This window comes from Pholcus phalangioides, unplaced genomic scaffold (assembly GCF_987345545.1).
Source record: "Pholcus phalangioides strain wild (caught in Gottingen) unplaced genomic scaffold, Ppha-v1.0 ptg000015l_1, whole genome shotgun sequence".
NCBI classification, from domain to species: domain Eukaryota; kingdom Metazoa; phylum Arthropoda; class Arachnida; order Araneae; family Pholcidae; genus Pholcus; species Pholcus phalangioides.
This window is the reverse complement of record NW_028301608.1, coordinates 104,929,826-105,218,183: the sequence shown is the minus strand read 5'-3', so window position 1 is coordinate 105,218,183 and position 288,358 is coordinate 104,929,826. Positions and strand designations below refer to the sequence as shown.

Genomic DNA, 288,358 nt, shown 5'->3' with positions numbered 1-288,358 from the left:
AATTTACGACTTCATCGATGGTTTCTGGCGACTAACCAGCATTTCCAAATAAAAAGCCAAATACCTTTTTTTTTTTTAGTCTATTTACCTCTTACCCCCGGAAGACATCCTTATCTAGGTTGTCACAATTGATTATCTTACCGCTTTGGTTGACCGACGTGTACTGCGTACCATTATTATTATCATCATCATCATCATCATCACTTGCTGATCCTTTATTTATTCTTTTGCTAATCTCCACGGGAAGCACGACCACTTCTAGAGGATGCTGTTCGATTCTAGAGGAGTACAGTAGAGAATCGGTTATCCGAACACCGATAAACCGGGACGTTGGTTAACCGAAAGGGTTTCGGTCGGCAAATTCACTGCCTTCAGATGGCTATGAAGTGGTTAGAACAACAAGAAGAATCTGATGCTGTGCGATTGCTGTCTTTGAAACGTTTGCGAGATTTAGTGGTAAAAAAAACCGAGTCTCAGTTCTGAAGCGAAGAAAAATTTGATTTGGACTTCTTTTCCTAAACTGTAGGCCATACTTTAATGGCTGTAGGCCTACTTTAATGGCCATTTTAACCTGTCAAAAACTTGGTTAGTCAGTTCTCCGTGTAAGACGTGTGATGCAAAATATATACAGTTTTGTGTTCAATATAATTACTCCTTTGTTTTATATTGCTCCTATGACACTGGTACAATTTTTTCCCAGTGAATGATCAGTTTTCCGAACACCCCAAGTCCCCAATTGTTTCGGATAATCGATGCTCTACTGTATACACCACTTTTAGAGGAGTACTACACTTTAATAAATGTCAAATTCAATAGCACTTGTGGACAACATTTTTGTATTTTGGTTACTACTACTTTACAGCACACCAATTCCGCTCATATCACAATACGGCAACTTCCTACCGATGAAGCTGGGCGGGAAATGAAGGCGCCATCAACCGGTGGTCGCCCTAGGCTCGGTAGGAAAAGAACTTTATTTCTGTGTTCTTCGAACCCGTGGGCTCTGCCGGTAACTTTCATGGTAGAAGACGAGCATCTTACCACCACACCATTCAGGCGCTTTCATTTTATTACTGGCTAATCACTAGTACCCGGAAGTTCAAATACTAAAACTTGTCAGAATAGTCAAGCAGAAAGGCACTAAGAACTGCTTAAAATTAACACTAAAAAGGCATTTATGAGTAATGAAAGAAATGGAAAAATAACTAAAAAATATATTAAGGCAGTGATTCTCAAACTTTGTCAGCCGTCACCCGTGGCTCCCCTGCCTTCCCAGAATAGTCGTACATGGAACCTTCTTAAGCACAGGACAGGCACATTAATAAAATAAAATAAACATAGGGCCCTGTCAGCTCCTACCTAGCTAGGTTTTGATCCATAGGAATTATGAGAACAACCGATCACCTCTTAGGACAGTCATCAGTCAGCAAAATATAGATGTCGCTGTGGTGGTCGAGTGACCATAATGACGAACTCGCATCGCAAGGACCCAGGTTCGGGCCTCGCCATCATCACAGTGGTGTTCGGCTAAAGGGAATTTTCTATGGTTCCCACCTTTAAGGGGTGAATGTGAGCCGATCTCTTCGTAAAAAAGTCTCGCAACGGAGAGCAACAGGCCTACAACGATACAAACCTTCAATCATTACACTTCGCCCATAGTTCGAAAAATTGATTGCAGATGGCCGCACCATAATAAGCATTACACAGAAACGAATTTTACGTTAGGTTTCCATCGCGAACACGCACATTCCAACATGTACCAATTCGTGAGCGGAATATGGGTGAAGTGCATGCGTGGTTTAGTAGTGGCAGGAAAATATAGACTGCAGTCCAATGCGTAAGCTAGGCGTGTTATGTGAAGGTTGGGGAAACAAAAACTAATAATTTTCCTCATCATTTCTTATATATGGTCTAAAACAAAAACATTCATGTCTAACACCATCCGGCCAAAGCAGTGTTTCCCCCCCCTGGTGGGCGATGGAATGGTCCAAAGGGGCGAAAGAACCTACTGATTTAACATAGGATCCTATGGGTTTGCTTGAGTTGGGGGCGATGAGAGGAAAAAATTTCTGAAGAAGGGGCGATGGAACAAAAAGTTTGGTAGGCTATGGGCCAAAGCAATGCTGGTACATTAGCAACACCAAGTTTTCTATCTCTCGGGCACTTACACCTATTCGCGTTCAAATGAAGCTAGAAGGGGGTGGGGGTCTTTCTGCCAACAATTAATACTAAAGGCGGCTACACATTACCCTGACGTAGGACCCAGTCACGGCAGTAACATAGTGAAACCACAAATAAGAATTCACCAGCGCAATGACGTGACGTTGTCCTACGTCAGAGTGGACCACTTAAGTCAGAAATTTAAAAGCAAAAAAAAAAAAACAATTCTTTTAAAATTCTCAATGCTCAAAATATCCAAGTTCTCCAGAATATGACCTCGGAAATTCGCGAGTAAATTTAAACCAATGTTCAAATAGGAATTTATGGCAGGAAAAATTCAAAAACGTCACTTTTGCAAGAAAAAAAATTGAAAATTGGAAAAAAAAGGGAATTTTTTGCCTGAACTTTTTCGGACTTCAGAGACGTAAATGCGTGAATCATGCGGTGGTGTTGAATGCTCGGACCAGTGTTATACGAAAATACAATTTGGAAAAGTAATTTCACTACTCTCCAAAATTTTAAGGGGTATTTTTGTAAAAATAGGGGGGTTTTTTCCTCCGCATTTTCTCCAAAATGCAGTTCGAGCCTGGAGAAGAGATGTTCAACGCTTGGCTTGCGAACTGTACTTCTTATCCAAGACCTCATAAACCTCGCATAAAATAAATGTATTAAAATAAGTATTACTTTCCAAATGCAGGTTGTCCCATAAATTCGTAAATAGTTTAAAAATTCAGAAAACTTGAAGCAATTGGTATATTTGAATGTGGTTTGCGAAAAAGATATTCTCAAGGAAGATAAAACATATGTATATATATACAGGGTGATTATAAAAAAACTATCCCGACATATGGGCCCCTAACTATCATACCATTCACAGAAACTGAATGAAATTTTGGCGTAAGGTATTTTGATGTATGCGCTCAAGAATGATATGGAAAACAACAGTGTCACTCTAACAGTTACGGTTACAGTGAGAAAATTTCGAAAATATCAAATAACAACACCAAGTTTTTTGCATTGGAATGCGATCTCCATTGTGAAAAACCCTAAATAGCGTTCGAACGACGGCAACTGTAGCATGAAAATCACCGGCGGTAGATAGGCTAAAAGTGAGGACAACCAATAAGGACAGAGAAGCAGCATAAAATAAAGCATTTTATTGTGTTTCACAAATTTTCCACATGACCTTGTGGAGGACTAATCAGTCTGGGATCTCAGCCGAAGAAACGGCGTGACGAATGAAACGAACATTAATGCTCTGGTGCACGGCAAAGTCCTTTTTACTTTTTCCTTGCCTAGCTCCGGGGATTTTCGTGCTGCAGGTGCCATTCCAACGCTATTTAGTGTTTTTCAGTATGGACATCGCATTCCAATACAAAAAACTTGGTGTTGCCATTTGATATTTTCGAAATTTTCTCACTGTAACCGTAACTGTTAGTGTGACACTGTTGTTTTCCATATCATTCTTGAGCGCATACCTCAAAATACCTTATGCCAAAATTTCATTCAGTTTCTGTGAATGGTATGATAGTTAGGGGCCCATATGTCGGGATAGTTTTTTTATAATCACCCCGTGTATATATATATATATATATATATATATATTGGTGCAGAAAAAAAATATATTTAATTCAAATTTTTGTCGTTAGCGAGTGCTACACGAAAGAAAATCACTATAAAATGTGAGGTGTACATTTTTTATCATTTTTGAACCATTAAAAAATTGAAAAAAATGTTCTGCTCCAATCAATCCTGCAGCGTTCTCTATCGACATAAATTTAAACTAAAGCTTTTTTTTTATATAAAAAAACAGTCCTTCCCAGTGAGAATAACTTTTTAGCAAACCGTATTCAAATATTTCATCTATTTTCATCATACTTCTATCAATTTTTATGAATTTTTAAACTATTTACGAACTTATGGGTCACTGGTAAGACTGACTGATAAGATATTGTGTTTGAACCACGGCAAGAATTCGAACAAGAATGGACAGTGCCATCTTAACGAACTGGTCCACCCGGGCACGTTCCGGGTGCTTCAAGAGAAAGTGGGGCATCACAATAATGGGAATTGGTTGAAATTTTTGAGCATATGGCAGGTAGGGCCTCAGACTTACCCAGTGGGTCCCATGTTGCTCTTAAGATAGCCCTGGACACCCAGTATGTATAATTCTTTTATTGCCTTTCGTGACTTGCTTACGTACTGTAATTCGTTCATTTTTTATTTAAAAATGAACAATTTTTTAAAGAAAGTAAACCTAGATCTGGGGGAAGACGTGGAAGTGGATATTCCGTGATAGACGTCAGTGAGTTTAAATAATCTCTCAGCCATATTAATTGAGGAAATGTATATTCCTATTCCGCGCCTAAGTCCTTTAAAGTGTTCGATGTTTCCCTAAAAATAGACAACGAAACGCAATGGCTGGAAATTGTCTAAAATGACTTAACGGAAAAATTCACGAAACTGACCGTTAAAACGATGCAAGTATAAGGTATTCAAAAGAGAGGAGCTTTGAATCTCTAGGAAAGCAATTTTCCAGCATAATTCCCGGAGATTTGCAGAAACGTTATTCGTCAGCAAATTATGATTTCACGAAACTAGATGATTTCGCTTAAAACCGAGTATCGCATATGCTGTTAAAACTGGATACATCTCTCGATCCGCTTTTGAGTTTGTCCACTTTGCCTCATTTACCACGTCCATATATATGCATTTCATATATATAGAGAGAAAGGAGATTTTCGCGCGGAATAGAAATATACATTTCCTCAATTAATATGGCTGAGAGATTATTTAAACTCACTGACGTCTATCACGGAATATCCACTTCCACGTCTTCCCCCCAGATCTAGGTTTACTTTCCTTAAAAAATTGTTCATTTTTAAATAAAAAATGAACGAATTACAGTACGTAAGCAAGTCACGAAAGGCAATAAATAGAGAAGGTAAATATATTTAATATATTTGAAATATATAAGAAATATATTTAAAATACAGGAAATATATAATTATACATACTGGGTGTCCAAGGCTATCTTAAGAGCATCATGGGACCCGCTGGCCAAGTCTGAGGCCCTACCTGGCATATGCTCAAAAATTTCAACCAGTTCCCATTATTGTGAACCCAATCCCTTCCCTTGAGACACCGGACCACGGTGCCACTTCGATGTATATGTACATTTATACATGCCTATATACAAAAGAAATTCGGAATAGTAACATCCATTTCTCAATTCATACGTCTGAGAGATTAATTAGTTAAACTCACTGACGTCAATTGCAGAAGATTGACACTCATCATTACACTTTTATTATTTACACTAAAATACTTCATTTTTGTGTAATAGAGGTTTCATAGCCTAGAGGTTTTTTCAGAAAAATTAAAAACAAATAGTCCGAAATTTCACTCACGGATGACGCTGTATCACAGAAAAACTCAATAGTATGGCCCCGTTTAGGTCTCCAGATTTAAATCTCTCCTTTATTTCTTCTCATGTATATATGTCGATTACAATATTTACTCCCCACGTTCAATCAGCATCGAAGAGCCAAAGACAAGAATCACGGAAATGATAGAGACTCTTCCGCAATCGATGCAAGCAGACGCGTTCGTTGCAATAGATTATCGTTGGGATATAGTCAGCTCATGTTGAAATTTGGTAGTTTCATGTAATGAAAATCGAAAGAAACACATTAACTATGCACTGTTTGTGTCGCATTTTATGTGCAACGTAGAGGTTTTCGTGATACAACGCCATCTGTGAGTGAAATTTTGAGCTATTTTTTTAATTCTTCAAAATAAAATATTTATTTAGGGATCCACCCCCCCCCCCCCGTTTAGAAATACAAATACAACGCCACAACAGGCAAATTGCCCAACGAGGTGGCTGACTTAAGAACATCATGGATCCCCGAGCCATTTTTTGGAGGCCCTACCTACTACTGCTACACCCCAAATGCACCTCCCCCCGCGGAACCCCCCAACGAATCGGTACATGCGGGAATGTGCGTGTGCGTGTAGTGCAACCTGACGTAAAGTTTGTTTCAGTGTAATGTTTGTTATGTGTAGGGCTGCCATCTGCCACCAGTTTTTTTCTAACTATGAGTGAAGTGTTATGATTGAATGATTTATCGTTGTCCTATTCAATGTTTATCCGCGAGCTCCACCGACTTTCCCCAGAGCTGTTTAACAAATATTTCAAAACAAGAATAAGTTTTGAATATTTTCAAAAAAACCTTTGTCAGGGGAACTACGGTGCACAGTTTGAGAACCCCTGCTCTAGTCCATTATGAGTATTTTTTAGTGCGAACCGCTTCTCTTAATTGGTCGATTTTTTTTTTATTAATTTTTAAAATATACACCCAAGACTACTCGTCCACCCTGTGCATTGTGTCGGGAATTATTGCAAGTACATAATTGAATATACGCGTTTGGCACGACCTTACTTACCTTTGACAACTTTTTGGCGACAATTGACGCTTTTCCTTGAATTTTACAACGTTTATGCTGATAAATTGTGATGTCTTGTGCAGATCTTGATTTTGAGTATTTTTCATCGAGGAGATAGGTAACAATATGTTCTCTACCCATATCTACCAGAACACCTTTCGTTCGCGGGCCGCATTCGGCCCGAGTGCCGGAGTTTGTGCTCACCTTCCCCCCAACCTTGCTTTGCATCATTATAAAATGCTTTCTGGACGATGCTTTCTGAATCTCACTTATCTCTTTGCCAGAGGTGAAGCATTTGATTCCATCAAGCTCGAAGTTCTGATTGGATAAAAATTGGTATTCTATGATTACTCAATTCCGAACTGTTTTGGCTCGGAATTGTTCCCACACAATCAGATTTCAATCTTATCCCCTATCTCTCCATGAGGTTTTATGCTCCTTCCATTTGAAAATTTGCCTCCGGCTCAAAACCGACTGATGAAATTGATTCAACCAAACCTTTCGGATGCAAAACCAAGCGTTGGCGTATCCTTCGGAGTTTTACGGGAATGGACCACCTAATTTCAAACCCTATTAATTATCTGAATATCAAATGACCAATCTATCGACGAAAACAAAAACGTATCTTCGCACAGATTTCATTTCTTATAATACATATTTATTTACGATAATTACGTGGAACTTATTCCTAAATGAAATTATTTTTTCCACGCAATAAATTCGATACGAATCTCGCGTAGAAACTAGAAGATCCTAAATACCCGGACAAACAATGTTGACTGTAAAAAACAATAGTAAAGAAAGAGTCTTATTGTTATCTTTTTATGAGAAAACACAAAGGAGAGTCTCCATAGAGTTTCTAATTACTTCACAAAATTGCGTCTTAAGATGAAAGAATAAAAAACAAATTAATTGCTTACATTACTTAAATTTCTTCGTTTTCTTTTTCTTTTAATGTTATTTCTACAGAGAATAAGGAAAGAAATTAATTAAATTGAAATTCCGTAAATAACTAAAAAAAAAAAACTTTCAATAATAATCAAATCAATTCAAATGATACGGAAACCTTTTTGATTATAGAGATATCCTATTTATAATTTCAATAACAACTTATTATCATTATAAATATGAAATTGATTTTGTGTGTGTGTGCTCGCCTTTCTCTCTATCGCTCGTTCTTCGATGATCCCAGTGTATTTAGATCAGTGCCGTCTTAACGCATAGGCCCTACCCGGGAATGGCTCGGGGGCATCAAGTGCGGGGGGGGGGGCGGCTAATGATAAGAAGACGATTAGGATTTTCGAGGTTAAAAGCGTAAATTGGCAGTCAAGCATTTATAGTCAGGTAAGGGAATTATAGTGTTAACCCCAACCCTCTTCAGAAGGGAAAAAAATTCGAAACCCCCACTCATTTTCCCCTTGAGAAAATCCTGCGCACACCTTGGCTCCCTGGAAATGCAAAATTATCCCGATACACTCGCTGCAACAGAATGCTTTTAGTCCGGACCAAACAGACATGACTAATTTCAAAACATGCGGCACTTCTTCAGGGTTCTTTACACGATTCGATCACTGTGTGTTGCATGTTTTGACATCACATTCTGGTTTGCATTATTTGGGGCATCGGGTAGATAGGGACGACGTTTTTTTTACGGTATTCGTCCAATATGGCGTCGTTTTATTTGATGACGCGTGAGGAAATAAAAATAGAAATTTGACATTTACACATGTAATAGTGCCGAGGCACATGTTGAATGAACTTTCGTCAAAGCAATTTCACTTGCTGGGGAAGGATCGCACGTTGCATCCCATTCGCATGCATACATGTAAGAGGAAAAAAATCTTCCGTAAGAAGCCCGGATGGATCCGTCGATGTGTCTGGTAATTCAATTTGCTCCTTGAGTGTGGGCCGCCATCTTCTTCATTCAATTGAGATGCATCATTCCGTCCGCCATTCACTTTTCCCTTTTTTGGCTTCTTTTCCCCCAGAAATTTTTCATCTATTTGTGCGATGCAGGGAAAAAATTTTTGCAGAACCTTTTTACCGAAAATTAAATCGAATTTCCTCTACGGTTCTAGCCGAGGGAAAAAGTCTTTTTTTAGCTACTTTTAATATCGAATTTCGTTTTTCGGTGACTTTAGTTGAATCAGATTCATGGCCACCTTGTTAAAATTTTCGTCCACCCATTAGATTAAATTAAAAATGCATTTCGTGCGGAAGAGTTCAGGGAATGCAGTGAATTCATAAATTTTAGCTCTATGTAGCTAATAATGCAATTATTTATTATTAATGAATATATGATGTAAAACATATTTTATTTACAGGATGCTAAGGCAAGTCCTATGGCCGTATTTTATTGGTGAACTGTTGATTTTGGAGGAATGCTTCCAATTGTAAAAAGTATCCAAATGACGTGCAGATACCTCATATACATCATTCATATTGCAAGGGGTTGCATAGTTATTGAAGTATAAAAATTAACTTTTTATATGAACACCCTATCCTCAAAAATCCAATTAGAAAGGCGTGGTCCCGTCTCTTGAGACCAATAAAAACACTCACGTTTTCAAGTGCGATATTCATTGAGATATTTGAATTGGAAAATCAAAGAAAAGTTCGGAAAAAAAACAGCATGAAATGAGCTTGTTCGTAACTTCCCGTCGTTTTTTTCCTCCCAAACTTTTCACCGATTTTTGAATTCAAATACCTCCACGAATATTGCACTTGGAAACGAACTTCTATTGTTGGCCTCAGAAGAGACAGGGTAACATTTTTCTTTTTGCATTTTGGAGCACAGGGTGTTCATACAAAAGTTACTTTTTTTTTAATTTAATAACTCTACAACCATTAGCAACATAAATCATCGGAGATCTACACGTTATTTGGGTACTTTCCCTAATTGAATGTGCGCATTTAAAATCAACAGTTTGCCAGTAAAATGCGGCCAAGGGGCTTTTCTTAAAACCCTCTATATTCATTCAAAGCCATCTAACACGAGAAGATATTTGGCTCCCCCTCTTTTATCGCTAACTTATGATCCAATGAGAGTCGTTTTGTTTTTAACAACAACTTCGCGCCAAAACTGCGCCAAACAGTAAGGATGAAAAGGCAGAGATCATTTGGTTTAATGGCATCCTAAATGGAAAGGGGGGGGGGGGTAACCAATAGGGCTCCCGCAAAGGGGCGTGGAATGAATCCATGAATCCTATTTTTCTCTTTTTCTAAACAATGAATTTACTTGACAAGAGGCCGGCTCCAAAACGTGAGAGGCCATGATTGGCTCCTAGGGTTTTATATTGAGAGCACAGCGGTGGGGTAACAGAATCAAGTGACTTCTAGTAATAGACGGCGACATGGGTAGTCTGCCCATGTCACCGGCACTTATCACCAAGTGACACTTATCTTAAGTGACTTCTCATTATTTTTTGTAATTTGGCTGCTAATCAGACAAAATAGCTGTAGAAAAAAAAGGAGAAAATGTTAATTGAATATACTCGATGTTTGCCGGACACACTGGACATTCACTGAATTCAATCTTTCATTCATTCACCGAATAAAAAATCACACTGTGATTTTGCAGAGCAGAAATGGTTTCATCTTTTTGATGTACCCCCTTGGCCCCTATATCCTGGAGCAAGGCCCCCTAGGCTGAGATCTTTGCGGGGCCCCCAGACCAGGCTTTCACGGGGCCCCTTTATGATACATTTATAGCGTGAAAAAACGAAAAAATGATGAGAATCATTCCCGGCCCACGGCTTTGGCCCTGTCAGCTCCACCCTTGTGGGGACCATGCCTTGCCCCTTCGATACCCACCCTCACGGGTATACGAGAAACATAGTGAACCGGACTTTGCAAATCCTGTCAGTACTTACTCACTAGGCAAGACAGGCACAAAGGCCTTAGATCGAAAACCAATGAGAATTTTTATGTATCACAAAACGGTCCAAATGATGCCAAAAGTGAAACTTTGGTAGAATAGAATTGCTTCCTATATTTTTATTGGAATAGCGATACAACCGTTGTATATCACGTGATAAGGCCGTCTTGACGTATGGGTGAACCCTGAGAACGGCCGAGAGTGTCCCTAGATATTCCGATCTGGTGCAATGCTTTTCGCTAATATAATATATAAATTGATGATTTGGTACGTGGGTCTGGAGGGGTAATCGAAACAGAACCTAAGGACTTCTAATGCTATGCTGTTCTTTCCCAACTTTTTTCAGATTTTTGAATTCAAATATCACAGTGAATATTGCCGTTAAAAACATGTTTTTTGTTGTTGTTCGTCTGAGAAGAGACAGCGCACTAACATTCCAATTGGAAGTTAAAAACAGAGGAACTTTTTTAAGAGGATTTTTCATTTTGTGACACACTGTACTTCCACTCCCAAAACTGGTATAGGGTGATTTCTGAATACGTTTTGAGCATTTTCTAAATTGAAAAACCATACCTTTACGACAAACATTTGATGGGGTAAGGGCCGTGCTAGCACTTACAGGACACCCGGTATATCAGTATATAGATTTAAATAACAATAAAAAATGTAGAAAAAGGTGAATCGCTACACTATTTGACGATTTTTGCTGATGTCATCACACTCGTTATTGGGTTAATTATATTTCTTATCCTCTTCGCTTCAGAGATACACATTTGTGTATTTTCATTTTTGAAGGTTTCGATGATTTTAAAGTGTTTCAATGATTCTTTTTTCAAGATAATTAAGACTTGAGGTATGCGTAAGGGCACCTAACTCAAATGGTCCAACAAAAGATATCAACCCAAATTAATTAACCCTTCAAGTGGTGTTGACGAGATATCTCGCCTCCTTCCTTAAAAGCCTCTTATTTTAGCATTGACAAGTCTACATGTTTTGTGAAATTGATTTCTCAATAGAACTCTTTTTTCACACCATTTATTTTGCACCTGCTTAAAAAATCGAAATAAAGGTTACTTGAAGGTATGTTGCAATGCAAAGGTTAATTGAAAAAGGTATGAAATTTTTACTGAAGGGTTTACTGATTTTTTTGCTGCACCACACATAAAGGCTTAATTAATTATTTTTTTTAATGGCATTTATTCAACAATATCATCATATTCAACATACAATATCATCATATTCAACATGCAATAAACATAAATCAATCGAAAAAGAATTTTAATGGTTAGTTTTGTCTCAGGTTTGAAGAGGATATGGTCATTTGTCTCAGACTATTTAGCACCAAATACGATATGATTTGAACAGAACCTACAGTATTCATTTTAAAACAAAAGAATAGAGGTTTGCAGAAATATTTTTATTGCGGATTTTAAAGACGCGTCATGTCTGTTCAAGTGCCAGAAAAAGGAACGTATATGGCGACTAGACGTCTTCCTAAGTTCTTCAAGAAGACAAATAAAAGCAAAAGTTTTTATTTTTAAAAAATAAGAACAACGCACAACTTCGCAATACCTACATTTGTATTGTCATTTCTCATAAGCATTCAGATCCCAGTCGGTGACGAAAGATATCGGTGACAAATCTCCCCCCCCCGCCTTTTATCTATGAGATGGAAACTCTCGAATAGAATCTTCTAGAAAAAAAAGTGTAGAGAGACATGTATTGCGCATTACATCGCATAGATGTAAATGCATTGAGTCTTAAAAAAACACTGTGATGAGAGAGTAGTCAGTGAGTGAGAGAGACGTTGTATCTTTTTTAAGAAATAATCCTGAGGTATATTCGTTTATATAAGACAGTCGGTGTCTCTTGAGGTGACACTTCAAAGAAACAACGTAAGAGCCAAGTTTCATGTGCCTCCAAAGATAATCATGTCCGAAGGTAAGTCGCTTGTTATTGATTGTATTTCAAGTGAAATACGGTGCATTATATTAAAAATCGCCGATTATTGGGCTTCACTGCAGCAATTATCAATATGCAGTGAAACCAATATCATGTCTCGAGTTTCTTCGGCTGGCACTCAAGATTTTGAGGTAATGCGATAATTAAGTTTTATTTATTAAAAACGAATGAGATTCATTTGCATCCAGATGGAAAAAATCATACAAAATAATGTGATAAATGAATATAAGACTCTATTTCATTGGAGATATTTGTATTTCTCAGGAGTGCAATTCAATTTTTGAATAGATATTTTTATTTTTTAAATTAATTTTTGCATTATCTGATGCCGAATATGGGATAGATATCTGCAATAGCAAGTTAGAGATTTGACCAGAGCCCAGATTCCACCCTTAGAGGTGTACGATAGGTCGTTCGAACCGGGCCTCGCACTCATATTAAATCATTGAAGGCTTTCACTACTTCTTAAATGATTTTTTTTTAATTCTGAATTTCCATTAATTCTGGAATTTTTTCCCGTTAATTCTGAAAGTTTTCATCGATTCTCAAATTATTTCTCTCATGAATTCTGGAATTATTTCTCTCATGAATTCTGGAATTATTTCTCTCATGAATTCTGGAATTATTTCTCTCATGAATTCTGGAATTATTTCTCTCATGAATTCTGGAATTATTTCTCTCATGAATTCTGGAATTATTTCTCTCATCAATTCCTTTTATTAAAAATTTTTATCTATAAGATGTAAATTCACGAATATATAATCTTCTAGGAAAAATAAGGTGTAGAAAGACATGCATTGCCCATTATATTGTACATCGCATAGATGTAAATTTATTCAGACTCAGGAAAAACACTGTGATGATATAGAAGTCAGTGAGTGAGAGAGAGACGTTGTGTCTTTTTTAAGAAAAATCCCGAGATGCATTCGTTTATATAAGACAGTCGGTGTCTCTTGAGGTGATACTTCAAAGAAACAACGCAAGAGCTAAGTTCAATGCGTCTGCAAGATAATCACGTCGGATGGTAAGTCGTCGGTTATTTATTGTATTTTAAGTGAAATTAGGTGCTTTATATTTGAAATCGCCGATTAGTGGGCTTCGCTGCACTAATTATTCATAAGCCGTGAAACCAACATCATGTCGTTACGAGTTCCTTCGGCTTACACTCATGTTAGAATTTGATACCGTATCTTAATAAGCACACACTTCAAGAATTCAAATTACAAATATCTATTTAATGATCTAAAACTACGGAAATTATCATTTAAATCTACTGTCAGGAGTGAATTCGTTTCAGACCTCTTTCATCATTGAGGGATTTCAAACAGGAACGTGATCGTTATACGAGTAGTTTACGCCATCATTGGTACTAATAATTGGCCACAGTTCATCCTAATTAGTTGGCAAATAATTAGATATCGGTCTATGGTTTTACGAGGGAAGAACATTTATTTAATGCAATAATTTTATAATTTAGTTGCAAAGATTTTTAAAAAATCGATATAATATTTTGATGTTATGTGATAATTTTTATTTAATTAATGATTTCTTTTCGTCATGATGGATAAAGTTCTAGAAAACAATGTGATCAATGAACATAAAATTACATTTATTGATTTCCATTGAAGACAGAATTGATGAAAATTCAGAATCCCAGAATTCAATGCCGTATCTTAATAGGCACACTTCAAGAATTCGAATGATAAATATCTATTTAATGATCTATGGTAACTATCGTTAACTATGGTAATTATCGTTTAAAGTTATAGTGTCAGGAGTGGATTCGTTTCAGTTCTCTTTCACGAACAAGAACATGATCGTTACATGAGTAGTTTCCGACATCTTTTGTAATAATAATTGGTCAAAATTCACACTAATTAGTGGGCAAATGATTAGATATCGCTCTGTAGTTTTACGATTGAAGAATATTTATTTAATACAAAAATTTTACAATTCACTTGTACAGATTATAAAAAAATCGATGTAAGATTTTGATGTTATGCGATAATTTTTATTTAATTAATTATTTATTTTCGTCATTATGGAAAAAATTCTAGGAAACAATGTGGTTAAGGAACATAAAATTATATTTATTGATTTCCGTTGAAGAAATTTATTAATTCTCTTAATGAGTAGAATTAATTTTTGAATAGATTTTTACATTTTAAATTAATTTTTTCATTATCTGACGTCAAATATGGATTAATATCTGCACGGGAGAGTTGGACATTTGCCCATTACCCAAAATTTTTATAATTTATATTCACTGGCTAACCAAAGATATTTGACTCTAGTCGTATGGTTTCCAAATGCCTCCTCTGCTCTGTTATAATTAACGTTTTTAATTAAAACAGGGCAAACCTGTTTTAATTGGATTAGGTGGACTGCATAAAATTGCACTTTTCACAGGATTCTTCGTAATTAGATTCATCTTCATTATTAGCAATAAATTTATAGTGTCTATAGAAAAGATTCATTTCGGTTCTCTTTTATTATCTAGGGATTTCGAACAGGAACGAACGCAACCCTTAAATAAGTATTTCCCACTATCATTGATGGCCAAAATAATCATAATAAGCCCATTATAAATGGCCAGAATACGTCCTAATTAGTGAGAAAATAATTAGATATTGGTTGAGCTTTACGATGGCAGAATACCAGTCCAATATAGTAATAATTTTCAAATTTAGTTACGGTTGATGCAATTAAAAAAAAACAGATATAAGATTGTGATGGTAATAAATAACTAATTATTTTAAAACATCTTATTTGAACGCGGAACACATCAGTAGGATGTGTTGTGCCCGAGTGGTTCAGATGCCTGTTCGACTATCATGAAGGCTACCGTCAGGCTCCATGGGTTCGATCTCGAGGAAGAACATAGATAACTTTGGTTGTAGGCCCCTATCGAACCTAAGGTAGCCACCGATAGATGACGCTTTCATTTCCGACCCAACTCGATCGGTAGTAAATTGCTGTATGGGGATATCACCGGAGTTGGCGGGCGGTCAAATAGTAGTAGTAGTGTTGTGTGAATAATATAGAATCAAAATCTACCGTTCACGATCTTCAGAATCAGAAATAAGAAAAATTCAGGTTTTTTTTTAAATCCAAGCAATGCTTATAAAATAAATGTTAAAAGAATAAGTTGATTTATTAAAAATGTTAAAAGATTTTGTTTCTATTGATAACTAATAACGGTACGTAATAATAAAATAAAATTATGGTTTAAAATTAAATTATTTGTTATTGTATGTATGTGTTACGGCCAAAGTCCGAAGTTCGGCCAGTTCGCGAATTGGTAGAGAGGTTTGGTCGAAGCTCGATTTTCAGATATGACTGGTGTTTTTTCAGGCTTTGACCAGCAAATTCGTGAAGTGGCTGGAAATCCCTGGAGACAGTTCCATGTGCTGATGTAATACGGTCCTGTAGGCGGCACATCCATGCTCTAATCGGCAAACGTGTGATACATCGCTATATACAGGTTGATTCAAATCTCAACGTGCAAACGTTTAGGGGGAGATAGAAAAAACGAACCAGTCATTTCTGCATCTTCGTTTATCCTAAAGCTCATCAGGTTGGGGTTTTCTGTCATACATTCTTATGTCATTCTGTTCTGTTTTTTGTTTTCTACCCCTCCTAAAAGTTTGTACGTTGAGTTTTGAATCACCCTGTATAGTAACTGGATTAGCTCAATGTAACGTCATCAAATCAGAAACGTACCTATCATAAAATACGGTTCATCTGCTGCTTTCCGGAACAGTGCGTGGGGGTACGGGAGAAAAATTACTACGAACCATCGTGTCTTGGTAATCACTGCCGGGTGGTAAAGGCAACACTCCATGCAGTTGCACTCATAAGTGCACAACAAAGCGCTGCAAATGTGAAAGTAAGTCAAATAATACCATCAAAGTTCAGCTTGTGGCAACAAGTGGTAATAAAATAAATAAATATATATATATATATACAAGTATTTTTTCTCTCTCAAATTTTGAAGGAAAAAAAATGGTTATACAAATACAACGCCACAACAGGCAAATTGCCCAACGAGGTGGGGGTCATACGGTTACCGCGATATTATTTGCTCCTTTTGTGAATCAATGTAAAGATTATCACTATAGTGAGAGCTGTAACCTCTCCCTACGGGAGTGGGGGGGGGGGGGGGGTTCGGCCTCCATACTTCGGTTAGCCACCTCGTTGGGCACTTTTCCTGCTGTGGCGTTGTATTTGTATACCTCTCCGTCTCACCATGTTCGAGGTTGAGGAACGACCAAACAACTCACCAATTTGGCGATAACTCAGAATAATGCCTTTTCTTTTCGAACTTTGGGAAGGGATCTGCAGCCACTTCGAACTGGCCTATTTCGGGCGTTGACCATGACATATGTATATATTTATGTATATAATATATATATGTGTGTGTGTGTATATATAAATTTTTTTATTGAACTGAACACAACACATAAAACATACAACAAACTTACATGAAATTGAGAAAAATACAAAACAATAAAACTCCACAAAAAGTAACATTACGATGACACAGACACTCTGTGACCCCAAGGGACTGATAGTCCTTCCAGTGGGTCAATATAAGTTAAATTAAAGAGTTCAAGAGTTAATTGCTTTATTGACTTTCTTTCAAAGAAAAATATGAATCAAAGTGATCAAGGAATTACTGTTTTAAATATGGAAACGGGAAACAAGCGAAACTTGATCCATAATACGGAATCACCTATGTCCCGAAGAGTCCAAATTGTGTGGGTGGAGAAGGTTACGGTAATTTATATTCTCTGACTCATCCTAGGTATTTGATTTCAGTCATATGGTTTCCAATTCTCTCTTTTGCCTTGTGCTTTCTTAATTTCAATGTTGGTCCTTGCATAAAATTGCACTTTTGGTAGGATTCTTCGTAATTAGGTTTCTTCCGAAGTGTCGCTAAACGGGATTTTAGTCTTTTCTATAAACATCGATTCAATCTAGTAGTTAATTAAAACGTCTCTCATTAGATTCATTTAGTATTTACTACTCGGAAAGCTCACGTGTTTCGACGAAGACGGTTTCACTGGAAGCGATCGATCCACTACGGGAAGGGATTCGAGTGCATCAAATTCTAGTGATGTAAGATCTCTGGCGCAGCTTATTTTATAGAAACGTCTCAAAGTCCCATTGGACTCGATAGTACAAACAAATATTGATTTCAAGATGTTGCAAGAGAAATGATTTCGTAGGAAATTCATAATTTAGGAGAAAAAAAATTATTCCAGAATCAATGAGAAAAATAATTCCGGAATTATAGAAAATTTTTAATGATGATATATAAGCATTTTTTTCCCCCTCCAGAATTATTGGAAGTAAATTTCAGGATTATTCACAGAGGAAGAAATAATTCATGATTGACTAAATTCAAATAAATGGAAGCAGTTATTCCATAGTTGATGAAAATTCATATTTGAAGAATGGAATATTATGTTACAATTAACGAAAAAAGTTATTTTACAATTAAAAAATAATAATTAATGAAAGGATTTATTTCACAATTAATGAAAGGATTTATTTCACAATTAATGAAAGGATTTATTTCACAATTAATGAAAGGATTTATTTCACAATTAATGAAAGGATTTATTTCACAATTAATGAAAGTAATTATCACACATTATTTCACAATTGTTGAAAGAAATTAATTAGCAGTTAATGAAAAAATATTTCACAATTAAAAAAAGATAATTAATGAAAGGAATTATTTAGCAATTAATGAAAGGAATTATTTCACTGATTTATTCACTTTCATTCAATGAAATTTCATATATAATGAAACATGAATTATTTCTTTAGTTATTAATTATCAATAATTTCGAGATTTTAAAATGCTTATTTATGTGTGTTTTGTCACTTCTCGAAGTTTCATACCAAGAGTTTTTCGAACCACCCTGTACGCAAGTACAAACTCCTCCACATTATCAAATTCTTCACTGACAATGAACCTAAACATTATTTGTTAAATTTTAACATAGATAAAATAGCATTAAAATATTTTCGGTAAATTGAGAAGCCAATCAAACTCTTTCCTTTTAATTTTTCTCTCTTTTTCTGCATATCATATTCAATCAACTTTATAATTAAAATTACTTTATTTTTTCTAATCAATTTGAGTCAATTTTTTTGCCATTTAATTATAAAAAAAGGTATCTAATTAAAATATTCTTTAATTGAAGAAAATCTCTTAATCGTATTAACTTCTATGTATCTTCATTAGTTTATAAGATACTCTCGATTTTCGTTGAATTTTGTTCGCTTATTAGAGGAGATGATTTTAACCAAGAAAGTTAAGAATTTTTCTTGAAATTGACATCAAAGAAATCAGATATTTTCAACATATAATCCTTCTTTAATATAATGTCAAGTACATGTTTAAGTTCAGCATTAAACTATAAAAGTTTGATAAATGTTCTTTTATAGAACTTGAAAAATGCAACCAATAATCGTACCGGTTACATTCGCACAAATGTATCCGATAGTCTTATTGGCTGCCTCAAAGTATGTCTCATTTATATATGACTACATACCCAATTCTAACGATACGAACGTACCTTGTGAATTTCTAGCAGTACGAAAGCCTTCTAAGCATATCTAGAAGCAGGCATGCTTCCTGATTATTTCTAAGGATACGCAACCCTCCTACGCATATCTGGATCTATGTAAGTTCCCTACTCAATCATTTCAAGAGGTGCGTAAGCCTTCTAAGCATTATAAGGGAAACAGCGTGGAGGTTCGCACGCTTTTCCCGGGGGGGGGGGGATGCAAGCCTCCTACGCATTTCCAAACTTTACTCGAAGCTTAAGAACCACTGCTTTACAGAACAGTGACGTTCTCACGAATAGAAAACAATGCGTGTAAGCTGAAATCCCGACCGCATTATGACGCTGTAATAAACAATATTTTTATGTTCACGTGGGTATGTTTCGGATATCCGTAAAAGTGTCCCCTCACCATAAAACTTCATCATTATGTAACTCTTTCTCTCTCATATAGCAAGTAGTAGGCCGAGAGTTTACTATGACAACGTTGACGCAAGACCGGTGGTCATTTCCGTGTTACGTGGTAAATATGAGAACAACGAAAATGAATGCGGTTGCCATAAAATAAGATATACGAGAGAGACAGTCTCATAGTTTCATTATTTAGCGATAAAACATGTATACAGCTCATCACTCACCAGGATGTACAGGACAAAAAAAGCATTATATCTCATCAGATAATGTATCTTCATAGTGGCGAAGCTTATTCGAGATGGCTCGAATCATCGCAGCAATAAAATGGTGCTACCATTAATTTTTAGATAGCATACGCTATATGCAGTAAACTGTGTAAAGGGTGCATAGCTAACAGCTGGCACCTCAATTTACTGGCGAACCGTTGATCCTAGAGACATACCTCCAATTAGGAAAAAGTATCCAAATAACGCGGAAAACTCAAATACGTCATTCATGTTACAAGGGATTGAAATATTATTGATTGAAAGTTGTTGTTCTGTCTGTCCTGAGGTCTACAAAGAGAATTTCATGTTCCTAAATGCAATATTCAATGAGTTATTGGAATTCAAAATTTGGAGAAAAGTTGGGAAAGAACAACATAAATACAGGAAAGAAGCGTTGTCAGTATGTTTTTTTTTGCTGTTCTTTCCCAAATTTTTATTCTTCTCCAACTTCTTATAACCCTGTCCTCAAAAACCCAATTAGAAAGTTATATTTTTTTGTATCTCAATAACTATACAACCCCTTGTAGCATGAATGACGTATCTGAGTACTACGCGTTACTTTGATAATTTTTCTAATTGGAAGTATTCCTCAATGATTTTGCCAGTAAAACGTGGAAAGGAGAACTAATCAATCGCTCTGTATATTCAGACGCCACCTACACGTCATCTTATGAACTTCATTCAAGAAAGCAAAGATATCGTCATCAGAAAGCCATGCAGGTCACTAAGGTCATTATCTAGAAGCGACGGAAGTAATTAAACGGTTAAACTACTCGCACCAAAAAAGAAAAAAATCGAAGTAACTGAATTGAGGCCTAAGCCCTGGGAGTGAAAGAGAAAAAATATTTACCCCACAGACATAATACAGTCAGAGCGGAAAAGTGACGATATGTTTTCGCTTCTTAAGCCGGGTTTTCCTAGGAGTAAAATTTCAGCGTCGGGTGCAGCGTGAAAACACTGATTGGTTAAAAAACCTGAAATTCAGGTTTTTTGACCAATCAGCGATTTCACGCTGTACGCTCCGTAGAAAACCTTCTCCTAGGTTTTAATCGCCAATAACTGGCAGGAAGAATTCCCCCCATCCCTCACGTCGTGTACGAAGTTTCCCTGTCGATCCTCACGATGTAGCAAGATTGCCATATTTTGGCAACTTATTAATGGGGATTGTACCTCCTAGAGCTAGAAGTCTGCTTGTGACGTCAGTATGTAGTCCATGTTTCCTTAGAATATTCAGGGAAAAAATTCCCTGTTCGTGCCAGTATCATCGTTGTGCGGAAAAGAAATGATCGAGCTCAGAATTGGCGATTTCTATGCCCCACATCCAATCACTATGCGGTATTTGTGAGCCAATCAGAAAGATTCTACGTCAAAATAAGAAGAAACATAATAGGAGGCTGTGTTTCAAAATGTGGCGAACTTGCTAGGTAGTCTGAATGACGTTTATGGGAAACACCACAGAGGCCTTCTATAGCCCTTATTTTTTTATATTTTGACTGGGAGTGGGGGGGGGGAATCTGTGTATACAAAGGTTCATGCAATATCGCATAATATACAGGAATGCTGAAAAATACAGGGTGGGCAAAAAATCTGTAGAAAGTTAAAAAATGAACAAAAACCGGAAAAATAACCGAAGTAAAAAACGGTTTGCAGGGTTAGCATCGCTGGATCACGGGAATTTTTTTGACAGGAAAACAAATAACTAAAAAAAAAAGGGGGGGGGCGCCGACGTACACAAGTCAAAGAAAATGTAGCAAATAACGAACGGAATGCCTCCAAATCGTTTGTGCTTGTTTTGTATTCTTTGTGGTGATGTCATCTGCCTTCCATATTTTGAAATAAAGGTGGCAAATGCTTGAATATTCATGTTATGCTAGTATCGTGTAGAAGGTTTGCCAGCACTCTGGGGAGAGGCTTTTTCGAATGAGAGACCATCTCGAATTCGTTGGATAACCGCAGAAAAACTTTCCGTGTCCTATCACCCCTACAAATTTAGTTACAATTTTAGGGCGCCCTGTACATTGCACGAAGTATGATTTATGCTGATTCAGTGCGAGAGTCTGTGAAAGACCAACGATCAAACTGGGATCGATGATAAATTAAGCGTTTGGATGAAGTCAATTTACGTCAAAAAAGACGTCCAAGACATCATTAAAAGGACGAAGTAATTACAGTCCATCCATCCATCCATCTATGCTTGAACCAACAACTGGATTGTCTGGATGCTGAGTTGTCTGTTTCTCCCCTCAAATATAAACTAATCCGCTGGAATTCGTACTCCTCCAACTCATTGCACATCCTCTCATTATCTCATTTCACGAACGGATGTTCGGCTTATTCTGCTTACACACAATTGATTGCCCTAAGGATACCGAAACGCCCACATTCCTAATTACTTTACCAAACAACGAGGGCTATACTAGCAAATATGACGTTTGCGGATACCTCCTCGATAGCCCGTGTTATTATTGGGGGGGGGGGGGAAGGGGGGGTCCAATTTTGTTTAGGATTACCACCGCTGCTCCCTTTCGTCTATCATAGGGGCATCAACTCACTCTCTGTGAACGAATTGAATAGATTGTGCAAGTAGAATATCTATACGGTACCATGACTATCCAAACTTTTCTTCTCGTGGGCCATAAGGGCAATTTAATTTTTATGGGCCGTATTGGAGCTGAATAAATTCTTCAAGGGCCGAATATAATCATTGATCATTTTAGTCGCTCCACGTTCGTTTTCAGCAAATTAGGGCTAATTAGACCGGGACCTACAGTTTATTTCTGATTCCGAACGGTAGCGTTTGACATTTTTGCTGTTTTTTTATACTCACCGAGAGAGAAGTTGGTGCAGTTGGTGGGATTCCCTGCGATAGCGATCATTTTCTGTGGTCACGTTGATCGTAATCGTCAGGTTCTTCTTCCACCATGATCCACACCCTTCGGGGGTATCCAGCTTATATCCCTACGTGGACAGAGCGAAACACCAAGGGCGGCAAATTATGTATAACCCTGAATAAATCACTCAAACACCTAGAGGTTAGGTCAGTGAGTGACCAAAAGAGTATTCTAAAGAGTTTGAAAGCACGTGAATGACCGAAACAGTGACCTAGAGTGTGTGCAAACATGTGAATAACCAAAAGAGCGATCTAGAGAGTGTAAAGCATGTCAGTGACAAAAAGAGTGAACTAGAGAATGTAAAGCAGTCTCTCAAACTTTTTGCTCCATCGCCCCCTTCTTCAGAAAGGTTTTTCTCCCGTCGCTTCCCCCAACTCAAGTAAACCCATAAGATCCTATGTTAAATCAGTAGGTTCGATCAACCTAGGATCATAGGATCCCTTGGACCATTCAATCGCCTACCAGAGGCCAATATTGTCCACTTTGGGAAAACTGGTGGTTGGGAAACACTGCATGTCAATGACCAAAAGAGAGATCTGGAGCGTGTGCAAGCTTGTGAATGGCCAAAACAGTGAAAGAACACGTACAAAGGTGTAAATGATCAAAGGAGTGGCCCAGCAAGAAACCATGTCAGTGAGCAATGAAAAGAGTGACTTAGATCGTGGCCAAAACAGTAACTCAGAGACACGGGCGTAGTTGCAGAAGTGGAGGGACTCCAAGCGAGTTATAGCGAATTTGACGAAAGAGTATTCAAGAAAATTATACTAGAATGGGAGAAGGGCGGCAAAACCAAAAATGATACTCTAGCCACGCACCTCCTGTAGTGGAGACCAATGCGTCGCGGACCCTCCCTGTAGCGTCAGGAGGCCACACACACTTTCGACGTTCGCACTCCCACAAAACCCTAAACATATCGTTTATTATAAATTTGTACATCATAAATTTAATAAAGCACAATTTCACAGCAAAAATGTGCGTCATTCACGCAATGGTAGTAAATAAAAGTGATTCTTCGCACGAACCCCGTACAAAGTACTCACGGGTACCCTGGGGCTCCGCTGACCACGGGTTGAAAACAATTGCCCTAAAGTAAATTTATAATTTTAAAAAAATAATAACATGATTCTCTTCAAGGGCTTCTATTAACCCTCACATGCACCTAAATGTCCTTCTGAAGGATTTCTAAGGAATTGGGATATGCTGTGTACCTGATGAAGTTTCTTTCTGAAGAATGATTGCTATGAATTTTGAAGTGCTGCCATCTGTCCTCCGAATCCAAATGTAAACGGATCAACGGGCTATTTTTGCTTTTTGTATTATGCGTGGATATTTTTAAACGCTGTAGGCCCCCCACTGCTCTCTGTGGAGAGACTTTTTTGCCTACCCTCCCCGGGGATGCGTTATTCCATCTTATGCATAGGATTTTAACATGGGGTTACTCTCATTGGCCGAGATCCATATTACGTCCCTAAAAAGGGGAGGCGGAGCTAAAGAGGCAATGAAGGGCTGAAAAGTTTTAGTACATATATATTACTGTAAATGTAATAAATTATGCATAATTGACCGATTTATTTGCTGATCAGTAAGTTTGATAATTTCTTTTCCACTTTTCTACTTTATTATGCATAATACCCAAGCATAGTTGATAAATTTTGTAAATGCCAAAAAAGTAAATTTTTTCCGGTGATACATATTATCTTAAATGTATCTAGTTAATTTGATAAATACTTGAAATTTATTAAATGTGATGAATTTATTAAGATTTGCGATTTTTACCAACAACGCTTCGGCATTATGCATAATCGCCTGTAAAATGGTGATAAATTCAGGGATATTTAGGAAACTTACCAAAATTGTTGGCGATTATACATTGCATTGGATATTGTGATATTATGCGTAATAACTTGATTTGTCATATTTTTTTATCATAATATTTACTGTATTAAGCGTATTGTGATTGAAGCCAATGAGCGCAAGTCCATGTTAAAATCCTATGTATAGAATGGGATAACGCCCCCAGGACGACGAGTCCCCCCCCCCCTCTTCAGATCGTATTTCCTTTAAAATCACTTTGCGGGCCGATTGAGCCAAATTGGGCCCGCGTGATTAAATTTGTATGCACTCATAATGCATACTGTGCGAATGCAAGTATCAGTACAGAATCAAAGAGGTTTCATCCATTTATCTGGAAACTAAAAATGAAATTCTAATCAAGTACTTAGTTTTAAAATCTGCCGCTAGATGGCAATAAAAAAATTGGTACAAGAAATCGAAACCCGATGCGCTTGAAGTTATGCGGAAGAACTGACTTAACTGAACAAAATGGAGTTCCGTTTCCATACGTCCTATTCCACCAAACGGGACATAAGACCATCTTGCTTACTACCGGGAATTTTTCCAGATACAATTACCAATCAGTTATTGTTATCAGAAACTCCGAGACCCGATGTGATCACATTAAGCGGTGGGCACCACTGTATAACCCTTTCAGAGGCCCTGGTGCCATAAATGTGTGGATGGATTTTTCTCACTGTCGATTTTTTTTTCTTTTGATTTCAGGGAGTCAAGTCCTGACTTAAACGATTCTGAAAAGTTTCGAGTTATAAATTTGGTGAATATGAACTGTGTGGGCTTTCATCAGAGGGCAGCACTACTTGAAGTTGAACTTTTATGGGCTTTTTAAGATGGCTTCCTGGAGAAAATGCCTCGGGGAAAAGTGGAATTTATTACATAAAATTTAGCAATAAAATTCTGGGAAAAATTTTATGTGAAGATAAATATACCCTACATCATCTTTGCTGAAAAATTTGAACGAAACGAATTATTTCTTTACAAAAAAATTTTAATTTAAAAGAAAAATATTATAATTGATTGATAATGAATTGATCAACCACAATGAGCTTAGTTCATGATGCTAATCAAGCAATCATTAAGTAATAACCAAATGTATGTACTCCAACAGTAAAAGCCCATTTTTAGATTAACCATCATGAACATATATATTATCTTGGTAAAGGTCTATTAATAATTATAATTATCTAATAGACCTTCATTAAAACTTTCACTCTTCGAGGAGTATAAATAAATAAATAATTTTTTTTTCCAAACCAGTATGAAATTTAAATTAATTCATACATTCATAATTTAATTTGGAGATATTGTCTTCTAAATTTATTGACACACAAACATACGAAACGGTGGGAAAGATAAAACATGAATAGGGAAAAACAAACACATTGGGATAAAGGGGGGTAGTGAAAATCAATGCAAATATCGATAATAGTGACCAAAAAGATCTGTATATGATTTGTACAGGGTCAAAGACAAAAAATTCAGCGTTGGCAAACGCATGCTATCGAAACACAATACATTATGAATATACATAGATGATGCAAGTTGATCAAACAATGGTACAAGGTACGGTTGTTATTTTCATCCAATGGTGTTTTTTTTTTTCACATAGAAGTGAGACAAAGCAAATTTGGTTTAACACTTGGCGTATTTTGCTGTGTCTTTAGAATTTTGAGCTTTAGTCATAGTTTTAGAAATTAAATTGTAAGGAGTTAATGTAATCTAAATGAAGTTTTTTGAAGCAGTTTATATTTCTTTCGAATTTTATATCATTACTTGATGTGTTATAAGATCTTGCTGCTAAATATAAAAATTGTTTCTAAATGATTTGCTGACATATTTGTGTCTATATTGTACTTTTTGAACATCAAAAATGCAAAGCGTTTTGAAAATTCCAGAAAATGAATACTCAGCTCTGAAAGGAAAAATGTTGTTTTGAATTTTTTATTCAATTTTTACATTGAATTTTAGAATTTTCGAATTTTTCTTTGAATTTTCGGATTTTTCTTTGAATTTTCGGATTTTTCTTTGAATTTTCGAATTTTTCTTTGAATTTTCGGATTTTTCTTTGAATTGTTTAGAATTTTTATATTCAATTGTTTCGTATCTCCGTATTCCTTTGAATCCATTGAATTGTTGTCACCATGTAAAAGGCCAAACGGTCAACGCAATAAAAGAATCAGATAAGGAAAAGTTAAAATTTATTTTGGCATTATTACAAATCTTCACTGACACACTCGTATGACCATGTTAGGGGATGAGACAGTGTAAGAAAAGTCCCACGAAGAGACTAGGTGTCCTCTCTACAACCTTAGAGATATTATAGATCCGCAGAGAGGGAGCTGCTACAAGAAACGATCCCATTGGCACTTTCTTCACGTTCATTCTACGGGACCTCTCTTGAGGCTGTTCCTTCATTCATATCCGTGAATCGATCCGGCTTTCCTTGCTATATGAAGGGAAAGGAAAGAGGGGAAAAAAAAACACTTGAATTTTCAAGATCAAACAAAAAAAAATTATCTTCACGGTTTTCTAGGCGACATATTTTCAACATTTTTCTCCCCTTCTTTCACTGAAAAGAAGAGTTTACTTCACCGTCCATTTTTTTTTAGTAACTCTACTGCTTTTATTCTATTGGCTTTCTGACTTTTTCCTTGGAATTTTATGCCGCAAGAAAACGGTATCGTTCCAACACGGGCATTTATAAGAAAGTAGTTTTTGGACGAAAATGTTTTCCTGTGCTTCGGTTTTTCACTCCGTGCTTCTCGAGCGCAACAAAAGCTGACAAGGGTAAAAGGGGCTGCTGCTGCTGCTACTACTAAACCACACATGCACCTCGTTCATATTACTCTGTGGAATTTCTAACGAATTGGTGCATATCGGAATGTCCGTGTACGTGTTCGGAATCTGATGTGAAGTTTGTTTCTGTGTAATGCTTGTCGTGTGTGGACCTGACAGGTTAGAACCGAGCACGCCCAGGATCTGTCGCTTTTGCGATATAAGCTCATTGATCGTGAGATCATAGGCTTGCCGGAGTTATGTGTGTATCTAACACCTATTTTTCGAACTATGGTGAAGTGTAATAATTGAAGATTTGCACCGTTCTAGGCCTGTTGATCTCTGTAGCGGGGCTTTTTAACGGGAAGCTCGCATTCACGCTTTGAAGCTGGAAACAAACTCCAGCCGACCACCACTGTGACGATGCTGGGATTTGTACCCGTGTCCTCGCAAAAAAAGATCTGAAGGCTCACAAAAACGGCGAAAGGGGCTGAAATTCAGAAAATGAAAATTTGTGAAATCAGTTCAACAGATTTTCACAATTTCATGATCTAAGACGGTGATTCTCAACCAGCATACGAGTGACGTGGTAGTAAGATGGTCGTCTACAATCGTGAAGGTTGCTGTCACGGTCCCAGGTTCAGATATGAGGGCGGATTCAGATAAGATATTTCCCCTAACGAGCTTGAGGCATCACCGATCGACAGCGCCTTCATTTCCGACCATTCTCATTAATGGCAGTAAATTGCAATGTAGCGGTATGGCCAGAGTTGGTGTTTGGTGAAGTAGTCATTTTCAACCTGGGGCCATATGGGACCCTCTTGCGGCCATGGAATATTCTAAGGGGAACCATGGGTGAAAATCAGATTAAAGAGGAGCCACAACAAATGGTGAAGGAGAACACAAAAAAACTGTAAAGAAATAAAACGTTTAAGTCAAATATGGTGGGACTCAAGAAAAATATGACTTGGATTGCTGTATCCCAGGTCGATAAGATATTAAAGGATGTTTAGAGGTGTAGCGAATTCGATACCCGTTCATCTTTGCCATAAACTTTCCTGACGTGAGGTACAACAGAAACGACGGTAACACCACAGAAAAATATTGCTACAGCAGGGGCTCTCGCACCGAGGAGTTAGCGCACCAACCTTTCAGTGAGCATAAAAAACTGACGTTCGGAATTGGCAATAAATTGTAGGTGCCGGTCTTTTTGCTTTTTAATTAGGCGAAAAGACCAGGTGAGCGCACAAAAGCACTTCACGTGCAGAAAATGACAGTGATGTGACGACAATGATCAAATGATTAAAATTGCTCAAGAATGTACTATTTTATTGGCTTTGTTCCTTGAAATTTTCTGCCGTAAAAAAAAACGGTGTTGTTCCAACATGAGTATTTATAAAAAAAATAGGTTTTTTTGGACAAAAATGCTTTCTCGTGAAGCATTGTTTTCTTCAAGGGCAAAAGGGGAGCCGAAATTGAGGAAATGAAAATTAGTGAAATCACTTGAAGAGTCTGTCACAATTTTACACATCTTAACGGTACAGAAACGCCAGCGCGGAACTATATCAATGTCGCCCTTACCAGACACAGTAAAATAATCGTAGAGTTCATCGCGTTCTATTAGCGCCCCCCGTACCAATATATTTTTTGCATAGAGGAGAAATGCGCATAAATAATATTTGATCATTTTTGTCGCACCACGGTCATTTTCTGCACGCGGGGGACAATTAGACCGTCGACCTACAATTTATTGTCGATTCCGAACGGCAGGCTTGTTTTTTTATTCTCATCGAGAGGTTGGTGCGCTAACCCCCTCGATGGGAACCTCCCTGCGGTAGCAATTTTTTTTGCGGTCATGTCGTCGTTTCTGTTGTACCCCTACGTCAGGAAAGTTTTCTGACAAAGACGAATCGGGTATCGAACTTGCGACACCTCTAAACATCCTTTGGTACTTTAGGCGAGTATCTTATCGACCTGGGCTACAGCGTTCCGAATAATGGTTGAAATAGAAAAGTTTTGCTTTAGGATTTTTGCTGAAATCTACAAAATAAAAGCAAAACTATTTGTTGTAATTCTTGAAATAACGTAGTACTTGGTTTTAAACCAATGTGCAACATAAAAATGAACAATATGTTTCATAAAATTATATATATATTTATTTATTTTTAGGCTGAACACCGGCGCAAAGTTTATGCGTCAAAATATGTATTAATGTTTTTATGTTTGTCGTTGAGTAACGTTCTGTCATAAACAAATACACTTAGCAACCGGTATTTTGCCACTTGAAATTTACACAGGTTCGCAGTGTAAAAACGAAAATACAGTCGAAGCTCGATATAACGACCCTGTTCGTCCCACCGAAAACGGGCGTTAGAGTGGGATGTTCGTTATATTAAAAGTAAAACATATATGTTAGTCGTTGAAAACATTTGGGACGTATGCTATCTGTCGTTGTAATGGAATGATCGCTATAGCGTGGGGTCGTTATAACGAGCGTCGATTGTGTATAGTTTCATACTGCAGGCTGTTCAGTTTCATTCTTCACATCGATTTAAATCCAACAACCATTTAATTTTAAGAATTACAACATATAGTTTTGATTTTATTCAATAGGTGACAGCACGATTCTTAGCTTAAAACGGTTTCTTGTATCTATAATCACAAAGTATAATTGTGAAATATATAATAATTCAGAAGATTAGGAAATTTTCCACCTTATGTTTTGAGAGTGAAAATACAATGTGTAACAAAATAATAAAAATTTAAATTTTTATACAGATCCTCTGTGCTCTAACTTCCAATTAAAAAGCTGTTGCCCTATCTCTCTTGATTTCAACGAAATGTTTTTAAGTGCAATATTCACAGAGATATTCGAATTCAAAAAACGGAGGAAATTGGGGGAAAGAACGGCGTTAAATGCGGGTAAAACATGTATTTTTTAGCGTTAATGTGCGAAAACGGCGTTTTCCCACATTTAACTTTGTTCTTTCCCAAATTTCCTCCGCTTTTCTAATTCGAATATCTCTGAATATTGCACTTACAAACATGGAACTTTTTTTGTTGGCGTTAAGAGAGACAGGGTAACAGCTTTCTAATTGGAAGTTAGAGCACAGAGGGACAGTATAGAAATTTAGATTTTTTTTTATTTTGTTACACACTGTATTTTCGCTCTTGAAACTGGTATTACTAAAATAATTTTTGAATGATTGTTGAGCAATTTTTAAACTGGAATCATACATGTAGGACGGACGGTCGATGAGATAAAGGTCGTTTTAGCACTTACAGGACACCCCGTAATTATATTTATTATCATTTTTATCATAGTTTCAAGTCATTTCACGTCACAATTTAAACAAAATCCATGTAATGTTCGAAAAACATGATTGCATGAAATTTTATGAATGAAACGATTTGTTATTTGCACAGTGCATTCAGCTAATGGTGATGCCGATTTTGTGAACAAACATTTAAAGGATTATATAGTATGCTCGTAAGTGTTACCCAAATCTGTTGATGCACGTGTGAATGTTATGAAATATTATTCTACATACCGTATATAAAACGCTGTAATTAGACAAATACATGCGATAGACCTACGATTTTGATTCATAACCTTTGAAATATACGGCGAAATATCGTATTAAAATTTTTTAATGATGCGATGAATAAATTTTTTTGAAAACCGTGTTTTTCAACATCAATTAAAATGTTAAAAATAGCATTCTTCCTGGAGTGCGTAAAGTTTTTATTCGCAGATTACTTGTATTTGAAAAAACGCAATCAAAAATTGGCGTAACTTAGGTTCTAAGCGTCAGATAAACAAAACGGGACCTGTTTTAGAATCACAAAAAAATTGGACTTTCGTAAAAATGAAAATTAAAAATTCGAAATTCTCTTCTACATCAATGACGTTTCAAACGTAGTTGATATGCCTTATATAAGTTAACCTTATTCATCAATTATAACGCTATATGACCTTGCCAACATATACTATCTTGATTCGGAAGCAGGTCACTTTAGGGCCGTTCAAGTATTACGTAAGCAAATTTTTAGCCATTTTTGACCCCCTTCCCCCCGTCAGCAAATTTTCGTCATCAGCGCTGTCCCTCTGAATCCTAACGCATATTGGTGGGATCAGAGACGTACACGGAAGGGGGGCATAGAGGGCTCTCGTGCCCCCCCCCCCCCCACGAACAAAAATTTATTTTTTTAATGCGAAAAAAAAATTTTAATTGAAATTTCGGAAGGAAATACCCTTTTGTTATTATAATATATTTCTGTTAATTTTAATGTTATTTGAAGGCTAGGAACTCAAAATTTATCTTTAAGAAATTCATTGGGACCCACCCTCTACGTAAGACATATAATGATAAATCGCATAATGGTCCTTGGCCCGCGGACCAAATATGGCCCCGGAGGGTTATCTGATGTGGCCTGCCCTACTCAAACCTAATTTTATTTATTTATTTATTTAAAAATACAAACTACAGGCAAAAGCCCAGTTACAGTTTGCATAAATGAATACAAGATAAAGGTAAAATCATATGTAAACATTTTTTGTAAAAAATGAACTAAGCAGCACATCTACAGATCGCTTAAGTGTCCCGTGGTACAATTCCAAAGCATTTTAGCGGCCCGTAGCACATTTTCAGATCGCTTAAATGACCCTGGACACAGTTCCAGAACACTTAAGCGTTCCGTGACACATTTACAGATGCCTTGAGTGACCCGTGACGTAGTTTTAGAGCACTTAAGTGGCTGCCAGTGCGGTTCTACATCACTCAAGTTACCCGCGGCACATTCTCAGATTATTTAAGTGATCCGCGGCATATAATTACGGATCACTTGAGTGATGCGTGGCAGAGTTCCATAGCACTTAAGCGGCTCGGACACATTTCCAGACCACTTGGATCCGCGAAACATTTAGAGATCACTAAAGTGGCTCTGTAGGGCACTTATCAATGTGGGGTTGTTACTTCAAGTGCCCACAAACCATCTAAAGGTTTTTCTCGTTTTTGGTTTTTGGCGCACCGAGTAAGATACCATTAAGAATATTTCATATTTTCATAAAGGGTGGTTGATGACGTAAGCATTATCCGAACCCCCACCCCCTGTCATCAAAACTCAGCAAATCGGAAACCCCTCCCCCCATCGATGATGACGTAATACTTGAACGGCCTCTTTCCTACGTTCAGGACTCGAGCCCTGCCAAGTTTCATTGCTTTTTCTCAACTATCAAAGCACTTGTTACATTTGGCTTCGCCATTCAATCGCTGTAGTAATAAAAACTTTAAAAAAAAAACCTTTATTTTTCACTTGATATATTACCAGCACAGTAATTTGCATTCCGTGTAACTAATTAAGAGAGAATTGATCGTAGAGTAATTTTTCAGTAGAAATTATCTTCTAAAATTAGAGCTACATAAAATATAAGAGATTTTTGAAAATCGAAGACAAAAGGTGAAAAAGATTTTGAATTGAAACTCAATTGAAGAAAATTAAAAATCATTTGACGAAGATATTTTTTGGACCGATCAGAATGTAATTTAAATTTCCAACACATGTTGGAAATTACTCCACCACACGTATAAATTCAAAAGCTCGAAGACACTAAAAATCTGTATCTTTGGTATTTTTGTTTCTTCCTTAGGAATGATTTTATGATTAAAACTGTGAAAAATCTCGAAAAGAGCACATTGTCATGTTCCGAGTGAAAAACCACTCTTTTACTCGTGAAACATTTTTCTCGTGTGTTAAAGATTCCAATTCTCAAATTAATTGAATTTTATTCGGTAGAAGTTGAGGAGAATTCGCGTTAATACGTAACATGAGAAGGCACGAGAGAAGTCAAAGAGACGCTCAATTTTATCTTTCTTTGTACGCGTGGATTTTCATTAGACGCGATTTTGTAATAAAAAAATGGCAATTTCTCTCGATTCAAAAAATTGGGGAATGCAATTGTGCAAAAATGCAGAGTTTATTCATTACTGTTTTGAAATATCTAACATTTGCAGGTATGTAATACGTTATGAGATGCAGTATTACGCAATGGAGTTTTATTTACAAATTCTGCAGTAATGGATGGTGTTTTATGTAACTTCGCCGTAAGAGTTGCTTTCAAGGGCATTATGTGAAGGAGAAAAATATAATACGGTGGATGTATACTGTATATAATATCAATGTGTGGGCGAAAGTAGGACAGACCTTGAAATATTTCGTAATATTGAGAAATGATTTTCTTCTTTTTTACAAAGATGAGACTCCTTTTTAACTTTAAAGGTGATTTCTCAGTAACATTGTGCTGAATTCTTGACGGCAATTCGGGGATTTCTTGATATTCTTTCTCATAGTTTGGTAATTTCTTGGTAACATTTCGTTGTATTTTTAAATAACGCTTTGGTAATTCTTTGATATTCTTGATCACACTTTGATGATTTCTTGATAACATTTTTAGCTTTTTTCAATAACACTTTGGTGACTTTATAACCCATAAACTGTTTCTTAGGGAGTTAAAACTATACAAGGGATAGTGAAGAAAGAACGAAAAATACACAACGTATTTCATACAAATAATATTCGGGAATACCGATGTATGTTTCTTCGCTCGTGGGTGCCATTTTCAATGCGAAAACAAGAAGTTGCTTCAACAAAAAGATTGGTCAGGAGTGGAAATGAGTGTCGAAACATGTCTGCGTTCTTAAATTTTATTATTTGCATGAAATGAGCTGCATTCCTCGTTCCTTCTTCGCTAGTCTTTGGCAAACATATTGATTTCAGTTATTTAAGTCACGTGATACGTTTATTAAAATTTAAATACGGTTATTAATAATACAACCCTTACATTTTGGTAACATTAATTATCTTCAAGCTGATTTTGACAGTCACCAGCCATGAAAACGTCATTTGTTTTCCGACGTTTAGAATTTAGGTAGAGTCCATCATGGAAATATGCTTCTGTACGTGATATATCGGTTGGTTCTAGTTGAAATACACACGTCTACAAAAAAAAATCAAAAATTGTTTGTTTCGATTTAAAAATTCGTAAAAACAATTTTGCACAAAAAATGATAATATTAAAAAAAAAAAATCACTATTAGGGTCAAATATTGCGCTGCTTAAGCAGAATTATTGCACGTAACGACAAAATTTGCATATCGTGGTGAAGTTGTGAGAAAAAGGTACGAGAAGATAACATGATTCGACTATTGTGATTGACTGAACATGCTTCACAGATGACATTTTCTAACAAAAATGCATATCATGTGCAAAACTGAAGTAAGAACATTGACATTCTACAGCAATGTTCAACTTTTTTTGCAACTGCGGCCCAGTGAAAATATTTAAAAAAAATTCCGTGAACCGCGAAAATGGGAGAGAAATACAAATGAAAGTTTAAGGAAAATAAATAGCAGAAATAATTTGAGAACCGGTAAGAAATACATAAATAAGGAGAAATAATTTTGCGGGCCTTGTGAAAAATTACATGAACATCAGAAATAATTTTCGTACCGGCAAAATATACACGGGAGAAATGGTGTCGGGCCGGCAATCTTATATATAAATGTGAAAGTATGTATGTATGTTCTTTATACAAATCTACAGTTTTAGGCCGATCGTCGCCAGATTTTGCTTTTATACCAAACAGGACCGGGATTAAACCGTAGGCTACTTTAGAAAAACTAGTGGCAGATGGCAGCACTACACATAACAAGCATTACAGAGAAACAACAAAACTTCGTCAGGTTTCACTACACGTACACGCACATTCCCGCATGTACCGATTCGTTGGGGGGTTCCGCGGGAAAGGGGTGTGGTGTAGTAGTAGTAGGTAGGGCCTCCAAAAAAGGACTCGGGGATCCATGATGTTCTTAAGTCAGCCACCTCGTTGGGCAATTTGCCTGTTGTGGCGTTGTATTTGTATTTGTATTTGTATATTTGTATAAAAGTTCGTTAGAGCTGGGCAAATGCTCGAAATGGGCGAAAAAATTGTCGGTCAACAATGGTTGTGGCGCCTCAACAATCACTTTTGGAACGTTTACTTTGGTTGCCGTGGTTCCCTAACAATGCGTTTCAGACGTGAATATATGCCTTTACAATGGTTTGTCACACCTTTAATTCTGTTATTATAACAGTTTATTCCTTTATAATGGTTTGTCACTTTTCCAATCCTACCAGTAATTGAAGAAAACCCGGGAAGCGCCGGGTATTTCTGCTATCCTATATACAGGGTGTTCTGTAAGTGCTAATGCGGCCTTTATCTCATCAACCGCCCATCGTAGGGGTATAGTTTCAATTTAAAAATGTTTAAAAGCCGTTTGAATAATATTCGCTGCACAAGTTGAACGCATGACGGAGAACAAACAACGACGACAAAACTGGGAATAAAAATGTTCAACGCCAGCTGATGAACTCAATGCTTGCCTCAAATTATCAACACTCTGGCATGAAGTTAAAAAATTATCATTATCCACCAACATGCGAGCAAAATGACTCAGCACTGCTATCATTTTCGCATCAGTTGATCAAACTTGGCAATGGAAGAATTCCCGTAGAAACCCAGGCACTGGACTGATTACGTTCCCAAATGGATTTTGCCAATTGTTGAACTCAGTTCAAGAATTTACTCAGACAGTCTTCCCAAACATTCAGCAAAATCATCGAAACCATGAGTGGCTTTGTGAGAGAGTGATTCTGGCATCGAAAAATGACAGTGTGAACAAGATCAACGATAAAATCCTAAAAATTATTCCTGGAGACCACATCTTACAAATCGGTTGACACTTTCACAGACTCAGCGCAGACAGTTCTGTATCCTGCAGAATTTCTGAAGTCTTCGCGTCGCCCAAAAATTTGTACATCTACACGCCAGATGGAAAAACAAAAAATATTGTGTATCCACAAGCGATTGCCTCAAGTTTTTAATTAAAATATTTAAAAATATAAAAGTAATTTTTTCTTACTTGATGCGGAAATTTCATTCATTAAGAAATAATTATTAAGCTATACATATATAAATTTTTTACGGGGCGGGCAACGTCGCCGGGTATCAGCTAGTAAATAGTTAAATCGGATGTATCATTTGCGTACCGGAACAATAAATATAAATAGGAGCAATGATTTCCGGTCACGCAATAATTACGTAACTAAAAACAATTAATTTGTGGGCAGCCAAAATATACAATAAATAAGCAATAGAAATAATTTGACAACCGGCAAAAGAGTGCATAAAAAATATATATACCGTATGGTATTTATTAAATCTAAAATTATGTAACGGCTACATTAATTGAGCGAAATGTTTAGCGGACGACCGGCAGGGAAGTCCTAAAGACCAGCGGCTGAAGAACACTGTTCTATAGTTTATGATTGCATTTTTTTCATGTATCATTTCACCACCAATAATTTTTCGCAACAATATATAAGAAACCCCCCCCCTTCCTATTTTTTATATTTTTATTTCAAAATACCGTTTTAAATTAGTGTAAAATGTGTACCACCTCCAAGTTCGGTGATGTTTCGTCTAATGATTCACTCTACAGAGGGATTTGAATACAGATACTTCAACCCATAACCATCCGGTATAATGAGTATATCCACGTATTTCATGTTGAGAAAATGTGGCAACTAGGGTAAATTTATTCCTTTTGGCATCGCTCCGTTATAGTAATAGTAGTACATAAAAGGAGACAAAAATGATCCAAATAAATCGAGAATGTTCTGTCCTTTCCGGGCTTATAAGAAAGTTTTCTGTTCGCGGAAGTGTGTATTTTTGTTCAGATTTGTGCTGCATGGTGTCATGCCCATCTGTTCGGATCGATTCAGGAAGAATCCAATAAGATATGTAATCTTACTTCAATCACAAAGCTGACGAGTAAAGATAGAAGAAAGACTCCATAAATGTCCAATAAGTAAAAATCCCCTTCAAATAGACACAGCACATATCGGAATCCGTTCTATAACAACGTATAATACCAACCATTTTTGTTCTAAGCTATTCCCGGTAAACTTTGTAATACTTGTTTATGCTGGTTTTAGGTTGTTTCAGCCTATCCCTTTCAGACCCGAGCATTCATTTTTTGGAATTTTCAAAATTCTTTTTGCATTTTTGGTGCTCAAAAAATGCATTAAAACATAAATGTCAGTAAATTTTCAATTTATTTCCTTTTTTTGTGAATGCAGTATAAAACCCCTCTTAAAATACACAACTGAAATTGCAATAAAAGTATTATTTATTATTATTCAAAGTTTATATACTGAGTGTACGTATTTTGGAAAAACTTATTAATATATGCTTGGTGTGTGCTTTGCTGGGTATCCCAACTCCTTCTAACATATGCCCGGCCCATGAGCCAGCTGTTAGCCACCCCCTGTATATATCATTAGCTGAATATCCCAGATAAATTTCAGCATTTTTTTACTCCATTCTTCGCACACCTCATCATTGACATCGGCCTATTCACTACACAATTTCTTAAATACAATTTCGTGGCACATACGAGAATCATCCGACCATCCATTTGGAGCTTTGAAGTTGATGAGTCCGAGTTCTTTTGCAGCTTTTCGAGCTTTTTCTTATGGAATCGGGTCGGAAACAGGTAAATTCTTGCCTTTTGCTGAAACAAACCAGCCGTACATAACTGCATCTACGGCAGATCTTTCTGTCTCCGGAAATTTATTTTTTCTAGCTTGCTTTCCGTTTTTCAGCCATTCTTCTTGCCGATGTTCCTTTTGCTTTAACATTTATCATATCTCTGTCCTCTCGACATCCCATTCAATTTCAAGAGCACGAACTCCCATTCTAGGTTTTTTCCTCTCTCACTCTATTCCGTTTCCTCAACTTTTACTCTTCTGACTTTCCTTTCTTACGCCCGTATTCACCGATAGATTTTAAACTGCATTCGCAGGTTAAAGGATTAGAGATCAACACGGATTGGTAAAAATGCTGAATTTAACCAATCCATTTCGATCTCCAATCCTTTCACCTGCGATTGTAGGTGAATACTGTCGTTAGTGACAGAGAGAGACGATAACTAGAGCTGGCCATATTAAACAGCTTGAAAATCATATAAAATATACAAGCGCAACCAGAAAACTAACATCAGAGTTGCCAAAATATTCAAGCAAGAATTTCATTGAAAAGTAGCCAAAAAACGGATTGAATATTAGAACTTGTGCTGCCATCTAGTAAGTGAAATTTGAATCAAAATTACAATGATGTGTGTTTGTATAGGGATTCTAGTGCAATGAAACAAGTTACGTAAATGGTGTCTGTGATCGTATTTGAGGGTACCGTTTTAAAGCAGGAGTTTCAAATGCATTATTTAAGTAGGCTTTTTTGCGGGATATTTTCATTTGGCCGTAAAACAGTGGTGATCGATAAGAGGGTTTTACTGTAAATCACACTTTCCCAGAGGCACTTTCTGCTGGAAGCCATCTTAAAAACCCCCTGAAAGTTCAACTTCAAGTGTTGTCCTCTGATGGAAGCACCCCTCCCCCAAAGTTCATATTTACCACATTTCTAATTCAAAACTTATACCATTTCATTCTTCACGGCTTAACTCTTTGGGATAAAAAAAATTGCAGTAAGAAAAAGCAACCCACACTTTTTGCAGCACTGGGTCGTGAAAAGGTTATGGTATGCGACGGGTACATGATGCGCTAGTTAGAGGTACACGGGAAAAAATGTTCAGCGATGATGGTAAAACGTGTAAAGTAATCAGCAAAACATTAATTTTTGGTATGATTATACGGAGGGCATATGAGGATTTCCTTTCCCATTTTCTATCAGTAAACTCCCTTTCAACGAATCCTGCACATTTCTGGATTATACGTGTGCATTCCAAGAGGATGCTCACGCTTTCTGCGCATTTTTAGGAGAGTACGCAAGCTTCATACTCATTTCAAGAAATACGCACTTGTAGGAACATGCAAGCTTCCTATGCAATTAAAGGGATACACACGTTTTCCCACGTATTTCAATTTATATTTGTGCCTTCCTAGAAGAACGCTGTACTCTTACACCTTTCAAGAGATACGCGAGCCTCTTGCTCGTACCAAAAGGCCCGCAATATTCCTATACAAATGATAACACACGAGCACTTTCCACGCATTTCAATGGTTACTGTGTCTTTCGCTCATTTCTAGAAGTATGTAAGCGTTATTAATCATTTCAAGGGATACGCAAGCTTCATTACTCGTTTAAAAAAAAACTCAAGCCGCCTCCTCATTTCAAGGGATATGTAAGCCTTTTCCATTCATTACAAAGGATACTCACTTTTACGGGCATGCAAGTCTTCTATGCATTCAAAGGGATACGGACTCTTTTTGCGTATTCGAAGGAATACGTACGTCTTTTCTGCATTTCTAGGAAGAGCTCATTCTAATGTATACGCACTTTTAGGGGGAACACAAGCCTCCGAAGCGTTCTGCTAAAAAGGTTCTGCACTCAACAAAAAAATTGGTCAGGCGTGGCCATGAGCGTCGATAAATGTGTCTGCGATCTTAAATTTTATTATTTGCATGTGAAATGAGTTGTATCCCTCGTTTTTTTCTTTTTTTGGTTGGTTGTGTTTTCAACACCGGCTCTACGTATTTGTGAAACTAAATGAATTTGAATTTTGCAAAAAAAAAAAAAAACGAAAAAAATTGTTTTTCGGTATTTTTACACCTTGATAGCACTTGTATGTGTAAAAATTTGAAGAAAATTCGAGGCGGTTATACGTACAACAGACTTTCGATGTTTTTGGTCTATTTGTTATGGAATGAGCCCTTTGTAAAACATGAAATAAAGCATATTTACTTTTGATTTTCTGATTATTTACTCATTTACATATTTACTTTCGCTGATAAAAGTTTCAAACGTATAGTGTATAGATGCTCAACCCATGGCCCGCGGACCGAATGTGGCCCCTTGAAGTCATCTGATGTGGCCCATGACCTAAAACCTAATTTTGTAAAAATAAACTAAGTTGCACATTCTCGAATCACTTAAGGAACCCGTGGTATACAGTACACTCGGCCTAATGTGGCAGAAGGGCAGGCCGGATTAAAAAAAAGCTGGATAGGCCGGAGTTCTATAAATGCGCGCTTCGTACCCCCCCCCCCGCCCCCCCCCCCAATACAATTGAAAACACCCTTTTTATACCAAAATCCGCCCTTGCTCATATTTTCAGAAAATATTGCGCACATTTTAAGATAAATTTCATAATGCATAATTAAACTCAATTGCAGAAAACATAATCTAATGTACGCTGTACAGTATGAATACATACTCGTTTAACCCTCTCAGGGGCATTGATGAGATATCTCGCCTCCTTAAAAGCCTCTTATTTCAGCATTGACAAGCTCATGTATTTTGTAAAATTGAGTTCTCAATGGAACGATTCCACAATGCCACTTAGTTTGCAACTGTCGAAAATCGGAAGAAAGCCTACTTCATTTAAGAAAGATATAACATTTTATACATAGGGTTTAGTGATTTCTACTGAGCTGGGGGGGGGGGCGGAAAAGGCTAAAATAAACAAAATTTAAGTAAAACGTAGGCCTTATTCATATAAAAAATATTTTAACGTATTTCATTGATAAATGATTACCAGCGACGGGTTGGGAAAGTAAATTGTTCACAATTTTATTATGGAGAGCTATAATTATTTTTTAACTAGGCCGAACAGTACGGAGGCCTGATAGTCGAAAGTATAGTGTATTTATAGATTGCTTAGTGACCTGCGGCACAATTCAAGATCACTCAAGTGATTTCAGGTGCAGTTGCACATCACCTAAGTGGTCCACGACACCTTTCTAGTTCACTTGAGTGAGTCGCAGCAGTGAGTTAAACGGCCTGCTATACAATTTCAGAACACTCAAGCGGACCGAGACACACTTACGGATCACTTGAGTGACCCACGTCGCATTTACAGATCACATAAGTGACCCGCGTCGCATTTACAGATCACTTAAGCCGCACATTTATAGATCCTTCAAGCGACCCGCGGCACGATTTCAAGCCAATGAAGTGGCCCGCACTCTCCTGAAGACTGAGAACTCTTCGTATAGCGCATAGTTTCCCAAAATTTGTATTCTCTCTCATCGCCCCCTTATTCAAGCGAAACCATAGGATCCTATGTTATAATCGTAGCTTCTATCGCCCCGCCCCCCACCCGGATCGTTCCATCGCCCACTTTGGGAGACACTAGCATAGCGCAACGCATTCAAGGTGTTGCATTTTTCAATGGCCAGCAGTGTATTATTTTAAACTATTTATACAAAACTTGATAGTTTTTTAATTTTGGTTTTCTTATTTTTTCTTCCACAGGGGGCGTCGTTCAGGAAAGACATGAGATCAAGGAGAAGAATGCGACTGGAACCATATTTCGATGCCCCGAGAATCTTGGATGCGATGCGCAACGCAATACACCCGAGCTGTAATGGCTCGTCCAGTTCTCAACATGGGATAAGGAGCTAATGCCAGTTTAAATTGATCCAATTCTAATCATTGAGGGGGTCTTCCTCTGAGACTCCCCGCATATTACTAGTCCGTTCTCGTAGAGTGGGTCGCAGTCGTCGTCTCGTTGCTATTTATTTGGAAGCCGTCGGCCAAGGTCTGTGCCGGCAGCTGTCAAACGTTCTCCTTTCACAAATGCCTGCCAGAAAAGGTTTGTTGGCCCCGCAGAACACGTTCCTCGATACGATTGCCACCAGGTTTGATGGAACACGTGAGTAATTTTTATTATATATATATGTTACATCAGGGGTTCTTAACCTTTTTCAGCCGTGACTTAAAATCAAGATCAGCTTTACGACTATGGGAGGTTCTTTTCTCGAAATTAGTGAACCCTGACGCAATAACAGTATTTATAAGAGGATTGTAGGTGGATTTGTACGACTCATCTAGGAAGCTTATGCGAATCAAGTTCGGGTCGTGACCCATAGCTCAAGAAACCCTGATTGTAGGTGGATTTTTATGACCCATCTTGGAAGACTCAAGAAGGATCGAGTTCGGGTCATGACCCATAACTCAAAAACCCTTGGCTATAAGTGGATTTGTACCACTTATAGCCAAGTGAATATAGCCAATATACCACAACCCTTCTCAGAAAAAAGCCACTGCGAATCCAGTTTGGGTTGGTACCCATAGCTATGTTAGTGGAATTTATGGACCCATTTCGGAAGTCCCTGCGATCCCATAGGATAAGAACCGTCACAGAGTCCATGCCACATCGTGTTTCAGCAGTTCTTAGTGCTCGAGTGGGACCAACATGTGATACAGTCGAATCCCGTTATAACGAACTCCAAAAAGTCAGAGAAATCACTTCGTTATAATGAAATTTCGTTATAAAGAAACTCCAGATTTTTACACTGTTCCTATGTAAACTTATCTGGGGATTAGAAAAGTTTTCGTTAAAACAAGATTTTCGCTATAACGGTATTCGACTGTATAAGGTGGGTTTACCAGTTATACATCAGCGTAATTACAGTCGAATCCCGTTACAACGAAACTCAAGAGACCGGAGAAATCGCTTCGTTATAAAGGAATTCCAAGTTTTTTTCATTATTTCTATGTAAACTTATCTGGGGATTAGAAAACTGTCCGTTAAAACGAGATTTTCACTATAACGGTATTCGTTAAAACAGGATTCGACTTTATATCAAGCCCTTATGAATATTTAAACTCGGAGAAATACTGTATTCATATCCAATTCCATTAGTTAAAAATGACAATAAACTTTAATTATATTAGATAGAAACGTTGCGTAATGCCGCCATGAATTTTTTATAATATGCAAATAAGACGAAAAACCTTCATTTGAATAATTTCTCTGGCTCTCAAAATTCGAATTCCCCCCCCCTCGCCCCCCCCCCTCTTCTAGAAACTCGTCAATTTTTAAAAAGATTTCTTTTTTCAAATATTTCTTCTTTTTTACGTAAAATGGCTTCTTCCCACGGAATTCTCGGTGGAATGAGAAATAATAATAAAGAGAGACTAATGCCAGAATATGGAGAGAGCACGTAATAACTACGCATGTGCTTAAGAACTTCTCGTCGTGGGGGGTTCTCTGACCTTTTCGGTACTTGATAAATGGACTTTTGTGTGTGACTTTTCGTTTTGTTCTTTTTTCTCCACCCTTCCCATATCTTACCATAAAGAAAATATTGATGTAGGTTAAGGAGGAAAAAGCAAAGATCGAATCTGTGGTGGAGTTAGTACGTGTAAGACGAGTGAATATAATCTCAGTTATTTTTCGGGAAAATTATTTTTTAGATAAGGAGTCTCCGATAGGGTGATATTATCGCACCAAAGCTCTTTACTGCTGTTTTAGAAGTTAAAGTATTCAGAAAACTGGATTGGGATAAAGGAATTAAAATAAATGGAGAATTTCTCAACCATTTGCGTTTTGTCGACGACATTGTTATTGTCAGCAGTAATCCAGACGAACTAGAAGAAATGATACAACTGGCGAAGGCAATTATTCAGATGTGGGTTTAAGCCGCTGTGGTGGTCGAGTGGTCATAGTGACGGACTCGCATCGCGAGGATCCGGGTTCGAACCCCACCGGCTCCACAGTGGTGGTCGGCTGATGTTGGTTTTCTATGGTTTCCAACTTCAAGACGCGAAAGCGAGCCGATCTCCCCGTTGAAAAGTCTCGCCACAGAGAGCAACAGGCCTACAACGTTACAAATATTCAATCATTACACTTCACTCACACTAAGGTTTGGATGGCAGCACTGAAATATCAAACACAACACTAGCTATACACTCAGACTGTTAGGTGCACTCACTTTGTTCCAGAAACTGGGCTGGAAGAGGTCTCGGCAACGGGATAAGTCCGGTGGCAGAGCCCCTGGCGTTCATTCAGGTGTGGGTTTGAAAATGAATGCAAAAGATTAAAGCTATTGCTCGATTCCTTTGCGTTGAAGAAGACGATCTTGCTCAACAACACAGGGATAGAAGTGGAAAGCTATGTATACCCCTGGGACAAGAAATCACCATGGACAACAGAATCTTTAATGAAATTAACAGAAGGATCAGGATTGGATGGAGCACTTTTTGGCAAAAACTGTGTCATTCTGAAGAGCCAAGTGCCATTGTGCCTGAAAAGAAAAGTATTTAACAAGTGTGTGCTAGCAGCACCGACTATGAAACTGAAACATGAACACTCACAAGCAAGACAACACAAAGGAACATGGAAAGATGCATATTAGGCATCACAAGGAGAGACAGAAAATGAATCACTTGGATAAAAAGCCACACAAAGGTATTTGATATCATGAAAAGAATTAAACGTTTTAAAAAATAGAAGTGGGTGGACGTATTGCAAGAAGACGGGACAACAGATGGACCACAAGTATTCTGGATTGGTATCGCCGCACGTCCGAGAAGGCGTCCCCACACAAGATGGATCGAAGAGATCCGAAAAGTGGCTGGAGTCAACTGGATGGCCAAAACATCAGACAGAGTATAATGGAAAAATTTAGAGGAGACTTTCATCCAGTAGTGGGTTTAAAATGGTAGCAGATGATGATTTTTCGGGAAATATTTCTTTCCGGACCACAGTACGGGGCAGCAATGTTATTGTCACGGTAAAAGACTAGTAAAGCCGACCTAGGTTTGTACCAAGGCGAATTGGTAAAATAACGAAATACGCTTGTAAACATTTCATTTCGGACTTTTACCAAATCATAGCCCGTTTTTAATTAATCAATTACTCATCATGAACCTATTATATAGAATCGTCCTCTCCACCTCTCCACTTGCCAATACAAGATTCATGTCCACAAATAACTAGTCTTTCGATGAATCTTGTATGAACCTATTAGTTCCTGACGCTAAGTAAGCGATAATATCAATATATAATCGATTAATTAATTTAAATTTCATACTGTTCGGAATAAATACATCAATTAATTTATAATTGGAAGAGTGAAAGCCCGTTTTTAATGAAGGCCTATTAAATAATTATAATTATTAATTTATTTATAAGCTTTAGGAACTAATATGGTCATGATGGTTAATCGATTGATTTAAAAATTGGTTTTTACTGTTGGAGTGCATTTGTTTATTAATTAATGATTGCTTAGGAACTAAGTTCATTGTGTTTGATCAATTTATTATCAATCAATTATAATTATTGATTAATTGATAAGTGACAAGAACTAATAAGTTCCTGATGGAAAATTTATTCATTAAAAATTTGCTTTGACTTAGTAAAAGTCCGAAATTAAAACATTCATAAGCGTATTTCGGGTTTTTACCAACGCGCCAATGTCCTTACGTAGGTCTTACCAGTAAAATCTAGGCTTTACCGATCTTGGGGTTTTTACCGTAACATTATCATCAAGGATGCACTAAAACCGGGGGGAAGAGGCGTAAATATTTTATCCAAGATTAGAATTTATGCACTTCCCTTATAAGATTAGAGATATTTTTTTTATATAAAATGGTTATTAATTTGAATTTCAAAAGATTTTTAACTTGAAATTAATTGACTTTGGAGCATTTACGTATTAAAGAATATTTATTGGCAGTGAACCTAAAAAGAATTAGAATCATTTCAGTGTTCACAAATTACATCAGTCCAGTTTGACATGTTTTTGCCTATTGACTCGTAAGGCGGTTGGAAAAAAGTTTGAAGACAACCAAAAAATCGTCATACCTCGAAAACATGTCGATGTAAATATATGGAAATTTTAGAGCCATAATTACAAGTGAAAATACTTTTGATGAGCTCTGCACTGATCCTGAAAAAAATGTTTAAATTATAGTGATGGTCGAAACCTGGAAAAACACATGCGTGTTTTCTGACGTCGGGGAAAGAAATTTGTATTTTTCTCATGTTGGCAAAACAGCCGAGACTGCTTTGATCAGTCATGCGCTATGGAATCGAATTTTCTTCTGAAAGTGTGAAGATGCCAACGACAACATATTTATTAGACATTGAAAGGGCGAAAAGCTTGCTTTCAGAGAAAACGTGATGCCCTGTCATGAAATAGCGAGAAGAATCAAGATTAAATGGCGAGAAGAAAAGATTTTTGTTGAAAACTGTTGGTTATTGCATCATAAATGGGCCCGAGAATTATGGACTGAAAGCTTGCGCAAGACTTCTTTCTCTTACCATTCGTCAAAAAAATACGATTATTCACGGATTTGGGTTTAAGTAACCCAAACTTCAATAATTTATTATATAGTGGAATCTCGATGCAACGATACTTTGAGGGCCAAGAAAAAATATCGTTATAGAGAGATTATCGTTATATCCAGAGGCAACATTATCATCACATTTAATCAAATATCTGATGTTGTCATCTTTTCTAAATCAGCATTGTTAGTACCACTAGAAAATGCGCTTTTATGCATTTATTCACCGAGAAAATTGTAATTGATTAGTTGATTAATAAAATTCAATTATATGCATTACCCCCCACAAATTTGTTTATAACAGATAATTTTAACACACCCAAAAAATTTTTTTTGCGAACTCTGAATTTTTCCTGTTAAAAAAGTGTTCCCTCTATATGTTCCTAATATCGCCCACATCTAAAATGGGTTGAAATAGAATTTAATTTATGTTATGATTATGTACTTTCTTTAATAAACGTGAAAATTATGACAATAAAATCGAAAATAATACAAGACAGTTTTTTTGTACTTTTAGAAATATAATTACCGTACCCTTTTAACACTTTTCCGAAATACAACATCAAAAAACAAAAAAACTTAGGAGCATTCTACAGAAACATAACGTTTTGTTTTCCTTGCTTTCCTCTTATCGCATTTTTTGTGGAACGATTTGTTACATATCAAACATTTTAACCATGTTTCTCTCCATGACAATCGTTCGAGTAAAGTCCTCCCCGAATTGAGCATTGGGCATCATTATCTTCTTCGCCACAACTGCTGTCGTTGTCGTCACTTGACACATGGAGGTTCTTCATCTTCTGAAGAGATCTTTCTTCCTTCCGTTTTTCCGATTTGTGTTTTTTCGGACATGATTCCTTTACACAGCTTTGCCTGTTGATTTTTGCCAGTGTCTTGCCAGAAGTTGACGAACTTTCAAGTGATAGTGCTTTTCCTTTTTTTTTTCTTTTCCAGAGACAACTCAGGGTATCTGTTGAAAAAAAGTGGGAAGCATTTCCTTACCTGAATTTTTTTTCTTCAAAAAATTTGTGGCGTAAATTATTTCTAATGGCAAGTAAAAATTCCATCCTTTTCACATCCTTTGCCGTAAATCCATAATAAGTTTTATCCATTTGTAAATAATATTCAACAAATTGATCTTCTACATAAGGAGATAAAAAAGGCCTTCGTCCTAGTGGCACATCAAGTCATTTTTGAAGTTCACCTTCAGGTTTTTTTTACGTAGTCTATTAACGTAGATCCAAGTACTTGAAAAGCTTCCGATGCTTTCAATAGTCCCATCTCTTTACCAAAAAAATCTACTCCGAAAGTGTTCGTAATATCGCCTAGGGCGATTGGGAATACTTAAGTGAGCGATATTGGGAACAACCTAACTCTCAAACATGGCGGCCTCCACCTTCGAAATCGAATTGCAAACCAAGAAACAAATTACACCAAAATGTAGCCTGTTACGGTCGCTATCACTGCCTTAAATGATATAACGCTATCACTTGAACTTTATTGATTATACTAAAAGTAATGAAACGTGTTTATTAACTCATCGTACACGAAAATAGGAAAAAATTCAAAGAGAAAAGAAAAAAAACAACACAGGTACGTCTAGTTTCCGCAAACAACAACCGAAGGGGACAGCTTCGTAGTTCCAGTAGTGGCCAATAGCTACCAGCATTAATCAAGAAGAAACCGTGGTAGGCGATATTAGGAACGTAGGCGATAATTGGGCCGCCTACCCTACATAAAATTAGAATTTTGGTTTGAAGAAAACCCAAAATCTCAGAAAAATATCACAAAAGTAGTAAAAATTAGGTTATCAGTATAGTTAATGTTTCTAAGGCTAGTTTTGTTAAGAAATGAACACAAATGTTACCTTCTTGGGTCCAAGTAACGGTTACACTTCACGGTATCTCTGTCACAATCAAACTCATTCCCTTCTATAAGCCTCAGTCAACAATATTGTGTAAATGAATAAATACGTTTTCTTCAATGTGTAAATATCTATTGAACCCTCTTAACTGTGGAATATGTTTCGGAAAAATACGTGAAAAAACGAAGTCTTTCTTTCCCCCGTTTAATTTCGTGCTTGATAAAAATAAAAAAAAAGGATTAACTCAATTTGGCTTTTAAGGTGAAAAGAAAGCCCAATTTTTCTCGTCACAAAAAGAAAAAGAAAAACCGCGTAATCACACAAACACTGCACTTTTCACTTTTCAGTAGCCGAACTCAGTTCGGGCGACACGGATAAACGATTAAGCAAGAACATTGTCAAGAATCGAAAAGTTATGAAGAACTTTCTATCTCAAATATCAATATTTGTACATGTCCGGATAATTCATATGTATGCATTAGATTTTCCTGTTATAGGATAGAAAAAGTTGTATTATATGAGTCCGGAATCGTCTCTGTATATTTGTGGTATTTGTTCAGCTGAGTCAATGTCAAAATAAATATTAGACAAGATGAGATATTTTTTTTTTTTTTTGTATTCGGCGGAGTGTTACGTAAAACACTGATTGCATCAGCGGCAAATAACTTATAATATCCATTCCTTAAATAATCGAACTATTAACCCTTACATCGGCAAGGACGAGATATCTCGTCTAACTTGATCCCCTTTATTTCGGGAATCACGAAATATCTCGGTTCCCTAAAACCCTCTCATTTCGGCAATCTCAATCTCAGACGCTGCATTGAAGTTGCTTTTATAGTCAAACATGTTTCCCATTCTCCTCTCTCTCGTCCAACCTGTCGATCACCTGTCAATGGGCGGGGTGAGCTTTTGTTCAAAGTCTGAAAACAGGAGAAAGAGACGATGTTTCTCCTTTCCGTTCGAAGTAGTATAGGATTAGAGCAGTGGTTCCCAACCTTTTCCCTTTCCGCACCCCTTTGGATAACACGTTTTTTTATGTTACAAAATTTAGGGGGTTTTTTTCTGTAATTGATTACATTGATTACTCAATAATTAATTTATATGAATGCTTTTACTTATTTTCGAATGTCTTTTCTGCTATATTTAATATTTAATTTTTGTTTCAGTTTTTGAAAATTAATTATAAATTAATTAATTGAAAAACGAAACTGAAGAAAGAATATTATTTTTAAACATTTTTTGAGATTTGGAAAAACAAGATTCACTGAATAGTTCTTCAGCCCAACAACTATAAATTAATGTTTCTTTGACACTTTACTGAATTTTTTGACGTTTTTCTTGCGTCATGTGTTCACGACACTATGAAATCTAAGCACAGCATACCAATAACATGAGGTACCAATGTAAGCATACCACGACATAGTTTAAGTATAGTATGGCCACGGAAAGATTGCCTCTGTCTGACCTTGTATGACCTTCACCAATAAAATTAAAGGATTCTTTCTTCAGTACGGAGAATTGGAGAAAAAAGAACAACAACCCTGGAGGAGGTTCGTTTTATTCTCCCCCTTCCCATTTCTCCTTTCTGAAGAAAGAATCCTCTCTTTTCGTCATGAAGGCAGGCCATACAAGGTCAGAGGCCATCTTATCATGGCCACACTATAAATAATGGTATTTGCACTCATCTGAAATGAAAACAGAGTACGATCACTAATCGAAAAAGAAACTATTACAACGCTTAATTCGTATGACACATTTCTGCCAGTAAGAAGTCAGGAGATGTTATTATGCTCAAAGTGCAATTTTTTTCCACCTCGCACCCCCAAAAATGTTCTCCCGCACTCCCAGTTGGGAACCACTGCATTACAGGGTGGATTCGCATCTACGGACACAATGCAGACACGGCAAATATTCTTTAACATAAAACCAATGAACGTATTCATATCTATCATCATATTGTAGATGCGCAGACAGACATTTTTATGCTAGGGAATGTTTGTAGTGTGTCTGACAGGATACGGAGAGTGTCTGTAGATGCGAATCCACCCTCGTGGTATAGTTTACGAAAATTTCGCCTCCGACATTTCTCCCTGACAATTCACCCCAACCATTTCGCCTGGTCTGACCGTGTGAGATACGAAGTGGGGAGTGACCATGAGTTTTTTTTTTTGAATGACCGAAAGACTGACCAAGTGCAGTGTATGAGTGGGTGAGTTACCACATCAGTGAATGAATGAACGTAACAATGACTAAGTGAGTGGTGAGCGACCATACGAGTGACTAAGTGAGTGGATAAATGACCACATGAGTGACCGAGTGTGGGACCATATGTGTGTGTGTGTGACCATATGAGCGAATGACCACATGAGAAATGCTTGACCGTATGAGTGACGGTTTAGTCATCAAGTCAGCTACCGTATGAGTGGCCAAGGGAGTGACCGTATAAGTGACGACACTCATTTTGATCTCTCATACGGTCACATACCGTCGCCCACCCACTTACCGTCATCACATACCTCACCACATTCATACAATCACTCACCACTTCAATTGGTCACTCATGCGGGGACGAAAATGCCAAATGCCAGGGACGAAATATCGGAGGCGGAATTTCCAGATTCCTATGCGCACAGCATAAATAACAGAAAAACGGTAGTTTCCTCTCTTCCTTTTTTCCCCCGTTAATACTATTTTCTTTATTGGGGGAACGAATCATTTTTCTTGAAAAATAGATAATTTCTAGAAGGTTTAGTGATTTCCACTACTACTACTACTACTACTACTTAACCGAACATGTACCTCGTACATATTCCTCTTTGGAATTTCTAACGAATCGGCACATGCCGGAATGTGTGTTCTGAGTGTATGCTTGGCCTTAACGTATTTATGTTGTCGAGTTGCGCTTGTTTCGTGTTCATACTGCCATCTGGCTTCCATTTTCTGAAGTAAGGATGGAATTCCTTGAATTTTCATGTTTTGTGAGTATCGTGTTGTAGGCCTGCCTGCTCTCTTCGGAGAGACTTTATCAAATGGGAGAGTGATTTCCACTGCAGCATTTATAATGGGGGTCAGGAAAATTTTAAAAAACGCTTAATTTCTTTCCTGGAAGGAAAAAAATATGGCCATAATATAATATATATAGTCCTAAAAATAATCATGATAAAAGTGTGTTATGTGCGTAATTCACATAATCCATAGCTGCGTAGTTTCATAACTGTTTTTTTTTTTTATTCTCTGGTCTTTCAGACAGCAATTTCGTACTCGGTAATGCGCAAGTGCCGAAGCTGTACCCGATCGTGTACTGCTCGGATGGATTCTGCGAGCTGACGGGATTCCCAAGAGCTCAGATAATGCAAAGGGGATGCGCCTGCACGTTTCTGTACGGACCCGAAACCAAAGAAGAACATAAGAAGGAGATCGACAACGCGCTCGAGAACAAGATGGAGCTCAAACTCGAAGTACTCTTCTACAAGAAAAACTGTGAGTAACTTGCATTGTTCGAATTTAACTGTAAAAATTTTAACATAATAAGGTTTTTCATGAACTTAAGATTAACCATGACATATACCGACATCCTACTGGCACAGAACCTTGTTTTTCCAGAAATAACTCGGAGTGCAATGTTTGTAACAGACGTGAGGCCAACGATCTTGTGCATGTAATTTTTTGTTACCCAATATACATCTCTTTCCGCCGAAGAAACGTATCGCACAGTACAGTCAAACCTCGTTAGTGCGTCACCCGGTTAACACGTCACTCCGCTTACCGGGTCACTTTTTGTAACTACCAATTGTCCTCAGGTAAGAATTGGCACAGCTATGGCTTACTCCGCTTAACGAGTCACTCCGCTTACTAAGTCATATTTTTGCTCTCCCAAGAGTGACTCATTAACGAGGTTTGACTGTATATTAACTCCCTAGAATCAAATGAGCAGTCTCTCATACGCTTGCTGGATACCCATGTTTCTAATCGACCTTTTATTTACGGATTATTTAATTTCTTTCGGGATCTGCAATTATTTTTCAATTTGTTGGAAATTTATGAATGAAACTTATTTTGTGCAATCATTTTTGAAATTTTTTTCTCTTCATTTTGTGGATTGTTATGTGTATTTTTGATTTTCCCCGATGATATATTTATGATATTTTTATATTTTTTGTATTTATAGATGCAAATGTAATTTTTTTTCTGTTTTTGCACCACCTATTGTGATAGGCCGACGGCCTTTAATACAAGTAATAAATCTAAATCTAATCTGTAAAAATTTATCCGGTTGCAATTTTGTTCTTGTAATTTATCTAACACGGTCATCTTTAAATTATTTCATGGCATGAATTGTTTTCTACAGTGGAGCTTCCATTAACGGACACTCTGAGTTAACGGACACTTTCGTGATCCTCGGTCCCGTGGAATAGATATAATGTATTTAATGTAGTATTTCACTCCCCGTTAGCGGACAGTAAAATCAAGCAAAAACTCTTATTTATTGTCGGCTATGAACCGAGAATTTATCATATTCCACTTAGATTATGTATGATTCCAAGCTCATGTTAGTAAATGTGACAAATCTTCAATTAATTAATTAATTAACTGAACATAGCTGTGGTCCAATTTGGCGAATTCGAATGGTAATGTTGGTTTTGTTTAGAAATAGAAATGGATTACCTTTTTGGGTTTGATAATACGATTAAATACTCGACGTTTGGGTTTACCCAAAATTCAAAACGAACACGGCTATACGCGTTTCTGAATTCGGCTATACTGTTATAGTTCTGAAACGCGTATAGCCGTGTTCGTTTTGAATTTTGGGTAAACCCAAACGTCGAGTATTTAATCGTATTGGTTTTTTTTGTTTGCGACGTGTGACGAAAGCCAACATTACACGACTGATAATGTGATTACGAAAGTTTTCATCTCCTTCACACTTATTTTAACTTAATTTAATTTTTATTGCAAAATACGACTCGTGTGTAAAATTAAGAGAATTTGCACATTGTGTCTATTTCAGGCATCATGTTGGACGTCCGCACACTTTACTTACCGTTGACAACTTTACTTTCCCTTTTTTTTTTGGATATAACTAGAAAATTTACTTTCCCTAGTTACAGCTATAATTAGCAACTTCCCTTTGACAATTTGTTTTACCGAAACTTGCAACTTTACTTCCCTCGTACAATATCTTTGGCTGTAATTACGAGAAATTAACTTCTACTTCACAATTTTTTTTTACTGTAAGTGGCAACTATACTCGCTTTTGACAATATTTTTTTTTTTTTTGGCGATAATTGACGATAGCCCATATGTATGCCGATTTCCTGTATTTTCCATGATGGGGAAATATAGTCATCCTTGCAACCTACAACATGGGTTTCTGAGTCCGATATACAGTACATTGTCATTATCCATTCGATCCGATCCAATCTCATTTCTATTTCTCGGTTAACATTGAGGGAAAAAAATTAATTGAATTCGTTTGCGACAGAAAAAAAAATTGTTTTGATAATAATTTTGAAATAAAAAATTCCCATAAATATTTTAATACATTTTTATCAGGAAAAAAAAGTAAAACTCGTATAATCTTATGATTGTCTCGAACTTTATTCACTCGCGATGATCGGGAGAAGAGGAAAAAATTATTTAATTTATTTTTCAAAACTTTAGGTTCTTTTTTTTTTGTCTCCTCTCATTCCTAAATTGATTATTATTATTATTTTTTTACGGGAAATCAATAAAGTTTTTGGGAAATTAGATTCTTGGGTACGTGAGGAGGAAAAATATTCCAGGCCATCGAAAACGAATTTTGTCCTGGAAAATACGAGTGTTTGTTGTACGCTGCGGTGGCGGCGACAGGATTATTATTATTTCAATGCATTTCCCCTTCTCTACATTTTTTTTCCCGTTCCAGTTTATGTTCGGATGCGCATGATGATGATGATGCCCGATGAGATTCTGGATATAAAAATAGATATTTGTTTTTGCTCTTATTCCCCCTGATATAATTCATATATATTTTTTTTTGATCTGGAATGAATGTTTTGGTTCTAAAACTCAAGAAATATGTGTTTTTTGCTTTTTCTTTTCCATGTTAAATTGATATTGATTTTTTTTCTCCCGTGTAAGCATATTTTATAATATAAATACGTCTTTATCTTCAGGATCGTGCGTAGACAGAATACCAGTGGCGTAAAAAATAGGCGAATTTTATCATGTTAATGCACAGGGTGTCATGTAATTACTAATGCGGCTTTTCTTTCATCAACCGTCTAAACTCTACGACGGACTTATAAACTATAAAGACGTATTCATATTATAAAATATGCTTACACGGGGAAAGAGTAGAGTTTTAAACTCTACGACGTTTAAAACTCTACGAGCTATCTAATCTACTATAGTTTCAATTTAAAAAACGATCAAAAGGCGTTCAAAAATTACCCTGTAACAGTTTTGAAAGTGAAAATACAGTGTGTAACAAAGTAAATAATCTAAACTTTTATATAATCCCCACCTTGCCCTCTAAAATCCAATTAGAAAGTTGTTGCCGTCTCTCCCGAGGCCAACAAAAGAAATCCCTTGTTTCTAAGTGCAATATTCGTTAAGGTATTTTGAATCCAGGGACGATATAAGGTATTTTGAATCCAGGGACGATATAAGGTATTTTGAATCCAGGGACGATATAAGGTATTTTGAATCCAGGGACGATATAAGGTATTTTGAATCCAGGGACGATATAAGGTATTTTGAATCCAGGGACGATATAAGGTATTTTGAATCCAGGGACGATATAAGGTATTTTGAATCCAGGGACGATATAAGGTATTTTGAATCACAGGTCGATGAGGTACTCGCCTAAAATACCAAAGAATGTTCAGAAGCGTCGCGAGTTCCATACCCAGTTCGTCCTTGCCAGAAATTTTCCTGGCACGGGAGGATACAACAGAATAGTTGACATGACCACAGAAAAAAAAATTGCTGCCTTTCGGAATCGGCAATAAATTGTAGGTTCCGGTCTAATTAGCGCTCGTGTGCAGGAATTGACTGTGGTGCGGCAAAAATGATCAAAATGATGAAATTTGAATTCAAAAACCAGAGAAAAGTTATGAAAGAACAGTTGAAAAAAGTGCTCCTTCCCCTCATTTATGCTGTCTTTTTCCAACTTTCCTCCGATTTTTTTTGAATTCGAATATCTCGGCGAATATTGCGCTTAAAAACTTGGAACTTTTTTTTTGTTCGCCTCTGGAGAGACAGTGCAAGAACTTTCTAATTGGAATTTAGAGGACGGGAGAACCGTATCAAAATTTCGGTTTTTTTTTTTATTATTTTGTGACACACTGTATTTTCAAAACACTCTCGAAACTGCTACAGGGTAATTTTTGAACGTCTTTTGAGAATTTTTCAAACTGAAACTATACCTCTACGACGGACGCTAAGAGAATGATAGGCTTTCTTATCATCAGAAAAGTGTATGAATTGGTATTCCGTAGGATTGAGGATGGAAATTAAGCAATTTACGTATCACTTCACAGCAAAGAAAATTCATAATGTTCAAATATTTTAACAATTATTCAAATCAAAAATAGACAAAATGGGTGTCTGCAGATAAATTTTGTTTGCAGATATTAAACGATATACAAATACAAATACAAATACAACGCCACAACAGGCAAAATGCCCAACGAGGTGGCTGATAAAAAGATGCCCATAAAAATATGGTTCTCATATGTTTCAAAAATACAGCAACCCAATTAAAAATGCAATTAACACAAATTACAAACAATATATACACATGAAAAAATATTATACAATGCCCATAAAGAATACTTATGGTTGTCTTATTCTAAGTATGGATAGCTTCTCGATTTACCCCAACATGTTTATCGTATTTCTTTTTAAACGTGTCAATTGTGTTACAATTTACTACCTCCGGGGGTAAGCTATTCCATTTATTAACAACCCTATTGGAGAAAAATTCCCTGCGACACCATAACCTTGCATTGTCCCTCACCAATCGATACTGGTGTCCCCTTGTAAAAGCAGTCGATTGGCGGTGTACTAAAAGTTCATGGTCCATCCTATCCATCCCATTGAAAATTTTGAACACTTCGATCATATCTCCTCGACACCTGCGTTCATCCAATGTAAACATATTCAAAAAATGAAGTCTTTCTTCATAACTCAAGCCCTGTGTGCCAATAAGGACACGCGTAGCTCTTCTCTGCACCCCTTCAACCAAGTCTATGTCCCTCTGTAGGTATGGTCTCCAAAACCTTACAGCATACTCCAGTCCAGGACGAACTAAGCCTCGAAAAAGCGGAAGAATGACTTTAGGAGAACGCGAAGAGACCTTTTTGAAAATGAGACCAAGCATTCTATTCGATTTTTTGACAACCGCTGAACAATGTTCAGAAAACTTAAGTCGCTCGTCAATGAGAATTCCCAAATCGGTGACTCTAGTTGCATCCGGGATAGTGACACCATTCAACTCGTAAGAGAACCGTGGGTTGTTCGAACCAAAATGAGCGACCATGCACTTATCTACGCTAAACGTCATGCTCCATTCATTTGCCCATGCTGCAATCTTGTTTAAGTTGGTCTGGAGCAACTCCCTATCGCTTTCATTCCCGATTACCCCCATTAGCTTCACATCATCTGCGAATTTGCTAGTAATTCCATCGATACCCTGATTGAGTTTATCGATAAAAAGTGAAAAAAGTATGGGGCCAAGGACACTTCCCTGAGGAACTCCACTTGTGACGTCTGTCCAACCAGAGAATTCCCCGTTCACCATAACTCGTTGCGACCTATCTCTTAACCACGATTCTATCCAATTCAGCAAGTTGCCCCCTATTCCAATCTCGTGTAAACGCTTCAAGAGTTTGCCATGTTGGACCCGATCGAATGCCTTCTGGAAATCAAGGTAAACAACGTCGACATTTTTGCTCTTACCCAAAGCCTTAGTCACGTAATCATAGAAGCAAAGGAGGTTAGTTACACATGACTTCCCCTTCCTGAACCCATGCTGATTATCCGACAATACATTATTCTCGTCTATCCACTTCACAAACTGCCTTTTGATGATAATTTCCAAAATTTTCGAGAGGGAGCTCGTCAAAGTCACTGGACGATAATTAGACACCACTTCTCTACTACCCTTCTTAAATATCGGAACAACGTTAGCCAGTTTCCAATCTCTCGGGACGATACCCTCAGCAACACTACTCCTGTATATCTGTGCGACTGGCCCCAACAATTCATTAGCACCTTCCCTGAGAACCCTGGGATAGATATCATCTGGTCCTGGTGCTTTGCTTGCACATACATTTCTTAGAAGATTTAGGACCTCCACGTCTTCCACTTGAATATCGTTGAGCGTTTTATTACCCCATGCAACACCCGTATATCGAATATCATTATCTCCATTAAAAACCGACGCGAAAAAGTCATTGAAAGCACTACACATGCCTACATTGCTCTCTACTTTTGAGCCTCCTATCGAGAGGGGGCCAACTGTCCCCTTACATCCATTATTGACGTATCTCATTTAATATATCTATGATGTCGTGTAATATGTCTTTGCCAGAGCCTATAGACAAAAAATTGAAGACCGCCAGTTGAGACCGAAGTTTTCATAAGGTCCTGCAGTTTCTTAACTCTTTCCCGTGGTTTTCAATATTTCCCTTATTCACATTATAACTGCCACGGTGGAAATCACTAAAACCTCGTCATTGTAAGAGGACTTTAAGACGGTGAGATGTTTCGTAATTGCCCAAATATAAAGCATCAAGTCACGCAAGATATCTCGTCAATGCGCTGAGAGGAATCGTAGCACGCAATATATGAACTATCTGCGGATAAATCTCGTTCGGGTAAAATCCAACGATACCTCCAATTCTGTCTGATCGGCAGCAAGAGCAATTACCGACAGGCATCAATCGAGTGAAGAGATCAGCCAGACCCTGAATACTTGTAAATTTTTTTTTTTTTACATAAATGTGTGTATAAAGATGTGAATCGTCGCTAAGGTCGGTTAGACCGGGATTACATTATAAAAGTTTCATAAAATTTCACACATTTATAAAACTTTAAAAATTCAACCAATAAGGCTATCGGTTGCATTTTCTTGAATGTAACCAATACACTTATTGGTTAAATTATTCATGTTTTATAAATAAACTTTTATGAAACTTTTATAGTGTAAACCCGGCTTTACACTATAAAGTTTGATAAAATATCTTTTACAAAGCTTGAAAGTACAATGAATAAGCGTGTCGGTTGTAACCAATAGGCTTATTGGGGGGAGGGGGGTGTTCCAAAGTTTGTAAAAGATCTTTTATCGAACTCTCGTAGCAGGTCCCGACTTAAAGCAGGTTTCATGTTAATTTTATACGAAACGATTATCTACAGAGTAATGAAATATAGCAAAAACTGGACTACAACCCCAAGAAATCGAATTGAAGCTAGCAAATCGGGATTTCGATAAATTCTACTAGTTCGAGGAAATAGATGCTACCTTATAAAGACACCCACATATAATACGAGGATGATGTACCTGGAATTAAGGACTTAAAAAGTTTAAAAAATCAAAAAATGAGCTCAGTTTTTCTGGGTTTTTTTCTTCAGAATCTTTTTTGTCTCAAAGATATAAGGCGGTTATAAATAAACTGAGATGTATGTGGCGTCCATTCTGATGGAGGTATTTTGATGAAACTTGGTAGCAAATAGGATATATATGGACCATGGCAAGAAAGAAAGATTCAATATAAAAAAATAGTACAACTTTTGACTTACAAAGTTAAAACGTAATGCTTTTTTATTGCAGTTATCTTTTCCCATGGTTTAAATAACGTTTTTTTCCAAGTTTCAATGAAGTACGTCTACCACAACGGTCGGCGTAGTGTCAGTATAATTAAACTGATACTACTCAGCTTAATTGTACTGACACTACTCCGATCTATGCAGCACCCGTTGTGGTGGACGTATTTCATTGAAACTTGGACCGTGGGAAAAAGATAACTGCTATATACGTTTTCACCTAGTGGTCAAAAATTCAACTATTTTATTCTTGAATCTTTTTTATCCATACAGCCTGTATACGTACCAAGTTTCATCAAAACACCACCAGGAGAGTAGTGTACATCTGAGTAGTGTCAGGTTTTTTTTTCTCGTAGCCACTCTGTACTATCCCCTCCTTTGGAAAACAGAAATTACCGAGATGTCCCCCACACTGAGCAGTCAGCTTTCTGAACTTAGAATAAACTGTTAGCTCCAGTGTAATTGGGCCTCGGGAACATAAAATGACCCTGGAGCTACAAAAATGATCAAATGCCCACTGAGAATATCCCATTTTTAACGCCATGTGCTTATCCAGTCGACATTATAATACAGTGAAACATAAGATGGGAAGTGGTGGCACTTCTGAGATTTCTCACTCTGTATGTGATACGTCGGCAATGGATCGAATCGTAAGCACACATCGCTTACCGAAAAATATGTGTATTGCTCATCCGAGACATTTTATTTACCATGCCGACGCGTTACTGTTCTCCATGTAAATGGCATCCATGCCTTATCTATATAAGCCAGCCAGATGCCTAGTGACTTATCCATCCCCCCACCCCCAACATTACAGAATATTGAAATATTCCCCTTTTAGAACCAATTTGAAATTAAACATTATTTTCACGGAAACGTGAGAATTTTAATGTACGTGCCGTCGTTTCGTGAAAAGTGATTATTCGAAGAATTCACGGCGCTTTCCCTAAGGGAGCCCCGACTTCTCATCGAAAAGTGTCGGATTCATTTATTTCTATGGCGATGATGTATAAAGATTGGCGCGTAATTTCTCGGTAATTTCGCGAGTCGTTCCAGTTCCTTCAGGGAACAGATGCTTCCTCAGATTACATTGGTGTCATCATTCCATTAACTGATCCTCTTTTACACTTCACGTGATCCCCGGCTTCGATGTGAATACACAAAGCATCCATAAAGGAGGAACCTGAGTCACACTTTGTGCCTCCTACAGAACACCGCCATGTTGTTTTTGTTATGAGATTTATATTTATTTTATGTACAGGATGTTTCAGAAAGGGCTGCCTAACTTTGAAATGACATAATTTAGGAACAGTGAAAGATGTAGATCGTTCAAAATATGGATGGGTGGGCCTGGAATTTAAAATACATCTGTTTGTGAAATTAGTGACAACTTTGTCTAATAGATGGCACACACACTCTCTCTGTGAAATGTCCTCCAAACGGTCGGTGATACCTCCCTTTGCAAATATGGGTCAAAACTAAGGTTACCAGAGTCGAAAACTTAAAAAGGAAGGTGCCGGCACGCCCACTCTTGGTAAATGACTAGTGTCCTAGTTGGTAAGACGATGGACCTGAGAGAATATATTCTGAGGCAGACAATGATATTGCGCATGAGTGGCGCAGTGGCAAGATGCCCGTCTTCCACTATAAAGGTTGCCGTCAAGGCCCATGGGTTCGAATCCAGCCAAAAGAACATCAGAAGCAAGTTCTTTACCATCATCGGGCGATCACCGATAGATGGCGCCTTCATTTCCAATCCACCTCCACCGGTTGGAAATTTCCGTATAGCGATATATGACCGGAGTTGGTGTGTGTAGTAAAGTAGTACATTGACCAAAAAAAAGACCCGTTACCGCAATAATTTTTCCCAACTGAAACAATCACTAAAACAAAACAAAAGAAGGACAAATAACGATCCGTCTGTCTTCGGTTATAACACATTGTTTCCACCGCCTGGTCAGTTTTATTGCTTTGCCCGTAGCATGGCAAGAGGTTTTACCTTGGCAAAGAACCTTATCTTTTGTTACATTTATTGGCATTTCTGAAAGTTTCAACAGCTTTGTTTACCTGTACCCTCAGAAAATGTCTACTTTCGGGAGCGTAGCTTTTTTGCCGGAGGCGATTTAGCAATGAGATATATATTTTTAGGTTAAAAAAAAAATCCCCGATGAAAAAGAAAAATAATTTCGGGAACCTGAAAAGGGGAGGACAAAAGTGCGAATTTTCTAAAACGTAAGGAGGACGCTTGAAATGAGATCAACAAATAGAATGTCTGGTAACGCTACTCAAAGCACATCGCGATGGATTCTATAGGGTCGCCTTGTCTACCAACGACGTGGCAAAAGTGAACGGAGGAGTTTGAAGCCTCTCTCCTGCAATGGATGCGAATGCCTCATAGATGAACTGTGTTCAACCGGATACAGCGTATGATGAATCTTGCCGTACACAATCACACTCAAATGATCCCACAGAAAGAAGCAGTAACATACCAAAACGACTTTGTCACCATCTATGAGTAATAATTCCGATTAATTTGGCAAATCGGTGAATTAAACGCCCCTTTCTATCTCTAAAACTAAAACAACTATAAAGTGTTTCGAAGTTATGTCACTTCAAGGTTAGGGATTTCTCTCCGAAACACCCTATAGGTAAGCAATAGATGTGTAAACACTTCCTACTAATGAAATTGTCCAAGATGTTTCTGATGGTACAGTCTCTGAAATTCTCTACCAGATGGGGGGGGGGGGGATTCTCAACCCTTCCAGCTGTAACTCAAAATCAACAAGTTCAACTTCGTGACCCATGAAATTTCAAATAATTAAAATTTTACACTTTGAGAAATTATCCCTTTTTCATCAATTCTGGCGTTATTTTTCTTCGATTCTGGAAACGATTTATATTAATCCTGTGTGGATTAATAAAAATCGAACATTGTTTTGTTCCATTAATTTCGATTTCTCGTCAATTATGAATCTTAATCAATTTATGCTCATAGTTTTGCTTTGATATTTTTCAGCATTCTTGTGCAATCCGTAACAATGTTATGCCTTTTTGAATACCGATATAATAATGTGTAAAAAATAATGAATATATAATAATAGGATATCCCCCATAAATGTATGAAATCGTGACTCAGAAGAGCTCCAAAAAAATGTCTGAGTCACAACCTAGGCTTCCAAAATCGTCGAGGCACCCTAAAACCAGTAGCGCAACAAATGAATTTGTTACTGGATTATATGTGGATTTGTACGACCTAAGCCCCTGCGACCCAAGTTTGAGTCACTCTCTCTACCCCACGGGTTAAAAATACCCCTCCTATTCTACACAATCGTAGCATTTTAACCATGTGGTACGAAACTGAGGATTGTCTTCATCAACGTTGACAGTATACCTTGCCACAGCAATACAGCTGTTATAAAATGGTATGAAGACTGGATTAGGGTATTGAGGTGAATTCCGTAGCTACCTGGCATCGTAACAGATAAAATTTCAATTTGATGTAATCCTGAGATTTGTTACATGTCTTGCTGAAAGGGTAGTAACACCCTCTCAGACAGACTTAAGCTAGGGCTACGCTCATGTCCAGTCTGATCTAATAGTCATTCGCAAATATTTGCTTCCAGTGTCTCCCCCCCCCCCTTTGCTGCAATGAAATACCAGCAGCATAAGATGACTGCATACTGGCCTGATGTTCCTTGTCAAGTATTTGCTTCCAGAACGCCAACGCGTGTTGCGGCTGCTAGCGTTCTTCGACCAATGTGTGGCCAGACGGATTGGAAGATCGGGAAGGAAAGCGGCTCTCTTCATGGACTTAGGGTGGGGCTGGAAGGTCCTATATGGTCGTTCTCTTCTATTATCATTTCAATACCTTCCAGCCTCTAGTATTTGACGATCACTACCAATGATGGAGCAGCCACATTACTCGCCCATGGCCAGGGTACTCGCCAACTACGGTTTTACAATATCCTGCCAGATTTGCTCTCGGAAGATTTGGATCCCTCTGGGCCGTGATATTCAGTTTCATATCACTTCTACGGTTTTAGAGTTCCGTGACTACGTTTTCTAGAATCTGCATTGCACTTATTTTATCCCACAAGCAGAAAACACCCCAGGTTGTAATTTTTCAAAGATTACATGCGTAAGTCTAGAAGCCTAGACACTTTTTAAGACGATTCTATGTATTCAATGAATTTTACATTTGCCGTCTTTGCCGCAATATTTATGCAAATGAATATGAAATTGATCCCTATTTTATTTTACTTAACAGCTGTGACGCCATTTTGGTGCCTGTTGGACATCGTACCGATCAAAAATGAAAAACACGAAGTTGTCTTATATCTCGCTTCGCACAAGGATATCACGAAGTCGAAAACGGCGGCCATGGAATACGACGAAATGGAAGAAAATGGTGAGACCTCATTACATCAAGGCTCGTTTACACGCGTCAAGCAATTTAGTAGTGAAGTTGTGAAGTAGATATAATTCGGCAAGTACTAAAATCTGTTTCAACGCAAGTAGTGAATGCTCATTGGATTATTTCAGGCCACGCTCACTTGAGCATGCGCACAGAGCCAACTTAGCCGAAAAATTAAACCGGATTCTATGTTACTTGTCTACTCGACAACGTAACAACTGAGCCCGTGCAAACGACCCTAAACGTCTGTTCACATTTTAAAGTTCTTTGACTATTAAAAATTTAGTTAACCACCAAATTACTTGACGCGTGTGAACGAACGGGTCTTCAGTCATGTTTCATTAGATGCCTGAAAATGAGTCTAAAAAGTAGTGAGTGAATTCCGAAATGGAAGTTTGGGATTCCAGTGATTAATCCCCCTTCTGTGTTTTCCAGTGATATATAACTGATGTTTCCTCCACACTTTTTCATACATATGTAGACCTAACTGGGCTGTGACGTGCATTGTACTTACCATAGGTGCTTAATATATGCATTTCTTGTGTGCATTTACCATATTTGCATTTCTGTTGTGCCATGGGCGGAGTTCGGAGGGGGGGGGGGGGCGTGGGTGTCAAAGCGTCAAAGGTGAAATTGACAGATCTAATGTATATATGCATATATGAATTGACATCAGCATCATCGTGCCCCCCCCCCCCAGACTTCAAATCTATCTCCGCCTATGTGTTGTGCCCCCATATTTTCTTCTTTTTTTTTCCTTTCTTGGACTGTGACGTGCATTGTGCTTCCACAAATGTTTAATTTTTACATTTTTTTGTGGGTTGATCAGGTTGGGTGGATGGATTTGATGGTCTGGGAGGGTGTTGCTACTTTTCCAACAGCCCCTTTACGTTAGAGGTTACGTAAGGAATATTAACGTGGGTGTCTGTCTGGTAGTTCAAGTGATTAATCTCCCAGGGTGCATTTATTGTTCACAATGCCCTACAATGTGGGATCTAATCAGTGGTCTCTCTCTCCCCGACAATTGGAAAATTAATGATTTTAATCTGCTTCTGGCAAGTAATTATTGCTATGTTAAGTTATTGTTTGATTGTGAAAAGTTCAAATTTTCTGTTGCAGCCCATTGTTAGGAAGTGATCTCGAAATTTATTGCAGAGTCTTTCCAAGTAATCAGTTCAATGTAGTAATTTCAGATGCTATCTATCACCTTTCCGCTCGAACGAACCTCGGGCAGAACGAGAATAGTTCAATGTCTTTCCTTTTATGTTGTAATTCGACTTCACCATTGCGATGAAACGAAGCCAATAAGGCACGATGGCGGTGTCAGCGGAATCTGTGCAGCTCACCGCTTTGACGTATCAATTAGCGCCCGGAAGTATAATCGAAGTCTTCTTTTTCATAACCATTTGTCGATGATCGATGGCATCGATCTTGTTTTTATTTATTTAATTATGTTTTAATTATAATACTTATTGCATGTCAATTAGATCAATTCAAAATGTGATTTCTGCTTTCCATAATTTATAATTTTTTAAATATTTTTTATTAAATAATTACTGTTTATTTTTAATTTTTTTTTTTCAGTTAAATAAATTTTCGGTTTACTTTTTGGCGATAAATTCGCTTCAATTATGAGTTAATAGTTTGAACACTAGATGGCAGCACCAATGATTGGAGTCAAAATTTATTGCAAATATATTTTAGACATTTTCCATTTTTCTTTATGTTGTGTAGACAATTTTAGTCTATACTCTCTACTCCGTAATTCATTTAATTATTTTCAATGCTTTCCTTTTTGCTGTTGATTTGAATAAAATAATATTAAATTAATTTTTACATTATTTTTTTAGAAGCGAATGGAAGCCTCGAACTGGAAGGATGCCTTCCGAGTAACCATTACCAAAGAAGAAGGAGCCGTGCGGTTCTCTATCAGCTCTCTGGACATTACAAGCAAGACAAAGTTAAATCAAAATTAAAACTCAATAATGTGAGCTTTTCATTGCTCCATCGACCATTGAAATTTTGTTAATAAAGTTATCATAAAATAGCTTTATATCCTAACCATTTAATTGGCAAGAATTGAAATATCCAAAGAGAAAAATTTTGAGTAGTTTTTTAACCAGGGACTTTAACCATATAGGCTAATAAGGGCTCTCTCGTGACGCTCCGTAGTCGGTACGAGCTGACGTAATCGTCCTGACAGAATCGGTAAATTGCCATTGGCCACCCTGATATTTCAAGCTCGAACTTTAATTGAGAGTATTGGAACAGTGATGTCGCTCCCCGTATCTGAGATCACGCCCACTGAGCCAAGGCGGCAGAGCAACTTCAAAGGGATGAGACAGCACTTATTATATAGCTCTGGGTTATAAAAGTGTTTAAAAACCTTTTTTTAGGTCATACCCCACCAAATAATCTCTGAAATCTTGATGCTTCCCGCCAGAGCCATAACGTAGTGGAGGGAGGGGGTACACCCCCACCGAAACTCCATAGTTCCATATGTAAGTTTTTTTTATGTAAAAGCTTTTATTTTTTTTCGCTTTGCGTCCTTAAATTATGCAAGCCTTACCCAAAGCTTCCTAGATACTAGATTTTTCTGAGGCCCTGCCAGATGAAATTTCAACTAGATCTAATTTTTGTGAGGTCCTTTTTCTCTTGAGGCCCCACGGGCGTTGCCCGGAGCTCTCATGAAAATGGGATCTGGATAAATTTTTGACCTTCACATGTCTCATAGATGGGGGGGGGGGGGAGGAGCTCAGTAACATCACTTGGCCTGAGGTGGGTCAATACCTTCTAAAGCAGAAGGTATTGCTCTAGAAGGTGTTGGGTGGGTGCGAATACTCATAAGACGGCCCAGTTTATGGGGGTCAGTCATCCCCGAGACGAGACAACAATTAACTCATTACTTTACATTGCTATACACGGAATATTCGTAAAAAGGTCCGTGGCTAACATTTTCGTACAATTTATTGGCGGGGGGCGTCCGTGGACTTCATCTTACTGGTACAAATTGTTCGTGGAGCACAAACCGTTAAAAACCTCTGGTCAAAAACCCCTTCCAAAGAAAATACCGAGAGAAAAAGAAAGGGGTCATCTTAATTAATACTTTTATTCAAAATGAATACTTTTTAATTTTTTAAAATATTAATTTTAACTGATATAAAAATGGTGGGAGCTCTGAAAAGTTCAAAGTTTTATTAATAGAACTCGGTTTCAAATTCCCCCATTAAAATCAAATTGCCCTCTTGTGAGACGTGGTCCTAAACGTTAGGAATCGCCTGGTCAAATGAAGTACCTTGAATGTGTGCTATGGACAAAAAAAAAATTATAGAACATTTTTTTATAAAATATGGGATGTTGCTCTCTTCAGGGGAAATACACTGTATTTATATCTGATTTATATAGATTTGAGTAGTTAAAAAATGTCATTTGTTATTTAGTGACTTACTTTTCAACCACTCTTGGTACAATGATTTTCGAAAATGATTATACCTTAATGTCCTTACATTATTACGAAATCATTATACGAATTACGAAAATCATATCTTATACTTTAATGTCCTTAGAATGTCTTTACTCGGACACATTCATTCATTCAAACCGAACATAACTACGGTCTATCAGCATCCAATTCATTATTACATAGATATTAGATAGTGCATTCCTTATTGCAGAATATACAGGAATACTGAGGAATATCCAATCAAAAAATATAGACATTTAAATGTACATTAATGTAACACAAAAATTAATGGAAATGTTGTTGTTTTTTCGAATCCATAGAAATTTTAAATTGATGAAAGAAATAATTTAAAAACTAATGAAAACAAGGGCCTAATAATCATAGAAGTAATGAAAATTTAGAATTTATGAAGGAGCAATAATTGTGCAATGAAGTGATCAATAGTTGAAAGATATAATGTTCACAAAACGAACAAATTCATAAATTGAAGATGTAAAAATGGAAAGACCACGCCCATGAAAATGGGGCAAGAAATTTCTAATTTGGCATCAGCCGTAAAATAGTCTCGAGAGACAAATATAATATATAGAATGATGCTAAAAGAAATGCGGGAGGAAAAAAGTCTTTTTCAAAAAATCAGTAGAGATTAGTGCTTCTCTCGTCATCCCGGAAATATCAACATTGAGATTGAGAATATAGGTACAGTATATGGAAAATTTATGCATCGAACGAAGCAAACAAGTAAGTATTAGGTATATAAGAAAATTTGTGCATTGTTCAAAATTTTTGGTATGTCCCCTGCATGTCAGACAGTACTCGATTCGTCCAGCCCTGGTTCCTACGTTCAAAACGAAATAAATAAATAAGCAGTACGAAATGCATTGCAACGGATATCAAGCTTTTAAACGTTACTCCAATGATTAAAGCTTTCAAAAAAGGCGTGACTTATCAAAACAATTAAATATTGTGTAATATTTTGACAAATTAATTTTTCGAATAAAAAAACGATGTGGGATGTAAAAAAAAGATTCCACCAAAATTCATACGTGCAAAATCAGAAACTGTCATTTAAAGTAGGTGACGCTGAAAACAGTAACTAATTTATCTTGGCACGTTTCATTGGTTGAAGTTCAGGAACTTCGAAGAGAGAATCGTATTAACCGATATTTTAGCATATCTGATTGCCGCTGTCGTGGTCGAGTGGTCATAGTCACGGACTCGCATCGCGAGGATCCGGGTTCACCCCCCCCCCCCCCGTCGGCTGAAGTTGATTTTGTGCGGTCCCCAACTTCGAGGCGTGAATGCGAGCCGATCTCCCCGTTTAAAAGTCACGCCGCAGAGAGAAACAGGCCTACAACGGTATAATTATTCATTCATTACACTTCACTCACTATGAGTTGAGAAACAAATCATAATTTAAAAAAACTGATTACAGATGGCAGCACTACGCATAACATAGAAACAAACTTCACGGAAGGTTCACTATACGTACACACACATTACAATTCGTTAAAAGTTCCGCAGAGGAATATGGACGAGGTGCATGTCTGGTTTAGTAGTAGCGTATCTGTTTTTGCTGCAAATGGGCTCAACTTCTTTAAATAGGGGACCGTTAAAGTATTACGTCAGCAGATTTTTAGTCACATTTGAATCTCCCCCTTGTCAGCGAAACCCTGACCCCACCCCAGAAAAATTTCGTCAGCTCTACCCCGTACCTCCTAACGCACTTTGAGATCAGAGACGTACGCGGAATGGTTTAAAAAATGTTTAGGAGAAAATGAAAAGACGAAAAAAATATGGTTCCCACGTACACAACAGAAATCAGAAAATATCATCTGTCATGAACAATATGCCCGAGTGAAACCGAAACTAATTTTGATTGGAGCGCGTACATATCGAAACTGAAACGTTAAACGGACATTAGTATGATCATTCAGCCCTCTGGGCTGGACATGGGAGTCAAAATTTGATGCTGGTCTGATCAATAATTTATGTTCACGAAAATGAATAAATAAAAATTATTTAACAGATATTTCACACTATTAAATTTCACTTTTCACTTTAATTATGCTCAATAATAATAATTTTTATCATCATTTCGACTAATAATATGAATTTTTTTTAAAAAGAGAAACACATTGTTTTAATAAGCATCAGTTCAGAAATTAGTTTTAGTTTAATTCAATAGCAGATGGCGCTAGTTAAGACACTTTTCCTGGATATGCGCTTTAACACATTTGACACAAAGAAGAATTGTCCGTTAGTTCATGCTGCTCTTTCCTAACTTTTCTACGTTTTTTAAATTCAAATATCCCAGCGAATACTGCATTTAGAAGCGTGTAGACTTTTTTTTTGGCCTCGGAAGAGAGACGGCAACAATTTTCTAATTGGAATTTTGAAGACAGAGGGACCATATAAAAATTTCAAGTCCAACCGTTATTGAGTCCGCTTCATTGGATCCAACCGTTAAGATGTCACTGTGTGAAACGATATACAGCAGTATGACTTGTTGGCCATTGAGCTTGATGAAAAAAAAAATTTTTTTTGACCCGCAACTAAGGCTGAAACTCCTCTTTAAACCAGGTTAATATTCTTTTGGGCTTTCTCCACAAGGACAGGAGTTCCTTTTTCCCTTTTCGAATAATAAGAACTATATGTCATGGAAAGGAGACCTGTATATATATATATATATATATATTAGTAGGACTTCCAATTTTTGGAGGTCAAATTTGAATTTTGAGAGAGCAGCACACAGGGTAATTTGAGGTATGAATGGAATAAAGAGAATCCTTTCAAGAAAAATTTAAGTTTCTTACCTTCAAATTGATAGCAAAAGCAATTAAAGATTTTTTCTCAATATTAACTTTTTTGCGTGCAATTTTTTTTTCAATTTCAATCATTTTGGGGGGCTGCATGAGCTCCATATTCCCTCCCTCTTATGTCTTTTAAAATGGGGTGGGCTGCATCAGGATTTTACAAGATACTTCGATGGAGCATAGCGAAAAAAAGTTGGAAACCGCTGCACTATATATATAGACCATAAAACAATTTCATTATTAATAATTAAAATTTCTCTCATCCTTACTTTCATGAATTGACCCTAAATTTCGTAATGGCATATCGTAATCTTTATTGTTTTTCATTTGTGAACTAGAATTTACTGCACAGCACAGCGCTACCAGAGTATAAAGCTGCAGCCATCAAAAAGTCTCGTTTCATATTGTCCCATTACGGAGTCTTCAAAACGTGCTGGGACTGGTTGATACTCATCGGTACTTTCTACGTGGCTATAGTCGTGCCGTACAGTGCCACTTTTCGTGACACCGGAGAATCGCCGATGTTCAATAAGACAATCATCACGGACGTTATCATGGAGTCGATCTTCATCATAGGTATGAACGAATACTGCATCATTCAAGAGTTCTATCATGTTCATCATTAAAAATTTTGAGATTCTCGACTCTTATTCAGCAAGGGTTTTAACCTATGAGTCTTGACTCAAACTTCGGTCAAAAGGTCTTCTGAGATAGGTCGTACAGTTCACTCATAATCCTATTATAAATCCCCTCATAGCATCGCTAAATTGGCATTAACTATTTTCTTATCAATAATCTCGGCTAATTTGACATCGAGATTTTGTAACGTGGATCACACATTTTGAGTCATTTTTTTATAACATGGATCGAGAACATCATAGTGATGGTGATTTATATGGGTCACGGCAAACGAGGAAAGGGTCCCAAGGCAACACCTTCTATAGCAGAAAAACTCCGAGCGAAGCTCGTGAAGTCACTAAAGTCGTCCATTTCACCTTTAGCCATTGGATATAGCAGTCCAACGTATGCGAAATCTTCACCCTTTTTTACAGTGTATCCAATGACTATAGGTGAAATGGGTGACTTAAGTGACGTCACGAGCTTCCCGTGGAGGCTTTCTGCTATAGAAGGTGTTGTCCAAGGTATCGTCCTCAAAAAAAATTATGAAAAAATTTAAGTATATTCATCTCACTCAGAAATACATAAAAACAAAAAAATATTAGAGGTGGAATGCAATTATTAAAGCCGCAAAAAATTATTGAAAACGATAACACAGTTGACTACTCATCGCTTCTTGGGCTTTCTGACGGTACCTATAAAAACTGCTTTCCACTTTCGTTTCCTTTCTTTCCTCCAGCTTCTCTGTTCCAAAAAACCAGTTTTATTTCTCTATCTCTCTCTCTCTTTCTCTTTGTCTGGTCTGTACCTGATCATGTGTTGTTCAAATGATGTCACTCTAAGACTCTAGGGTTGCGAAATTTTAAATTCATTTTTGGACTCCACTGGTGTCCAAAATATTAATATTTAAAAATTTTTATGTCACCTTTAATAATTCTGCTAGATTTTTTTATATTTTTGTTCATATTGAAATGAGTAGAATCAGAGTGGTAATTTGTTTAAAATATTTTTGAACACGTTACCTTGGGACCCTTTCCTTGTATCGCATTTCTCCCCTCCCCGGTTCATGGATAACGTGCGTAATCTTGAAAAGAGAAGGGCATTCAGAGAGTATAAAAGTGGAACAGGTGGCCTGTCAACATTTACCGAAAAAAGAAGGGCATTGAAAAGGGTGATTAAGGAAAGTAAAAAGGAAAATGAATCTCTCTCTCTCTCTCTCTCTCTCTCTAGGCTGGCAGGGGGCAGATAACTTCGGCGCGGACCCAAAATCATTTTTTCACATATGTCACCAATGAATGCAAGGGGACAGTTACCCCCTTCCTCCAATAGAAGGATCTAGGGTTAGAGAGCAATGTAGGCATGTGTTGTGTTTTCAATGACTTTTTCGCGTCGGTTTTTAATAGGGAAGAGGACATCCAAAATACGGGAGTGCCCTGGGTTGATAAAGCCCTCAACGATATTTAAGTGGAAGATGTGGAAGACCTAGAACTTCAAAGAAATATATGTGCAAGCAAAGCACTAAGACCAGATGATATTTATCCTAGCGGTCTTAGGGAATGTGCTAATGTACTGTTGGGGCCAGTTGCACAGATTTACAGAAGTAGTGTTGTTGACGAAGTATCTATGAGGGTGGATCAAATGAAGACGGAACAGGAGCCAAGAAAGGGAATGACAAAGTTTATTTTAAACACGGGCAATCTCCAAGAGTCGCCCGTTGTCATGTAGATAAACAATGCCATTTCATTCTGTGGCTCCTGCTCTGTTTTTATTTGATCTAACCGAAAAGTTATGGTCCGCTTATGGCTGATACATTAAATTCCAAATCAGCATAATGCTCATATTCGAATATAACTTGAGAATGCTTTTTGATTGAGGAATCCCCAATAGCTCGTGAGTATAAATGCATTAGTGTCAAAAGCCCTACAATTATTAGGTGGTTTGGTGAAGAGGGGTAGGCATGATTGACTTTTGGAGGAAGCACAAAAGGAAGGGGGGTACACAAAAGTTTTCTTTCCGAGAAATTTTGAGTTATTACTTTTCAAAGAAGCATTTAAATTAACGGAAATTAGTTAATATAACATATATAAAGGGTTTTTCTTTTGATATTTCAATTTTTTTCTCATTGAAGTATTAAATTTTTTATTCTAATTTTTGGCTGGTTTAGGGGAGAGGGCATGGGCCCCCCGCTTATGCCTCTGGTTCGGTGAGCACCATGGTGCTTGCGAGCAACGGCTTGAAGATGAAGGTACCTGATCCGGTGGCTTATTCAGGATATCACCTTGCGTTCTGGATATTCTTCTAGAGTATTTAGTGCGACTATCCCATTGCCATAAGGTTTCTATTAAATATTTCATGGTGACCTTACGTAATTTTTTTGCGTTTCATCCACAGACATCATCCTAAACTTCCGAACGACGTACGTCAACAAGAAAGGCGAAGTGGTCGCAAAGCCGAAATCCATAGCTGTGAATTACGTGAAAGGTTGGTTCATCGTCGACCTGTTGGCAGCTCTGCCTTTCGATCTGCTGTACGCCGCCAACTTGTACAGCCGAGTGAGTATAATCCGTTGGCATTTCTATTTAAAAAAAAATGGTGATTTATACTTACTATTGAGATTGCCATTGATCGAATGTAACGAGATCATTCGTTTTGCAGAGCACACTGATGCATTTGCTGAAGCTGACGAGGTTGCTGCGATTAGCGAGGCTATTGCAGAAAATGGACAGATACTCTCAATACAGCGGAATAATCCTCACTCTTCTCATGCTCATGTTTTCATTGGTAGCGCACTGGATGGCTTGTGTTTGGTACGTTATCGCCCTTCAGGAGATAGACGCCAATCCTACTGGCTGGGACGTGGGTTAGTATTAATGTTGATTGCTAAAATAGCACGGTCGTAGTTGACGGATATGAAATCGGACCGGAAAAATTAAAGAAAAAACATCATAAATATTTATTTGATTTAGCTTTTTCTTGACTTTTGTGTATGCATTTATCTATTTCACATTGAGTGTGTATAATATAATTATTTGAAGATGTCTTTGAGGTTTTCTATCATTTTCGAATTTATAAAAGTTATTCAAACAAGTTGTCCGTTCCTGATAGCCTACACGTAATGAAAAAAAAAACTTTTTCCCAAAATTATTTTCTTCGAGGCGTAGATAACTTGAAGTTGATTTAATAATCTTCAATTTATTCGCATATCTTTCGGCTATTAAATAAGAAACATTTCTCAAAAAGGTGACCTTCAAATGATTTTAATGATGCTTCACATTCAAAACTTTCGGATACAAAAAATTTAATCTACGATCATTATTTGAGTCACCAAGAACTTTTTAGCACCGATGGAAGTATCTCGTCAAGGGCCTGACTTTGACGTGGGGGGGGGGGGGGCGTGAACAAAACAAGCATTACGTTTCAGGCCATTGATAGAGTAAATGTGCTAGATGAGTTTTGGTGAAGATATATATCTTAAATTTGGAGCAATAAAATCATAAAAGGGCACGATAACTCAGGTCGATAGGATACTCGGCTAAAGTACTAAAGGATACTTAGAGTAGTGGGGAGCTCGATACCCGGTTCGTCCTTGTCAGAAAACTTTCCTGACACAAGGGGATACAACAGAAACGGCGACATGCCCCCAGAAAGGGATTGCTACCATAGGGAGTTCCACATCGGGTGGGGTTAGCACACCAACTTCTCGGAGAGTGAGGCTGCCGTTCGGAATAGGCAATAAATTGTAGGTCCCGGTCTGATTGGACCTCATGTGTAGAAAATGAGCGTGGTACGACAAAAATTATCAAATGATCAACAAAAACTCATTTTTTGTTATGGGGACAGTTAATACTAAGTGAAGATTTCATTTATTTTTAACTTTTATTTTTGTTTAAATTTTCTCTCTCCTATATTATTAAAAATTTGTCATTGACTCAACAACAAAAAAAAAAAGGACCAGTAGCATAAAACTTTATTTTATCAGCTTTTGGTTGTAATCATTCACTCTTTAATTTAATTATTAAATATATTTACTCCTGTTGGGCCGATAGTCCTGTTCTTTTTATCTGTCCTTCAGATCAAAAGAAGCAAGAAAAATGTGCGTCGTAGAGTCGAGAGCATTTCTACTAGCATCAAGCTACTGCTCTGCCCTGTCCCAGCTTTCTACATCACATTATAAATAATTGTTCTACTGTTTCTATTCAAATATCTTTTCTCTCTCTCTCTCTCTCTCTCTCTCTCTCTCTCTCTCTCTCTCTCTCTCTCTCCCACGTATTCACTGACTATTTCCTTTGTATTTTCTATTAAATATTGTAAAATTTGTAGTTTAGATGTAAACTTTATACAAATACAAAGACATAACAGGCAAAATGCCCAGCGAGGTGCTTAAGAAAAAGATGCCCATCACAAGTGTGGATGTCATATATTACTAAAATACAGCAACCCAATTAAAAATGCAATCACAAAAATTATAAACAATATATATATATATATGTTACCGGCAAAGTATGAAATCCAAGCATTCTATTAAATGCCTGGTCGTTTCAGGCAAAGTATGAAATACCGGTTTTATTCTATACTTTTGCCTAGGCGTTCTATAGAATTACTAGTCATTCTATAGAATGCCTAAACACAATATTTATCGTATTTCTTTTTAAACGTGTCAGTTTTGCCAGAATTTACTTAACGTATTACTTTGTTATATTACTTTAACTTATATAGTTTTGTCTGAATGACAGAAGATAAATAAATTATGCTATGTTGAGGGGGAAGAAAGGACTAAATTATTATATGTTTAGCCACAAAGCACTCAATTTAGCTCTTTTTCTTATGTTTCAAATTCTGATTGATATTTTTTTTTTTTGGAGATCTTTTACTGAGACAAACTATAGCAGTCTACATTCCAAATATGTTGCCAAAAGATTCGTCTGGCTATACAAATATTACTATTATGTTTCTCTAGGTTGGTTGCATCAACTTGCGATAAAGCTGGGTTATATTGACGTTAATGAAACGGACATCACAACGGCGTATATCACGGCGTTGTATTTCACGACGACCAGTTTGACCAGCGTTGGTTTTGGAAACGTTTCCGCCAATACCAACGCCGAAAAAGTCTTCTCAATTCTTACTATGCTGATCGGAGGTGAGACTATTTATAATTCCAAAAATGTTTGCAGTTACCTTACCAATACAAAAATATAACGTATAATAAATAGTATATAACACATAAAAGGCTGTATTCATATATTTCTGTGCGACCGAGTGGGCATCGTTCTGCACTCTCGTCGTGAGGATCTAGGTTCGATTCGATCGATCGGATGATGTCGTTTTTCCAACTTCAAGGTGTGATTGTGAGCCAATCTCCCGTTTGAAGAAGTCTCAGCAGAGAGATATTCAGCACGATACTTACACTCGAACATTTGCCATTTTCTCCTTCACAAAATGTAAAAGACAAATGGCTTTACCAATATAACACGAAACAAGTACAACTTTGACAACATGCGATAGGTCAAATCATGTATATACACACACACAAGACTTTCCATCATGTTCGAATGCGTTAGAAATCCCCTAGAGGAATTTTTGCGAGGTCTATTTATGCAGGGCCGTCTTAAGAGCATCATGGCGCCCCCCAGGCCAAGTAATTTATTTAAGACCCCACCTGGCATATTCTCAAAAATTCTAGCCAGTTTTCATTTTTGTGAGGCCTCTGTATCTTGAGATCACCGGGCTATGCCCGGGTGGGCCCATGCATTAAGACGGCACTGTATTTACAGTTATCTAGTAGTGATCCAATATTACAACTGACGTGTGAATTTTGAAAAATTTGGCAAAATAATTTATGACTATATGGTGAATGTTGTGTTTTATAATTTTTTTTCCAGCTTTGATGCATGCAGTAGTCTTCGGAAACGTAACGGCCATAATCCAGAGGATGTATTCGAGACGTTCTCAGTACCACACGAGATTAAGAGACCTTAAAGACTTTTTCAGGTTGCACCAAATACCGAAAGAGCTTCGGCAACGAATGACTGACTATTTCCAAACGACTTGGTCTCTCAACCACGGAATCGATCCCAATGAGGTAAGTAAGAAAATTGCATTGCAACCACCATCACATCAAGTCCTAAATGAAATCAAAACATTAATTATGACTGTAGATGATATTTCCCATCGAATATTTGTCTTTGACTGCAGGTGCTGAGAGAATTTCCCGATGAACTGCGAGGAGACGTGTCCATGCATCTTCATAAAGAGATTCTGTCGTTGCCCGTTTTCGAGAATGCCCCGCAAGGATGTCTAAAGCTGCTGTCGAGGCACGTCAGGAGCAATTTCTGTGCCCCGGGAGAATATCTCGTCCATATGGGTGACGCCCTCAGCTATATTCACCTCGTCTGCAACGGGTCCATGGAAGTACTACAGAACACTATGGTAGTAGCTATCCTTGGTGAGTTTTTGAATTTATTCTTCGAGATCAAAGGAAAAGTGAACATGGCGCTGTTTATATTTAATCATTAACCGTTTAGATGTGAGTTAGCGTATAGGTTTCTGCTTCATGGTACGCAGCGTCAGATTTCTGCCAATTCCAATAGAAATAATCGAGACAAGAATTTTGATTCTTATACTGTATAACACGGAGTTGTGTCTCTGAATATGTGTAGGTTTGATGAAATATGAACCGCAATTTCATCCCAGAAGGTGGGTGGCCCTCTAACGGCTGCTAGATGGATGTTTGGAGTGTCTTACCACTTTTAGTCGTCAGCAGCAACTCGTATCTATACTCAATATAGCACAATCGGCGAGCAAGAGGTACCTACATGTTTTTTTTTTTGCGAAGCGCATTATTAAAAAAATTATTATAAAATTTCTGGCTGAAAAAAAGGCGTAAAACCATCCAAAATTTTGAGGAAGCCCTTGCACAGTTCATGAAAGAAACTCAAGTACTGTATATAATTGGTGCCTTCGCGGATCAGCATTGCTGCGGAAAACATTCGTGCTTTTCCACGAAGTTATTGAAGTAATTCGCAACAAGGGATATCGCAGATACTACCAGCAATTGATGCAGCATTAGGTCTGAAAAAATTCGTCATTGAAGAATTGAGCCTGAATACCGGAGTACCAAATGTTCTCCACGACAAAATGCAAGACCACGCACTTTCTTTTTTTCCACCTCTCACCAACATCGGTCATACCGCCATACAACAATTTACTACAGATTGAATTGAGTCTGTTCTTTCTAAAGAAAGTCGACATTCTTCCGTCCTCGATGGAAAAGAGTTCGGTGAGTGCATATTGAGGCGCTATCTATCGGTGGTCAAATCATTTCCCATAGTAAAGGAAAGAAAGAAGAGAGGACTACATATATATGTATATATATATATATATATATATATATTGCTGAAAAGTTGAAAGTTTCCGACTGGTCGGATCTGGAATACCCTTTTACAGTTTGAATTTATCCCCCTGCGATTACTATTTGTTGGAACTACTTACATTTAAAGAGTCATTGCGAGGACATCCGACTGTCACTTCATTCGAAATTCCCTCTTCGTTCTTCAAAAAAGGGATTAAAAAACTTACAAAATGCAGAGGACTCCAACGAGAGAGAATTGTACCTTTTCCTAACTTGTTCAACAAATTAATATAAAATAATTTTGGTCCTCGTAGCATCATAGTCTAATATTCTGCTATATTCAGAGACACTCCATGTTACATATCAAAATGCTCGCGTCTATTATCAGAGTCTGCAGAAATCTGCGTACCCATTGAGAAACACTGTATCATCCGCATTAGATTTGCTTATCCCCCAATATATTCTTCCACCAGGTAAAGGAGACCTTGTCGGTTGTGATATAGCAGTCAATGGCGGTGACCAAGTGCTCAAATCGTCGAGCGATGTAAAAGCGCTGACTTACTGCGATTTGAAATGTATATGGATACCGGGGTTGATGGAAGTGCTGAAACTGTATCCCGAATTCGCTCAGTCTTTTTGCCACGACATCCTCCATGATTTGACCTACAACCTTCGAGAAGGATATGAAAATGAGGTACATGCCGTTACTATCAATAACTAATATTATAAGAGTTGCTATAACACTTCACGTTCGAATCAGCCACCGTAATCACGGTTAGATTCTCAGAAACTCAACGTAAATTCTCCGAAAATGCGGATCTTAGAGCAGAAGAATCATCTAAAGAATGCCTTTAATTAATTTAATTAATTTTTTGTCTCCCTCGGTTATTTCTAGATGGAGGACATAAACGGAGCTCCATCGCTGACGCTTCCGTCAATATCCGAAGACGATGAAAATAACGACAGCGATGGGACAGCGCCAGCTTCGCCAATGTCACCCTGCCTGACAATCAGCAGGAATACGAAGTACTCGGGGTATAACGTTTCATCACTTTTAATAAATACAATATCCGACCTCGAATATGAATTGAAAATTTTCAGAAATTCATCGTTAAATAGATAGATAAGTATTTGATGTCAAAAAAATTGGCAATCATATTTCATACATAAGCTTTGCTGGTGTTTGTACGCATGTGTTTGTTCCTGTAAATGTGATAAATAAGTGATTATCCATAATTTCGGTTACTATGCCTAATCAAATAATCGCCTCGGTAAGTTTGGTGAATTTTCCTACATTTATCGTTGTGATTATTCATAATTCTCGGAATTAAAGTATGATAAATATGAAAGAAATCACGTGGAAAAACCACTTAAATACAACCACTTATCAATATCTCCCATACTTTTACCATCTTCACTCCAAAATACGAAAGACAGAGGGCAACACCAGCAACAATAAGTAACAAGCTCAACTCTGGCAGCATAAATACGTTAGAGGCCACACATACACTTGGATTACACATTCTGGCATGTATTGATTCGTTAAAAATTCCGCAGAGAAATGTGTTCGAGGTGTATGTTCGGTAAAGTAGTAGCAGCAGCGAGGATCCGGGTTCAAACCCCACCGTCGCCGCAGTGGTGGTCTGCTGAAGTTGGTTTTCTGTGGTTCCCAACTTCGAGGTGCGAATGCGAGCCGATCTCCCAGTTAAAAAGTCTCCCCGCAGATAGCAACAGGCCTACAACGGTACAATTATTCATTCATTACACTTCAATCACTATGAGTTGAGAAAAAACTCGTAGTCTAAAAAATAGTTAATAGCAGCAGATGGCAGCATTACACATAACAAGCATTACAAAGAAACAAACTTCACGAAAGGTTCACTATACGTACACACACATTCCAACATGCACCATTATGGACGAGGTGCATGTCTGGTTCAGTAGTAGTAGTATCTTACATACGTAATGGATCCACTACACATATTTTGCCATGGCAATTGAATTAATTAAATAAAAGAAAGTGTTTTAAGGACAAAACGCATGTTATCATCAGTCTTGCAATGGTTGCTTTCTTTACGTTTATCAACATTTTTAACCCCCCTCAAGTACAGAGGAAAGAAAATATGGAACTGGGTGGAATTTCTACCTTTAGGATTTGGACGAAATATTTCGTCCGGGATCATGAAGGGATTAAACATAATCGACATCTCCGATTGAATCCATCAATTCTAGATTGAAGCAGGAGAAAAATGTCAGGTAAATTCAAGTAATCCATTGACGATTTATCATACTTGTCAATACGAGCTGGCGATTATACAATAATCACTGTAGGTGTGATAAATTCGCAAAATTTATCAAACTTGCCAAAATAATTGGTGGTTATGCAAAACTACATATACCGTAACACACGTATTAATGTATTTCATGTATTTTAATGTGTCCAGAGACGAAAATTGGGAGACCAGAGTACACCAATTCCGTAAGACTTTCCAAGGACACCGTCCAACTGTTCGATTCGAAAAACTCCGCCCTGCAGCAACCCACCCGAACTTGGGTAAGTTTCCTTCGTCCATTCATTTTATATACTTAAAGAATCGTGTATTTTAGTAATTTCACATTTGCTTATTTTCACGTGGCCTTACATGAAATCTTCAACTAATAATTAGTATGTTAGAGAAAATGAAAACGTCCACAGTACTTTTTCCCTACATTTAATTTCTGTATGGCCCCTAAGGCTTCGCCTTGGATCTCGATAGGTACTTATCTTAGCGTTACGCAATAGCATTTGCCAGTATGAATAACTTTACGAGAGTCTAGTTGGGTTTTTGTAAAACATTTTTTCATGCTTTTTAAAGAAAATTACGAAGCTATTATCTCGTAACAGTTAAAGAAAATTTTAACAATATTTCAGAGATGATCAGTGCTAATCGAACTAGATATGCTAAAAATATCTTTTAAAATAATATTAATTCAATTACTTTTCTTAAAATGATCATTAAATTTAATGTATGTTAAAAATTTGCTTTATATATCGATGTAAGTTCTTCAAATTCAGTGAGATTTTGTATTTTTCATATATTTTTGTTACTTTTTAAGTACTGAAATAAATGTTGCAAATCTTTCTGAGACTTCTAAAAAGAAGTGGAACTGGACAAAAAATCATAAATTGTGATCATCGATATCTCGGTGAATATTTATTCAAATTTCACGGGTTATTTTCATTCAGTACAAGAGCAAATTTTACCAGCAAGCATTTTTTTTTCGATTTGGGAATGTATGAGATTCACAAATTTACAGGGAGCATTAAAATTTTAATTATAATCTCATAAACCTAATCCAAATTTTTATTGTACCGAAAAGTCACTATCATAGCTGAATTGCTCTTACTTACTCTGCTGATAACGCTATGTAACACGATTTTTGTCCTTGGTTAGCAAACCACCGTTTCCCAAGGCTTACGACTAAAAAACACAGAATACAACTACTTTATGCCATAAACTTTGCTTTTGTCATCATTTTTTCGTTATCTTGGAGATCAAATACCTGGAGAGCAGGACTATATTAGTTGCAGAGAAATATCAAAAATATAATGTGATAAATGATAATTTTTCTTAAAATTGCCAGTTATTGACCTCACAAATCATTGATACCCAACAGAGTGAACATATTTCATTGAAACTATAGCGAGACACGATCAATCGTCGCCAATCGATAATCAAAACATTGAAGTTCCACTTCGATACCAAAACCAAAAATATCCCGAAGGAAAATAATTTCATTGATTTTTTTTTACCAAAAACTGCAGATATGTAGCCTATATACACTATTGATATCGCAATCACGGCCTCTCTTTCTTCGACATTGTGCCGTGTGATACTAAAATTTTCACAAAATGCTAATCTTTTTGGTGATTTCACAGGACTGCTCTCCAGAAAAATATTAATGCTACCATTACACATAAAAACTGGCGTCATTAAATAGTCCTAGATAAAAAATTATCAGCGGCATTAGAACACCTACATGTTCTCTTACGTTTTCTGTGACAAACATTTTATCGGATCACATTAAAGCATGTATAATAAATACTAAATACATAGAACTTCCCAAAAAAAAAAGTGAAAGACTGATAAAGAAACTTGGGATATCTCTGTTCGCATGCTTAACGGCTTCCTAGATAATCGCTGGAAATAATAATCAGGGGAAATAACCATCATTTTCATAATTATTCAAGCCAAGCAAACACAAACAAAATTTACCCAAGCACAAACAAAAAGGTTCTTTTTTTGCTACATAGTGTAATTTTTCATATTTATTTTTATTAAATTTGATACATATTTGGATATTCTTCGTGAACCAGAAGATGAACCTCTCGAGTGTAATTTACAAACGGCAAGAATTACGGTAAAACGGCCTCTGCAGGCTGTTAATGTTCGTGGATGGTTGAATACTTGCCACAATAATTATGATAGTGTCAAATATTTTGGGATTAACTCATATCATATATGTATTTGAGTGTGGGGGGGGGGGGGTATTGTGAAGCCTAGAGATTTTAGAAATTTTGTATCAGTCTCGTAGAATTGCTTTAATAAAACTACAACATGTATTTTTGTTTATCGCAGTAGTTTCACACATAGACTAGTTTTTTTTTGTTTTTTTTACACACCACAATTAAAAGTATTGCATGTACATTTCATGTATCATATTTTAGAAATGCGGAATCCCTACGCCTATCCTACAAAGTATCGCCCTCCTTTGGATGAAGTAGGTGAGTTATAAGAAACGATCATCGATTGCCGATTCAAATCGACTTTTATTTTATTTATGTTCTTATCAAGCCCGTTACATAATTTCTTATATGCACGAGCTGTTTCGCCATTATCATCATTATTATCACCTATAAACAGCCCACACCATAGCTATAGCGTATTATATTACTTTCTGTAAAGTACGTAGTTCGTTTTGTTATTTTTATTTCTAGATAATATTTCGCTTGTGCATATTACACAAATTTATTTTTGCATCAGAACGCCTTGCTATTTCCGATAATAGCTCCATTTCCGAACAGGTTCCGAACGTATATTTGCCTGTCATTAAAATATATTGAGATATTATTTCTTACACCTGAAATACGATCCTATAAATACCTACAGCCATATTTCACCTACCAAATGTATGTGCCAAACTCATAAAACTAGAAAATCCTGCTTCTCTACCTCTTTCAATGTCATTTATTTTTAATGTCAAAAATATATTCATATACAGGGTGATTGTAAATAATTTTATTAAAAAAACAGGGTGCTATAGTACTTGTCAAGAAGAAGAATATTTTGAGATAGATTAAGGGCCGCGTTTCACCCATAGTACCAGGAAAAGGCTGCATGTTTATGCAGATCATTTGAAAGTGTTAAATACAGTGAAACCCCGCTTATAATCGACTCCCCTAAGATACGGTCACCCCTCTTTTACGCCCAAATAATTTACCCTTATATAATGAAAGTATCATTCCAAATCCCTGATTTGCGGTCACCCCTCCCCTCCCTTTTACGGAAGTGAGGTTTTACTGCAATTAAATTTATGGGGTGTCCTATTCTCTTCGAATCAGAGAAAGTACTTACCGATGGGTCGTTGCATAGGACCTGATGAAGATCAGTCGCACCTTCTCGTGGACTTCTGGATGTGGTAGATGCTTGATGCGGCATTCCTATTCGGATCTGATCCTCAAGTCTAGCCCATTGCTTATTTCAAAAATACTACAGGTGAAATGATCACTAGATCCTAGATCCCACATTGCAAATATTATTCCCCCGTTTATGAGTACTATCACCCTTATTTTTTTATGTTGGAACAGCTGACGATCATCTTGTATACATCTATACAGTGATACTTCGAGTTATAGTTCAATTAATCAACGGACGAGCTTTCGTGTGTCGGAATTAAATTTCTCTTGTACGTTTCAAGCTCGTAACTAAAACATTTTCTCTCAAAACACGAAGCATTTTTAGCTTATGACTTACGCTATTTTAAATTCGAAACGTTCGTCATTCGAGGTATCACTATATACGTGTTTGTTTGTTTTTTACTGTTCAACGGTACTAGGTGCATGTTGAGAAAGAATACCACCCCAATATGCTTACTATCTTAGAATTTTTGCATGTTTAGAATGTTAGTATTTGTACCACCGTTCCATAGATCGTGGCAAAATATGCAATGGAACCTGTGACATTTTGTACTATGTAACGGAACATCAAAGACGAATAATTATTCTATCAACATGTTTGGCTGACTTTGATGTTCGTCGTAGACATAAATAATCCATATGCAATACAATAGAAACCTCTCTTATGCGGTTTAACTAAGACTAAAAGCCGAAACACACTACAATGACGTGACATCACGTCATATCAGAATGCACAACGTCTTCGAAAAGTGATAATCATTAATCATTGACAAAAGACGCAGTTTTGAGAAAAGAGCATTTTAACCACTTACTCGACATGCCCGTGCCCATGTCTTACATAATCTATTTAAAAACTAGATTATTTATATTCCATGCAAAAAAAATTCAAATAAGAGCTCTTGGAAAAAGAAATTTCATTTTAAAAAAATAGTGTCAAGCGAATCAAAATTTCAAGATTTTTAAATTACTAAATTTGTCTGTTATTTCTAGTCATAGACATATGAATAGAATGAAAAACAAGCAAAAAAAGCTGACATTATCTGTGCATTAAAAATTGAAATCCCATCAGGCAAGTAGTTAATGGAAAACATTAGCATATGTAATACCTGTTAACAGTTTATATTAAAATATGTTAAAAATAATTCTAGTGTATGTCGAACAAAAACTCGAACACAGTTTTATACAAAGGCTTTTAACAGCTGGCTGATGCGAAGATATATTTTGGAAAGAGAAAATTCAACTGGTCCTGCGGGGATCGAACCCACGTCCTTTCACTTTCCGGGTGAACGCCCTGGACCACTAGATTACGGAGGCAACGAATATCTCAATCTTTCCTTGGAGCTCGTGTGCACTGAACGGGACCGTACATGGACTGTCGGACCTAACTGTCCAAAGCTCACAATTGCTAGTAATGCCACCAGATGGCGACTTATCCGTGGATGACGTCACTCTCCGCCATTCATACAAAGGTTTTTAACAGCTGGTTAGCTATGAATAGCGGAGAGTGACGTCATCCACGGATAAGTCGCCATCTGGTGGCGTCGTCAGCAATTGTGAGCTTTGGCCTGAGTTAAATCCGACCGTCCATGTACGGTCCCGTTCAGTGAACACGAGCTCCAAGGAAAGATTGCAATATTCGATACCTCTGTAGTCTAGTGGTCTAGGGTGTTCAGTCGGAAAGTGAAAGGATGTGGGTTCGATCCCCGCAGGGGCAGTTGAATTTTCTCTTTCCAAAATATATCTTCGCATCAGCCAGCTGTTAAAAACCTTTGTATGGATAGCGGAGAGTGACGTCATCCTGGGAAAGTTTTATGGACTGAAAATTTGCGTACACCAACCTCCTTTACCCTTACAGCGGCAATCCCGAGAAATCTCGTCGAACTTGAACTGCTATATTTCTGTCACCCCGAAATAACTCGGGTTCTTAACACGCTTTTATTTACAATGTGGCAGTTATAATGCGAATCGGGAAAATTTTAAAAACCGCTTAAAGGATAAAATGTAATAATTCGACTGTAGTAACTCACAAGCACGAGAAATCGACTACAACCATTGAGCACTCTAGGGGTGCTCCAGTCACCATCGAATTATTCGCGAGCACTAGATCCTGACTACAAATATTTCCTATTTTCAGGAATAGGTTCCATTGCATTTTTCCTGCTGGTAACGAACCAATAATGCATTTCCCTCTAAATGTTTTAAATCAAATTTTCTCGATGTTTCTTCTATTTTAAACTTTTTCTGGGTGTATTTCCATCGTTATGAAAACAAGCATGACTAATTATCTTTTTAATAATTGATATCAATCATGTATATCTTTTCAAACTAATCTGAAATCAATGAGAAGGTACATCATTCAAATTAAGTGCATTTATTTCTCTTATGCTTGCTTCATGCTTGAATAGTGGAATGTTACACAAGCGTCTATTGCTATAATTATTATCATTATTTATGTTTCATTTAGATCCATGTAATTCTTCCATTAATTTGCATCATTCCATTTCATTTTCAATTATGCAAATGACTTTTATTACAAGAAGTGTGCTTAGTTTAATATTCCGTGTAAAATGTGTGCATATTTTGGCTCTTTTAATGATCTCGGAAATGTTTTGTCACATTAATTGTTTAATTAGTGTTGTCTCGAAGCTAATTAATTTCACGCTCTTCATAAGAAATTGTTTTTTTTCCTTTCATTTCCTTGTGGAAGTTTTAGTTTCGAGTCCGACTCTAATGTCCTCCATGTTTTTCATTACTGTTTTTTCCGTATCCAAAAAAAATACTTTCCTCCTAAGTTAGAGAAAAAATCGTATTAAATACGAGGATAATTAATGAGTTTATCATATTGTATCAGAAATATCTGAACACTCCTTCTCTTACCATATACAAGACTTCCATTTTTATCACTCAAAACAGATACGGGGTGTCTAAGCTAAATGTAATTTAAAGTGAGGACTTCATACTGAAAGAGAACCACACATTCTTTTAGTTAGTGAAGTTCTGCACCGTTGATAAGACACTTGTCAATTTTTTTTATTCGTATTTTCTACCAAGGTTACGCATGCGCAATGTTGTCAGCTGCTTTGACACACTTTTCGTAGCAGTTGCGCTGAATGCCAGCAGAGAAAAACCGTGACCGGCTGAAGCTGGGTATTCTGTTGTATTAATTGGCACCACTGTGGTGATCGAGTGGTCACAGTGACGGACTCGCATCGCGAGGACCCGGGTTCGACCCTCACCGTCGCCACAATGACGGTCGGTTGAAGTTGGTTTTCTGTGGTTGGCGTTACAAACGGTCTCCCCGTTAAGAAAGAAGTCTCGCCGCAGAGAGTAACAGCCCTGCAACGCTACAGACGTTCAATCATTACACTTCACTTACAATTTGAAATATAGATGGCGGAACTAATTCACCCACAACACCATATACGCACTCAAACTGTTAGGTACACGCACTCACACTTACAGCACAACTCAATCGGTAAATTGCCTATGGCGGTAAACCGGAGTTGCGCTCGGCTTAAAAGAAAGAAAGAAAGAAAAGTATAAAAATTAGCAAAGCTTTATATAATAAGTCATGGTACTTAGCAAATCAAAGTAGTCTTGAAAGTTGATAACTTAATAAGTCAACATGACTGTCTCCAGTGGCTGTGAGTTACATGCAACATCATTGCTGTCCAGCTTCGCCTATTGGACATCATAGGAATTGTTCGTGTACTTAGGAATTGAACTCCAAGGGCCGTATTCAGTGAAATACCGTAACCCTGGGCTACTTTGCACCTACAGGAGTGACTTTACATCAAACGCTGAAGAGATTCAACATTACCTAGCGGCTATTCTAATGAATATTTCTAGACAGTTTCGATTATAAGTTTCGATTCTGCTCGACAGGGGACGTTATTGGTCAACTCGTGTATTCGAGTTACAGATGAATTCGTCATTTTATGACTGTAAATTCGACTTTTTCCTTAACAAAAAAAAATCGAGCTGAAATTGAGCAGCACGAATATGTTTGCACAAAATGGCGTATGCATCAGTAGCTCAAATGCATGAGGTGGTCGATAATGTCTCCTGTCGGGAAGAATCAAAACTGTTCAGAAATACAGTCGACGCTCGATATAACGACCCCCTTTGTCTCATCGAAAACGGACGTTATATTGGGAGGGTCGTTATATCGAAAGTAAAACGTATATGATAGTCGTTCTATGAAAACATCTGGAACTTAATCCTACCGGTCGATGAAATGAAATGGTCTTTATCTATAACGGGGATCCTTATAACAAGCGTCGATTGTATATTTGTTACGGTAAATGTGGTAAATCGGTTATTATGCATCGTCTTACCCATCGTGTAGGTACGTTTAATAAATTTATCACTTTTACCGGCGAATAAGCATTACACCCACACAACCGTCGTTGGTAAATTTAAAAAATACCGGAAACATGATCACTTTTACCAGCGGTTATGCATAATAAGCAAGTGTAATTTGTGAATTTGATAAATATGAAACAAATTCTCCAAATGAGTCTAGTATGTGTGATGAATAAAGCCGGACCCTAATATAATAACAAATTTTACTGTCTTACTCCTATATAATGATACAATACATGTATGAATTATGTATAGTAGGTATATATATCATATTGTACGATCATGTTTATTATATATATTTATCATGTTTACCAACGAAGCGACGCTTGGGTACTATGCGTAATCGCCGGTAAAAGTGATAAATTTAGGGAAACTTATCTAAACGCTCGGTGATTATGCATAATAACCGGATTTATCACATTTACTAGCTGCTTAGAATAGCCGCTAGGTAACGTTGAATGCTTTTCCCCGGCATTGGTATAAAGTCACCCCTATAGGTAAAAAGTAGCCTATAATTACGTTGATGATTTTTCAAATGTTGACTGATTTTTGGATCGATCAATTTTCGAAGTTTGGCATATAATTTAGCAAATTTATTCCTGAACAGATTTTCCGACTGAAATGTATGGCATTGTTTTACCCCATTTTATTCTTTCCCCCGACTCTATCCTCATCATAAAAAAACAGAAGGAAGAAACATGCACTGATGGTTTTTCATCGCAAAATGAATTATTTTTCAGTAGAGTTATTTCCTTGTCATATATATCTCAGCACAGTTGACATGATTTCCTTGTGAATTTTTCCTCAAGCACACTCTCACGAATGTAAAGGTAGGAAAAACGTCAGGAATTTCATCTTTCCTCTCCTTTTTGGTGTCGAATACAGCCATTGTGTAGTGTCTTTGGGGGGGTCACGTGACCTAGAAATAAATTAGCTTTTCACCGAGAATGTTAGGTCAAGCTTGACCTTCAGACATCGTTGCTCATTAGAGGAAGCATTTTTTTTTTAGAATAACAATAATAACTTATAAGTTGAATAAGTTCTGTTTATTGTTCACCAGACTGTAATAATAATGTTTGAGGAGCGTTATTACGCCCTAATTTACTCGTGAGTCTGCATTGAAAGAGAAATCAAAATTGATGCCAAAACGTTGGTAATTAGAGGGGAAAAGTTCTAGAAGTCATCGAAGGCAATGAATTATTTTTTTTCTTTTTACAATATTTTCTTCTGTGGGAAAAAATAATCTCGGAATTCTTCATGATAATTACCAATTATCTACTTGTTGACGACAATTCAATACGTCTAAGAGCGCAAACGCGAGATGCCTCCTCCCACTCTCCCAGACGATAAAAAATTCAAAATATTTGTTAATACTTTTGTAAAAAGAATTAAATATCGAAATAAAATACTTTTTTATATATGCTATCTTAATCAATTTCTATCACCGTGTTTACTCGCGTGGGCCTATACAGGATGTTGCCTTGAAGTGGCGACAAACTCTGAGGGGGGTGATAATTGCCACCAAGAGGAAAACAAATTGCCATAGAACACGGCATCGCAAACCACGAGTTTATAGTCGGTGAAAATCGCAAAAAATACTTATCCAGGGTGCAACAAAGCCAATAATAAGTAGAAAAGACATGATAGATGAAAAAACACGACGTAAAAAACGCAAAAATGATAATTCGGGATTTATTGAATATTCAATATTGATGAATAAAATTAGTCACAATCATTGAATAAAATAATTGGAAATTAATATTGAAAAATTTCGAAATTGACGAATCGGAAACTAATGAGAGAAATAGTTCCAGAATTTATGAACGACGTAATTTCAGAATTTGTGGAAATTTTAAATACTTTTGCCCCTCCCCTTCCCTCCCCCGCCTCCGTTTGATTCAAGGTCTTGGGCCAGACCAACACCACCTATAGAAAGAGGCCTCCGCAAAAAGCTTGTGACGTCACTGAAGAAGGCCATCTCACCTGCTCATCTGGCGCTATAGACCGGCTTTCAACGGCGCCGTTTAAAAATGATTCCGAAAATTGCAACACCCTCATTTCATAATTTTTGAGGAGAGTGTTTGCTGAACGCTTCACAATAAACTTAGTAATGAAGGAGCTGGATGAATGATTCGAACAACCATTGCAAGGAATCAAAAGTTACTTTTGTTCCAAAACATTAATTATCAATTTCATGGCAAGAGATTTTTGGTCTTCTATTGGTGGTGGTGTTGGCCAGACACGGGGATCCTTCCCAAATATGAGACGCGAATGCGAGCCGATTTCCCTGGCAACAGGCCTACAACGGTACAATTATTCAATCATTACACTTCACTCGTAGTTAGAAAAATTGATGGTAGATGGCAGCACACTACCCATTACAAGCATAACACAGAAACAAACTTCACTTCGGGTTCACAACACGTACACGCACATTCCAGCATGCGCCAGTTCGCCCTCCTAAATTCATTCAGAAATCCGCTATACAATAATACCGCGACCACAGTTCGCATCAAGATGCTTGATTCACGCACCAAAATGCAAGTTTACTCCTGACTTCCATTGAGGAGTGAAGACACTGCTTCAAATTTTAAGTCATTTGAATGTCCCTCCCCACCGTGTAGGGAGTGAATGCATTTCATTCGCGTGTTTTTCAATATTCAAATGTGCCAAAAAACCGTGAATTTATGGTGCGGCTTTTCATCGGGTGATATCCAGAAATATGATCAGAATTTTTCACTAGTGGATTGAACAAAATGGTGTAATCCGGTTTCTTTGGCTGCATTCGATGTATGAAAATTGAAGACGTGGGTGCAAGAACCAGACAGCTCCAAGCAATGGCTATACAGATAAAAGGAGCTATATTGGGGGTGTCTCATACGGTGCAAGAAGTGCACCGAATTGGTTCAGAGTCTGGTCGCTTAGTGGCAGCGCTTCCGCGCTGCGTCAGCCAGTCGTTGGCTTTCAGTGATGTGGTGATTATGATGATTTTTGAGCACCTTTTAAAGTACCGAGCCAATGAACAGTGTAATAATGACTATTGTTTTTGAGTGATTCTGGTCAAGTCCTTTTGAGAAAATGGTAGTTTTAAAATGTTAATAAATGTTAATAAATAATAAAATAAAATAATGTTAATAAATGCTGCCTGGCAGTCGAGTGGTTAGGGAACTAGCTTCTCACTGTGCAGGTCCGGGTTCGAATCCCGGTTCGGGCATGGATGTTTACTAACACTAACAAATTCCCTGGACGGATCGTGCTGATCCCTTGGGAATACGTGAGGATCGTGTTATTTAAAAAAAAACAAAAAAAAAAACGTTTTCTAGTATCTACCAGGATTTTATTGGTAATTCCAGTGTTGGGGGGAGGGGGACCAGACAGTTCCATTCCTTCTTTTTTTCAATAAAAAAACCAGGTGAAAAGTTGAAAAGTAAAACTGGTCTGCGATAGAGATAGGTATAATTAATGTTTAACCCAAATTTTTGATAACTTTTGAAAAGATGGTAAGTATTTTTAAATGTTTTTTTGTCCGTCCTGAAAAATTTAGAAAACTGGTGCTGTCTGGTTTTTGTACCACCCATGCCTTCAATTATAGCTCGAATCTACTACTGCTTTAAAATACACTAGCTCAGCTCAAATCAGCAATTTACTACCGATCGCGAATTCCGTCAGAAATGAAGGTGCCATCTATCGGTGGTTGCCTCAGATTACGTAGGGAAAGAACTTGTCTATGCTCTCTCTCAGGATTGAACCCATGGCCTGATGGTTGACATCATGGTGGTAGAGGAGCATCTTATCCCCCCCTGCATCACTCGGGCGCAATAATATATACTAATGATATCTATGAATCTACTGATGTTTTCCCTTTTTTCAGGTCGTTCCTGGGACTTGTTCGACGTCCGCGACGAGATAGAAATGACCAAAAATTCCGTCGAGCGTCTAGACTCCCAGATGACGTCACTAACCCAGGACGTGGCGACCCTCAGTCAGGAAGTCCGCACGACGCTGGCCATACTTCAGCAGGCTTGCGAACGTGGGCCTTTCACACCCCAGACCACCCAATCCTGCGAGTTCCTCCAGAAACTTCCGACCAGCCACCCAGTTCTGCCCCGAAGGTCGTCCTCGCAACCGTTGCGCATCCCTTCCGAGGATGACGACATCCCGCCTTCGTCCAACTCATCATCCGGTGCTGCTTCATCTGCGGCCGTCATCCTGAGGGCGACCTCGACGCAGACTGACTGGCATCTCTTGGAAGAGTTCCTCGGCAAAAGGCTCGTTGAACCGGGATCGCCACCACCGAACTCTGGCTACTCGTCGAGCTCCTCCAACGAGGAAAAGGTCCGATTTCTCGTGGGCCAGTCGTCGTTGGTCAAGGAAGATTTCGACAGTGCTTCGGACGACAGCGTGCTGAAGAACCCTTTCAACGCAGGATGTCAACAGCCCTCACCTAGAGAGTCCAATTCGTGCAGCGGCAGTGTCGGTAGCGATTCCTCGGCTCCTCAGTACAGGGCAACAGCGACCAATAATAAGTTCTGGAGCAGCAGCAGCGGCGGTGCCGTCAACAACGACGCGACCCCGCCCGTCGTGCCTTCTTCCCGTTTGAGAATTGCTCACCTGACCAGGGAGCCGTGTATCAGGAGTGAAAATGCCGAACACATTGTCGATATCGATGGTAACACGTCGTCGTCGTCCATCAGAAGGAAGTTGTCTACGGACCTATAGCAGCACCTTCGCCTTTAAATTCAAGGTAACCAAAAAAAAAGGTTCTTGCCATTTTCCATCGTAAGAAACAGAAAGGTATACGTTATGTCACATACATGCAGTCCTCAAAGTAATCTTCTTCAGCAGCATCCAGCACCTCTTACCAACTTGACTTCAGCTGCTCAATGCTCTGGTGAAGAAAATCGAGAGTCTTGGGGAGGAAAGTCCGTAGGCCTAAAGTTATTCCTCACTTTCTAAAGGGTTTCCTACGGAGTTGGTTATCCAGGGAATGTTCAAATAAGTTGCTGGCATAAAGCATATAAGCTCAACCCTTGACCCTCGGAGTCATGGCCCCCACATCCTGGAGCGGGGGCCCCTAGGCTAGGATCTTTTGCGGCCCCCGGTTAGACTTTTCACGGGCCCATTCTGTAGTTAATTTATAGCGTGAAAAAGCAAAAAATGGTGAGAACTGTCCCGGGCCCCAGGGCTAGAGCCCTGTTAGCCCCCCCCCCCTTGTGGGGGCCATGCTCGGAGTCATCTGATGTGTCTCGCGAACTCAAACCTAATTTTGTGAAAATGAGCTGATGAACACTTAAATAGATCACTCAAGTGACCCGCTGTGCTAATTTACTTACCGAACATGGCCAGGCTATGTCGCTTGCGCAATTTAAGCACATTGCCTTGAAAGGCGTGGCCGTGTCGGAGAAGTTTTATTCATTCTTTCAATTTATAAATAATTTGACCAGTGGCACATTTACAGATCACTTAAAACAAGGCTGGACAAATCGCAAAAAGAATTAGGCGCCTTTTTTTAACAAAATTTTAACCGAAGAAAAAAAGATTTAAAAAAATGCTTCTTTTAACTTTTTCCCGGCACAGTGACTCTCTTTCATGTTGGCAGATATGCTGCTGTAAATTCCAAACATTGTGTGCTGCTCTCAGCCTGCAGTTTAGTAATTTCACAAAGAATATTTTAGGCACCTATATCAATTTTTCAGTCACCATGGTGACTTGGCGTCTGGGATTTGTCCAGCCCTGATTTACACTTAAAAGTACTGTGGCACATTACAAATCACTCGAGAGTTCAGCAGTGCAGTTCCACACCACTCAAGTGGTCCGCGGCACATTCCCAGACCACTTAAATGACCAGCAGCACAATTGCACACAATTTAAGTAACGTGCGTCACAGTTCCAGAGCAATTAAGCGGCCCGCGGCACAGTCCAAGATCACTTAATTAACTCTCGATGAAGTTCTATATCGCTCAAGTGGCACGCGGCACATTCACAGCTCACTTTAATGATTCGCGGTATACTTAAATGGCCTGCGCCACAGTTACAGATCATATTAAGTGACATGTGCCACTGTTCCAGATCACTAATCAAGTGGCCAGCGATACGTTTTCAAACCAATGAAGTGACCCGCACTCTCCTAAAAGTTGAACACCCTTGTCGTAAAGTCAAGAGAGCGCTTTTGAAGCCAGTGGATACCACGGCAGTTTTCAATACCCGCAATTTTAACCACGTGGAGGGCTCAGAAAAATCATTTCGCCTAGGGGCCCCACGATGCTTTTGAGACGGTCCTGTCGTTCACCAAAGGTACTAAATGCCAATGATGACTGCTTTGAGGACTAACGGTTGGTGAACTTTGATGTATACCATTTTGAGGCAAGATATTTTTTTTTTGGTTTCCTTAAACTTAACATACAAATAAGGAAAAAAACAAATTATCTTCGCTTCTGCGCATATTTCTGATTAATTTTCTCTTCCTCCCTATACTTTTGTGATTGCGATAGTGTGTAAATTGTGTGTAAAAAAAAATATATACATAAATATATATACAAATTATATATGAGCGAAAAATCATATATGAATTTATCTATACATACTTAGCGTATACTAGTATGCATTAAAAAAAATGCATATGAGTGTACGAAATGAAGCTGTGTGACCAATGGAACCTATGCATTCCACTCCATTTATACATATTGATCATATCCATTACGTCCGGGACATATTTATCCTGGACGATATTTATTCTCGCATAACAACAGCCCAAAAATTTCAAGGGACCCTTCGTACGTTTCGAGAACAAATGATCCCCTCATTTGAATAAAAAGTAATGAAGTTTTTAATTGAGCTTCGTGGCTCATTTTAAATCCCCATTTCATTGTAATCGCGTGCAACACAGGGCCGTACCATCGGCTTTATATGGTTGCCGTATTTTTACTATCTTTCTGCATCAAAGTAGCTTATCTTGTTGCCAGCTTCCATGAAGCTCGTGAGGGAAGGGGTGTCCCTCAGTTGTGTTCATTTTTTTTCCTATCGGATGATCTCTAATACAGCGTTTCTCAACCTTTCTGAACTCGAGGACCAGTAGAATGTCTGGAATAATTCGACCGTACGGGACATCCCTGCATTTTCAGTTGTTCAGAATTCTCTTTTCAACGTTTTTTACTCAGTTTTTCAGTGATTTTGACTACAATTGGGGATTTTTCCGACTTGTGGGAACGTTTTTGATGACAATTGGTGACGTCCCGTATTTTATCGTATTTAAGATCCCAGTTCCACTTGTTTTTCTGAATTGAATATGGTCATCTAGTCATTTGAATTTCCTTTTTGTCGTAAAATACATTTTTGTTCACTGTGGTTTGTAGCAGCAATTTATTTTCCCACCCCGCACCCATTTTAGCAAACAATTGGAAAGTTAGCCTATAAATGCAATTTACGACAGTAATTTGTGATATCCCGTATTTAGGATCAAAATTTCCCGCATTTAAATTGAACCAAAGTATGAAGGTGCGATTTTTATTGGAACCCATGGGGATATCGCTAACATTAACTAGAACAATTGAACAATTTTTTCATTCAGTTATCATAGAATTATCAAGTCTGCCTGCGGATAATTTCTGGCCCGAGGACCGTAGATTGAGAGAAACGCTGATCTAATACATTAAATCCGCGTTTCTTAAGCTTTTTTTCGCTCATGGCTCTCTTCAGACCATATTTTCATCTCATGCCTCCCCCTAATCTAGGGGCCAACCCATCTCTTATCCATGAATGAGACCCTTCCTACTTTTTGAATTCATTTTGGAGAAAATGTATAGTGAGCAAAATTTTATATATAAAGTCATTTCTGGACTCCGTGGTTAGAGCTGAGTGAAATTCTTTCCTTTGGAAGCTCCCTGTAGGGCCGTTTCAACCAGAGACGTACGCGCAGGGGGGGGGGGCACAGGAAACCAGTGCCCCCACCCAAGCCGACCAAAAATTAGAAACAATAATTATTGCCTTGAAAAAACTAAAATATCGAAAGAAAATACTCTTTATATGCTACTGATTTCAACCCTGATCAAAACCAATTTCTGTCAATTTAAATGATTTTTAAAGAGTGGTACTAATTCAAAATTTCTCGGGAAGAAAATTTTTGTGCCCCCTCCAAAGGTCGATCCTTAGTACGTCCCTGGTCTCAACATCATGTGTGTAAATTTTAAGTTCTAGAGCCCCCCACCTACCTAGTTAGAAATAACAGCTTCCATGTTTACATACTTACACTCGAAAATCATCGTACCTCCTCCTCCTAACCAGATCATGACCCGCAACTCTGTCAAAATGGTAAATAATTGGCTTCTAAAGTCATTCTTCCGCTTTTCCGAGGCTTAGTTCGTCCTAGGTTGAAGTATTTCGTAAGGTTTTTGAGATCATACCTACGGAGAGACATGGACTTGGTTGAGGGGGTGCAAAGAAGAGCTATGTGTGTCCTTGTTGGCACGCGGGGCTTGAAGAAAGACTCGATTTTCAAATATGTTTGGAGGAATGCAGGTATCGGGGAGAAATGATCGAAGTGTATAAAAATTTCAACGGGATTGATAGGGATGGAGTCATTAGTACAACGTCAATCAACTGCTTTTCGACAAGAGGACATCACATTTAGTAAGGGACAATTCCAGGTTGTGATGTCGCAGGGAATTTTTCCCTAATAGGGTTGTAAATAAATGGAATTGCTTATCCCACCCAGGGGTCGTGAATTCTATCACAACTGACACGTTTAAAAAGAAGCACGATGAACATGTCGGGATATGTTTTTATTGGGCAGTGTGTTACTATTAGTACACACATTAGTATTAATTATTCGTTTTTTTCTTTCGTGATATATGCTGTTATATTGGGTTGCTGTATTTTGGTTATATCTGGTGTCCAAATTTTTCATGGACATCTTTTTTCAGCCACCTCGTTGTGTAATTTGCCTGTTGTGGCCTTTGTGTTTGTATTAAAATTCAGTTGTTAAACACTGTAAAGTGCTTTACCCCACATCTGTTTTGTGTACTACACAGAAAGTAACTTCATTGCAGTTTCATGTATTCTTTCGGACTATAGGTAATGCAAAATGCCGATGTTATTAAACACTCCCGAAGAAAAAAAGCACTGATGAGGAATTTGAAAATATATTGAAGGTTTTTTTTTTGGAGTGAAATACAAAGAATATATCGCTGTAGCGGTCTCGAGAAATATTCTAAAAAAATTCCGTTATAGAGGAGTTTATCGTAGTAAAATATATCGTTGTACCGAGAGAAGTTTAACTACTATTATCGAGAATTGTTGTAGCGAGGTTTCATAGTAGTTACATCTCTTTCAACCATATTTCCCTTAAAAGTTTTATTTCTTCACACCGATTTTTTTCCCTTACAGCTCTGTGTTGCCTCCCCCCCCCCCACCTACTCCGCAGCCACCTGTTATGGATGGCCTTCTGTCCGTGGTCCCCCTCGAGAATATCCAGGACCGCAAAGGGGACCATGTGGCCTCGGGTTCAGAACCACTGCAATGGCGTTCACACCCCATTTTCATCCAGACAGCATGAACGTTTTATAGAACTTAGAATCTCATCAAACCGCCCCTTAAACATGACATCAGATATTCAGAGCAGTGTTTCCCAAAATAGGCGATATCGCTCCTTGAAGACAGCGGTAGCAACCACAAGTATATCAGAGGATCCTATGGGTACTCGCAAAAAGAGAAGGTGGTAGGAAAAATAAAATTTCGAGTGATTGATTTATAGCATTAGGCAATATGATTGGCTGATACCCAAGTGAGTAAAGTATAGATCAAAAAATACTTGTATAAATAAAATCGATATTTTTAGAATATTTGATGCCTTCGGAATATGTATATATATATATATATTGCCTATTTTTACTATCGAAACGTGGACCCAATGGTCACACTAGCTTCGGGTAACTCGTTTCTTCTCCCTTGCCTTTCTACATATAAGTAACCTCTAGTACATACATATCATCTCTTCCACGCATTAAACGAATTCGCTATCTTGGTGTGACTGAGAAACGAGAGCAAGAATAAATACAGCCACTCCTCCGACTTACGTACGTCCCATGCTCACGAACAAAAATATTACAGTAGCCTTGGTGATATTTGTCGGAAAATTTTGGTGTATTTAGAGGGGGGGGGGGTGCCTTAGCGGGCTATAGCCCAGGGCGGCAAATTCAGAGGGGGGACAGCAAATTTGAGGAATGAGTGGCCAAGAAAGTTAGTAGAATGGGGGAAAGGGATACAAAATTTGTTTAAACCTCAATAAATTCGACTCTACCCAGACAGTAAGGGACTAAATAAGTTAAGTAAGAGTACATCAGTGAGCAAAACAGCGACTTAGAGCGTGAGCGCATGCATGTGAATGACCAAAAGAGTGGCCTACAGAGCGAGGGACCAAGTCAATGAGCGATCTAGAGCGTGTGCGAGCTTGTGAATGACCAAAAGAATGATCTAGATCATATGTAAACGTGCAAATGATTAAAAGAGTAACCTTTAAAGCAAGCGTGGCCGAAACAGTGACTTAGAGACACGGGTGTACTTGTAGGAGTTGGGGGGGGGGGGACCAAACTGGTTATAGTATAGGGTGGTGAATTCGAGGAAAAATTACCAAAAAATTATCCGAGGATGATGTCTCTCTCCGCTATCCATACGAAGGTTTTTAACATCTGGCTGATGTTGTTAAAAACCGTCGTATGGATAGCGGTGACATCATCCTCGGATAAGTCGTCATCTGGTGGCAGTATCAGCAATATGAACTTTGGCCTGAATTATATCTGACCATCCATGTACGGTCCCGTTTAGTGCATACGACCTCCAAGGAAAGATTGAGATATTCGTTGCATTTGTAGTCTAGCGGTATAGGGCACTCTCCCGGCAAGAGAGAGGACGTGGGGCCTGCTTGTGAACGGGGGGATGTCCACCTCCGACCGAGGTGGACATCCCCTCCCCGTTCACTATTCACACCCTCTGTGACTACTCGCCCCTTTCGAGGAGCATGCATCAGTTTATGCTTGGCAGGACCATCTTAATAGCATCATGAGCCCCCCCCCCCCCTCCTCAGGGCTAGCACTAATCCGAAGTGCCCAAAAATCTAACGCAATCGCGATGAAATGTATACTGTTCGAGGTTACCGGGAGTATAAAAATAAGCTCGATTGGCCGCTCCTAGTTGAAACAACCCTGGACTCTTAAGAATGAGATTATAACTTGAATTATCTCGAGCACTTAGCTGAAGTAGGCATTCCCGGCCAGGTCGAACACTACCGGCGACAGAGGGGGGTCGGCTGACATTGGTTTTCTGCAGTTCCCACCTTCATAGCGTTAATATGAGCCGATCTCCCCGTTAAAAAGTCTCGCCACAGAGAGCAACAGGCCTTTCACGGTACGAATATTCAATCATCACACTTCCCTCATGGTTTAAAAAATAGATGGCAGCATTAAGATTTCCGCACAACACCAGATACACACTCAAATTGTTAAGTACATTTGTTCACTTCCAGCATAACTCATTCGGTAGTAAATTGCCAATGACGACATAGGTGCAAAAGTAATTAGAACTATTGAATGGGCTCAAAAATATTAAGGGGGAAACTCAAACCATATATTATAATATATTCTATAGAGATGGTGCAAATGGGGGCCCCTTGGGCCGGATACAAGTTTATGCCTATGCATGACGATAGACCAGAGCTGTTCTGGGTTTGAAAGAAAGAAAGCCTAGTGGTACATCGCTTGGGAATCACTGTACGACCAGATACTTATTGTCGATAATTGGCTGAATCTCTCAATTTTTAGCCCCAATGAAATAAGGTGGGTATGCAAAAGATTCCCAAATCAGAGTTACGAACAATTTTAAACATGAAATACGTTCGTAAGTCGGAGAGTAGCTGTAGATATAGGATAAGGGATTCTCTATCTCTCTCTCTCTCTATGAAATCACATAAGCTAAAGACAAGCATGATGTCTTTCCTCTATTAGAGCTGCTTTGCTGAGGTTTTTTCGAACAAATTGCTTCCTGAGGAAAAACTATAAACATAGAATCTATAAATTTTTAGCCTCATTGTAATGAGAAGAAAACTTCTCCTAAAAATATATTGTCATATTCTATCGAATATACGTGAACTATTTCTTATCCTCTCTTTGTTTTTATCCTCGCTATTAATAGAACAAAAGCTGATTTTTTTACCTTAAAATAGGAAAAAAATTGTGTTCTTAGAATGTCGTTATATTGTGGTTTTTTTACAACAACTATTTTATTGTAGGGAACCATTTCTTCAAAGCTGCCCTCGTAGAGTAAAAATATGATCATGATGTTCGGACGGATATTACTGAGTGATTGTTTCGGACCGAAAAAAAAACCCGTTGTTAATCTTGCTTCAATCTTTACCTTCATACATATACATATATTTTTTACTCATTAGTTTCTGAGAATTGTATATATTGTAAAGAAGGAAAAAAAAAATAAAGCCGTTATATATCTGATTCAAGTATTTGTAATTTAATTTCTGTGATTAAAAACTTCTATATGCCCCTTAATATTGTCGTTTATGTGAATTGGTTATTCCTGAATTTATTGAATGATTTTATCGGAAATTTTCACGGTTGCACCGAGGTTTTCTCTACGAGTTCTCTTCCTGATGAATTAGGACGCATTAAATTAGTAAAGTATCATTGCAAATGATTAATTTCCCCCTGGATTGTTGAAAAAAAAACTTTGTCAAAGATGATTCTTGAATTTAAAGTATTTTGGGAACAGCCGAGAAACCATTGTTGTCAGGAAATTGAGGTTTTCATCTTTTGCTGAGCGCTGTCAGAGTTTTAATGTAGCTCATTATTCAAGTCTAATTCTGTTAAATTCAACAATCTCAATACATTTAAAATTGGCAATCAATTTTATATATACGTAGTTGAATTTAAAAGAATTCGACTTAAATAATGAGCTACATTTAAATCAGACTGAAAAAATAATCAGTCTGTGTATATTATGTTCTCCGTACAAATCTACAGTTTTAGGCCGACTGTCGAAATTTTGTATATAAAACAAGTCTTGGAAGGCCTCGACTCAGACTGGTATGAAGCTCTCCCATTCGTACTTCTTGGATTAAGGTCAGCATACAGAAGTGATCTTGATGCCTCAACAGCCCAGCCGACTTATGGCTCCTCTCACTTCGTCTTCCTGGTCAACTGTACGACGATCAGCTATTGTCTAACCCTCCCGACTACATTCCCGATTGCAGAGGATCATCAGCTCTGTGAAACTAACGAATCCTGAGCGGCATGGACTTCCAAAGATCTACGTTATGAAGGAGCTCACCACCTGCACTCGAGTCTTCATCCGCCGTGGTCCCTTCAAGAAGTCTCTCCAGTGCCCGTACGAAGTTCCATTCCGTGTCGTGCGTAGATTGACCAAGCACTTTGTGGTGGGAAAAGGTGGTCAACATCGACAGATTAAAGCTGGCATTTTTGCTGTTGGATGAAGCCATTCAGGATGACTCATCACGTTCCAGTGATGAGAACAAAACTTACATCTCCCGATACGGTCGCAAAGTTATGTTTCGTCTCACAAATAAAGTGTGACACTGGCGGGGAAGTTGTGTGGTGGAGTTTCGCCAAAGCCGGGTTTTCCTAGGAGTGAAACTTTTGCTCCGTGTGCTGTAGAAATCTGCTCCTAAGAAAACCTGGCTTTGAAGTGACTACGCTAAGCACCCGGAAGAAAAAAAATATGTACAGTTGTTGTCAGTGTATATGTGTTAGCTCGAAAGCCGTTAATGTGCACATTACCTAGCTAATGTGCAGATTAACTGATTTCTGCACTTTAGCGGTATATATGATGTAGCATGTCGATGTCTTTTCATGTGTGTGAATTTTTGTAAATAAACTCATGTTGTAATTGTTGACAAGTCGTCTTATAATTAGAGTGGAGTCAGATATATGCGTTATCAAACCAACTCAGTCAAATTTTCTACTTGTTTTTTTTTCGACCCATAGGAACAGGGCGAAACGCACTTAGTTGCCTTTTCTCGAAATCGAAAATGATACCAACAAAGCCAATTTTCTTTTTTTAATGCATTACCGATTTCTAGAATTAGAGCGATATTGACATCGATTATTGTTAGATCGACGGTTTCAATGAATTTCGTCTGCTCAACAGTAGTACCAGACACCCTGAAACGACTCGAGTTGTACAAAAAATAGTTTCACATTGTTCGGCCAAAAATTTGGTACTTTGACAGACACACGACCACATTGTGATTCAACTTTCTCATCTCCTGAGTTTCCGGGTTTCGGATCCTTCCTTTCTTTCAAACCGAGCACAACTCAGGCCTATCACCATCTATGGGCGGATTTTACTACCTAGTGAGTTGTGCTGGAAGTGTAACTGTGTGTGTACCTTAGTCTGAGTGCGTATGTAGTTTTGTACTTGATTTTTCAGTGCCGCCATCTATATTTCGGAAGTGAAGTGAGTGTTTCAGATCCGTCATTATGAGCGTGCAAACAATCAGTTCAATATTAATATACGAATATGAGAATGGAATTGTGCTCCTAACACATCAGAGGACACACGAGAAAGTAATCAAAAAAATCTGGCATACCTTTTAATCAGCCACGTGCCAATGTTGTTAGAAATTAATGTTCTTGCATCGTTCCACACCGGGTCACCACGTTTGGGATGCTTACTGAGTTGGTTTATTAACGCATGAATTTATTTACAAAAATTCACACGCACGAAAAGACACCGACGTGTTATATATATACACTGACAGCAGCAACAACTGCATATTTTTTGTTCTTCTGGTCTCTTGGCTCGCGTAATCTGCGTAGTCACTTCTAAAGCCAAGCGTTGGCGAAACTCCGCCACATGTGAAACAGGACCCGACATGAACGATGGGCTACTTTAAAAATTAGGCAGATTTAGGCAAGTACCAGAAATGGGTGAAAACCATCGGGCAACAATGGTACGTGGGCCTCAACAATGACTTTCAGAATAGTTGATAAGGTTTTCGCGGCCATCATTTGAGAAAAATAATTTTCATCGACTTTCAAAATGTTATTTTGGTTACCGTGGTTCCCTAACAATGTGTCTCAGACATGTTTATCTCTTTACAATGGTTTTTCACTTTTTCAGTGCTCCCAGTATATTGAGAAAGGTATTATATCTAGTATTTAACTAAAGATCGAATTTCGTACTGAGAGCAAACACAAAGAAAATAAATTTTATATACTCAGCACTAACAAAACTCAGTCCATTAAGTTTGCCAAGTTTATAAAGAGACTAGTTATGATACCTGGTGGTGTGTGCCAGGGTTTTCTCCCCATATACTGGCAGCACTAAAGAAGTAAGAAACCATTGTAATGACATATGGATGTCTTTATAATGAAATGCATTGTTAGTTTTCTTCGAAATTTTAAAAGTTGTTTGTGTGTTACAAAAGACGTTAGTAAAACAAAATGTAGTCTTTCGTGGCTTTTTGAAATTGCAATCGAAAAAATATAGACCAGAAATAGGTCGATACTGGTTTTTTCTTTTTGATTAGAATTATGTGAGTCTACATTTATTTTTCTTTACTAACGTTATTTTATAACGTTTTTATATAAAGCAAGCTTGATAATTAAACTAATATTTTGCTAATATAAAATATATATACGGAGTGATTATAAAAAAACTATCCCGACATATGGGCCCCTAACTATCATACCATTCACAGAAACTGAATGAAATTTTGGCATAAGGTATTTTGAGGTATGCGCTCAAGAATGATATGGAAAACAACAGTGTCACTCTAACAGTTACGGTTACAGTGAGAAAATTTCGAAAATATCAAACGGCAACACCAAGTTTTTTGTATTGGAATGCGATCTCCATACTGAAAAACACTAAATAACGTTGGAATGGCACCTGTAGCACGAAAATCCCCGGAGCTAGGCAAGGAAAAAGTAAAAAGGACTTTGCCGTGCACCACAGCATTAATGTTCGTTTCATTCGTCACACCGTTTCTTCGGCTGAGATCCCAGCCTGATTAGTCCTCCACAAGGTAATGTGGAAAATTTGTGAAACACAATAAAATGCTTTACTTTTATGCTGCTTCTCTGTCCTTATTGGTTGTCCTCACTTTTAGCCTATCTACCGCCGATAGATTTTCATGCTACAGTTGCCGTTCGAGCGCTATTTAGGGTTTTTCACAATGGAGATCACATTCCAATACAAAAAACTTGTTGTTGCCATTTGATATTTTCGAAATTTTCTCACTGTAACCGTAACTGTTAGAGTGACACTGTTGTTTTCCATATCATTCTTGAGCGCATACATCAAAATACCTTATGCCAAAATTTCATTCAGTTTCTGTGAATGATATGATAGTTAGGGGCCCATATGTCGGGATAGTTTTTTTATAATCACCCTGTATATAAAATTGATTTTCTGTGTGTGTGTGTGTTCTCTATACAAATCTACAATTTTAGATCTATCGTCGCCACATTTTGCATATATACCAAATGGGACCCGACTTGAACGATAGACAACATTAAAATTTCGTCAAAGCAGGGCAAATGCCCGAAATGGGCGAAAAACTGTCGAGCAGTAATGGTTTTTGGGCCTCAACAATCACTTTCCGAATGTTTATTTTGGTTACCGTGCTTCTCTAGCAATGAGTTTCAGACGTGTATATGCCTTCACAATTATTTGTCACTTCTTCAATGCTGCCAGTAAAGAGACTTTTTGAATAGACGTCAGAATCATCATCAGCATCACTTTGAGGGTCAGGCAAAGAATTATCTCCATAGAAATGAAGTTCAAAGGGGAGGGGGGGGGGGGAATACCTAGTGCCCCTTAAAAAAGGAAAAAATACAGGGTGTTTCTAAAAGAATCGCCATCATTTCAAAGATTTGAAATGACGGCGATTCTTTTAGAAACACCATTCATTTCAAAGATTTGAAATGAATATATATTACGGAAACTACTAGAGAGAGAGAGATGGGCACTTGTGAAATTAATTTTATATTACATGGCCAATCATAAAGTTTTTTTTTACAAACCAAATTAAAGGTGCTCAATATGTCTACCTTGGGATGCACGACATACCGTATATACTCGTGTATAACCCGAGTTTTTTTGTGGAAAAATTCGTTCTTGAAGTGGGGGGGTCGGCTTATACACGGGTCAGTTTTTGACGAGAAAATATCGACCCCCGCAATCAGTAGTCATTTTTGTAACTATAGATGGCGCTAATGATTAGTAGCGATAGATTGTGTTGCAAATCATCAGAGTGATTTTTGTAGCTATACATGGCGGTTGTGTTAGTAGTGTTAGTACTTTCCAGGTTAAATCCACGTGGTAATTTTTTTCCCGGGCAGTACAAGTCGTGATCAGCCACAGAAAAATCATTGATCTAGTGTTGTATCAACGATCAAAAATGGAGAAAGCAAAAATATTTCCGTATGATGCGTCTTTCAAACTGAAAGTTATCAAATTCGCGGAAGAAAACAATAACTGTGCTGCAGCTCGGACATATAATGTCAATGAGAAACAAGTGAGCAAATGGCGGAAAGTGAAAGAGAAAGTTTCTGCCATGCGAAAGACAGAAAAGACTCTTCGAGGAAAAGTATCGGTGTTCCCTGAACTTGAGAAGGAATTGAATGAATGGGTGCTACACTTCAGACTGAAAGGTACAATCGTGGCAAGGACAGCCATTCGTCCGAAAGCATCGAAACTAGCTGAGAGTGTTAAATTCAAAGACACAAATCCAGAAAAGTTCTATGCATCCCCAGGTTGGCGCACTCGTTTCGTGAACAAGCTTACGCCAGCGAACAAAGATCGCACAAAAATTGGAAAGCAGAATTGAATCTTTCCAGAAGTTCATAATTGAACTGCGAAAAAGACATAGATTTGAACTGTCACAAATCGGTAATATGGACGAAACTCCAGTTACTTTCGATTTTTCAAGCAATAGAACTGTTGATGAACTCGGGGGAAAAAACCATCTTTGTTAGAACACTGGCACAGTGTTAAACTTACAACTGGGCACGAAAAAACACGATTTACGGTCGTGCTACCGTGCATGGCCGATGGAAGGAAATTGCCTATAGTTGTGATTTTCAAAAGGAAGAAAATTCCTTCGAACATGAAGTTCCCACCAAGAAAGATCGTGAAAGCCCAGGAAAAGGGCTGGATGGATGAAAAGGGCATTCTACAATGGATCCAGGAAATATGGAACAAAAGGCCCGGAGCAGTGTTCGAGAAACCGGCATTATTGGTATGGGATATGTTCAAACCCCACAGAACCGATAATGTCAAAGCCGAGGCAAAGAAATCGAAAATATCATTGGCTTTTATACCAGGTGGGCTAACGTCGATTGTGAAGCCTTTAGATGTGAGCATCAACAAGCCTCTCAAAGACTGAGAAATTTCTGGATCGAATGGATGAGTCCCGATGATAAAGCAACTACAAAAAGGTGGTGCCTGGAAGAAACCTGACATTAGCCTAGTGTGCCAATGGGTACACGAGAATGGCGTGGAATTCTGTTTCCACCGAAATTATCATCCGATCCTTCAAAAACTGTTGCATCAGCAATACGATGGACGAAACTGAAGATGATATCCTCTGAAAGTGACAATGGCGATGCCAGCCCAGATGAAGATAAAAACGAAGATGCCGCACCCCCTATGATGATATGATCGATTACGATGAGCTTGGAGACTCCGAGGAAATGGATTAAAAAGTTTCAATCATTTTCTATTGTAAATTTCCGGAAGCTATTCATTTTGCATAAAAATATAAGAATTTTTTTCCCTTAAATGCACTGATTTTTTTGGGGTCGGCTTATACACGGGTTTTCAATTTATTGCGGTTTTGGTGGTCCTGAAGTGGGGGGGGGGGGTCGGCTTATATACGAGTCGGCTTATACACGAGTATATACGGTATGTCTATACGGTAGTCAAATTCGTCCTAAACTTTTGCGAGCATGTTTGCATCCACTGCTTCCAAGGCTGCTGTTATGCGTATCTTCAGTTCGGCTAATGTAGCTGGAAGGGAGAAGCCAAATAAACGTAGTCTTTTATAAACCCTCACAAGAAGCAATCGCACACTGTGAGGTCCGGCGATCTTTTAGGCTAATGATGTTCAACTGAATCGTCAGGTCCCGTGCAGCCGATCTGTCGTTTAGGGATGCGATTGTTCAAAAATTCTCGAACGTCCAAGCTCCAATTGTGGTGACGCCCCGCTTTGCTGGAAAATGAAGTCATCCGAATTGGTTTTCCAACTGTGGGAAAAGCCAATCTTGACAAACACTGAAGTGACGGCCGAAGGAAGAACTTCAGCGCTACCTGTCGGCAATTTCGTGAAACTCGAGATTTCCCTCTTTCTACCTATACATTATTCGATCAAAGCGGATTAAAAGCTGAATAGTTGAATAGTTCTGGCTTTTTTAAATCTGATAATTCTTTTTGAAACACCCGGCATATTCATTTCTACGTTTCTTTAAATTTATATATGTTTCTTTCATGAGTCGCGCAGGAAGGCGCCGCCATATTGGTTTGTATGTCCTTCAAAGAAAGAGGGAGATATCACGTGATCCAAAAATTCTCATTGTAGAAAACCCGGGCAACGCCAGAGTATTATAGCTAGCCGCTGTGGTGGTTCAGTGGTCATAGCGACAGACTCTCATCGCAAGGATGCGGGTTCGAACCCCATCGTCACCACAGTGGCGGTCAGCTGAAGTTGGTTTCCTGTGGTTCCCAACTTCGAGGCGCAAATGCGAGCCGATCTCCCCCATTAAAAAGTCTCGCCACAGAGAGCAACAGGCCTACAACGATAAATTATTCAATCATTACACTTCACTCATAGTTAGAAAAGCAAATGGCAGCACTACATATAACAAGCATTATATAGAAACAAACATCACGTCAGGTTTCACTACACGTACACGTACGTTCAAACATGTGCCAATTCGTTAGAGGTTCCGCAAAGGGAATATGGACGTGGTGCATGTGTGGTTTAGTAGTAGTGGTATTATAGATGTATTTAATAATATCATACCATGTTGTTGTAGAACCTCTTGCAGCAGCACATCAGTCAAAAACCGGTCACCAATTTTAATCGAAATATTATAACAGTTGTGTTTTTTACATGACAGGTGGCAGCAGAAGCTCCAGTTCAATGATGTTTCTTGCATGTTGCATAATACTGTTCTTTTTCACTGTTATTCGATAAAATAACTTTGAAGAGTAATTTCACTCCTCTCCAAAATTTTAACTGATTAAAAATAGGGAAATTTTTTTAAAGATAAACCTAAATTTGAAAAACCCTTGAAGGACTATTTTCACTTTTCAATGAAATTCAGAGGAGTAAAATCGAATTTTGATGAGTGAATCCCGCATCTAGATGCGTAGTGGCAAACATTGGTCAGAACCCAGTACCAGAACGCGACCCTTTGGTTGAGAAACACTGATAATGAGATTATTACTACTTAATCGTACGTGTACCTCATATGCGTAATTTCAAAGCCTGGGAAATATCTAAATATCTAATTGGTTACCCGCAGAAACATGTTGTATGTGTATGCATGGCCCCTAACGTACATATCTTGTCAGAGTTATGCTTGTTCATAGTATACTGTTACAGATACTTTACCGCACACTATCTCCAGTCGTATCGCTATCCAGCAACTTACTACCGATACAGTTGGGTCGGAAATGACGGTGCCATCTATTTGTGGTCGCCTCAGATTCGTCGAAAAGGAACTTGTTACCTATGTTCTTTCCCCCCGGACCGAACCCTTCATGGCGGTAAACGGGCATCTTACCATGACACCACTCGGGCGCTTCCGTGTTATACTGGTGCTGCCATCATCTTCCATATTTTGTCTGAACTTTCATATATAAGTATCGTGTTGACGATCTGCCTGTTATTTTTTTCAAATAAACGACCGGCTCTCTGAAAAGTTGGAAAACGGCAGAAAACCAACTTCAGCCGATGATAATGAGGCATTTGATAATGTGAATAAAAACTGATCATAAAAACATGACGAGTTCTGAAACATTATATTATTGGCAATCAGGGCCGGTACTAGGAATTCTGCCACCTGAGGTGAATAATATTTTTTGAAGTGATAAATAATATTTATCACTTATAAGATACGACTGTCTTGAAAGTTCCTAAAGGGTAGGAGGGGGTAATGTTCATTATTTAAGATGTCGTAATAGAATTTCCTAAATAAAAACGTCCTGATGAGGGTAAATATATCAAATCAATATAATAATTCTTCTTTGAAGGAGACTGTTGGGCCCTCAACGGGACCCCACCTGTTTACATTTTTTCCTATGGGTTTTTGGAAAAATGTCTGCCCTTCAAAGGATTAATTCAGCAATTTAGTAAATGTATATTACGGCGAATTAAAATTTACTCAACATAAAATTTACTAATTTGAAGGAAAATCTTATTCAATTCAGTATCACATATGCTTTTACGCACTTTTATGAGAAAACATGAAAATTGATTAATTAATATTTATTCTGATCCCGAAGAAAAAATTTATTTATTGAAAATAAAATAATAGCTCTCCTCACATTTTTCCTTTTTTAAAGGTAAGTTTCTCCTACCTTTTTATTTATACGTCGTTGCTAAATTTTCTAACGAAGTAACAGCCCTGAGTTCATACGTTTGGGGCTAGAAGCGTAGTACGCAAGAGAGAGCATAGGGGCCCCGTGCCAAAAGGATAAAAGAATTAAAAGTATTTCCAGATATTTCGGTAAAAAATAAAATATCTGAGGAAAATACCGTTATACACACACTGTATGCTAAATTTATCTTTTTCTGTCAATTTAAAATGCTTTTTGAAAGTTATTAACTCAAAATTTCCCAGGGCAAAGTGAATCCTTGTGCTCCCCAAACTCAATGTGCCCCTCTCTCGTGACCTGGGTGCAGGGTATTGTAAGGTGGTAGGCCTTCTCATGGTGCAACTTTAATAATGTAAATTTTACCATCGGTCATTATACCGCTTGATCATTGTTTCGAGCAGCATAACCTTGATGGGTCCTTGCACCAATTAAAGAACAAACTCCAATCCAATCCGAAGGTGCATATGCACCTTATGCACCTTCGAATGGTTTATGGCATATATCGCAGAAAATCCGCCGGAAAAATATGATGTATGTTTTTGGTGAAGTGCTTGTTGTGCACTCTCCAAAAACACCCTCGAACGAACATTCTATGATCAAAAATGCTGGTTTAGGTTATCATCTCTTAAAGTTTGTCCCGTGAATTTAGAATCACTTTGTATTTACATGTGGGGAAGACATCAATGAACTAGAACCCCTTCCGCTACGTATCAAATAAAACTGTTTTGATATTAGCATTACAGACAGAATTATTAGCAGAGAGACAGAATTTAATTTTTCTCGTCACTGCCCAGCCCGAGGGGACTGCCTGGCGACTTACAGATTGCCCTCGCTGGCTATGAAGGGGGTTATAGACAAGTTTGTGTAGATATGAAGTGCTTGTATGTTATAGAAAGGAAAAAAACCCACAAATATACGGTCCGATAAATGCTACCATCAGAATACTAAATATCCGAGATTATACTAATTGGTACAATGCAAGATTAGCCATGAATATTTAACCAAGATGTTACTTTATGCAATAGAGTTGATCAATAAATGCGATAGCAAAATAAAAGTACAAAAGTATTATACTATGACAGACAGAGATTATACAGCTCAGTAATGCAGCACGTTTTGAGGCCTGAGAAACTGGAGAATAATTACTGTTTGCGAGTTTTATCAACGTTTTTACCGTACACAACTAATAACTGTTAAAATTTCAAGGCAAACTTGATAATTTAACTAATATAATTGCTTATACGATATTAACTAATATCATATTGCTTTTTTTCATGCGGTAAACTAATCAAAACCCTGTCGCTAATTTCAATCGAAGAATTGTAGCAGTGTTATTTGACAGGTGGCGCAAGGAGTTCTGAATCATTGATGTTTTTCTCTCATGTAATATAATACTATGCTGTATAATTGTTTTCAATATTTTCTAGAAGGAATATTTTTGCTGATGAAATTTTATTTTTATCCGTTTATTGGTTATGGACAAAAGTGCCTGAGAAAGGCACCATTTTTTTTCATGGGAGAAAGTTTACAAAATTAAGATGTTTAGAGTCTGAGAATGCTTCCATGTACGCAGTGTTTTTTTGCTGAGCTTAAAAAGTTCCCTATGTTATGTAACGCGGCATGTTATTTTTCATTCCGCACAGATATCGAAATTCTGTGAGCAGAGAAACAATGCTATGCTAGTGAAATAAACGACTATGTGCCCCAATCTGGAGAAAAACAGTTAAAGGGCACACCACATTTTATTTGGTGCAATAATAGAAATGTTCCTTCATGCTGCGAGCATCTTGGTGCTCATCATGTGCATCCCCCCCCGGAGGGGCCATGCAGGGACCTCAGTTGAATAGGAGCGTCAAAGATAAGATCTGGCACAATGATTTATGATAACAAATATTTAAATTAAGCGGTGCTGCGTGCCTAGGCCCTCTTTCATTTCGCCGTAGGGCTATGGTGTTTTTGGGACGGCAGTAGGGACATACGTTTTTTGGATAAATATTCAAACATTTGTTCGAGTTCTGTAGAACAGCCTCATTACCATCGAGGGTTCCGCGAGAAACTTTACGTTGGAAACCTCTGATAGAAAGAACAGATATAGGCATATAAAAATGAGCAGTCCGGAGCTGAAACAGTACCGCACTAGAGATTCTTCTATCACGGTGTTCGCTGAAAGAGGCATTTGTCAGAATATGAACAAGGGATACAGACTTGAGTTGGGGGATTCGATTAAAAAGAAGACTCACTTTCTGGCAATGCAAGGAAGGAGGTGTGTTGAGATATGAATTAAACATTCAATATATAACAAAGAGTTGAATAGCATTTCAACACTGAAAAATATTGTATTTACCTGTACTTATCCACTCGTGCTTTCCGTTCAAAATTATTTCGATGCGTAAAAATTTTCGAAAGTGAAGACACCGTCACCTAATAAATCTGCCGTAAAAAAATGCCGCCCATGTAATCATGCTGCCCTAGGCGGCCGCCTCTTCACCTAATACCTGGCGCCAGCCCAGTTGGCAATGAATATGTAAATCAGCACTGCCAAGGTGGAAACCATTCAAGTATTACGTCAGCAGATTTTTTTGCCATTTTCGACTCCCCCACCCACCCCAGAAAACAAAATTTCGTCAGCAGCTAGAATATTTCATATCTTCGAAAAGGGTGGTTGATGACATAAGCAACCTTCAAACCCCTCCCCCCCCCTTCTCCTTGTCATCAAAAGTCAGCAAATCCGAAACCCCTCCCCCCGATGCTGACGTAATACTTGAATGACCCCTATAAGCTCGATGCCAAGACGCCTTGATATGTAAAGAGTATAGCCACTGGAATAAGGTTTAATAATAACCATTAGAGCCCGGATTATATGCAAATGCATATGTGCATATGCATCTGCATATTTTGGCCTTTTTTAGCATTAATGCATATAAATGCATAAAATCAAAGAATTTTCAAGATAAGTGCATATTTTTGACGGTTTATTTAAGTTCACTTAATTTTTTTATAAATAGTTTTTCAAATACATATTCTTCACAATATTTTCATAGCGTCGGTTTTTATCCCGCAGGTGAAATTTAGTGAATTAATACATATTTATAAAGTATTTTACGAATATTAACCGTTTTATTGTATTTCTAGAGATATGTCAAAGTGTTAAATCTATTTTAGAAATGCACTCGAATCCCGTTTTAACGAATACCATTATAGCGAAATTCTCGTTTCAACGAACACTTTTCTAATCCTTCAGATAAGTTTACATAAGGACAATGCAAAAACATTGAATTCCTTTATAACGAAATTTCAATTTAACGAAGTGATTTCTCCGGTCTCTCTTGGAGTTCGCTATAACGGGATTCGAATGTAGTGTCGAAATTCTTTAGTTACTGGTATTTTCGTTATTGAGCAGAAAATGCCTGAATAAAAAATATGTAGAAGAGTTATTTGCATATGTGTGGTATATACATTATATGAGGGGTATTTTTTTTTGTAAATGAATACATATGGCCAAAAAAATAGAAAAGATTAATTTTAAAAATACATTTGCTTTTTTTTGGATGGTGATTTTTTTTTTTTCATGAATATTTTCTCATTTTTTGCACATATATCGGAATTTTTTACTTTTAAAGATTTCTAGTGCATATGCATATTTAATGCATATTTTTGGATTCCCAGTGCACATTTTGTATTGTAAATGTTTGTTTTTGCATTTTTAAGTGCATATTTTTAGAGCGTAGGGGTCATTCAAGTATTACGTCAGCATCGGGGGGAGGGGGGGGGGGTTTCGGATTTGCTGACTTTTGATGACGGGGGGGGGGGGGATTTGAAGCATAGGCGAAGATAGACTTGGAAGTCTGGGGAGGGGGCACGGTCATTATTGCTGGGAAAGGCAAGATGATGATGATGATGTCGATTCATCTATACATATATGCATTAGATCTGTCGACTTCACCTTTGATGCTGGGGGGGGGGGCATCCTTCCCCGTATCTCCGCCCATGAGTTGAAGGTTGCTTACGTCATCAACTACCCCTCTTTGAAGATATGAAATATTCTAAGCTGCTGACGAAATTTTACTGACAGGGGGAGGGGGGGGGTCAGTGTTTCGCTGACAAGGAAGGGGGGGTCAAAAATGGCTGAAAATCTGCTTACGTAATACCACTTTTATCCATATCAAGTCGCCTTAGTAAAGGGATTCTAGTTCCAACACTTCGCAGATTTGAACCAATCAAAAAAAAGCTTTCTTATCTGTAAAGGTAGTAATCTGATCTGTAGCTCTCATTCTATTGGCTGTAGCGGTTGACGTCATCACTAAAAAACGAAACAATCCGTGAATTGCGAAATTCACCTTTTAAAAAAAAACCACTCTTCCTCGTACATTGTTTTCCCCCCGACATCATTGTCATCGAGCTATCCTTATTGCTGAAATGAGGACAGAATTATTCATAAGAAAAGAAAAAAAAATGAGGAATATCTTATCTCCTCAACGGAATTTTGAAAAGAAAAAAAAGAAAATGAGCTAAAAAGTTTTTTCCTGGAAGACACGGCGATGGAGGTCAACCGTAGTATTCCTAGAAGACACGAGAGGGCGATAGTGTTTGTTATCTAGGAAATCCTAGCTCCAGGGGTGTTTACGTTTTGTAATATAGTACTCAATTTTTATTTATTTTTTTTTTTATGTAAGCCTCCGAAATGACTGTTGATGTGAAGATTGTGTTGTGATTGAACTCCAGAGAATCGGTAAGTTTCGGGCCCGTAAGCTTACGGCCTACTTGAAATATCGACTGCCATGTCTCTATTTGTATTGAGGTATTTGTAATGTTTCTTGAATGTTGTGTCGCATGTGGTGTGAGTTTTTTCCCCGTATGTAAGTCTACGAAATTGTATTATCCATCGTGATACATAGACAAAACAATCTCCATAATTGATTTTCAAATACAACCCCGATTTCAACGAATTGAAATTGGTGGGTGTTTTTTTTTTTCCAATTAAAGCCTTGAAATGCCAATGTGGCATGGTCATATGGTCATGATCATAGCCCGGACAAAAGAGGCGGATTTACGGTTATGCCACCTATAGGCTTCATAAATATTGCCGCCCTTCTCGCCTAATTTTCTTGGCCATCATTCTCCAAGTTTGCCGCCCTAGGCTATAGTTCGCTTACTTCCTCTAGAAATGGACTGTTCTCTCAAAATCACTTTTCTTGGGTTGCTCTCACTTCCTATGCTTGAATATTTTCCTTTGTCATTTTTTAGTCACTCTTGGTTGTTCACTGACTTTGTTCCACACTGTCTAGGTCGCTTACTGATCTGCTCATTAAGTCACTCTTGATTATTCACATGCTTGCACAGTGTTATACAAATACAACGGCACAACAGGCAAAATGCCCAACGAGGTGGTGGTAACTCGCATGCGTGCATATTGTTTTTTGTACCACACATGCTTGCACGCGTTCTAGGTTAGTCTTTTCGTCACTTACTGACTTGGTTCTTTGCTCTTTAGGTCACTCCTATACTTGCCCACAGTCTGTCTCACTTTTTGTCCCTCACTGATATGATCCCTCACTATCCAGGTCACTGTTCTGGTCACTCACATAATCACACACTGCTCTGGTCAATCACATGATCATGAACTGTTCTGGGCATGGTTCCCACATCCTGGAGTAGCCCCCCCCCCCCCTGACAATAGTTGGTGGCATCCCAAGGAGCTATGGCAGGCACTTTGAGAGCCACGGGCATAATGGTTTTACCCAGGGATGAGCAATGCACTGAACTCCCCTTATACAAGTGGGAAGTGGAGTGGGGGGGGGGGGGGGGAACAAATTGATGATACTGTAATACCCCAACTTATGCCATTGTGGCTATATGAATCATTACTGGTCATGCTTACCTATATATAGCGAGACATCTACACAACTGTGGCTATACAGATTCATCTATCTGCCCTGTGTGTAGCGAAGACAAAACTCTATTTCACTATGAAGAACAATGCCCTAAATCAGTGTTTCCCAAATTGGGTGATGGAAAGGTCCAGGGATAGCGGTAGAAGCTTGGGGTTCAGTATAGGGTCCTGTGGGCTAACTTGAGCTGGGGATGATGAGACGGAAAAAACAATTGTAGAAAGGGCCAATGGAACTAAAAGTTTGGAAAACTCTGCCCTAAATTCTCTCTTTCAAGAAGGAACTACTTTGACAATCATCAGGTGATGCTAAGTGAAGTAGTGAATGCAACCAACATTTACAACTTGGTAAATTTTCTTAATTATATTAAACACCTGAACTCGTGGTGAGTATCGATTCTCTGCTTGTGCTTGATTCAAACTCTCATGTGCTATTTTTCAATAACTTCATGTTGAGTTTCCAGCCATATTCCCTGGAGATCTCCTCTAGTCCTTCCCCCCTTAAAAGTGCATCACAGATAGGAGCAAATGGTAACAGTTACTATTGATATAAATGCTCTTCGTTCCCAACGTTATTGTAAAAACTTAAGGGAAATAGGGAAATCCTCACAGAATAATATTTCTTCACATCTACATGACCCATAATTGACGTTATATTACTTGATGTTGGAGCAATGGAAAAAATTTTCTACGTTCTTGGAGACACCAACAATTGATGATGATATGACAGACTGCATCTAAATCGCCTCATCCTAAAAAAAGGTTACCTCGACTTACATCATCAGTCTTGAAATAAACTACCGAATCAGTTCTGTAATAATACTTTCAACTACCACTTACTTTTAACTCTCGTAACACCCCTTACATACGTTGCTGGGATTTTTATGTATGAATGCGGTATAACTGCTTCATGATTACTAGATCATATCAAAAGTGTAGGACAACTGGTTTTATAAATATGATGAAGATTTATGAATAAAAGTTCACTTTCGCTGTCATCATTTTAAGCAGTTTGTACTTGCAACTTTACAGAAGCATAATACTAAGGAAATAGTTGAGGTGAATGCATAGTATATTTCCTCCCATACTCATTATTGATCCATATTTTGGTCTTGTCATCATTTTTGTAAAATAACAGCCTATGTTTCAAGTAAAAGCAAATTTGTGACTGGTACTTGGTACTTATAAGTACTTACCATCAGTACATGGTGTGGCATAGATTGTATGTAAAGAATGGTGTGAACTCAAATTCTATTATGAATGTGTAGTTTTTTTAATAAATTGAATCTCGATGTAAGGACACACTCTCTGTGGACTAAAGAAAATCTGTAATAGGGATTATCGTTGTATCTGGAGGCAGACCATCTTATCATAGTGCACCACCAGATTTATACCGTTCTTGATGTTTTACAAATCCAAGGTGTTAGTACCATCATTGGTATTTATTTGTCATCAAAAAAAGTAGAATTAATAGAGTAATTAATAAAATTCCATTAGATGTTGCATCCCTGTAAAAGTGTTTACCACTTTTGTATACTACACCTCCTTTTCAAATGTGAAATGAAACAAATCATGGTTTTCTTCATGGCAAAATGAATAAATATTCCTGCTACTGTATTATTTAAGATACAGTGGAACTTCGGTTCATGAGTGGTTCAGTTAACAAGCAATTCACATAATGAGCAAAAATTTCAAACAAATTTTGATTCAATTAGTGAGCAATGATTCGTGTTATGAGCAAAAATTTTGCGCTTTGCTCATTTATTTTCATGTTGTCATAATTGAGCTGATGATTTTTTGCTTTCGTGCACACACGTGCAGTGAAATTGTGGGTAATGTTGTAGGTTTTCCCCCCACAATCTTCGGTCAGTGTGCATAACTTGGAAAATGAACACCTATACGAACATGATTGTTTGCAATGCGAAACTAGATGTAGCATTGTAACCACCATGCATATGTGTGCTTCAAGTTTATTTTTTACTTCTGCTTGGAGAAAACTGTGGGTGATTGCATTATTGAGCTTGACTTTGAGGGGCGAGCTCATGAACAAGGGCCACCATTTCTTAAGAGATTGTGGCATTGAGGAAGGGACCATGGGACTGGGGGTGCATGAGCCCGGCATTCAACAAGTAGTGCAGGAACATATCGACAGACAAACTGATGGATCTCCATTGCACTCAACACCAAGAGCTTATGCACAGGATATCGTCTGAGAAGACGCAGGGAGAAATGAGTCCCTCACTTCAAATGAGATTAAGCAGGGGTGGAAAATCTGTGACAATTGCTACAAGCTGCTACAATTCCTGATGTTTCCTACATTTTGCTACAATTTCTGGCTGTTTACTACATTTTGCTACAAAAACGCAGAAACTTCAATTCTGCACCATCTTGCGCCTAAAACAAAATTTCCGCTTAAGAAAGTTGCGTCACTATAGAAACAGACTTTTCAATAACATCATTTGTCCTCCCCGCAATTTTATTTCTTGGGGCCACAAATGGAATTGGTGTGAGGTCCCCCTCCACAGGATTTGGCACCCAGGCTACCGACAACGTTTAAAATGGGGTCAGACTATGTGAATTACCGCTCATCCGCAGAACAACTAAAAAACCTTCAATAGTAGCTGTTTCCAGTTTTTTTTATGGAAGGATTTCTGTATTTTTGAAGACCTACAGCCTAATCATTTTCACATGACCTACCCTAAAAAAAAATACTTATGTATCAGATTTATTTCGCCTCTCAGGGAAAAGTTTCTTTCAATATATATTTTTTCAATATTATATGAATGAAAGCAACAGCCAAAGAAGCTTAAAACACAATTATACATAGAACTACTACTAATCATACATGTGCATCTCATACACATGCCTCAGTAGAATTTTTAAAAATTATATAGCACACTGTAAGATGATTTTTTTTCTTAGCCCAATATATCAAGGAAACAGATTTATTTCTGAAGTTAAGTGAAGCTGTTAAGTACATCAGTACATCATGCCGCAATGCATGTAATAAGGGAAGCAAGTCAAGTCACTAGTTGTGTATATGGTAGTGCACTTGCCCAGATTGCTAGAAGTGGAACTCCCAGCAGAGACCATAATGACTTTTCTTTCCAAGTTCACTTTGTGATAACATACAGGAAAAAGTCTTTCTTTGAATTATAGAAATAAGTGGCCAAATAATGTGCATTAAATAATAGTTGATGAGACGAAGTAATGACCTGTTTTTGAGTTATTGTGCATTTTCAATGTTGAAATAGTCTCTATTTTTGTATGATGATACTTACAAATAGTGAAATTTGCCCTTTTTTTTAATGCTTAGAACATATTTAAGACAAAATATTGAAATTATTACCTCTTAGATTTTTAATTTTGAACGATCACTTTACATTACATGTTAAATTTTATCATTGAACTTAGTTATGTAATCTTTTCATGTTTTGATTTCAGTCATGCATTGATGTAGTTCTTTGTCTTGACAATGCTGCACATGATTTGTAATGGCCGAGACAGTTGTCCGAGATTGGATCAATGAGTACAAGGTAATGCTTATTAATAATAATAGTTTTTGGCATGAAAGAAAATTCCAAACCAGTTTTGGATGTTTTATATTCTTTTGTGGTCTACTGCGTTCTATGCATAACCTTTGTATTATAAGTTCTAAAGTTCTAGGATTAGTCTCATGAAAATATTTCATTCAACATAGTTATCAACTTAACTGATACTCGTGAGTCTTGTCCAGAGCTTAACAAATCAAAAAATTTTTTTTATTTCCTGTTAAATTTTTCAGGAGCCCCAAGAATGATTTTAATCTCTAGAAAAACAGTCCTAAATAATATTTTTCGACTTCTCTGGGACTTTATATACTTTTCCTATGTTGAAAGGCACGCTGTCATGAAATCAGAAAATTTTATGTCATTCACTCTAATTTAATAATCACATACAGAAAAATTTAGGCACCAATATAGATTTTATAACTGCCATGGTGACCTGCTACCTGGGATTTGTTAAGCCCTGGTTTCATCAAAATAGGCCCCCTCGGTTGCGTATGTTCAGCTGCCACCATTTCTAGAGGACATGGGAGCAAGAAGAGAACGCTTTGAGGTTCTTTATCACATGAGTCACGGCAATTTGGATTACTGTAATATATTTATCGCTGTTCCCTTTCAGCAATCTTTCCATTCCAGACCAAAAACCACACAGGAACAGGTTGAATGAATATAGAGGCTATGGTAAAGGAGGGATACTTTATTTTTGGACGAATATTCATGGACTGATACAGAAGTATATGGGGGGCCATGTTATGTTGTGCAATAAGAACCACTACCAAAATCAAGGGTGCTCAGCCTTTAGGGGGAATGTGGGCCACTTCATTGATTTAAAAACATATCACTGGCTCTTTAAGTGAACTTTAAATGTAGTGCATGAGTGCTCAAGAACTTTGACGTGGGGGTAACTCGAGTTTTCTGAGACTGGGTCACTTGAATGAACTAGCACTGTCACAGATACCTCCATGACTGTAACTATGTGGAAATGCACTGTGTGGCACTTAAGTGATATGTAAATATGTTGCTGGTCACTTGAGTGATTTTTAAAAGTACTACGGATCACTTAAGTGACCTGGAAATGTGTCATGGGACACTTAAGTGATCTGCATATGTGCCATGGATCACGTGAATGATTTGGAAATGTGTTGCAGTCCCACTAAGTGCTCAGGAACTGTGCCGTGGGTCATTCAAGTGATCTGTAAAAATGTGCTGCTGCTTATTTCATTTTTACAAAATTTACATTTTTTTTTTACATTTAATTTTACAATTTACAAATTTTACAAAATTAGATGTGAGATCATGGGCCACATCAGATGACTCAAAGGGCCACAGGTTGAGCATGACCTAGATACTCATGAATAGGGTTGGTGTGCCCAAATTACTTGAAGAAAAAATTTCAGCATGTCAGTGTGAAGGTTTGGGTTTATTCATTTGACCTTCAGATATTCATTGTACAATATTATAATCTGTGGAATATAATTTGCATGTGAAAATTTCATTCTGTAATAATTAAATCATAAGAAATGTATTGAGGGAAGGGTGGTTTGTAATGTTTTCATAGAAAACAGATTTTTCCACTAGCATCTATCTGCTGTGTATATTAATGAAGAATTGAAATTTTTAAAAATTATTTTTTTACAAATTTCGAATTGCAAAGATTTCAAAGATATTTATTTCCATTGTAACCTCTCAGGAAAAATATGCAACATGCATTTTAATCATGTTTTTTTTCTTGTGAGTATTTGCTGAGGGCGCTGATGCACCACAGGTAGGTGTGTGTTTGCCCTCAGCAAACATTGACAGTCTCATCATTCTACACTTCCACTCTTTGTTTCAGAATCAAACTGGTAGCATCAACTTTTACCTTTGGCACATAGATGAACATAGGCATAGCATCTAAAGTGTTTCAGATCTGTATGTGCTCAGATTGAGCTATATGCGAGGAATTGTCACTTATAATTTAATTCTGGAGGTGCTCGAACCTGTTCTATACAATTGTATGGGTGCTCGAAGACCTACATCATCCTTAGCTCTGACGTCACTGTAGATAGACTTGAAGGTCTGATGCCCCACCCCATATCTTTGCCAATGCTTTGGCAATAATGCTTAACACACAAGAATGGGATTAATTCTGACACTTTCTAACTGTTTAGCAGCTATTTTTAACAGTTCATATATGCATCTACAAACCAAACAGTGGGTTACTCAGAACAGGAGTAATGCAGGGCTCCCACTTGTCCTACTTTTTGGTAGAATGCCTAACTTTCTAGTTTTTTAGCAAATCCTATCAACAAAATTCATGTAATTGATTTTAATTAAAGAAACCATTGATATGTTGCCAAATAATACAAATGTAGTAGATAGCAATTAATGATTCTGCTAAAGAAAAAATTATCATTTTACGGGAGTTGTATGCAGACCATTTTGTTTATTAATTTTTCTTTTGCTTAGTTTGAGGGTTTAACTAGTATAGTAGTCATTGATAACTTCTGTCTGGATGGAAAAAAATTGTATTTACTACTTCATGATCTTAGACAGCAACTAACATTCATCATTCAAAATTTTGGTGCACATTTTGTGTGCACGTGAAACAACAGTTTGCATAACAAAGCGTTTGGATACATGGGCCTAGTTTAGGTTTGATGATTCTGATGCTACCCAGTAGCAAATTAATTGTCTTCTGTATTTTTAGGGTATGCATAGACATAAACAGTATTTACAATGCTCAGCAAAGAGCTAGAAATTGAAGTGCTTTATTTATCAAAAACTATGACACTGGCATTGTGAACAGTAATGTGTAAACAAATCCCTTTTAAAAAAAGAAGGGACAACAACTTGCATGTCTTCATAATTTGTCATGCATTGTCGAAGAGAGTTGGCAGACTGGACTGTGGAAGACTCCAAAAAAAAAATAGTAATTCATATTGTGAAGAAAGACATAAAAGAATTATCTGTGGTTACTAGTACACTGTTTTGGCCAAAAATTGTTTTTGTTACTATGTCATTTCTATCATTTTGCTTTGGCTTGAGTCAATCTTATTAACATAAGGTGCTGTCTCCGATTCAAAAGTTGGCAATTGGGGTTCTTCATCCCACTCAATTTTGAGCTTGTCTAACAAATGATACTGTTGTCCACTCTACTCCTTCAGATTCTCTGTCCACATTCTTCTTGGTCTTCCTGTTTTTCTTGAATCCTCTCATGTATCCTTCTAATATCATTGTTGTGTCCTCTCGTGCAGACCCTCTTAGGATGTGTCCAGCATGCTTCCATTTCCTCACGACAGCATTTCTCATTAGAGTGTGAAGATTTCCAGTTCTCCTCCTGACTTCTTCGTTGGTGATTTTGTCAGTCCACTTTATTTTAAACATCCTTCTGTCTGTAGCAGGAATCAACAAATGAGTTGATCTTTCTTTTGATTTCCTTATTCCATGTCCAGGTTTCACATGTATACAGTAGGACCGGCCATACAAAGCATCTAAGGAACCTCATTTTTAATTTCATTTTTAGGTTCCTCAAGAATTCTGTACGTTTCCAAAAAGGAATCTTTAACAAGCTGAATTCTACTTCTTACTTCCAAAGTGCTTCTTTCATTGTTTGTAATGTAACTTCTTAGGTAATTGAATTTGTCTACTGTTTCGATGATTCTATCTTCGAAAGTAAAATTATTTCATTCTTTTTCATTAATCATAATTTTTGTTTTCTTTGCATTTATTTTGTGATGCCAAAATCTTTTCCTACTCTGTTAATGGATTCTATTGCTCTATTCATTTATGACTTTTTTGTAGTTAGTATTACTGTGTCATCTGCATATCTTATGTTACTTATATTTTCCCCTCTTACTTTAATACCGGCAATGTTCTTGAGTATTTCTCTAAAGATCTCAGTATAAATATTAAAAAGGGTTAAAGGGTTGATGATAGAATGCCTTTTTCAATGTTTAACCAGTTTCCCATTTTTAAAAAATTTGGAAAAACATTTTAAGGGATTTTTCAAAATTATATAATGTTTATGTTGTCTAGGGGGAAGGGGCATCCTGCTGTTTCTAATTTTATGAGTGGGAGCCCTGAGTAATGAATAACACATTTTTTTTCTTTTTATATTAATCAAAAAATGCCATGGAACTTTTTTTTGACAGTGGTAATTCGATAGATTTTGTAGTTTTTCCAGGAGGAGAAAATTTCCTGTGTGAACGTTTTGGCAGTGAGGTAGAATTGCCAATTTTCACTTTTTATGCCCACAATTTTTTTTTTTATAAACATACTAAGCTTGAGCTTATTACTGAGCATTATAATCTTTTCTTTGTTGTACATTATACTTTGTAATGTTTCTGAGTCTAATTTGTCTTAATATGTGTTCCTGCATGGCATTTGATGTTTCAGTCTTTGGATGAAGTTGAGACTCCGAGTTTCAGTAGCACCATCGTGCAGAACAATGACCTGATTCAAGCGATATTCTCTGTCTTGGAAGAGAAACGTCATCATCAAGAGGTGATTGATTTTGCATTAGCATCTTTTCTATGGATATATGCCTTCTCATAAGTTTTGTAATGTCATGACTTATCCAACTTAATCATTTGCTTCACAGTTTAGAAGAATACTTAATTTGATCTGCATTTCACGGTGTATGAACTTTCCTAGTGCAGGGTTTCCCAAAGCAGATGATGCCACCCCTGGGAGAGGAGGCACATTGAGAAGGAGTATTTACTTCACACCAACTCTGGTCATATATCGCAACACTGCAATTTTCAACCAGTGGAGTTAGGTGGGAAATGAAGACACATTCTATCGGTGGTCACCCAGGCTGGGTAGGTAAAGAACTGTTTCTAATGTTCTTTATCCAGATTCGAACCCATGAACCTTGACGTTAACCTTCATAGTGGAAGACAGGCATCTTACCACTGTGCTACTCAGGCATTTTTTAGGAGTTAGGGTTGTTACAAAATTTGCTCAGATTTATCATTATGTCTACCACCTTTTTTTTCTTCCTCCTCCCCAGCATGAACAATAAAACCCATAACTTTAGACCTTGGACCGAATCGGGCAGCAAAACTGCTGCAATGTACAGAACCTGAAAAGGATTTATAGGTGTTGAGACCAAATTTTTAAGTAATTGTTGACTTTGACATAAGCATGGGTTTCCCCACGGAATCTAGCTTTGTGTGGGTGTCAAAGATTTCTATTGTACTTTCCCTCACAAAAGAAAAAAAATTTAAAACCTGATTGGCATGAAAAATGTTAGGATATCACACAAAGGTAAAATTAAGAATCTCTGTGTAAAACAGTGTAAGTTCTTTTGCAGGGGTCTGTCCAGACTTTTGTAGGGTCCTGGTTTTGTAAAAAAAAATCTTATTTTTGTGAAAAGGGTCATTAATTTTTTGAAAATAAGTAATTTTGTGGGAAGCAAAATAATCTAGTTAATCTATCGCAAAAGAAATAAAATGACAAATTTATAATTGCCATTCATTTTTATTTTGTGAAGGATCGGTTTTTCGGATATGGAATTTTGTTAAGGGTCCGTTTTCCAGATCTGGAATTTTGTGAAGGGTCCAGAAAATGGACCCAAATTTTGGCTGGACAGACCCCTGTTTTGTCACTGACATTTTCTACTTTGTACCCAGATAATGTAAAATGAATATATTTCATTTCTGATTATCTGATTGTAATAGTTGCAACATTAATTATGAAGACTTTCATCAAAAACAAAAAATTTGCAGTATAAAGTGCATTAATGCATTTGAAGCTAATGTAAGTCTTTTGTTTTATTATTACCTTTAACCTTAGTAAAGCTGTAGTATAATATTTATAGGTTTTTTTCTGTTGCAAAAAAAAACTGCAATGTAAAATTTTGTGGATACTCCTTTGTATCTATTGGGGTTTACTGTGTGTTAATTGCATTTTTAATTGGGTTGCTGTATTTTTGAAATATATGACATCCATATTTTTATGGGCATCTTTTTATCAGCCACCTCGTTGGGCATTTTGCCTGTTGTGGCGTTGTTTTTGTATTTGTATTTGTTTGTTTACTATATAGTATCTTACCTACTGTAGATCTTCTCAGTGTTTGTTTTCTTCTAATCAATTATTCAAAACTGTTATCATTGTGACAAATGTTTAACGCTTTGGTCTCAATTTAGTAATGTGCAGACACAAGATGAGAAATTGAGTAAAATGATTGAAAATATCGATGAAAGGAAAGAAAAATATTTCATGAAGCTCCAGGAGCTCAAAATATTCTGCTAAAAATGTCAACTTTTAAACTGCAGAAATTTACCTTTATGTTTGCGCAGGCAAAACAGTTTTTTTTTCTGTAATGCAAATCATCAATGAGTGATTCATCTGCCTATCAAGCTCATCATCTATTCATGATGGGAGCAGTTGAAGGGTTAATACTAAGGGAATCTTAGTATAGCTCTATTTTTTAATGCATTAGTTCTTGTGTATCAAGTCATTGCGATAAATTGTTTTTAAAGTAGAATCTTGAGTAAGCTCACTTAAACAAGACATTTGACTACAGTATATCAGTGGTAATACACAGTTGCTTGCTCAAAAATGCTTTTACTATTCATTTTTGTTAATTGTAGCTATATCTATTATAATGATGTTCTATCTGACTTCTATTTTTCTACAATCAGTTCCTAGAGCCAGTATGTGAACAGTTGTTTAGTTTCTATCGCTCAAAAGAAGAGAATTTCCAGCGTTTCACCAGGCAGTACATACCTTGCCTTATCGGCATCTATCTCAGCCATGTTGCCAAGGGTAATAGAAAGGTATGCATTTAATTTTGTGTGCCTCCTATGAAATTTTGCAAATGATAATTTTCTTCATTTAATGCTTTTTACTTATTCAGGTTTTCATATTATGGTTTTCTTTCTCATCCTCATAGAATGTTAGAAGCATTGAAGTGTTGTTGTTGGGAATTTATAATTGGGTAAGTGATCTGTATTTGCTTCTTGATTTATCACTAGATTCTTTGTATGTATATTTGTGTACATTTTTTCTTAAAAAAAACATTAATTTTCAGGAGGTGATAGATTCATCATCAGGAAAACCTATTACACTATCCTTCCGCATACCATCTGTATGTAAGCCTTCTATTTATCACGAGGTATGTTTGTTTTATATGATAGCATTATAGGTTTAAAATTCTTAAGAATAATTTTTAGGAGAATATTTTCCAGTTATTTATAATAGTCCTTCCAGAGAATACTCTCAAGAATATTTGCATTTATCATAATAAATAATCTCTATAAATAACTTGAGAGTAATTATTATTATTTTCAATAAGAATATTTTCCAGTAATTTATAATAGTAGTCTAGTCCTTCCAGAGAATTTTCTCTGCACCTTACCCCCCCCCCCCCCCCGTCTCTCTCCCTGTGCGAAGACTGGGAATATTGAAGTTTGTAACCCACAATATTAAACTTTAAAAGCAAGAAATTGAAAACTTGCAAAGAAATATGAGCCATGCACAAAATTCAGTTGTATGTACAATTCTCTGGGCGGTCATGTCTGTCTGTCTGTATGTACAATTGAAGAAAATGACAGTGCTACATCTTAAAATGAATGTGATTAGGTGATTATAAGAATTGCTTTCTTTGTCAATCAACTTTGGTTTTACTCTTTGCTTTGAACTAATTTCTGAAAATTTATGTAATTTTAAAATATTTTTTTTATAAGGTTTTAATCTTAAGGTTTCCAAAATCTTCATGACCTTAAACGAAAAGTTGTCATTATGCCAAAAATTCTTTGGTTTTAAATGTTTCAGGCAATTAAAACTGAATATTTCATGTATTCCATAATACAAGTAAAATTAGTAATTTTTCCATTATTTGAAAGAAAAATAAGTATTCTTGATTATTCTCAGAATATTCTTGTTCTCTCCAAGAATATTCTCACCTCATGTCTCTAAATAGCATTTATTCAATTTCTTCTAATGAATATTATACATCAATTATAATGTGTTCAAAATACTTTTACAGTAATACCCAGACTTATGTGACCTTGCGTTTACATTATCTTGACATAAAAGAAAAGTATTTTCAATTGAATGCAAAACATTTGACATAGCATTCTTAGAATGGAAGTATTTCCAAGTGAAAGTCACATTGAAAAGACCAATAGAAAATACTGGTACAAAAAGACAAAAACAGAATCAAAAAAATTAAAAATAAAAACAACTGCATATTAACCTACCTCCCTTTTCTTTTCCTGAGGAAGGATTGGTATTATCTCAGTTGGGAAAATTTACTCTACGACTTACTTCTTTTTCGACTGATGTCGCTAGTATTGGAACTAATTACCAACACTGGTATCACTGTATTTAAGTTGAGTTTCAAGTGGCCTCTTATGATTTCACGTTCATTCTGTTGTGCAATGACTAGTGCGTGCATTGATATGTTTCTAGAATTAGAATCTGTTCAAATTGCATATGGTAAATAAATGGCATCAGGGTATCAGTCTTAATTTTTTGTCAATAACACTACTAGTACAATCTGATACAAAAGACAAAAATAGAAAATACTAGCACTCTGTGGCCTCAAGGGACTAAGGTATCCTTCCAGCAGGTCTACAAAAAATAATCTATTTTCTGTTGGCATGTGGCAACTATCATTCATTTTTCAAGGATGTTTTAATTTATATTATTTTTAAAATCTTTTATCTTTTTTATTTTAATATAAAATAGCACAAAGAATTATTTAATGTGAAGTTATGTGTACCTCCACTTTCCATCTTATTTGTGTAATCGGTATTGCATACTGTTACTGTTATCCATCATTTGTTAAGCATACTGTTATCAATCATCTGTATTTATATTACATGATTTCTTTCTATTTTGTCTTTTTTTTAAGCCCATGAGTTTATCCCATCATACTGTGTTAACTGAAGATGCCTTGAGTAACCTTGAGTATGTTGACTGTCGCAAGTATGTTATGGGCCCCTTTCCAGAAGTTGAAAAAATCAATGCCAGTAACAGGTAAATTCATTTGTGCACTTTCAATCCATTGAAAAAAATTTTCAAACTCCATCTCTATGATTGAATCATGCAATCTATCAATCTTTTGCAGCACCCTAAATTAAAAAAACATTCATGTTTAGTATCAATGAAAATAAAAAGTTGAGGTTGAATAAAGAAAGGTGTATTCTTTTTAGTTGATTAACAGTTTGTTATTTTATCTGAGAGGAAGGCTGAGGGAAAACATCATTGAAATAGTTACTTTAGTAATGACTTATTTATTAAAAGACGCAAAACAAATGTGGTAGAACTCCAGTTATCAGACTCAAATGGGACTGAAACCCATTCAGATAATTAGATAATTCACGGAAAAGGTTATTTCTTAGAAAAAAAAAACAAATATTGCTTTACTATATTATATTATAATGTAACTTAATGAACTATGAAAATAATTTTGTTTACATTTTGTACTTGTACTGAATTACTTGTTGCTAAGCATGTTATATTCACCAAACCACCCACATTGAAACCCCAATCTTGCACATGTAAACAGGGCTTGAAAGTGGCAAAACTGGTGACTCATTGTCGGTGTAACCGCTATCACTACACTAGCACACTTCTTTTTTCTCATTCGCAGATCGCTCACTAATTTCTAAAGTGACATAAGTAAAAAACCTGTATTTTTGAGTTGTCACAGTGGAAGAATTGGATAAACAGTCTTGTATCAAACATCAACATTGTATTAAATTTTGCTTCAAATTTTGTCGGCCAGAGAGCTAAATTATTAGTTGTGTAATTGTGTTTTCTTAAGCCAAACTTCAAAGTTTTTCACAATTTCCTTAAAATCTTAATTTTTGACTTGTGCCACTTTAGAAATATGAGTGCAAGATAAGAAAATTTTAAATGCAAATTTTGCTGACTTTATTTTCTTTTTTCCTAAATCAATTCAAATAATTAGAGTTCTACGATATAGATGATGATCATTATTCAATCTACTTTAAGGATCTTTGATAAGAGCTTGTGAATGATCTGAGAGCAACTGTGCTATTGCCACAATTGTTCAACTTATCACCATTAATTTTTTGAGCAATATTTTTCATTTAGGGGAAGAAAAACACATAACATATATATTCAGTCAAACCTCGTTAGTGCGTCACCCAATTAACACGTCACTCCGCTTATCGGGTCACTTTTTGGAAGTCCCAATTGTCCTCAGGCAGGAATTGCCACAGCTATGGCTTACTCCGTTTAACGGGTCACTCCGCTTACTAAGTCATATTTTTGCTCTCCCAAGAGGTTTGACTGTATATGGTTGCAAAGAATGATGTGGCTTGTGGACCACACCCAATTATTCATACTTGTCAATTACTATTCATGATTTTTTTGATTTACTTTTCTCATAGATTGAAAATTCCCATTTCTTTTTTCATTAAAAACTTTTCAGAGTTTTTCACCAAAAGTGCAAAAATCTAATTAAATTCCATATTTTGGGAATCAGTATTCAAATAAATAATAATTTTTTTTTATTATTACAGACAGCAGGTCATGACAGTTTTGATGTGTATTTATAACCAGAACATAGAGTTTATGTCTTCTTATTCACATATGTCCTTATGTAAAATGTGCACGAAGTGAGTTATAAAACATTTTTTTTTTTTTTTGCTTTATTTGCAATTTTATATCATGCTAATTTTGTTTCGATGTAGCAATATATATTTTTTTTAAATAATTCTTCTTTTGGCTACATTATAAATTCTCACATTCCTTAGCTAGCATTGCAAAAAATGTGTTTTAAGCATTTAAGCTATTTTATATAATGACCCATACTGGGCATTGCAATAGACAGTAATGAAATAATGATAGATGCTTCTTCAGAAAATTTAATCATATTTCCTAAGCAAATTGGTTTCGTGGAAAAATAGCAATAAATGTATCATGTTAATCCTGGTTAGATTAAAAAAACTGAATTATATTATTGTTTCCTCTCTTATTTCTAAATAAGTGTGTTTGAACAAAACCTACAAAAATCATTTTTTGAAAGGGGAAAACATTACGTAGTGAAAGAGTTTGGCATGATTTCTTTTGAAGTACAAGATAATTAAAAGTGCTTTTGTATTGATTTAGCATGATTATTATTTTACAGGGTTGTGAAACAGGGTTATAACAGAACGAATCGATCTAATTACAGTAATGACTGTAGCACTCAGTATTGTAATCCTCATCCTCGTCCTATAGCTAGGATACCGTTGTCAACATCTTTCTTGTTAGAACTAGTTCACTCTGTGTATTTTGCCATGTAAGTTCACCTCATTTTCTCAAGTTCTGTGAATATATTTTTTTAATTTTTGAGTGCTCCATAAACACATCACTCATGTTTTTTTTTCCAGGTTGTTTTTAAGCATAGTATAACTTAACCTAACTGGAAACTAAAGGTCAACCTGTTAAGAGATAAATAGATAAATTATGTTAATTAAGAAACAATTTCAAAATGCTGTTCGTCAGTAATATAGTAATATAGAGCAAATGAGGAATTACATGATCTGCAAATTGCTCATTCATACATACAATATTACAAATTACTGTGTATGCATAGCATGTATGCCAACCTAACATGATAAATTCACTTATATTCAACATTCCCTCAAACTTTTTCCAGCTGGACTGGATGCTTTGCTCAACATGATAATGTTGCAAAATTCCACTTTGTACAATTTGGTGGATTTGCAGTGCTCAGTAAAAATATTTTTATGTGTAAGCATTTTCAACCGTATGCAGCCAGATATGCACAAAGCTTATTGGAAACATTGTTCCCAACATCAGGTTGGATGAAGTATTCTTTAAAACCTTTGAAATAGAATAGTTCAGTTAAAAGAGATTGCACATCCATTTAGTTCATTTATTAAATTTTATCATGCCATTATTGATATTTTTATGGTAGAATGGATGCTGAAAATATTGCATCTGTCATGTTTTGAACTTTGAATCAAGGATGCATCACAAAATTGTATGCATATAGCAGGGTTGAACAAATCCCAGATGCCAGGTTTCCATTTCAACTTCAAAAATTTGTATTGGTGCCTAAAATTTTCTGTATGGTTAGCAAGTTGCAGGCTAAGAGTAGCACAAAATGTTTGGAATTTATAGCAGCGTATCTGCCACCATGAAATAGAGTCACTATGCCCTGAAAAAGCCAATATAAGCATTATTTTGGACCTTTTTGTTCGGGGAAATATTTTTAGGTGCTTAAAAAATTGTTCTGGTGCCTAGATTTTTTTACGATTTGTCCATCCCTGCATATGGCAAAGGCTATGAATCTTTTCATGGATGCTGAATGTTAAAAACCATCATTTTGAAACAAACGTTCTGAATTTTTCTTTATAATAGTTTGGTTTTTAATTCAATTTCGTATCAGGTTTAATGGAGTAGCTTCTGCTGGTCTGCAGTCTCTGGAAGAGCTACATAATAGAGCTGTCCATGAAATTTTACCTGACGTATTGTTGGTAAGAAATGTTACCAAATTTTAAATTTTTATTAATTAGTCATAAAGTATTATTTATAGACTTTTTGCATCATTATCAATTATTCTGACTTTTTTATATTATAATTATATTGATTACATAATTCCAATTGTGAAAATTTTAAAATTACTATTTTAGATGCTAAAAAGCATTGTATTTTCCTATAAATAAGCTTATCTTTTGCAACAGTATCTCGTCACCCAGGCATGTAATGACCCTTTGAATAAGCTGCACTAAAAAAAATAATTTTTTGAAAGTAATTTTTTGTAGGAAATTTTGGAAATGTAGGATTAATTTTGTAGAGAACTTTTTTTGTAGATATGCCATTGAGTTTTATACGCTGCAGCTTTTTAAGCCTCATGTAATTTCGATTTGAGAGCTAAAGAAAAACCATGATATTGAGACAAAATTTAATGTTGTGTATTTCAGTTATTGCTCAAGTTTTCTTAGACAGTTTCTTTGACAATTTCATAATATTACATGATATTATACAGGGTGCATAGGTACATACTTGCTCAGCATTTTACTGGTGAACTGTTGATCCTAGATGCATACTTCCAATTGACGGGACAGTTGGTAGAACAGTTAACCTGTATTTAATTCTGTTTTTTCCCAACTTTTCTCCATTTTTTGAATTTGAATATCTCTATGAATATTTCACTTTTGGCATCAAGAGAGACAGGGCAAGAAATTTTTAATTCGGGTTTTTTTTTTCGGCACATTGTTGTTTGAAATGTTAATTTTTTTTTATTGTAATAACTATACAACCCCTTCCGACATGTATGATGTCTCTGAGTACTATGTTATATTTTTGTATATTTTTTTCTAATTGGAAGTATGCCTCGAGGATTAATGGTGCATCAGTAACATGCTGTGTGTGCTGTTACCTATGCACCCTGTACATTATTCTACAGTAAAATTTTGAATTTTTCAACTAGATTAAAAAACCATTAAAGAATCAATTGAAATCATTTGTAATCAGAATTTCATGGAAAAAGTTATTGAATAGACTGTTTCTTTGAATTTGCTGCAAGAGCCAAAAATCAACTTTCAAAGCTGAATGAGCTACAACTTCATTGTAGAAAATTATAGTAATTTGTTTTGTTGGTGGTTTTCTTCTAGGTAACAAATGCGATAAAAAATTCTCTCAAATTCAATCCATCTGGTCAACCAAGTGATGGACCCATGGGAATAAGTGTATCAATCTCGTCGCCAAATGTCATCAGTGGTGTGTCTAGAGCAATCACGAATGCTTCCTTCCGTACAAAAAAGCTTCCAGGTGAGTTGTAGAATCATATCATTGAAATCCATATTATGTATCAAGTTGCAATGACAGGTAAAATGTGTATGTAAATTTTCAATATCAAATTTTGGATCATAACCATCGAGCTTATATTATTACTAGAGGAAGAATGACATCAGCAGTCTCCGCCTTGGCAGTGTTGATAACAATGTCCTATACGTCATTCATCGGAAGATTGTGCAACTTGTTTAATGTCCGCGTAATCCCCATTATTTTCTTATGCCATCCATAGGAGTTTTAAGGAGTTTAAAAAAAATAAATGTGAGATAATTTCAGCATTGCTGAAAGTGATAATTTCAAAATTAATGAAAAAGACAATTTTAGAGTTAATGAAAGATAATTCCAGAATTAATGAAAGAATTCCAGCATCAATGAAAGAAAGAATTCTAGCATCAATGAAAGAAAGAATTCCAGCATCAATGAAAGAAATAATTTCATCATTAATGAAATAAAATCCAGAATTGATGCAAAATATAATTCCAGAATAAATGGGAGATATAATTCCAGCATTAATAAAAGTAATAATTTCAGCATCAATGAAAGAAAATGTCTCCAGAATTGATGAAAGAAATAATTTCAATATTAATGAAAGAAATAACTTAGCTCCTTCCTCCTCACAGTAATATAAGCTTGATGATCATAACTTGTCTTTCTGTGTAATTTCAATCTTTTTTCCTTTTCTTTTTCATTTATGTAGATGACATTCCGATACAAACCAATGGAGAGGCAGTGGAAGGTCATCAGCTAACAGCAATCAATGAAGAAGATGGTAGTGAGCCAAATACCACTCCACAGACCATTATTTCAGGTCGATCCAAGAAACAGATGGTTAATGGGAGTAGTGGAAACCCTGCCACGTCAAAGAACAATCCCTCTCAGTCTCGTAAAGAAAGGAACAAAGATAAGAAAAAGGGAGGAGTAGATCAGGCATTCACAGAAACAAATGGCAAGTCATCACTACCACCTTCCAGCAGCACTCACAGCAACATAGCTTCCAGTGACCTAAACAGTGACGAGTCTTATACCAATGGTTTCACAAACGGTGAGGATATCCAAATGCAGAATGCATATTCCTGTAGAGTAGAATCGATGCCAAAGATGAGCAAATCTCCATCTGAAGGCCATCGGAATTATGCAATGGAAGGAAAGTGTGGTTTCACATTCTCCGATCCCGAACTAGAAGCTACTGTCGAGAACGACGTTAAGTACATATTAGGAGTTCATAAAAGTGAATCAGCCAACGGAATTCCGAGCTCATCTCTGCAAACTGCAGTATAAGATAAATTCAAATTAGAATTCTATTAACATTGAATATTTTAATGATGAGATTATGTATTTAATCAGTTTCATTAATTTTTTTCCCTGGTTATTTTGAGTGATACAAATGGTACTATAGATATGTTTTCATACCTCAATTTTATGAACCAAACTAAAGCTCTATTAAGAATATAATGGTTACATTTTTTGTATGTAAAAATTCTCGGTTAATCGCAAGTCTTTTTTTAGATAAGCTTTGTGATGTCAAAAAAGGAAATTTTATCAGTTTATCATTAATTTGAAATTAAATTCTTTTTTCTATAATTTTTATGTGAATACTAGAATTAGTTGGATAATTTATTCACCATTGAAAGAACTTACTTTGATTTTATTTTTCCTTTTTGTGGAAGTTATGTTCCCGCTTTCTCCCTGTTGTATGATCGAGAAAATTATCCTAATGTTTGTGATATTTTTTAGTGGTTAAATGAGAGATGACTATGCCATATGCTATAAATAGTTATTAATACTCTCAAGTTGATCAATTTATAAAACCAAAGGGTTTTATCACATTTATGAATTTGATAAAGCATTAAGAGTTCAGTGTTGTATGATAATTCTGATAATTCACGATCAATTTAAAAAAAGCCATTGGGGTCTGAAAAACTATAATGAATTCCAGACTTTAAAACCTTGATATTTCTGATTTTATAGCAAGGTGATGGCAGAGTGAGTGTTTATTTGAATTTACTTCATTATAACAGCTTTTACTAAATTATTTCAAAAAAACTATAGTAACTATATAGTTGATGGAATTATGAAGTCATTACAAATGGAAGAGAGAAACTTGTCCATGACAATATCTGGGAATTTAACATAACTAGAAGTATGATGTATAATCAAAAATATTATACATCATGTATTAAACAATAATAGTATATTAAGCTATGTTCAACATCATACATATATCATTATAGTATTTAACACTATTTTAACTTGTATACAGTTATACTGCTACACACACTTCTGTTCCTATGCATATTAGTTTTTTTATTGCCAATTATCTTTGAATTTTGGTATTCTTGAGCATGAATGGGTTTCCATAAGTCAGTCGTCTGTTGTTTAATCAGCTTTAAACATTTCAAACATCATTGTTATGGATGTCAAATCTTTGGTGGGTGACCATCATGACTTTTTGTGTATCTTTGCAAATTTTATTCCAGTGAACATCTTGCAAGTTATTGAATAATTTATAATACTGGGTGTCCCAAAAAACAGGCAAATTTTATAAAAAGTTACAAATTTCGAAAATGTATTTATTAGATTTTTTAACTACAATATATAAATTTTCAAAGTGCCCTTCCCCTAACCTCTAGAGACACATCAACATACTTCATCATGTTTGTTTAGACTTTTTCATCTGCAGTCCTACTTTTAGGATATTGTGTGGTCATTACAAAACCGATGGATTATTTAGTTGATTGCTGAGTCATCTAGCATGCGATGTTCACCAAACTTCTCATGAAACACTGTTCTCACTTCTTTAAACTATTTATTGGTTGAAAAATAAACTTTGATAATGTAGCAACAACACTGTTCTGGAAAAAAACACCATGCTGATAATAACTCTCTCACATGAATTTTCTGACACTCCTCTGATTGAGCCACCCACATTAAGCAATTCATTCAGTGTTTTAAAATTTATTTCATTTGTCTTACTAGGATGCAGATTATTTTAATTCCTATGTGGTTCCCAACTTCGAGGCACAAATGCCAGCCAATCTCCCCGTTAAAAAGTCTTGCCACAGAGAGCAACAGGCCTACAAACATACAAATATTCAGTCACTACACATCACTCACTTCACTTCTGAGATATAGATTGCAGCATTGAAAAATCACACACAACACTAGATACGCACTCAGACTGTTAGGTACACACACTTACACTTCTGGCACAACTCACTAGGTAGTAAATTGCCTATGGCGATAGACCTGAGTTGTGCGCGGTTTGAAAAAAAAAAGTTTTTGGGACAACCTGTATTATTAATATTCATTTCAGGCAATATAATTACAACAAGTTGTCACTGTTACACCTGTTTGTGAGTTATTTTTGCCTTACATCAGAATCTGTTCAACTTGCATATGCAAGATGGATATCCTACTATTTTGCTTGCTCTAATGTTTGAAAATCACTTTTGATTATTTTAGGATATTGTGTAAGGTAAAGCTTAACTCTACCATTTACAATTATGACTTAATCAAGCTATTAATATAACTAAGAGAGCAAATGTTGTTAAACACAAAATTAATTCGTGAAAAAAATTGTTTATTAGAAAGTTATGGTTAAAACTTATCAGATACTTGAACAAAACTAAAGGACATGATGAGGTAAATTGGTGAACAAGCTCAGATTGCAACAAATTTACTCGATAAAGGTTTGGGTGTAATGAATCTGTATATATATATACACTGTTTTCCAGTTGCGATAAGGTCATATTAATTCAAAATAAATTTCAGATATTCAGTTCTTCCAAAATCATGCATTCAAATGTTTCATTTGTCTTTTGCTATGAACTTATTGAAGGAATGGTATCCATTCTGGTAAAGATTTTAAGAAAACAATTGACTTAGAAATGGATGCATAAAGAAACAAAGAATTGTAATTCTGACATTGTCTTTATCCTACACTCTTGAAGGAGTAGATTTTAAGAAAAATATATGTGTTTGTGCTGATGGATTGGAAATTGTTATTTGCATTGAAAATATATGTATTCTTAGATGTGCCAGTTTTTACGTGCAATCTTTCATATAAAATTTTAGATATCCATCCCAGAGTGCACAATTTCTGTCATTTTAGCCTGCAAAAAAAAATTACGAAAAAATTCCAAATCGAATGAAATTTTTTTAGCTAAAGTTTCCTCAGATATGTGAGGTATTAACACCCACATGTTTTTAATAACAATTAAAAATGAAATTACTATTAAAAAATCACTGTGTATGCTACTTATATACAAAAAAATAATAAAATTTACTTAAATCTGTCTTGATTTTAAATGTCTGACTGAGCTGGGGGTGATGTTATCTTATGGAAATGGAAAAAGAATGTTATCTATCTACTTTTTTGTTAATTAAAAGAAGACTAGTTTATGAAAATTAAGAGTCAGAAGTGAAAATTTGAAATCTAATCGTACTGATCTTTTACTTGCAAAATTTACAAGTTGAATATGGGATATATAACTTAAATGTCTAAATTTTATCAATAAGAATACCAATACATATATGTAAACCACACACATATAGGTTATGGCTGTATATATATACATAGTGGTCTTAATATGTGAAAATATTTTTTAAGCATTCAGTTACTTTTTTTTATTGAGATACTCGATTGATGTCTATATTTAAAGATAATTAAAGGGGTGCTTTTTTTTCGTGACCTTGTATATTTTTTTATTCTGAGATCCTAGATTGTATGCATGTTTGAAAATATATTCAATTTAGTTTAGTCGTTTGACTAATTGTTTTATACAGTTGAATCTAAATGTTTCAAAGCCCTAACCTAAAAATGTTTGACATATCTTAGCTTGGAATTATGGTGTTGGTTGACTTCTCCACTTTGAAATTTTCTGGTCTTTATAGCTTGAGCTGCATAAAATTATAGTCTTCTGCCATAATAAATGCCATTTAATAAGACTAGACATGTATGCTCAATTATTCTTAAGTGTTATTATTCATCTAACGATGATATTTGTTCATTGTTACCAGTAGTGTTTCCCATTGAACTCTTGTTTTTTATATTCTAATGATCTTACTTGATGTGGCTTCAAAAAAGAGAGGGAGGGGAGAGAAATAAATCGAATTACAGTGGTACCCCCCAAGTTTTTTTCAATCTTGAAAAATTCACATCTATGAGCAAACTTTTCAATTTAAAACAATGTAGATCCCTTCAGTTCTCTCCAAATCTTTGCAGTATCAATACTTGTACAGTGATACCTCAGATAATAAAAATAATTGGTTCCGTAATCCAAAAATAATTTAATTTGTTCTAATTTGCTGCCTAAAATTTAAAGGTAAGTTTTTTTAAAACACCAAGGAGTGCTATAAAAAGGATAAAAAAAAACACCATAAAGGAAGAGTTATGAAATTGAATAAATGATTTTTGAATCATTTATCAACCACATTGAATAAATTTATAGGAAGATGAAAGATGCTGTAGATTTTTATTTTACACTACGTGCATAACCGACACCAGCTTTAGTCTTAAAGTTAGTGTAGACACAACCATTAGGGTTAATAGGACCATGAGTTAATAGGTGTCCCCATTCTTTTGTGATTTGGTCATTTTTTTTCTGCATCTGATGTATGCAGATAGTAAAGGAAAGCTCCTAGACTTAGTATAGATGTAACTAAATGACATAACTGTAAAGCTCCTGTTCAGACTTACTATGAGTCTTGCACTGAAAGGACATGTGCTCTAAAAGCATAATCTCCTTTTATTTTTAATGCATTTTCTATTCAAATCTTTCATTTTACATGAATAGCTGAGGCAGAAAAATCATGACAAAAATATCTGTTAGCCGAAAAATTCTTAAGCCGAGGTTTTTCACTGTACAAGAATATGTTTATCTATGCAAAATACAAGTAATTTTGCTTACAAGACAAATACAGTGTACAATAGCACTTTCAGGCCACTTTTGGATTTTTCTAAATGTTTTTGCAGTTTTGATACTCAATTATGCATTAAAAACATTAATATCGGCAAGTCTTTAACAAATTTTAATTTTTTTTTAATTTTGTGAAGAAATAATTAAATTTTTTCAATTTTTTTTCTGCCAAGATATGTGATATGGGGTATATTCATCTTCACATAAAATTTTTTTGTAGAATTTTATTGCTAAATTTTACTTAATAAATCACATTTTTCTCGAAGGCACTTTTTTTTGGAAGTCATCTTAGAAACACTCTGAAAGTTCAACTTTTAAGTGCTGCCCTCTAATGAAAGCCTTCAAAGTTCATATTCACCATATTTCTAACTCAAAACTTACAAAATCCTTTAGATCAGGGCTTAACTTCCTGAGGTCGAAAGAAAGAAGAAAAAATTACACAGTGTGGGAAAGCAACTCCACACATTAGTGGCATTTGGAGTCTAAAAGGGGTATAGTCCGGTAACGCTTTCTACTTATTCAAAGTGCTCATGCTTAATTGAATGAGCTTCTTCATGCTTGTAAACTGGGAAATATTTTTTTCATGCAAGTCGAAGTAATCTCGATAAATATTATTTAATCATACCTTTTGTTACTTGTATGTTGAGGCATTCATAACTTGAAGTACCACTGTAATTGCATATTTCTAGCAGTCCTATGGACATCTGGAAAGATATAGGTGTATGTGCAAAATCTCAATGTATCTATGGTTTTGAAAATGTTCATTATTGATTCACAGACCACTGCTGTGAGATTATACAAGCTAACTATCAAAAGTTCATTTAGTAAGCTCTATCAAAGCTATTTCTTTTTTAACGATACCATCTCTTGTAATTGATTCATTCGACTGTCTTCAAAACAATGTTCACCTTTTCATAAATGTTAGACATATTCATAAATGTTAGATTAAATATTTATGATTTTTATATTTATTTTAGATTTAATTGGAAACATGTCAGAAGTCTATTACTCTTTTTCCTTAATTCCTTTCATTTATTTCAGATTAGACTATCACTTATATTTAAGCAAATAAAATTCAATGGAACTTTGATAATGTAAGATGATATAAGTAATCACCAGTTTTTATAACGGTATGATAATTGAAATATCTCTGTTTATCCCCCCCCCCCTCCCCTCTTTCCATCTGAGTTACTAGTAGCGATCAATAAATTTTTTATAGATCTTGTACGTGTTAATGTAATATGGTTTGTTCTCCCGTATTCCTCATTATATATGAAATTATTATGCATAATGACAAATGTTTTGTTTGGATCACTTTATATTCTAATGTATGTTATATTGTAATTGTAAGAGATGTAATATCCATTCTCGTGCTTTTATTATACGATATTTTATCTGAGTGTGTATATATTGTGCCTAAAAAAATTACAAATTTTTAATGTAATATACTGTTATGTACAATGAATGATAGTTTATGTATATAGCTATATTGTTTGATTTCTTTTTTAATTCATTTTTGTTATCCACGGTGTGATTCCGAATTGTGTGGATAATTTATTTTTATCTAAATATTTCCCAACTGTCAGATAAATTATTATTAATGATGCATTTTTTCTTGATGTCTTGTGACTTGCCAAATCGAGTTTCATCAAATTTTTATGGGAAGTTTTTATTGAAATTGATGGTCTCCAAAAACTAAAAAAAAAAAGTTTTGATTTACTTATTTAAAAATCAAACTTCTTGTAAATTTGTGTTTAATATCGCAATTGTATACCTAGGGCGGTTTTTTTAAATATCTTTGAAGGATGATTATAGTTTGGATTTTATGTTGTCACATGTAACTATAATGTCAGTTGAACTTGATTAATGCGGGAAGTAAGAAACTGTCTAGACTTTTGTTGAAGAATTAGCGTTACCTTTAGTCATAGGGAAAGTAAAAATGCAAAAATTAATGAGTAATGTCATGCACAGCCAAAATGTATTATAAATTGTCATAATTAGTCTATAAGTTGTAAACTCGTGTAATTGTAGTTGTACTTTCTACGTAATTGAGATTTCTGAAAGTTTTTAATGTTAACTTTTTTCCCAAGAAAACTTACTCTCAAAGAGTCAGAAATGTGGAAGCCAAAAAATGGCTATTCTTAGGATCACTTCAACACTTTATCTTCTTTTTGATGGCCCAATCCGAACAGGAAAGGTGAGGTGGGGATCAATTGCACCTCCGGCAAATTAGTGGTTCCTATGCAGAGTCCAAATTTTTCTATTATTTCCATACTATTTGAAGCTAGTTACTTCTGTTTTAGAAGTAGTATTTAGAAAACTGGATTGAGATAAGAAAGGAATTAGAGCAAATGGAAAATTTCTCTCATTTGCTCTCATTGATTTCAATTAATTGTGGAACATAAAGTGATCTTGAAAATCACAGAAAAGTTGTAGGATTCGTACACTGTGTCATATTCTCTTGTCACTGAGTATGAATGCTAGTATTTGATTGAAATATTATCATGTCATGGATACATAATAGCTGAATGTACCCTATCATTAGTTTGAAGTAATATTGTATATTTTTCTTAACAGATTCAAAAAATTCTGATGGAAGCATCTATATATAATGTGAATTTACAATAATTTTATTCACTATTGGAACATATTATTTTACATATTGGATTTTTGGAGGCCATCAACACAGAAATCAATGTCAAAATTTTTCTCTCAATTGATGTGCTTGTAATAATGGTAGATGTCTTTACTTGATTCCGTGTACATCTACAATAATAGACAAGATTTCACGTGAAGAGAAATGAAATCTTTCCTGGTCTCAATCCCATCTTCATTCACTGTGTCTTAATGAGCCAGCCAACAGGGTCTAAATTCAGAGGCTTCAAAATTACCAATTCTAACATTCTAGCAGTACCTATTCTAACTCTGATTAGTAAATTAAAACAAAACTGTTATAAATTGTCAGGTACCTAGGTATTCAACGATAAGAAGTTAATTCTGTAAAACTCAATAAAAAGGTTAACAAATTTTTTTTTTCTTTTTTAATCTATAACTTTTTTATTAATGCTGTTTCAGTTTGTCATGTTAATGAATATTATTTTATATTTATATGATTTTTACTGTATTGCACTTGAAACTGACGACATTTTGCTTACATCATCACTGCTTAAGTCATTTCCCAAGAACTTGAGCGATGACTCATCAGAGTTTTACTGTATATATAATGTCTCAAGGTAGCCTCTGAACTCGTTAAGACAACTGTCTCTTGTCTCTATTCAAGCAAGTATTTGAACTCTCGTAACTGAATCGAACCGAATTACAGTTGCATGATGTTCATATATTAAAGTATATGTTATTATTGTCAAATATTTATGTTTTAAACAGACATTATGAATTGTGGAATTCTTCCTTAATAATCAGATCTTGTGATTTTGTAAGGGTAGGGTTCATAGGGTTCAAATATTTGCTTATATCTTAAGTTTTTTGATGTGAAATTTCTTATCTTATTTTTTTTAATTTTATATTTAACAGTAAATATATGAACCTTTGTATCAATTATGATCAAAATCATTCACATTATTTTTCCCATTAGTTATAATGGTTATTTAGAAACATTGGATACTTTTCAAGTTGAAAATTAGTCTTCTAGCGAGAAATTTGTACTAAGACTAAATAGCTGTCTGAAACTTTTGGTTTTTTTAAGAATTCGCTGATATGATTTTGATCAACATTCATATGATGTCTTGTGAAATTAAAAAATTTGAGGTTCATATATAAATTACATTGTTGCCGAATATCAGTATTTTTCCTTTCCCATCAGTTTGATCTGTTAAATTATCGTCTCACTGGTGACTCGTGCCTCAATATGTATTTTACACGTATAGCTGTATGAGTGTGTTGTGTGCGTGTCTATTGTGGGAAAAAAACTACAAGTAATGTATCTTATCTACATGAAACTAACTGTGTTATGTAGAGAAATGTTGGATAAAAAGTAATGGCATATCTATTTGCTTTAATTTTATTGCCTGTCGAGTATATTTGGGTTTCCTATAGGTGGATGGATGATGGAATTTGTGTGAATGAGCGAGAGAAAAAGGTGCATGCTTGGTAACATCCGGAAGTAAAAATATTGTGAGATAATATTAATTTTAATCTTATAAATATAGGTGAAAATATTTTTACTTACATCAGTTTTATGAAAGTATTTGAGAATAATCTGGATGTCTTAAAATTATGTAATGTATTTTTACTCTGTAAATCTCATTTATGTCTATTGCTTACTGAAAATTTGGATTCTTGAAATTTTGTTTCCGGCTTTCTCTCTATATATTCTGAATTTTCATTAGTTCTGAAATAATTTCGTTTATCAATTCAGAAATAATGTCTTCCATTCATTCTTGAATTTTATTAATTTGGAAATAGTTTGCCATTAATTTTGAAACAATAGGGGCTGACATTGAACAAAAATCGAAAAAATATTTTTTCGCTTAAAAGAGTCGAGGTTCCTAGGCCAACAGCGCTGAAAAGAGTAAGTTCATAGACGATGTAGTTTAGTTCCAGTTGATGTCAAAAGATGGGGCAGGTGGTAACTCAATGGGCCGTGGCTTTGAAAAGGTTTTTTGCTTCCATATACTGTAAAATTTGGTTTTTGGGACTTGACCCTTTTCATACTATGATGATTGATTTATCTAGAGCCGAAATTTTTAAAAGAAAGTGAAATTCCATCTATGCTTTATGCATGAAGGGTCCCTCCAAAGTGAATTCATATTTGTAAAAGCTAAAAGTGATAAAAAAATTGCCCTTGCCCCAGTATCATATGATGGGCTCAGTGTCATAATGTGGGATGCGGGGAGCCGGGATATGGATCTCTCTGTATCTAATTAGCTATTCTATGGGGCCGAGCAGTGCCGTCCTAACCCACCCAGGCACCTCAAGTGCAGAAAGAGCTCATAATGAGATTCTCTTTACGATTTTCGATATTGAGCTTACAAATTACTGAGCAGTCAATTCTGGTCTGGGCCCTCAGAAAAATCCAGTTGGCCAGGAATCCCATTTATTCATTGTAGGCTTTATTCATTCGGCTCTAGATAAATGCCAATTTTTTTTTCAAAATCGGTTCAAGCTCCGTTTATGTTATATGCATGCCCCCCATATTGTTTGAAAAGCAAAAAAAATGAGAATCGTTCCCAGGGCTTGTGCCCTGTCAACCCCCACCTTCGTGGGGACCATAGTTAAATGTATAAATTCTTTTTGAGAATATAATCAAGAATCCGCGCCCTTCATGAATTATTCTGAAAGTTTTTTTTCCAGAAAAAAAAATTCCTATTGAAAAAAATTATATATATATAACTTTATAGAAGCATTGACGATGGTCATCTTTGCGTAACGTCTGGAGCCTTGACGTCATCATCGGCCTTTTCTGATCGATTAGGGAGAAAAAAAAAATTATTGCACGCATGAATCGCTCGAAAAACGTTTTTTTTCTTCTATAGAGAGAAATAATAAAACATTCGTTTCTTTATTCAGTGGTGTAGATATTTTTGTACGGATGGTGTACAGGTGAATGAACTGAAATATTGAATAACAAATCGAGAGAACATGGACAGTGTTTTTTCCGAAGAATCAGGAAATTGGAAACGCTTAATAGCAAGGTCACCGGGAAGAAATTATTCATTTCGACTGGTCAGTTTCAGAGTCCTTATTAAAGCCTTTTGACCACTCAAAGTACAGGGTGTCCGGTAAATAGTTTAAGAATTCATAAAAATTGAAGGAATTTATGCATTTGAAGGCGGTTTACGAAGAAGTTATTCTCACGTGAAAGGGATTCCTTTGGTTTAGGGAAAAAATTAAATTCATTTTTTTATCAGTATGGGGGGCGTTGCATGAAAACAAATCTCTGGAAACATGCAAATCAGTACTATATAAGCTCCTAAAGCTTCAGCCGGCGATTCGTGACAGAGGTAAAACAACTTCACTATAGGGGGCTTTATCCACAGATATCAACATCACAGCGTTGATGTTGATATCTAATAAATCATAAAACATTATGTAAGCACCAGTAAGAAGAAAATTCCAAAATGAGCTGTTAATCGTGCATCATACATGCTTGGGCCAAATGTGGCTCCTGGAGTCGTCTGATGTTACCCGTTACCTCAAACATAATTTTGTGAAAATGAACTACGATGCCTTTTTTTGTGAATTTTGTTCATAACCACTTAACGGGTAAAAGTAGAATTTTATCAGTAAAAATGTCCCTTCTAGAAAATATTGAAAATAATAGTGCACACAGAGTACGATATATATATATATATATATAAAAGTAAGTAGTTTATTTTCAATCTTTATCAATCTATTATCTTTTTTTTGAAGTGACGGTTTCTGAATCTTTGGGTTGAGCTCTGTCGGACTATGTAACGGCGTCTATTCAAACTGGAATATTTTTGGTTGAAACTGCAATGTGTAAAGTTAGTCGTTTCTACCATCCACCTTGTTCTTTCACTCAGTGCCGTCTTAACGCATGGGCCTACCCGGGCCTGGAGAGAAGAGGGGCCTCACAAAAATTAGATGTGGTTGAAATTTTCTGTAATTTACCTGGTAGGTCCTCAGAAAAACCACTTGGCCTAAGGGCCCATGATGCTCTTAAGACGGCCCTGCATTCACTTCGGTATTTTTCATTTACAAAGTGGTGTTGACCTACTGATATTGAGGGAATTTTTTTTCCAAACGGCACATTTTTCTTGAAGCACTTTCAAAGTCGCATTCTACAGTAGGTTTACAACCTCTCGATAACGGACACCCATGGGACCGAAAATTTTGTTCGCTAACGATGAGTATCCGTTAATGAATAACAAATGCATTGAGTTCCGTCGATGAAATTCAAAAAGGTGTTCGTTGGTGCAAGTGTCTGCTGACGGGAGTGTCCATTATGGGAGGTTCACAGTAGCACGATCGTGTTTTTTATGTTATTCACAAGAGAAAACTAAGGGTACCTTACTTGGCTAGGTGAAACCACCTGTAGTCGACGGATGGCGTAGAAATTTCCAAGTTTAATAAAATGGTAACACATATTTCCACTAACTTTCTTTCAAAACTGAACATTTTGGAAAATTTGAATGTAGATAACTCCTTTGAGAATGTTGATCAAGAAGCATAATATTAAAATATTCTTACCTCTTCGTTAGTTACACGTTTGGCTACTTTCTACATTTTTAAAGCGGTCCATTCCGGAGAAAAACGTTTTTTACATCTGCTTGTAAATTTAGAAAAGAGGAAATGTTCCCTTTTGAAAATAAGCTTCTGATTCTATATTATATTACTTATACATGTAGAAACATCATTAAACTGGTACTGCTAGTGTCACCTATGAAATAAAAAAATACAACTCTGTTGTGATTCTTCGATTGAAATTGATGGCTGGTTTTTGATTGATGTGACTTTTTTTACGCGGCGCATTAGTCAGAAACCGGTCATTAGTTTCGTCAATCGAAGAGTAGTAGTTTTATTTAATATAGGTGGCATCCTTTCCTTTCAAGAGAACCGAGCACAACTCGGGTCTATCACCATCTACGGGTGATTTACTACCTAGGGAGTTGTGCCGGAAGCGTAACTGTGTGTGTATGTAGTGTTGTGTTTGATTTTTGAATGCTGCCATCTATATTTCAGGAGTGATGTAATATGATTGAATTTTAATTTTTACTGTTTGTAGGTCTGTTGCGAGACTTTTTAAAGGGGAGATCGGCTCACATTCGCGCCTTGAAGTTGGAAACCACAATAAACCAACTTCAGGCGACCACCACTGTGGTGACGGTGGGGTTCGAACCCGGGACCTCGCGACGCGAGTCCGTCACTATGACCACTCCGATCACCACAGCAATTGGCGACACCCGGCATATTATATGTTCAGTGATGTTTCTTACATATAAATATACAGGGTGACCGTAACATGTTCTGCCAAACGAAAACGGTGATAAACGAGCCCAAGTGAAACATGAAATACCCTATTAACCCTGTCCTATCTCAAACCGTTTTCGAGTTATGGTGGATAATCGATTAGGAAAAAAAATTCGTCAAGTCTGAAATAATCTGAATTTTTTTTTGAAATTTCTGAGAGACCTACACCCAAACTGAGCACATATTTGGAAATAACAGAAAAAATCCTATAAGGTGACACCAATTCCATTAGAATACTTGGATTTAATGGCGAGCTACAAGTGCTGAAAGATTGGCGAAGTTCAAAGTCGAATCGTCGTCAAAATTTTTAATCACCAATACCGCAAACACTGTAGCTAAAATCGGTCAAATTTACCAAAAACTTGTCCATTGTACCAGCTTTCGGAAGAGCCTACAATGATCCATACAGTGTCGTCTTAAGGCATGGGCCCATGACTTCTGAAATAGTCGAAGTGCACTAATTTTAATTAAAAAGTAGTATTGCAAACAAAAGACTATAAATTTCTCCTTAACTAGATACTGATATGGTTTATCCTTTTGAAAGCTGGTGCAGTGGACAAGTTTTTGGTAAATTTGACCGACTGTAGATGGTGAAGAATGAGCCAATAAGCGTCGAATGTAACCAATAGACTTATTCATATAGAAACGTCCTCTCCACTTGTCAATACAAGATTCATCAAAAGACTGGTTATTTGTGGAGAAAATTGATCACACACACTGCCCTTCACGAGGCAGTGATGAATTTTCTTCCTTGTAATCTTCATCTCCACAAATAACCAGTCTTTCGATGAATCTTGTATTGACAAGTGAAGAGGAAGTTTCTATATGCATATGGCCATCTGGTTGGCCTTTGTCATGCACGAGCTATTAGTTGATTGTTGACGCCGTCCATGTATGGTGCCTTTCAACATATATATACGCTCCAAGGTTGAAATATTCTATCTGCTTACATAGCTTAGATGGTAGAGCACTCGTCCGGCAAGCGAGAGACCGGGGTTCGACTCCCCGTGGGGGCAGTGATGAATTTTCTTCCTTGTAATCTTCATCTTCAAAATAACCAGTCTTTCGATGAATCTTGTAATAGGCTTATTGATGCAAGATATACTAAAGACTAGGGGACTGGGATTACACAAGAAAAGTTTGATAAAATGTTTTTTACGAAGCTTGAAAAAAAAAAACCAATCAGCCTATCGGTTACATTCGCTCGAATGTAACCTATACGCTTATTAGTTACATTTTTCTAGTTTTATCAAAATGCTTTTACAAAACTTTTACATTGTAGTCTTGGTCTTAGAGATTCTGTTTTTTTTTTGGTAAAAATTTCTTCCCGGTATTTTTTCAAAAATCACTATCTCTGCCAATATTCGTTATTTTTTTACAAATCTTGGATTTTTTATCAAACTTTTATAGGGTAATCCCGGCCTTATATGAAAAAATCCCAGAATTGGTAGAAATTGACGAGAAAAATAATTCCAGAATTGTGAGAAATAATTTTTCAGAATTGATAAAAATTCAAAATATTACCCCATTAACAACGACTTTGATTTTTTTTTTAAAAATAATGAGTGGAACCACTTTCACCATTTATTGGCAAAGAAAAAGCTTAAAATTTAGAATGGCAAATTTTCTTACCAACCGGCGTTAATAGGTTCAATGAGAGAAATAATCCCAGAATTTTTTTTTTGATTGAAATTCAGAATTATAATGAGAGAAATAATCCCAGAATTGTTGATGAAAATTTCAGAACTCACGCGAAAGGTAATTTCAGATTTGATGAGAGAAATAATCCCAGAATTGATTGAAATTCAGAATTAATGACAGAAAAAAACCGCAGAGTTGATGATGAATCCCAGAATCAAATGGGTTGAAGCACAGACACCGTGTTTACCACGAGAAAGAAAATAAATGTACTTTTTATGTGTGGACATTTCTACCACTATTACCGTAAGCGCCTCCCCCCCAAACCGCGGGGTTCGGCGTGACCGCACCCTGTGGTCGACTCTCTGGTACAAATTGCAAAATAAAATGATCTTCAGTAATACCTCATCTCCCTGCGCGAATTCTCATTTATCCGATTCTGAGGCTGTTCATTTTTAGCCTCGGGTCAGAAGTTTTCGTCTTTACAGCTCTCCTTCGTGTTTTAAAAAGACTTATCTTTAAATATTGAGCAGTGCCTGGAATGAATCAAACGATTTTCCATGGAATGGAATCGGAAACGACACGAGAAACGTATTCTGGACGTTATCCAAACGGTACCAGACATTACGTCATTTTATCAATTAAAAGCTCTTTTACGCGAGCCGATTGATCGTACAGCTGGTACTGAATACACACAGACATGGTTAGAAATGTGACTAACCGTTGTAATGACCTTTGTCCTGTCCCAGACGGGACAGCTCCTGAATATTCAGTAAATTCCCAGACCACGGATTATTCACCTAGAAAAGTGGGGGTGGGGAAACGGACAAACACGCACATAATGATCATTTCACATGAAATAGAAACGGATCGCGTGTCACACAAATCGTGCATCAATCTCACCGGGACGTAATAATAATGAAGCTATTCTTCACACGCAAATGTTTAACTGGACTCTCTTTTCCCTTTCAAGACCGACTCCCTGGAAAAAAAACACACACACAAGTGCACATAAATTACTCGTTGAACTATTGTCTAAAAAAATCCTCGAACAGGACCACGCAGAGACCTCTATTATCCAAAAATTGACGTAACCGAATTCATTCCGTGTTATCAGGAATTCCATATTCGTTCTGGGAAAAAAAACCCAACAATTTTGTACCATCCAGCCGGTGTATGTGTGTTGAACTACTCTCATTCTCGGAGCTGGATTTATGGTTTTTGGCTCCTGTGGGCTCCAGTGCCGTCTTAACGCATGGGGCCCGGACCACTCATTCCTTAAATTTGCCGAACTAGGCTCAATTAATGAACATTAGTTAACGGACCACGTGCGTCCCGTATTACGGGACATTCCCGTAATTTTCGTTTTGTTTCAATTTTTTTTAATTATTTGCTCCGTTTATTCAACGATACTCGTTTGAATTTGTAATGTTCACTAAAGTCGTAAGTATATATACACACACAACGTTTTCATAATATAAATTATATTATGGTAATTATGGCAAAAATTAAATTTTTGTCCATAAAAAGAATCCATATTTGTCTGGTTTAACACGTTTTTTCCTCTTTTTCGGAATTTCAATTACGATTGGTGATTGTGCCTACTAGGGCCGTCTTAAGAACATCATGCCCCCCCCCCGGCCAAGTGATTTTTCTGAGGCCCTACCTGGGAAATTCTCGAAAAATTCAATTACTTCTCGTTTCTCTAAGACCCCCCGCTTCTCTTGAGGCACCCTGGCAGTGTCTGGATGGGGCCCCATGCGTTAAGACGGCACTGGTGCCTACTTCTGACAGCGTTTTTTGATGACAGTTGGCGACGTCCCGTATTTTAGGATTACTATTTAAAATCCCAGTTAACCGAACTTTCCTCAGTGAAATATGGTCATTATATAAATCGTTTGAACATTTTTTCGTGAAATAGATTTTTGTTTGTTGTGATTTGTAGCAGCTCTTCATTTCCTCACCCTTCAGCAATTTTAGCAGTAACTAGCTAATTGCATTTAAAGCGATAAATTGCAATTTTATAGCAAATTTAGAGGCATCCCGTACAGGATTGCAATTTACTGAATTCTTCTCCTCGATGATGTTTTATGGTGAACCTAAGTGTGAAGGTATAATTTTATTTGAAGCCATATATGAATATTTCTCTGCCCGCGGACTACCTATGCCATCGTCGTGGATCCACCTCTGGTCCGCGGACCATAGGTTGAGAGACGCTGAACAATAGGAATGATAATGATCATATATTCCAAATAATACAACAAATAAATGGGAATTATCCACAGTTCGAAGAAGCAACATAGATTATTTTCTCTACGGTCTCCGCGTCTGGTAATGGTGGCCCTGGAATTGACCTAATCGTGATAGTCCTTGAAATCAATTTGACTTGAATAATAATGCGATTATTATAAACTGTAATTGAAACAGTAGACGGGTTAAAGTGCAGACAATTTTTCAGCTAGTTTTTGAACCCTTGATAGTTTATGGTCATTCAAGTATTACGTCAGCACAGATGACGGGGGTGTCCAATTTGCTGACTTTTGATGAGAAGGGGGAGGGGGTTTTGAATGATGCTTACGTCATCAACCGCCCATTATAAAAATATGAAATATTCTTAATTGCATCTTACTTGGTGCGCCAAAAACGAGTAAAACCTTTCGCTAGTTTGTGGGCACCTGAACTGACATTCTTCATATTGATTTGTCTCTTACAGAGTCAGTCACTCATGGCCCCCACAAGGGGGAGGCTGACAGAGCTCCAGCCCTGGGGCCCGGGACGATTCTCATCATTGTTTTTGTTTTTTCAAGCCATAAATTCACTATAAAGGGGCCCGTAAAAGTCTGGTCTGGGGGCCCGCATCAGGATGAGGGCCATGGAGTCACTTTAGTGATTAAGTGACCTGTATATATATGCGCTGCTTAGTTCATTTTTACAAAATTAGGTTTGAGGGGGAGCCAGGCCACCACATCAGATAACACAGCGCCACATTTGATCCGCGGACCAAGGGTTTACCATATATGGATAGAGCACAGGTCTTCAACCTTTTTCCAGTCGCGAGCACTGCCTTTACCAATCACCTAAAAAATAAGCACCCTTACGGCAAGTTTGACATACAAATGCATGAAAAATCGGTATGATTTCAATCCTTGAATGCAATTTCGTACAAGGCGTTCAATTGGAACGTTGGCCAAGTGCTCGCGAGCACCAAATTGGACACGAAAATCGGGCACTCCGGGTGCTTCACGGAGCACCATGGTGCTCGCGAGCGACGGGTTGAAGTGGCGTGGCACTGAATTTCTTAAAAAGAAATTTATGGGTTCTTAGCCTTCAAGTAGCATTGAAATTAACAGAAATTGATTATAATAGAAAAAGGTATTTTCTTTCAAAATTGTAATTTTTTATAAAATATTTTTTTCATTAAAAAAATAAATTTTTGATCGTCGAAGAGGAGTACGGGCCTCCTATGCCTCCCTCCCCGAGTACGTCTCTGATCCCACCAATATGCGTTAGGAGGGCAGAGCTGACGAAATTTTGCTGGGGAGGGGGGGTCGGAAATTATTAAAAATTTCCTGACGTAATAATTGTGAACGGCCCCTTAGGCAGTGCCGTCTTAACGCATGGGCCCACCCGGGCACGGCCAGGGGGTCTCAAGAGAAGAGGGGCCTCACAAATATAAGGACCAATTGAATTTTTCGAGAATTTTCTAAGTAGGGCCTCAGAAAAACCAATTGGCCCAGGGGCCCATGATTCTCTTAAGACGCAGGGCCGCAACTGGGGGAAGGAGCAGTTGGGTCTCGTGCCCCGGGTGCTAGACCGGGCGAGGGGGCGCAAATTTCATTCTTAAACCACTAATGTTCCATTCTCCAACATTACAAGGGGGCGTCAAAATGCGCGCTTGCCCCGGGTGACCAAGCATCCAGTTGCGTGCCTGTTAAGACGGCCCTGCCCCTTAGGACCCACATCTAGTTTTGGACCCATAGAGTTTTTAGTTACATATTTTCTTTCCATAAATTATTAATGTTTTTTTAGTGCCTATTTTAGGCCTTTTTTCTTGGTGTTTTTCTCTCCCTCTGCCTATTTCGTTAGTGCCTAAATTTCCGGGCTCTCTAGTTAAGTATAATAGTAATGGCCGCCAAATTTGGCGAGAAATGCGTCACCAGCAACGTCAACTTCTATTGAGCTGGTTCTACAAGTTTTTTTTTTTGTGGTGTTTTTGTTGCTGGTGAGATTCAGTCTCAACATGTAATCACGCGAGAGTGTGTGTGTTTTTTTGTGCGTGTCCTCCTCGATGTTGGCGTCATGTCAATGTAACAATAGCCGGCGAGAGAACATTTCTTTTTGTTCTTTCCTCCTCCAGCGCGATTTTCCATTTCATTTTTCTTGTTTTTTGTTTCAAAAGCATCTTCTCATTCCAAGAAGGCGTTTCATAATTACCTCCGCAAGAAATGGATTGACGAATCATGAATAACGTGCCATCGGATAATTCATAGATCAGCAGTAGTTTGATGGACGGATATAAGGTAGATTAATTATCTAATAATTCGTTTCTGTAATTATTTGAACTGTAATCGGGTGTAATAAGTTTTTGTTTTTTGGACGAATATTTAATGTTTTTAATAATTATATCTTTATTGTTATTTTGAATACTGAAACTATTTATATTCTAAAATACAGTCGAGATCCCGCTTTTTTGTAGCGTTTTCACTTAGAACGTTTTTCCCCGCTTAGTACGACTCGTTTTCGTGGTCCCGATTCTGATTCTCGTTAAGATTTCCCGTTGGAAGCGTTTTCCCGTTTACTAAGTTTTTTCATGACTTTTTTTTGTTTTTTAAAAAACGTTATAAGCGGGATCTACGGCCATGTTGATGATTTTTGTCTCGGCCTCCACCATGTCCCCCACATCCTGGAGTAGGGCCCCTAGGCTGGGATCTTTTGCGGGGCTCCCCGACCAGACTTTCACGGGCCCCTTTATGATGAATTTATAGCGTGGAAAAAGCAAAAAAATTGTGAAAATCGTCCCGGACCCCAGAGCTGGAGCCTTGTCAGCCCACCCCTTGTGGGGGGGGGGCCCATAGCCTCCACCTCTAATTTAAGGTCTCCAGATGAAGTATAATTAATGAAACGCTTGTAGCTATAATGTGTCGTGATACCAGACCCGCAACTAGTCGATACCGCTTAGTGCGACTCATTGTCCTGCTCTCATCTGCTACTAATTATCTAAGATTTCCCGTTTAAAGGATTTTCCCGCTTACAACGTTTTTCGTGATTTTTTTTTTTTGACGAAACGTTATTAGCGGAATCCACTGCAAATATTTCGCCAATCGGGGTAAACACGGCGTTTTCGCACCCCGTGTTATGTGGAAGGAGCAGTTACGGGGTGAATTCGGCCTCCCCTCTGGTCCAGTGCCAGGGACAGCCATGGGCGGAGATACGGGGGGGGGGGGGCTGGGGCCCCAGCGTCATAGGTGGAGTCGACTGATCTTATGTATATATGAATTGACACATCGTGATCCCAGATTTCCAAGTCTATCTCCGCCTATGGGGACAGCAGACCCACCTGCTTCCCCGCTCCCACCTTGTTGCAGCCCTTGGGCATACTAATGGACGTTTTCCCCGGGGCCCACTCAAGTTAAGAAGTATTGATGAGGGATATCATTCGAAATTATTATAAATGATCAATGGTTGGCATTTTGCTGTCCAGATTAGGCAAATGCATGACATTTCCTAAAGCAATCAAAGTTTGTCTTCCATATTTTGATGGAGGTTCATTACGAGGTTATGGGGCCCGAGACCCAAACATTTTTCGGAGGGGAAGGGGGTATTATATATTTTTTGGAAGGGGAGTAGGCATCCAAAAATGCGCACGAAATGCTCGATGTACAGAGATTTAATGAGTGAAAATGTAATAAATGAAGGCTTTTCAATAATTTCAGGGGACCCTCTTGAATTTGTGCCCCAGTGGGCGTACTTGTTCCGACATCACTGTTTATGGGGAAGGTTAGTCATCATTTGATCATTTTTGTCGCACCACGGTCATTTTCTGCACACGAGGGTTAATTAAACCGGGACCTACAATTTATTGCCGATTCCGAACGGCAGGCTTGTTTTTTATTCTCGTCGAGAGGTTGGTGCGCTAACCCCTCGATGGGGGACTCCCTGCGGTAGCAATTTTTTGCTGTGGTCAAGTCGCCGTTTTTTTTTTTGTTGTACCCCTGTGTCAGGAAAGTTTTCTGACAAGGACGAACCGGGTATCGAACTCGCGACACCTCTAAACATCCTTTGGTACTTTAGGCGAGTATCTTATCGACCGGGCTATCGCGCCCGGTGAAGGTTAGCATGGCTTCAGCCGGTGCACGCGGTGGTTAGGCAGTCGCGAATCCGTAACGATCATGGGCGATGGAAAATACAGGGGAGGGGCATGGGAGGATTTCCCACTGCCAGCGTCAACAGCAGAGCCGACTGATATACAGTGGATCCCGCTTATATCGTTTTTAAAAAAAACCGACTTAAAAACGTTTTAAACGGGAAATCTTGAGAATTATTTAGAGTTGGGACCACGAAAATGAGTCGTGCTAAGCGAAAAAACGTAAAACTCGAGTCGAGCGAGCACCCACAGGTCTCATCCGAAAGCACTTCCAACGCGCCTGTTTAGGGGCGTCAGGGAACTTATTTTAGTCATCTTTACCACCTGTTTTGTTGAAAGGGAATTGGTTTTCCTGAAGTTCCATCTATGTACTCATAAGCAAAAATTCATTTTTCTCCTTCGAATACTTTTCATGTATACAGCTGGTGGCTGATGTGTAGCCTATAGCAGTGGTTCTCAACCTTTGAAAGTCGGCGGCCCGGTTGGTTTATTTTTCGTGGGGTGGGGGTGGTTGTACACACAAATAATGGGAAATAAATGGGGGAAATGAGACAGTAAATAATTCACAGCCCAGTTTGATTGAAATGACGTTATCAGAAAACTTTCCTGACACAGGACATGACCGAAGAAACAATTGCTACCGCAGGGAGTCCTCCATCGTGGGGTTAGCGTACCAAAATCTCGATGAGTATTAAAAAAAAACAAGCCTGCCGTTCGGAATCGGCAATAACTTGTAGGTCCCGGTCTAATTAGCCCTCGTGTGCAGAAAATGACCATGGTGCGACAAAAATGATTAAAATGATGGTATGTAAGTGATTGACGTTTAACCGAGCTCATATACACGGTGTCCTGTAAGTGCTAGCACGGCATTTATCTCATCAACCGTCTGTCGTAGAGGTATGATTCCAGATTAAAAAATGCTCAAAAGGCGTTCAAAAATTACTCTGCACCAGTTTTCAGAGTGAGAATACAGTGCGTCACAAAATTAAAAATCTAAATGTTTATACGGTCCCCCTGTCCTTATGTTTTTAACTGCAATATTCACTGATATATTCGAATTCAAAAATCTGAGGAAAGATGGGAAATGACAGCAAGAACTAACGGACACACAACGTTCATTTCCCAATTGTTTCTCTGATTTTTGAATTCGAATATCTCATCCCGAATATTGCAGTTAAAACATAAGATCTCTTTTGTTGGACTCAGAAAAGACAGGGCAGCAACGTTCTATCTGGAAGTTAGAGGAAGGGGGACCGTATAAAAATTTAGATTTTTAATTTTGCGACACTGTATTTTCACTCTGAAAACTGGTACTACAGGGTGACGCCTGAATGCATTTGAACATTTTTCAAACTGGAACCATACCTCTACAAAAAACGGTCGATGAGATAAAGGCTGCTCATTAACACTTACAGGACACCCTGTATGCTGAATATTATACCGTTTAAATGTCTGTAGCCTTCATTTTTATTAATGTGGGGGGGGGGGGTCTTTTCTTTCATCGTGTAAAGAGGGGATTTTTGACGTGGGACCGTCATTGGTCATCAATAATTGGTTCCTCATCCAGCGAAGCAGATGTTGCTGCCATTACGTGATGATACGGAAGAGCAATTAAAAATAACAAAATGAGCATTTTCTCGTGGGAATAGGAAGTGCCTCTAACTTTTGCTTCCGGTTTGAACAACGTCTTCGAAATTGAGTATCGATTGTACCGACCGGCTGAAAATTCAAGTTTTACGCCACTAAACTTTGACATACTTCAAACGACAAAAAATACAGGGTGAACAGCCCTGGGGTATATCTCGACAAGTACAGGGTGGTTAGAGAGCTCTAAAAAACATGGAAACAAGAAATAGCAACCATAAGAAAATAAGGTGAGGTTGGTAATGTCAGCACGGAGTGGGGGGGGGGGGGTCCTCATGATAATGAGATTAAGTACTATGATTTTCGAGATAGGCAGATACTTCCAGCTTCGTAAAGGGCTCAGAACATGCCCATGTCGCTGTTAAGGCGGGCCTGGGTGTAACTGACCTTTTAACCAGTTTACGATCAAGGACGTAATATTGGATCCAAACGCCAGTGGAATAAATTAAAAAAAATGTTTTCTTTCCTCTCTCCTCATTACCACGAAGCTTTGTTGCAACCCTACGAAAAAAAAACAACTTATTTTTACGTCCACGATGTATCCTTATACATCTAAGAGCGAACGAGAACAGGTAAGTGAGGGTGAAAAGAGAAATTTACTTCGTACCTACCATATTATCTGTAAGTTTTACGGATAAGAGAGAGGGAGAGATATGAGTATAACATATAGATAAGATCTCTCTCTCTCTTATACTTATGTATTATACTGTTTACCTTACTTTACTTTCTTTTTCTCACATGCGGTTAAGTTACGACAAGGTTACCATATTTATCGCTGATTCGTCAGAGATCATACGAACTTCTTGCCAATCGCTTGTAAAAGCAGGCCTTGACTAACTCCCAGGTGCTTTGACTAGAAAATTGGTACTGGCATCCCCGAAATTAAGTATACATTGATTAAGTATGATTGCCCGTCCCGTACCGAACAAACGTCAGGGCACGATGGCTACTTAAAAAATTGATTTTGGCTCCTATTTTTTTCATGTATGGTAACTGAATTCAAGTCTGAAGATAGCACAAATTACCGAAAATTATGTCAGTGTGTTGGCTAGAATTGAAAGGTGGTCCCGGACAAGTCTAAGAATACCCTATTCTGGACTGATTTTTGCCGCAAAAAAAAACCCATGCTTGACTCAAGAAATTTGGCTGGAGCCTAAGTATTTTTCCGATTTGTCACTAATTCAAAAAATATTTAAACGCCAGCCAAATTTCATAAAAGCCAAACGTTGATTTTTTTTCCCCCCCTCGAGAAAAACGATCCTCAATAATGTATTTTCAACTTTTCTGGGACTTGGAAAAGCTGAAAATTTTCTCTCTCCTTCCCATGTTAGAAGACGTGCTGTAATGAAATCAGGATTTTTTTTTTGTCCTTAGATTTCGATTTGGCAATCACACAGAAAATATTTGGAGCCAATACAAATTTGTTAGTCACCACGGTGATCTGGCACCTGCTTCGAACGGTATCAAATACCCCATTTCAAAAATGAACGCATAAAGATTCACGAGACCCACTATATACGGGGTATCAATTAGAAACGTATCCAAATAGCGTGTAGTACTCGGATAGGTCATTCATATTGCTAGGGGTTGTACACTTACTAAAATAAAATAAAAAAAACTTCTTATACCGTTCCCGTGTGCCCCAAAACCCCAATTAGAAAGTTGTTGCCCTGTCTCTGTTTGAATATTCACTGAGATATTCAAATTAAAAAAAAAAACAGCAGGAAATTTGGTGGGAGGGGGACACTAGCATTTAATGCGGTGAAAACAGTTTATCCGCATTTAATTTTTTTCCCCAACTTTTCTCTGATTTTGGAATTCGAATATCTCAGTGAATATTGTGTTTAGAAAAAAGATTTTTTTTTTTTTGTTGGCATCAGGAGAGACAGGGCAACAACTTTCTAATTGGGGTTTTGAGCACACGGTTGACATTTTTATAACTATACATCTCTCTCTCCCCCCCCCTCCCCTTGCAACATGAATGACAAACTGAAAGTATGCCCTAGGATCAAAGGTTCACCAGTAAAATACCATACGCCCTGTTACCTATGCACCCTGTATATAAAGTCGATTTTGTGTGTGTGTGTTCTCTATATAAATCTACGATTTTAAACCGATCTTCGCCAAATTTTGCATATGTACCAAACAGGACGCGGATTGGACGATAGGCTGCTTTGCGAGCTCATCAAAGCGGGGCAAATGTTCGAAATATGTCGGACAACAAAGGTTTCTGAGCCTCAACAATGACTTTCGGAAAAAGTTTACTTTGGTTCCCTATGAAGGCGTCTCAGACACGTTTACTCTTTTACAATGGCTTGTCACTTCTTCAATGCTCCCGGTGCATTGAGAAAACCCCGGGCAGAACCGGGTGTTATAGCGAGTAAAAAAAAAAGTAAAATTTGAGTAAAATAAATTTTTTGTTTTCAACGTCTTCTGAAAACACGTACATTATTGTGAGCCGTCGAATCACGAATCGATCCATGATGTGTATCGCGATCGATGATAACCCCCCCTTCGGTGATCTCGCTGTAATGCCTCATTGTATATTCAAAGAGGAGGAGAATGAATTAAAAACTTGAAAAGTGAGACATTTGGAAATCGATAATATCCTCGCGAATGCATTATTATTATTATTTATGACGGGGTTATTTTTTGCTCCATTTCGTAAATTGCTTATGCGGTCGTAATATCGCCAAATTTACGACTAATGAGAATTTTTTTTAAGCAGATGGTGGACATTAAACCTCGTTGAACCAGTTTTTATGCGAATATAATATATATTTTTTTTTGTTCTTATTTCTGTGGCTGTTGACGTATTCGTCGTCCACAAGGTCACACAAAAGGGCTGTTTTGTGCCTCGAGGACGAGTTATGAATGCAAAATACGCCCAAAACAGCTCCTGTTGGTTGTATTATCCTCCGCCAGACTCATTTATTATTGATTCTTTCACCAAAGAGAGCACTTATTTTTCTCTCTCTCTTATTTTAATAGTTTTTCGTGAGCTAAATTTGGTCTTATGTTTAAAGTCTAGATGCATTAAAGTCGCTGAAAAAAATAGAAGTAGAATTCTATCTGTGTACTCGATGTTCCGGGGTATGTTTTAGTCATCAGTGTAAAACTGAACCATGCTGATTCAGGAAACTCGTTATTACCGCTACAAAAAAAAAAAGTAATTAGTTTCACGGCGGTTTCAAATGACTGTGAAATGGTGTTGTTTCGAACTGAAATTCGTCAGACTTCCTCCTTAAAAAATTGGATGATTCTAGGTTGACTCATACACAAGGTTGATGAAAAATCTTTTCAAAAAAAGAAGTAACTTAAATGGAACCTTAAAATTAAAATTTTATATTTACTTTATTTCCAGTTTGAAAATGTAGGGATACACTACGGTTCATAAGTTATTTATAGATCTCATTTTTAATTTATAGACAATATTAAATTCCACAGCTCTCGTGCTTTTAAAAACTATTAATCTCAGTACAAAATTACGGCTATATAAGTACAATACTTTTTTTTTTTTATCGCGAGGAAGAGTTGATTCCTTGTCGGTGACATTTTTCGAGAGTTGCTAAAATTTAACGTGTTCAGAGGATTTATGAAATCGCTCCATGAAGGGAATGGAAATTATTATTCGTGGTAAAACTATATTCAACTTTGCGAAGCAACAATTTTATCTGTTGTAGATTTCATTAAAATCAAGGCAAACTATATTTTGGCCATTTCAGCTAATTGAAAAATTGCACTCCAATTAAATTGTGGTTGGTGCACTGTTTCAATTAAAAATACGCTAATGGCACCAATTCACATACGTTTTTGTAAAAAAAAAATTCAATACGATTTTATGAGGGTGAGCTGTAGAGTTGAAAATCTCATTTTCCCTATAAATGAAATAACATACAATCTAATAAACTAAGCACAAATCATTCTAGGATTGAAAAATTTTGGAAATTCACTCTCTATAACAAAAAGCATATGAGCAGTTTTCGCATGCAATTTTAGCAATAATTTACAAGTTTTTCGAAAATTGCATTTTTCCCAAAGCATAATATGCTGAAATTTGCGACGCAGAACAATTAGTACTACTGCAGCGCACACAATCTGGAAGAATTTTAAGAAAAGTGTGTTGAGAAAACACTACTATCGTGGTTTTTATTGCAGAACATTTCCAGTCAGCCGAGGACTCGTTGCAGAACAACGCAAAATATTCTGCTTTCGGGTGCATTTTGTTGGCTGCAATTAGTATGTACGATCGCAGTTTTCTCTGTATTGTTCTCGATCAGATAATGCTTACCCTACACATTATGAAGGTCTATTTTTTATTATGAACGCATAAGGAATACCTAATATCGACTGTAATAATTGAATATTATTTCATTCAATTAGAATTAGTTTATCAATAGTGCCTGAGGACCACCTGCGCCATCGTTGAGGACCATAGGTTGAGAAACGCTGCCATAGAGATCGAGCCAGAGGATCGTTCTCCTGATAATGTGGGATAAACCAGCACCTTTTCTCTAGGAGGTGTGCAGGCTAAGGTGCAGGGGGGGGGGGGTTCATAGAGGAGGCCAGTATCGCCACTCCCCCAAGACGATGAAAATTAATAATTATTTTAAATATCTTTGTAAAATAATTAAAATATCGAATGGGAATACCCGCATTTGCTATCTTAATGAATGTTAAAATTTTTTTTTTGAAGATCGTTAACCGAAAATTTTCTCGACAAAGTACTACATGTATACCCTGCAAAGGTCGATCCTGCCTACACCCCCGATTATGTGTGCTGAGGTAGAAATCATGTTGCCTGACGTTAAAACTTCGGATTCTTTTGAAGCAGCTCGGAATAGATTTTTATTGTTGAAGTCGTTTTTAAACATTTGTCGGTTCATTATTCACGTGAGTAATTATTCCAGAGATATGTCTAAACTCAGAGGCGTTCGTGCTGGGGAAACCCTCGGAACTCCACCTCTTCCCTTCTATCTGACAATGTCTGGCTTATAAATCTACTCGTAATTTGAATGTAGTGTTCGCGACAACGAGAAGAAGGAATCCTTTTATCAAGTTCTCATCGTGGCCCGAATTCCTCCTCCTTCACTTCCTTACTACAATGTCGGATGAGGCCATTGTTCGTGTTGTTTGTTGTCGAAGGAAAGAAAAGACGTCTTGTATTTTCCCTGTGCACACACACATCCCCCCTCCTTCCATACAAAGAGAAACATTCTTTTTCCCTTGACCTTGAACTGCACTAAACAAATTTTTCATTATTTTCGTTCAAGAATAGGCAGTTGCCATTTTTTTGTTTTTATTTTGGCTTTGCTAAACGTTTTTTTCAAATATTTTCGTATTTAAAACGTCTATATCTCAGCGGTTCCCAAATACTTTTAGTTATGGACACCCCCTTTAAATCTTGATGTCTGCCAGACCACCATTCTTTGCAATAGAAACTAGAGCCATCTTTCAGCTAGAATGTTCTCAAGCAATGGAGAACATTCTATCCAGTGCCATTGAATGTGACGCCCGAACAGTGCTGTATTTGCGGGGGGTCTTAGCTGGCTATACCCCAGGGCGGCAAGTTCCAAAGGAGCGGTAAATTTGACTAATGAGTGCTGAAGAAAGTGAGTAGAATGGAAAAGGGCAGCAAAATTTGTATAACCCTCAGTAAATCTGCCTTTGCCCAGACAACAAGGGACTACGTCAGTGAGTGAATGACCAAAAGAGTGACCTAGGGAGTTTGCAAGCATGTGAGTGAGCATAAGAGGGACTTGGAGCGTGAGCAAGCATATAGATCACATTATATCATAAGAGTGGCCTACAGAGTGAGGGACCACGTCAGTGAATGCCCTAGAGCAGAGGTCTTCCACCTTTTTCCAGTCTCGAGCACTGCCTGTACCCATCATCAAAAGAAGAGCACCCTTATGGCAGGCTTGACGTACGAATGCATGAATCAGGATGATTCCAATCCCTGAATGCAATTTGTACAAAGTGTTTGATTGGAACGTTGATGAAGCGCTCGTGAGCACTAAATTGGACACGAGCATTGAGCACTCTGGGTACTTCAGAAAGCACCGTGGTGCTCACGAGCGACGGGTTGAAGATGTCTGCCCTAGAGCATAGTTTCATGCCCCACAACTCGAATTTCCCTTAGGATCCTATAGTAAAACCACAGCTTATACCGTCCCCACTGGACCATTCCATCGCCCACTTTGAGAAACACTGCCCTAGAGTGTGTAAAGGCATGCGAGTATAACCGATCAAAAGAGTGACGTATATAGCAAGGAACCATGTCATTGAGCGACCTAAAGAGTGACGTAAAGTGTCTGCAAATACGTGACTTAAACAGTGTGCAAGCATAGGAGTGACCAAAAGCAGTGTGCAAGCATGCTAATGACGAAAAGAGTTACTTAAAGGAACAGGTGATTTGCAGGAGGGGGGAACCAATTGCACAGGATGGTGAATTCGAGGAATGAGTGGTTAAGAAAATTAGGCTAGAAAGGAGGCAAAATTCGTGTGGCGCCAGGTGGCGAAACCAAAAGTGCGCCTGAGTGGCGCGGTGGAAAGATTCTCGTCTACCACCGTTAACTGAAACATTGCTGTGAGAGCCCAGTTTCGAGCCTGGGGAAGAATTATAGACTGATATTTTTCCTATCGAGCTTGAGGAGACCACCGATAGATGGCGCCTTCATTTTAAACTCAATTCATTGACGGCATTCAATTGCGGTATAGTCACTGGTGTGTGGTGAACTATATTATAGTAGTGCTATTAAATGTGATGCGATAGCAATGTCATCTACTGGACTGCAATAGAACTAAAACAACGTGTCATCAACAACTCCTATCGAAAGATGTCACCACAAGTACGATTTTTTTGCTAAATCAAAGAATATTACAGGCCGAAACACACTACACTGACGTGTGGGGCTGGAACTAGAGGTGGGGGGGGGGGAATTTAGGGGTGGCAGTTTTAAGTGTGAACACCGTTACAAAACTGTCGAAATGCGGAGGCAGCAAAATCCTGTTTGCCCCGAGCGGCAAAAATCCTAGATACGACCCTGCTGACGTGTGTCAGAGACGCTTTTAATCCCGATTCATGGATCCAGAATCTCTGACATGACACGTTTTTTTTTGGCTGTAACTGGCAACTTGCTTTGATAATAACATTTTTTGGCGAAGTCCCGTATTTTATGAAGAAATATAGTCAGCCTGGATATTTGTGTTGTGCGTATCGATACTTTTCTATCGGAACAACTTTCGCGTGCGGATGGAACCCCTTGAGGCGGAGGTTGTGCACCCGTGCGTTAGAACTTTGCCAGGGTATGCAGATATTACAGTGAAGCCCCTCGGATGCAGATCCCCCCCCCCCTTTACACGACCAAGTAATAATTCCACCATAATAAAAGTATGCATTTCAAACCCCTTATTAACGGCCACGCCCCTCTGTAACGGACGAACTTTCTCGTCCCTCCGGTGTCCGCAAAAGAGAGAGGATTTACCGTATTAAGAGCAATAAAATTGTTATCCCCTCTGGCCGCAAAATCCTCTCAAACCCTACCCAGACCTTGATAATAGTCAAAATTTTGCGCACGGGGTATTTAGCGTAATACGCCACTTCATCATGGAAGATTGGGGTGGGGAAGGGGGAGAGAGACTATTTCTGTCCGTGCTGTTGTATATTCCATTGCCATGTAATTATGTTCTCTCCTCATGTACTCGTTTTTTGGACATGCTTGGTTGGATTTTTTTTGGTGCCACACCTTGAACTTGTCTGTGGTTTCCATGCGCGTTCAAAGGAGAGATCACGGGGTCCAAGATTAAAAAAAAAAAACATGGCGGTTAATTTCACGCCCCTTCGATTCGTTATTCTTAACCCCGGACGTCACTTATTTGTTTGCGTTGCATAATAGGCATTTCTTTCTATTATTTTCATGCCATGAAATTGTTCCCATCCATGTTTCCGCTTTGTCGTGACTTTCTCTCGCAGGGGATACAGATGAAATAGATGCATTCGTTTAGTACCGTTCTTTGTACTCCCATTCAAATATCAATATTTGATTCTGGACGAGGGGGAGAGGAAAAGGACCACTGAGAGACGTCATTGACCATGTTCATTGCCGCTACGGCTTCGGCGAATGTCTATTGTCAAGGACGACGGGCTACTATTGCACAGAACTGTTAAATTACTGGCCAACGGTTTACTTGGATCGGAAAATCTTCAACCTGTTGTTCCGGTGCTCACTGGAGCGGGTTAAAGCCTGTGCCTAGATCGGTACCCCCCGTATTCGAGGTGTTCATGTTTAGCTTGAGAATGTGTCGGAGAACCAAGGAAAAGAGCACCTATATGGCAAGCTGGTGCATGGTGCTTGCGTCTCGAAAAGCTTCAGAATTACCGACTTGGACGATTACAGCAGATCCTGTTTATAACGTTCTCACTTGGAATAATTTTCCGTTCACAACGACTTATTTTCGTGGTCCCATCTCTTACTAATACTCATTAACATCTCTGGTTTGAACGTTTGCTCGCCTGTAACGTTTTTTATGACAGTTTTTTGAGAAATATATATATACATACAGGGTGGGCAAAAAGTCCGTAAAATTCATAAAAACCGGAAAAATAAGCGAAATAAAAAATGGTTTGCACGGTTAGCATCGCTAGGTCACGAGAATTTTTGTGACACAGAAGAAATGATACAAAAAAAAAGTTGTTTTATAAAATTCGGAAAGTTCTATGATTATCGGTACGATATCGGTGCATTTGCTCGAATGTAACCTATGAGGTTTATTGGCTGGATTTTTCAAGTTTTATAAAGGGATTTTATCAAACTTTTATAGTGTAATAACGGCCTCAGTGACACAAAACTGTTCAACTGAAGGGGGGGGAAAAAAGAGTTTGAATGTACTTTGTAAACAATTTTTGACTTTTTATCAGCATAAATATTCAGATTTCAAATCGGTAAATTATTATCTTATTTTACGAGTTAATTCTGATGTGCTAAAATGTGCGTTCAACGGCTGATGTCTAGTTGGACCCTCCCCCCCCCCCTCCTGGCAACGACTGAGGCATCGTGGGGGTTAGATCAAACAAAGTATAGCATTTAACACACAATATGTAACAACGTACAGTCGATCCCGCTTATAACGTTTGCCTGAAAACCGCAACTATGAAACATTACAAGCGGGAAATGCCTATATATAAGTTTTTCACCGACCATAATTTGTTTTTGTAGTGTTTTTTAAATTTATTACCAAACATTACGGTACGTATAGAGATTCAATAGGGAGAAATTATGTATGTTGTTATTCCAATAAAATATTTACGGGCATTATATACGGGAATGTAGTTTGTAGAAGAAAAACAAAAAAAACAAGAAATTTTGAAATTGATGTACAATGCGCCTTTGAACCTAGGATGGGGTTTAACGTGCTGGGAGGTAAATTGAATTTTTTTGCCGGTGTAACTCTCGAAAGCAAAGGGTAATCATCTACAAATTTAAGAATTTTTATTTAATCCTCTACACTTCAGAGCTTTGCTTTTTTAACTTGCTCTGAGGCATTCTGACTCGAACTGCACTAAATCTAACCATGTTACTGCTTCATTTTCCGAAATTTCAAAGGTCATGAAAACATCGTATTGGCTGTTCTGTGAAGAATTAAATTCCAATAAGTACAGTTGGGAAATCCTATCTTTTTTATCTGAAAAAGCCGCCTTCAAATGCTACTTGATGCTGGCGCCTGAAAATCTGTCAAGTTGGATTGTGTTTTGTGTCTATCTCACTCTTTTCCGGCTTCATTTTGTATCAATAGATTCAGAAATGGATTCCGTTTCATTCCTTTTTGTTATATGCAGTGGTCTATAACGCCACTATGAGAAGATTCGTTTCTTGGAATCGATCTAAAGCGGCAAAATTTGAATAAGACAGCAAAGCCTCTTCTGAGAACTTTTTCTAGTTCTTAGTCTCCCTATTCAGTGGCTATGTGTGATTCATTCAGTGATTCATAACTTCGATCACCCTGGTGTATGTGAACAGTGGGAAGGGCAATTTGTGCTCTGCACACTATTGTTGGAGAAATAAGAGAAAAAGAAAAAATATCCTAAAATTATATATTATGCCGATTCTTTATGGCGGAAAAAATAACCGGCTTCCAAAGAGCCATAAAAGAAAAGTCCCACCTCTAGTTTCTACATAATAGTTAATCGCTAGCGCACACAAATAACCAAAATTTCCGTTTCTTTACCTGTAAAAAAGGCGAAAAAGTAAGCTGTTTTCAAGGTACGAAAAAGCCCGACGTGAATTTTTCGAACGTTGTTAGCGGGAATTGCAAAAAATTCAAACGTTGTATCCGGGAAAAGTTAACATTATCAATAAGTTAAATTCTCAAAAATAGTCGATCCCGCTTTTAGAGGGATCGACTATTATATTTAATATTTATACACACGTTACGGTAAAAGGGAAAAATTCGGTGATTATGCTTAACCATTTTGGTAAGTTTAATGGATTTTGTTCATATAAGACGACTTTATCACATTTATCGGTGATTATGATGATCCCAGGTCATAAGATCGTATTGGAAAATCTGATACATCGTCAATGAATTACTTGAAAAATTATGCATTCAGTCGGTAATGATGGTTTTAATTGTACATAATTATGTGTGTGAAGAAAATCTTTCGACACTTATTTTAATTTAATTTTTATGACAAAATATGTGTCTCGTATATCGCAAACTAATAAACTGGTTAAATGAAGAGAACGGAAGTAATATATATATATTTATTTAATATTTATCAAATATAACGACTTCTTACAATTGGGAATTATGGATAATCACCGGCAAAAGTGATAAGCGCATTAAAATTCATCGAATTTACCGAGGCGGTAGGTGATTATGCAAAATCACTATTTTACCAATTTTCCCGTAACATTCAAGAGCAAATCAAACCCGCGCAATAAAGCCTCTTAAGTTTCTTCTTCCTCCCCCACTTTCTTATTGTTATTTTCAGAAATTATTGGGAAGAGGCTCAGTTCCCTTATAAAATTTATTGGGTGGGGCTCAAATGACCCGAATCTCTAGGTTCCTGGGCCTATAAAAGACATGCCCCGTAAGGGGCAAACTATTACTGCTAAAGGGGGCGAATTCTGTAATTTTCAAGGAAACTATTTCATCGAAACATTGATCTTTTTTGTAACATTATCTTGACTCTTTGCGCCTGTAAACACGTTGAATGGACGATTGCTAATGCGTATTTGTTATCTGACCCATAGAATCCGTTCGCAAACACCTACCGAGGACTTGAGTGATGTTGGTCAGGGAAGGTGAAACCAAGGTGACGATAATATTACTGCTCCCTGAGGGTGAGAGGACAATACCTTATTATTCTTTTAATAACAAGCAACACCTTCCCGCTGAGGTCGAGGCTCTCATCTAATCCTGATATAATCGTCGCATGTTGCTTGGTCTCTTTCCAACAATTACCTTTTCTAGTCTTTCTCTCCGGGGAATTCGGACATGATAACATGTGCACCTGCTTATTTTTCGTGTAGTTGAAGGGAGTCAGTACACGATAAAGCATGCGCAGTACATACCTCGAAATTATCACTGATGAGTGGTCTTGTGTTGAGTCGCGGATTTGAGTAGTGAAAAGAGTGCGAGGGTTTAATTCCAATCTTCAAACATCTGGACGCCAGACTTTTTTCCCCGTTCTGGTTAGGATCGATTTATTTTTGTAATTCTTATTTTTAAAACAGATCTTGCGCCTCTCTTTCCAAAGACGAGTTTTTAAGTAAGTATTTCTTCGAAGTATTTCCTCCAATGTTGGCGGGGATCATACGTGATTACGCTTTATTACATAATACATAAGCATTTCGCATGATTATGGTTCGAATTGGATCAGATAGTTAATGCGCGTGTAAAAAAAAAAATTGTTTTCTTCCATAAATGTGAATATCTATATGACTATATAATGAGTGTGACCAGAGGCATACGCAGGGGAAATGCAAGGAGGCAGGAGCAGCGTTCCTCTCCCCCCTTCAGCCAACCAAAAAATGCAGTATTTTTTAATTTTCCATAGAAAGAATTGAAATATCGAAAGAAAATTCCTTTTATATGCTTTTTAAAATCAATTTGTTAATTTGAAGGTTGGTAAAAATTTCGGGGAAGAAATTCCTTGTGCCCAAGGGGTGAAAAGGTCAATACATCGTAAGCCCCTGTTTATGATCATATTTTAAACGCATCTATTAATTGACATAGTTTTAAGCTAGGCTTTCGTATGTTAAGCCGGGCTCGAATTTCTCCAAATTCTGTGCGCAGAACAAACATGCATTACGAGTTTTACTTTCAACCAGCTTTGTCGCAGGTAAACAGTGTTTCCAGCTTAGGTATTTTCCAACTAGATCTGTTGGAAAATAGTGTCATTGTCTGGACAGACTTACAATACCTACACTTACCCTACCTACTTTTGTGGGGTCATGTTTTTGTGAAAAGGATAATTAATTCCGTGAAAAATAAGTAATTTTGTTTGAAGCGAAGTAATCTAATTAATTTGTTACAAAAGGAATGAAATTCCGAATTAATGGTTTCATTAATTTTTATTTTGCGAAGGGTCAGTTTTTCAGGTCCTGAATTTTGTGAAGGGTCCGGAAAACGAACCCAAATTTTGGCTGGATAGACCCCTTATCTGGTGGTTTTTTTTTTTGACCATTCAGTTGGAAAAATTATCCGCCCATCTACACATTTATTTTTCTTGTTGTTTTGCTAGTTCTTTTTCTAGTATTTTTAAAAAAAAAATTGTGTACTTGTAGTCTATTATTAAAAATTACGTGAAAATACGGGAATTTCCCGAAATATACGGGACGCATAATCATCTAAATAATGATTAAAATTAATTCTGGTTATGTTCGGTTTCTGGTTCTTTTTGATCAAGAATTTAGTTGGAAAATTTTTTTGCCTGTTTTCAACACCGCAAGTAATATATAAATACTATATTTCTATTTATTTTAACCCTATATATATATCGCATACTCAGCCGCATATTAGATTTTTTTTTTTCAAATCGAGCACAACTCGGGTCTATCGCCATCTATGGGCAATTTACTACCTAGTGAGTTGTGCCGGAAGTGTGTTTACCTAACATTCTGAGTGCGCCTTTAGTGTTGGCAGGGCCGTCTTAAGACCATCATGGCCCCCCGGGCCAAGTGATTTTTCTGAAGCCCTATCGGACAAATTCTCGAAAATTTCAACCAGATCTCATTTTTGTGAGGCCCATGACTTACGACGGCACTGAGTGTTGGATCTGATTTTTCAGTGCTGCCATCTATATTTCAGAAGTGAAGTGAATATTTGTACTGTTCGTAGGCCTGTTGCTCTCTGTGGGGGAGAATTTTTAACGGGGAAATCGGCTCGCATTGGCGTCTCGAAGCTGGGAACCACAGAAAACCAACTTCAGCCGCATATTAGATTGACTCACATAGAAATTAAATTGCATTTTTTGTGTAATTGTATGTATTGTTTGTCGACCACTTGACTTAGCTGCCGCGATTGCTTGTCGCCAAAAAAAGTCTTCACGTTGGCGCTGACCCACTGTCATCTTGACTACACTACTTGAGTCACGGTGGCAATGCCCAATGATGCAGACTGACCACGCTTATGGAAAATTAACCAGTATCAGGGCCTGTCATTCTCTCTCTCCCTTCCGCCCCCCCCCCCCCTAATAAGAGCAGTTCCTACAAACGCCAAGATTTTTGGGGTTTGCCTCGGGAGATGGACCACAAAATTTTGTTTTGACAGGACATGTATACGGCGCTGCACGTTTATTCTGTCTACGGCAGAAGACGCCTGGAGTGACGTCACGCTACTTGCCGGAACTTTTACAGGTACGTGATGCCGGTCGTTTATTCGATGCACAGTCACTGGATACAGCCAATAGTCAGTCGCCCTACCTGTCGCCTTAATTCGTGCAGCAGATTTGATAACGTCACTTCACCGGCTTGCGGCATCTTTTTTAAAAACACAAATAATTATGGCATCGTGAGTGCAATGTGATTTCGATTTTGAAGTCGACTCGCGTGATGCCGTTTCGCTCGCTTATCCGCCACCCCCTGCAGCAAGCACATCATGATCCGTCAACCCCCCCCCCCCCAAGATATAAATAATTGAAAAATTAACCAATTATCATGACGGCTCGCGCCGTGATTACCCTCCGGGAGTGACTATGGTCATGTTTAGAAATCTCTAAATAGTCTAATGTTAAATTGACGGCTCTCGATATAACGATAATCCCTCTTCCACGATATTTTTTCCTCGGCCCGCAGAGTATCGTTGTATCGAGATTTCACTGTATGCATATTTTAAATTTTTTACCTTGTGCTTGGACAATTTCTCGTACCCTTTGGATTGTTTTGTAAACGATGCCATCCCAGTTCGTACAACAACACAGTCGGTAATAATCTTGAATAAATTATGGTGAAAGAAAACCGTTGAGGAATAATTCTCTTTTGTTTTTTCTCTCTTCAAAGCATTTTACGAGTTTATTTTTGCATTTGAATCAGACATAACAGAGATTGTTTTCGTCGGACTCGTGTGGATAGAATTTTATAAATAGCCTCATTCAAAATTCAGTTGCATACTTTTGTTACCAAACTACAAGTTAACGGAGGATTATACTAATCGGGAAAGATTTCATTATCTAGCTCTCTCTCTTGGACCATTTTTTAAAAACTAAATGCCCTTGCCTCCAATTATCCTCGGATCTCTTGCGACCTAATGATGATATACTTGTGATTTTATTATTAGGTACCCTAGGAATTATGTCTCGGACACAATTGCAATGGACTCCTTCGCCCTGCACCAGTGACTCTTATGGTTGTCAAAGTTGTGCAAACTGTTTGAATGAATTCTGATTTTTAATTATCGTATTTAGGTGCACATGAATATTCTCAAAGCGACACCCGTAACAATTTTTTTTTTTGACGTCCTCGGACAGTGCCCGTTTCTCGCATGGGCAAAAGTAGCACGTGACCAGGAGCCCCACAAATTTTAACGGGCCCGGAAATTGTCTGTATTGAATTTAATGTAACGTTTTTCGCGTTGCGTATTGTGTAGTAGTAAGTACTTGCTTGTAATCGCAATACAGGGTGGGCAAAAAGTCCGTAGAAACAACTTTAAAAATGAATAAAAACCGGAAAAAAAACCTAAATAAAAAACGGTTTGCATGGTTATAGCATCGCTAGGTCGCGATTTTTTTTTTGACAGGAAAAATAGTTCAAGAATCAGCCAATAGGTTGCGCAGGTATGAGCAACTTCGGTGGAAATATGCAAATGAGACGGTCATAAGAACTTGCGCTCCTAATCCACAGCCAGTTCACCTTTATAAACTGTGTATGTGAACAAGGATGTTGAGTGCGAAGGATAAAGCTTTGTTGGTGAAATTGTTTTACGTGAACCTGTAGTGGTGGTCATGTGGAACACATACTGCTGTAATAAACTACAAAGGCATGCATTCTGTTCGTTATTTGCGTATCTTTTCATTGCCTGGTGTATGTTAGCGTCACCTATCGGCTGTTTTTTAGTTATTTTTCCCCTGTCAAAAAAAATTCTCGTGAGCTAACCTTGCAAACCGTTTTTTATTTCGGTTATTTTCCTGGTTTTCATGAATTCCTGAAGTTTTTATGGACTTTTTGTTTACCTTGTATAAAGATATTACCATATATATAATAATTTCAAAGTCATTTGTTAGCAATTAAACGTGTAACGTAACGATAGTCTAACTATAACTATCTTCATAGAAGTTAGTTATAGTTTCAATTTAAGAAATGATCAATATTCGTTCAAAGATTACCCTGTACTAGTTTTGGGAGTGAAAATAGTGCATATAATAAAATTAAAAGATCTAAATTTTTATCCTAACTTCCAATTAGAAAGTTGTCTCTCCAGAGGTCAATAAAAGAAATTCCAAGTTTTTAAGTGTAGTGTTCGCCGAGATATTCTAACTAAAAAGTCGGAGAGGTTTTAAGTACCGCATAAATGAGAGGACAGTTTCCACTGTTTTTTCATAACTTTTCTCCGATTTTTGAATTCAAATGTCTTAGCGTATATTGCTCTTAGAAACATGGTATTTTTGTTGTTGGTCCTCGGAAGATGCAGGGCAACGACTTTTTAGTTGGAAGTTAGAGGACAAGGGTACCGTATAAAAATGTAGAATTTTTTTTGTTTTGTGACACTGTATTTTCACTCTCAAAACTGGTACAGGGTAATTTTTGAACGCTTTTTGAGCATTTTTCAAATTGCAATCATATCTCTACGACGGACGGTTGATGAGATAAAGGCTGCATTAGCACTTACAGGGCACCCTGTACACTAAATATTATACCGTTTAAATGTCGGTAGTCTTCATTTTTATTGGTACGGGGGGAAGTCTGTGGCTTTTATCTCCTTCTCACTGAAGATCACCGGAATAATAGGTTAAAGAAGCCTTGGTGTAAGTGCATTCCTAATTAAATTTTAAAACTCTAACGTTCTCTTCGGGGGAAGGGGAGGGAACCGCCACATTCTCCTACCTTGCTTGCTTGAAGAGAGCCGGAGATATCATTCAACGTTGACAATAATCTCTAGAGAGTATAATGATCTTTGATCTCGAATTAATCATTAATAAATTTATGACTTTTTTTTTCTTGGTAAAATCTTAAGGGGGAGGGAAATGGCTTCTAAGAGAACGTTGATTAAAAATATCGAATACAAGGGATATATGAGGCGTTCAGAACACAAGTGGGTGCATGTCCATAAAAACTGTTTTTAAGATTTTGAATAGATTTTTTTTTCTCTTTTTTTTATGTTGAAAGATCAAATGATTGTCTGACTCATGATGATATGTGAATGTATGGTAATTACAATGTAAAATATAATACTTAAGTGAAGTAGTTATTATAAATCCCAGGGACACTAAATTGCTTCTCGCGAGTTGTTAATGGTTGCTCCCTGGGGTAAGATGTAGAGTTGATTTTTTTTTTTTTTTTTTGTGGAGAAAATAAATGTTCCCTTCGGTGAACCCCGTATGGCGAACTATGTTTGCCGGGCCGGGGGTTAGTATCTTTTAAGATTTTTAGTCTTAAAGTAATGTGTAAATAACAAAATCTCTACATATTTTTCATATTCAATCAAGTTTTACTTTCAAACAGTTAAACAGTGGGCTTATTTCACTAGTGCTCACAGAATAACCCTCATACTGTAGAATGTGCTGAAACTAAATTTACGATTTTTTACATTTCTGAACGCCTCATGTTAAATTTGCATCCGTGAAAGCAATTTTTAATACGTGAAGCCGTCGATTCGTGATAGAAATAAAACACCTACTTCACACAATAGTGCTGTATCCACCAATGCCAACATCACCATGAAAGGAGCTTTCACGTGGATTTCTACCAAAGAAAAACACTCGGAAAATCACGAAGCCATGGAAATACTTCATATTTACAGCTCAATGTTCTCTTCTGTAATAGCGCTTATAATTATCATGCCTTTGTTGATTTCTTCAATATCATTTCATCATAATTGCAATATGAACTCGAAGCCATATTAGGTACTTGTTTATTGAGAAATACTGGCCTATTTCAACTGATTTCTCGTGCAAATTGATATCCTCCTCCCATTGCTTAAATATTATAGTATTGAGGAGAATTTCGGAATCTTTCAGAAATCGCTTCCTGAGTTGCGTAAATAGATTACAACTAGATTGCATTTAGTTGAGGCGAGAGAGACAGGTTGCGCGCGCACATATTAGAAACGTGCTGTTGCGAATTTCGACTGTATAACCAAGATCTCTATGGCAATTAGATAGTATGTACGAGATTTTTCGTCTCTCTTACTTTTCATCAGGGCCAGAAATTTTCACAATAATCTTAATTACAAAAGTAGTGCGTAGTTGAAGGTTAACCATGTTATTCAGTATACAGGGTGCCCTATAAAGTCGTAAATATTTCTAAATTTCATAAAAATTGAATTCACTGGTATATTTGAATGCGGTTTGCCTAAACGTTATTCTCACGAAATGGGACTTTTCTTTTGTACAGGAAAAAATAATTAAAATTTTGTCCATAAAGGAAAGTAAATCGCAGAATCTCTCTCGGATAGAATTCCATTTCTTCAATCACTTCTGCGTCCGAAACGTTCGTAAAGCTTAGTCGGCGATTCGTGATTGAACTTCACTTAATCGCACACCATGCATTTTATAGGACTCTAATTTGTATATTTCTAGCGATATCCTTTCGTGCAGCGCCGTCCACCGACAAAAATTTGAAATGATTTTTTTTCTGATGCCAACAAAAAAGGCCCCCTTTGTGATATTTTTCGTAAACTGCATTCAAATATACCGATTCCTTTAATTTTAATGAGTTTTTAAACAACTGTATGAAATTATACGACACCCTGTATAACGGTGCCCTCAAACCTACGGGAGAGGGGGAAACTGAGCTCCCACCTACTCTCGTTATTTGCATTTCATATGAACAAACGCATAGTGCGCGCGGTAGCCCAGGTCTATAAGATACCCGCCTAAAGTACCAAAGGATGTTTAGAGGTGTCGCGAGTTCCATACCCGATTTGTCCTTGTCAGAAACTTTCCTGACACGGGTACAACAGAAACGGCGACATTGACCGCAGAAAAAGATTACTACCGCAGGGAGTCCCTCATCGAGGGGTTAGTGCACCAACCTATCGATGAGTATAAAAAAGGTCGCCGTTCGGAATCGGCAATATATTGTAGGTCCTGATCTAATTAACCCTCGTGTGCAGAAGATGACCGTGATGCGATAAAAATTATCAAACAAACGCATAAGCAAGCATACAGACAAGAGCTTCCCCCCCCCCCCACAAGCTGGAGCCTTCATTCCCCTAAAAATTTATTTTCTACTCAACTGCAAAAATCATTTTGTAAAGAATACAAAATTTTTACCTCTGAAGCTTTAGGACGAAAGCCCTGTCAGCCCTGGCGATATAGAGCGGTGGTTCTCCCGCAGTCTGGTTGATTTATTTTTTGTGATTGGAAGGCCATACACACGACTAATAGGAAATAAATGAAGAAAAATGAAACGATAAACCCATTACCGCCCTGTTTGATTGATATCGGGACCCGGTGGGGAAGCAAACAGTGATATACAGGGCGGCAAACTTTTTTACTTGGCCCTGCCAATCTATATGTTACTGCCAAAACCCGAAATTGGTCAATTTTGTTGAATGTTAACGCGGCTAAAGTCCGATAAGAAAAGACATGATTCAGTGTCATCGCCAAGTTGGTGTATTTTTCGTGATAATGTACTGTAAAAGCAGGCATTTTCAACCCGTCACTCGCGAACACCATGGTGCTCCCTGAAGCATCCAGAGTGCTCGATGTCCGTATCTGATTTGGTGCTCACGTGCACTTGATCAACTTTCCAACTACCTCTACAAATTGCATTCAAGGATTGAAATCATCCTGGTTCCATGCATTCGTATGTCAAACTTGTCGTAAAGGTGGTGTTCTTTTGGTGATGGGAAAAGACAGTGCTCACGACTAGATAAAGGTTGAAGACAGTATAGAATTGATGATGTATATATGTATATGTAAATATGTATAATTGATGATATTGATAAAGTATAGAAGCCATGTAAGTCTAGTATATATTCTAGAAACCTTGCACATAAGTATCACGCGTTGCCGATGAAAAGAATGGATTTGGCGCCTACTGGATCGTCTTACATCAGCACATCGAACTTTGGCCAGGAATTACCGATCACTTCGCGAATTAGTCGGCCAAAGCCCGAATCATTTCTGCTAATCGGACTTAGGTCAAACCTCAACCTCTCATCCGTTTCTCTAATTGTCCAGCCACTTCGGGCTTTGGCAGTAACATACACACAAGTCCAACAGGGAGTTGGCCTATGTGAGAAGGTATTATCTCGATGTTTGTTTAAAATCTTCATCACGATAAAGGATATATAATTCAGAAACGTATGATTTCATTGTTAGAGTAAGCGCTGATGACCCCGCGGACCGGTTGCCAAACCATTCCAAGTGGCCCCACGCTCTTTATAAGGTTGAGCATCGCTATGCCAAAGGTAACAACGTCCTCATCTCCTTTTGAGGTTCTCATTTCAGTCAGCAACTTTCTCTCAGAGTATTATATTATCTCCGAAGAAGACAATGGTTGTTTTTCAACCGAAAAAAATACCTTTTTTTTTCTCTTTCACTAATGATCATTACTGATGGTTATTTTTTTTTTCCTTCTCCTCCGGGTCGTGGCCTTAAATGTCAGCATTCACGGCCCACACTAGGCTCGGGGTCCTACCATCCGTTTTTTACCCCCCGATAAGAGTAAAAAATAGGTCCCACGTGGAAGTCGCTCTAGATAAAAAAAAAAATCAAGATAATACCAGAGTTTTTTTTGGTAAGTCCTCTTTTTTTAAGGTCTCTCCACGGGCGATATTTTGCACAATATAATTTTATTTTTCTGCTCCCTCCCCTTTACGGTTTTATTTTTGGTATACGAGTCCTACGGGCCCGTTTTTTATTACCTCTCCAGTTCCAATGGGAATCTTGCCAGCGGAGCACTTATCTCTGAATTTGATTACACGTGATAACTTCTTTTTGCAGTTATGCGAAAAAACTCTACGGCGGTGTTTCCCGAAGTGGGCGATATCGCCTCTTGATCAATTCTGGGAAACTGGGAAGGACTTTGGATGGGAGGCGGTAGAAGCTATATAGATTTAATACACGATCGTATGGGTTGGATTGGTGGGAGTTAAGAGAAATTTTGTGCTGGGGAAAAAGGAAGGAGGAGTGGTGGTAGGATAAATATTAAAAGTAGAAAGGTAAGTCCCTAGGCCACATTGCACTGGCGAGCCGTTGATTCTAGCGGTATACTTTCAATTAGAAAAGCATCCAAATAACGTGTAGACCTCAGATATACGTCTTTCATATTGCAAGGGATTGCTTAGTTATTAAAATAAAAAAGTTAACTTTTTATACGGACACCCTGTCGTCAAAGGCCCAATTAGGTAGTCGTTGCCGTGTATCTTCTGAGACCGACCAAAAAAAAAAAAAAAATTCCGTCTTTCAAGTGCAATGTCCGCTGAGATATTTGAATTCCAAATTGGAGAAGAGTTGGGAAAGAATGGTATAAACTAACGGGCAACGCTTCTTTCCTTGATTTATGTCATTCTTTCGAACTTCCGGTTTTAGAATTCAAATATCTCAATGAATCAAAGAAACGTGGAATTGTTTTTGTTGTCTTCGGGAGACCTAATTTGGTTTTTGAGGACGGGTGTCCGCGCGCGTCTAAATAGTTATATTTTTTTATTTAAATAACTACACAACCCTTTGCAATATGAATGGCGTATCTGAGATCTACACGTTATTTGGATGGTTTTTCTAATTGAAAGTATGCCAAATATGTTTGGGAGACTCTGGTCCAGCGTTTCTCAACCTGAACCCAAGGACGAGTAAAATGGTTGAAACAACTCGACGCGCCACTTATGTTCCGTATTACGAAACATTCATGTATTTTTGGTCGTTCCGATGTTTTTTATACATTTGTCCCGTTTTCACAATGATGCTTATTTGAATGTGTAATAGTTACTCACAAATCGTGAATCAAGAGTTTCATCCTTAAGATACCGCATTTATTAATGTGTATTAGGAACCCCTTATTACTGAAAATTGGGTCCAAAAAAATAGGAATGGTTTCTTACACATGAATATTTTTATTTTAAGTTATGGAGACATCTTTTAAGCATTTTTTTCTAAATTCGAAGTCCAGAAAATCGGGGGGGGGAGGGGGTCCTTATACACGCTAAAATGCGGTATATTATAATAATTACGGTTATGAATATTCATTTCACATACTTGTCAGGTTTAACGTTTTTCCCCCGGCACGACATTTCAATAATACGTGTATTCATAGCTCCACGCCTTCCATTAATAGTTTTTCAGCGATTTTTTTTTTTAAAAACTGATTTCGTCGACTTAATGGCAACATCTTTAGGGGGTAATGTCACGTATTTTATCATATTTAATATGTTCACCTAGTAGTCATTAGAATGTTTTTTTACGCGAAACTCTGATAGTGGTTTACGATTTGCAGCAACTCTTTATTCCCCCCCCCCCACCCCACCATTTAGCAATTTAAGCAAAATTTGTCGTAAATTGCATATTTTAGTAGGTGCACATCGCAATATCCTCGGTTAGGCTCGTATTCTGAGAACCACTGTTAGGATTTTGGAAAGTTTGAGGTGACTTTTTTTCACAAGTCGAGGGTGTGCGCAGGATTGAAATGTGAAGCCCTCAGGCTGAAGCTTTTTGAAGTGGGCCGTGGTTATGTTCATGGATGTCCCTCTTTCTCTCTCCCTCCCTACATTTTTACGTTTAGTGTTATTTTGAAATTATTGAGTTTATTGTTTCGGCTTCCTTAGTGATTAATACCAGTAATTTCTGAAAATGAAGTAGACTTTACATAATCCGGCCCCTCTAGTAGACCGGCGTTTTAATGTTCAAGCACAGAAGAAGAAAACACATCACTGAGAATGTCTGCGCGCAGAATTTTATGCAGTGCACGCCGTATAATGTGATGACACCGAGATTCGATTTTTCTGATAACAATAATTGATTGACATCTGTATCCGAAACAAATCCAAAAGCTAATACGATGACCATACCTCCAGTTTAATCGAACGGGACTCTTCGGTTTTTCTTTTCCATACAAATAGTTGCAAAATGTTCAGTTATGCTCCCCCCCCCCCATATTCTAAAACAATATATTTTTGCTGAAAACAAAGTCTGGTTCAACCTTAGCGTCGAAATATACACACAAAAAATAGATAAACTGTAATATGCTGATAACTATCTCAACGAATTTTTTCCATAAGTTATGGTATTGGTCTGTTTCGTACTTAGCAACCCGAATGATAATATTATCCTTGATTCTAATAAACGGCTTCTACTGTCCCATTCAAATGTACTTCTTCCACTAACTTTCAGTAATCCGTCAATTTCGATCACTATTGTTTAGTTTTTGGTCAGTAATTCCTATAGCCTAATCTCTTATTTTTGCTCGTGAAGTAGGCATGCAAAGTGTTATAAAACGAAACGCTATGACTTTTCCGACTTCATGGATGGAGAAATGAATTTGTGAGGAATAAAATATTTTGAATTTTTGAAATTTTTTTTTTTTATTGTTGAATTGAGATGAGACACTAAAACTTCGTGCTACGAAAGTTGCCGGTGGAGTAGATGATGGAAGTGCTCGAGCAGCCACATTATTTCGTAATGTGGGGCCGAGCACCCTTCAAATTCTATTCAGCGATCGAAATATCCTACATAAAGCTCCCATAGGTCTAAAACACTTCCAACGAACCTCCCCGAGAAAACTGTTCTATAATATTGTCGTGTAAGTTTATTGCATTAGGCGATCGAAGCCCATGTCTGGGTTCTCGCCAACGGACTGCATCCATCCATTCATCCTTCGTCCTCCTTTAGCATCATCATCGTCATCCCTCCTCCCCATCAATTCGATCCCACGGCCTTTGTGTGTATGTGCGCAAAATCTTGGCGCATTCCCGGCTCCACGCGCATCTCTTCCCATGGCAAAGGGCTGCCGCAATCCCATCACTGACGTCGCCGCTTTGGCGTTGGAACAAGAACAGATTTCAGTATTTCACACCGGTGCATCATTATAAGTGCAGTCAAATTCTGTTATAACGACACCTCGGCTGTAACGTCAGTAATTGGAGGTCGCTGGCTGATTTTCATAGGAAAATAATATTGATGAATCTTGCTTGTGACGTAGATGAAAACGTTTTCGAGACTTTTGCTTCCGTTTCTCTATGGGATTTTCTTGAGTTTCGAGAATTAGAATTATCGTATAAATCGGGGAATGTTTGTGTGTTATTCATGAAAAAAAAGATTTATTGCATGTTCAACGCTTTGACATGCTATTAATATGACCCGTAAACGGGACATTCCCGTAGTTTTCTTTCCTGCTTTCTTTCTACAAAAATTCCAAATTTTTAATTTACAACCTTTACCAAAATCCGGGACGAAAATAATTTGCATAATTTTGTTATAATACATTAGATTATGCATATATAAAAATACAGTCGGCCCCGCTTAATAGGAATTAGCAATTCCATCACACACAAAATACGATTATGCGGGGAACAATTCAATTTCCATTTCACAACATTGGTATAGTTTGTGTATCGAAAACACTATTTAAGTATCAATATCGATAAAACTTCTCGAATAAATCGATATCAAAAATGAAATGAAAATTATATTTAATTGCAATGATCACAATAACTAAAATTTATACTTTTAATTATGATAGCGCCCTCTACTGGCTCAATGTAGAATAGAAATAAAATAATTATATGTGTGTATTAAAGAAAACTTGAGGAGTACCTCATCTCAAATGTATTTATTTCAACTAAATAACATATTTTACATTAATTCCAAATGTTTTATTCGATAGAAATAATATGTATATAGTGGTTGATGTGTATTAACAGTTGACGTGTGAAGCGTAATATTTGATTAAAAGGGGGAAAAGTCGTTGAAATTATCATATTAAATGAGCGGAACTTCAAAATTTCTCCCACAGCGACAATGTTAGTGCCTGGGGATTTTATCCGTTCCGTTTATTGGCGTTATCCGATTAAGCGGGCCTCGGCTGCATTCATTAAACAAATGTGCTGTGTAAATCTTGTAAATAGATTTTCATTCACTGCAGGCAATGAATGATGTTAGCAATTTATCAGTGTCAGGTATGTTTTTCAGTACTTTCGCCGACAATGGGTGATTTCCCATTTTTATGATCACGATATCCCGCTTTTTCTTGGTACATTATGGACGAGCCGATATTGCCATATGGCGATGTGGCCTGGGTATTTTTCGGTACATTATGGTCACCCCCCCCCCTAATCGTAATGAAATTTTTAACTGTATACATAATGTTTGATTGCATCCGATTATATGTTTTTCTTGAAACATCAACCTCGGTTTTAACGACACCTTAGTTAAAACGTCAATTTCACAGAATCTTCGATGTCGTTACAACTGAGTTCGTATTATGATCCCCGTAAGTCACTGGCATAGACCAGTTTTCCTTAACCGTTTCCCACTTGGAGCCATTTTTTCCCCCTCTTGCCCCCCCCCCCCCCATCTAGAAACAAGATAATTTCTAGTTACTGAATTTAGTTCATTTATAATAAGCAAAAATATTATAAATACGGTCAGTCTTTGGACCCCTAAGCTAGAGTTCAGCGAGGGTTCTCTTGTGAATTTTCTATGCTATGTGGTCTCATCATCATGGATCTCGGGAAAAATGTTTTTTTCCGGGACTCTGGAATATTCTGGAGCTGGTAGTAGCTGCTAATAAGTAGCATATTTACATACTTAAACTCAAAAATCATAGCAGTGGATGTCATTATGTAGTAGCTCCTTTATGGTCATAAGGGTCCCTCACTGGGAGGGGAGACGGTGCCTCAACAAAATAATAGTCAGAGCTCCTTCCCGCCCCCCCCCCCTTCTTCCCAGCTGACATTACCAGCCAGGACGGCTCTGATTCTATATGAGCATTTCTGTTAAATTCTGGAAGTATAGCCTCACTTTTTCGCAATTTTATTTCACTTGAATAAAATTAAATAAATAAAGTTATATTCTTCACATCTGAAAAACGTTCACAACCACTCTGCGGGGCCCCCCCCCCCCAGCCACCTGTGATGGTCCCCCTTCAATTTGATTTTTACCCGTGCCCCCAAAAATATCTCAATACGGGGAGGGGGAAGCATATAGCCCAGGTTGAGAAACGTTGGTTACCAACCTTTATATGCCAAAGAGCGCAAGTGATATTTTTTACGAGTTCAAATCGAATTCCTTGTCAAAAAAAGGGTTATTTTATTAACAGGGGTCTGTCCAGGCGGCATTTGGGTATTTTTTTCAGACCCTTCACAAAATGCAAATTATTGAAACTATCAGCTTGGTATACCATTTCTTTTGCGATTAATTAACTAGATTATTTCGCTTCCCAAAAAAAGTACTTGTTTTTCACAAAATTAATTACCTTTGACAAAAATAAGAAATTTTCATAAAAAATAGGACTCTACAAAACTGTCTGGGCATACCCCCCGCCCCTACTCTTCCTCCTGATAATTGCAACGTAGTAACTTGTTGGGGGGTTGATTGAAAAAAAAAGCGTATGGGGTGGTGCCATGGTTCCCGCTGGTTTGAGACTACTACTGCAAATAAGATACATGTATGCAGATTGTATGCTGAAAACACACAATCAATGCTCTCCTTATAATCGCATGCGTGGTAGAATCAGGTTAGAAATAAACTGCTCAAGACCGACCATCGGAATGAATTATCCTCATTTCAGTGACAAATGAAAGAGGCATTAAGGCCTGCACCTGTTCTTGGTGCCAAAGAAACAGCAGGTGATGATGGAAGCAAAATAGTATCTATCCATCTGATTCGGCACCGGCATTATAAAGCTGTAGAAAAGTAGCATCATTTGTGAAGTCAGCTGCCTACTGGAAACAAAAGCATGTATCCTGAACAGTGTTCGCCAATACGCATCTAGATGCGAGATCCACTCATCAAAATTCAATTTTACGCCTTCAAATTTCGTTGACGACTGAAACAGGGTTCGTACAATCCTTGAAAATCTAAAAAAAAAAGTTCATTTTCAAGTCTTTAAAAGTCCTTTGAAAAATCATTGCAGTCCTTGAAAAAAATAACTGCAGTCGAATCCCGTTATAACGAACTCCAAGAGACCGGAGAAATCACTTCGTTACAAAGAAAATTTCGTTATAAAGGAATTCCAGTTTTTCGCATTGTTCCTGTGTAAACTTACCTGGGGTATTAGAAAATTGTCCGTTAAAACAAGATTTTCGCTATAACGGTATTCGTTAAAATGGGATTCGACTGTATTTTCAAATGCTTGTAAGAGTGCTTGAAAGAAATTTTTCGCGTGAATTTCTTTCATAAATTTTTGTTTCCCTCCCCACATCTAAATCCCCTCCCTAAACAATTTACAAACGAGTGGAGCAACAACGATGAGTTACGAGACAGTGTTTAAAACAGGACATGTGGTCACACATACCTAAGGCATTTCTGTGCTTAAAAAGACGTTGCGTGTAAAATCTGGCTGCAAAACACTTCGCTTAAGATATTGCTTCGAAATATTTTAAACTATTGAATTAATATACTAATAAACGTCTGTTGCATAAATATAGGCTCACCATACTTCCACGATAAAAAATACGACAAAATCGCCAATTGTCACCAAAAATGATGCTAAAGGTAACCAAAGTTGCATTATTGTTGAAATTTCCAAAAAAAAAAAAATCACCAAACGCAAAAAATGAAGCACCATTGCATTGATGCTGTATAGATTTAAACTAGGGGGGGGGGGATGTTAACATAATAAATATGTGAAATGAAAATACGAATTTAGTCATAATTATAATATATTTTTTGGGGTTGGAAAAATAATTTTAATGTTTCAATTAATTTAATACTTAAATCTCGTTAAATACGTTTTTATGGAAAAGTCGGGATGGCCAAAATTTACAGGAATGTGTCGGGAAATACGGGTCATATGGCCACCCTACGTATATGGCTACATGTGATTTCTGATATTTTTATCGAAAAAGCACCTTTTTCAATGATGTTTCAAACATAAAATGATTTCTGCTGAATGTCTTTTGATAAAACTACAATTTTTTTTTTTTAAGGCAAGACCTTTTAGAACTTAATATTACCAACAGGCTTAAATTAGAACTAATAATTATTTAAAAAAAATTATCTTTAATAAATGAGCATTTCAAACTCGAAATTAAAAATGAGTAAATGCGGAGCATAAATTTTTAAAAAAAATCCATTTAATTCCATTTTTTGAGAAAAAAATCTCGATTTTTATCAACCACGATATGAATGTTACATTTTTAAATTTTGCATGGAAAAGTGATTGAATAGCCCTTGAATTTTTTTCACTTCAAATGAGTGTGAACCATGTGATACTCCAAATTTTATGGGGGGTTTGAATAGTTATTTATTGTTGACAAAGTAAATAAGTACCCCTTGTTTTACAAAAACACCCTTTAAAATTTTCGAGAGGAGTGAAATTATTCTTCGAAATTGTATTTTCGAGTAAGACCAATTCTTACCATTTTTTTTTTTTTTAATTATTCATCAAATTTGAGGTATGAAGAAAATGTACGCAAATCCTGCTTTAAATTGTAAAAGATAGTCTGCTTCTTTTTGCGGAAGAGGAAAAATTAACTTTTGCTATTTTTTAATGTGTTTTGTTCCGTAAAAATTAACTGCTTTTTATTTAATTCATTAAATGTCTCGAATAATTGGAGCTATGAAAAAAAACCTCCAAAAAACACTTAACGATCTTGAAATTATTTCTGAAAATTCCAAATATGGACTTTTTCCCTTGACACACACACACAAAATTCTTTTTCTTTTCCCCTTCCGATTATTCATCAAATAATTTCAGCTATGAAGAAAGTTTACGCAAATCGTGCTTCGTCTTCGTGAAATTATCTCTGTTAATTTTAACCCTTTTAACGACACAGCACAAAAATCACTAAACCCCTTCAAAATGACATATCTTTATTAATGAAGTAATCTTTTTCCCCCTGATTTTAAGCAGGTGCAATATAAGGGATATAGGAAAACGTGTTCCATTGAGAAATTAACTTTGCACAAAATGTCTGGGCCTGTCACAATGCTGAAATAACAGGCTTTTAACGAGGCGAGATGTCTCGTCAATGCCGCTGAAAGGGTTAACATAGGCTTTGTTCTGTGACCAGTCGTTTCTCAATTATTCATGAGATAATTAAAGCTATGAAGAAAATGTGTAGAGATCGTGTTACAGAAATTATGTTTCATAGCAATGCTCTCCTTAATTTATTGTATCCCATATAATTCGAGCTATAAAAAAATTAACGCTAATTCTGCCTCTTATTTGAGAAATTATCTCTGAAAATTTCAAATATAAGTTTTGTTTTGTGACAGCTTTTTCTTCTCAATTTTCCATCAATTTATTTGTCTTTTATGAAAACTTTTTATGAATTTATGAAAGAAATAATTTCAGAATTTATTAGAGAAATAATTTCAGAATTTATTAGAGAAATAATTTCAGAATTTATTAGAGAAATAATTTCAGAATTTATTAGAGAAATAATTTCAGAATTTATTAGAGAAATAATTTCAGAATTTATTAGAGAAATAATTTCAGAATTTATTAGAGAAATAATTTCAGAATTTATTAGAGAAATAATTTCAGAATTTATTAGAGAAATAATTTCAGAATTTATTAGAGAAATAATTTCAGAATTTATGAAAATTCACAATTTGTCAAAGAAATAATTTCAGAATTTATTAGAGAAATCATTCCAGAATCAATGAAAATTCAGAATTTAGGTTAGAAATCATTCAATTTTTAGTTAAAGGTTTCAATAACTCGGGGGGGTTGCTGTTTACCCACATCTGTTAAGATCAATGAAATGGACATCACTGATTTAGAAAACTAGAAAATTTGTTAATCTCACACACACACACACACACACACACACACTTTACGTATATTTAATATATATAGTATAGTCTTTAGATAAAAAATAGACCGAGTTGGTCGTGTTGTGTTGTTGATTTTGGGTCGCTGCTGAGAAAAAGTTGAGAACCTCCCCGGCTTTAATGCAAAGATAAGTCGCCAAGTATAGTAAGAAATTCCGTCTTTCTTTCGTGAAATTGGCATTTGCAGTCGCCTTCCAGAGATCAGCGGCACGTATTCGGCAGGGTGGTTGGTGGTGTACGTATGCGCAAGCAACCACCCTCTTTTCTTTTGTCTCTTTTATAATACACGTAGCGCCGTGTGCGAGCCCGATGCCGGCTTTCGGGCCATACCCATCCACAGTGTGTGTGTGTTGTTTATTTATCCGCTTGCTCTCTCTCAGTATTATTGAATCAGTTGGCTCTAATTCGAGACGTTAGCTAGTAACGAGAGAGATATGATGATGATGTTCACACACGGTTGTTGGTGGTACCGCTCTTTGATGCTGCTGCTGCCACAACTATAAGCAGAGGCGGCGTTACCGGCATCGCCGTGAGAGCGAGAGGCAATGACACGATCCTTCTCTGCGAAATATCCAAAGATGACAACAAGCTTGTTTTTCGTTTTCATGTCTAAAACGGCTCGATTGGCGATTTACGCGAATCGCTGTGCGATTGGAGAAATCCAATTATCATTAATGTCGTGGTCGTATTCATAGTCGGGGCGTTGTTGTTTACGAGATTGTTGTTTGTGTTATCATCATCATCCCTCGCCGTGCTATTTATAGTGTCGTCAATGGCTGCATTGTCGTCAGCTGAGACTGATCCGCTTTTCACCGGAGATTTTTGCCGCAGCAGCATCATCGTCCATTGCAGTGGCCATCGCTGCTGCTGCTACTACTCCTTCTCCCAAGGTTTGTTTGTTTGTTTTTCGTGAATAATTATTATTGTTCAGAAGAAAATTATGTAACTAATGTCGAATTACCCACGTTACTGTGGAGAAAATGTATGCATAGCCTATCATACGTCAAATTCGAGAAACTATCACTGATTATTTTGAATATAAGTTTTGTTTGGTGGCAACTTTTTTTTTTATTGTTTAAGGATTAGTTCCTCATTTTATGAAGAAAGTGTGTGCAAATTATGCGTCATGTGCAAGAAACTATCGCTGATAATTTTATACATGGGTTTGTTTCCTGTCAATTCTTTTTCAAGGTAATTTATTAACAGTATTGGATGATTCGTGTTACTATGATGAGACTTCATGCAAATCATGCGTCATCTTAGAAAAATTACATTTGATAATTTTGTTTTGTTTCGTGACAGTAGAGATGTAAAATTCTCGAGAATAATCTCTTTAGGAGAATATTTTTCAGTTATTTTTATAATAGTAGTTCTTCCAGAGAGTATTCTCATGACTATTCGTAATAACGTGTATTATAATAAATAAACTCTACAAATAACTTGAGAAAATATTCTTATCAAAAATAATAAGAATATCACTCTAGTAATTTATAATATTAGTCCTTTGGGAGAATATTCTTTGTTCCTGTCTCTCTTCTCGACGGGAATATTGAAGTTTGTAGCCCACAATATATTGAAGCTTGAAAGCAAGAAAATTAAACTAACATAGCTGAATTGCACAACTTTTAAAAGAAATATGAGTGATACACAAAATTTTTTAATGCATATGCATTAAAAAAAAAAACAGTTCTGTATCTTACAGAATGAAGGTGATTGTATAAGAATAGAGAGCTTTCTTTGTTAATCAACTTTCGTTTTACTCTTTGCTTCCGAAAATTTATCTAATTTTGAATAACTTTTTAAGGTTTTAATCTAAACGTTTTTCTGAAATCTTCATAACCAAACTTTTAAAACCTCTCATCGTGACTGGGAGAATATTCTCAAAATAAAAGTTGTCATTGGGGGTGATTATGCTAAAAATTGCTTTGTTTTAAATGTTTTAGGCAATGAAAACTGATTTATATTTCAGAATATAAAAAAAAATTGTAAAAAATTTCATTATTTAAAAGAAAAATTAATATTCTCGATTATTCTCCAATTTTTACAAATCCATGAGAATATTCTCAGAATACTCTCATCTCTACGTGACAAAAAGCTCTTTTTTTTCATACATCAAATGTCTCAAATGATTGGAGTAATGATGAGACGGAAAGAAAAGTGTCATGTTCATGAAATTCTCTGACAATTTCAGACGTGGGTTTTTTGTTTAGTTTTTTTTTTTTGTGGCAATTCTCTTTCTTTGAATTAATCTTTAAATAATTTTGGCTGTGAAGATAATTCCCACAAATCGTGATTCGCGTTCGCGAAATTATCTCTAATTCGAAATTGGGATGGGACGATTATTCGATAGGTGTTCGGTATTCTGCCTACTTTTCCCTTCTGCCAAATATTTGGTATTGCCGAATGTTTGTTAGGTATTTTGACGAATATATGTGCTTTAATAAATCCCCAAATCACGACTATGGAATTTTTATAGGGGAATAAAATTTTCTATGCGCGATTTCTCTCCAAACTGGGAAGATTTCTGAGAAGGTACAAAATTTTCTGAATTTATGTCATCATGTCTACCAAGAGACCAAAGGTGTCGATAAATTCTGGAAAAATATATATATATTTTGAACGTTTTTCCCCCGGACTTTTTTTCTGATTTGTTAAGCCCCAGTATTAAAACTAAATTACTTTTTTTTAGGTTTTGTTTTTTTGTGACAGTTTGTTTTTTCAATTGTTTACCAATTAATTCCTCATTATCAACTACGTATGAAGAAAGTTTGTGGAAATGATGCGTCATGCGCAAGAAACTATCTCTGATAATCTTACACATGGGTTTGTTTCCTGTCAATTCTTTTTTTTGAGATAATTCATTATCAGTCTTGGACGATTCTTGTTGCTGTGAAGAAACTCTATGCAAATCATGCGTCATTTTCGAGAAATTATCTCTGATGTTTCGTCGAAATTCTCCCTTTCTTTTGAATTGTTCAACTAATGGTAAACTTTCATCATGGTATGAAAAATGTTTGTGCAAATTATGCGTCATGTGCAAGAAATTTGTTCTTTTGAGCTGAAATGCTATTTCTAATCTTAGACATTGGTTTGTTTTTCCTATCAATTCTTTTTCAAGTTAATTCATAAACCATTTTGGACGTTTTGTGGTTACTGGGCTGAAACTTCGTGAAAATCATGCGTCATCTTAGAAGAATTACTTCTGATGATTTCGTTTTTCTATCCGTGACAATTCGCTCTTTTCCTTCATTCATTCCAATTATATGTCTCAAATAATTGGAGTAATTAAGAGACGGAAAGAAAAGTGTCATGTTCTTGAAACTGTCTTTGACAATTTGACACATGATTTTTTTTTTCTCGTGATTCTTTTTCTTTCAATTAATCTTTAAATAATTTGGGCTGTGAAGGAAATTCACTCAAATCTTGATTCGTGTTCGTGATATTATCTCTAATTCGAAATAGGGATGGGATGATTATTCGGTTGGTGTTCGGTATCCAGTCTACTTGGTCCTTTTGCCGAATATTTGTTAGTTATTCGTCCGAATATATGTGCTTTAACAAATCCCCAAATCACGGTTATGAAATTTTTATTGGTGCTTAAAATTTTCTATGCGTGATTTCTAAATTGTGAACTGAGAAGACTCAATTTTCTGAATTTCTGACAGCATGTCTACCAACAGACCCCAAATAGGTCGATAAATTCTGGAAAAAAATATGAAAATTTTTTTCAATTTTTTTTTCCCCAGGAATAAAAAAAAATCGCGACTTTTTTTTCTGATTTGTTAATACACATGGGTTTCTTTCCTGTCTTCTTTTTCGAGAAAATTCATTAACTTGAACGATTTGTGTTGCTGAGAAGAAACTGTATGAAAATCACGAGCCATGTTCGAGAAATTATCTCCAATATTTCTTGACAATTCAATTTTCACACAATTGTTCATCAATTAATTCTTCTTTAGGAAGAAAGTTTATGCGAATCATGCGTCATGTGCAAGAAACAGAATTAATATTATCATCGAGGAGAATATTCTCTGAAAGGACTACTATTATAAATAACTTGAGAATATTCTCCTGTTATTTATAATATAAATATATATAATTTCCTTGAAAATATTCTGGAAGGACTACTTTTACAAATTACTGGGGAATATTCTTATCGGAAATATTATAATAGTCCTTCCGGAGAATATATTCTGGAATATTCTCCTCAATGAGAATATTCTTCAGTTATTTATAATAGTAGTCCTTCGAGAGAATATTCTGTACCCTCTCTCTCTCTTCCCGTCAAGAAGGCAGGGGATATTGAAGTTTGTAGCCCACAATATTAAAGTTTAAAAGCGAGAAAATGAAACCAACATGGCTGAATCGCACAACACAAAGCAATGTAAGTGATACAGAATTTAAGTGTATGCACATCGAAAAAACAACAGCTTCTGAATGAAGATGATTGTGTAAGAATAGCTTCCTTTGTCAATCAACTTGGAGTTTTTACCCTTTGCTTTGAACTAATTTCTGAAAATTTATCTAATTTTAAATAACTTTTTAAGAGGTTTTAATCTAAAGGTTTCTAAAATCTTCATAACCAAACTTTTAAAGCCTTTCATCATGATCAGGAGAATATTTTCGAACTAAAAGTTGTCATTTGGAGTGGGGGGGGGGGGGGTGATTATACCAAAAAATGATTTTGTCATAAATGTTTCAGTCAGTGAAAACTAATTTATATTTCATGATATAAACTAGTGTAAATTATTTAAAATAAAGAATATTCTCGATTATTCTCCAATTTTTGCATTCAGGAGAATATTCTCGTTCTCTGAGAATTTTCTCCGGATAATATTCTCTCTCCAATATATATATTTAATTGGACTGTCCATCAAATAATTCGAGCTATGACGAGACTATACGAATCACGCGTCACGTTTTAGAAAAGCTATAAAATTGTCCTCGATAATTTTAGCTCTCTATGGTTGACTCCCATAAAAACGTAATTATTTTTTTTACAAAAATTGATGTAAATTGGCCCTGTTAGCATATTTTTAATTGAAACAACACATCAGCATAGCACTATAGTTGATTAGAGGGGATTTTTTTTAATTAGCTAAAATGATGAAATAAGCGTAAAATGCACAGTGTACCTTGGTTTTAACGTTATTTATGAACAGATAAAATCCTTCCTTAGGAAAATTGAATATTTGTCTCCTTGAATTTTATTTCCAGTACTCTGAATTTGGGGCGATTTTATGAATCTATATTATTTTATTCAGCAGCTCTCAAAAAATGACACTATGAAATAAACTCTTTCTAGATATGAAAATGTTTTGTATTTAAATAGCTGTATTTTGCACTGAAATGACACTAAAACGTGTTTTTTGAAATACCAAATAAATTGAAAAATCCTAATACTAATTTAAGTTTTAATTCGTCAAATAATTCGAGCTGAGAAGGCAAACCATGCGTTATATTAGAGAAATTATCTATGATAATTTTGAATATGGGGTTTGTTTTGGGTGTAGTTAGGGTAACAATTCTAGTCTTTTCCAAATATTCATCAAATAATTAAAGCTGTAACGAAAATCTAACCCTCAAGTCTTTGAGTACTGTCCCCCCCCCCCAAAAAAAAAATCCAAATGCTAAATTTGTCTTACTTGTGACGTATTTTGTTCATTTTCACTGAAAGCTGAGGTCATTTTTCTTTGAAATTTTTCGTTAGAGGGTTAAATGCCAAGCTTTGCATATGTGCAAAGAATTATTCAAATGTTCATTACTGCAATTCATTTCAAGATGAAAATTCAGAATTGCCTTTGTACCTAAGGCGAGGTCATATTCTTTCCATTTCTTATTTTGAATCAGTAGAGAAGAGTTTTTTCCTTATTAATATTACAGCTCTTTGTATGTTGCAGAGCATGACTTCGCTAATTTGTTAAAATGTTTTGTTTGCATTTCTTTTTTTTTACCTTGAAGCTTGCAATCCGATTTTTTTTCCCTTATTATAGTTTGAATCACAAAGATATATTTCCAAAGTAGTATTACTTCATTTAGTTTATAAGCGATTTTTGAGGCTCTGTACGCCCTCTTTAAGGTCCTGTATAAGCGGTACAATTCGAAATAGATTTTTTTCAAATTAATTTTTCCGCCGTCTTATACGTGTCATTGACTATGAAAAAAAAAATTATCGGCTCTATATTATTTTATAAATAAAAATCGTGCATCTAAGGGTTAAGCATATCTCTTTGTATGAGACAAATTATCATTGATAATTTTAATACAGTTTTTGTTTCGTGACGATTCTTTTTACTTTTGATCCTTTCATTAGATACGTGAAATAACTGGACTTATGAAAACACTTGAAAATTACTTCATATCATGAAATTATAGCTGATAATTTCAAATATAGGTTTTGATTCGTGACAATTCTATTTTTTTCTATCGTTCATCAATTGATCAAAAAGCTATGGAGAAACATTATGCAAATCATGCTTATGTTAGGAGAAATTACGTCTAATACAAGGTAATATCCGGGGGGTATATAACTGCGCGGGTTTTCTCAATATACCGGGAGCATTGAAGTGACAAACCATTGTAAAGGAAGAAACACGTCTGAAACGCATTGTTAGGGAACCACTGTAACCGAAGTAAATATTCTGAAAGTCATTGTTGAGGCCCCAACCATTGTTGCCCGACAGTTTTTCACTCATTTCGGGCATTTGCCCTGCTCTGACGAACTTTTAAAGTAGCCTATCCCTATCGTTCAAGTCGGGTCCTGTTTCGTATATATACAAAATTCAGCGACGATCGGTCGGAAATTGTAGATTATATTTGTATAGATTAGAGAACATAACCCACAGAGCAGGGTTTAAGCTAGATAAAAAAATTGCTTTAGCAAAAAAGCGAAAATGAGGGGATAAGCTTTAGCAAAATGCTACAATGCTAATGATTGATGGTTGGATGCATTGGCGTACGCAAAGGGGGGTTTTGGGGTTCTAACCCCTCTTGAAATTATGGTGTTATTTTGCAGGAAAAAATGTAACCCCCCCCCCCCCTGAGAAGGAAAAAGAAAATTGAAAGCCCCCGAAAATTCTGCGTACGCCTATGGTTGGATGTCTACTCGTTTTGTACCTCCGGTACGCATTTTTGCGAAAGTGGCTACTACTACTTTCGAATTCTAAGATTTTCTTTCGCATTTTGCAAAAAATGCGACCGTAGCTTAAACCCAGCCACAGAGAGAAAATTAATTCAGAATCGCCTTTGCACATAAAGTGGTCATTATTTCCATTTGATATTTTGAATTTTGCTGGTATATGTCCCAATTTACAACTGCGTGAGGTCGATAAATATATTTTGGAGCTAGAGTATAGACAAAATTATGTAGTGCTTTTCCCGATAATTCTACAATGCCGTAAAATGCAAAAAGTTATCCCATTAGTTTTGTTGGTAACTACGGCGTTGTTTCCAAAACATTGCGATTGGAAAACTTGGTAATTACACTGGTCAACAATTTTTAACTCTTTCCCCCCCCCCCCCCAACATGAGTAAAATTAGTTTTCTAGACTAATTTTGGGGTGCTGAATTCAAATATGATAGTAAATAATCTTCATCACGAACAGATTTTTTTGAATGCATGATAGTCATTTTTTGAAATACATACACACTAGGACAGACTTGAAAATGAAGATAATCAGCATATTCTTAATAACACATAATAATACAGGGTGTTTCAAAAAAGAATCATCCGATTTAAAAAAACCATAACTATTCAGCTTTTAATCCATTTTGATTGAATAATGTATAGGTAGAAATAGGGAAATCTCGTGTTTCACACAGTTGTCGACTGGTAGCGCTAACGCTCTTCCTTCGGCTACCACATCAGTGTTTGTCAAGATGGCGACTGCACAACAGAAATCGCTTTGTGTTCTAAGCTTCGCGAAGTGCGAGTCCTTAGCAACTGTTCATCGTGCTTTTCATCTACAATATGCTGGTGTTGAACTTAGCTTGGTGTTGAGCTACCGCTTAGAGTAATAGGCGATGGTATAACAAATTCCGAGACACGGGTTGTCTGTATAAATGTAAATCCCCTGGCCGTCCCCGCATGTCAGACGGAAATGTGAAGCGCATCCGACAGAGTTTTGCACGTAGTCCACAGAAATCCATTCGCAGTGGATGCAAACAAGCTCGCAAAAGTTTGAGACGAATTTGACTGCTGTAAAATCATATGCCGTGCATCCCAAGGTGGACATATTGAGCACCTTTAATAATTTGGTTTGTAAAAAGAACTTTGATTAGCCATGTAATATAAAATTAATCTGAAGTGTCCATGTTCAATATTTTTCGTAATATAAGTATTTAAAATCGGGTGATTCTTTTTGAAACACCCTGTGCATTTATTACGATAGTTATTTTATCATATCCATTACATCGTCATATATGAAATAGTAAAAAAAATGCATATACACGATGAAATTTATACTTTTTTTCTAATATTTTATGAAAATAATTTCTTTCCAACGTGTTGTCGTCTTTCTGCAAAAACCAACAGTAATCACTGGTCCATTCAATCATTACACTTCATGCATAGTTAGAAAAAGTGATGGCAAATGGCAGCACTACACATAGCAAATATTACGCAGAAACAAACTTCGCGGAAGGTTCACTACATACACACATTCCAACATGTACCAGTTCGTTATAAGTTCTGCAGAGGAATATGGACGAGGTGCGCGTCCAGTTTAGTAGTAGTAGTAGTAGTAATCACTGGTCATTGAAGGGTGTCACTGGCCTTGATTCCCTAAAAACCTCTTTATTGCAGTTGTGTTATATGCAGCACGTTCTATGTGAACACAAAAATTCATTTGATAGTTTCCTTATTTGAGGACTTACAAATACTTCATTTAGAAGTAGGCTATTAGAAGAAAGTCTCATTCTGGGTCAGATTTGTTCATAGCCAGAGGCGTATTTAACAGCGCTCGACTTCTAAAGGGCCCCCGTAAAATACAAATTTTAACTTTTTTCTAATTTAGGGTGCCCAATATTTTCTTTTGCGCCGGGGGCCCCGGCCGACTTTAATCCGCCACTGTTCATAGCCTTCATGTTTTCCATCAGCCCGAGGGCGTGCGCAGTATCGACTTAGGAGGAGTCACAAAAGGTTTGGAGGGTTCACAATGATTTCTTCCACATAAATTATTAGTCAAAAACATTTAAATTTACAGAAATTGATTAAAATAGCTGATAAAGGTATTTTATTAGTCTTTCATATGTAGTCTTTCGATATTTTTTTTTTACAGGTTTTTTTGTCTTGAGAGGGGTATAAGCCCTCATGCACACACACTGTGTAAATCTCTGATCAGCCTCAATTTAATGTGACGAGGCGGCAACAAAACGTATAGTGGACCATTAATGCATCTGTGACATTGACTTAGCTCCATTTTTTGACTAAAGAGTTGTACATACATAAAACATAAAGAGTGCGTTTCTCTTTTAATTAAAAAACACAGAACCCGGATGCAATTACAGATAAAACAGTGTTGTCATTCCCCAAGTTTTAGGTGGCAAAAAATATAGATGATTTCCAGTATTATTTCATATGTATATAGCCTAAATACGTAAATTTTGAAAGTTATTCAAAATTAAATACTTATAAGGAAAAAACTAGACGTGATGGACATTTTCTATGGTCAGATCTGGAACCGACACCAAAAAATAATGACAGCTAAATTTTTCCATGTTAGGAAAATCTTGTAGATTAGTGTTATTAATCTGAGCAATAATATTTGTTTTAATTATTCATTTAATTAAATGATATATAAATGATCGAAAATAATTTCATTCGTAGAATTTTATTTAGTACAACATAAATATATTTTGTAACCCCAATGAGAGATTCCAGATTTTATCATGAATCGATCTCCCTGTATTTTCCCATTAATTTTCACTTTTTTCAATGTTTCTAAAAAGTTAATCGAAAAAAGGAAGAAAACTGAGATCGAGAAAAAATATAAATCGGGATAATGTGTGAATAATGATGAAATTACGCATTTATTTTTCTGCCACGTGCGTGGAAAATGCGAACAAAATTATGTAACTTTATCAATGGTTACCAAGGCCACCCTTACCAGACGCGGGCCGATGCAAAGATAACATCTTGGCTCATTAACCCGATTTTATATATTTTGGGGATGGGGAAGAATTGGGCATTCAAAGATTCATGCATTATCACAGAATATACAGGAATACTGAACCATATCTACTCACCAATGAAAATTCAACATTAATTAAAGAAAAAATCCCAGAATTGATTAGAAATTCAGTATTAATGAGAAAAATAATTCCAGAATCAAATGAATTGAAGCTCGGTGTATGAGCGAAAAAAATGTATTTTTTATACATGTATATTTTTTGACTCCTACTATCGTAAGTGCGATACCCCCGAAATGCTTGGTCCTGTGTGACTGCACTTGTCGTATACCCCTAAGGGCGGCTCTGTTGATTATTTGCAATAATTCTATGAGTTTTGTGAATAAGATCTCGCGTCAAAGACGACGCAATGCAGAGATGTGCTGTATTTGAGCAGGTGTGAAAAATGTGCAACCGCACTAGGACGCATAATATTATGGGTCACCAAGATTGCAGTGTTATTTTGCAGGAAAAAACGTAAAATCCCCCCCAAGAAGAAAAAAAATCTGAAACCCCCTTCTCGAAAAAATTCCGCATACGCCTATGCACACGTATAAAGTTCTTGTAGACGGCTCCAAAATGCTAAAGAATGGCCTTCGTACTAAGATGACGCTTTTTTTAGTCAGTATATCCTTTCATTTTTCTGAATTGCGACAATTTTGTATTGCCAATATCGGAAGATAACAGTTCAAGGGGCAACTCTGACATGTCGGGCCGGACGACTGGGGTAGGTGCTATCGCACCTGGCACCATAGTGTTAGGGTCCATGACAGATAAAGCTACCTAGTAGACCCATATTTCAAGACGGCCCTCGTGTAGGAAATTCCTCGGGTCAGGGTTTTGTTGGACTCGCCCCCTTCACCGCCAGGTCTTTAGTGTTCCCTCATAATTCAATTTAGATATATAACAACAAGGTAGTTAATTCAGGTCTATAGGGTAAGGCTTGACAAAAAAAAGTTAGTCATCAATCAAATTTCTTAAGCCACGAATGATTTTTATCTCAAGAAAAGCAGTCCTAAATGATGATGATGGTGGTGGTGGTGTTTTTAACTTTATATCCTTTTTCTGTTAAAAGACACACTGTCATGAAATGAGAATTTTTTGTCATTCGTAAACTCCAGTTCATCAGTCACACCAAACATTTTGGGTGCCAATACCAATTTTATTGCCACTATGACGACATGGGATTTGTCATCCCTGCTATAAGCTAGTTTATCCCTTGGGAGGAGGGGGTTATAGATATCGTAAAGAAGGGAGAGATGTCACTCACGTAGCATTCGTGCAGACTATGCTGAGCATATATCCTCGAAAGAAATACCACAAATTGGGATTCAAAATACAGGACATCGCCAATAATTGCCAAAAATAAAGTTGCCAAATATATTGCTGAAATCCCAATGGCGGGAATGAAACATTACTGCAAGTTGTAGTGGATTGAAATGAATTTTACGAAATACAACGTTCACCAAGACAAATATGTGAGATCAATGTTCTTATTTATAGTTGTAATTATAATTTATGACTTGGAAAAATAATTTCAATCTTTGACTCCAATAAGGAATAAAAATTCAAGTAGGTTTCGTGCAAAAAACGGGAAAAAACCGGGACCTGCTAGAGAAACAAAAAGAAATTATTCTCAGGAAATACGGGACGTATGGTCACCTTAGTGCAGACCCAAAACTGAATTGCATGGAAGTATACTCTTTTTCCGGGCCGTAAAATTTCGGTTAGGATAAACTTCCCAGCAGTATAAGTTCCAAATGACTCCAAATGCCGAATATGAATTGAAAAAAATTCTGATGAAATTGCTTCTTGATTGAAAAGAAATAAATCTAAAACGATCTCTCTCTTCGCGCAACTACATACTCCTATAAACAGCTATTCGAAGTATTGCTCGGAAACAAATAAAAATAAATAAATAAACCGGAAATGTGTCAAAATAATGAAGAGTCATTAATAGACGATCTGTTTCAGTTTGAGATCATTTTCTGTGGCATCTGTTGCGAGAAGAGGTTTCCTTTCTTCAATTGGTAATCCGTTTGGACGTGATCAGCATCCATTGCCGATGAGATTTTCTCTTGGGAATTGAACAACTCCCTCCCTCTCCCGATTTCCTTTCCAGATTTATTGTTCTCGCAAAAGCTTCATTTCGATACTCTTTCGCTTGTATTTTTCTGTGAGAAGTTTCCCATAATGTTATTATTATTAACATTGTGTCTCTTATTTTAATGCTCTGTTAAAGTGCTCGATAGTCATCGGTCGTGTTGTTTCCCGGGCAAAGAGTTGCAAAATTTGAATTTCTCGTTCCATGTATGAGAACATTCGCCGATGTTTAAAAAACAATTAAGGTGCATGTAGAGCAGTGTTTATTTGCCTTTTAGTCTATGACCCCCTTTGGAAGGGCTGGACTAATCCCAGGTGTCAGCTCGTCGTGAGGGACTAAAAAATTGGGGTTAGCGCGTAGAATTTCCTATATGTTGTTGCTAAATTAGGTTCGGGGCAATAATTTTTGGAATTCATGTCAACCTATCTATCAATATGGAAAGAGGTTGCTATCCTGGAAAGTAGAAATATTTTTTTTTACCTCTTTTTGTCTGAAGAAAATGTTTAGCTCCTAAAAATTTATTCTGCTGCCTAGATTTCCTTGTGATTTGTCAAGCCATGCCCCTTTTGTACCATATTTTCTTCTCGTGCCCCCCCCCCCCTCTTCTCGGCCCCACATTCAAAAGCAAGACCCTTTCTACCGTTTTCAATTGAATAACAAAACTAAATTTATAACAAACAAAATTTCGATAAACAAGGTCGATCTGGGAGCAGACACAGATCATCGAATTCGAATGGCAACGCTCATTCGCATCGCTAAGTGATTAGCGCAGTGAAAAAAAGATGAATGACGTTGAAACGGTACCTGTGTAGCACCATAAACGTCGGTGCAGGAAGCATGTAAACAAAGATGATTTCACCTAGGGGTTGGTGCGCTAACCCCTCAGTGGGGGAGCTTCCGGCGGCAGTAACGTGATCTGCATTTTCTGTTTCCGCATGTCTCTTTGCGTCTAGAGAAGGCGTTTGTCATGCTGCGTGTTCTGTTCTAACGTCAGTTATGGTTTTTAACTGCGCCGATCACTTTGCAATGCATAAAAGTGAGTGTTGCCACTCGAATTTTTCGAAATATTGTTGCCGTTAACGTAACCACGAAAGCCAGGTTTTTTTTGTCTCTTCTCATTTTCGAGCGAGCGCATAGTCTGAAACCTTTATCTCGAATTTCATTTGCATTCGTTGATTTATGCTACCGCTAAGGGCTCGTATATCGGCAAAGTTATTTTATGACCATGTATAAGGTATTACACTATAAAAGTTTGATAAAATCCCTTTTATAAAACTTGAAAAATCTAACCAATAAGGTTATTGGCTACATTCTAAAAAATGCAACCGGTGACCTTATTGGCTGCATTTTTCAAGTTTTATAAAAGGGATTTTATCAAACCTTTATAGTGTAATTCCGGCCTTAGACCCTTTATATGTATTTAGACCCTTTTCCATGTTGGAAGACGTACACAGTCGTGGAATTAGAAGATTCTGTGTCGTCGTTACCAATTCAAAAACCACGTAAAGAAATTTCGTTTCCCTTTGTCTATTGGCATAGACTTAATGGCTCATTATGTTCCATACATTTTCCCATCTGGTTGAGATCAGTGTTATTTGGCCGCTCCAGTCGAGTCACATTTTTAATATTCAAATAGTTTTTGTAGCACTAGGCGTATGGATGGGAGCATTATCATGCTCAAATACATAATTATTACCGCCCGACAGTTTAAGAAAAATGCCTTTTTTGCCAATTTTCATTTTTTTTAAATGCCTTTTATCAATTTTTCTCTGCTGTAAATGCCTATTTCACCATTGTTTCAAGTTTATGCATAAATTTCAGAGGCCATATTCAGTAGAACTTGGATATTTTGAGCTATTAAGAACAAAAGAATTGTTCTTTTTAAAATTGCCCAACTCTTTGTATTAATTATCATCAGAAAGAAGCCTGTTGGTGCCACGAGTTAACTTTGCTTCGACCGGATAGTGTTGAACATGAATGTTTTTGTTTCAAATGTGCGCAAAACATGTTTGGGAAAATTTACAAATTAAATGATTTCTGAAATTTTTGAGCGATTATGGTCGAGAAGTTGTGTCAAAATGCCGTGAGTGAGTGGAGAAAGCCATTCTGGACAATTGAACGGCTTCTTTACAAATAAGCAGTGGAATTTCTCCACCTAATTAGGAATTATTCTGAATACGAAAACTTTTCATAGTAAATTGCAGATCAAAATAGTTCATGAAATTGTTGATGTTAGAAAAAAGAATTATTCAACAATATACATGCATATTATGCATATATAAACGGTTTTTTAAAAATATGTTAAAGGTGAAATAAAATAAAACCCCTCGAACTTTTGATATCCGCTCAAGTCGTTGGTTCTCAAAGTGTGTGTCGTGGCTCTTAGGGGCGTTGCGAAACTTTGCCGGGGCGTCACGGTGAGCTATTGATATTGATGTTCGCTGTTCTGAAGCAATTCTTTGTTTTAGACCAGAAGTCTTCAACCTTTTTTTCAGTCGCGAGCACTGCCTGTACCCCGTCCTCAAAAGAAGAGTACCCTTAAAGCAAGTACAACATGCATGAATGCCCCAAAGCAGAGTGTTTAGCACTGTTCTGCGACGTTTGTCGCAGATTTTGGCACATTCTGCTTTGGGGCATGAATGCATAAAATGACAATGATTTCAATCTTTGAATGCAATTCCTTCAAGGTGTTTAATTGGAACGTTGATCGAGTGCTTGTGAGCACGACGTAATTGGACACGAGAATCGAGCACTCTGGGCACTTCAGGGAGCACCGTAGTGCTCGCGAGCAACGGGTTGAAGATGCCAATTTTAGACTATTCTGGGGAGCCACGGATAGAAGTTAACTAGGGCAATGGAACTACGGGTGAAAAAAGTTTGAGAACCACTGGCTTATGTCGACATGTATTTTGATTCTCTCTCCCCCCCCCCCCCAGGAGTGTCGAATTATCGAGATTCTACTGTAATGCTTCATCGTTTCTTTCGTGATCCTGTAAAGACAGCTGCCAAAACCAATTCGCATTTTTATGATATGATAATTCTGGAGAAGCGGTATATATCGCTTTCAGAACTAAAACGCCCCCGAGCGGAATGATTTCATTCTTCCATAATGAAAACATGAATGCATGCATTACTTTCGTGATGAGGAAATAATCATGGAATCGATCGTTTCGGGAATGAATAAATCGCTCCGTGATTCCCTACTGCGCTTTGTTCATTATGATTAGGTTCTCTCTCGCTCTTTCTTTTGTATTATGTTCTCTTTGCGGAAAATCTCCGTAATTTAATACCACAAAAAAAGGGACATCTACAAGATGGCCGTTAACGACTAACGTTAGCAGCAGCAACACATAGTGTCCCGCCCATTTCCAAAATTAGTGATGTTACTACGTTCCTTTTTTATGTATGCCATTGTTTCATTATACTGATTATAATATATTTTTTTTTTCATACGGGTCTTCATCCAAAAATAATGGAGAAATTGGTGTAATGATCTCGTAGGACTGATATGAGCTGACGTTAATTTATTTCTGGTCTTCTCTGCAATATATAACGGTGTATAAAGTAGAGAAACGTTGCCCGCGGGGCCGTAATGTGGGATACAGGCACCCCGGGATGGATTGCAAGCCCGGATGCTATCTTACTACATCTAATTAGCTTACCTGGTGACCTCCTTCCGCGAAGCTCGTGACTCTAAGCAGCCCCTGAACTAGAAATTCAGGCCCTGCCCGGTGCAGGTTCAACAAAGGGGATCTAGGTGGCAAGACACTTTTTTAGGAGCCAAAAAAAAAAAAATTTATCCAAGAAAACGGAAAAAAATCCAAAGTAATGTTTCTTGTGACTCTTCCACGACAGAGTGACCCTTTTTCATGCTGGCTTATACGCTGATAAAAATTTCAAACATTTTATGCTATTCTCACACTCCAATTTAACTACACAAAGAACATTTTGTGTGAGCGGGAGGGGACCGCCAATACCTATTTTTTTTAATTGCCTTGCCAAAGGGGCCAAAAGCCCCGTGTGGCAAACTATAAATGGCGGCAGTCACATCCCCCCAGATCCTAGTTACGGTCCTGACTCCAAGGCTTTGCCCCGATCGTTCCATCTTTCATTTATAGCCCTTGGCCGCTGTGTACGCATAGTGTTGGACTCTCGTTGTCAAGACCCGGTTTCAAACTCCCGTTGGCAGGATCGGTTGTGACGGCTTGGTTTTCTGCGGTTTTCCAACTTCGAGGCGTGAATGTGAGCCGGTCTTCCATTACAAAAAGTCTCTCCGCAGAGAGCAGGCAGACTTAACGGGTCATTCAAGTATTACGTCATCATCGATGGGGGGGGGGGGGTTTCCGATTTGCTGACTTTTGATGACAAGGGGGAGGGGGGGGGGTTTGGATAATGCTTACGTCATCGACCACCCTTTATGAAAATATGAATTATGATTCAGAGGGGCAGAACTGATGACAATTTTGCTGACAAGAGAGGGGTGTCAGTGTTTTGCTGACAAGGGAGGGGGTCAAAAATGGCTAAAAATTTGCGTACGTAATACTTGAAAGGCCCCTAACGCCATACTCACACAACATAAACATTCAAGCATTTATGGTCTTCACTTCGAAATAGGGGAGACAGGTGACAACACGACCAAGAATACGAAACAAGCACATCTCTGACAACATATATACGTTAGGAGCCAGACATACCACTCAGAACACACGCGCATTGTTTATAAAATTTTTGTTCATTATAAGTTCACTCAAAAAAATCCATTCATTGCGTAGAGGTTTCGCTCCTGGATGGAGAGGGAGGGAGGGAAATATCGACAGAATCTTGCTCGATGGAAATGAAACTTACAAAAGAAATTTGGAATACGGATGGGGGGGGGGGGGGTGATACGAAGAGGGATGGACTTAACTTAATCATAAAATAAATAACATTATGTATCTATATTGATTATGTATATGTTGCTGTAAATGTGACAAATGCAGTTATTATATATCGCCGAGCATTTTTGGAAAATTTATCTTTTTTACCGGCGATTATGCATATTCACCCAAGCGTCGTTGGTAAATTTGATAAATACCCCTATATTAATCACTTTTACTTGTTACTATGCATAGTACACGAGCAGTTGGTGAATTTAATAAATACTAAAAGTTATCACTTTTTTTTTACCGGTGATTATGCATAACACACAAGCGTCAAGACGTTGGTAAACATGATAAATCGTACAATATGATATGCTATACATAATAATTCATGAATGTATTGTACCATTATATCGGGGTACGACTATATTCATCACACATATTATAGACTCATTTGGAATTTTTTTCACATTTATCAAATTAACCAATAGGGTAGCGTTTCTTAACCTTTCTGCACCCAAGGACCAGCAAAATGTCTGAAACAATTTGACAGACCCCTTGTGCCCCGTATTACAGGACATACCTTCAATATTTTTATACAATAAATATTGAATTTGTAATATTGATTGAGGTCACGAATACAGGGAATGAATATTTATCTCGTATTTTTCAGGTTCAACGTTTTCTTTCCCCGCAAATTTTCAGTAATTTTAATAACAATTGGTAATTGTGCCTAATTCTGGCAACGTTCTGGTCGAGAAAACCCGCACTGGGGTATTATTCATTGTCACAGATGAAAGCAATAAATTTCAAATATTCATCAAATTTACCAACGACGCTTGGGTATTATGCATATTCGCTGGTAAAAAAATTGACAAATTTATCTAACTAACCTAGACGATTTGTAAGTATGCATATAATAACCGATTTCTCACATTTGCCGTTACACAGGGTTGGACAAATCCCTGGCGCAACGTCTCCATGTTGACTAAAAAAATTGGTATTTGCGCCTAAAAAGTTCTTTGTGTGGTTACTCGATTGTAGGCTTGAAGCAGCGCAAAATGTTTGGAATTTATAGCAGCATGTCTGCCAAACATGTAAGAGGGCCACTATGCCCTGAAAAATATACATGATTTTGGGCCTTTTTTTCTTCGGGTAAAATTTTTTTGCGATTTGTCCAGCCCTGTCATAATATACGGCGCCATTCTATACTTTGCCATTTCAGGTTGGCATAAATTAACCGGCTTTCAAGACCAGTTGATATACTCATCAAAAAAACATTTCTATATCTCCGAGGAATGCCTTGAGTTACGGGTTTTCTTATCCTTTTTGAGAAAATGCTTGCTGACTTTTCAGACAAGTGAATACAGTTTGCGTACCCTCTCGCAGGGTTGAGTTTTTGACGCCAAAAACCAGTTTTCGACATGATAAGTGTCCAAAACTGTCGGAAACCGTCAAAAAACCTAAATGAATGTTTTTGAATATTTTGAACACAATAGGTTGATAACAAATGATCAGAAACTTACTTTTTTGTATATTACGTTTTATTTTTAAACATTTATTAAAATAATTAATAAGTTTTCGACATACAAGAGAGTCTAGAACAGATTATATGTAATTTTGAGGTCCATTTTATCTGAACTATTTATTACTTGTGTTCAATTTAGGTTTTTGGCTTCAGAAACCAACAAAATCTTATTTACTTAAGCATTAAAACGGTCAAAAATTTATTGCCATTGTTGTCAAATAGTTGTTTTTTTAACCAGATAAATATGTTAAATAACAAAAAATAACTTAGTTTTATGCAGATTAAAGTGTTTTATACTTTTAATTACCGTAAACAGTTACTGAATAATAAAATATCTATTTTGATATTTTAAACTTTCTGATCTGCTCAAAATTTTATTCCATATTGAAAGTTCCCAAGCAGCATCTGTTAATACGCTAATTAAACTCATTTATTACCACCTAAAAATTTTATTGACTTAGGTTGTATAAATACAGAGTTTTAAAGAGTATTTTCAATCAAAACTGAGTTGGCTGCACTTGATATCCAAAGCATTGTTTTGGACGTTTAGATACATCTTCAATTGGGAACCAACCATTGCATTATAAATGATAGTAATGACTTTCTTAGGCACCATATGGGTCTAGCAATTTAGTATTTTGATTGCTAAGATACATTCTCATGTTACGCACATTAAATGTATTGTTCCAAGTATCAGTGATTATCTAGATAATTTAATAATAACAAAAATCAACGTTACATTTTTGGCGTAAAAGAACTTTTAAACACCTATATGTTATGAAAAGAGAATACAGCAGATTGTTTTTATCAATACACATATATAAAATAAATTTTGGAAGGTTGAGAATCTCATCTTGAATTGAAGAATATCGAATCATTCCATATAGTTTTCCCCTTCAACATTTATGCCATGCTCTTTTCAAATTGCATATTTTACAAGAAAAAATACACATATCTTGTCCAAAATAATTCTGTAAACAACAGAATATTATTTTATAATCATTAAGTATTTATTATTTTTATAACGTAGTCACTTTAAACATTACACGCCATCAATGTGTGTATTTTAAATCGAAAAGCAATATTTGAGGTTTTTGACAGTTTTGATAAAGGTTTTTGACGGAGGGTTTTCAACGTGACAGTTTAAACCGTTAAAAACTACCATGCGTCAAAAATCCTGCCAACCCTGCCCCCTCGTATATTATGCCATGATTACAGTCTACTACTTTAACTCGTTGTTTCCACTCTTGCTATTTTTCGCATACCTCTGAATGGCCGGTAGCGTAACCACCCGGAATGCACGTACTACAAATTGGGAACCACTACCCCTAAACAATCACATACACCCCTACCGTACGTATAAACACACTATTGCATAACCAGCCACCTGTACTTGCCGAAAAAATAGCGTCTTATTTTATGTCTCTTTTTTTTCTCGGCGGGAAACGATGACACAACCCAAATTACTCTCTCGCTTTTACTCGGCGGGAAATTGACAGTGCCTTAAAGAAAGGCGTTAACGCCGTTTGGGACAAAAATAAAGACCTTTGACAGAAACGGCAGCAGTTGTAGCAAGAGCGAAAGAAGAAAGTACCAAGGTAAAGAGAGGGGAAAAAAATTATATAGGAAGACGGCCAAGGCTAAAGAAGATAATAAAAGCAGATCTTTCCTCATCCTCCTCTTATTTTATCTGCAAGGAATCTCGAAGTCTCGGAGAAGAAAACGTGTCACCCAAGGAGATAGAGTTCTGCCTCCAGAAGAACAGAAAAGTAATCGCCATGTCACTCGAGGCGACCCACCACGCACGAACCATCTCGTGCTAATAAACACACATTCCCGTTTTATTTTTTTTTTCCCACAACTAACCTACCTTGGCACCTAAAAGATCTATGTATCCATGTTAAATGGATGAACTTTCTTCCAAGAAAGCCCTACTTGGTCACTTGCCCAATCTTGTTTAATACGAGTTTTTTTCCTGGAAAAAAAACATCCACGTGTTAAAAAAGGAGAAAGCAGATAACACACGTTTGAGACATGGGATATACGATAACACGTCGAAATGTCTTAGGAACCAATGCCTTAGTGTTAAATATTTATGTTTAGTTTTATATAGAATTGTCGCGATCATGTTGAATGAACGAAGGTTTTCCGTGAACCATGGCCCCATCAAATCATTTTTTTTCTTTTTGAAGTGAAACTTCTTTAGCCAAGGTACAGTGAATTCGTTTCATAGAAAATCAGCGTCACAAAAATTGAAACACTCCCACCACTGCATCTACAACACGAGAGTCTGATAACGAATCGTTGCTAACACATCGGATGGTGGTGTGGTAAAGTCTTCATCTTTTATTGTGAGTACATCGATGAGGAAGAGTTGTTATTCTGCGTACTGGGTAGAAAATATTCGCATCATTTCATTACAGAAACTGAAATTTCGGGGACTTATAGCGTATAGAACCCAGCTTTCATTTAGAGTGAGAAGCGCTGTAGAAAATTAGTTCTAGAGATCTTTTCACAGCCCTTTAAATTTCCGTTAAACCCGTGTTTGCGCGATATTTGAAGATATCTTGATGAAAAGTCTCAATAGTTGATGGATGGTGCCCAAAATGTCGTGCTACCGTGAATTCGGAATTTTATTTGTAGCAGTGCTTCTTTTCAAGGATATACTGCAGTTCCTTGGGCAGGGGGGTTCTTCACCTTTTTCAGCTGTTGGTTCAAGTCCCTGTGGAGGCAGAGATGAATTTTCTCTTGTAAATGATCTCCAGATATAATCGGTCTTCATAAAATCTTGTATATTCGTGTGTGTGCGCGGCTGTTCTGCTTCGAAGCGGTTACTTTATGAATGCACAATATTTACTAAACCAGTGGTTCTTAAAATGTGCGTCGCGGCTCCTAGAGGCGTCGTGTTGAGATGGCGATATTAATATGTTCCATAGCTTATTACATCCTGCTCGGTGCCTTGAAGTTCTTTGTTACACTCTTACAAAAAGTTTGATAACTACGTACTGAGTTAGGGCATTTTCAAGTTCGGAGAACGATGGCGAAGATATGTGCAGAGAAATTAGAATAAAATTGAAAATATAAAGAAGAAAAGATTTTGTTCATTAAGATAACATCCCTCTAATTGTTCCTCTTCAGAATTCAGAGTAATTGTGGTATCGGATACCGGCAGCGAGCTTTCAGCTCGAAATACGTTGCCGTGGTCTAATCAGCGACTCGGAAAAAAAAGAGGGGAAAAAACATTCAATGAAAAGAACTCACTCGCGGGTCTCATGAAACATTTTAGTTTGTCTCCGAAAATAAAAAGGAGCCCTAAAGCAATTATCTAGAAAGTAGTAAATTTTTTTCCCCTCCGTGTAATGCTATCCGTAAATCAGCGAGGCCTCTTCATTGTTTGTGACGTTGGAATTCAACCATTTCTCTTGCTCCTGTGCTGTGTGTGTATGATGTTACACCGGCTGACTGAATTATCTCGTGAATTATGGTCGCGTTGTGTTGTGAATTATTATTAAATAGATTGGTTATAGGATGTGGGGGGGAGGGGGAACTTTGTGATGTTGATATTCTGCGGAATTATGGAGCAGTTTGCTGTTTTATTATTCATTATACTACCTTAAAATAACTGACACGTCGGGAAGGTGAAACGTAACATCAAAGGGGGCATCATCAGAAATGTCCTTGTGTCTGTTCTGTGTACGTACGTTTTGCGATATGGCTCCCACGTGGCTTAATGCTTAGCGTTCTTAGTTCTTCACCGTGTAACTGAAATTCTTGATAGCGTTGGTAAAATAATTTCGACTCGTTAGGTTATCATAGACTTAGATTATTGCCAGTCAAGTAGAGGGAGAGTGGCGTCTTATGTCTTTAGAACTTTTTTTAATTTTCTTTCGGGTAGTATTCCGTAAACCAGTTCTTGACAAATAGAAAAATTTAAGTTCCGGCAAAATTTCTTAAGAGCCCCTTTTTATTTCCTTTTATTGTTTTGCAAGTTTTAGAATGAAATGAAATTTTTTAGAAATAAAATGAGCGCCATGGTATTTTCTTAGAATTTGTTTACAAAGAAATCTGATTTTTTATAATTTTTCAGAAATGAAATTTTCAGGAATTTCATCCAAATTTTCGATTTTAAATTTTTCCCCCATGATCATAAACAGAAATAAATTTTATAAAAATAAAAAAAAAATGTGTCAAATTTTTTTTTGACACATGATACACGAGGCTTGCTAAAACCATAAGTACTAATTATTTTAGTTAAATTATATACGTTAATTAATTTAAAAATTATAACACTTGCAAAGAAAAGCATGCTAAATTAATATCTAATTTTTTTAAACTTCTCAAACATGCTGTTCAACTAACCATTCATCACACGTAAAAAAAACTGCAATATGGTTACAAATTGGGTGAAATAAATTCCGAAAATTCTGCGCTGTCCCCAGCTCTCAATTTAATGATCGCACAATGAAAATTTCAGGCACCAATACTAAAGGAAAGTGACCATATACTGTATCCTAAGCAACATCGTTAATTCTGAATATTTGTTTAAGTAAAAAATAATTTAAAAACTGATTCTCAAGTAACCCCCTTCTTCCAACTCATCACCTAATAGTGCTGCAAGTGAGATTGTACTAAATAAATTTTCTCCAACCAAAAAAATAAATAAACAATCAAAACAACACAAATTTAGGATCTTAATCAAAGGTGTCCTAATTCCGTCCGTCCCCCTTTTCCAGTTATCATCTACACATTTATTTTATTGTTGCGTATATTTATTAGTTACATTATATATATAATAATTAGTTTAATATATATATTATAATTAGTTTAATATATATATTATAATTAGTTATATTTCTTACATTAATAATGATTTCTTTATTATACTTATATAATTAGTTGGTTTTCTTTTTCCATGAATAAGACATCGACCTTTTGATTCTGTGTTAACACTTCTATAAGTGATCATACATTAATGAAAATGAATCTAAGTAGTCAGGAAATAAATATATATACAGTAAAACCACCTCTTAACGGACACCCCTCTTTTACGGCCAAATTATTTTCCCCCTTGTATAATAAAATATGTATTTCGAACCCCTGATTAACGAACACTGAAAGTTTATACACTTTGGAAATGCAACCAATAAGATCATCAGTTGGATTTCCTCGAATGTAACCGATATGCATATTGGTTGAATTTTCAAGTTTCATAAAAGAGCTTTTATCAAACTTTTATAGTGTAACCCCGGCCTGACTAGAAGATGCGAAGTATTCATTTTGATTAATGTATGATCACTTATCGACCTTTTGATTCTGTGTTAACACTTCTATGTCTTATTCATGGAAAAAAAAACCCAACTAATAAAGAAATCATTATTAATGTAAGAAATATAACTAATTATAATATATATATTAAACTAATTATTATATATATAATGTAACTAATAAATATACGCAACAATAAAATAAATGTGTAGATGATAACTGGAAAAGGGGGACGGACGGAATTAGGACACCTTTGATTAAGATCCTAAATTTGTGTTGTTTTGATTGTTTATTTATTTTTTTGGTTGGAGAAAATTTATTTAGTACAATCTCACTTGCAGCACTATTAGGTGATGAGTTGGGAGAAGGGAGTTACTTGAGAATCAGTTTTTAAATTATTTTTTACTTAAACAAATATTCAGAATTAACGATTTTGCTTCTACTTAATCGCTACCAAGTCAGCGATCGATCAATAATCGAACACCCCATTCAGATTGCTGTCAGTGATTAGCCCCTCTGTGGTGGTCGATTGGTCATAGTGACGGACTCGAGGACCCCACCGTCGCTACAGTGGAGGTCGGCTGAAGTTGGTTTTCTGTTTCCAACTTCGAGCGCAAATGCGAGCCGATCTGTCCGTTATAAAGTCTCGCCCCAGGGAGAAACAGGCCTGCAACTTTACAATTTTTCAATCATTACACTTCACTCATTGTTAGAAAAATTGATGGCAGTACTACACATAACAAGCCTTACACAGAAACAAACTTCACGTCAGGTTCAGAGGTTCAGTGCACGCACATTCCGGCACATACCAACCCGTTAGAAATTCCATAGAGGAATGTATACGAGGTGCATGTACGGTTAAGTAGTAGTTAGTGGTTAGCATTGTGATTATTTGAGTCAGCGCCACGTGTCAGAGGTGCTGTGTAAATGTCTTTGTCCTAACGAGATGGTGCTCACAACTGGGAAAGGGTTGCGCATGCTTATTGGATTTTGAATGTATGTTTAAAACAGTACTGATTCTATTGCTCTTTTTTTTTTTCACATAGGTCGCAGTTGATCAGGATGCCAGGTATCCCAATGTTCGAACGTCGGGTCAACGTATGCATGTTGCTGGCCTTCCTCGTCATGACCTACGCGCTGAGCAGCTTGCTGTACGTGTGCAGCTACGTACCGCACAATTCGTCCTACCTCCGTCACAACGCGACCTGGTGGAGAACGGATTCGGACCCTTACAACATGTCTCTCGTGAACAGGACGGACGACTTCGATCGTTTGATCGACATGCAGCAGTTCCAGTTCCTCATCAATAACCGGCGCTGCGACGCGGACAGGAACCTGTTCATGGTCGTGTTCGTCCATAGCTCGCCGACGAACTTCAGGAAGCGGCAGGTGATCCGTAGCACCTGGGGTAACGAAGGCAACCTATGCCAGGATCCCATGAGACTCGTGTTCTTGCTCGGAACCGTTTCCGACCCTCAAATTCAGACGCGCATCGAGGAAGAGAATGACGTGTACAGGGACATAGTTCAGGGCAACTTTTTGGATAGTTACAGAAACCTCACGTACAAGCACGTCATGGGTCTCAAGTGGGTGACTTACTTTTGCAGGCAAGCGAGGTTCGTCTTCAAGACCGACGACGACATATTCGTGGACGTGTTCCAACTCGTGGCTTATCTCAAGAACTTATTCGGCGAATTCAGGGTCGGCAACCTCATGATGTGTTATCTCATCAAGGGTCCTTACGTGAAGCGCAGTCAGAGGAGCAAGTGGAGAGTGAGCTTCAAGGAATATCCCGGCAGGTACTACCCGACGTACTGTTCCGGTTGGGGCATCATCATGTCTCCGGACGTGGTGTTTAAGCTGTACCTGCTGTCTTCACAAGTGCCGTACTTCTGGGTCGACGACGTGCACGTTACAGGCACCCTCGCGGGCAGGGTCGGCGTGTCGCATCTCGACTTCACGGAAAAGCTCGCCCTCACCGCCATCGACACGGACAAGTGGCTTTATGGCACCGAAGTTATGAGGCCTTATTTATTCGGGCATCCCGACACGGATGCGGACACCATAGTAGCTTTGTGGAACAGGACAATGCAGTATTACCAGCGACCTATCTCCAAAGAGAGGTAGCATTGATGCTCCTTAGGAATTATACCGTATATTTCTCAGTAGTAACTACTGGCGTCCATCTTGCTCTCGAATTTTCTGTGCGTGTCTTCCGAATCTACCTTTTTTTCCCATCTACAAAAGTGTATGTCCATTGTAATACATTCAACTTTCTGCTGGTTAGATCACTTTTTGGGACTGTTCAGATATTTTTTTTCATCAAAACTGGAATGTAATCGGTATTCCAGAGATGATTGACATTGTGTATGTAGGGTATCATCATTCTCAGGATAATATATTTTCATTATCATCGAGTTAGATTCACACTTATATCACCTTACTATACATTCCACAGTTATATGACCTCATTGCATCATCACACTCATTAAATAAATACACATGTATACGACAGAAAAATACTCAACTAACTGAAAAAACCCTTATGTACTTGGGGTTTTGTACAGTGTGCAGCTTCCCTATAATTAGATTTAAGGTAACTCCATTGGTTATGTACTTTTGGGCAGGGCCTGATTTCTGCATGAGCAAGTGGGGCGTTTGTAAAGTTCAATATAGTTTTTGGGACTTCAAAAGTTTGTATACACATAAGCCACTGACTACTAAAATATCTTGGATCTTATTCACTGGCCCCATTCTAATTTTTTGCTTGCTCAGACCCGACAGTTTTCGGGAGACTCCTAAAATTTGAACAAAAATTGACTGATCAAATAATATTTCACCCTAGTCGCAGCAGCCAACATATTTTCTCACTTTTCCCAGAGCTTTCTCATGCCACAAAGTCTGGCTCTGCTTTTGACTTTAGACTTCTTTAAAACAATCGTAAACAAATTCTTAATTAGTCTTTAGATTTCTTGTTTCTTCAATAACTATCTATTCCAGGCCTTCACAAATCCCAGGTACCAGGATACCATGGCCATTGGTACCGGAACCTGGAAGCTGAGGGTATTTGAGTGTATCCCCTCCCAACAATTAACGAATATACAATGTAACGCACCATTCCACCTCCAGCGTACGGGCTTGAGTCCCGAATATGCGAGACGAATGGCGATTTTCAGTTTCCCTCAATGTTTTCATGTCGGTGCCTCTAACCATAGCGAGTAGACAATCAGAGTTGGCACCAGAAATTTCCGATACGTGATTGTTAAATTTGGGTCTGAGAATAACACAAAATTTTATTTCATTGCTATCCATCTCTTACCTTGGTGAGAAATCATTGTCTCGGAAAAGTAAAAAAAACATTATTTAGGACAATTTTTTCTTCTGAAAAACCATACTCGTCTCCTAAGAAATTTGGCTGGCACCTGGAATTTTTGTTCGATTTTTCAAGCCCTGATCTATTCTATAGTGTCCCCCTTGTCTGTCTCAGCGTATTTTCAATTCATAATCACGGGCTCGGATTTATGCCCTAAAGATGAAACGTCGTTGCTGATAGGTTAAAAAATTTGAATGTATCGATCAGCAACGACGTTTCATCTTTAGGGGCATAAAAATCCGAGCCTTAATTTTTCACCTATTTCTTGAATTCGCTATTCTGGTAGCCAATTCGAGTCAAACTGAGATGAACTTTGTAGTTGAGGTAAAAGCTTCTTATATCGGGTTTATCGAGGTTATAAATCCCTGATCAGATGCTTCCTCTGTGAGGCCAGCGTTTGGTTAAAAACTGTGCAGGGTGATTTTAAACTCTTTCAGGAGACAATGTAACACCTGACAAGCAATATTTGTGATAAAACCTATCGCTGCACTCCACTCATAACATCAGAAAGAAGGTAGTCAAGTTATGTGCGTTATTATCCAATGTATAGACCAGGGCTTGACAAATTTCAAAGATATATAGGCTCCGCAACAATTTTTTAAGCACCAAACATTTCCCCCCACAAAATACAAGTCAAAAACAATGCTTCTGTCGACTTTCCCAAGACTTAGTGAAAGTCTATATATATATCTATATATGATAGTCTATTTATCTATACCTTCAGTATTGATAAATGTGCTGTTATAAATTCCAAAAATTTTGCATTGTTTTCAGATTGCAATTTAGTAACCACACACAGAAAATTTGAGGTGACTTGGCGCCTGGGATTTCTCAAGCCCTGATATAGACTTAGGTAGTACAATCTTCTCTACGATCAATTAATGTTTCATCATTAGATAGATGGGTTTTTTAATATATTTTTTGCGCCATTTTGAGTGGACTTGGGCCCCGCTTTCCTTTGTAAATATTGTTAGTTTTAAATTTATCATAATGGTGTTCAATCTTCCCCTATTTTTTAACTGAAAGAGTTCAATATTACCCTGTATATTTCCCAGTAGAAGACAATTTTGAAAGCTTTTTCTAATTTGTAAATTCAGTCTAATAGAAGGCAAGTCAGGACTATCTTTTCACAGAACTACTCCAACAATTCCAGATGAGGTTTCCCTAATAGTCCCATGTTAGGCATCTGACACATTACAGATAAATAAAATATTTTTCTATATCCAGCTCTAACAAAGGCAAGGGTCCCAAGGTGTCATCCTCAAAAAATTATGGAAAAATAATTGCTGAAATAACTGCACATTCATCTCACCAAGAGGCACCTGAAAGCAAAAAAAAAAAAAAAAAAAATTAGCGATGGAGTACAATTATATTAAAGCCGCAAAAATTACTATAAATGGCAGCAGTTGGCTACTCATCGCCTCTTGCACTTCTTGGCGATATCTATTAAAAATATCTTTTTACGCCCTCTAGCTCCCCTTTTTCTTTTCCTGAGCTGCGCCTGATCATGTGGTGTTTGAATGACGTCACTCTGGGGTGACGGGATTTTTAAACTTAGTTTTGGCCTCTATTGGCGTTCAAAATATTGATATTTTTAAACAAAACATTGAGTATCCCATAATTCAGCTGAATTTTCGTATATTGCTGTGCATATTTAAATGAGTAGAATCAGTGATAACTTAAAATAATAATTCAAAACTTTTTGAAGACGTCATCTTGGAACCCTTTCTTTGAGATATAATATTTATTTCTATAACGTATTTAATGAGAAGAAACTACTTTTCTTGCAGTTTCAAACTTTAAATTTCTCTTAGGATTTTTCAATGGACATGCACTTTTGATCTCTCACGATATGTGCTGCTTAATGTGTAGCCGGCACTGGAAGACCAAATTAAAGTTCCCATGTATGGTTCTACGTTTTAGTATGAATCAGCTTAGGAAAACTATAAGAAAACTCATTTTTGTGAGATGATAATATCTCTATCGTGTTGCTAATTTTTGTTGCCTTTATGTTCTTATTATTATAATGTTATTTTAGTTGTTCTCAGTTATAATTGTATCCTATTTGTGAAGTGTGCCTCGCTTATTTTTTAGAAGTTGATGTTATTTAATTTTCGTGTCATTTGATTTGTAATGTGAAGTATATTGTAATTATGTGTACAATTTTATATATATATAATCTGAGGGTTTGTTTCGGATTTACAATGAGGACCAAACAATTACATGCATTATATTCATTCGTTATCAGTTATTGTCGATATTTCAGCATTTAGAATTAAAAAATATATACAAATATGGAATCTCTATTAGAAATAGCAATATTTTATGCTTTCTTCGTCTTTTAAGTGACTTTATTTTAAAAATATGTATTTTTAATATTATAGTCTTCTATGACTCTATATCAATGCAGTTTATGAATATATGGAATCAGTAAAACAATTCAATAAGTAATAGTATAGTTCAGGGGTTCTCAAACTGTGCTCTCCAACTTTTGGCAAGGGCGCAGCGGAGTGGTGATCCTGACAAAGGTTTTTCGGAAATATTCTTTGTTAAACAGCTCTGGGGAGCCGGTGGAGCTCGCGGATAATCATTGAATAGTAAACAGGGGCGCCGTGGATGGAAAAGGTTTGAGAACCCCTGGTATAGTTTATACACTTACAGCGAAATTCATTTTTAATAGCAACTCGAATTTATTTATTTTAAGTAGTCTCAAACGAAATAGTCAATAAACTTATGTTTAATATTGTTTTTTTACCAATTTCAATATATATTGTAATGTTTCTCGCATTGAATGTATTTATTTTTAGTGGTCTCCTTAAATTAATATAAACTTTTAAAATATTCAGTGCTCTGCACAGTGCTAAAATGTTAGTAATTTTTTTTTTTAGATTTATTATCCTAGCAAGTTGTATATGATTTTAACTTCAAAATAATTATGTAAGGAAAGTTTCGTCTTTGATTTCAATTGCCGCTCACCTATTTTTCAGACTGCAATAAAATCTCAAATTTTGAATTGCCTTGAACCACTAACATGATTTTTGAAAACGTTTTACCAAGTTTGAATTTGTTCTAGAATCAAAAACAACTTGCTGGGACATTTTTATTTCATTTTTTATCATGTCTAAAACAATATTGAAACTTAATAAAACTTATTGGCTTAGAACAGGGGTTCTTAACCTAAGCATCACGACCAAAACATGGGTCAAGGGGCTTCTGAGATGGATATTCAAATCCAATAATAATCAGGGGCTATTGCAGGGTTTGAGCTACATAAAAAAATTCCTTTAGCAAAAAAAAAAGTGATAATTTGGGGGGGGGGAAGCTTTAGAGCAAAATAGGCTACAATGCTAATGATTGATGGTTGGATGTCTACTCGTTTCGTACCTCTTGTGCGCAAAGCCGTCTTAGCGCACCCGCGCACCTCAAGAGAAGAGGGAACAAAAATGAGATCCGGTTGAAATTTTATAGAATTTACCAGGTAGAGTCTCAGAGAAAACCACTTGGCCCGGGGGGCCATGATGCTCCTAAGACGGCCCTGCCTGTACGCATTTTTGCGAAAGTGGTTACTGCTTCTTTCGCATTTAGCAAAAAATGCGACCGTAGCTTAAACCCTGGGCTATTGATCTATGGGTCCCGGCCAAAACTCGATTCGCGAGGGGCTCCAGAGATATGTCGTACAAACCCACTTTCAGTCTGGGACTCGAACTATGGCTCACGACCCAAACCTCTGATTCGCCGAAACTACAAATCCACTAACAAACAGGGGCTCTTGAGCTATGCGTTGACTCAAACTAGATTCACAAGGGTCGCGAGACTGATATTGTTGTTGATTTTTTCTTGAAAAACGAATGTTAAATCAAGTCATTGTATCATAAAACACTATACTCAAGAGATATACAACACCATTAGGTGGGGAAAATTCGAATTTTTTTTGTCTTATATCAATGTTTGCCATTATCTGTCATAATTATAAATGCACGTGTTAATGACCAACTATGTACTTTAGTGGTGCTAAGGGTCGTGACAGTTTAAGTCACATTTTTGAAAATATTAAGAAAAACATCAATGAACAAATTTTAGTCTTCAGAATGGTGAACCTATATCCAGAGTCCTTATTGAATGGCCACTTTCTTCTTGATGCTTCGTTTGTCAACCAACGATGGGTTCTGATGACCATGATCTGTTGATTTCTAATTGCTGTGATGCTACCTTGGTTTTAGTACTGTGATAATGTATTCATTTACTTTATGTACGGTGTTCCAATGCACTCACCGACGGTGGCACTTTTTGCACAACCTTGCAGTTCAACTACAGGGAAAACTGGGCACAACCTACTCTAGGGCTTGACCAGTCCCAGACGCCAGGTTGCCATGGCCACTGTAAAATTGGTATTGGTGCTTAAAATATTCTGACGGTGATTGTGCTGAATTGGAGTCTATGAATGACAAATTTTTCTGATTTCATGTCAGTTTATTCTTTTACTATAGGTAAAGGATATGGTCTCTGAAAATGGGAAAAACATTTCAGCGTATTCTACTTATTACGTTTCAACGCTTAAGTACGACTTATTTTCGTGGTCCCAGCTTCAACTAATACTCATTAATATTTTCTGTTTAAAGCGTTTTCCCGCTTACAACGTTTTTTTCCATGGTGTTTTGAAGGAAGTGGAATCCACTATATTTAGGACCATTTTTTTTCGAGATTTAAAATCTTTCTTGACTCCTATATATACGGCTTAGCGCTGAATTTTTTTTTTCGTTCTTTCAAGTCCTGACCTACTCTTGGAGATGGCTGTGCCCTATTTGCAGAAGAATCTGCCTTTTTCCACTGCACCTATCGAGTGCAGCTGTCTTCATCATTGCTGCATCCGTAGTCTGGCCCTGTTGGAAATGCGTTGAATCCTCATACCGTACGTGCATTACGAGACCGGGAAACACAGCAAAAAGATTTATGCTCACAGCTTGAATGTCCACGTGACCAAAGTTAGGTGCTCTAGCCCATTGTATTTTGAAGAGGTGGTCGCAATTCGGTGGATGCACATTGCCTGTTACTCTATATACCGGGTCATTATTTAATTCCCGTTGCCGCATTTTACCAGCGAACCATTGATTCTAGAGGCATACTTCCAGTTAGAAAAGCTATCCAAAATAATGTGTAGAATTCAGAAACGCCATTCATGTTTCAAGGGGTTGTATAGTTATCAAACTAAATAAATATATATCTTTATATACGGACACCCTGTCCTCAAAAACCCAATTTGAAAGTTGCTCTGTTTATCCCGAGGCCAACAAAAAAATCCACGTTTCTGAGTGCAGTATTCACCGAGATATTCGAATTCAAAAATGAAAAGAAGTGATGTCAGTTAGTTTTTGCTGTTCTTTCCCAACTTTCCTCCGATTTTTTAAATCAAATATCTCTACAAAAATTGCACTTAGAAACGTGCAATTTTATTTTTGGTCTCGGGAGAGACAGGGTAACAATTTTCTAATTTTGTTTTTGAGGACACACAAGGTGCCCATATAAAAAGGTTTTATAACTGTACAACCCCTTCCAACATGAATGGCGTCTGAGTTCTGCAAGTTATTCTGGATAATGTTTCTAATTATAAGTATGCTTCTAGGACGAGCGGTTCTCCAGTAAAATGTGGCAAGGGGAATTACGTAATCACCCAATGTGTTGAAATATCAATATGATAGAATTTTATAATCTTTCATATTTCAGCAGGCAGGCTCGTTCTGTTTAGGATCACTTCACTGCCTTTTTTTGGCTAAGATCAAGGTGTGGGTCCGGATTCGTAATTCGTCATTGATATGATTTTGCTGCTACTCTTTGCGTCAATGCAATCAATGTAAAGCAGGCATCTTCAACCCGTTGCTCGCGAGCACCACGGTGCTTTCTGAAGCACCCAAAGTGCTAGATAAACGTGTCCAATTTCATGCTCGCGAGCTCTTCATCAACGTTCCAATTTAAAAAAGTTGTACCAACTGCATTCAAGGATTAAAATCCTGATTTCATACATCGGTATGCCAAATTTTCCGTTAGGGTGCTCGTGATGATGGCTATAGGCAAAGTGTTCGCGACTAGAAAAAGGTTGTTGACCTCCGATTGTAAAGCTTTCTCATAGAAATACTCATAGTTCTATAGAACTCTTCCCCCCCCCCATAATTGCTGGATGTTCAGTAAAAATTCCAGTTGAGAATCGATTGTTTTCAGTTGGAACGATTTGAAGCTTTCGGAAACGTCCCTGAGGCTCATTTTTCATCCTTCATAGAATTCGGTGAAACCTCTCCAAAACGGTTTCTTAAAAAAGGCAATTCTGGAATTTGGCATTCTCATGAAGGGAGAAATTCCCGACTATAAAAGAAAGGCCCCTATAAGAGAGGTGACTCTTTATAGCGGTTTTACTGTATTTTAGTATTTCTCGAAAGGTATTTATTAGACCTGTTTTGAATTCGGGCATATTTCAAAACAATGAAGATTCGCGTGTCGAATCATTGGTCAATTGTGAATTATTTTTACACTATTTAAATATATTTTTACCAAAAATGTGCTTATTTAGTTAATAATTACGCATTGTATACAATATGCTCATGTACATTAGGGGTGCCCAACCTTTTCAGTCCGCGGGCCAGATACGCGGTATTTCTGTCGTTCGTGAGCCAGAAACTTGTACATGTATGACCCGTATTTTACGGGACATTCCCGTAATTTTGGCCGTCCTAATTCTTTTATAAAATGTCTTCTTTTTTCCCTAATTTTCAACGAAACTAATTTCTTGAATTCAATTTTTTGAAATCAAAATTTAAGTTTATTTTCATGACACAAATTATGCTACGATAATTATGACCGTCGTAATCAATTAGTCATAAATATATTTCTTTCACATATTTGTCAAATGCACTTTTTTTGGCGAATTACTGGCCTTTGACAATTTTTGGCAGAAATTGTTAACTTCACTTGCCTTTCACAATTTTTTGGCTAATTCATAGCTTTCCTTACATTTGACAATTTTTGACTCATCGGCAACTTTACTTGTTTTTGACTAATTGAAATATGGTCAGCTTATGTATTTATCGTATTGATACCTTTCTACCGGAAAGGTAGACCTTTTGTTGACCCGCGGGCCGGATATTGTGAACCCCCCGATGTACATTATTCATCGTGAAAATATGAACGGAGTTCGAATCTCTAAAAGAAAATGCTATTATTTAGCTTTGCTGTTATAGGTCAAAGGGTCCATTTCAAGATCTGATTATTATTGTTCTATAGTGACTATGTGCCTATTGAATTTACTTATTAGTTTAGTGATTAATTTATTCATTGTGCGGATTTACCGTTGCTTATTTTGTGGTGTTTTTTTAGCAATCATTACCTTCTCGAAATGGATTTTATTATTGCTGTCATATAGCAGTAAGTCTGGCGTTATATTCGGGAAATTCGAAAGAAAATGTCGTTTTGTTTCATTAAATATTTAATGATCAAATGTTTATAGAGTCTATTTTTGTTTATTGATTCGTATAATGTGTTGTTAATTCCTACAGTTTTTTCTCACAAAAATATTTGCTTGTCTGGCAAATATGCTTAACCCATGGCCGGCGGGCCAAATGTGGTCCGGGGCCTCAAACCTAATTTTTTTGAAAATGAACTAAGCACATTTCCAGATAACTTAATGGACTCTCCGGCATATTTGCAGATTACTCGAATAGCATGTGGTGCAGTTCCGAAGCACTAAAGCGGCCCACGGCACATTTACAAATCACTCAAATGAACCGCGACATGGTTTGCTCATGAAAAAAAAAAAGCTCCTTCAAACCGATGGCTAACGCTAAGGTTTATTATTTCAAGTGGCTATAGTGGCTGTATTACCGCTATAGCTAATCACTGTGCCCTATTTTTTTTCCCTCAACGATTAGACGTATTTTGCAGCATCAAGGGTCGAAATTTTTTTTCGTCAACGAGGAATGCCCGTTAATGAAGTGGTGGGTCCATGTGCTCCCCATCCTCCGTGGTACTGGGACATTATAAGGGGGCCACGGGTAAAATCCAGACGAAAGGAGGTGCCACGACAAGTGGTGAAGTTGTCCACGGAGCAAAGCTGTTCGTAAAACCAAGGCCATCTTAACACGGGCACCATGTGGGCATGGCCCGGAGTCTTATATCTATGGGAGCTCCTACATGATGAGATTTGTTACAATGATTTTCAAATAAGTATGTAGATTTCATTTCATTCCGTGCACCGCCCAGGCTCTATCGACCATTGTCAATTTTAGCCATTGCCCGGATGAGGGGGCTGGGCGATGTCGGGTGCTTTATTATGCATATAAAATATAAAATACATGAACATTGAATATAAAAACACATTAAAAAAAAAAAAAAAGTATATACAGATTTAAATATTTCTATTATACAATATACAATTTATTCCGATGAGCTCTTCTGATGTCCTTTCCAGCTTTATTGAGCCCGAGCCCCCGTTCCTCTCTGTGGCCAAGCGTCAGGTCCTGAACCATGTTTTCCCTCATTGGCTTGTTGGCTAAGTATGTAGATATGTGAGCTGACACTTTCAGCTAAGTATTGGGGGGGGGGGGCAGAACATCTCGCTTTGCTCGGAAAACTATAATGTTGAGATGGCCCCTAAACTCCCAGAAAGAGGAAGCTCACAGAACTGTAGCCCAGGGTGGGCGGGGATCCAAGATGATGTGTCGATTGTAAGTTGGCGTTGGATCGTCCCATATTTTACACATACCTATTTTTCACATTTAATCCGGCTCTTGGAAGATATAATCACCCACTTTCTGAATGCATGTCTGGCCTAGGGTTCCAGAGATAGGTCTCATTTATAAAATTTTTGTATTCATATTATAAATTTAGTTTTGATCAAATTCAATTCAATAAAATGAAAGGGTCTTGTTCTGAAATGAGTCGGGGTGTGGGCCCCGGATAAGACGGGAGGGCCACGAGAAGAAAATATTGTCCAGAGGGGGCCATGCATGGGCTGATAAAGGTTGGAAACACTGCGTTAATGGATAGTAAAATACATTGAGTCCTGTTAATGAGGGATGTCCGATAACGGGGAGGTTCCACTGTAGTGCTATTTGTCCAGTTACGGGCGTCACCAGCAAACCACCCAGCTCTAGACATACCGTGATGCATAAATATTTCAACCCTTTAGGTGCCTTTGAAGTTTCCTGATCCGCGTTATAACTGCCACAGAGGAAATAACTAAACACTCCATAAAAATGTCACATTTTTCTTCAAAAATATTTTTCCCGATTTCCTGTTGGTCGGGTTTTCAACGCATGGCCCCATTTGGCGCTCAGCTTTTTGTCGTGGCCCACCGATCATTTTCAGAAAATAGTTGAAATCATTGAAAAACGACTAATTCCAGAATATACGAAAGAAATAATTTCGGAATTTTTGGGCAAATATAATTTACAAAACAATGCGAGAAATAATTTCATAACCAATAAAAGAGTAATAGCATAATTATTGAAAGAATTGATTTCAAGATATATGAAATCAATTTCATATATATTTTTCAGTATAGAGAAGAAAAATAATTTCAGAATTACCGAAAATTAATAATCACATTTTGAGTGATTTCAGATTAAAATAAGCCTAAGAATTACATTAATCAGTGATTAATCAAAAACTTTTTCAGAATTAGCGAAAACAAATTAACTGATCGGAATTGATGAAATAATTTTAGGATAAATGTCTTCAATTTTTTTTGTACTTGTCTAACGCGAGGTCCCATTGACTTCTATTAAGATGCCACTAAATTACCTGAGTCGGTGCCCCGCCGCTGGCTTCTTGGGAAGTTTCAATTTCGCCCACCGTGTATGAAAGGTTGAAGATCCCTAGTGAAGGTGAAGAGCTTTATAACCTCTCCCCCTTGTTTTTCAACTTCGAGAATTATAAAAACAGCAACCAATGAAGAGAAATGCTCTGAATTTTACATTTTACACACATGATCCTACTCTCTTCGAAGGAAAAGAACAACACAGCGTCTTTCTGCATCTGTGGCCAAAATTTGAACGAAGGCTGACTCCACCCCCACTGGCAGTTGATATGACAGCTTAGGAGAGGGGGGAATGGAGAACATGTCCACGGAAAACCCTGCTTTACAGAGATCTCTGGGCTCGACATTGCCGAAATAAGAGAGGGTTTAAGGAGGCGAGATGGGTATCGCAATTGCCGAAATACATCGATATTGACATTGAATACCGACCGTGCACCAGGATTACAAGTTCCCACGTGGAAACTTTATTGTCTCGGCAATTTAATCCTTCAAAGGTCCATTGCGGAGCATCATTATATAATTTTAAAATTGTATGCTGATCACAAATACACTTTACCGAAATACAAAGCATCAAAAGTTAGGCGAGATATCACGTCATATTGCCGAGGGTTAAAATCTGAAAAATCTCTTGTTTAATCTTGAGATGGTAACGGCCGTATTCACCAGCAGAGTTTAAACTGCAATTGCAGGTGAAAGGATAGGAGATCGACACGGATTGGTTAAATTCAGGATTTTTACCAATCCGTGTCTATCTCTAATTCTTTAACGTACGATTGTAATTTAAACTCTGTCTGTGAATACGGTCTTTAGACTGGTGCAATTCGTAATGTTTGCACTTCAACTAGCCAGCTCGTGATTCTTGCCCTGTGATTTGCCAGTTACAAACCAAGGATGTTCAACCTTCAGGAAGGTGCGGGCCACTTGATTAATTTGAAAACATGTCGCGGGACCATTTAAATTTCTGGAACAGCACCACAGGACACTCAAGTGATCTAAGAATGTGCCATGGGATACTAGTCTGAAAATTTGCTGCTGGTCGCTTGAGTGCTCTAGAACTGTGACTTGTGCAGATCATTTAAGTGACATGGGAATGTGCCGTGAGTCACTTAAATGATTTATAAATGTGCCGCAGGTCACTTGAGTGATCTGGGAATATGCCGCGGTCATCAGTAAATGTACCGCGGGACACTGAAGTGATCAGAAAATGTACCGCGGGACACTGAAGTGATGAGAAAATGTGCCGCGGTCATCAGTAAATGTACCGCGGGACACTGAAGTGATCAGAAAATGTGCCGCGGTTCGCCTGAATAATCTCGTACTGTGCTGTGTGTCTCACTTAAATTACTATAAATGCGTCGCGGGACACGACTGATTTTACAATGCTCAGCGGATCACTTAAGATTGATCTGAAAATATGCCCCTAAATTCATTTTTGCAAAATTAGGTTTGAGGTTGCGGGCCACACAGATGACTCCGAGGGTCGCTTGTGGAGCTATGGATTGAGCATGTATGAGCTACACTCATTTGATGTAAATAGGTGGTCACAATAATGTGACTCGACTGTGCATAACTAAAGCACGTTTCATATTGTCAGTCAAAAACTGATTTTTCATTCGAACAGTTCGGCATCGTAGGCATGAAACCATCCATCGCACGGTATGCTTAAATAGCGGAAGCATTATGTATCATTGCACGCACACATCGCTCTTAATTATTCATTTTCAAAGTATCGTCACATGTAACACAACATATCGACAAAGAACACCAACGGCAAGAAGTTTATTTGATCGATGGAAGCGGCTATTAATAGTTACGGCAAGTAACACACACACAAAACAATCGCTACACGCTTTTGAGCACTGAAATGACGCGAATCGAATCGCAGTTATTCCTCACATATTAACGTACCATTAGCAGAAATATCGTTTGATAATCCATGAACTCTCTCTCTTACACGCTCTCTGAGAGAAAAATGCCTCGCCATAATCATTATTATACTGTACAATAGCCGATTATAACCGTGGATATTTTGAGAGAAAAACGCATTAAATAAGTCATTTATACGTTCTCTTAGAACCATTTTAACATTCTCGACTGTTAAACGACGTGAACGAGGCTATTGAAGAGGGAAATGATACTTTAATAGCCTTTACGAAATGTTTTTTTGGGCTATGCGGATCGTGATCTACAGTTCCGAAAAGTCTGATGATAAAGCTAAAATAAAATTGGCATTGGGATGTTCAAATGAATATGAACTCAATACTACCTAAATATTTGATGGACTGACCAAATGGCGGCAGCTCTGCATAGCTTGGTATAGTTAGTAACTGCATAGAAGGTTGTCGGTCTGAAATAATCGTCAGCTGAGTAGAGGAAAATGCTCAAGTAGAATTGGGATCACACAGACCCGGCGCGCTACTCATTGCTGAGCAGCGCATAAACCGTTTTTTCATGGCTAAATCTGTCAAAATCACCTCAGCCACACCTAAAAAATATTTTTGAGCGGTGCGGCGTAGCGCGTTGTAGAAGTGGTTAAACAGGGATGAGTTGGATGCGTTCAAACGACGGCAGCAGCATCGGAAGTGTTTTGTGTTTCAGATCAGTGGTTGCTCGACTCGAGTTTTACGTAGAAAACTTTGGTCTCTGAATGAATTCTAACGGGTGCTTTGACGCGTGATACAAAATAATGTGGGTACTCTAGCACCCTCGGCTCCTACGTCACTGCAAACGGGTATCTGAAGCACGTCGTCATTCGATTCCTGCACAAAATCTTGCGTCTTGCATGACCATGTGTTCAAAATGAAGCACGTGTTCAAGTGATGTGCCGAGTTCAAACGTGAATGGTTACGTTGATACCGAAGGAAGCGGCCAACATGCCCTTGCTATATACACCAAAAGTAGATTACTTTTGATATAGGCGTACGCAGAATTTTCTCAAGGGGGGTTTTTTTACTTTTTTCCCTGCAAAATAACTGTAATCTCGGATTCGGGTGGGAGGGGGTTTAGAACCCCAAACCTCCTCCCTCCCTTTGTGTACGCCAATGACTTTTGATCTTGATGATGCAGGATGTCATCATTTGAAACTTGTCCTCTTCGTTGCCGATTTAAATGGTAGCACCACGTTTTATCACGGGTCGATAACCTATATTCTCAAACTCGGCGAAAGATTTCATGCTGAACCATCTTTGCTAAGGAAATAAATGACGCCAAGTTTTATTCGTTTGAGTTAATCTAACACATAACAATGTTGCTCTCTTAAACGTTTATTCTACTCTCTTAACTATAAATACCAAACGATGCTGTGCGGCCACCTCTCGGTCATCTGATGAAGTATTTGAGTTGATGTCAGTCACGTCCAGGTTTCATTTCATACTATGCTGACTCATCTGCCATCTTTGACTGGTAACATCAGTCGTCTTGGCACCTATAAATGATAATGGGCTCGTCCATTTCTGCGAAAAGAACAGGAATGTGTCTCTCCATGTGTTTACATCATTTCCGATGCCTCGGAAATCGTTGGAGTAGTTGAGTCAGCCTGGATATTCCCATTAGCGATTAGCTAATGCGCCTAGAGATGAGGGCAGCCTCTTCGTCCTCCAAATCTTAAAACAAAAAACTGCTTTGGGTGTCCGTTATCGAGAGGTTTTACTGAACTGTGATTAGGAAAAGTAAAAACAGCGGAGAATCAAGTACACCATCGATGTGAGAGAGTGATCGTCATCCGGGAAGGAACGTGAGGTCTGACCCTTGATGACCGGATATACCCCATTTCCCATGTCAGAGATATCGAAGCGTTTTCCCAAAGGATGGGTGTATCTGGAAAGTTTTATTATAAATAACAAAAAATTGTTCACCTCAGACGAAGGCAATGAAAAAAATTTATATAAAAAATCGTCGATCTGAATTCATAATGGTTGAAAATATACTTCAATTACAAAGAAATCATTTCAGAATAAATAATGGTCTTCAATTATATTTTCCCCTGTTTTACTCAGTCCCATTGGCCCCTTCACTGTTAACTACGTGAGTAAGCTCTTGTGAATCTGGATTCTTATAAAAATAATTATAAATACCTCAGTATATATATGAGTTGGTGGCTCGCGGGCAGTTTTAATTTGGCCCGCGTTGCCTGAAAGGTCGAAGACACCTAGGGTAAGAACGTGCATCCATATCAACGAAAATGTTCATTAGCCGAATCCGTATTCGTTAGACGAGGCAGAAAAATCAAGGAAGAGATCTTTATCCGAAAAATTCGTAAGCCGAGGTATCACTCACTACGCGTATATCCTTTTAAATTCCTTGGAAGGATAATAAATCACTGATATATGAACGTAAAATATATGTTGTGAAGCTTTTCTCTCTCAAAAGTGTTTTTGATATTTAAACAGAAGCACCTGCGTATGAAAGTACGTGACAGGAATCGTTGAAACAACCTTCGATTGCCGCTCTTGTTATGACTCTTACCAAATATTCTTTACATAAAATTACACGCATAATTTATGGAGTTTCCACAGTATACAAATTTTCCCTTGGGTAATGATGAGTCCTGTATTTATTTATTTTTTAAATCAATTTGATTGATTCATGGTTATGAGTAAAAATTGCGTTAAATATCCTTTATTTCGCGACAAAATGTCCTAAATCAATTAGTTCGAGGCATATCTTCAGCTTTTTTGATGATCAACAGGATAAAAGCAATGGTTCTCAACACTGGTGGCTCGAGACAAAATTTCTACTCATGTAGGGCCTATTTTTGACGTGTGGCGGTCAACTGACCGCCCAAGTTTGAAGAGTTTGTACCTACTTAAGTAGAGGTGCGTATACATTACAGCGAGCAGAACAGTTTGCAAACAAGCTGTTAGTATAGTATAGTATAGTATAGAACCGAGCACGCCCAGGCTCTGTCGCTTTTGCGATATAAGCTCATTGATCGTGAGATCGTGGGCTTGCCGGAAAAAAAAAACTCAAGCCGGCCGGGACCAACATCCACACCCCCACACCCAAACCCCCAATCCCAGGGCACATCACCGCTCGACAAGCCAGGACAGCACCGCGGATGCAATCCCCCCTCAGCCCCGCCGACGCGGCCCACAACGCTCCAACACGCCCCGCGAAGGGAGACTCCCGGCCATCCTGACGAACCTCCACCGCGGACACGAGAGAGAACCCTCCACAGGACGGGGACACCCCCCCCCGCCCCAAGAAAAACACGGACACCTCGCAACAAGGGCCCCAACCGACGCGCCACTCCCGACCACGCACGAAGCCACCCGACCGCAGACACCCATTCCCGCCCTCCCTGCAACCCACCGCACCCCCGAACGGTCCGCCCCCCACCCGAGGAGCCACATGCGGGCGCGACAGTCAAAGCCGCAGTTTGCCAAAAGACATGTGCCACATCAGAAACAAGCTGTTACTATAATTTGTACGGTCTTGGAAATAACGAACTTATCCTTTTAGACCGCTCAAACTGGACCACGGAATCCACTTTTTTTTTTCAACGAACACAAAGCAAGGCTGCCTTAAGAGCATCATGGGCTTCTTGCCAAGTGATTTTTCTGAGGCAAATTCTCGAAAATTTCAGCTAGTTCTCATTTTCGTGAGAACCCCCCTTATCTTGAGGCCTCTCTAAGCCGTGTGGGGTGGGCTCATGCATTAAGACGGTGCTGGCACAAAGGACCCTAAAGGCAGGCCCGTTTTAACGGGGTGTGGGGGGGGGGCGGAGCATTGGCATACGCAATAGGGGTGGGGGGGTTTGGGGTTCTTAATCCCCTCAAGCCTAGATCATTGTGTTATTTGGTAGAAAAAACGTACCCCCTTGAGAAGAAAAAAAAAAAATTGAACCACCCGAGAAAATTATGCCTAGACCGTGGTTCTGTCGCCCCCTACTTGAACAGCTATCATGTAGCAAGCCGGATCCATGGCTTCGTGATGCTTTGCCACACACGGATGATGCTATCCACGTCATGGAGAAGAAGTTTTGACTCGTCAGATCAGACAACCTTGTTCCATTCATCTAGTGTCCAATTTCGGCGTTCTCTAATCCACAAAAGCAGTTTTGCAGCGAAATCAAAGGGACTGGGGGGGGGGGGGGTATATGTCCCCCTACATACTAATTTTTTTTGGCCACTCAGTGAATGAACGTTAGAACTGCCACTGGACTCATCCCGATGCCAAGATCTCTTCCAGCCAAGCTTCGTGGCAGAATACGGAACACTTCATTTGATTTTTTGACCACTGAGTGTATATGTTCCTCTTTTCCCACCTCCTGAAAAAAGTTGAAATGACGGACCTGCACAAAGGAAAAATAATGTACCACAAGAAAGGTCGTGAACTCACAAACGCATTAGTATCCCTCTTGGGGAGTCTTACCTTGCATGTGTTCTGCTCGATAATGTATACGTGTCTTAATAAACCGCAATTCGCAATAGTGTTTCATTATCCGGGATTGAAATTTTTCAGTAATTTCAGCAATAATTGGCAATTTTTCTCAAATATTGCTAATTTTGGCCAAAATTGTGATGCCAATGCTCTGTATTTTTTCCATATTAAGGCTCCTGGTTATTGAGACCATCGAGGAGAAATAAAGTATTTCTTCTCTAACGGCCGTATTCACCAACACAGTTTCAACTGCGATCGCAGGTTAAACGATCAGCGATCGACACGGATTGGTTAAAATCCTTAATTTAACCAATCCGTTTCGATCTTCAATCCTTCCATCTGCGATTGCAGTTGAAACTGTGTTGGTGAATACGGCCGTAAGATTGAGACGTATTTTTGTCGAAGAAATATGGTCAGCCGTAGACGACCGAAATGTCTGGAAATATCCCCGAAAATTCGGGTCATGACCTGCTCGCAAAAAAAAAAAATTGCCAATAAGAATCGTTCATTCACCGAGCTCAGAATGTGAAAAGCACAGGCGTCAGTCAACGTGTGGATGATGCCCCTCGCTCCATAAAACAACGAATGAAAAAAACTCTTTCTGCGAAAATGTTATAAACGACCGCTCCTGATTCGACAAAATACCGTAGTCCGTGCCGTCAACAGCACCACCTATGATGACAGCTCCGGAAATGAGAGACGAGGTTATGGGATATACCTTTTAGCGAAGCGTCCAATCAGGACGCAGGATCCCGGTATATCTGGCATTCAATTTCCAAGATGGCTTGCAGTATAAATATGACCACGCTTGTTTACGTATCGAATTATAAAAATTCAATTTTAATGATCGATAATCGGTCACGTCCGTCGCAAATTGATCAAATTCGAGATCTTGACAATGGCTGAGCTGTTACAAAGGACCACAAGAAACAATTGAGATCCGAGATCGATTATTAAATTTAAAATAAAATAATATTTATATTAATTTATTTCTCCTCTTTGTGGGAAGAAGTCTCCCAGTGGAAAACAGAAAGAAAAGCCCCCCACGAACTCTTGGAGGAGCTGTTTCGATTCACGCAGGCAAGTCCCGGTCATAAACAAATCAAAATAAATTCGTTTGATAATTATAATACTATTATAATCTATAATTAATTTTATATTCATGCGAATATAGATATGACCTAGTTAATGAGAATTATATTTTTAGGGTGAGGAATCGTCACTGTATTGATGATGGGGTCGTATTAAGATCTATTTATTGGTGATCATTCATTGACCTAAGATGACTTCGAGGTAAGGGTTGATTACACTACAATCATCATGGTCTAATTATTAATTTTCATGTTGAATGTGGGATCTATAACAAATTCAACATTAATAGTATTTTGTGTGCTGATCTACATTTGTTTTTCTTATTGATGTAACAATCGAGACTGTCTTTTTTTATAATAATGAGATAAATTTATCACCGGAGCGTACTACTTTGGTAAAGCGGGAACTTCTTTCTCTTGGAGTTTTCACGTGGACCTATTTCGTGTGAACTTATAGTATAAAAAAATTATAAGGTGTATCGCGAGATGTGAGTGAAGCGCACAATTCATTATGTTTTCTTGTGGGTGTTAGGAATGTTTGAATAGAAATGGATATGAGCGAGGATGGACTTCATGAGCTGAGGTAGGAGAATAGGGGAGATGATGTCCGCGTATATAGTACTTTTTAATGGTTTGAATCCTACAGGATTTTCTTTTCTGATACTACTACTACTAAACCATACATGCACCTCATCCATGTATTCTTATGTGGAACGTCTGACGAATTCATACATGTTGGAATGTGTGTCCGTGCTGTGAACCTAAACGTGAAGTTTGTTTCCGTGTAATGCTTGTTATGCGTAGTGCTGCCACTTGCCATCAAATTTTCTAACTGTGAGTGAAGTGCGATGATCTCGCAAGATACTGAAATATGTTGTACTCTGAGATGGCGCTGACATGCTATAACGTGTCAAATTCCCAGAATTTTGGAAAAGGATGCGTAAATATTTATATCATGTGTCCCATGGGACGCATTTGATAGTAGTAGGCAATGAAAGTAAAAGAACCTAGTTATAAGCAGGTAAATTGATCTTTTTATTTAATGAACCTAATGGATTTAACATGTTTTTAGAAATAAATTATTTATTTGATTCACGAAGATACCAGTGAATGATGTTGGAAGGCATACTTTAATTTTTTTTCAACAGGAACCCACTTTCACTCAAAAAAGACCCATTTGGTCAATAACCTGGGTTGCGTGACTCAGACAAATTAGAGTACAGTGGCATCTCTGGTACTAGTGTCAATACCTATAGAGTGAAACCTGTCTAAAATGAACAGTTGCATGAGACAGGAATCTGTTTGGAAACTAACAGAAAAATAGTCTAGTGGATAATTAATACTTTTTCACTCATGGGGAAACCTCTTTGAGATAGAACTGTATAATGCTGAAACGGTAGGCATATTCAGTCTATATGTAGATTAAAAAACCTGCTGAAGTGTAAAGAATTTTTGACCAAATGCAAGTTTTTTTCCTTTGGATAGGAGGAAGTTAAATCGTTCTGATTGCCCTTTTTTGTGAGGGAACCCTTTCACTTCTTGGAAAAACGAGAAACGATGAATTCTTGTTATATGTGTGATCTGGTTTTGGAAGTAAGGGGAGGGGGCTTGATATATTTACTATTCAGAATTCAGTGAAAGCCTATTTATATATAGGCTATAGCAGTGTTTCTTAACCTTTTTTTGCTCGTGGCCTCCTTTGAACCATATTTTTTTCTTGTGGCTCCCCTGTCTTACCCAGAATCTTCAACTCTCGTCTAGAAGAAAGATCCTTTATACATATTGAAATGATTTATACTGAATGAAAATTTTGCAAAGAAAATTGGCCTCCAGACCACTGGCCTAGAATTTATTGATCTTCCCGCTAGTCCGAGTTCTATCAGGACCGTCTCAACACCATGGCCCCCATCAGGCAAAGTGATGCTATGGTAGTCCCATACTTAGCTGGAAATAAACAGCCTAGATATTTCCTACTTATTTTCAAAATTAATTGTACTATATAAAATATCATAAGGTGGGGTCACTTATGGACATGAGGCCCCCCGGGCATGACTATGACCCCTCACCAGAGTGGGACTGACTGAGCTGCAACCCGGGGCCTGATGTGGTTTCATTATTTTTTGTTTTTCACACTATAAATTTAATATAGAGATGGGGGGGTCTGTGAAAAATCTAGCCGGGGACCTGCAAAAAATTAGGGAACTTGTTACAAAATGTAGGTGGTGAGGCCCGGGTGGGTCCATGTCCTAAGACGTCCCTGGTTTTATGGGTGGTTTTGTTGGATTCTGTAAGTGTATAGTCATTAATATAAAGGCTTTATTTCTTTACACCTTAATTTTTCTCAGCTCTCTGCAGCCTTCCAAACCACCTGTCATGGCCTCTTTCTCCATTTTCTTCTGTGGCCCCCTTGAAGTATCCCAGTACCACTAGGGGGCCATATGGCCCCTGGTTGAGAACCACTGGGCTATAGCATTTCATTTACGATGAAATTGTGGCTTTTATTACAAAACAGTCATGTTTCTTGAAAAAATTTTGATAATTTTCATTTAAATTAAGAAGAGTAAAGGCTAGAGAGAGACTGAATTATTGTTCACAATTTAGCTACAAATCCAGGTCTCCAAGATGATTAGAAAGTCTAAATTGGCGTCAACGGGAAATATAAAATCTTCCGTTTTCATGACAATGAGCTTTCCTTGATTGAAAGGGGTCATCAAGTCCAGAAAATTAAAAAAAAAACACCTGACCTTTATTTTACTCAACAACGGTCATGAAAACAGTATCAATTGAATACAACATGACTTTGTTAAAAGTATTTTGCAAGCCAAGGGGAGTCAAAAGTGTTTCGAACCTGTTTGGTGCTCATCTTGATCTTTATGTAGGAAATTTAAATTCCTGAATCAATTTTGGGGGCAGAGGATTACAGTGCCGCCCCCCCCCCCCCACTACAAACTGACCAAAAATTTGGAAAAAAAATTGATATTTTCATAGAAAAATGAAAATATAAAAAAAAATACCCTTTTTTATTATGTGTGCTATAAAGGGGATAATATATTATCGCAGACTGGCTGATTCAACTTCAATAATTTGTGCTGTCTTCCGGCTTGAATTCATTATTCAGTTCAATTGCAGCCTGGAATTTGTCAAGCTCTGTGATGAACTATATTTTTTAATAACCATGTCGAATTGAATTTTCATCCTGCTTATAGACAAGTCAGTGCTCTTAATGTCTTATAACTAACAGTTTTTTTTTTTGCATATCGTCCTCAAGATTGGACCGGCTGTTTTTACTGTTAGAAAATGGATCGTCACCAGTGACTAGGAAAGCTGCAGCTGCACAGCTTGGGGAAGTTCAGAAACTTCATCCCCATGAACTACACAATCTCTTGGCAAAGGTAGGTTGTGTAAGCTAATATAACTTGTAGAATTTATGCTCGTAAGTGATGTCTTTAGGTATAATTTTTACTTCCTCTATATTATATTTCCCATAAATATGTATATTTATGCACTGTGATTATAGAACTTACAATATACTTATTTTTTTTTTATCAGAACTTATAGGATTCCCTGTATCAGGGTATCCTATAAGTTTTAATTTTCCCTTTACCTCATCAACTGCTCGTTGTAGAGGTGCGATTTCATTATTAAAAAATGCTCAAAATCACTGTGCCAGTTTTGAGAGTAAAATACAGCGTGTCTCGCAAAATAAATAAAATCTAAATTTCTATGTAGTTCACCTGTTTGCTAACTTTCAATAAAGGGGTCATTCAAGTATTACGTTAACATCGGGGGGGGGGGGGAAGAGGGGTTTTGGATTTGCTGACTTGGGGGGGGAGGGGGTTGAAGGTTGCTTACGTCATCAACCACCCTTTTTGAAGATATGGAAATATTCTAAGCTGCTGACAAGGAGGGAAGGGGTCTTAGTGTTTTGCTGATGAGGGGGTCAAAAATGGATAAAAATCTGCTGAGGTAATACTTGAATGATCCCAAAAGAGTTTTTCGTGAGGCAAAAAAAAGTTTCTAAATGCTGTATTCACTAAGATATTTGAATTCAAAAATATGGGAAAAATTTGGAAAGACGCATGGTAGCCCAGGTCAATAGGGTACTCGCCTTACCAAAGGATGTTTAGAGGTGTCGCGAGTTTGATACCCGGTCATCTGTTGTCATTTTTGTATTCATTGTAGGGTATGCACACATCTCGAAATCTTGATGGCATTTTCATTTTTTTCGTCTAAGCAGAGGTGGCTTCAGAATTTGAACCAGAACTTTGAATTTTTCTTAATTCGATGAATCTTCAAAATAATTTTGAGTTTTATCTTTGAACACAGGTTAAATTTTCAGCACCTTGCTAACTTCAATTTTACTTCAAAATCGAACTTGTTTACCTGAACGACAATATAATCAGCTACAAATATGGTATTCTATGGGGTTTTTTGCACTTCAGAAAATGAGTAGATAGCTGAATAAGCCTGATGTTTAAGTACTCGATTGTTTAGAAATCAATTTCATGTATTTTTGTATTTGTTCACTGTAGTGCTCACACAAGACAGCAAATTTTGAAATTTTTTCTGAAATTTTTTCTTATCCCGAATACAAAATATCAATTCCTAAGTAATTTGGTTGGCTGAACACAAATCTGACCATAAAAAAGCTGGATTGGCTCTGGTTTTCTTTGTAATTGCATATTTAATAAATATATGTGCACAATACAAATGCATTGCAACAATAAGAAAAATAAATACTCAAAAAATAAGAACAAATAAACCTAGTAAATATATAGAGCAGCAAGTTCTCAACCTTTTTTGACTCAAGAGTCTTTTTCTGGTGTATAATTTCTATGGTGGAGTCCCTATAGGTCTACATTTTTTATTTGTTCATAAAAGTTACCGATTAATTTTTATTAATTAAAAAATATTTATAATTATTTTTCTTGAAATTCACTGCTTATTATTATTTTTTTTTTTGAGCGACTGCGGAACCCTGGTTGAAAACCACTGATATAAAGACACAATACTAATATACATAAAAACATCTTTAAAAATGCATAGATACACAAATACGGTGATCTCTCATGCGTCAGTGCAAGGAAACAAGGGAAAAAAAGACTTTCATGTGAGAGAGGCGTATAAGTGATATAGAGCAGCAGAGCAAAGATATAACATTATTATGCTATATCTTTGACCAGGCGTGCAGAAATTTTGTCTTATAATTGAGAGAACCATAGTCTATAAGTGAGAGATCACTGTATAGTGCTGATTTTCAGTACATTAATTCTTAACATGACATTATTATCAATAAGAAAAACAATAGAACTTTTTTATAGTGATATTCATACTCAGCAGACCTAATTAATTCAGGATCATGTATTTTTATGTTGAACCCACTTCCATTGTTGTCCATAGATTCCACTCTTAAACCACTTTTTTTTCACACTTTACTTGGTGATATCACAAAAACAAGAGCCCATAAAACTTTTTCATGGTGACTTTTCCAAAACTTCGCATTAATTTTCAACAGGTTAAAATCATTTGAAATGGTTGGATGTAATTTTATTGTTATCCAGTGTTGTTAGTAGGTTAGACTTATTATTTTATGTCAGGGGTTCTTAACCTATGGGTTGTGATCCAAACTTGGGTTGCAGAGGCTTCTGAGATGGGCGTTCAGCTTCTTTAACACACACAGCTAGGGACTCTTGAGCTATGAGTCCCAACCCAAACTTGATTTGCTGCGATTTCAGAGAAGGATTATATGAATCCACCATGGTTTTACAAACCATTTACAGGTACACTTAAAGGATTGTACTAACCACCTGCATCCAATGGTTTTAAGTTATTTGGTCATGACTTGAACTTGGTCCTACGGGGGCTGAGTTATAAAAATCCACTCACTGCCAGGGTTTCTTGAGGAATGAGTTACGACCCAAACTTGATTCACAGGGGCTTCCTAGATGATTCATGCAAATCTACCTATAGTCCTGTTATTAATGCATCACTGGTTTCACTAATTTCGAAAAACAAACAGTCCTATGCGCCATGAAGCTGAACTTGTAGATTTTAGGTAGCAGATGAAAAAAGTTATAAGAACCCCTGGTTTATGTCAATAAATGATGAGTATGTAAATGTTTTTTATTGGTGTTTTTCTTCATCAATTCAAGGTTCGGAAGTATCTCCAAAGCAGTTCATGGGATACCAGAATTGCTGCTGGTCAGGCAGTTTGTGCCATTTCTTCTAATGTACCTCCATGGGATCCATATCCTATTGATGTCCAACAAGGTATTTAAAAACTGTGAATCATTCTTTTTTTCTCTCTATAGTCTACTTTTTTAAATTTTTATCATATATGTCTGGTTTTTCCAGGTTAAACTGTGGTTTAAACTGGTACATCAAAAACCTCAAATATTGCTTTTCAATTTTTAAAATTCCCATTGGAAAATACACACATTAACTGTATGTAATGTTTGAAGTGCAGGAGTTTGTCCTGACGTTTATTTGTAGGGTCCTGTTTTTGTGAAAATTTTCCTTATTTTCATGAAAATGGTCACTAGTTTTGTGAAAAGTAAGTAATTTTGTGGAAAGCAAAAGAGTCAATTTTTAAAAGGGAGCATTTCCATTTTTTCTTAAAATGCACTTTTAAATGGTTTGCAAATCTTTGGAATAATCTCTGTCAGATTATGCAACCAGGATTATTCAAGCGAGAATATTTTTCGTAGAAATTACAATGTAAAGTTAGTCATTTCTATCTAAAGAGAACATAACTACCTTTTTCATATACTTTCATATACTATAGTCATCTAACGAGGAGTGTCTGCTGTTGGAGGTTCCGCTATATAGAATGATTGTATTTCTTATATTTCTTACGTTAATGACAAGAGGGCAATCAGGGTACCTTTCTGGTCTAAGTAAAACCTTATGGAATCAACAGGTGACATAGAAATTTCCAATTTTTGAGGCTTGACCAGCTTTAATTTTAATCAAAAATTAACATTTTAAATTTTCTTTCAAAATGAAGCATTTTCGAAATTCAAATGTGTGTGTGTGGATAACTCCCTTGAATGTTAATCAAGAAACATAGTATTTAAATGTTCTTCTACCATGGGGCCGTTCAAGTATTACGTAAGCAAATTTTCAGCCATTTTTGACCCCCCCCCCCTCCTTGTCAGCAAAATGTCATCAGCTTTGCCCCTCTGAATCCTAACTCATATTTTCATAAAAGGTGGTTGCTGACGTAAGCATTATCTAAACCCCCCTCGTCATAAAAAGTCAGCAAATCAGAACCCCCCCCCCCATCGATGTCATCATCGATGGGGGGGGGGGGGGTTCCCCATTCCCACATGCTACCTGTTGGGCTATTTTCTACTTTTGTAAAGCAAACACATTCTTTACTTCTACTGTAAATTTAGCAAAAGTGGAGATCTTCCCTTTTGAAAAAAAACTCCTCATTTAATTTATCACAAAAGAAGTGCCGGATTTATAGTTTTGTTAATTTATATTTTGTCAGGGGTCCAGAAAACGGACCCAAATTTTGGCTTAACAGACCCCTGGAGTGACTGTTATTCAAAGCATAAATACTTGATATGATTGTAAAATAACTTCCTACTCTCTACAAAACTATTTTAGACAATATATATGTTTTTTTCCTAAAATATACAATTTGAGTAAAGCATGACATAAAAACTGAAGGGGAAAAACTATGAAATAATTGGATAGTCTTCAATTCAAGGTGATTGTCTATCTTTATCTTCCAAAATTTCTTCAACGACTTATATACGTGTATGGATATAAACATCTGCTGTACTCTTTTTATAATAGATAGGTGTTTAAAAAGTTCTTTTCTGCCATATATGTAATGTTAATTTCTGTTATTAAATTATCTAGGTAATCACTGATGCTTGAAACAATACCCTTATTGTGCATAACATTAGAATACATCTAGCAATCAAAATACTAATTTGTAGGACTAAAATGTTCTTTAATTTGGCAGTGCTGGCTTGTATATGATGCGTAAGAAACACTCCTGTATCTTATTCTTAGCGCAAAAGTAAGAATAACTAAGTTTGACTATGATATGATATATTTACTAGCATCTGAAAGATGCAATGTTTTTCCAATTGAAGCTGTATCTAAGTGTGCAAAACAATGCTTTGGGCATAAAGTCCTTCCAGCTCTGCTTTGATTGCAAATAGTACAATTTAAAACTGGATTTATACAATCTAAGCCAAAAAATTTTTATGTGAAAATAAATGAGTTTAATTAGTGTATTAACAGATGCTGTGTGAGATTTTTAATATTGAATAAAATTGTGGGTAGATCAGAAAATAAAAAATATCAAAATAGAGATATTTTATATCTACAAAACTATTCTGGGAAGCTGAAAATGAACCATGAATTGAACAAGAGAGCCTCGGATAACAAGAGTTTAAGAACCACTGATCCAATCATTTTAAATTCCAAAAAATAAACAACAAGAATTTTATTCATACAAATAACAAAAGATATGACCTCGTTGAGTGCAGATGGAATGAAAACGACTGACCGATTTTCTCTCTCCCCCCCCCCCCCCCAGAAGCATGCATTTTCGTTCACAACTGCAGTACCATACATTATAGGTGCACCACAGTTTTTCCGTACTCAAGAGCACATCAGATCAAGACCGCAGTTTATTAATAATTTTGAATGGCAGCTTCGATTTTTATTTTTTTCATATACCTCATAGAGATGTAAAATGGAGTACACACACAAATATAGTATATTAAGCGATATCTTATTCAACTATTTTTTTTTTTCATGATGAGAAAACTCTAGTTTCATTATGACATGCACAATATGCAGCAGTACCTCAAATTAAGGAGTTTAATTCATCACTGGAAGCTGCAAAGTATTAGAGATATTTATTTGTCTTATTACCCATACTCATGTAAAATTCAATTATCTTGATACAGTAAGGCAATTGATGTCATCTTCAATTTGAGTGCACAAGCTTATATGTGTGTTGAGTGAGCTTTTTCTAATCTATTTGTTGTTTGTAAGTATAACATTGATTCACATGTTGGTATATTTTTAGAAAATATGTAAGAATGTATTTTTTGCTTGTAAATTGAATCACTCTATTTTTTTATTATATCGCAGAAATATTGACTTTGCAAATCGTTATAGCAGACAAGTTTTTTTTTGGTCTATTACACAGTGAAACATCTTGTAATATAATGTAGTGAAAAATGCTGATCTTTACAGATAATTATAGTGGATCCCACTTATAACGTTCCAGCTTAATAAGACTTGTTTTCCCTGGTCCGATCTTTTGCCAATGCTCTCCCAAATTTCTTGCTTTCAATGTTTTTCCATGACAGTTTTTGAAAAAGCAGGATCCACGTTTTAAGATATGAATGAAAACTACTCTTTTTACTACCATTTTATTTTCAGTCATGTTCATCATTCTTTGTATTTTCGTGAAAATAAAATATATATATATATTCTTAGATGGTCTAAAATCAGAAGTCACTTCAACAACGTCAATGGTTGGTCGCATGAAATTCTCTGAATTTGACATTCATAAAGTCATTCAAAATGGCAGTGACCTGGGAGCATCAGAGGGCAAAGAATTCGATTTGGAAGAAAATCCATGTGAGTGATTGTTTGAACGAAACTATTCTACATAGAACTTATGTTTGTACAAGCATTTAAATTTATGGTTTCAGTTTGGATTTTGTTTTGAGAGATTTTGTCATTTTTTTCAATCAATTTTTTTTTGAGAATATATGCAGTGGAACTTTTCTTGATGGTCTCCTATGAAGGGGGGGGGGGGGAAAGCAAGGTCTTTTCAAAATGTATTTTTTGCTGGTCTGGAAGTTTTTCCCCATAATCCTTTTATTGATTTTTCTCTCCAATATATTCCTCCGCCATGATAAGTACTGCATTTTTATGAGATGGATATGTAGAAAGTGAAATCATTTGCATAATTAATAAAGCTTATCACTTAGATTAGTATTCCATGCTATGGAAATGATTATTATACAAGGATGACATCACTCTCGGCTACCATACGAAAGTTTTTAACAACTGGCTTTTGCGAACATGAATTTTTAGAAAGAGAAAATTCAACTGCCTTTGTGCAGGGAATTGAACCCATATCCTTTCACTTTCCAGGTGAACACCCTAGACGTTGTCTTTCTTTCCAAAAATTCATCTTCGTAACAGCCAGTTATTAAAAACCTTCAAATGATTATTATGTATTAATGCATTGAAACATTTAATATAAGTAATTTACATAACATTCTTCAAACGGCAATTATTGTGTACTTACGAAAATATTATACAGGGTGAGCACATGACATGCTCTGCCAAATGAAAGAGGGTTATAGCATAGCTGCCAAGTCTCCCGAATTTTTCGGGAATCTCCCGAATTTTAGCTTCATAGCTCGACATCCCGAAAAGTTCTTAAATCTCCCAAATTTTTACGAAAATCACAAAAATCCCTAATTGTCCCTTAAAATTCCCTACTTCATTAAAAAAATCCCTGCTTATGAAAACAATCCCTAAGGAATTTCTTGTGGGGCATCTTTTTTTCCCTTTCGAAATGACGTCACACGTCGTAAATGGGGAAATTCCCTTTTTAAGGAAGTTTTACAAACCCTCTGATGGTAACAAGAAAGTTGTTTGTCTTATCGTGCAGGGAAATGGCTTAGCAGCCAATAGTCCTGGATAATAATTGAAGATTATAGTCACGCGCATATGGTCAAAATTTCTTTTGTTATAACGTGCGATATAACAAAACACGAATACTGATAAGCAAAAACATATTTAATCAATTTTAAAGATACTTATTCCGATGAATTTCCTTTCATCAAACATTCCAGAAGAGGGCCAACTTTTCCTTTTTGTACAAGTTGTGTTACGGACATAAACATCGGTCATGGAAAGACTGCCATCATCACTCGTGAAATGGAAAAAAAAACCATCAAGCAAGCGTTACAAAAAGTCAGTGTTCTTCAAAAATTGACGGTGTTTTCCTTCATCTTCCGATGATTTTGCCGTCATTCGCTCAGAATGTTTGTTCACAGCGTTTCTGATTGAACACAATATTTATTTTTACATCATTGAAGTTTTGGCCTCCAATTTCACTTGTTTTTTGCGTAGGAATTTTATTCCCAAGGGTTTAACTTCCATGTGTGTAAAATCCCTATTTTAATTTGACTTCAGTTTTTGAGTAGGTATTTTATTCCCTACGCTCTAACTTTTATATTTGGAAAATCCCTATTTTATTTGGAAAAATCCCTATTGTATTTATTAGGGAGTGGTTTTAGCATAAAATACGGGTTTGCGCGAAAATCTCCCGAATTTTCATTTTCAAAAGTTGGCAGCTATGTTATAGATGAGCCCAAGGGGATTACCCCCATCAAACCTTTCCTATTTTGAACAGTTTTCGAGTTATGTTGGAAAATTCATTATGGAAAAAAATACGTCAAGTCTGAAATAACCTGAGTTTGTGAAAGACCTACACACAGACTTGGTACATAGTTGGAAAGTGTAGAAAAGATCCTATAAAGTGCATCAGTTTCATTGAAATAGCTGCATTTAATTTTGAGCTACAAGCATTGAGAAATTGGCAAAGCTCAAAACCAAATTACGTAAGCACCCTTCTAGCTACAATCGGTCAAATTTACCAAAAACTTGCCCATTGTTCCAGCTTTTGAAAGATAATCTACAATAAACTGTATCAGTGATTTAGTTCAGCAGAAATTTGGTTTTTTGTTTGCAACATATCATTGAAATGTGCATTCGTTAAGGTAATTTTAGTAGATTTTGGGAACACTTCAAATTTTCATTTCACCAATCTCTCGGCACTTGAAGCTCACCATTAAAAACAAGGTATCCTGTAGATAGAGCTAATGCCACCTAATAGGATTTTTTCCTGCAAAATGAAATTGTCATCAAAATCTGTAATCCCCAATTCTGAATTTTCATCAAATATCTCTTTCGGCAAATGATGATTTATGTGATGTATTGTGAACAAAAGGCTAAATTTCTCCTGAACCAGAGCACTGATATGGTTTATTTTAGGCTCTTTTGTTTGTGGAATTGCAATAGAAAATTTTTTCAACTATTTGAATTTCAACTTCGCAAATCTTTCAGCACCTGTAGCTCGCCATTAAATCTAGATATTTCAATAAAATTGGTGTGTTCTTATAGGATTTTTTCTTGTACTTTCCAAACATGCGCCTAGTTTGTGTATGTAGGTCTCTCAGAAACTTCACAAATTTGGGTTTTCCAGACTTCACACATTCTTTTCCATAATCGATTATCCACTATAATTTGAAAATGGTTTGAAATAGACCAAGGTGTTGTTAGGGTGTTTCGTGTTCCACATGAGCTCGTCTATTCCCCCCCCCCCTTTTCATTTGGCAGAACATGCATGTTCACCCTGTATAGCACTATATAATCTAATTGCTTGTAATTCCTATAAAAATACATTTTATATTTGAATTCATGTATAAAAGTTTATTGAAGGATGAAAATATATTTCAGTAATTTTCTTTATTTTTTATTTTGAAGTAATGACTGCTAAAGAGCGATTGGCTGTGCAGCGAGAGAAATTAAAGCAACGCTTAGGTCTGACTGGTGTTGTGCAGTTACTCACTGATACAGACTCCTTGATTTCAAATGAAGATATGATGGATTGCTCTTCGTCCAATCAACAAGTACAATCCAATAAGGTAAGTTGTTCAAGAAATTCATATTATACTGAAGCAGAACGAAAATTTTTTCAGAGTAGTGAGTACTTGCTACACTGACTTTCAATACAAATGCAATATTCTATTTCAATTGTATGTGCTTAAAAATTTGAATGTTTGCATGGTCAGTATCGAATGTTGTAATGCAAAGTAGTGTAATTTTATTATAGCGGTCATTGTCTGATGTCTACCGTTCAGAGATAACCCAGATATCATGCGGATTAGGTCCTCAGAAGTTGAATCGAGTCAGGAAATTAAAGTCTCAAGAAGGGAAAGATGGAAGTGTTTCTGATTGGTAATCAATGAATTAGTAGTCTTTTAATCAGCCACAGTTGAAATGTATTTGGAAATGCAAAAAAAGTTTGTTTTGTTAAATACAAGACCATTATGATTTTGAATGAGATACGTCCTCATAAATCTTACCATTTTCAGATCTTTTTACATTTTTTTGTATTTTGTTTGCTTCAAATTTAAAAGCCTCCATATAAAAGTTATGACCCAATGAAGTTCAGTGTATATGTTACGACCAAAGTCAGAGGTCCAGCCAGTTCATGAATTGTCTGAGAGTTTTGGCCAAAATCTGATTTTCAGAAATTACTAGTGTTTTTTTCAGGCTTTGGCCGGCGAATTTGCAAATTGGCCAGAGATCTTTGGCTAAAGTTTGGTGAGCTGATGTAGTACAGTCTTGCAGGCACCACATCCATTTTTTTACATCACCAACGTGTTTGATAATGGCTATATATAGTGGCTGTAATGAATTAGCTCCATGTGGCAAAAGAAAGGAAAAAAGCTGATTTGAGAGGGAGAAAACCTCTTATTTATGCAATATTTATAAAACTTATTTATGCAATAATATAGTCGTATAAGTTTTCAGTGAAACTTTGAAAACAATATTATTGCACTATGTGACCACAATATGATTTGTTTCTTACATGAATCAATATGAAGGTAATCACTATGGCAAGAGGAAAATGAGATAATTTCTATGAGCTAAAGATGAAATGTTGTTGCTGATAAGTTAAAAAACCTTAAATTCAAGTTTTTTACCTTATTTTAATTTTTTCACCCTTTCAGCAGTAAGGTTTCATCTTTAGGTCATAAAAATCTGAGCCCCTTATAGTGATAATAATCACTAAAGTGAGAGCTGTGGCTGCCCTCTACAGAGAAAGTTGCAGAACTTTTACCTTCTGGAGGCTGGCAAGTCTGGGCTCAGCTTGGTGCATCAGTGTTGGTGTAGAACCTTCTGGTGGACGTATATTGACTTTTTTTCAAGTTGCAACTAGAACCTAATGTTTTTATACCCACTGAAATACCACTTTTTTTTTAAAGTTTTTTCCTATGTTTGAATTACCTAGTATGTCAAAATGAATGTTTTTATGTTTTCATATGCTATGTAGATAAGCAGGTAATGCTTTAATTTATATTTAAATGCCCCCTTTCTTTCTTTAGTAACTGCAATGAAAATCCAGCAAAGAAACAATGTCTGACAAATAATTCATGTGAGGGAAGTAATGATTCTTCTATACCTGAACCCACAAATAATGATAGCTTATGGGAAGAGGTAAATTTGTAAAATGTAATGGCTCATTCAAATATAACACAATTTTATGTGTAGCTCAGTTTATTATTGTAGATGATATTCCTTATTTATTTCCTCAGTCCAAAGAATGGCCATTTGAATCATTTTGTGATGAGCTTATGCAGGACCTTTTCAGTTCATCTTGGGAAGTACGCCATGGAGCTGCTACAGCCTTGCGAGAAATTATAAAGCTCCACGGCAAAGGTGCTGGGAAAGCCACCGACTCGAAGACTGAAGAGGTACTTTGATAGCCATATTAAATCACTATACCAAATTCGTTAAATGAATTTTCTAATAAAATTAGTTTTTATTGAAACTCATCTTTTCTTTTTGCTTCTTTTTGCTCTCAGCTTGTGATGCAGAATCAATTGTGGTTGGAAGATGTAGCCCTTAGGCTCACGTGTGTTTTAGCACTTGACAGATTTGGTGACTACATATCTGACCAGGTATAATCACGTATTTCATTCTGTGATTGAACTAAAACCGTATGCAGCAAGTGAGAGAATTAAAAGTTGCATAATTATTCTTTTTTTATAAACACAATAGGTCATTGCTCCAGTCAGAGAGACGTGTGCTCAAGCATTGGGTACAATAATGAACATTATGTCACCAGCAAGTGTGGAGGGCATACTGCTGATTCTTCTGGAGTTGCTGAAACGTTCAGAGTGGGAAGCTCGACATGGTGGTTTGCTGGGAATCAAATATGTAATTTCAGTTAGAAAGGTGGGTTGGAATGCTCCTGTAGCTTTGACTCGAGTGTAGCTTTTAATATGCTCAAGTTTGATTATTTTTAGTTTGATATTTCAAAGTAATTTCTTTATATGAAGTCCTTCAAGCTGTCTGTATATTGTAAAACATTAATATATGATAATTTCATTCAGTATATAGTTTTTCAAATATATCTAAAGAAGTATACTTTCCCTATCAAATCGGTTTCAATAAATTATGAAAGTTATTGCAGTTGATTCCACTGAAAACTTTTCTTAGAAAAACGTCATGAAAAAGGTTGAAAGCGGGAAAATTTTTTAATGGGAAATCTTTTTCAATCAGTACAATCTCTGATGAGTAAGAGTTAGGATCACAAAAATAAGTTGCACTAAGCAAGAAAAGCTGGAATGTTATAAGTGAGATCTACTGTATTATGATGTAATAACAGTAAACAGAATAGTGCAGATCGATGATACAAGCTCATTGCAATAGAGGGCATGGTTGTGCTAGAGTTTCATAGTAGACAGTATCATTATCATCACATTCATTCTGACTGCTTTAACCTTGCATCAGTACTGCTATTATTCTTACACCTTATAAATAATTGTGTTGAGGTGCTGAAATTCCCTGCTGCACTAACACAAAGTTAAATGGTTTTACATGAATGAAATGCAGATGATGCCGAGTTAAAAGAAGATTAATAAAAAAAATGGCATCTAGCAATTATATGCATTAGCATGCAAAGTCCTGAGAAAATCAGGTGTCAAACTGTGAGATTTTGAATTGTAAGGAATCACTGCATTTCAGTGTAAATATACATGACTCTAGTATTCTATTTACATTTATATTTACATATAAATTTATACAACCTAGTCATATTTATTTGGCCTTAGGACATGAAGGATATCATTATACCATTAGTGTTCAATGCAGTATGTACAGGACTTCAAGATCCTGTAGATGATGTTAGTGCTGTTGCTGCATCTGCACTTGTTCCAGTTACTGGAATAATTATAGATATTTTGCCTGACAAGGTATGACACATTTTCAATGTATTCTTTTATTGCATTTTTCACAAGTGACAATTACAGAAGGTTTCCCTGTAAATATAATTTTCATGCCACAAAGCATATCCTTGATTTTGTAGAACTTAAAACACTTTTACAGAGATGTAAAAAAAATGAATTCTATTGTATTATAAGTGACTGCAAAAAAAAATTTCAATCTCATAAACCACCCCCATAACCCTCAAATGCCCTCATATGATTGGAATGATTTGAAAAATTTTATCACAATGTTTTAACATACAGTATTGAAATGTTTTTATACCTGAAAGGTTGATCCTGTTATATCATCTTTATGGGACACACTTCTTGAACTGGATGACCTCACTGCATCTACCAGTAGCATTCTTGAGCTTCTTGCTTCCCTGTTATCTTATAGAAAGATGAACTTTTCCACGTGAGTATTTTTCTGAATTTTAAATTGTTTTTAACAAGAGTTATTTGTCAATTGGTAGTCAAATTATTTTTTGGATAAATTTTTCCTTACAATTTTTTCTTTTATTTCTTCTTTGATTAGCTATATACTTATGTAAGTCTCTTTTTAAATAAAGTAATTTATATATTGCGATTGTGAGTTGCCTTCAGATTTTGAGAAATTTTCTTGTACATAGAAGTAATAAATTGTTTTTACTTGTTTCAGTCATCTTATTTGTTGCTCTTTCAGCTTGCCCATGGATGAACTTGTGTCTAGATTGTGGCCCTTTTTGGATCATAGCTCTTCTGGTGTTCGAAGATCAGTTCTTCAGGCACTTTGCATTCTTACATCTAGTAAAGAGGTATCAATTGGCATGTGGATTATTATTCTGTGATTGAATGTGTAACAAGATTTAGATTATTATTATTCTATGTTATAGAATAAATATATTATTGTTCTGGATAACTAAATAGGTTATATAGTCTGTGGAGTTATTTTCCAGCGCATACTGGCTAATGCAGTAATAAAAAAAATTCATCTCACAATTAAACAGTTTAATGTTCAAGAGTACTATCATTCATTGTTGTGAATAAAAAAAATAACATTCACTGTCCTAATCAAATGAAATCTTGATGTTTTTTTTATTTTTAAGGTATTATATTATATAACAACTTTTGAGAGAGATGATACTGTATTAGTTTGTTTTAGAAAATATTCAATTATTTGATGGTCGCAGGGAAAGTCTGGGACATCTTTCAGTTAAAAGTTGTAGAAACCCTGGATTTAATGCCACCACCCACTTTTCAGAATTCTGGCGCTATAACAAGTTTAACATTATAATGAGTCTTGGTTGAACTAATTTTAAGTCCCATATATGGAAGATTTGCTCACTGAAAATAGATCACTGACCACCTTGCAGGGTCAAAGCTAAATTGGAGGCATCATATCTGGGGTTCAACTGTATGTATGTATGTATTTATAAATTTAAATGGAACTATTTACTTATCAATACATCCAAACTATTTTGTTTTGAAGTGTTTCAGTTTTTCATTTATCTTTCACTTAGGCTTGTGAAACGTGGGTGCCAAATATTCTTCAAGTAGCTCTGCGTTTGTTATATCAGAGGTGCTTAGTTGAACCACTGCCAGATATACATGACCTCTTGTTCAAGGTTTGTGATTCTTAATGCTATTATGAAAACATAAAAAGACATTAATAACATCCTAAATTCATGTTACTGGCATTAACCTCATTGAATTCTGGTTTTTTATTTAGAAAAACTTCTTTTGAAGAACTAAACAATATGAAGGTTTTTTTTAATAACTAGCTGAAGCAAAGATAAATTTAGGAAAGAGAAAATTCGAAAACCTTCTATGAATAGCAGATAATGTTTCTATATATATATATATGTATATATTAAAAAACCTTCATATGAATAGCGGAGAGTGACATCATCCTACGAGAACTGAACAGTGTTATAAAAATGTATTAATTGTTTGAAACTTGTGCTATCCCTGATAATATAATTTTATTGTTTATTTATCTAAGCTACTCATTACCTGTGTTCAATTTGCTAAGCTGAATAGAGTTGCTTATTCAAAATATGTATGATTGGGCATCAGGATTAGGTTTTTTTGTTAACCTGATAGATATGTTAAATAACAACACATACTTTTATGTAAATTAAATGGTTTTATATTGGAATTATAATTACTGAGAAAAAATATATACAGTGGATTTTCGGTTAATGAGCTTAATCCGTTCCACCAATGTGCTCTTTATCTGAATAGCTTGTTATTAGAATCAAACTTCATAAGAAATAATGGAAACTTGCATAATTCGTTCCACAATTATTCATTCACATGAGAATGACTAATAAAAATGGCAATCAATAATAAAACACAAAAATAATGAAATATAATACAATAAAATATATATAATATAAATAATGCCAATAAATAAACATACAATATGATAATGTTTACAAACAATTACTATTAACTTACTCTAAATGAAAAGAGAGACAAGGACAATTTAAAGACTCACTGTTGTTTGCAAACTTATTCTTTTTGTGTGACTTTCGAAAAGACTTATCCCATGACACTATTGCTTTTGCTTCCTTTTTAGGATTTCTGGGAAATGGGAAATTGCAGTGTTGGTTGGATAAATTCATTGCTCGCACACTGATACAGCTTTATTTGGGTGGTTCTTTTCTATAGAGTTTTGCACAGATTTCCACATTCTACACATCTCTCTAACCTCATTTTATGAGAGGGACTTCTCTCTTCCTCAGATGAAATACCGTCCATAACCTCTTGCTGGTGCGTGTAAAAGAGATCCATCACTTCCTCTATCATCAACTCCTAGACATTTTCCACTACTAGTTCTTGAATGCCATTCTCATGCACCTCTAGTCCATGGTCTTCCCTAAGCACACAATCTCTTCGACAAGTAGTGGATCCTATTCATGAGCTAGTCCCCCTCAAAGTCATGTTCAGTAATCAGCCTACAGTTTTCTCCAAGCAGAACTTAAAGAAAACTTCATGCTCATGTATGCATGGGTACATCTAGTTTCATATGGTAAATATATACACTTGCACATGTATTAATTTTCCGAGTGAGGTAAGCTTACCGGAGACTTTAGGGGAGAATATTATCCGAAATTCCATAATGTCTGTGTGCAAAAAAAAAACAAAAAAAAAAAACAACCATCGGCTCAGTTGTGATAACATGAAAATGAATAAACAAAGAGCAAAAATTTTGCTTGTAATGCAAATCATCGCTCGTTAACCGAGTCAAAATTTGTTAAAAAATTTTGCTTGTTATGCGAATTGCTCTTTAACTGAAGTTCCGCTGTATTTTGATATTTTTAATTTTCTAATCTGCCCAAAGTTTTATTCCATGTAAAAATTTCTCACGCAGCATCTGTTAATACACTAAACTCATTTATTCTCACCGAAAAATTTCTTAGCTCAGGTTGTATAAATTCACAGTTTTTTCAGCCAAAGCAGAGCTCACAGGACTTGATACCCAAAGCATTTGTTTTGTACATTTAAATACAGCTTCAATTGGAAAACCCACTGCATTATAAATGCTAGTAAATATACCATATCATAGTGCAAAAGTAAGAATAACTAAGTTTGACTAAGGATAAGTTACAGGAGTTTCTTAAGCATTGTATACAAGCTAGCATTGCCAAATTAAATGACATTTTAGTCCTACGAAGATTGCTATTTTGCGATACTATTTTGCTATGCTGCAAAGATCAAGTATTTTGATCGCTAGATATATTTCAATGTTATGCACAATAAGAGTATCGTTTTAAGTATCAGTGATTATCTAGATAATTTAATAACAGAAATCAACATTAAATATATGATGTAATAAACTTTTGTAAACACTTATTTGCTGTAAAAAGAGTACAGTAGGTGGTTTATATCAATGCACATATATAAGCAGTTGAAGAAATTTTGGAAGGTTAAGAATCATTTTGAATCAGAGAATGTCAAATCATTCCATAGTTTTCCCTTCAGTTTTTATGCTATGCTTTATTTAACTTGTATATTTTATAAGGAAAAAACATATATTGTGTCCAAAATAATTCTGTAGAGAGTAGAAAATTATTTTACAATCATAATTAAATATTTATTCTTTGTATAACATAGTCACTTTAAACAATACATGCAATTAACGTGTGTATTTCCAATGTGAATTTTTTATTGAAGAGCAATATTTGAGGTTGTTTTGACAGTTTTTGGCAAAGGCTTTTGATGGAGAGTTTTTGACCTGACACTTTAAAACCGCGGGTTTGAACCATCAAAAACTGCTGTATGCCAAAAACCTGCCAACCCTGATTCAAAGTCATGGCTATATCTAGTAATTTTTTTTTTCCATTACCTTCCAAACATTTTTCATTTATTTTTTGAGACAAATTCTTAGTTAAGGCATTTTACTATACTCCTTAAGCATTGTTTTCCTAAGGTGTTGGTATCTCCCAAAAAAAGGTCCTTGGAATGTGATGAATGTTTTTGAATCAGCAGAGGTATATGAGTGGCTATGGGTATAGAAGATAATGTCAATATTTTTTCACGGGACCGCCTCTGGCTCTGATGACAGCAGATATTGTTATAGGCATAGACTGATGAAACCGTTGAGGAGGAATATTAGCTCATGCTAATGAAATGGTAGCTCTTAATTCCCTCAGATTAGAAGGTAGTGTTTCAGAGCTTTTAACTGACCTTTCAACCTTGTCCCACAAATTTTCAATTGGGTTAAGAATCGGGAGTAATTGAAAGTGAGGAGGCCATTAAATCAATTGAAACTATGAATCATGCTCCTCAAACATATCTGAAATAGTTCCAGCCCCATGGGAGGGTGCATTGTCCTTCTGGAAATAGCCATCATCATCAGGAAATATTATGGCCAGCACATGATCAGCAACAATGTGGAGGTAGGCATTGGCGTATGTTTCAAATGGAAATAAGGGACCATGAGTATACCAGGAAAATGCTCTCCATCCCGTGATTATACTGCCACCCGCTTGAACAGCTATGTGTCATGAAGGATCCATGTCTTTGTGCCGCTTTTCACCACACCCTGATCTTGCCATCAATGTCATGGAGAAGAAATTTTGACTCATCAGACCAGACAACCTTTTTTCATTCATCAAGTGTCCGATTTTGGCCTTCTCTGGCCCACAGAAATCTTTTTTTTTTTCGGTTTTGCAGTGAAATCAAAGGGCCTCTTATTGGTCGTCGGCTATTGAAACCAATTTGTTTTAAGATCTGTCTTGTAGAGCATACAGATATGTAGCTCTCTTCTATTGCTGCACTCAATGCGTGTCAGTTGCCCGGTACCTCTTTCATTTACAAGTGATTTCCACCCACTATTCCACTTTCCGCTCGAAGTTTTGTGGCTTAGCTGCCATTCTTTGAAGACTCAATATACTGTTGTATGAGAAAAGCCAAGAAGGATAGCAGCTTCGGTGATACTGGAACTTCTCCTTCTATCACCTATAATGATACCGTGTTCAGTCACTCAAATCTCTTGTTTTCCCCATGTACAGGCAAATTGCAATGTTGACTTGTGCTTATGACCAGAAGAAAGCTATTTATCACCAAATCTGGTTTATTATGTCAGCGCATGTGCTGCATGGACAAGTCTAAGTTTGAGCGAGGGGATGTTTCTAATTTTTTGGCCACTGAGTATACATCTCATCACTGTATGAAAGATTAGGCACCGTCACAGCTACGATCATATTAAAATGTTGTGTGGGCTTGTGTCATCAGTCTTATTTCATTGTTCCCAGCGACCTGAAAAGTTAGGGAAATTCGTAAATATTTTATGAAAGTGAGGAAGAATTTCTGTGTAGGAAAAGAACTGAAACTTAAAACATTGGGAAGGCTGAGATTTTGCACTGTATTTCTTTCTTTATACCTTTGTTTAGGGAAACATTGGGAAGGCTGAGATTTTGCACTGTATTTCTTTCTTTATACCTTTGTTTAGGGAAAGTCTGAGAAGTTTTTTAGTTTTTGTCGGAATCCAGCAAATTTGCTGGGAACCCTGCATTTATCAAAACTTGGGATAATTATATGGGATGTTTTCCCACAGCATGCTAGTTCTTTGTACATATCCTCTGGAAAAGTGTCTCTCCTACAAAAAAAAGTTATACTTAATAGAAATAATAAATATTGTTAGTTTTTTTCATAATTGAATACCACACGTATTAAAGTACATAAGTAAAGTGTATACCACAGTATTAAAGTGGCCAAACAACTAACAGCTTAATTGCAGTACAATCCTGTTATAATGAACTCCAAGAAACTGAAGAAACCACTTTGCTATAGCAAAATTTCATTATAAAGGAATTTCTGATTTTTAAAATTTTAATATTTTGTTTAAAAATTTCATTGTAGTGGAATTTGATTCTAAGGAAAAAATTACTTATTTATGTTCTGGATAACAAAAATAATGAAATAAATTCTTAAAATAACTCAAAGAGAGCAACTGAAATAATTGGGCATTGAAATTTTTTTGGATAGGTTTTACTTACTTAACATATTTGAGGCAAATAATCTGTAATATTTTTCGTACGAGTGTGTGTGGAAACGAAAAAAATCAACAAATTCCCCTAAAGTATACTTGTGCTCAAACGCTTGCAATACTTCAAATATTTCACATTCAAAAAAGCACATGCAAATTCCAAAGTGTTATCTCATATGAGTGGGCTGGTAACTAGCACATTTCAGGAATGAATGTTCTGAAACCATGTATATTTGTGTAAAATGTCTTGAATGAATGTCCTATGAAGACAGCTACATCCACATCTTGAAAATTTGAAAGTCTAGTCTTTTGGAGTTTTTTCTTTCCATGCGGTCATATAACTGCAGTTTGAATTTGAAATTTCAACCTAGTCTGATTTTTGAGAAATGTTGAAAGAGTAGAGGGAGATATGCCATATGTCAATGCCACATTGTTTTTATTTACTCCAGCATCAACTTCAGAAATGTTTTTCTTTAGAAACTGTTTTTTTCCGATGCCGCTCATTTTAAAACAGAAGTATTAAATATTCATAATGTGTAGCATTGGCTTATTTGATTTCTTTTTCACTCATTATATTGGTTAGAATTTCTTGCTGCTCCCCCACAAGCCATGGTAGAACAACCATTCTTCCCCAATGTTTCAGCAAGTTACTTCTCTGAAACCAATTTTGTGGAATAATTTTTGGAATGTTCTGTACTTTTTTTTTTTTTTTTTGATTTTCCGAAACTTGGTTTAGAATTTGTTATAACAGATTTTTTATTTAGCAATATCAGAATTCGTAATGCATTGTTCCTATGCAAACTTATTTAATGATTAGAAAAGTTTTATTACAATGAGATTCTTGCTATAATGGTATTCATTTAAAATTTAAAAAAGGATTTGATTATATTTAGTTGCAGCACAGGATATTGCACTCTTATTATTCAAAATCACATATTAAATGAACTCTCTTATTTCTTTATTATTGAACATGTTTTATTCTATTATTACATAAACTTTTTTTATTTTATCAGGCATGGAAAAGCATTCTGGATAGCTCCCCTGCAACTGTGATAATGACAGCTTGCTTTCCATTTGTTAGCCATTGGTTATCAATGCTTATGCAGCCATATAATGTTCCCATAGATCCTACATCAAATATGGCTTGGCTGGACATTCATAACAGAAATAAGGTATGAAGAACAGATCATTTTTCTTTATCATTATATGATCATATATATATATATATATATATATATATATATATTTTCACATGCACTCCATAATTTTTTTAAATACTTTAATTATACTGATTTGTCAGAAAATATCATAATTCTTATTTTTAATAAGGTTGTTAGTAAATCATCTAGGAAGTCAGGTTCTTTGAATAGTATGCAGAAAGACATACCTGAATATTTTTTCATTGGAGGAAATGAGGGGCCATCTGGAAGCTGTAAAGATCGGGAGAAAAGTGCTGCACGGGCAAAAGTCATTGCTTCAAAGTTAGTCGTGAATCTTGTTTATTATATTTTTTATAAAAATTCATGATGAATTTTATAAACTTAGAGGATTTGATTGAAATATGCTAACTGTGTTGACATTTTGCTGTAGATCAAGGGTCTTCAACCTTTCATGCAGCATGGCCAGCATTGAGATTTTCAATGATGACAGCATGCCACTAAGCTATGCTAATTTTGTAATATACAAATTAAGTAATTGCCAAAAAATAAACTAAAAATATAAGAAGTATAAGTAATATACAAATCGCTAGTAAGCTATAATAATTAGTTAATTTTTGAAATGTTTGGCTCGGCTACAGATGGCTGACAAGACTGTGTTGGAGATCCTTGCTGTTGATCTTAAAATTTTCAATAAATAATAATATGTTGAATCGATAGGTATTTGAGGAGCTTATTTTCAAAAGGGAACATTTCCACTTTTGCTATTTACAGTTTAAGTAAAAAATATATTTTCCAGAGGAATATGTTTGATTTACAAAAGTAGAAAATAGCCCAACAGGTAGCATGTGGGAATGGTAGAAGAACATTTAAATACTATGTTTCTTGATTAACATTCAAGGGAGTTATCCACATCTGAATTTCAGAAATGTTTCATTTTGACAGAAAATTTAAAATGTTAATTTTTGATTAAAATTTAAAGCTGGTCAAGTCTGAAAAATTGGAAATTTCTACGTCACCTGTTGATTCCAGAAGGTTTTATCTAGCCTAGGAAAGTACCCTTATTGCTCTCTCATCATTAATATAAGAATTATGATCATTCTATAATGGAATCTTTCATAACTGACACTGTCATTAGTTAACATCTCCACTATTGTTCACTTATTTGAATTTACATAAACTGGACTTTTTATATAAATATTTTACTATCCATTGATGGATGCTCCTCGTTGGTGGACAAAATTTTGGGTCCCATGAGTGTTGTTTCGAGGTTTTATTGAACTGTGATTAATAAAAATGAAAACATCAGAGAGCCAAGGTTCTACCAAAAAAACCACAAATTAAATGAATGAGATGGATATTTTCCCTTTTGGTAGAAAAATCAACTAATTTTACATTCTAAGTTTTACCAAAAATATTTCCATTAGAGTAACCATTGTTGTATAATCCGATAGAGCTCATCCCAAACATTGAAAAACGGTTGGAAAATGAATTAAAAAAAATTGAAATATGTCCCCTTTTGAAAATAAACTCCACATTAATTATTTAATTTTTTTTGGTTCACTGCGTCTTTTGTTTATAAAAATCCTGCCTCATAGCTCTGAATCAGAACATTGCTGCTAAATTGTTAAGTAATCATAATCTGTTTCAAAAATTTGCAGGTTTCTTGGTTTGTTGCTCTCCATGGTGGCAAAATATGTCCCAGATATTATTCCTACTCCTGAACAAGAACTACCTATTGATGCATTTGCCAAATTGATGATTTTTCATCTAAACTACAAGTCAGCTCTTCAACGACTTGGTGTATCTTTGGTAATGAGTGAATGGGCAAAAAATGATGAGGTAAGAGCATGATTTTAATTTTCCCTTTGTGGAAATGATATTTATTGCTTGGTTTTCTTATCATTGGTGTTTTTTAAATAATTAGATTATTACTAACAGGTAATTGAAGGTTTGTAGGTAAACCTGAGGTGATTACTCTGTGAGACAGAAATCTGTGTTGTATGGAATCAAAAGTTAGTCCTGTTTATGATTAGTGCTTTTATGTTTTTTTTATAAAATTGAAACACGTCTTCAATGGAAAATTATCATTCCATTTCTTATAGGTTTGGCTGTCTCTAAAAAATTTCATGTTTTAGACATTGTTACAGTTATAGCTTAACTTCAAGCTTTTGCAGACAAGGATTGTGCACTGCTAAGATTAATCATGTGCATGATTGTCTGAAGAACTATTTTCTTGAACAAATATTAATTTTTCTTGTTTTTTGTCTCTTATAGACTCACAGCATACCTCTATCTGTCAAAGTTCATTGTCTTGACTGTTTGAATGAGAATGTGTATTATGACGAAATAGCCATAGCTTTCACAAGAATGCAGCAGGACTGCAAGGATTTCATTTCCCTTCTAAAGCACTATAATTTTCCATTAGATGAATCTTATAAAACCGGGTATGTGGGTTTCTCATTTATATTTTGTTTCAATATTTTCAACTCTTGAACTGTTTTCATTGTGGATGAATGAGCTTTGTTGAATTGTTTATTGTTCTTTTGTGATAAAGGAAATGTTTTTCTTGCATATACAGAAAGGTATATCTCTGGCTATTTTTGCAGTTTAATGGTTAAATTATGTTTGTATCATGTTTTATGGGTGTTTTATTCAGAGAATATAATGTGTGCAGTTATTATTAGTTGATGAGGATGCTAGCCATCCTATCATTTGAAACAGTCTCTGCACAGAGAGTAGACATACCTACAATGTGATACTTGCAAAGCATGATCTCATCAAAATATGGAATTCAGATAGCAGCACCAGCAAGTACACCAAACAAGCACAACTCTGACAACAAAAATACATTAGGAACCACACATACAACTCAGAACACGTTTTAAGTAGTAATGGTAATAATTATATTCTCAGCCTGCTACAGCCTTCATTATGGTGACAATAGATCCTTAGAGATATAGTGAATATATGATGTTTGTTAATTCTTAAGAAAAGGTCTAGATACAATCTAAAAAAATAACTTGATTTTTTTTATAGGTCTGTGTTTACATTTGAACAAATCACCAATCTTACTACCGAAGCATTTAATTCTGCTGTTTCAACCATTAAATTGAAGCCAAAAAATCTGGAAGTGAGTGTAATGTAAACTAAAACGTTTATAATGATTTGCTATTTACTCAATTTTGCTAGAACTTAGATACTTCCAGTGGAACTCCGGTTAAAGAGCTTAATTTGTTCTGCCAATGTGCTCGTTATCTGAATCAAACTTCCTCATAGGAAATAATGGAAACTTTGATAATTTGTTCCCCAATTATTCATTCACATAAAAGTTGCTGATAAAAATAGTATTGAATCAATAATATAACACGATAAAATATATATAATAAAATAAAAAATGCTGTAAACATACAATATCACAATATTTACAAATTAACAACTCTAAACAATAAGAGAGGACTGTCATTTAGGATGATTTAACAGACTCTGTTCTTCGTAAGATAATTCTTTTTGTGTGACTTTGAAAAAGAACCAATCAAGTGACACTTGATTTTGCCCTCTTTTTAGGATTTTAAGGAAATGGGAAATTGTATTGTTGGATAGATTCATCACTCTCACACTGCTACAGCTCAGCTTTATTTAGGTGGTTCTTTTCTGAAAAATTTTGAAGATTCCCACAATCCATCCATCTTTCTAATCTCGTTTGAAGTGAAATACTTCTCCTCATTTCTCTCTTCCTCAAATGAGATACTGTCCATAAACTCTTGCTGTTGTGTGCAAAAGAGATCCATCAGGTTATCTAGGATCAACTCCTCATGTTCTACCGCTACTTATACAAATACAAATACAACGCCACAACAGGCAAATTGCCCAACGAGGTGGCTGACTTAAGAACATCATGGATTCCCGAGCCATTTTTTGGAGGCCCTACCTACTACTACACCACACCCCCCCCCCCCGGAACCCCCCAATGAATCGGTACATGCGGGAATGTGCGTGTACGTGTAGTGAAACCTGACGTGAAGTTTTTTTGTGTTGTTTCTCTGTAATGCTTGTTATGTGTAGTGCTGCCATCTGCCACTAGTTTTTCTAACTATGAGTGAAGTGTTATGATTGAATGATTTATCGTTGTAGGACTGTTGCTCTCTGTGGCGAGACTTTTTAACGGGGAGATCGGCTCGCATTTGCGCCTTGAAGTTGGGAACCACAGAAAAATAACTTCAGCCGACCACTTCTTGAATATCATTTTCATGCACCTCCAGTCCTATGATCTTCCCCATGAACACAATCTCTTCGACAAATGTTGGCTCCTGTTCATGAACTAACCCCCTCTAAATTAAATAACTCCAAGTACACATACGTGCGGCTGCAATGCTGTATCTAGTTTTGTGTCGTAAACGGTCATGCTTGCAATTGTGTTAATTTTTTGAGTGAATTACACTAACTGGAGACTGTGGAAGGAAAATATTACTTTTAAATTCCACAGAACATGTGAGGACAAAATCAAGAAACCATCAGCTCAGTTGTGATGGCCTGAAAATGAATAACACAAACAGCGAAATTTTTGCTCCTAATGGGAATCATCGCTTGTTAACCAAGTCAAAATTTGTTCAAAATTTCTGCTCGTTAACCGATGTTCCACTGTATCTATATGATGTGCAAACAATACAATGTGTGTGTAACAATTAATTACTGTATTTCAGCATCTACAAGGAATCTTCCTTTTCCCAAAATTAGGTCCCTGAAGTCGAGGGGGGGGGGTTTCCTATACACGGTTAGATAGTATCGTAGATATTAACAAATTGTTCAATTCCTTGCACTTTATGAAAAGAGTGACTGGTGATGATAATGAACTAGTTGTTGTAGCTGATCATGATGCATCGAATGAGAAATATAAGGAATTTGATAAGGGGTCTCTGTGATGAATAAAAAAAAACACTTTTTTTTAATATTTTAAAAATACCTTTGTTGTAAACTTTCTTCCAAATTATAAAAGCCCAAAACTTGGGGTTCCTTATACATGCTAAAATACGGTAATTATAATTAATGCCTTTCTTCTGCCATCATTTTCACCTGTGTTGACATTGAACTGAAAGACTTACTTTTGAAATTTTTATATGCTGCTTTATGTTCTTTTGAAGAACCTTGACGAGAAGAGAAAATTACTTATTAAAAGTGTCAACCAGACGAGTCATGATCAAATGGCATTGACCACTGTGTGAGTATTTTTTTTTCTCACTATCTTAGTCATTATAAAACCTATTGTGTCTTAATAAAACAAAACAGGTGATCATTATGATCCAGCTGAGATAATTATATTCGGAAAATGCAGAAGCATCTTGATACTTCAAAGTTCTGGATAATGAAGGTATCCCCAAAAATGCCAGAATTTATCGAAATTCCTTTTCAAAACCTATTTTGCTCTAAGAATGAGTTTTGTTTCATTTTGTGACATTTTCCCCCATGAATGGGAGTAACTCCAATTTAGAGGAGGTCTTGATCCCCTGGCCAAAATTTTTCGCAGGCTTCTTTATATTAAAATTATATTGTAAAAAAACCAACAAAAAAAGCATTCATATCGGGTTGGAGCCCCCATCAGCCCCCTTTATGCAGAGTCCATGGGACTTGATAGTTCGCAACGTTTACCTTGCACTCCCCAGTTTTTTTATCAATTTTACCCCAGTGATCATTGAATGGATGACAATAATGAATGGAACAAGACTTTAGTTAAACTATAAATATTTATTCTATTAACTATTAGTATAGTTAACTATAAATATTTATTCTATTAACTATTAGTATAGTTAACTATAAATATTTATTCTATTAACTATTAGTATAGTTTAAATATTTATAGTTTTCTATTAACTTTAACAAACAATTATCACAATTAGCCCTTTCTCTCAGACATTACAATGAGACAATAAAATAGAATGCTCTCACCGCTATGTCCATTTATTCACGTATTAGTTCACATTGTCCACAGGACAGTCCAAGATGTCTCAGTCAATCAATGGCCTTCTATATATCATGGCAGGAGATACCCCGACACCAGGTTCAGACAATCATGTGTTGAGGCTACAGATCCGCCACTGCGTAGGAAACTGGAGGCGGACATCCAGGGGTAGCCGGTCTGGCCACTAATCAATCTGTAGGCAACGGGATCACAACAAGGTTTGACTATCTCATGAAGTAAAGTGATGAGACTTGTGAAGTGCCAAAGGCACACCTTCCCAAATTTAACACATTGTTTTAACTGAGAGATGATCTGGCTCACACCTCAACAGGGCGTGACGTCTGAGTGATGAAGACAGGAAGTTAGTCGGAAGAAGTAGTCGGAGGAAGTAGGTGTTCGTGCAGATCTGTCTGGTTTTTATACAGGAGTGTTCCCACAATGCTTCATGAAAGAACTAGGTCGAAGGTGCGGTATTGAGCTTGCGTCCAGTTTACATAACCTCACGAGAGAAAAGGAAATACTGTAAAAAATATAACATAGAATCTGACAACCAATAAGACGGTGGCCAATCGGTGATCACGCCGATCGATCCAGGAGACCAAAAAGGTAAAACAAACTAAAATCTATTAAAATGACTAGGATAAGGACGATTTCCGCTGGGGCCTAAATGGTAATGTTACAAGTTGTGTAACTAAGCTGTTGAATTGTCCGCCTCATGTTGTTATAGCGTAACTGCATTGCAACTGGACCTATAAAAACACTTTCATAAATTCAATCAAATTATGGGATAACATAATGAAAGTGGGACATCTGATTCCGTGGTATGTCAAGGTTCATAACAAAAATGTGAGGGAATTGAGGATTGATCGAATCGCATGCCACCAACAATGTGTTTAGTCTAGTCTGTGATATATATATATATTGTTACGAATACTTTTTCACCAGACCAAGATTGCAAAACAAGAAGGGGTTCGATGGACAAACGAGATTTATTTACAGAACAGCAATTTTACACGTATTTACAAGTTAAATACAAATACAACGCCACAACAGGCAAATTGCCCAACGAGGTGGCTGACTTAAGAACATCATGGATCCCGAGCCATTTTTTGGAGGCCCTACCTACTACTGGTACACCACACATGCACCCCACCCACACCCCCCACCCCGCGGGAACCCCCCCCCAACGAATCGGTACATGCGGGAATGTGCGTGCACGTGTAGTGAAACCTGACGTGAAGTTTTTGTTGTTTCTCTGTAATGCTTGTTATGTGTAGTGCTGCCATCTGCCACAAGTTTTTCTAACTATAAGTGAAGTGTTATGATTGAATGATTTATCGTTGTAGGAATGTTGCTCTCTGTGGCGAGACTTTTTAACGGGGAGATTGGCTCGCATTTGCGCCTTGAAGTTGGGAACCACAGAAAACCAACTTCAGCTAACCACCACTGTGGGGTTCGAACCCGGATCCTCGCATCGCGAGTCCGTCACTATAACCACTCGACCACCACAGCAAATATTGAAAGGTAGATGAAAACAGAGAAAAAATGACCTAATCAGAGATCGAAGAACTTTCTCGCAAAGTTCAATTACAACTGACTTTTCATAGAGTGTCTCTCTCTCATTCTCATTCCTAGTATTGCTTTTTATAGGCTCGGAGAAATTTCTCGAGAGTTTTCGTAGCTCCTAGAAAGTGGCAGCACTATATGGGGAGGAGGAAATTTGTCCAATAATCGTGTCAGTCCAGTTTTCTTTCCCTCAGTGCAAGTACAAATCGAAACTAGTAGCAAATGCCGTCACAGAAGTAAAGAAATATGTGCCATCTATTGTTCATATGTCGTAACAATATATATATATGAATATTTCATTTAACCTTTTATTTAAAAATGTTTGAATTTATTTGCTATTTGATTTCAGCGCTCAAGCTGCTATAGCCGGAGCTTTGGTATGTATGCACCATCTGCCTGAGAAATTGAATCCAGTGATACGACCTCTAATGGATTCCATCAAATATGAAGAGAATGAGCTGTTCCAAGTGAGTTTCTGCGATAAATTTATGATTTTGTGTGGGGTAGTGATATTCTTTCATATATTTTCCTAATTAAAAAATATTACTGCTACCACTCTGTATTACTCATCTGTGCTACAGGACTGGTTGTTGAACTGTGAGGTACATCCTCCCAAAGATGCATAAAATTTTTTTAAGAGGCATGAGAACTTTTGAGTTTTCAACTCATTTCAAGTTTTCTATTGAATTTAATAAAATTAACAAAGCTTGTTAAATAATTTCACATATAAAAACAGTATATTTTATATGTGAAATAGAGAGCCTGAGAAAGATGCGTCCACATTTAGAAAGCTCAGAAGTTGCACATACAGATTTTGGAAGCTTGTGGAGGCCATCAGAAATATGATCATGTGTTAAAATGATACCTAATTCTGATAGAAGTGCCATAAGAAAGAATAGGATCTTATTTATTGAACACCAGTCAATTGGGTTATCATTTATGTCAGTGTGAAAGTTGTTTTATAACAATAAGAAACCTTATTAATTCCAGTGCTTCATATTAATATAATTTCACAATTGTGACTCTAGTTTAAAGTTTTCTTGCTGTGATTTTTTTTTCTCTTTCATAGAAAATGTCAGCTTGCCATATTGTCACGCTGATGGAGCTGTGTCTGCAGAGAGAACCATGTCCCAATCCAAAAATATTGAAAAACCTAATAAATTTCTTATGCAGTGATTTGTGTATGGAGCCAAACACAATGTCATCAACTTTGCCAAATGCTACTTCAGATGAAGAAAAAAATGCAAAAGGATGCGTGGAAGAAGAAGGAATAATATCACTGATTAATATGCAAAAGGTGAGCGAGCCTGTTTGAACTGCATGACCAACACCCTTGGGACATAATTGTCCATTAATGGATAGGAAAATACATTGAGGCCAGTCGACGTAATTCAAAAAAGTTTTCGTTAATGAGGAGTGTCCATTATTGGAGGTTCGACTGCAATAACAATTTTAATTAATCACAAGAGTATGAATATTGTGTTTCAGTCACCAGCCCACTAAACATTATTTAATTAAACTTTCTAAATTCAATTTTTTGTGTTTATGTGTAAACTTTTTTTTTCATATTGTGCATGACATGTTTAAACATTGACATCAGTTTTATTAGTAACAATTTTATCAAAATATTAATTTTCTTTTTCTTAGTCTATTGAAAAACTAGTTTTACGACGATGCAATTCAGTTGCCAAGAAACTGTTACCTTCTGATTCAATTCCTGATGAAAACTTTCTTGAATCTGAGGTAAATCGGAGTTTTTTTTTTTCATGTATTATGTTTTATTAATTTTTTGTGTGGACTATTTTGCATCTATGTGGATTTCTACTGCTTTTACATGTTGGTGAAATCAAAATGTGAATATTTTTTAAAGGTGCAACAGACACATATTCGGCGACAAGGGGCTACACGTGTTCTTACCAAAGCTGTTCAACACTTTGGTGTAGAATTACCTAAAAAGCTGCCAAAGTTATGGGAAACTGTATTTGATCCACTCACCAAATATGTATTTCCAAACCTCACTGGTAAATATTTGAAGAGTGATTTTTTTCGTTTATGTTCTCTCTCTCTGTGTGTGTGTGTGTGAGTGAGAGTGAAATTTTATGCTGTCCTTTTCATTATGTGTGACACAAGCCACCTAGTAGTCATGTAGTCAACACATCAGTCTTTCACTGTGAATTTCTAGCTGTGACACAATTGCTTTTGTGTAATTCGTAAAATCGGCTCTATATATACTATAAATTTTGGTCAGATGATGATGAGAGTGCATGAAATGATCATGTTGTATCAAATACTTTAAATATAAATAATCGGTATACTGTGATGCAATTTCATATAGAGCTCCAAAAAGTTGATAATTCTTTAATTGTCTTCACAAATATTGTGAACAAAGCAAAATCCATATGTGCATTATTTAAAAACTTAATATGACATGAATGTCGCTCTCCACTTGTTAATACAAGATATACGGAAGACTGGATGTTGTGAAGATATTTATTATTTGAGATGTTAATTTTTTTTTTTTTTTAAAAGGAAGGAAAAAACTCATCTCTGCCTCTACCGGGAGTCGAACCCGGGTCCCTCGATTGCCGGACGAGTGCTCTGACCACTAAGCTACAGAGGAGATAGAGATTTTCCTTCATATATACGCTCTAGTGAAGGAAAATCTCTATCTCCTCTGTAGCTTAGTGGTCAGAGCACTCGTCCGGCAATCGAGGGACCCGGGTTCGACTCCCGGTAGAGGCAGAGATGAGTTTTTCCTAACTTTAAAAAAAAAAAATTAACATCTCAAATAATAAATATCTTCACAACATCCAGTCTTCCGTATATCTTGTAAAAACTTAATATATATTTGTTTATGAAAACAATCATGAATTAAAATATACCATTTGCGAAAATGAGTTTTTTGTTAAAAAACTGAAGATTTATAATTGATAGTATATTACACATATGATATGGTTTTTCCTAGGAGAATCATGCTTTTCCTATGAAGAAGGTGTGTTTCAAGATCTGGTTTGTAGCCTACGTGTTATGGAAGTTATTGCTCCATTCATCCATCCTGATTGTCACATTGAGGTATTTGCCATAAAACTACTTTGAGAATCTTTTTGAGAAAAATCTTGATTATTCTCTTATTGAAGTATCTAAATTTGAGGGTTCATGAACTTTTTTCATTTTAGTTTGAGAACAGGTTGCTTCACATGTGTGTGTGTCTTGATCATCCAGCTCCTTTGGTTCGTCATATGGCAGCTAGATGTCTGGGTGTTTTGAGCAGAGTCATCACTGTATCTACTATGAATATTATACTTGACCGAGTGTTGAAGAAACTTGGTGCCACTGATAACAACATCCAGAGACAAGGAGCAGTTGAAGCTCTTTATTGTATCCTTTTCAAGATTTTCGAGAATGACTTTTTCCTTTGGTTAACCCCTGTATTTTATGCTTTTTTATTTTATAAAGACATTCTTTCAACTAAATGGTTCCAATGCAGGCATGTAGGAATAACTTTGTAACTTTTTGGAGAGTTAAAATTTTAATTCTTGGTTTTTCAAAACTATCCAAATATAAATACAAAAAGGCAGCAACAGACAAAATGCCCAACGAGGTGGCTGAAAAAAATATGTCCACAAAAAATATGTTAAATATATATCTGAACTACTGTATATCAAAAATACAGCAACCCAATAAGAGCAATTAAAAAAAAACCAATAATTATTATGAAATATAACTATGCATACTGCCTATAAAAATTATGGTTGTCTCATCTAAGTACAAGTACAAATACAAGGCCACAACAGGCAAAATGCTCCATGAGATGGCTGAGAAAATATGCCCAGGATTGGCATTCATCCCTAAAAGTACATTTATTCAATAATAAAAAAATTTGAACACTTTTTCATTGTTTCTTGCATTTACTTTTCATCTACTTTTCTGCATTTTTTTTTCACGTTTCCCTTTTCCGTTTTTTCATTAAATCTAAGATACAAAAAAACCTGCTGGCTTCCTTCAAAAGCAACAGAATTTCAATATAATTATTAGAAGTATAGATAACTTCTTGATTTATCCCAATATGTTTATTGCATTTCTTTTTAAACGTGTTAATGTACAACCCCCCCCCCCCCCCCCCCAAGCAGAGGTAAACTATTCCATTTACTCACAAGTGGCTTTGCTTGAACTTGTGTAAAACTAAATCTGAAAGTTTTTCTGGAGTTGTTGGAAGGTCAAATGAATGCCCAATCTATTGATAGCCCTTATCCTGGAAAACCGTCTGATGACTAAAATATAGCTGATAAAAAGGATCACTAAAAAGGATCAAAAGGTTCACTAGCATGGATATCATTGGGACCATTCAGAAGCAACTTCAATGTGTAGATTTCAGCTTTTTTAAGTAAATGAAACTGCTGCTTTGATGCAAGCCTTCCCGGGAAGCCACTGACGCTTCATGTATTAGGTGTGAGAACATCTGAATTTGTAAGGTGATAGTTTTTTTTTTTTTTTTTTTTTTGCAGCACTATCTTGATTTAAAAACATGCATGGGGAAATGCTTTTAAATTTTGAAGGGTTGAGGGAACTATGTGCAAATTTTGGAAGTCATGTCAGTATGAGGGAAGAAATTTCAGAAGTGACTATTGAGAGAAGTCATAACACTGTTTGATATTCCTTAATATAGATTATTAATGATACTATCAAATAAACCAAAAATCGAAGTACAGGAAAGAAATTTTTACAAAGTATGTTGCATGTCTCCATGTAAATCTCCATGTCCATGTATGCTCCCTACATTATTTTACTTATTTGGATAAAACTTTGCTCCTTTTGCCCCCCCCCCCCCATGTTAAATTCATTCAAGATAATTTTTTGAGCGTTTTTCCAAATTTTCCTTAATATCAATCAAGGTGTGATAGAAGAATTGGAGCTGAAGATCATACCATACATAGTGTTTCTCATAGTTCCACTGCTTGGCCGTATGTCAGACCAAAATGAGCATATCCGTCTCTTAGCTACTCATTGTTTTGCATCATTGATTAAACTTATACCCTTGGAGGTACTTCTTTTCCATTATAATTGCTCAATTATATTTACAAATAAAGAAAGACTTTTTAATGTTTTTTGATCTTGTTGAAATTCATAAATATCAATGACAGAAGTCAGGGATTTTTATCTGTATGGCACAGCATCATGGGGAAGCCATGATCAGCTGCTGGGACGAAATTAAGACACATACTTATTTCTTATATTTACATTAAAAAAAAAATTTAATTCCTACAGTTTACTTACCAATCTAACCATGTTGTAACTGTTGGGTAGGCCTATTCCTTTACTTGGGTATCATGGAAAAAAAATATTTACAAAGGTCTCCTTGAATTGAAAAATTTGTGGAGCACAGTTGTAAGTGGCATATAAATCAAAACAAACAGAAAATAAGTGTATTTAAAAAGTTGTTTTTTTTCAAATATATACAACTATTGTGATTTGAATGATCAATATTAATCAATATTCTTTGTGCATGTTTGCTGATTGTTCTCTATTGAATGTTGCTTTTTGGAGATATTTGGTTAGATATTTTTCCTGACTTCTGAGGAATTCCTTCTTAGTTTTTCCTTTAAGAATTATTGACAAGATATCTTGCCTCCTCAAAAGACTCTTATTTTAACATTGACAAGCCCAGATATTTTGTAATTGATTTCTTAATGGAAAGTTTTCCCCCTTCTACCCCTTGGTTTTCACCTTTTGAAAATCAGAAGAAATCCTACTTCAATTTTAAAAAGTGTGACATTTTAAAGGGAGTTTAGTGATTTCTGTCATGCCACTTAACCAGTAACCTTGCCAATTAATTTCTTTCCCATTTTTTGGAAGTTTTGATGCATCAAAACTGAGTTCATCATGTTCTTTGCTGTTTTTAAAAATCATCAATAAGACCAAATTTAATAATTGAAGTAATTAATAATTAGTTTTCCAAATTATGCCAAAAATCAACATGACATGCTATAGCATATATGCTCAACCTATGGCCTGCGGTCCAAATGTGGCCCTCTGAGTCATCAGATGTAGCCTGCAACCTCAATTCTCATATTGCAAAAATGAACAAAGCAGTGCATAGCCAAAACATTTAAGTGACTCATGGCACATTCCTAGATCACTTGAGTGATCTGCAGCCCATTTACAGATTACTTACATGATCAGAGGTGGACGTAGAGCCCAGGTCAGTGAGATACTCACCTAAGGTAAGGTACCAAAGGATGTTTAGAGGTGTCGTGAGTTCGATACCCAGTTCTAGCCTTGTCAGAAAACTTTCCTGACACAGGGGTTCAACAGAAACTGTGACATGCCTGCAGAAAAAAAATTGCTACTGTAGGGAGTCCCCCATAGAGGTGGTTAATGCACCAACCTCTCGATGAGTATAAAAACAAGCCTGCCATTCAGAATCGGCAATAAATTTTAGGTTCCGGTCTAATTAGCCCTCTTGTACAGAAAATGACAGTGATGTGACAAAAATGATCAAATGATGATCAGAGGCTCTGTTCTCAATCACTCAAATGGCCTGTGAAACATTCTCAGTTCACATAAGTGGCCTGCGGCACATTTGCAGATCACTGGAGTGACCTAGGGTGCTATTCCAGATCCCTCAAGTAACCTTGGGTGCTGTTCCAAATCTGGACTGGCCTGTGGCACATTCTCACTTCACTTGAACAGACTGTGGTATATTTACAGACCACTTAAGTGGCCCTTGGTACATTCAGGCTCTGTTCCAGATCACTTAAGTGGCCCATGGTACATTTTCACTTCACCTTAGTGGCACACGGTGCATTTACAAATCAATTATGTGGCCCATGAGAGACATGTTTTGAAACTAGTGAAGTGGCCTGCACTCTCCAAAAAAATGTTAATCAGTGCTATACTCGTGACTGGGTAAAGGTTTTGTCATCTTCACTTATTGCCAATGCAATAATGTTCTTTCAACTTATATTTGGGATGCTATGTAATTACAGAGTGGTATGGAAGAGCTCCCTTTATTGAATGCAGAATTGCTGGAAAAGAAAGCCAGAGAGCGACATTTTCTAGAGCAACTCATGAATCCAAAGAAGTTAGAGTCATATGAAGTTCCAGTTCCTGTCAAGGCTGATCTCCGTACTTACCAACAGGTAGAAAGCTGCAGGGCCGTCTTAAGAGCATCATAGGCCCCCTGGGCCAAGTGATTTTTCTGAGGCCTTATCAGGCAAATTCCCAAAAAATTCAACTACTACTCATTTTTCTGAGGTGCCCGGATGGGCCCATGCATTAAGACGGCACTGGGAAGCTGTTTTAGTACTTGAGCTCCACATGATTGTTTTTACTTAAATATATGTTTAGTGCAATGTATCAAATACATATTTGATCAATTTGCAGGAAGGTGTAAACTGGTTAGCATTTTTGAACAGATACAAGCTACATGGAATATTATGTGATGACATGGGTTTGGGAAAAACCCTGCAGTCTATATGCATTTTAGCTGGCGATCATCATATTAGAACGTCAAAGTATGAGGTAAGACATGAAAAAAGAAAATATTAAAACAAACAAGGCTTTCATGGCTGTTATTTAATGAAAAATTCATAGTTTTTGAGCCAGTGTGATGGCAAGTTTTTATTTTATGTTTTGTTCTTGTGGGTGGCGAACATTTTCAAGAATGTCTTGCGTGACAGGAACAAAGCTTGTATTAACCTCTCCTCCCTCCTAGCATTATAACACCACTTCATCAGGATTGGTTAGCTGAATAAAAGTTTACCTATTGGTTGATGTTGTTACAAAGGGCTCAGGAAAATGACACTTCCATTTTGTCTAGAGCCCTTGATAACATCATCAATGAATTAATGAACTCTTGCTCACCTTATTAATCCAGATGAAGTAGCGTAATGCAAGCAGGGAGAAGAAGTAAATACAATCTTCATTCCCATTGGACATAGGGAAATACAGTAAAAACTCTGTTACAAACACCGGCGGACAAAAAAATTTGTTCGTAAAAGACGGGTGAGCATTAATCAGTATTGTCAAAAGCATACTTTTATTATACAACGTGAAATTATTATTTGGTCATAAAACAGTTGTGACCATATCTGACGGTGTCTGTCAAGAGAGAGGTTTCACTGTAATTTTCTTTTCTTGCATTACTAGCTTGTAATCTGTAGCAGCAGTTCACAATCCAGATATGCATACTTCTGGTTGTTACTTTTATCACCAATAATGATATTTTTAAATAATGGAAGGAATTGTTTGTCAGTTTTTTATTTTTTTTAGAAAATACTCAGATTCTTCCATTCTTGCTAAACACCATCTGTTATCCATAAAAAATATTTTTATGAATTATTTTTATTTCAACCTCTTGGGAAAAAGCTGCACCCAATACGTAGTCCATCATCAGCACTGACAAATTGAAATTTTTTTTTAAATTTTCAACTTGGTAAATTATATGTTAGAAAGCTGTTGATTGTATCTATTGGCAGTAAGAGGTGAGGTGCATATGACACCTGTTTAATGGATAATTTTTTAAATAAAGTACGAATATATATTGTACATATTGTTGGTAGCATCCCTTGTTTTACGTGATTAATTGGTTCCATAAAGTCATCTCGCAAGACAAAATGCTTAAAGCAAGTTGAATTTAACAGGGATAAGATATTGATTGGGGTTTTCTGTGGAGAAAGATAAAACAAACAAACTTCCAGTAGCAAAATAATTCTATTTAAAGAATTTAATTCAAACTTTTAAATTAAAGCTGTGTGAATGAATTTAATTAATACTTTTTACTTCTGCCTTCAGTAGGTAACTCTGATTAATTCTAGTGTGAGCGTGGATGTTTTTTTTTCTGCAAAGGTATGATGAGCTGATAACCTTTTTTAATGAAGCAGTCGAGATTAAGGTGATAAGCTTCATTCTTTGTCTCTATGAAAACTTCAGTGGCAAGAGAATTGCCAGAGAATTCTGAATATCCTTCGCAATTACAATTCTAGTTTCATTAGGATTTTTTTCTTTAGTTAAAATTCTGATAGCATTTTCAGAGAGCTATCAAAAGATGTTGATTAGTGAGGTTTAATAAATTTGATTTGAGTATTTTTCCCACACCTGTCTCATGTAAATCATCAAAATACAATGAATTTTAACTTCATTATATCTTCAATTTGCAAGCCCATTTCAGCAACTGTGGGTCAAATTTCGCATGTTACGATTCCTAAAATCAAATGTTCAAAATCGTGTTATAGCTAAATAGTGTAAAATGAGACTGCGTAAAGTAAGGGATACCCTTATTTCAGAGTTAAGTAGCTATTACCCATTGTCTAGATTTTCCAGGTCTTGAAACTTTCTACATTTCATAAATTCTGTTTTACTTCATATTAAATTGATTTTTTTAAAATTAAATTGTACCTATTTCAGACATCCAAAGATGCTGATTGCAAGCCTCTTCCTTCTTTGGTTGTTTGCCCACCTACGCTAACTGGTCATTGGGTTTATGAAGTAGAAAAGTTCGTTGAAAGAAAGTATTTGAAGCCTTTGCACTATACTGGTCCTCCTGCAGAGAGAATAAGGTAAAATTGTCATTTCTTTTTTCAAAGTGTGTATAATGCTTACAGATCTCTAAATAATTTTTCCTTTTCTTGATCAATTTACAAAAATAAATTTAAAAAAAAGCGTGATTTCAGAGAAACCTTGTTTAATTGCAACATCTGAGGTAAGGAAATGAGGAAGGAATAATGTTTCAAAGCTATTTTTTGTGAGCTCTTTTTTCAATATTCCAATTAATGTGTTATTTGCATAAAATAAACTGGTGTATATTCTTTCGCAGGCTTCGATCGAAAGCTGAAAAACACAATTTGGTCATTGCCTCATATGATATTGTTCGGAATGATATAGATTTCTTTGGCAACATCCATTGGAACTATTGCATTTTAGATGAGGGACACATTATAAAGAATGGCAAGACCAAGGTAATTTCAGTTTTGTTTGTTTGCATGTATGTGTTTAAATTTACAATTACAAAGTTTTTCCTAGATGTATCCACTAATTGTACTGCTGGCACATTTTCACTGTTGCTACATTCATCATAAATTTGCAGTTGTACTGATTTTTTTTAACTTTGAGGCATGAATGCAGCTGGTCTTCCATTTCAAAAAAGTCTCTCAGCAGACAGCAGGTAGACCTTTACTTCAAAATATGGAAGACAGATTGCTGCACCAGCAAGAACATGAAACAAGCACAACTCAGATAACGAAAATATGTCGTGGGTGGGGGTGGGGTGGGGACGACACATGCATTCAGAACAAATTCTGGCATGTACCAAAGACTACCATTCCTCATTAGAAATTCAGAGCTTCCACTTTTCCTACTTTTTGGTAAGATGTCCTACTTTTGTTCTACTTTTTTACCAAATCCTATCAATAAAATTTTTGTAATTGATTTTATTTGAAGAAGAAATCTCTTAATATATTGCCAAAAATAATACAAATGTAGTAGATTGCAATTAATGATTTTGCCAAAGCAGAAATGATATCATTTTTAAGTTATGTGGAACATATAGTTTATTAATTTTTCATTTGCTTAGTTTGAGGGTTCAACAAGTAATCATTAAAAACTTCTGCCTGGTTGAAGAAAAAAGTAATTTTGTATTTACTACTTCATGGACAGTAACTAACATTCATCATTCAAAATTATGGTGCAAATTTTTTGTACACCTGAAACCAGTTTGCATAACAAAGCGGTTGGGTACATAGGCCTATTCTAGGTTTGGTGATTCTGATACTACCCAATAGCATTCAGTTGTCTTCTGTAGTTTTAGGGAATACAGAGGCATAAGCAATATTTACAATGCTCATCAAAGAGCTAGAAATGAAAGTACTTCATTTGTCAAAAACTCTTACATTAGCACTGAACGGTTAAATATAAACAAATCCCTTTAAAAAAAAGGATGGACAATGCAGTAAAATCATCCAGTTCACCTTGACTTATTTATATTGAACCCTTTTAATTTAAACATTTTGCACTGTGCTTTTGAAAGTGGTTGTGAAAGAGCGCCATTCTTAAAGAACTTTCATACTTTCATGTCTTCATAGTTTGCTGTGCTTCGATGTAGACAGTTGACAAACTGGACTGTGAAAGACTCCAAAAAAAAAAAAAGAGTTATATATATAGGGTGTTCTGTGAATAGACCAACAAACTTGGAAGGTTGTTAGTAGGCATCAAGAGGAACAAAAATTGCAATGGAACATGGTGTCACAAACCACATTGAGAGGGTGAAAATCTCAAAAAACTCATGCAGTCCAGAGGAGACTAAAGGTGGATGTCAGTTGATTGCTGAATGCGTTTGTGAGGTTGCTCACCATATCTGATGTAAGCAGCGTCGGGAAACGCATGGGCTGGGGTAGGATCATGCATTGCAGATGACGTAAATAAGTGCTATTGTGGTAGTAAGCACATGTAGCAGTTAGTTGTTTGTTTCAATGAGTAAATGAGCGTTGCTTGGCCTCCATGTTTGCCTGATCTGAATCTGTGTGACTTTCTCGCATGGGGTCACTTTAAATCAGTAGTTTATGCGACGCCTGTGGACACACAAGGAGCACACACACTCTTAGCGCGGATTGTCGATGCTGCGGCAGACATCAAAAGCATACCTGATATCTTCTAGCTCATCTGGGAATCGTTTTTACATTGTCGTAGACTGTGCAATGAAATCAGCGGCCACCACTTCCAACAACTCTCGTAATAATTAATCAAATAAGTCTTTTTGTAGTTATTATTGTACTTTTTGTCATTCCAGAGTGATGTCGAAACCTGCATGCGTTTTTCATGATTTTCACTTTCTCAACGAGGTTTGCGACACCATGTTTCAATTGAAACTTTTGATCCTCTTGATGTCTACTAACAATCCTCTGAGTTTGTCGATCCATTAACAGAACACCCTGTATATTGTGGGAGAGAGACAGAAAAAAATAAATTATCCTTAGTTGCTAGTGCACTGTTTTGAGAAAAAATTGTTTTTGTTAACAAAGTCATTTCGGTCGTTTTCCTTTGGCTCGAGCCAATCTTATAGGATGATGAAATAGTGCTATGAATTTTTTTCCATTATGCTATGATTATGTTGTCTAAGGGGATAACCCCACCCCCCTTGTCCTACTTTTTAGTTTTACTCTTTCCCACTTTTTCTAATTTTTTTAGTTGGAGCCCTGAAAATTCCATAGATGGTCAAACTTTCAGGTCAAATGTATGATGAAGTCATACTCATTTTTCCTAGAGGAAATGAGTATGACTGTAAATTTTCCTTAGAAATTCCCCAGAGGAATGTTTAGGAAGGTGCATGTATGGTTAAGTAGTAGTAGTCACATACTCATTTTGTTTTGAATACTAAAAAATGTAATTTTATTTCATACGAAAATAGAAAACCATGTCTGAACTGCAGTTTGATCTAGCATATGGAAAATGTGTGAATCATTATGGTTTGTGCTATGTTTTTAATCCAAAGTAATCTCATAACATTATTCACATTAATGATTCAGACTTTATTTTTTATGCTTATTTCTTATTCTATTTTATCATGCTTAGCTGGCTCGTGCTATCAAGCAGCTTTCTGCAAATCACAGGATCATTCTGACTGGAACTCCTATTCAGAACAATGTTCTCGAGTTGTGGTCTCTGTTTGATTTCTTAATGCCTGGCTTTCTAGGAACAGAAAAGCAATTCACTGCTCGCTACAGCAAGCCCATATTAATGAGTCGAGATGCAAAGTCATCCTCGAAAGAACAAGAAGCTGGTAAATAGCCACTTCCAGTTATTTAGCACATTTATAGAGTTTTTCTTTCATTTTCATGATAATGGTTTATCCTTCAACTATAACATAATTTGAAAAATGTAGCTGGTTTATACATTTCTGATAAATATCCAGCTACTTATGTCTGGTTACAAATGACCAGTGTCCTGTAAATTATGCTTGTGACATATACAATCGACGCTCGATTTTACGAATCTCCAATTTACAAATACTTTTTTATGAACTGGTCCTATGTTCTGTGTGGAACAGTGTGCCATAGAGCTAATGTTAAAATCTGCTCTATTTAACAAACTGTCATTTATATTAACTCTATTTTAGGTACCCGTATTCCACCTATCAGCTTTTTTTTATTTATTTTATTCTTCCAGCCACCTTCAAAGCTTGTTGTAACCAAAAGTAAACTTTAGTTCTGACTTTTTATGTGTCTTAAGAGGAAATAAGAGGAAAGGAAAGTAGGGAGTTTAAAAATTTGCCATCACCAACGTGCAGATGTTTTCTGAACATGTGCAACATCCTCGATAGATAAGATCTTATCTTTTGGGAGGGGGACTAAAGAAAGGCCTTAAAGGCTTCCTCTATTTTTGGTTCGTGTAAAGCTGTTAGTGTCTGATATCGATCTAATGGACCAACCCATTGCTATATTTGAATTTGAGACTATTTACATTTTAATGGTATCTAAAATATGTGTATAGATAGAGAAGATTGCAGATAAGCAAATTTAACATTAAAGTGTCTAATAACTAGTGTTATATGTAGAAATTTATAGTTATTCACTTTTATAGTTGAAATTATCTCACATGAGATTCAATTACTGGAATTTCCTTTGTATAACCCACAGGTTATCTAAGGGGAAAAAAAATATCTTTTTATGCTCTGTGGGTAATACAACACCGTATGTATTTTTTTCATTCCAAAACAGAACAAAAAGTTTGAATGGAAGAATACTATTAATATTTATTCATCCTTCGTAATCTTGCTATGGGGATAGGTTTGAGAGAAATGCCATATATCTGTTTTTTCAGATATTTCAACCTATTTTCACCAATCCACTCGCACCTCCTGAAAGAGTTGAGAGAAGAAGGAAAAAAAAGGTACAATTCCATAAATTTGAGCCACACAAAAGTGCAGGCTGTATATAAAGCTTTTAATTTTATATTGAAATTAGCGCTTTCATTCCCCTGCACTTATACAGTGAAACTCCTCTGTGATGGCCACTCTGCATTCCACAAAAAAGTGGCCATCTGCGGCACAGAATAGGGGTTGTATGACAGGAAAGCACATTTCAGGGGACGTGTCAAATAACGATTTTCCATGTCACAAAATAATTGTATACTCAATTTACTCGCAATGCCCACAAAACAGATACATATACAATGAAACCTCACTATAATGATACTCTATATAATGATAAATCCCTTTGCAACTGTATTTTTTCAAATATTGTTTGGAACTGCCTATAGTCTGTAATGCTAAACTTCCCGATACGGCAATATATCCTTTACTATGATAAACCCCTCTATAAAAATATTTTTTAGGAAGATTTTGAAACTGCTTCAACTTTTATTATTTTTATTTGATTTTTGCTTGAAATATCCTTCCGTATATATTTTTTAACTTATTTCACATGTTTCAGTTCTTCCATGGACATCTAATAATATCGGTGTTATCCTAATCACCGAAAGTGTTCAGTATTGCTACTTTTTGTGCGATAAATCCCCCCAGGAGCAATGCAGATCTAACTGAACTTATCAGCTAATCAATTGAAATATTTTGCAGCAAATAAATACTCAAATGCACATTTTTTGGTGATACTGAAAATGTCTATTTAGAAAATTTGCCAACAGCAGCGTAAATTTGATGACACGTGATTTGACTAATTTTTACTGCCGATGTAAAGATAATTCCTCTACAAAGATTTTTTGGTTCGGTATCGTTATATATATATAAAGGTTTCACTATATCTTATGCAGAACTTGAAATACCAGATCATCCGATCAATTCCTTAATCTGTATTATCCGGGATCTGTTATTTCACCCTGGGAGCAAATTTTTAAACTGTCTTACCAGTTAGCAGCAACCGTATAGCATTAGCCTTTGTCATCCTATTTACAAATTTTTTGAACCTGATAGTGTCATACATGAACAGAAAATCCAATTGATCCGAAAAAGTATTTATGTTGATGTATAAAGATTATAAGGTTATACAAAAAGAACTAGCTCTGAATGCATTAGAAAGAAAAAACGCACAAAAACGTTTTTAAACTCTTATCTACAAGGAAGGACAGGTTGGGTGCTGACCGCATACAGAGGTGGCTGCAGAATGAAGGTGATTTTTATATTATGTCTATGGAGCCTTATTGTCCATTCCAAGGAAAGCTGGCTGCGAAGAGGGGTGGCTGCCAAGGGGAGTTTCACTGTATATACATAAAAGTACAGTAATAAAAATATAAAAACTACTAAATATTCTTTTTTCTTCCCCAGTTGTGGGATTCTAGTCAGTGTTCTTTTTAGCTTTGCATTATGTTTAAATATATGTTTTTTGCTGACATTTTTATTTAAAAAATTTTATCAGTTTTTTTCTCCCCATGTGTGTTAATGCTTATGTAATTTAAAAATAGGTGTTCTGGCAATGGAATCTTTGCATCGACAGTTATTGCCATTTTTACTGAGGAGAATGAAAGAAGATGTACTGAAAGATCTGCCTCCAAAGATTATTCAAGACTACTACTGTGAACTGAGTCCTCTTCAAGTAAATTTAGTTTAATATAAATTTTTCTTATTAAAACTAGTACAATTACATAAAAAAAAATAAAAACCCAACACTTTTTCTTGTGCAATCAGTTTTTTGTAAATGGACAAATGAACACAACAAAGTTGAAGTTTGAGAGGAAAATTAGAATTAGAGCTGTTTGAAAATTGAAAAAGTTTTTATTTTTCTTAAATTTATATGCCTAATAAATTTTAAACGTTATAAAATTTGCTAGTGTGCTAGAGTTACTTGATAAAGATTTACCACTCAACGTCAGCTAAACTTCTGTCTTCATGACTTATAAAATATAAGGAACAATATTAATAACATGCTCGTATAATCAGCTCTACAGATTGGCTAGTTTAACTGTATCATATCATGGTATCATTTTTCGGCAATTCATTTCTTTCTGTCATAGAAAACCTTACGTATGCTGACGATCAAGTTGAATTATCTTTTCTGAAATGAATTTTATTATGGATATTGTTACAGATTCAGTTGTATGAAGATTTTGCTAAAAGTCAAGCCAAGCAATCTGTCGAAAACACTCTTTCTGATGCTGATACTGCTAATGCTCAAGGGACGACGCACGTGTTCCAGGTGTGCAAATATTATTGATTGTGAAAATGATTATTTATATTCAAAGCCTGAATACTCTAATAATACATGCACTAACTTAATCTGTGAGGTGCACTTGAGGAAGCACAAGATGTTTCAAAATATTTACTTGGAGAAGTGATGAGTTTCTTGTGGCACTAGATATATATTAATAATAGGACACAGGAAAAAGAGCATGTGCAAATTTCTGAAGCTTAGGAAATAGGTGCTAATGCTTCTGATTTACCTGGAAACGTTCTGATTTTTCAACCTTATGAAAATCTTCTGGTTAGTATTCAGATTCTTCTGATTTTTCGTTTCTTTATAGAAAAATCCTTGAAAATCCTCAAATGCTTGAATGAAAAATCCCTAAAGAAAATACTCTTTCAGTCTTTGTAGTCCCAGGCTGACCATGTTTTCTCAGAATAGATATAGGAAATTAGGATTTCAAATAATGTAAATTGGCAATTGTCACCAAATATGATGCCAAAAGTAAGCAAAGTTGCTAAAATTGCCAAAGAATCTTCAATTACTAAAACTGAAGTGCTATTACATATCACAGTTTATTAAAATGGCAATGGTTTATTTAATATGACAAATATATGAGATAGCATATTCATATTTGTAGTCATCATTATTGTCATAATTTTTATAAGTTGAAAAAATAATTTTAATCAATGATTTCACAGTGAAGGGAAGGGGGAAAAAAATTCAAGTTGGTTGATGAAAATAAGAAAAAAATGAGACATTTAAGAAAAAAAGGTGGTATGGTCATCCTAAGCGATTCCAAAAAAAATCCCTAGTTTTTCCTTTTATTTGTATGGCATGTTTTCTGTGGTAAAAAATATTTCATCACTTAATAAGCTTCAGATTTTCAAAGTCTCGGTATTGGGACCTAAGCTAATACAATCCACTTGCTGATTTTGGAAGCTTGAGGAAATCACTTCAACAGACTTTTAGAGACTTTCTAATTGAAATTTTTTTTTACTGTATTGATATTTTTAGTCAAAATGTTAATTGCCATAAATTTTTAATATGGTTGCCAAACTTTTCAAGGCATTGTAATTATATTAATAGCTGTTTTCTTCAGCATAGTTTTACTTGTAACTATTTCATGTTTGAGGTATAGCTTTTGTCTTTCGAAATACAATTTAAAAAAAAAATTAGTATAAATAAAATATCACAATTATGTTCATGGTTTTTTTTATATTGAAGCTGTTTGTTCATCAAACTTAAAGTGGTATTTATACTGTGAATGTCTAGGCTCTTCAATATCTGCGAAAGGTGTGCAATCATCCTAAACTGGTGCTCACACAACGTCACCCAGAGCATTCAAACATTTTGACTCAACTTAAGGAGCAAGGTTCTAGTCTCAGTGACATTCAACATGCAGCAAAACTTTGTTCCCTGAGGTAAAAATTATAAAAATTCAATTAAATACATAATTTACTTTCAATTGAATTGTTTAATTTGCTAACTTGTCCTAAATGTTTGTGCAATAAGCATTTTTCTATGTTCACTTATAGACAGCTACTCCACGATTGTGGAATAGGAACGTCTTCTTCAACAAACTCACAGAATGAGCCAGAGCCTGCTGTTAATCAGCACAGAGCTTTGATATTTTGTCAGTTAAAGGGCATGTTAGATATCTTGGAGAGAGATCTATTTCAGTGAGTATGAACTTGTACTAAATTTTCCCTTTTTTTGCAATATCAAGTTTAATCTTTTTTACATTGTCCATACATATGTGGCTTTCTTTTGTATTGCTTGGTATGTAAGTTTTAGAATTGTACACATATCTGTGTAATGATCGTTTATGGTTTGAGTTAGATTGATCTTGTATGAGTTATATTTTAGTATCCTCTTCATTTTTAAGTTTTAAGTGGTTTTTAATTATTCTTTTTTCAAATTAAGACCTGAGGCACACATATGTATAACTAACTGAAATTATCCCAGTAAAGATATCAACCAACATTAATTTATTAATCTATTAATTTTTTTAATTGACAATTTTGGCATACAATAAATACAAATCGAGAAGAAAAAATTTTAACAGTCAGTTTTGGCTCAGGTATGAAGAGGACATATACTTCCAATTATCTGAATATAATATTCATAAATTACTTTAGTGTATTTTGAGCTGCCTAAAGCAGCCACTGCAGTGTGCTGCAACCACACATTAAAAAGCTTAGAAACTTTATGAATGCCTTAATAAAGGAATGGGAAATGAGAGTAAAAAAAAATTATTTTCAGATTCACCACCAGAATGTTCTTCTATGCAAACTGTAGTTTACACATGTTAATTTTTTACAAACGTGATCAAACTGCTCAAGCTTCATGGCAAGGTATTTAATCATCTCGGAGTGGAGCCACGTTTTCGATTCACATTTCTTCGCTAAAAAGTGTGGCATTTAGTTTGAAAGAGAATGTTTTTTGAGTATGTGTAGCTTCTTTAAGGCAGTGGTTCTGAAAATAATCACTTCAAAACATAAACACATACAAATCAATATTTCCAGCTTGCCACGATGCAGGTTGACGATGCTCCTAGGAGCTGCGACACACACACACTTTGAGAAATGCCGGTTCAAGGGATAGAATAGCATTTGGTGATTCTGCAACAGAAGCTATGCTAAAACTTATATTATTTATTAAGTATCCCTTTGTTTATACATACCTCAAGTTTTATAATTTTTAGATAAATACAAACTTGTAGTTAGAGATGTAGATAGCTCAAAACATGTGAAATTTAACTGTAGACACCCTGTATATTGAGGTTTTTTTTTTTTTTTTTTGAAATTTATATTGATTTTTTTTAAAAGCTGAAGAGCCCTGCAGATGATTGGGAGACCACTATCCTTTCCTGTTATCAAGTTTCATGAATTTTCTCATTCATAAAAGTAGCACTAGACTATTTTATATTCATAATTTTTCATGGTACTGCTTTTCCCCAGAACACTGATGCCCACAGTCAGCTACCAGAGAATTGATGGCAGTGTACCACCAGGTCTTCGTCATTCTGTAGTCCACAGGTTTAATAATGATCCATCCATTGATGTCTTGCTTCTAACAACTCAAGTTGGTGGCCTTGGCTTGAATTTGACCGGAGCTGATACTGTGATATTCGTAGAACATGATTGGAATCCCATGAAAGACCTACAAGTACATTTATTTTGCACATGATATTTTATTATTTTTCAACTTGTTCATGGATGTAATGATTAATCTGAAAATACAAATTTTGAGTTGTAATTTAGTGTAAAGAAAAACTTAAAGAATGCATGTAAATTTATAATTTGAATACAGTGTGAAACTTTGGTTAATTCTAAACAATGAGAGAGAGGAGGACTATCGCTTAAGACAATTTACGGACTCACTGTTGTCCACAAACTTATTCTTTTTGTATGTCTTTGAAAAAGAACCTGTCTAGTCACATTTGCTTTTACCTCCTTTTTTAGGATTTCTTGGAAATAAATTGAATTGGCGTTTGACAAATTCATTGCCCACTTTGCTACAGCTTTATTTGATTGGCTCTTTTTTAAAAAAATTTTCAGATTCCCAAAATCAATAAAGTAAACTCTAATCTCATTTGAAGTGAGGGACTTCTCTCTTCTTCAAATGGGGTACCGTAAATATACTCTTGCTGTTGTGTTCAAAAGTGATCCATCTACGATCAACTTCTGGCCATGTTTTAATTCAAGCTCTTGAATGTCATGCTCATGCACTTCCAGTCCGAGGGTCTACCTTAAGGACACAATCTCTTCGACAAATGTTGGCCCCTATTCATGAACTAGCCTCTCAAAATTCACAAAATAGTGTTCAATAATGCTATCAGCCCATAATTTTCTCCAAGCAGAATTAAAAGAAAAACCTTTAAAGCACACATACGCCACGTGGTTACAATGCCACGTCTAGTTTCATATCGTAAAACAGTCATGCTTGCACATGTGATCATTTTTTGAGTGAGACACTGACCGGAAACTGTAGGGGACAATATTATCCACAATTCCACAGTATGTGTGCAAAAGAGAGAAAACCATTAGCTCAGTTGTGATAATGTCAAAATAAATAAATGTCCTAAGAACAGTAAATCTAGCTCATCAAAATTTGTTAAAAATTTTTGCTCATTATGCAAATTTATTGTCAACTGAAGTTCCACTGTAATTGGTTTCCTTTAAGTTTAGCACAATTAACTTAATTGTTGGTATAATTTACCCACATAAACATTATTTAATGATTATGTTCCTATTTTAGTTGATTTTTTTTTTTTGGAGATCAGTCAATGTTGGTACTTATGAATAAAAATGAATTTAATTATAAGTGTTTATGTATTACACTTATGCATATGTACCTTTTATTATTATCAAGGCTATGGATCGTGCTCATAGAATAGGCCAGAAGAAAGTTGTCAACGTTTATAGGCTGATAACAAGAGGTACTCTTGAGGAGAAGATTATGGGGTAAGTGTTGGTGCATTCTTGGTTATTTTCCACTGAATTATTTTTTTTCAAAATTTTTCTTACACATAATATTCAGGTGGTCTCTTTTAATAGTTGTGTTGTAGGATGAGAAAAAATATCGTAAGTACTTTCATTACGCAGGGTAGCTATTGCTTCCGTTAGGGGAGGCTGCAATGTCTCTACTCAGCACATCATATGCTACTTATGCATGTTATAAAGAAAAGAAAGTTGTATCTCTATGATGCTTGTGCACTTGCCCAGATTGCAAGAGCACCAAGGTTCAAATTCCCATCTAACAAGCAGCAAAACAGCAAACTTTTCTTTCCGAAGTTTTTCTTATAAAAATTTCAGTACTTGTCACATGTTTTATGCTTGTAACTTGTAAAAACCTCCAATCAATTTTTAAAAAACTTACAGAAAATTTGACACTAAACATGAGAGACACTGTTAAAAAATTAAGAACGTAACAATTCGATATTTAATGAGGTATAAGCATTTTAAGTGAATAATTTTTAATTTTGCCTGTGCAGGACATATAAATTTTTTCATAATGTGGTTGCCAAATATATAGTGCAACTCATAAAAATTCCAGTTAATGCCAGGAAAATTCAGAAGGATGTCAGTGGTACATTGAGCAGTAATTTGAGTTACTTGCTGAAAGTAGCTGGATTAGTATCTGATTTCCCACAAATCGATATTTCAATTATTTTCTGTCATTTGATTATTTTAAGAATAAGCCTGCAACATTATGCAAATGAGCAAACACGCAAGTCTGATGCTATACAAGAAAAATGCTTGATCATAACACTCGTGTATGATGTCAAAATGAGGAAACTGAAGGAAATAATCTCTCAAATGACAGAAAATAATTGAAACGTCAATCTATAGAAAATCCTTGCTTAAAAAATACTGTCAGTTGCTCATAATAATGTGGCCACTCTGTTGCCTTTGTGGTGAAATCATCATGTGTTTTCACCAAAATAAATGATATGATTTAATAGAAATAACTGTAGTATAAGTATAATCATATGAAATAATTATAATGATTTATGTAGTGTACATAAAATGTAAGTAATGATGAAATTAATACAAAATTAACAATTGTGAAAGTGGGAGAAAATGTTTTTCCTAAGATATTGAGGAGATTAAAATCTTTTTGATAGCTCTTTCTTTGCTTGCCTTGTTAAACGCTGCCAGACAGCCAATGAAAATAATGTGCCCACTTCTACTAAGAAAAGTTGTGATGCAAATCCCTAGGATGCAAACATTAGTGTGTTAAATGTTCATTTATCATGTTAAACTGTAGGTCCCAGTTTTATCGGAAGTTGTGTAAAAACTAATTGAGGTGTAATGAAATAAGCAATGATATATTTTCATTGGTATTATTCTTATACTGTCACTTTTTGCAGATGGCAGTAGTTGATACTATTTGCATTGATCAAAATTACTTTTGGTTATGATTATGAAATTTCAGTTATGTCTCACTAGCTTCCCCCTCCCCCTCTCTTCACATTCAGATTGCAAAAATTCAAGCTGTCAGTTGCCAATTCTGTGATCAACCAAGAAAACATGAGTTTGCAAAACATGGGAACTGATCAACTTTTGGACCTTTTTTCGTTCAACTGCAAAGGTCAGAAGATTTCGGCACCAGATTCCGATGACATGTCAAAGTCTGAGAAAGCCAAAGGTATGAAGTCTGTCCTGGATAGTCTCCCACAGCTGTGGGACACTGATCAGTATGAAGCTGAATACGAGCTTGGAAGTTTCCTGAGTTCGCTTCAGAAATAGTCACCATTCACACATCAGGGAAAAAACAGCTATCATTGAGTAAAAAGTGGAAATATCGTGAATTGTTGAGATAACTGTAATGTAACTCCATTTACCACCACCGTTTCATATCATTATTTTTTAAAATGTGATTTTTATTTCATTTTCTTCCTGTTTTCAGTGATTATGTACTATTTACTGTTTACATTCTTGTCACAAACTTTTTTTTCTTTGTTTCTAGTGAGTATTTGGCATCACTTGTAAATAATGTGTCGCAGGTGTATCATTTTTTCTCCCTCGGCAGGTAGAGTTTAAAAGTGTATTGTGTGCATGTGTGTGTTTTCTTTTGCATTGTTTTTCCCCTGTCTCAGTTCTCAGTTTTATGAAGGTATTTCTAGCATTTTAAAATGACTAATTTAAGTAATTTTATTCAATCCATTGGCGTTAATTTTCTCCAATATGTTTCATCCTAGGGGAAAAAAGTTACTTGTTTATGACTTTTCCTGTCGTTTTTATAGTACTTTTAGGAAACATGTTAATGTGTATGTGTGTGTCCACTTCAGTTCTTTTGTGATGCTTAGACTAATGTCAAATTGTAATGCAATTTCGATTCCTCGAAATAAAAAAGTACTGTTCACTATATATGTAGTTTTGTGATTATTTTTATTTATCTACTTATAGTTGATACTCATATTTAAGAACTTGAATAAAGTCGCCCTTGGGGGGGGGGGGGGTTGACAAGAAAAAAAGATTTGTCGCACAGAGTCCCGCACTCACTGTAAATTATTGCAGGCTTCCACCAATACTTAAATTATTTCTTTCATTAATTTTGAATTTGCATCAATTCTGGAATTATTTTTTTCTGTTATTTCTGAATTTTCATGAAATCTGGAATTATTTTTTTGAGGCAGTTTCAAGTATATGGCATAAATGTCGCTCTCCACTTGTTAATACAAGATATACAGAAGACTGGATGTTGTGAAGATATTTATTATTTGAGATGTGCGTTTATTATTGATTTACGAGTGCTCTGAGCACTCGTCCGGCAATCGAGGGACCCGGGTTCGACTCCTGGTAGAGGCAGAGATGAGTTTTTTCCTTCCTTAAAAAAAATTAACATCTCAAATAATAAATATCTTCACAACATCCAGTCTTCTGTATATCTTGTAGTTTCAAGTATATTGCAGATTTTTAGCCATTTTTGACCCCCCACCCTTGCCAGCAAAACTCTGCGAAAATTTTTCTTCGCGTGCTCTGCCAGAGAACTTCCCGGTGACACCCGTACATTCCTCGAGTCTTTTATTAGGCAATGCCCATTGTGTTAATGTGTAATCATTTTGATTTCAACCAAATTTTCTTTATTTTTGCAGATCTTTGAGTGTATTGAATCGAAACACACGTGAGGTAAAAACCAATCTCATTAATATTTTCAAAATGCGACTAAATGTATTCTATGTTTGTTTTTCTTGGGAATTTTGCATCGTGTGCTCATGACATGTCATGTGTGCTTTTTTCCATATATTCTTATTCTAGTACGTGCCCTCAGAAGTTTCTCAAGAAATGCAGTTTGAAGTATGATGATACTGTAGTTATACGCATTACTTATGGCGTATCTGTTTAATTATTTTTCGTTTCTGTGTATTATTAGAGAGCTTAAATGCGTCTTAACAGCAATATATATTTTTTATTTATTTCATAGAGATGCGCTAGGAAACTATACGCACAGACCTTTGAAGACTGGACACACCCCGCTTCCCATCTCATAGAGATATTGAAGCGTTCCCGAAGGGTGGGTGTATCCGTGAAGTTTTATTACAAAATCAAAACATTGTCGCCTTGTACGAAGGCAACCAAAAAAAAAAAAAATATATATATATGAAGACGATCGTCAATCTAAAATCATATAACAATATATACAGTGCGTATATATATATATACGCACAGACCGCAATACAAAGATAACCGATGCCATTGATGCAACGCTGAGATGCTGTACACCACATATGCTTAACCCATATGTGGCCCAAGCAAAATTATCAAATCACTTAAATGACCCACGAAAGATTATCAAATCACTTAAAAGTAGCTTGTAGCACATTACCAGATTCGTTCAGTGGCTCATGGCACATTTCCCGATCATTGAAGCTCCCAATTGCGCACTGATCACTTAAGCGACCCCAAGCACATTTCCAATTCGCTTCAGTTACCCTCGTTACACTTCCAGTTCACTTTAGTGGCACTTGGCGCATTTGCAGATTACACAACTATGTATCTGGCCAGTATGTTTCCAGATTACTCGAGCAGTCATCAGCACACTTACGGTTCATTTAAATGGCCCCCCTGCGATTTCATAGTTCACTTAAATGGCTCACAGCACCCCCCACAGTTACGGTTCATTTGAGCGAGCCGCTGCATTTTTATAGATCGCTTCAGCAGACCGCAGTGCTCCTATTTTTCCTACTTTTCCTATTTTTTAGAAATGCCCGCCTATTTTACTACTTTCGTCGCAGTTGTCCTATTTTATTCCAATTCTCTCCTACTATTCCTATTTTATCCCTCCCTTCCTTTTGTTTACAGCTAATATCTCACTACGAAAATTCCGAGAAACCGCAAAATGTCACAGCTTTCCATCCCTTTTGACTTGTTTTATTTTCTTCACAACTCGCTACTAAAAAATAATTTTCTTTTAGGGCGATGGCAAGCGTATCTTTTCGCCTCCGCGCCGTATAGTCAGTGCTAAAACTGAAGTCCATTGGAAAAAGCGAACCTGTTTGGGAGATCGGTTGCCGTAAATAAGAAGGCAAAAAAAGGGAGGAGTAGGGACAGGCTCTGTCCAAACACAAGAGACAAACATAGGTTTCTCTCCCTGTATCTCGTAAGGAGCGTTTGAAGCCAGGTTTTCCTAGTAGGCGTTTTGCGCCACGTGAACCGAACTGGATCATTTCGCTTCAGCTGTAATGTGCTACATAATCACGCTACGCATTTGTGTTTCCCAATCGTGGCGCATCAGATCAGTATATTATAGTATATCGCCCTGGAGTCAGCTACTCTATCGGCCGCATGCTCCGGTTTCAAAGGAAAGGAAAGAGAACACAGCAAAAATGAAGAGTAAGATCGGTGAAACGCGCGGCACACGAAGCAGTCCGCCTATCACGCCCGACGTAAAGCGCTGTCGTGAGCCATATTACGCTCTGTAGTACTGCTTTTCGTATTGGTGAGTGAACGGCGTGTCGCGCTAGGTGATTCACGTTGCGCGTGGCGTAGAAAACCTGCTCCTAGGAAAACCCGGCTTTACGGGACAGATTCCGAGCCACGTCTGGTTTTACGGGGGGGGGGGGGGCGAGCCGATTAGCCGCTTTTAGATCCAGTTTTTTTTAACCGTCAGGAAATAACTTTTGGGTGTCTATGCTCGGTGTCATTCATAAAGTATTACGTCAGCATCGATGATGGGGGGGGAGAGGTTTCTGATTTGCTGATTTTTGATGACGGGGGAGGGGTGTTAGGATGATGATTACTTCATCACCCACCCTTTATAAAAATGTGAAATACAGTATTCTTAATATCTTACTCGTTGCGCCAAAAACTTTTCGCTAGTTTGTAGGTACTTGAACTAACATTCTCCCTATTGAGTTCCCTACAGAGCCACTTTAATGATCTCTAAATACTTAGCGGATCCAGGTGCTCTGGACCTGTGCCGCGTTTATAGCAAACAGTGCAGAGGCCTTCTATCTCTAGGAGGTGCTGGTCCGGGCCGCTTAAGTGCTCCGGAACTGTGCCACGTATCACTCATGTGATCCGTAATTATTCCATGGGTCACTTAAGTAATCTGAGAATTTTCCGCGGGTAACTTAGAGTGATGTAGAACCGCACTGATGGCCGCGCCAGTGCTCTAAAACTGTGCCACATGTCACTCAAGGGATCTCTAAATGTGCCACGGATCGTTTAAATGGTCTGGAACTGTGTCGCGGGTCACTTATCTGTGAATGTGCCGTTTGGTTCATTTTTACAAAATTAGGTTTGAGAGGGACAGGCCACATTTGGTCCGCACCGACCAAGTGTTTACCGCGGGTCAAGGATTATCTATGGGCGTAGGGTCGCAATGAATTTCTTAGAAATAAATTTTGAATTCTTAGCCTTCAAATAGTATTGGAATTAACAGAAATTTTCACATTATAATAAGATATTTTCTTTCAAAATTTTAATTCTGAAAAAAAAAATTTGATTAAAAAATATATTTTTGATCGTCTATATATATAGATTGGGGAGGAGGGGTAGAACGACCACTATGCGTTAGGGGGTGGGGGGTAGAACGCTGACGAAATTTTGCTGAAAGGGGAGGGTAGGAGTTTTGCTGATTTCTAACAAGGGGGAAGAAGGGGTCAAAAATCGCTACAAATTTGCTGACGTAATACTTGAACGGCCCCTTATTTTAAGCATGTGCTGAACCCATTGCCTAAATATGGCGTGCCTCAAGTGGCCTCGGTACACTTACAAATGAATTAAGTGGCTCGCGACACATTCTTACCTCAT

The 288,358-nt window shown here is 36.6% G+C and overlaps 4 protein-coding genes across 8 annotated transcripts in view; all 4 read left to right on the top strand.

Annotated features, from left to right (window-relative positions):
* The window catches only part of Elk (Eag-like K[+] channel), a 156,782-nt gene extending 56,502 nt beyond the window's left edge, over positions 1–100,280 (top strand). Inside the window, exons 2-16 of one of the 3 annotated variants that reach the window (XM_089245028.1) lie at positions 41,541–41,940; positions 51,475–51,708; positions 63,305–63,445; positions 65,302–65,411; positions 70,069–70,306; positions 72,740–72,900; positions 73,004–73,208; positions 75,306–75,488; positions 76,231–76,430; positions 76,544–76,793; positions 78,173–78,393; positions 78,595–78,734; positions 80,144–80,253; positions 82,408–82,464; positions 91,613–100,280. In XM_089245028.1, the coding sequence (XP_089101154.1) occupies positions 41,865–41,940; positions 51,475–51,708; positions 63,305–63,445; positions 65,302–65,411; positions 70,069–70,306; positions 72,740–72,900; positions 73,004–73,208; positions 75,306–75,488; positions 76,231–76,430; positions 76,544–76,793; positions 78,173–78,393; positions 78,595–78,734; positions 80,144–80,253; positions 82,408–82,464; positions 91,613–92,460 (3,174 nt within the window). In that variant the 5' untranslated portion in view covers positions 41,541–41,864 and the 3' untranslated portion in view covers positions 92,461–100,280. Of the gene's footprint in view, positions 1–41,540; positions 41,941–51,474; positions 51,709–63,304; positions 63,446–65,301; positions 65,439–70,068; positions 70,307–72,739; positions 72,901–73,003; positions 73,209–75,305; positions 75,489–76,230; positions 76,431–76,543; positions 76,794–78,172; positions 78,394–78,594; positions 78,735–80,143; positions 80,254–82,407; positions 82,465–91,612 lie in introns of all 3 variants that reach the window. The other 2 variants (XM_089245027.1, XM_089245029.1) reach the window with 2 other exon arrangements.
* A 13,635-nt stretch (positions 100,281–113,915) lies between these two features.
* On the top strand, positions 113,916–136,686 carry Hyccin (PI4KA lipid kinase complex subunit hyccin). Its single transcript, XM_089245025.1, has 12 exons — positions 113,916–114,097; positions 118,700–118,791; positions 123,178–123,285; positions 125,430–125,564; positions 125,681–125,725; positions 125,819–125,902; positions 127,646–127,770; positions 129,285–129,380; positions 129,893–130,045; positions 131,162–131,249; positions 132,390–132,546; positions 133,268–136,686. Exons 2-12 carry the CDS (start codon positions 118,750–118,752, stop codon positions 133,846–133,848), a joined length of 1,614 nt encoding a protein of 537 aa, XP_089101151.1. The 5' UTR covers positions 113,916–114,097; positions 118,700–118,749; the 3' UTR covers positions 133,849–136,686.
* A 15,597-nt stretch (positions 136,687–152,283) lies between these two features.
* LOC149077261 (beta-1,3-galactosyltransferase 5-like) lies at positions 152,284–220,469 on the top strand. Of its 3 annotated transcripts, none has more exons than XM_089245022.1 (2): positions 152,284–152,596; positions 210,656–220,469. In XM_089245022.1, exon 2 carries the CDS (start codon positions 210,672–210,674, stop codon positions 211,734–211,736), a length of 1,065 nt encoding a protein of 354 aa, XP_089101148.1. In that variant the 5' UTR covers positions 152,284–152,596; positions 210,656–210,671; the 3' UTR covers positions 211,737–220,469. The 3 variants fall into 3 exon arrangements, with proteins under 3 accessions (XP_089101148.1, XP_089101150.1, XP_089101149.1); XM_089245024.1 differs by lacking the exon at positions 152,284–152,596 and adding an exon at positions 167,705–167,857; XM_089245023.1 differs by lacking the exon at positions 152,284–152,596 and adding an exon at positions 185,903–186,576.
* A 9,484-nt stretch (positions 220,470–229,953) lies between these two features.
* Hel89B (histone acetyltransferase 1) lies at positions 229,954–284,470 on the top strand. Its single transcript, XM_089245021.1, has 40 exons — positions 229,954–230,245; positions 230,373–230,458; positions 233,525–233,648; positions 236,409–236,526; positions 239,731–239,874; positions 242,803–242,963; positions 243,152–243,276; positions 244,431–244,542; positions 244,641–244,799; positions 244,911–245,006; positions 245,107–245,283; positions 246,162–246,302; positions 246,605–246,729; positions 246,997–247,108; positions 247,814–247,918; positions 253,803–253,961; positions 254,119–254,270; positions 255,608–255,788; positions 256,224–256,393; positions 256,986–257,079; positions 259,088–259,164; positions 261,818–261,935; positions 262,538–262,765; positions 263,116–263,211; positions 263,339–263,489; positions 264,434–264,540; positions 264,645–264,846; positions 266,361–266,509; positions 268,455–268,607; positions 268,852–268,989; positions 270,874–271,025; positions 271,283–271,424; positions 274,033–274,240; positions 276,877–277,007; positions 277,500–277,607; positions 278,868–279,016; positions 279,131–279,274; positions 280,556–280,763; positions 281,970–282,061; positions 283,579–284,470. Exons 2-40 carry the CDS (start codon positions 230,448–230,450, stop codon positions 283,847–283,849), a joined length of 5,490 nt encoding a protein of 1,829 aa, XP_089101147.1. The 5' UTR covers positions 229,954–230,245; positions 230,373–230,447; the 3' UTR covers positions 283,850–284,470.
* The last annotated feature ends 3,888 nt before the right edge of the window (positions 284,471–288,358 follow it).

What these genes read in the sequence shown, in the direction of transcription:
- Hel89B (XM_089245021.1), top strand. An exon ending in TTAGAACGTCAAAGTATGAG is followed by an intron (nt 268,990 to 270,873) that starts GTAAGACATGAA and finishes TACCTATTTCAG; the next exon opens with ACATCCAAAGATGCTGATTG. An exon ending in CTCGAAAGAACAAGAAGCTG is followed by an intron (nt 274,241 to 276,876) that starts GTAAATAGCCAC and finishes ATTTAAAAATAG; the next exon opens with GTGTTCTGGCAATGGAATCT.
- Hyccin (XM_089245025.1), top strand. Translation starts at nt 118,750, where the DNA reads ATGGCCGAGACAGTTGTCCGAGATTGGATCAATGAGTACAAG. An exon ending in AAAATCAATGCCAGTAACAG is followed by an intron (nt 127,771 to 129,284) that starts GTAAATTCATTT and finishes TTATTATTACAG; the next exon opens with ACAGCAGGTCATGACAGTTT. An exon ending in TTTTACCTGACGTATTGTTG is followed by an intron (nt 131,250 to 132,389) that starts GTAAGAAATGTT and finishes GTTTTCTTCTAG; the next exon opens with GTAACAAATGCGATAAAAAA.
- LOC149077261 (XM_089245022.1), top strand. Translation starts at nt 210,672, where the DNA reads ATGCCAGGTATCCCAATGTTCGAACGTCGGGTCAACGTATGCATGTTG.